The sequence below is a fragment of the Colossoma macropomum genome, unplaced genomic scaffold (genome assembly GCF_904425465.1).
Source record: "Colossoma macropomum unplaced genomic scaffold, Colossoma_macropomum, whole genome shotgun sequence".
NCBI classification, from domain to species: Eukaryota; Metazoa; Chordata; class Actinopteri; order Characiformes; family Serrasalmidae; genus Colossoma; species Colossoma macropomum.
In genome coordinates, this window is record NW_023494785.1 from 10,534,416 (window position 1) to 10,822,773 (window position 288,358).

The 288,358-nt window shown below is 39.0% G+C and overlaps 1 protein-coding gene across 2 annotated transcripts; it reads right to left on the minus strand.

Moving 5' to 3' along the window:
• Positions 1-18,299: 18,299 nt before the first annotated feature.
• On the minus strand, positions 18,300-166,629 carry LOC118816153 (RNA-binding Raly-like protein). Of its 2 annotated transcripts, XM_036582665.1 has the most exons (9): positions 166,552-166,629; positions 113,520-113,793; positions 44,971-45,046; positions 37,097-37,144; positions 34,364-34,542; positions 26,356-26,469; positions 24,926-25,095; positions 21,887-21,920; positions 18,300-18,629 (listed from the first exon to the last, which is right to left on the minus strand). In XM_036582665.1, the coding sequence occupies exons 1-8, from the start codon at positions 166,573-166,575 to the stop codon at positions 21,888-21,890; spliced, it is 918 nt and encodes a 305-aa protein (XP_036438558.1). In that variant the 5' UTR covers positions 166,576-166,629; the 3' UTR covers positions 18,300-18,629; position 21,887. The 2 variants fall into 2 exon arrangements, with proteins under 2 accessions (XP_036438558.1, XP_036438565.1); XM_036582672.1 differs by lacking the exons at positions 113,520-113,793; positions 166,552-166,629 and adding an exon at positions 67,298-67,416.
• Positions 166,630-288,358: the final 121,729 nt, after the last annotated feature.

Genomic DNA, 288,358 nt, shown 5'->3' on the forward strand with positions numbered 1-288,358 from the left:
ACACTACTCTACAATAATGCTAGTTTCTGCTAGTGCCCCAATGGGATTCTAGTAGTATGTTAGTGCTAAGCTGATGGCAATTCACATGAATATTTTTTGGCCATTCTAGATTAAATGCAGATATTTAAAGCTTGTAAAAGACATATTGACATATTTTGCCTTATAATAGTTTAGTAAAGAGGCCTGACATAGACCTGCCTCATGTCTGACTGAAATGCATTGGTCAGGTTACCATTCTCAATGATGTACTTAGGACTTACAGAAGGTCTAGAGTGACATTTCTCATGAACTTAGTCTCAACCGCTGAAAATCAAAACATGATACTTCATTCCACTGTCTGTTTTTAATTTAGTTAGTGGTTAATGTGAAATGTTAGGACTTCAATTCAGCTTCTGAAGGCCTAACCAATGGCTTGGCTGTATGTCCTAAGATACTGTGGAGAAAAAAAAATCCTAATTGCATTGTGTTTTATGAATTTACCCCTTTTGTTTTCAGCAAAAACTTAAAAATGAAAAGTTGCAGTGTTTAAATACAAGTTCCATGATTATATTCATTAAAAATGAGCTCAGAGTGACAGACAAGTGACTGAAGGTCCTGCCATCTGTGCACCAATAATAAACCCTTCTTCAGAGACATTTTACTCTTGCCGTCTAGATCCAAAATTGAAGTTAATTGCTCAGCATTTTTATACATGCCACAGAGCATGTTAGGATGATCATTGCTTAATTGCATCATGCAGTACACCTATCTGGAAGCATATGCACTTGTTTTAGCTTTCTTCATGCATTTATTCAAGTTTTTCCTTTGATCTATTTGTTACTACAGACATATATAAACATCCATATAAACATAAAGTACAGATTTTAGTGAATATAGACTTAAATATTAAGCGATATCTATGAAGTATGATGGTAAAAAAATGTATTAGGAGAGAGAGCGAGAGCGACAGACAGAGAGAGAGAGCAAATATAATGGCATTGCCGGATTTTCAAAGGAACCCACGACAACTGGCGTGGGGTTTCATTTGGCTTTGAACTGTAAAGTCCCGATTCCCTAATTCGCTTTAAAGAACTCATCATCAGAGAATAAGTGATGTGGCTGTGGATGCTCTCAGTGCCTCGAGAGGGTCATTTCTGTTCACAATATGCATGATTGCAATTTTACCATTTACTCTCCCGCATGAAGTATCACTGGAGAACATAATGGGCTTCCAAGGAGATGAGCCCATCTAGCCGGAGTTATCAGGGCATGATTATTCTGAGTTATCTTTCAGACAGGCGCATGCTGGCCCCGAGGCCTTCCATATTGTTCCAGCCAACCAGCTGAGGGCTCATGTACTGACCGTGAGACCGACACTGAGAGATTCAATTCTGCCAGAGCCCACAGGCCTGTAAAGAGATGGCTTTCTGCTTTTATTAGCAGCAAACTTTCAGATTGCTTTTCAAACGCGCTCTGTGCTGTAGTCTCACAGTCTCCATGAGTGCGGCTCACCTGTGATTTGTTCAGAAGAACAATGTTTAACAATGAAGGTGTGTATTTCCTTTTTTTTTTACAAACAATACTATACTAGATACATGGTTTATGATTCAATGCAAAATGATACAGTAAAACACTTGATGATTCACTATACTTCGGTTCACTACAGATATAATATGATTCAGTTCATCTCTATAATGACTTGATTCAGGTTCTCTGTTACATCTCGCACCACATACTGAGAAAACCTCTTTTTCTTCTGTATTCTAAAGCTTTCTCTTTCTGCTGTGTGTTGGTGTTACATGCATGCCAGTTGACTGGGAGGCTACCTGCACTTGAAGAGATTTACAGTTCTAGCTGTGCATATTAATACTTAGCAATGATTAATGCCAAAATATTTCCACTGCTATGATGATACTAATTTCTACTAGTGGTCCTATGGAATGTGCAACGTTATGTGGTGCCAAGCTAATGGTGGTGCAGATTTATGGCAGTTTGAGTTTATCAAGCTTCTGAATTGCTGATTTCTTTGATTTTATCCATCCGTCTTGTTGCTGGTCATCCTCTTCCTCTTCTGTCTTCAACGCTTCCAAGCATAATGGTCTTTTCCAATGAATTGGTTCTTCTGAGAATATGTCCAAAATAAGCTTCAGTTTGGTTATCTGGGCTTCAAGTGAGAGATGAGCCTTAATTTGTTCGAGGATCCATTTGTTTGTTTTCTTTGCTGTCCAAGGAAGTCTCAAAAGTCTTCAACAACACAAAAGCACAAAGGCATTTATATGTTTCCTGTCTCTCTTGTTTATTGTCCAGTTTTCACATCCACATATTGGGAACAACCTCTTTTCTCTCTGTATTTTAAAGCTTTCTCTTTCTGCTATGTGTTTGTGTTGCATGCATGCATGCCAGTCTACTGGGAGGCTACCTGCACTTACAGAGTCCTAGCTGTGCATGTTAATACTTAGCAATGATTAATGACAATATATTTCCACTACTATGATGATACTAACTTCCACTAGTGGTCCTAAGGAATCTGCAATGTTATTTTGGTGGCAAGCTAATGTTGGTACAGATTTATGGCAGCTTGATCTTTAAAGATTTGCTTGGTGACAAAAACAAATTTACATGATTTTTACTTAGCCTAAACACAGTCAATCAGCCAGGATATTTTTGCTTCTTTAGTTTAGAACTGGGCTGCCAGGCCCAGGCCAGTGCTTAAAAACACTGGAAGTCAATAGTCATCCAAACTGTTTCCATAAATACATGCCAAATGTCCTGCTTTCTGGTATTATTCTGCCTTCAAACTCTGGGAGGCTGGAGCGCAGGGACATGTAATAAAACATTACGCAGGTATATAGTGTTAGCACAGTAATACATAAGGCTTGCTTACTATAAAAGAGTTAGAAGAAGTACATTGAGTAACAATAAACCCACAAAAAGGAGGTGTTGTGTTCCATGTTGCATAAACAGAACAAAGAAATGTATGGACAGTCTGGTATATTATCACTGATTTCCTGCTGATTCAGGCACATGCAAACTGTGGCTTTTGGCAATGAACCAAAAATAAGAAAGACATGCAGTAACATTCAGTTTATATCTTACTATGCAAAATCTTTGTTTTTGGGGTGATCATTTGTCATCTGAAGATTACAAAGAAGGTCTCCAACAGGGTATTTTAAAGTCTACAGCTGTACCATTTTTCTTATGGATGACACCTCAAAGAAGAGAGTCTGTTTAATTTGTCTTTATCTTTGTTGTGCTTAGTTACTGTCATGTCATATGTAACTAAGAGGTGGGTCTGGGGAGTCACTGTTGGGTCCAGTATCCAACTGACACATTTCTTCATGTGTATGTTCAGGTTCAAACAGACACCCATTGAGCACTTTTATTGTTGATGAGACAGGTCAACAGAGAATGGCCAGAGTCGTTCAAGCTGACTGATTGGCTACAGTAACTCACTCTGTACAATTGTTCTGAGTAGAAAAACATCTTAGAAAGCACAGCACGTTGAACCTTGAGGCGGAAAGGCTACCTGACAATTACATAAGCCTTTTATGCAAGATGTAAAATACTTGGGGTCCTGGGGGTCAAGACCCTTGAATATCTCAAAATCAGAATTGTGGGGGCTCCCTGAAATGAACTTGTTATGAAGTTATGGTGCCTGTTAGGGTAAAATAGGCACTCAAATAGAAATTCAGAGAAGCGTTATTGTTTAGCTGCTTCACCCACAATCGGCAAGCTTATGTCTTTGGTATTCTTAGCTAACTGGAGATGCTGCAGAGATCTGCCTCAGGGTGGCGCTCTAGCAAATTGGTTCACCCAGTTGGTCCTTTATAGCCAACCAACTGTTACTATGCCTGGGATACCTCTGAAACACTTTACAATATGCCATAGCAAGCTTCTATATGGCTGATTTCTTTGATTGTATCCATCCACCTCTTCCTCTTGTACCTTTAACTCTTTCAAGCATAATGGTCTCTTCCAATGAACTGTTTTTTCTGAGAATATGTCCAAAATAAGCTTCAGTTTGGTTATCTGGGCTTTGGATGAGAGGTTTGATTTGTTAAATGATCTATTTATCTTTTTTTTTTTGCCATCCAAGGAACTCTCAAATGTTTTCACCAACACCAAAGTTCAAAGGCATCTATATTTTTCCTGCCTCTCTCATTAACTGTCCTGTTTTCACATCCATTAACAACCACAGACAAGACCATAGACTGGACAATGCTGATCTTTGTTTGTAGAGGGGATCTTTTTAAGGACCTTCATCCTTGTTCTGCCAATCTGTGCCACATTTCTTGAGTGCTGGAACCTCTGTTGTTAATAATTGATCAGAGTCGGCAAAAGCTGTCCACCATTTCCATCTTGTCTATCAGTGGAAAAGTCAGCAGTCTTTCTTGTTGTCATAGCATTAGTCTCCTTCATATTGAGCTGAACTCCCATCTTTTCACTGTTCTTTAAGCTTCTTTGTAAGGACCTTCAGGTCTTCCAGGTTTTCCACCGCGAGTGTTGTCTCATTCATATATCAACCGAAGGTTGTTGATGTTTCTTCCATCAGTCCCGAATCCTTGATCATCTTCCCTCAGTTCAGATTCCCTCAGTAAATGTTCTGCATACAGGTTGAACAGGAATGGTGATAGTATGCAGCCTTGTCTAAATCCTTTAACAATGTGGAACCAGGCTGTTTGTCCATTTTTTGTCTTGACCACTGTTAATCAGTGAAGGGATTCCTCATTAAAACTTTGATAGGCTCTGGTATTCCCATTTTCCATACATTCCATAATTTTACATGGTCGACACAGTTGAAAGCTTTGCTGTAGTCAGTGAAACACATGTTGACTTCTTTCTTAAATTCCTTAGCTTCTTTAATTATCCACAATTATATCACTTGTTCCTCTGTCTTTCCTGAATCCTGCTTGCACATCTGGCAGTTTCTCTTTTGATGTCATCTCTGGTCTGCGTTGAATGATCTTGAGCATAATTTTACTGGCGTGTTAAATTGTGTGATAGATTGCACACATACATATATATATGTATATATATATATATATATATATATATATATACACCGATCAGGCATAATATTATGACCACCTCCTTGTTTCTACACTCATTGTCCATTTTATCAGCTCCACTTACTATATAGGTGCACTTTGTAGTTCTACAATTACAGACTGTAGTCCATCTGATTCTCTGCATACTTTGTTAGCCCCCTTTTACCCTGTTCTTCAGTGGTCAGGACCCCCATGGACCCTCACAGAGCAGGTACTATTTGGGTGGTGGATCATTCTCAGCACTGCAGTAAAACTGATGTGGTGGTGGTGTGTTAGTGTGTGTTGTGCTGATACAAGTGGATCAGACACAGCAGTGCTGCTGGAGTTTTTAAACACCTCAGTGTCGCTACTGGACTAAGAATAGTCCACCAACCAAAAATATCCAGTCAACAGCGTCCTGTGGGCAGCGTCCTGTGACCACCAATGAAGGACTAGAGGATGATTAGCTCATACTGTACAGCAAGAGATGAGCTATCGTCTCTGGCTTTAAATCTACAGGGTGGACCAAGAACACAGTTGCATCTAATAGAGTGGACAGTGAGTGGACACAGTGTTTAAAAACTCCAGCAGCACTGCTGTGTCTGATCCACTCGTACCAGCACAACACTGAAGAACAGGGTAAAAAGGGGTCTAACAAAGTATGCAGAGAAACAGATGGACTACAGTCTGTAACTGTAGAACTACAAAGTGCACCTATATAGTAAGTGGAGTGAGCTTAGAAACAAGGAGGTGGTCATAATGTTATGCCTGATCGGTATATATATTTAAACTGACATATAAACTGACCTCTTCCAATCTGCCAGCCATTGAGCTGTTTTCCAGATTTGTTGGCATAATTTAGTCAGAACTTTAACCAAGTCTTTTACAGAATCTTGAAATATTTCTGTTGCATTGTTATTGATGCTTCTTTGGCAACAATTTCAGGGCCTGCCTGACTTCACCTGACTAGCACTGTATCTTCTAACACTTCTAACAATTCTTCTCTGTCTACACAACAAAGTGTGTTGGCAGTTGGCATTTCTGACTGTAGCATTACAGTCTACAGTCACCAACAGTACATCTTGTTTTCAGGTTTTGTCAGTTTCAGCCTGATTTTGATCATAAAACTTCCCCTATCATTTTCGTCCAGTGTTCGGACATCAAGCTGGATGACTATACCATTGAATGGTTGTGCGTGAAATCCGGTTGACATCAGACGGTCATTCACAGCATTGTATCCAGTAACAGACTTGTTAACATTCTTGTTGACAATGAAAGCCACTCCATTTATTCCTTGCTGTTTGTCACCCAAGTAGAAGACGGTATGTTTGAAAGTGTCCTAATCTGGTCCATTTTTGTCAGTTGATCCCTAAGATGTTGATGTGAAGATGATCCATTTCCATCTTCACTACTTCCAGCTTGCCATGATTTATACTTCGTACATTCCAAGTTCGAACTGTAATTTTGTTTTTGCGACTTTGAATTCTCTTTTCTCGCTTGTCAACTTCAGAAACTAGACGTCCTGAAGGCTTTGATCTAGCTGTACTCAGAGGAAACTTCAGCTCTTCCTTACTAAGTTGAGTGCTTTCCTACCTGAGGGTCCCATATTCTGGCACATCTCGACAATCATTCTGTTCCGTCTATCCTTTTCATGGTATGGTGCCTTTTCAAGGTGAGGAGCCTTGCATGCATTGGAAAAGCAGAGAGCTATGCTGCCTGGAGTTTTAACTCCTTTCAGGGTCTCCAATTGCAAAAAGAAGCAGAGAGCAGATCAGGCAAAAAGATCTTAGCAGAGCTGCTAAACCCACCACCTATATTTGGCAGCAGCAACATAGAATGATGTCATCAGTGGATGACCACAGAGGTGACAACAGCAAAGACATCAATTCAACTGTGTGGAAGAAGGTAAACCACCTCTGCGCTTTACCAAGAAAACCACATGGATTGCACAAACCGCTTGGTTTACTTAAGACCCAAATACAATAAAATATACATAAAATACATAAAAATATACATAATTCTGTTTTGGCACTAGTATTAGGATCCATAACATAGATAAATGAAACTCACTTTACTTAAGTGGCAGAGAAAATAAGCATAACTGTCATAATAAAGTATCAGCATCAAAACCTTTTTATCATGGGGAGGGTGTTCAAAAAAAGTGGCTTATTGCTTTCATAACACAGCGGCCAACATAAAATATGATAAAATACACAATTCTTTCTAAAAATGTGTTACTATTAATAATAATCAATGTAAACCAGTATTCCACCACAAAATGTAGTTCCTGTAAAGTACAGTATCCCTGCCAAGGACTGCTGAATTGGGAAAAGAACATTCAGTCACCCATCACTGTCTATTGCAGTCATTTCACAGTGTTTTTTTGTCATATAATAACATATGACAACATAACACTGTTTAATGCAAAAACCTTTGTTTATAAGTACTTCTTGGTAACCAAATTACCACCTTCAGTCTATAGTGCCAATCTAATGACGCCCTTCTTACCACGCTGAATCTTTAATAACTCCCTGCTCCCTACATAGTGCACTACATAGCAATTTAAATACTGGCTCCAATACACCATAACAGCACTTGATATAGCTAAAAGATCAAGGTCATTTTGGGGGGACATTTAAAGCATGTAAGCCATTTCAGTGACAATTTTTAGACCTTGATATTGCAGTTTTACAGTGAATCATATCGTATGTACTTTAATTCCAGCCAGTGATATTAATATTAGAGTTTAGCCTGTTAGCTAGCTGACCAGCCTAGCTCTAGTTAAGAAAGTAAGCTGTCAGCCCCTCAGTTTAAACAAAAAACGGGTTCTTACTTCATCAGTACACTCGGTGATCCATGCGAGCAGCATTACAGACAAAGATTGATCCATTACCAGCACAGGGATTATTTAGTGGCACAGTAATACAGGGTTGAGCTGTAGTGAGGCAGTCATAGCTGTGCGTATATCACGTATGTTACAGTGGCTTGTAACGTGGCTCAGCCAATCAGATTTTGGAGCTGTCCGATTTATAGTAATATTTAAAGACTGGCTTTAAGTTTAATTGTTTATTGAAGAAGTCACTGTACACAGTAAAAACTTAGGGTAACACTTTAGTTCCAGTTGATGAGGCAACATGACATCTGCATAAGCCTTTCATGACAGCTGACATAAACCTACATAAACATTTAGATATGCTGACTGTAATAAGTGGCAACTGTCATAAAGGCTGATTTGTCCATTTTAATGTCAAGGTTTTTACTGACATAAGGTTGTGTCTTCATACTTCCTGGGGTGAAATGACACAACAAAGAAGTGCTTTTAGAAGTGAGGCTGGATGCAAAATCAAAGAAAGGTGAGTACTTCTAAAATGGAGCTAAGACTATTATCTTGCTAACTTAGCAGTGGAAATTGTTTAATTAGTGAATCAGTGCAGCTGTATGATAAACTGTTGAACCAGTTTTCTAATTCAATTTTTTTCTCATCACACCACTATTTAACAATGTTTAGGATACAAGCAGAGAACAATATGTCTTGTTAAACAAAGTAATGGAGTAAAATGGATCATCTATTATAAATCTATCTAATTCAGTTTATTCAAATGTGTTCTCATTGTGTAGTACAGTGTGTCCCAAAAAAAAATCATTTGAGATGTGAATATCTGAGTAACTACATGTCCAGGGAAAACGAAATTAAATAGGCTTCATGTTGAACAATACAAGATTTATTTATCAAAATTCAAACAAGAAATTCAGAGGGATGTAGATTTTATAATGTCACAAAGCTTCACAAATGTAATATCTTCCAATACTGGTGGTCATCCAGATCTCCTTGCCCTGCACAGACAGCCTTCCTCTTTGAATTTTTTGTGCCATGTCCAAATCTGCTTTCCAGGTGGTGCATTTTTACTGAATTTTCTCGAAAATGTACGCTGCACACTCTTATTTGACTGTATCCGAGCATATTCTAACACACAAAATGCCTTTTCATTTCTAAAAAAAACATTAAAAACTAAACTTGGTTAGTTTTTACACATTTAGTTAAAATTTGAGATTATTTGAGGGAGAATTGGCTATGTTATCAGACTACGAAATGATGTCAAATTTTTTGGGACACCCTGTATAATGACATGCATTCAGGCCATTTTTAGGCTGTAAGACCCTGTATGCAAAATATTTGTAGATCCACCACAGAGCTCTTATTATTTGGGTGGTGGATCATTTTCAGCACTGCAATGACACTGACATGGTGGTGGCATGTTAGTGTGTGTTGTGCTGATATGAGTGGATCAGACACTGCAGTGCTGCTGGAATTTTTAAACACTGTGTCCACTCACTGTCCACTCTATTAGACACTCCTACCTTGTCAGTCCACCTTGTAGATGTAAAGTCAGAGACGATAGCTCATCTCTTGCTGACAGTTCGCGTTGGTCACCCTCTAGTCTTTCATCAGTGGTCACAGGACGCTGCCCACAGGACGCTGTTGGCTGGATATTTTTGGTTGGTGGACTATTCTCAGTCCAGCAGTGACATTGAGGTTTTTAAAAACTCCAGCAGCACTGCTGTGTCTGATCCACTCAGACCAGCGCAACACACAATAACACACCACCACCACATCAGTGTTACTGCAGTGCTGAGAATGATCCACCACCCAAATAGTACCTGCTTTTTGAGTGTCCATGGGAGTCCTGACCACTGAAGAATAGAGAGAAAGGGGACTAACAAAGTATGCAGAGAAACAGATGAACTGCAGGCTGTAATTGCAGAAAAACAAAGTGCTCCTATGGTAAGTGGAGCTGATACAGCGAACAATGAGTGTAGATACAATGTAGGTGTATCTAATAAAGTGCTCAGTGTGGGTTTATTATGACTAAACGTTTAAGACTATTTTTAAAAGAAATAAAGATGAAGCAGTAGAGGCCACTGGACTGTGGTCAGATCACTGTGTAAGTAGCACAAGTCTGTGTAATCCTGCCTTATTTATGAGAATCCTAAACACACTTCTCACTGTTTACACAACACAGGATGTCATTAAGATAGCGGTCATTTGATGCCTTTCTGCTGACAGGTAATTGGCATTACACCAATTTAATTTAAAGATTTTTTTTTCCGAATCAGGCCTGGGAAAAAATATGCATATCATGCAGCCGTGAGCTAATATAATATAAATGTTAATGAAGATTTGTGCAGTGAGCTCGGAAGATGAATAATTGTAATATAGCAAATCCACTTTAACTTTTGGATATGAAAATTGGATTTTGCATTCCATTTTTTTTTATAATCCTCTGTCAAATGTTGTTACAAAACTGGCAATGGACAGTAAGGTAAATAGGTTTCGGGGAAACAGAATGAATGCTAAAATGTGCAAATGTTTGAGGGAAGATGGAAAATTGATAGCAGACTGGAGCGCAGCGTGCTTGTTTACATTTGTATTCAGAAAAAAATGAAAATTGCTGGAATGCTTCCAAAATGCTTTTTGCTCATTTGTAATCCACCCATAGGTGAGATATTAATTTCTGGGATTTGATAAGCGATTGCTTATTAGAACAACAAATGCAAATGTCTCACAAAGGGAGCAGCTGCAAAAGTGTTTAAACACTTTACTGCTTATTTATCTGGTGTATAGATTGGCATTGTGTTTTACTGACTGTCTTTGTCTAATGTACCTGCTGAATAGACAGTTCTGTCACGCATTCGCACTTTATTGTCCCTCCTCTGGCATGTTTGCTTTCTTTTTGCTTCTTGACCTTGGATGTCTGCTTTCTTGTTGCAATTAGGATTACTGTACATTTGTGTGTATGTGCAGTGACAACACAGCTGAACTGAACTGAATATAAGCCTGAATCACAAGTTCCCTCACTGAGTCAGAGCTTTATTTTTGCCTCTCAGCAGCATACGACTGCAAAACAACGACGCCATTCGTCTTAAAATCCTCTAAATCTCACTACAGTTTTTGCTGTGAGGAGCCGTGCACAGTCAAGGCAGTAATGCATTAATGCCACGCGCAGACTCGACTAATCATGTTATTCACTGAAATGAATAACCACAGAACTTCTGTAACACTAATCTAATTAACCGAATTAGTGAAGGAATTTACTTGGACAAACTGTCTTATGAACATTGCTGAAATTAGAGCGGCTGTGTTGGCTGGCATTGAGGACAACAGAACAAAATTGATACAGTGAACCAATTACCTGGGATTTGGCCATTGGCCCTCATTAACCCCAGCATGCTGCATTTTATGTTGATGAATTGAGAACATTACAACTGCCATCTGTTGCAACTTCATTGCTTTTTCCATGCTTGTTAATCGCTAAAGGTGATCATCTCAAAGCCAGATCATACTTCCACCTCAACTGTTCTCCTTATCCACGTTTTTTTCTTTCAATCTATGTATTTGTCGTTTTATTCATTCAAGCACACTAATAGGCATAGATGATACACTTCAAAATGCATTTTCTTAAAGTAAACCTAGGTACATTTTTTATCCCTTATACATATATTTAGACATATTCAGTTGCATTTAAATATTTTTTAAATGGTACTTAAGTTTTAGTTGCAGAATCTGAATCACGTTATTTCAAGTATGTTACACAAAGAATCTGTATTGGTGAGTTCACACATGTATGAAGTGTAACATACTGAACAGACCAGACAAGCACACAGACCATTAAGAATTATTTAACTAAGGGAAAAATAGAATAAAAATACAATAAAGAGAATAAAGAATAAGAAAGAATAATAAAGAGCCAATGTGAAATAAGCTAAAGGGATGTGTGAATATCTGTATATACGCATATATGAATATCTATACATATGCAGACCGTCAAGTCGTTTCCAACTCCTGTCAATTATATGGATAATGTTTATCCAGAATATCCAGTCTTCTGTTTGGGTCTTCAGGCTTCTGAAGGGCTGCTTCGTGATTCCTCTGATTGCATCCATCCTGTTGCTGGTCGTCCTCTTATCTTCAACACTTCCAAACATAATGATCTTTTTCAATGAATTAGTTCTTCTCAGAATACATGCAAAGTAAGATTCATTAAGCTTCAGTTTGGTTATCTGGGCTTCGAGTGAGTTGTGAGGCTTGATTTGTTGTAGGATCCACTTATTTGTTTTCCTTGCTGTCCAAAGTTCTCTCAAAAGTTTTCGCCAACTTATAATATAAAAATTATTATGCACTCTTGGAAATAAAGGTACTAAACTGTCTCTGGGGCAGTGCCCCTCTTGTCCCTGGGGCCGTACCCTCAAGTGTTCATCTCAGTACCTTTAGTCAGGGAACATAATTGTACCATAATCCATTGAAATGATATTTTGTAAGTTGTACTGACTCCACACACCCCGTCTCGTCTCCAGGCTTTTTATTTTAATGTTCTGTTTTAAAACATTAGGTTTTGAAAAGGTACAAATATGTACTTTTCACCTGGAAAAACTTATTTAAGGTACACAATTGGACCTTAAAACCACTGTTGTACCTTTGAGGGTAAAATATACATTGTTTGTACCTTAATGAATGAAAAATGTACCTGCACAGAACCTTTATTTCTAACAGTGTATACAAAATATTACAGAATGACAGGAACATAAAAATTGTACAGTTGTGCAGATAAGCATAACGTTACAGAGGTGTTAAACTGTAATACAGTAAGGCAGGTTTGCTGGTTTCATTTTAAGATTAAAGTGCGAGGTGTGGTGTCCACTGTGGTTGATGGGTGCTACAGCTCTGGGGAAAAAGCTGTTAGCATGTCTGGCTGTGCTGGCTTTAATGGCCCTGAATCTTATACCAGAGAGGAGTGGCTGGAAGAGGTGATGTCCAGGATGAGAGGGGTCAGCTGCTATTTTGCCGGCATGCTTCATCACCCTGCTGTTGTAGATGTCCTGAAACATCGCCAGACTACATTCAATGATCCTCTCAGCTGTCCTGATTATGCGCTGGATTTGGCTCATTCTTGTGAGGTGGAGGAACTAAACCAGATGGCTATGGACAATGCAAGGATGGACTCATCAGGTTCTGTGGTAGGTTGAATTTCTTCCGCTGTCTTAGGAAGAACATTCTCTGCTGCGCTTTCTTGGCTATGGAGACTCTCCCACTTCAGGTTCCTGGATATTGTCCACCACCATCTCTATGGTCTTTTGCATGTTCAGCAGCAGATGGTTTCTGCTGCATTAGGACACCAGCTGCTCAAATTCCTTTTTGTAGTCAGACTCATCCCCGTTAGCTATGAGGCCCATAATGGTGGTGTAATTTGCAAACTTCAGGATCTTCACAGCTGGTTCTGTCGAGACACAGTCATTGGTGTAGAGACGGGAGAAAAGGGGTGACAGCACAATTTTGTGGAACTCCAGTACTGAGGGTCCGAGGGTCTGATGTGTGTTCTCCAAGCTGCATCTGCTGTATCCTGTTTGTCAAGAAATCCATGATCCATTGGCAGATGGGATCTGGCACAGACAGCTGGGACAGTTTGACCTGCTGCAGCTCTGGCACTACGGCGTTGAAAGCCGAGCTGAAGCCTACAAACAGAACTCTAGTGTCAGTTCCAGGACTGTCAAGATGTTGTAGCATGAAGTGCTGGGCCATGTTAACCGCATCATCAGTTATTAGCCCTGTATGCAAACAGCAGAGAATCCAGCAAAGGGTTTGTAATGACCTTCAGGAGGGCTAGGACCAGGTGTTCAAAGACCTTCATGACTACAGAAGTCAGGGCTGCTAGCCTGTAGTCTTTAAGTCCAGGAAAGTTCATTTTTAATGGTTAAGGTTTTGAAGCATGTGGTAACAGAGCAAAGTTCCTGCGATTTTTGTGATAATAGCTGCTAGTTGATCAGAGCAGAGCTGGAGAGTGGATTTTTTCTCACCTTTTGGTTAGTCATCTCTTTGAGGCCTTTCTAGACTGAAGTAGGGTCATTAAAAGCAATGTGGCTTTCAGCTTTTATGAGTATTTTTCTTTGTTGCCTAAGTCCCTTTCTCCACCTTGTATTTGGCCTCTTTGTACAGAATTCTATCCCTGCTCCTGAATGCTGCCTCCTTTTCCCTTCACAGATGTCTGAGTTCAGCTGAAAGCCATGGTGCTGTGCTGTGGTTAAAATGCAGCTGTCTTTGCAGACACTCATGTATGATGTCATGGTGTCCATGTATTCGTATAACTCATATAACTTGTATTAAATAACACTATAGCATATAATATTTAATATGTGTATCAGTAACCGAATAGTATATTTATTTAAAAGCATAATATGAGTTGTATTTAGTACGTACTTAAATTAAGTTGTTCAAAAAAGATATACAATTACAATATGACACACTTGTCACAAAAAGAATGCATATAGTATGTATTAAGTGTAAACACTAAAAACCTTTATACTTAAAATACACTTTCTTTAACAAGGGACCTCTTCATCCTGTTATGTGCAATGTGCTTCTAATTCTTCATTTGCCTTATAAGCTGAAACTCTTAATTACGTCATTTTCAATCTCTGAGTGTTCGAACTACCAAGTGGGGAACATATATACATATAGCTGCTGTCGGAACAAAACCTTGTATCTCCATTTTTTGTCGTCTTTCATTATACACCGACCAAGCATAACATTATGACCATTATGTCTGTGTTTCTACGCTCATTGTCTATTTTATCAGCTCCACTTACTATATAGGTGCACTTTGTAGTTCTACAGTTACAGACTGTAGTCCATCTGTTTCTCTGCATACCTTTTACCCTGTTCTTCAGTGGTCAGGACCCCATGAACCCTCACAGAGCAGGTACTATTTGGGTGGTGGATCATTCTCAGCACTGCAGTAACACTGACGTGGTGGTGGTGTGTTAGTGTGTGTTGTGCTGGTCTGAGTGGATCAGACACAGCAGTGCTGCTGGAGTTTTTCAACACCTCAGTGTCACTGTTGGACCGAGAATAGTCCACCAACAAAAAAATTTCCAGCCAACAGCAACCTGTGGACAGCGTCCTGTGACCACCAATGAGGGACTAGAGGATGATGAGCTATCGTCTCTGGCTCTACGTCTACAAGGTGGACCAACAACGCAGGTGTGTGTAATAGAATGGACAGTGAGTGGACACAGTGTTTAAAACACAAAAACACAGACTAACACACCACCACCACATCAGTGTTACTGCAGTACTGAGAATGATCCACCACTCAAATAGTACCTGCTCTGTGAGGGTCCATGGGAGTCCTGATCACTGAAGAACAGGGTAAAAGGGGGCTAACAAAGTATGCAGAGAAACAGATGGACTACAGTGCACCTATATAGTAAGTGGAGCTGATAAAATGGACAATGAGTGTAGAAACAAGGAGGTGGTCATAATGTGCACAGTCAGATGCCCCAGTCAAATGACATTTTGTTGATTTTTTTAATAAGCTAAAACATGTTCTACAGAGAACAGAATTCAGAATTCTGAACATTTTACTGCCCTGTTTCTGTTTATTTGCTGAATTTAACATAATGGAGAGAAATAGATACAATATAAAATGTGGCCTGGTGTTAAATGTAATTTGAGTGGGGGTGTTCAAACTTCTGTATATGATAGATAGGTAGATAGATTTTATGTAAGATTTAGATTGTACGCTTCAATAATAAGCGGAACAGGCAATTGTGCATGCTCAATACTGTTTGCTTGTTTGTCTGTTGATTAACTGTTTGAAAAGGAGTCATAACTGTATGGAATGGGCTTCTTTCTTCTCTCTTCTATTCCTGCATTGTTACATTTTGCATTTTGAATGGTTATGTTTCTATTTTTCTTTTCTACAATATTAGACCTAGATTTCCAATTTCTATTCAGACCAGAAATTTCTTACCCGTCATGACCAATCACGCAAACAGACTTAATCTGACTATTCATGCTGCGATATTCTGAAGCAATAATATCCCTAAGACGTGTTTCCTTACCATTCCATGGCAAATGCCAGACGGCATGATTTATGATTCATGAATCTTTTAAAAAGGAGAATTCTTGGCTATGGTTGCTCCGCATGACTGTGCTCATACCAGGCCAAAAAAAATACGACGGACTAATAGCTTCACATACAATGATTTTAATAGTGCTCTTTTCCTATGCAGTGGAGCCTAAAGCCATACAACAAATGCAACAACTAAAATGAAAACAAACGTACATGAAACTGATAAACATGCTTATCATAAAAAATAGCTTTACAAATAGTTTACATTTCTATACAACATGTTTTTTTTATTCAATTGTTTGTGTCCTTGGGCCTTTCAGAGGACCAGTATCTGACCATAGACTGTATATAATCATAGTTCATATTCTCTGAAATATTAGATAAAAAAAACAATGAGTGAATAAACACATAAAATCCCCACAATGTGAACTACATTTTTTTTACTTGTTTACATCTGTTTCCTCACATTCTCCATTTGAGTACATTATACAGAAGCCAGAAGCAGAGGCAGAGTTAAGTCATCAGAAAAAAAGAAGAAAAAGCTGAACTTTCTAAAGCCTTTTTACCTCCAATCAAAATTTGCCATACAAAAATAGAGAGCTCATAGTTCATTATCAAGGTAGATAATAATGAATAGCAGGTGGTAGCAGTGGAAACTGAAATGTGGTGTAACTGCAATTCGTCATCTATTAAACATGCTATCTCGGTAGCAAATACGTAAAAGTGTCTGAATTCTGTATATGTCACTTGGACTCCTCACGCACAGCTATGCACAAGAATGCAATGACACATTTACTGCAGTTAAACATACTACTTCAGTCTGGGAACTGTAGTCACAGAGAATGACATACCGATTAAACAGAGAAACATGAACACGACGCTAGTTAACTTCTAAACTTACAGCAAGTGTGTGAGTGACAGAACTGAATCAGTAGAGCTGGTATGGCAGTAGCGTGCTGAAAGTCTTTGGGCTAGTTTTCACGGACTGACTGTGCCCAGTATGGACCGAATGGGGATTTGTTGTTTAAAAGTTTGCCTTTTACGAACAGGTGCAGCACTGGCTCATGGAACAAACCCAATGTTTGGACATCTTTTGAATTAATGGAGTGTGAACAATGAAACATTAAAGTGAACATCATTACTTGAAGCTTCTGTGTGAGGACAGAACACCTGAGGTGGTGATGACAGCACTGCTATAGACCACACGAGAAAGAGAAATGGAGTGGGTGAGAGAAAGAGGGAGCGAGAGAGGAAAGAAGACATTTAGAGAGGGAAAAAAAGAAAGAGAAAGATAGATGGCAGATAGAAGATTTAAACTTTTAAAGTTACATAGATAGATAGATAGATAGATAGATTTTGAGACAGTGAGAGAGAGATGAGTTGAAGATGTGAGGATGACAAAACAGACACAAGAGAGGGAGAGAGAGAGACATTTTGATAGATAGATAGATAGATAGATAGATAGATAGATAGATAGACAGATAGAGGAGTTGAGGATGTGAGGATGACTAAACAGACACAAGAGAGGGAGAGAGAGAGACATTTTGATAGATAGATGAAGAGAGTGAGAGAGGGATATTTTGAGAGGGAAAGAAAGACATTTTGGGAAATAAAGAGACAGACAGACAGACAGACAGACAGACAGAGAGATAGATACATAGATAGATAGATAGATAGATAGACAGAGTGTGAGAGGCAGATAGAGGAGTTGAGGATGTGAGGATGACTAAACAGACACAAGTGAGGGAGAGAGAGAGACATTTTGATGGATAGATGAAGAGAGTGAGAGAGGGACATTAAGAGAGGGAAAGAAAGACATTTTGGGAAATAAAGAGACAGACAGACAGACAGACAGACAGAGAGATAGATAGATAGATAGATAGATAGATAGATAGATAGATAGATAGAAAGAGTGAGAGAGATAGAGGGAGGTGTTGAGGATGTGAGGATGACTGCAAACAGACACAAGGCAGTACTGGCTGGAGGGAAGCCTCAGCAGCAGAGCAGCAGCTGCTCTCCTCCAGCATCTCTCCTCCATTCAGTGTGAATCACGTCTGCAGAACGGAACAATCCTCAGCAACACAAACGCGTGAGCCGGAGAGCAACAGGAAATCTGAGGGGAACATTTTTTTTCAGTCTTAATGCCACCACTGCATTGTTTAACACTGTATTCCATTGTCTGACGGGTATGCCAGCAGATTTACATGGATTATCACACAGATGAAAATCTAGGTTTAATTCAATTTAGACATTTAACAAAAATAAAACAGTTGTTCGAGCTGGAACTTTACGAGACTAAAAAAAACAAACAAGCAAAAAAATATGCATCGTATAATGTCACAACAAACTGTACTGTATGTTTAAAACCACTTTAAGAAGCTCATAGTCAGGCCTCAGTAGTTCATCTTTATTTTCAATCCATACAAGTAGTGTCGGGTCTGACCTCAACAGAATGAATATTTCACGGTATTCAAATGAAGGCCTGCGAAATGTTGAGCAACAGATGCTGAATGGCGGTGAGAGATTTGTCCGTGAAAACACACTGCTCTGCCTCTCACCGGGACCAATCATGCCTGCTGCATTGTCTCTCTGAAAGAGGAGTTGTGAGTTCTTTTTTTTCTTTTTCTGTTTTTTTGGCTCTTTTACAGTTCCATGTCTTCCTTCTTTTCCCCCCAGAGACTGTTCAAAGCAGCGCTGATTTCCCTTTTGACATGGCCTGGCAAGAGAAAAGACTCTTCATAGCACACAGATTTGTGACAAATATGAATTTCTGGCTTCGTACTTGGGATCTAACACTCATCTAATGGCCATATCTTACAGAGAGTAAAGTATTTTATGATAAAATCTCAGTTCAATACTTCTTTAGTGCAATCTGCAAGAAGTGTATGTATAGCGTTGACTCAAAAACATAAAGGAAATAGAATACAAGCTGTAATAAATAGATAAAAATAAATTAAAAATGAAAATGACTCAATAATAGAAAAAAAAAAAAATCATTGCCTGGCTAGGAAAACACTATTTGTCAAGTCCAGCGAGCTTCATAGACCAAACAATTAGATCTAATTAGGTCTGTTAGATATATGTTCAAATGAATCTGTCTGGATTCCCTTGATGCTAACTGGCTAATTCTCCCTACTGTTAGCAGGCCAAGTTGTTTATCAAGAAGGGAAAAAAAAAATCAAAGCCTGGAACTTTGCATACACTGTAAAAAATGGAAGTGGCAGAGGTTTAATCTTATAGGGTTTGATTAGAACTCATGAAAAACATTGCTTTTGTTCATCTTAAACATTATTAAGCTTTGCCTCAATTTTTAATCAATTAATTTGACTGGAATGAAAGCAATTACCGCGTTTGTTTGTTTGTAATACATTTCTACGTTGATCTGACGGAACATATAGCCCATAAACCATGAAACCTCAAAAGCCAAAAATGAAAACTGGAATCATCCATAGGTTAAACTGAAATCTTTGTTACTGGTTAAAAACTATGTAATAAGAATCTGAACTTGCTTATTGTTTATGTCTTATCTCCAAACTTCCAAATGTCTTTAGAATCACCCCATTAATTTAATATGTGTTGTGCAGCATAGACTATGTATATAGCTTCTCCATGTCCATAATAGCTGTTGTGTTTTGAATGTTTACATTGTTTCTGGGTGAAGAACTAAGCTAAACTGAATTTACTAAAGCCATTTTCCTGACATAAAACCTCATTACTTTAAATTATGTATTAAACAGAAAACCAACACTGCTGTAGCGCTGCACTCATGAGAATGAGAGTGAAATAAGCTGGTCTGGTCTGGTCTTAATATATTATATTTTTCAATATATTTTCACTAACCTGTTAATTTTGTTGTTGAGTACTCAAAGAGGATAAACATGCATTAGACAATTTGCAACACTGCACTTGCACTTGGTTCGACCATATGACCATGACCATGTGACCAGTCAAGTAACAATATGGAACGTGGAACTATGTTAATAATTAATGTAAAAATTAGAGTACTTATCTCACAAATATACACCGATCAGGCATAACGTTATGACCACCTCCTTGTTTCCATGCTCATTGTCCATTTGATCAGCTCCACTTACTATATAGGTGCACTTTGTAGTTCTACAGTTACAGACTGTAGTCCATCTGTTTCTCATCTGTTACTCTGTTAGCCCACTTTTACCCTGTTCTTCAGTGGTTAGGACCCCCATGGACCCTCACAGAGCAGGTACTATTTGGGTGGTGGATCATTCTCAGCACTGCAGTAACACTGATGTGGTGGTGGTGTGTTAGTGTGCGTTGTGCTGGTCTGAGTGGATCAGACACAGCAGAGCTGCTGGAGTTTTTAAACACCTCAGTGTCACTGCTGGACTGAGAATAGTCCACCAACAAAAAATATCCAGCCAACAGCGTCCTGTGGGCAGCATCCTGTGACCACTGATGAAGGACTAGAGGATGATTAGCTCATACTGTACAGCAAGAGATGAGCTATCGTCTCTGGCTTTACATCTACAGGGTGGACCAACAATGCAGGTGCGTCTAATAGAGTGGACAGTGAGTGGACGCAGTGTTTAAAAACTCCAGCAGCACCGCTGTGTCTGATCCACTCATACCAGCGCAACACACACTAACACACCACCACCACGTCAGTGTTACTGCAGTGCTGAGAATGAGCCAGCACCCAAATAGTACCTGCTCCGTGAGGGTCCATGGGGGTCCTGACCACTGAAGAACAGGGTAAAAGGGGGCTAACAATGTATTCAGAGAAACAGATGAACTACAGTCTGTAATTGTAGAACTACAAAGTGCACCTATATAGTAAGTGGAGCTGATAAAATGGACAATGAGCGCAGAAACACAGAGGTGGTCATAACGTTATGCCTGAGCGGTGTACCTGGGCAATGTAATGTAGTAAATGTAACTCATCTGAAAATTCTTAGGAAAGAACTAATGAACTAATTACTGTCCACATCTTGTTATTTGTTATCATGTTTCCCTTAGCATTTTATGAAACTTATTATATTTAATTTATATTTGCACTTACATACAAAATAATACAGTTGGGAAAGTCATATTTCATTTCAGCCCCCCAAATGTTTATAAACAGCCCTGATCATGACAACCTGTAGTCAAGGTCAGATTAATATCACGTGGTGTCCCTGGCATTAGAGCTATAGTGACATATCCCCACAAACCCACTGATAATAACCTATGAGCATTTGCTGAAAAGATCTTAGTTTTGCTGAAGATTTCTTCTGTCAGTTCACAAAATACCCAAACTGAACCAGCTGATCTCAGACCTTGTCAAGATCAGTCAGGTATGCCAATGAAAGGGCATCAGCTCACTCGTGAAGATCACTATAAGATGCTAAAATGATCCTGTCTATGTTTTACCCACATGTCTACCCACAATTTATACAATGATAATACTTTTGAATTTCTGACTGGACTATCAGGCTGACTGTTGTGGTGTGTGAACAGATTTAAAGTAAACTGAATATTTCAAAAGGTGATATATTAATTAAAATGATTAAAATCATTTAAGATGTGTTTTTTGGAAAAACCTTTTGGTGCCCCTGGACAGTCATCCAAGTCACTCACATGGTAGATCTGGCCACAGCTGTAGTACATAATTATGGGCCATTTCAAAGCTATATGTTGGACTAATTTACTGGTTTACCAACAGTAAAAGCCTATGTGTAGCCCATGTATGCTGCCAGATTTAATAGCTTTCCAAACCTGCTATTTTATAATATCAGGCCTACACATGGCCCTTGTAAAATAGCGGAATTAACTGTTTTTTGGTTGTGTCCTGTTTTAGGAGCATTATGCTGGTGCTGGAACGCAAGAATAGAAATGTTAAAATATTGGTTCTGCTCAGTGTAGGCTCATTTGTTTCTGAAATCAGTGTAATTAAGTCATGAAAGACACTAAAAACATCGTCATTATCCAGTACCTAAAGATTCAAGGTCGTCTTACCTCAGTTGTCTATGTCAGACACATGGTTCTCTATCTGTAGAGGAAAGATAAAGACAACAGATGAAAAGCATGATAATTCCTCCCATCTCTTAATGTACTTTTCTCTTGCAACAGATGCAAATCAAGTTCCGTAAGACTAAAAGGAAGATTCCTCAGGGTGCATTTTTGTTAGCTGGGATGACGATGACCTTGATAAAGATGAATGTCTGTCGGAAACAGACTGCTGCTGGAAAATATTATCTTCCATTAAAGAGAGAAGGTTCACATCGCTCACGGCTCACTCAAGATGCCCTTTAAATGGGCTAATAAATTTAAGAGAATGTGTGGCCACACTGAACCAGAGATGAACCCAGATGAGACAGTCATTATGCCTTTGATGTAGGTGAGCGAACTTGAGAGGCAGAGAGCCGTGTCTGTGAGCTCTTCCAACTTCACCCACAGCCACAGAGCCTGCTGAATGGCCTCCAAACTCTGCAGTTAATTAAAGCAAACAATGGGAGCCTATATAGGTTGTTCCAGAATTTATAAGCATTTCTGAACATTGTATCTTTTAATAACAGTGAAACTGATAGATTAGATCAGTTCTGGGTGATGTTGATAAAATACCATGAAAATCATAATATTTTCCAAGTATATCACAGTATTAGGTGATACAGTTGTATGCAAAAGTTTGGGTGCCCCAGATTGAATTACAAGTTTTGCTGATTTAAGTGAAACTAAGTTCAGAGAACACACTGCTGCACATTTTGATGAACAATTATGGTTTATTTAATGTATTTTGACAGGGGAGTGTCCATACTTTTATTATTGAAGTAAATGAGCATCTATTTCCTCAATACTGCTACTTCATGCTTCAAAGTCTTACTATCCTGACACATCTTGTTTCTTTCTCTTAAAAATGGAAAATGAACCTCATTCAATTTGGTCAATGTTAATCATTTAAAGCTGATGCAAAAAGTGGCTACTTCTATCATTTAATTACTCACTTTCTCAGTACTGTAGTTGTATTCATTTGATGTAAAGAAGGAGATCTAACCATGCCAAAAATCCATAGATAAGTATTTAGTTTGCCTCACAAAGTGACATTTTGAATAAGAAAATACTTAAATAGGAATATAATGTATGTCACACATCAAATCAATTATAAGCTCTTAGTAATCTTACTAATCTCTAAATGAGCTTGCATGCTCGCTCTGAAGAAAATCACAGTGCACCCAACAATAAAGGAAGCCTCGTGTAGCTTATATACAGTGATATATAGTTATAGATTCTACATGCTGATATGTTTCACTCTGGCCAAAATAAACATGAATCAAATTGTCAGAATGGATCACTGGGAGAACTTAGCATTTATTTAGTTTTTATGTATTTAAAAGGGGAACTGCACCAATTTTGCAGAATTACTTAATTATTCAATGGTGTAGATGTAAATAAAATCTTTCAGAGTGGTTTGGTGTTTACAGATTCAAAATTTTTCACCACTGTAGTACTAGGAACCAAACATCGTTATGTCTACACTACAAATGTCACCATTTTATCCGCTATCCAAAATGACCAGTGAACTTACATGTGTCTTATAAGGTTTGAAATGGTTTTAAATGCTGATAATGGTAAAATAGTGCTAAATTAAAAAAATTAATTTTCTTTGGGTACTATTTTTTCCTCACAATGCCCGGCATGTACCTCTCCACCCTTTTTGTCGCACAGTCAGCAAAACTCAGAGCTGATATGAGTTCAGAGGAGCTGCGATAGATCACAGTTGCACCTTGCTGGTTAATTGTTCAGAGTGCTGGTGAACTGCGCTGCACCAGGATGCAAAAATAAATGGAGAAAATACAGGACAGTGCTTTTTTTTGGTTGCCATTACAAGTACCAGAAATCCTGAAAGTTGTGCCCAATTGTTTTGAAGCTACACATAAGTACCGAAGGTGAACAACTTTGAAGTAAGAAAACTGTAAAAATGAACTGTAAACAAAAGCTGCTGCTACAGGCTAGTAACAACAAAAGCACACTAGGTTGCACATATTGATCTCATTTGAGAATGTGGTTTTGAGAGGAAACACAGAAGTGATCCTGGAGTGAAAGTTTATAGTAAAAATACGTTTTAGGCCAAAACTTTCATGACAAAACTATCACAAAACAATGTCTCAGGTATCAAGCAATGCAATCACAACCATTTTGTGTAATAACTTAATGGGATGTAGCTTTTAGAGCCGTTAAATGCTTCAGACATCTGGTTCCTATTATTATAATAGTGATCAATTTTGACTTGGTAAATTCTTCTTGAAAGGCACATTTCACACTCTGAATGATTTTGCTTACATCTAAACCACTGAATGATTAAGTAATTTTGCAAAATCGGTGCAGTTCCCTTTAAACTGTTCTTTCAAAACAATCTGAAAAACACTGTAAATGACACACATTGCAGTTTTTTGTTATCTATTAATACTGCTAAAAGTTAGACAATATTTTTGCCTGCTACCATTACCAGGATATGCAGTATACCATATATTGTGCCCACTACAATATAAAATAGTTTTACGAGCCTTGCTTTAAAGGTTGTGTGCCATGACACCTTCTGTGACTCCATTATCTGCATGTTCTTCTAGACTCTAGACGCTTAAAAGCTCCTCTCTTGCACATTCTCTCCCTCATTTCCTTCATTTAAGAAACGCAGTGTCTTTGTTAAATGTGCTCCCCTGCCCAGCACTTCGCTCCATCTTAATTCCGCTCTGCTATCAGTCCCAGTGCAGTCAGGCCGCGCTCTCAGCTCTGTTTTAATTACTGTGTGTGACAGCGGGTGGTAAAGAGAGACCTGCCCCAGTGCTGACAGGAGTCACACCAGCAGGGACCCGTCAGCCCGCGCCGTGCACTCGCGTGCAACCGAGAGCTCAGATCTGTGGTTATGAATAATTCTGCTGCATTACGTTTAATAGGACGAGCGCTCCTTTAGCCCAGACTGCTGAACCCCACCGCTGTCACCACTCACATCACCACACCTATCCCATCCCACTGGACCCTCAGTGGAGGAGATCGTACCAGATCAGTGCTGCCCTCTTCGTCGTAATCATCCTCTCCTCCGTCAGTCATCTCTCCGGCCTCAGCGTCCAGTGGCCCTTCCCCCGCCTCCTCGGCCGAGTTCTCTGCCGTCTCTGATATAGACTCCTCATGGAGGGAGTCACAGTTATCCTCATACTTCCTCTGAGCCTCTGAGAGAGAGAGAGAGCAGAGGGGCAGAGATAGAGAGAAAATGGAGACAGAAGAAAAGAGAGAGATAGAGAAGGAATAGGTATACGTATAGAGGGTGTAGAGGGGCAGAGAGAGAGAAAGAGGAGGATGACAGAAGATGAGAGACATAGATAGAGAAGAAACGGATAGAGAGTGAGAGAGAGAGGAGAAAGATGGTTAGAGAAGAAAAGAAAGGGAGATGGATAGAAATAATGAGAGCAAGAGAGAGAGACAGAAAGAAAGAGATGGAGAGAGAGGGGAAGATGGTTGATGGTTAGAAAGGAAAAGACAGAGGACAGGAGAGAGAGAATGGAGAAAGGAAAAGAGAGAGAGAGATAAAGGGAGAGTAATAGATTGAGAAGGGAGAACGACAGAGGATAAAAGAGAGAGACAGAGAAAGAGAGTGAAATAGAGAGAGAGAGGGAGACAGAAGAAAAAAGAGAAAAACCAAAATTGAGAGAGTGAGATAGAGAGAGAAAGAGAGAGAAATAGAGAGACAACAGAGAAAGAGAGGAAAAGAGAGAGAGAGAGAAATACAGAGAGAAGGGAGGAAGACAGAGTGGTTGGAAGAGAGAGAGAGAGAGAGAGAGAGAGAGAGAGAGAGAGAGAGAAATACAGAGAAATAACAGAGTGAGTGAGTATGAACGGCAGCAGTGGGCATGCTAACACAAAGAGAGACATCAATCACAGAGAGACAGAACGGACGGCATCTGCAAAAGTGCTAATTAATCTGCGGGGACGAGTCGCATGAAACCGAGAGCAAGGCCTGCTCTGTAGAGACTCCATATCAAGAACCTTTGGGCAAACTTTGGAAAAGTTTGACTTCTGCGCCTGTTCTGCACCACGTCAATAAAATCCAGTTATTAGGGAGGGAATTCACTGTGCTGGAAAGTGAATGACAAAAGGAAAAACAAGCGAGTCTTTGGGGGGTCATGTGATATATGGCACTGGATGTGAGATTTCTCCACAGGCACTCCAGCTTTCTGTAGTTATATGAGCCGAGGCCCTTTCCCTTTCCTGTCTTTTGTCCTCTGCTCTCGGTTGTCACTATAAAAAGCCCTCTCATAACCCGGCATAGGCACCATGTTGTCATATGAGCTCCGCTATGACGGAGCGCTTGGGCCTCTATCTCCAAAACCTGTCACAAAGATTGATTGTTTGTGTGCGCTCTTAATTTACTTCCCCTTCCGCAACTTCTGTTTGTCTTTGGCATATCCCCCACCACTCCTCTTCCTCCTCACCAGACTCAGCTCTCTGCTGCTTCTCTATCTTCTCCAGTCGGCCCAGGAGAGAGTCGATCTTCATCTTGATCTGAGTTAGTTCCCGCTTGATCGTCTGGACCTGATCCGTCTTTACTGCAGGGGCAGAGAGAAACACACACACACACACACACACACACACACACACAACACACAGAGTACATAAACAACATTCATGTGAAAGCTTTTGAAACCACGTTTTACTACACAGCCTTCTTATCTCCCATCTAATCCAGCCTGAAGAGGTTCCCTACCTACACATTCATACAATCCTCCTCTCTTCTGCGTTTTTCAATTTAATCTTTACCCTCTGTTTCAACTAAGCTGTGTGGTATGATATCAGGTAACACAACAAACACATCCCAATCATAAGTACATCTCAATCACAACTGTCTAAAGCAGAGGGCAGCAACAATGCTGCAATAAGCCCCCAGCATGGGGGGTTGGGGTGGAGGGTTAGCAGTCTAACTGCTATTTTATCATTATTTTAATTAATATTATAATAATATTTTTAATATAAGGCTTGATTCTTACCATTAAAATCTTTGTAACCCAATTTTATGTAATGCAATGTATGTAATTTTATGTTATGGCAGCTACATAAAATATGGATTCATCACCACTTGAGACATAAATACGCCAAAACCATTGCATCGCAATGAAAAAGAAAAAAATATTTAATTTATAATGAAAGTTAATGGAACAATATCTTATTCTAAGTCATTTCAATTGGCCCATTCATCATGAAATTCTAATACATTATAAAGGTCAACTGGCATTTTCAAATAAAAAATGAAAGCATTGGAGAAGCGTTCTTTTATAATGATAAAACATAGGCTAATTATATGCATCAGTCCCTTAAAATCATTGTGGGCAGCTGTTTTTGGTCCATTCTGGAAAAAGGGTGGGAACCCCTGGTCTAAAACACCTTTTGAACTGAGCTAGTTTAGAAACTTCAGTAATGCAATTTGTAGGATTTGATGGACTGACTTATACGGCATAAAGTCCCAAATGACCGCAGACAGCTCGGACTGAAAAATCAGTGTTACAAGACAGACACCACACTCAATAACAGTAACAACAAAGGCGCCTGGCTGTGTCTCTTAACAGGTTTTGTCATTCTGTTACCTTGAGGTGAATTCAAACAGGACTATTGCGGAGGAAGCTCAGGTTCACCCTATTACAGAACATTCACTCTCCAATTATTACTATCAGACTTAAAGATATAAAGACATAAAAACTATGGACATCACAGATTTATTCATTCAGTCTCCATGTAAAACTAATCCAGTTCCAATAAGGTTTCATTTATCCAAAAAAAAAAAGATGGCATATGACATGGAGAGACAGTTAAAAACAAAAACAACCACCACAAGCTAATAATCATGAGGTCCTTATGAGCTTTATAAAGACGTTTTTCTCCATTAACAAGCCATAACCACAAGCCCTTTAACACAATACAAAAGAGTCTGGTTGACCTTACTGATCCTGAAGGCGATAAAGACTAATTACATCTTGTCTTCAAGGTCTACAAAATCAATTATGGCAGTTTATAAATCTGCACTCTGGCACTCTGATTGAGGGCTATGAACAACTGGACACCTGGATCAATGAAAAGACATTATTTAAAATAGTGGAGAAATGACTACAACTGGAATTTCGCTGCAACAGTGAATCCTGCTTCATTCAGCGGTGGAAAGAAAATTGTTCAGGCAGTCTTTTTGTCAGTCATTGATTATGAGCCTATGACTGTGGCTGCAGTGACAGCTCTTGATACAGTAGACCATCTGGTTTGTTAGCAGCAGCCCTTTTTCTCTTATACCATTGTGAGTTATATGCTGAAGATGTTTGGACCGACCTTGTCAACACACTGCCCTAATAAAATAGTAAATTATAAAGTATAATTTGGTGAAACTGGTCATTTCTAACATAGTAGAGTCCTATTTGCATTTGAAACAGAGCTCTCTATGACAGATTTACTGACTTTAATGACAAGAGTTTAAACAGTATTATATCTGAAGTCATATTATGTAGACACAATGCCAGCTGTAAGGTGGACATTCCCAGCATTCTTAGTGGTTTTGTTTGTTTTTGTTATTATCTTTTATTATCCTTTCTGTTTATCAGCTATTTTTAAATAAAGTCAACAGTGTATACACTAACAGGGGGGGTTAATGCAATTTATAAGTCATCATTTTTGGAAGCATGATGGCTGGATTTCAAGTTTGCAAGATCAGCTTGTATTGCCAACATAAAAGTAAACAAATTTGACTGTCACAAGTTACACACGCCATTTTAATCCCTTTAAATGGGTGATTCTGATCATTTTGCTATTTGTACATTACTTATAGAGTGGAGTATTTATTAGAGTTCTTTGATACCAATGTTTAATAGTTCTGTCATCAGCCTATAGTGGTTGCAGCAAACCACAGAATTAATGTAGCTTAAAAGTTTTGAATAAGCAGTTTCTTGTACATTCATGACATGTATCTGTTGAGTGGTGGTACTCAGTTCATTTAAGGCACAAACTATTTAAGGGGTCACTCATTTTGAGCTATAATTACTGTAAAGGTTTAATGCCACTGACTCTGTTATATCAAGTGATTGGAATAATTATTTTCAGTTGCATCAACTGAAAATATGTGTCACCTTACTTAATAATTAAAGTGTTATGTTACTTTAATATATACAGCAGGCCAGAAAGCCTGAGACCACATCAAAAACCTGGGATTTTTTCAACTGAACTTGGAAAAAAACAACAGAACATTTTATAACAATGACAAGTAAAATGAAAAAGGAATGCTGAAGATTCTGCACTCTCTCTAGGTCATTACTCAAGCCTTTGTACAAAAAGGTCATTTTTTAGTCATATCTCTTCCAGTGAAGCTCGTGTTCAGACGACCCTCAGCAACATTTGATCTACTCATCAGAGGCTTCTGCACAAAACTTGTGGAGCTCATGTCAGCTTAAATGCACACTGTCATTAAAGCAAGAGAAGGGCTTATCAAATTCTAAGAAATTCTGAAGTTCATGTCAAAATTTCAAATACTCCACTTTTCATTCAAATTGCTATGCTGGTGATAGAATTTATAATGAAAATCCTTCAATTAGATTAGAAAGGAATGCAAAATAGAAGCATCTTCACCAGTGATCACACTGCGTGTGCAATTAACTCTAAATCCATAATTTTTCCAATTTGTGATCTTTGATTTTGTGAACTAAAAAATGTAAAGTAATTGAATATTTAAAATTCTGCTAGCTTGTAGGCTTATAGTGTATGATCACATAACAGAAACCATTCCACTATTTATCCTCTTTGCTAACCAATACCAGTGAAAAAACAAATCAGACATATTCATTTGACTTAAAACTGTGTTTGCCTTCACTGACTTCATTCGAATATTTTAAAAGCACACTTGTAATAAATTCCAGAAAGATGTTGTTTGATTCCGGTTTGATTCTTCCACATTGATAATTTAGCAGAGACAACCGAGATTTATTTATTGAAAATTATTTTAACTTAATTTAATGTGGACTTTTACTTGTTCATTTCCCAAGTCTCAGTTGTTCCCAGTTTGGTGCAACCAATGCCTTCTCCAAGACACACATAGCCAATCAGTACCTTCCATTTTCTTTTCAAACATGTCACAAGGCAGCTACATGCTCCTGGAAAGCAGTGAGCTGCCCAATTGTGTGCACATGACTAAACATATGCCCCCTGTCTGGGCAGCATTGCTAGATGGAGATAAATGAGGAACTAATCCATCCTTTTACTCAAAGAGCAGCAAGGCCAACTGGACACTCTTGGACTCCTGGACATGAACGGCTGTGTCTTAGCCAGTCAAGCCGCTCGGGAGTCAGCCAGTGCCATTTGGACGATTACATGTTTGTACAGCATAGCATGTGTTTACACATTATTGTGTTACGGGCCACTAATATAAATGAGTCTCTATTTTGATTCCATGTTGAAATGAATGTTTTGATTAACAGATTAATCGCTGTTCATGAATATCTCTAATGCAAATTAAGGGACGGATATGAGGAAAGTCCACTTTGCAAAAAAAAATAAAAAATAAAAAATAAATAAATAAAGAGGTGCCTGTTTGACCATCATGTACCATGATTCAACAAATCTCTGTCTAAATATTTAGCTACTTCAATGAGTCTGGAAATGTTGCCCGTGTAGCCTGATAAGCGTTTAAGCAGCTCTCATCAGCTAAAAATAGACAACGTATATGCCTTGACAGCTGTCAGATTAATTTCAAGTGTCAGCTTTCTCTGAGACCTCGCCTCTGCCACAGAATGCACATAAGTAGCTTGAAACGAGCAGATTAATGCACAGTATAAAAAAGTCAAGCCTTAGACTGCAGTGGGAGATGACAGTGGTCATAAGTAAGAGTGCAGGGAATATCACTGAAACACAACAGGCTTTTGAAACAACATCAATTTTAACTAGAGAAATGGCCTCTGACATCCTTCAGAAACAGTCAATGTCATCTCTCTGAGACGAGAGTGAGATGATGCTTTACTACCAATCCAAGCTGTGGGGGTGCCTTGGCAAAGCACTATGAGACCAGAGGCTGTTCAGCTATATGTAAAACTTTCTGAGAGGGGCTTGTCACTCATAGTCAATCAGGTCTTACTGTGGTATAATAAAAAATACAATAACGTCTTGCTGTTATTATTCAGTTATTCATGTTAAGACGGATTATTCAGTAAAGACTGTGAATTATCTGGTAACTACTATAAAGCCAGCATGTAAGTTATGTAGCTATGAAGAACAGACCTGTGAGGACATCTTTTCATTTTGTTGTCATTAACATCCAGATGAGCCCTTAGTCTAAGCTGTTTTTGCCTCTGGGTAAAAACAAACAGCGATTCTGAAAATCATTGCTGCCGCTTTGTGGTGGTTAACTGACGACTTCTAAAGTCTACACGTTTTATCTTGCATATATTTTTCCTCTCAAATTATAAAGTCAAAACAGTACTTAATACAGTTCTTCGTATAGCCAGAGACCACCATTCATTTATTTCACTTCCAGTTAAAATGACCATTAAGTACAAGTTATTCATTTTCTAGGAGATATTTCTGAGGACATTAGATAAAAGATTATCCTTTTGCATAAAAAGGAACGCTAAATGAAAATAAGTGAAAAAGCAAAGTTTCCAAAACTGAAGTTCAAAAAAATATTAATGGGATTCCTAACAACCGTGCAAGACCTGGTAGACCACCAAAACAGTCACCATCAGATAAGCAGCACCTAAAGCTTTCATCTTTGAGAGAGAGGAAACAAATCAAGCTACACTCTTGTTTCAGATCTGAAAAAAATCATCCTTCCACTGTGAGAAGACAACTCAACACTATGGGTCTTTAAGGATTGCTGGAAGGGGTCATAAGAAGAACAAAATACAACCAGCTCCTAACTTTGGAGGTTTTGAAAAATGGAACCTGTGATACAGGAAAAAAGTGGACACACTGAATGCTGAAAAACTGATTTTATTTTACACAGTAAAACTGTGTAATTTTCTGTTAAATAACTGTCTTTTGCTTTTTGTCTGATATTGAAAAATGAATTACTTACTTAATGGCTGTCTGAAATTAAATGAACGTCTTGCACATGTAATTAACATAATTAGACTGACAATCTCAGTAAAAGACCCCACGCGAAACCAGTAAGCTTTATCAAGTGTACTGGCTTTCACAGCAGTAGGCTGCAATTTGAGTAGTTGGTGTTGTTTCAGAATTTATGTATAGTTATAGAAGTAGCCTTACTTTCACATAACTAAGTGACCGGTAGCATGTATATAGCAATATTTGTATTACAAGTACTTAAAACCTTGTTATTCAGAGGAAATATGTCTATTGAAGTGCGGTCAGTTTTCTAGAGCCAGATTAAGCCTAAGCCTGGACTAAAAAGGATTTTTAAGGATGAAACACTATTGACATCGCAAGTTAACACGATGTCAATCCATGTCCTCGAATCCAGCACTCAGGGATTAAGGGGTTAATGGAGGAATATAGAGTAGGGTATCACAACTATTAGATTTAAATGGAGAATTTTCTTTTAGCAACGTGAGTTTAGCTAAACTTTAAAAAAGATGTTTTTTAAAGTGTTCCTTATAACGGTAATGATTCTGTTTAGAAACATGAGTTTTACATAGAACCATTTGCATACTTAAATGGTTCTTTGCATGTTAAAATGGATCTTCAGATTAATGGAGAATGTGTTGTGTATGGTTCTATATAGCACCAAAAAGAGTTCTTCTATTGTCACAATGTCAAGCTTGTAAGCTTCATATTACTTTCAAAATTGGGATAACTGCATGCCGGAATATTCCTTTCATTTCTTTTCCTTTTTCTGTCATGTAGTTTTGCTGAACCCCCTGACCTCAGCAAGCATTCACACAGAAGAGAGTCTGACTGTCCTTGGCCTACTGTCCTAGTCACCGGCTCTGAGCATACAAAACTCAAGGCAAACAGGCAACCATTCAACACATCACCTCAAAAAATTTGGCGCATTCTGAATAGTCCGTATGTGTGTGCCTTCAAGGACACCGACTCTGGTGGAGAATAGTTTCATGAATAACATTTCAGTGCCTTCTTGTCAAATAATTGATAAGACACGAAGCTCAAAGGAGACCACCAGAGCCATCCGAAAACATACAACTATTAATTACTGCTAACTTGATATCACCCACCCACCCACTACACGCACACACTGTAGCATTATGGCTGCAGAATCACAAACATCTTCCCCTGGGGGCAGGAGACAGTGCCTTGATGATAAGGACAGGAAGAGCATTTTCTCCTTTATCAGTAACTTCAGGCTTAGTAGCTTTGTTTACCACCTCAAAAGGAGAGCAGATCCAACAATGATAAACACACTAATCCCAAATCATTTCATCACCCTTTCAGTGCAGGATTTGTCTCCAATGTGAAAAGTCAAAGTTGGCTACTCTCTGGCTAAACTTTAGATCTAATTTTAGTTTTCTATAATGTCCCTGAAGTCTAATCTCGGGTTTCTGAGATGGGCTCTTGGCTGCTCTCATGGCCAGAGTGTGAACTCCAGAGAGATAAAGCTTAAAGCAAACAATATGTGTTTTTGTGCATGTTGCCATGGTTATTTTTGCTCTTAAATTGCTTTGATACGAGGCAAGCCGCAGAAAAGCCACTATCGCAGAGCTAAGAGCATTAGCGTCATGCGCAAAGCTAATCTCCAGGCTTGATTCCCACAAGACGAGAGAGAGAGTGGCATGGGGACTTGTTGGCAAAGCCAGGCACTTGGTGCTTCTGGATCAGAGATAAAAATCTAAAACAGTGCAATTCATTGTAAATTTCAAGCATATGGACTCCAGCATGGTCTGTTGTCCAGTTCACTTTTGCTGCCCAGAACTGCCGCCTGGAAATGCGGCGCGTCCAATCCGGGAATCAAAGTGACAATTTGAGTTGTGAGGCAGCCGCTGACATCGGCAGACATGCAAGCATGCTTGCAGGAAAATCAATACATAACTCGCATGAAATTAATAATAAAAAAAAAATCCATTTTCCTTTTCCTCCATTTGTGGGATAAGCGTGAGACCCCCGTGACCAGCACCTCCCAGCTGCTTCCATTGATAACATACTGCTGAGCAGCAAGGAATAAACCTCATAGACTTCATATTGTGTGCAATTAGGTTGAAACACTATTGGAGCCATTGTGCATTCTTTTTTTTTCCTCCCAGATACTGACTAGCAGAGACACTGAGTCCTTTGTGCTGTGATGTAGATTAACTATTGTGAAAACGTTTATATCTTTTTAATGCAAATTCTGGACTGCACACAAAACATTACTACAATGACACAGACTGTGGTGCTGGTGTGCAATGTAATTAGTGCTAGCCATCATTCAAGTAGTGATTCAGAATCATAGGCTTCATCTGCATTATTTATTTCTTTTTTGTGTAAATCTGTCGTTTTTGTCTCTGCACTCTGATTATGGCACAAACTTACGCTTGAGGCCAGAGGAGAAGGAGGATGAGGAGGAGGCTGGGCGCGACGATGAAGATGTGGAGGTTTTGATGGGGAAGGACGTTTTGCCTCGCCGCGTGGACGGCACCACGACCCGCGAGCGCTTCAGGGGGATGACGGCCCGTGGAGGCGGGGCCACCCGGCCGTGATAGTCAAAAAGCCTGAGGGTGGGAAAAGAAAAAAGGTTTATGACTGTTTCACTGGCTCTGTGCTCACTCTGACTGAAAACTGCAGTTTAAATCACTCATGTCTCTTTCGAAAAAATTTAAAACTATACGATTTTATACAGTTGTTTTCTTTCTTTTTTTAATTCACACACAAAACCGATCTATTCATGCTCTGTCTACGCTGCTACAAGGTCGGACAAGCTTTACAGATGGTAGCATATTTGTCGCTCCTAGTTTTGGTTAGTTTTTGTAACACACTGTGCTGTGAATAAATCAGAGCCCATTTGCTCATATATTTCATTTTCAGTCAAAACAGCCATTAAGCACAAGTTAATAATTTTTCAGCATCAGGGAAAAAAACAGTAAACATGTTTATTCATTTTAAACAAAATGTACACAGAAGCCTTAACAACTAAATACAATATCTTTTTGTTGTTCTTGTTGTTGTTTTTCCACGACCTCTAAAGTTCAGTCCTAGAAGTTGGTTGCATTTTCTGCCTTTCATGATCCAAGTAAAACATATAAGTGATGTTAAGACCTGGACTCTGGAGTGGTCAGTCCATTGTTCTGAGAACTCAAGCAGCTTTATTGTTTATTTTGAAAGATACTTTTTTGTCTGTTTCCTTTTCTCAGTGAGGGCTTGTTGACAGCTTCACATTTTTCAGACTCAGCATTGAGTTGTGTACTCACAGTGGAAGACCTAAAGGGTGGAGCTAGATTTTCTCCTCTCACTCAAAGATGAAAGCTTTAAGTGCTGTTTATCTGACTGTTTATGTTTCCAGTTTTGGAAGCTCCTGTTTTTCACTTATTTTCCTTTGCTTTTCTTCTTCTTTACGCAAGTAGAATATCTTATATTTGATCATCTCAGAAATAATCTCAGAAAGCTATTTTCCACACTGGTTTGGGCTACAATTTTGCATTCCAAAAATCAGAAAGGACAGAAAAAAACATCTTAGATCAAGTAGTTACCTTTCATTTTTAAGGCTAATTATGGCAAATAAACCTTGAATCAATAGTTTGGCAAATTCAAATGTTCATAATTTCCCATTTAAACCAGATGCAGGCGATCAGCAAAGACATGTTTAGCATCCAAATTTTGCTTCTTTAGTTTAATGCTGGAGCTGCGAGGCTAACATTGCTAACGAACACTAGAAGTCAATAGTCACCCAAATCTTTTCCCCAAGTACATCCCCAAAGCTTCTCTCAACCCACTCAAACCACATCCAGGTCTTCATTAGGGTCACCCAGACTTGTTGATGTAGTTTAGAGCACAGTGTGGCTTTCTGTGAACTATAAAAATGAACAAAAAACAATATATAGCTGAATGCTGGAGACAGACACGTAAAACTCCCTTTCATGTGCATGCAGGCTAGCTCACAGTAAGTCAAGTTGCCAAATCAGCAAGTCTCAGCAACCTTAGTAAAGACTTGGATGTGGTTTAGTGGACTGAGAAAAGATTTTAACTTCTAGTATTTGTTACCAATGATAGCCTTAAATAGCTTCAGCGCTATAAAAAAGAAGCAAAATTTGGACCCCGAACATGACTTGGCTAATGGACTACATCTGGGGTGAGTGGACAACTGTGCAAATTAGATTTTTTTGCTGGACCACTCCTTTAAGCACTCATAAGTGCAGATTTCCTTTCATTTTTGATTTGTGCAATGTCCTACATGAAGTGGACAAACCAGTGTTCTTCATACATTAGTAAGCCAGAACACCCCAATTAGGTGCCATTATAAAAATGTACACTGAAGCAACACATTTATCTGGCATTACTGCATGTCTGACCAGGCTAACGCTGTCTACCCAATGTAACAAAAACTTGAGCACTGCATATTTCACAATCAGTAGCTGAATTCTTCAGAAAAAATAGATTTTTCAAATGAGCTCCCTCTGTGAATTAATATGAATATTTCCTGCCTCAACAAATGTAAAATACAGCCGTGTAGTTTTTTTTCTTTAAGAATCTTCAAATAGAGTAGGGGAGAAGAAACACGCAGGAAAATGTCAAACTGAGCTACGTGCCCTTGCACTCGTGCTCTCTGTGCACAGCATCTCTCAGCGCGGCTGACATTTAGCAAAATGTCTCCACTGATAAAAGCCTTGATCATAAGCAGGGGAATTAGTGAAAGGAAACATGGCTTCTTAAAGCTTAAGGATGTGCTCTATTCACTCAATTCTAATGGATTTTTCACACAAAATTTCCTTTGATTTGATTTTTTCCTTCCTTTTTTATCCCCAAGGAAAACATGTGGGTAAGTGAGTCTGAAGACAGTGAAGCCGGTCCTGCAGGGCTCTTTGTGAATGCCACCACTAATTGCTTTACTGTTTTCATGTTCATTTTGCTGCTATGTTCTTGACAACGATGAACGCTGACCTCTGTTAAAGGTCAAAAAACAGAGAGCGATTTTCATATCACATTGATGAATCACATGCTGGAACAGCCATTAGCGGTCTCAACATCTTAAACAAGTCATAAACACGGACATGCAGACATCCCTGGAGCAGGAATTTCCATTAGAATAGCAGGGCTAACGGGAATACGTACCGATTGTAGAAGTCATCACGGTAGTAGTCATAGTCAAATTCATAACCACTGAAAAGACAAAGAAAACACAAAAAGGTTCATGAAAGCAGGGCTGGTTAATTTGCATTTGCACAGAGGCCTATTTATTTGTCAAGCATTTTTAAGCATATTGTAATTTAAGTATTGCTTTTGTTTAGACTATTATTACTACCCCATGAAACGTACTGGATGCATTATGGACTAACAAAAAAACAGAACATTTAGCATATTAATAGCTTTTACTTTCCCATGTTGAAGGACAGTGAAGTCTTCTCTTTGAGCCCTGTTCCAGATCATGCTGACACAGTGGTAGCTCCTGCAGTTACCATTCTAGGCCTGGTTTCCCATAAGCATCTTAGGCTATGTTCACATTACCAGGCTGAAGTGGCATACATTTTTTGCCCTTTTTTTGTGACAAAATTCTGATTTTCTTTTTTTTCCAGAGCTGTGGGGACACACAAATCTGATCTTTTCAAATATGACCTGAGCGGCTTTTGCCTTGTTCAGACAGCCAGCTCAAATCTGATTGTTGGCATTTCCAGATTGTATCCAGACAGATTTCTGTCTGGACAGCAACAAAAAACACATGAAATGCGATTTTTGCAAATCCAAACCACGTTTGCAGGTGGTTTGAAATGTGATTCCAATCAGGTTTTTACATATGTGTCTCAGTCTGGATGCTCTGGCCGCTCACATCAGATCTCAAAGTATCTTTTGAGGGTGATATGATGGAGGTTGAGGGTGATAGGTGATATGATGCATCTCCAACTCTCCTGCATCTGAGTTTGAAATTCGTATCACCAGCATAGCTATATAGTTACTGACACCTATGTTGTTACCACAGCAACCCATGCAGATAGGTTGGTGATGTCTGGACACACAAATCTGATCTGATCACTTGTAAGTAACAGTGTGGACAGTCGTCTCAAAAGACCTGATTTGAGAAACAAATCCGATTTGCCTACACTATTGCCTAATGTTGTCTAAACGTAGTCTTTCACTGGTCCTAGACTGGATATGCATCTGATTCGAGGCCATCTGACCTTAATGAGAAGATAGGAACTGCTCAGATAGGAACTTATGTGTTTTTTCACTGCATATGCATCATCATTCAGCATTAATGAGGCAGCAGTGCCAAACCTGAAGTTAGCGCCAGTAAACGGTGCAAAAGCAACACATCTGACCTTTTTCACCTTCGTCTCGCTCAAATAAAGTAGAGCTGAGAGCTGTTCAGAGCAAATTATCTTCGCTATAATGGCTTGTTCTGCTGGTTAGTTTGTTTGCTGTTCATGACACATATGGTTCATTGATGTGACATTATTGATTAGTATGCGCGCATGCAGGTCCATGCAGACAGACTTGAGTCACTTAACTACACCAGTGTGAACCGTCAAGTTAGAAATATCAGATGTGAATTGATGAAGACCAGTAATGTGAATGTAGTCCTAGTGTTAAGATCATCATAACTGGTAGTGAGAATGTCTGACTGTGATGCTTGCTCTACATATAAGATTTATCTTTGTGCTAAGATGTTTTGGGAAAACTCAGCCCTTGTCAGTTTATAGTGATAGCAGCACCGAGTTTAATGTGGTGTGTAAAATCCAGTCCAGACCATATGTAATTGGTAACTGACCTGCAGTAAAGCCTGATTTCAGGGTATCTGTTTGTGTTTTGTCACCAAAATAACTAATTTACTATAAGCTTGAAAACCTTTATAATAGTGCATCGAATACAGCTAGGACTCCATCCTGTAATGATCTGGTCTCTGTTCTAAATGCTAGAATAAAGGAAACTCTTGACATTCTGCCAACATTCAAATGGAAGAAAAAACTCACAGACATAAAATCTGTGGATGAATGAAGAAATAAAGCAGCTTAAGCTGAGTTGATTACTATAATGTGCTTTTTACTGGGCTTCCCTCTGTCTGTTTATGTTCCAACATGTGATCTTAGATCTGCAGATACTGTTCTTATGTAAATACAGAAAACGTGGAGAGGCCTCATTCAGTTATTATGCTTCTAAACTGTGGAACTCAATTCCACCTTTTATTAGACAGCAGTGCACACTTTTAAAAACTTTAACTTAGTGCTTAATTAAAATTTAACATCTTTGTTATCTTTTAAATTTGTCTTTTGTGATTTTAAATTAAAATTCATAGTTTCTTTTAGTAATATTAAGCATTTTTGCCTGTCTTTAAAGCACTTTAAACCGCCACCAGTATGAAAAGTGCTCTATAAATTAGGATTTGATTAGTATTACACTTATATGCTTGAGCTTTAGGTCACAAACTAACAGGTGGACATTCTCCTTCAGAATTTTCTGACAGAGATCAGAATTCATGTTTCTATCAATTATGACAAGTCATACAGGTCCTGCAGAAGCGAAGCAGCCCCAGACCATCACACTACCACCACCATGTTTGACTGTTGGTATGATGTTCTTCTGGTGGAATGCAGCGTTGGCTTTATGCCAGCTGTAACGGAACCCATGTCTTCCAAAAATTTCCACTTTTGATTCATCAGTCCACAGAATATTATTCAAAAAGTCTTGGGGACCATCTAGATGTTTTTTTTTTTTTGCAAAGACTTTCTGTTCTTCTTGGTCAGCAGTGGTTTGTGCCTTGCAACTCTCCAATGAATGCCATTTTTGCTTTTTTATTGTGGGATCATGTACATTGACCTTAACTGAAACCAGTGAGGCCTGCAGTTCTTGAGATGTTTGTCTGGGTTCTTTTGTGATCTCCTGGATGAGTCGTTGATGTGCCCTTGGTGAAATTCTGGTAGACCAGGCACTCCTGGCAAGGTTCACCACTGTTTCAGGTTTTCAGGTTTTGTGGTTCTGTGGAGTCCCAGAGCCTTAGCAATGGCTTTGTAACCCTTTCCAGACCGATAGATTTCAGTGACTTTGTTTCGCATCTATATTTGAATTTCTTTAGAACTCGGCATCATGTGCTGCTTTTAGAGACCTTCTAGCCTGCTTCACATTACTGGACAGGTTCTATTTAAGTGAGGTGAGATTTAACAGGTCTAGTCATAATATGCCTGGGTGTGGCTGGTGAAATTCAACCCAAAAGTCAATTCAATTGGATAACTGGTTGATTTAGTAGCTAAGGGGGCAATTACTTTTTCACATAAGGCCAGGTATGGCTGAACAGTAGTTTTCCTTCAATAAATAAACTCATCATTTAAAAAATCAGCATTTTGTGTTTACATGAATTATCTTTGTCTAATATTAAAAGTAGTTTGATGATCTAAAACATTCAAATGTGACAAATATGCAAAAACAGAACAAAGAGGAAAGTGGCAAATACTTTTCACTGCACTGTATGTATGATTTTAAAATGACTGAGCAAGCATCATGAAGGAAATTATAATTAAAAAATTAATATCCAGAATTCCTTTTTTAAGTAGATTATTTATCATTTAATAATAAAATAGCAGCAATGAAAAAAAAATTGAATAAAATAAAATTGAATAAAACCCAAAACAGTGCAACCAATCAGAGCAGAGGTCATTTACAAGGGCCCAGTAACAAAAAGTCTCAGAAAATGGTAATTTTTTGGAGTATAAAACCATGCAAACATCATGAGTTTATTTCAGGGGAAAAAATAAAATAGACAAAATGTAGGTTATGGATCTCTTAGTGCAGGACACTATATCCCTCACTCAAAAGTGAGTCATCATGATAAAAACTGTTATTTTTGAGAAGTGCGGTGGCCAATAAACCATGCTGTGTCAAAATTTCTGGAGCAAACTATAAAATCCAGCAAATGTTCAGTGTGTACACATTTCAGTTTTACAACATGTGCTTTTCAGAAGGCTTCTTTACAGGAGAAAAGCTGTCTTTGATGGCCGTAGGTAGGTAAGTGCAGCATGCCCACAAAACAATTTTTCTTGTTTATTTAAAGCACCGCTCCCCAAATGCATTAAAAGCAGCTACAAACCCGACACACTCAATGTAGATTGGTTTGCCGGTCACGCTGAGTGGTCAGTGCGGGAGCAGAGGATTGAGGATTGGAGAACTATGGCATACGGTGCTGTGTGACAGAGCACAGCTCAAATTGCTCTCAACACCGTGGAACGCCTTTCCAGCCCGCTAATCCTGGCCAGGTCACCATGGCCACAGCGAGCGTATCCAACCCAACAAGGCCGTCGCCGCTTCCAGCTCCGAAACACGCTCACTCCCATACATCATTATTATTCAGCCGAACGGAGCTACACCCTCCTCCAAATTTTTAATTAAATTTCATTAAAAAAGCAATTACCATTTGAAACACTTCTTTGATGGTTTTGTCATTCTCCCGTTATGTTTCCCTAATTAACCAGAGTTATATAATGGTGTTTTGAAATGTACTGTTAAAATGCAAATCAAGTTTTAATGAATTTGTAATATCAAAAACAAAATGAGCAGACAAAAATAAATACGAATACATTGATAGCTAATGGAAAAGCTACATCTAGATTGAGAGGAGAAAAAACAAAACAATGAAAGGGTTCAGAGAAGTGTTTCAGGCTGGGAAATAATAGCCTTGCCGGGTATCTGCAAATGCATGCCTCATTACTTTCCTCCCTTTTTTCAACATGGACAACAAACCTTTCTATTAGTTTCATGGAAACCAGGAATCCAAAGCTAATCAATGCTGTTTGCTCTATGCAAGGAATAATGGATGTGTTGGACCCGTTCTTCGTGTACCTGACTCTATGCCAATTTACTGATATCATAGATTTCTGGGGTTCAGTTCTGCACTTCTTCCACCATTTTGATCTTCAGTCTTTGTGTTTCCTTTCATGTTTTTGTTTGTTTTATTGTAAGCACAAAAGACTGCAATTTAGTAAAAAATAAATAATAAGTGGCATAACTCAGTCTGAGAATACTCTCTCTTTCTCCTTTCCCTCGTATTGGCCTATCCATGCTCCGCAAAGGTGTTCTTTCACTGAAGTTACTGCAGGGTTTGTTAAACGTTACAGAATGTCAGGAAAATCTGATTCAACCTAATGAGAAACTGAAGTGGTCTTTGTTTACATAACTTTGAGCTTCCACTTTAAAATGCTACCAAGTCTCCAATTTCAAATGCTATGCTACCAAAGTAGAATATGTCACTGCAGCTAATTGAAACCATGCAGAAAAATCTACATCTATCCCAACTGAAAAAATCACTATGCGCCACAATTTCTCATTAGACTTTATATGATATTTGCCGTCATTCTACAGAGCTTGTCCAACCTCACAACAGTCACTACTAAAGAACACAACTTGAACTCGCAGCCAATCACAATTGTTTCTCAATGCTTCTTCCTCCATCAAGCAAGGAAATATTCCAACAGAACTTCACACAACAAACCTGCAGTGAGATGGGTGGAGCAGTAAATTAGTCTGAATTATTAGGCTAAGAAACGAATGTGTAGACTAAGTAAAGAATGCGTTACTCTTGACACATGCTATCCTGATCATCTGGAGGATGGTGCTGTTTTTGTTTCATTCTTGAAGCTGAAAAAGTTTTGGACTAAACTGTGTGGAAGACCAATCTTATAGCTCAATGTCAAAACTATTAACAGGCAGAATTATACAAAGTTAAGATGACCATACTGGGTTTACTGTACTTTTAATATGATGTCTAATGAAAAATAACATTACAGAAAAATGTTACGATCAGATTGATAACTAGTCTGCTAAAAAACAAACAAACAAACAAACAAACAAAAAATGGATGCTGCCATGCTGTTCAGCAGTGATAGAAGCTGTTATGTTGATCACCAGCATAACCAGCATAGGTTGTGTTTTGTACAGTGGCATGCTGGTCAACCAGCTGGATAACCAGCTAAACCAGCACCAGACCAGGTTGCATAGTTAGCTTTTTATAGCAGTGTAGTCTTAACTTAGCTGCTGACAGTTAGCTTGATGAATGATGCCTAAAACCTTGTGTGAAAAACGGCGACTCCTCCTCAGCATTTAACACTGATCTGACTAGCTCCAGCGTTAGCTTTAGCATTAGCCTTAGACGTGAAATCTGGCTACTTTAAAGTTGAGTGACTAACAAGTTTCTCTGGTTTGATTAACGTAAACATGGTTTCCTTTTTTTATGGTTCACTTTAAATTGGCCAACATTCATATTTTGCCAGTTCTGAAATGTATGTCTACAGTGAACATTTTCTAAAGCCAGTTTATTTTTGAAAGAAAAATCTCCTCTTTGGTCTTCTAACATTCTCTTTGTGCTATTGAACTTTTAGTCTGTTAGTACAGATGCTACAGATACTACCAGGTAGCCTGAGCTGGTTTGATGGACAGAGCAACAGTAACCAAGGGAGGATGGACTTCTGCAAAACGCTGATTGTAAGCAGACTGGTCAATTCCACTCACTGCTCTGGTCACAGGCAACTTCTATCTACCTGATCGTCTCCTGTTCTCCCTCTGCTGAGGAAAAACTTGAAGCAAAGCCTTTATGTGGTTCTTTACACAAACTCCTCAATGCTCAGCTTTCTAATCCCAGCCTCCCACAGCTAAACTCCCCTCCAATTGTCCCAAATGATCACCCCCCCCATTAATACCTTGCTTACTTAGTTCTCACTAGAGAGTTTTATTTCTTCACCAAAGTCTCTCTCCAAGTCGTGGACTTTGGGGAGTGGTGCAACAAGGCCATCCCATGACACAAGTGCAGCTTCAGCAAATGTGAGGATAAATTGTCATAGATAAGTGCACACCGGCTAGACAAAGACGCACAGCCTTTGCATTATCTGAGCCTGATAATATGAGTGACAAAAAGTGCTGAGCGCATTACTCAGCTATCTCCACAATCCTAATCTGCTCTCCTCGCCCCTCCTTACTGAAGCAAGGGCTACTTCTCAAAGACAAAGTTATACAGTACATGGTATAATAATGCAGCAGCTGTTTGCAGGTGCAGTGGCATCCACTAGAGCACGAGCGACAATAGCATTGCATAGGTAACAGAAAGAGATGCATATTATCAAACATTAGCCCCTTAAACCTCACCATCTCTTGGCTTGTTATTCAGTAAACAATGCAAAATGACTGAAGTATTACTAATAAGGTCAGATTAAGCCGTTTTGTGGAGTATGAAAAACATAAGGCCTCCTTTAGATGAAGATTTTATATGCCATGTAAAAATGACAGCATAACAACTTCCCCAACTCCAATGAGGTGACTAGAATAGTTTAGACCTGTGGTTCTCAAACCAGCTCATTACTCACACGACAGAAAACTCCCTCAGTGTCCGCTCCATATTCTTCATTCTTACAATCAGAGTTCTCACATTAACCTTCTCCTCCATCAGCGCTTATGAAGCCAAATATTTGATATTGTGCCTGCTCCCATTCCATCCCTACTCCTCCATCCCATCAGATGACATGAATGTAGGTGAAGTAAACAGCCAAAAAAGTGAGCATGTTAAAGACTCAAACTTGTTTTTTGTTTTTTAAACCTGTTGGGGCAAAGACCTACACAGGAGCATATACAGCTCATATGGATAATCCAGCCTCTATTATTGTTATTTTTAATTGTAAAGAGAAGACAATTGTCAATGTAATTTTTAGGCTAAAGCTGCTCTTCTCTACATACCAAGAAGGACAACTTGAACATGAAGCAGAGTGTCCAGCTAAATGCATCCAATGAGTTAGCACATAGCTGCTTTATGTTAACAGGTATTTTGTCTTACTTCACTTCTTAAAATCATTTGTGTCTACATGCTGAGGCTAATTAATCAGTATCTCTAGATGAAAAAAACATTATTAAGTCATAGCAGTCAGGAATAGACCTGGATCCACTGATGGCGCTGGATTTTAAGGGTCCTTTTAGTTGGTTAACCTTTGAGAACAGTACAAAAAAGAGAAATGATCACTCACGTGTAGACGGCAGAGAGCGGTCGTTTGGAGCCCGCTTTGGGTCTATATGGTTTGGGCTCTCCTGCCATGTTTATATCTGCAGAAAGAGAGAGGAGAGATCATTCCAACACAACCCTACACACCTGCACTCTTCATATCACACTCCACAGTCAAGCACTCTCTCCAGCTTTTCACACCGGAACTGTGCTAATACAGCTGAGCTCACAACATTGGCTTTCTAAATGAAATCCTCCTCTACAGAACACAACCATTAATTGCTAATCCTTGAGCTATTTGTGGTTTTTGAAATGCTGTTGTGGTTCATGGGGATGACAACAGGAGTCGTTCCACTTCCAGTGTAAAACATGCACTTGGTGTAAAGCATTAGCTTTTGTGAGAGAGCCAAACTGAACGTTTCCCCCCTTTTTTCCCCACGGTGAAAACTCAGTTGTTCTTTCACTTGCAGATTTTGTGCAAAATGTACATTTTGTACATATCACATTAGCAACTACTTAATGTATTCATAAGAATGAGTAATACAGTCTAGACCCAGGCCTTCAGATCAGGCTATAAATGCCAAAACTTGTTCAAGAAACAGTGAAGCTGCTGTAGCTCAGTTTCTCAGCATGTTTGCTCAGTACTCGGTGTGTTATTTGAATGAAACAGCATAATTGGAAATTGTTCATAGACGGAGCTATCTGTAGGGGCTGTGCTTCACATAGCATGTCAATCAGAATGAGTGTTTTTTTACAAAGTGAATATATAAATCATAGGCTTTGTCCACGCACTTTTAAAATCAGCTAGATTTTAATGATTTAACTATTAAGGTGTATTGCACACTAACAACAACTTAATTCTAAGTAGGTAATTCATTATGAAATTGGACTCGGCATCAGTGAGTACTAAAAATATGTACTCGTACCTAGTCTGAAAAATAAACGGTATCAATGCCTGCTCCTGAAGACCTAATCAATGGGAGGATGAGCTTGGCTGTATCTACCTAGATACCATCTGAAAAGATTTGGATTGGACCATAGGGTATTTCATGATTTTAACTTTTTTGTTTCCAACAAAAACTTAACAATGAAATAAGAGTAGTACTACAATCCTGCAGTTTAATTACAACAAGAATGATAATTCTATTAAATAAAAATAGACCAAAACGTCAGAACAGAAGGCCCTGAGAGTTGCACCGCACATTAACATAATCCCAGTATACAGGTTATAACCATCATGAACTGTACAATTTTACATAATATATTAGACAAACATTTCAGGAAAGTATCATATATGGATAAATTTCAGTTAATCGTATCTATTTAAAGCTAAGACAAACTTACAAAGTGGGGCCACAGACTGCTGAAGCGCATAGTGTGTAAACATCACCATACTTCTGTTGTATCACTCACTAAAGAGCTCCAAGCCCCCTCTATAAGCAATATCAGCACAAGAACTGTGTGTCTGGAGCTTCATGAAATGGGTTTCCATGGTCGAGCAGCAGCACATAAACCAAAGATCACTAAGCACAACGTCAAGCATCAGCTGGAGCGGTGTAAAGGCACACTGACACTGGTCTCTGGAGCAGCGGAAACATGTTATCTGAAATGATTAATCACACCTCACTATCTGGCAGTCTGATAGATTAATCTGGGTTTGGCGGATGACCAGGAGAACATTACCTACGGAATGCATAGCGCCAACAGTAAGTTTGGTAGAGGAGGGATAATGATCTGGGCTCAGCCCCTTAGTTTCATTAAAGGGTAATGTCAGTGCTACAGTCTACAAAGACATTTTAGACAATATCCCTCTAACTTTGTGGCAGTGGTTTAGAGATGGCCTTTTTCTGTTCTTGACTGTGCCCCCGTTCACAGTTTGGTGTGGAAGAAATCCACCGTCCTAACCTCAACCCCACTGAACACTTTTGGGATGAATTGGAACATTGATTATGAGCCAGGCCTTAACATCTAACATCAGTGCCTGGCCTCACAAATGCTCTTTTGACTGAACAGGCATAAATTCCCATAGAAACACTCCGAAATCTTGTGGAAAGCTGTCTCAGAAGGGTGGAGGTTGTTCTAGCTGCATTGGGCCAACTCCATATTAATGCACACAGTCTTGGAATGGGACATCCAACAAGCTCAGTTAGGTGTGATCATCAGGTGTCCACATACCTTTGGTCATATAGTACATTGTAAAAATAAAGAATAACGTTTAAGAACCTGTAAATGAATAAAGAAAAGCTTATTAACAGAAACCACCAAAACCAGAAGGAATGCTGGGAAGCTTTGCCCCCAGTGCAACAATATTTAGAGACAGAATTTTCAAACTGTAGGTCATTTTCCCAACATGCAAATAACAGCTAACACCAGTAAAAATCTAACCTTTTAAGCTCTTTGACATGAATCTTGACTTGCAACTCCTAGAATGCATTGCTGTTTTCAACAATCTAACCAGCAATCTAATTGCTAACCAGCCTAGCAAGTTAAAGCCAGAACACCCACACCACATATACAGAGATATGCAGAGTTCTCTATTCTTCCGCTTAAAAATGAGGAAAACCTGTGTGTCCAATCTTGAATGCTAAGGTCACCGTTTCTCATAATGTGACAGATGTGGTCTTCTTTGTTCCATTAACACCAGAAATATTTCAAGGCTTTCCCCTCTTTGCTCAGTAAATCCATTACCTATCAAAAGAGCTGCTGTACACGAATTCTGCAAAGCACAGATGGCTCATGAGAAATGGGTGGAAAACCCTTGTGTTGAAAGCTAAAGCACAACCTCATCTATATGTGTGCTGTGTGTGACCTTCAGAGTCAAATGGACATCCATATTTTCATGCTAGTTTATGGGCTGCTGCATAAAGCTCCAATCAGCGTAACTTGTATATAAATTACTCCCTGGACTTTTGAAGGTGCTGTAAATAGGGCTTTTTAACATTTTCTGTCAACTGGTAGCAGTTTTATTACTCTCTTTACTCTCGTTTGTTTAAAAAAAAAATAGTACTTTTTCTCTTATGGCAGACTTATTTTTTTTATATAGAATGACTGTGAAGGTCAGAACTGACCTACAAAAAGACTGATTGAAGCTTTAATGCAACAATTTATACAAACAAACATGCAAACAAGCTAGATTGCATGCATTCAGTTTAAGGATACTTTAAATATAGAAATTAAACCTTAAACATTGAGCAAATACAGACCAGGAGCAGTGTCAGGAAATTGTTGAAAGATTTTCTATTGATGTGGAATCGGATAATCCCTCAGGCTATTTATGTAACACTGCACAATTCTTACATTTCACAAATCTGGAATTGGAAATGATTTCAAAAATAGTAAATAAACAAAAATATATAGGTATAATTTCAGTTACAATACTATAGCAAATGTCCTCTGCGACTGCACTGTAGAAATTTAGGTTTTGGTACATGAAATCATTTTACATTTAGTCAATATATGTAGCACCTCTGATTACGAGATTGGTCTAAGAATATAATTTAGTACTCAATCTATTCTAGACATTTTCCTTGTTTTAAGTCATTTTATCTTGTGAAACTGTCTTCTCATTGGTAGGTACATTAGTTGCAAAAGTCCAAGACTACCCTTTCATTATGTATTAAATTTCCAGTCAAAACAGCTGTTAACCCCTTAAAATGCCAGGCTTAATAACTACTAAGGCTTATTATGTAGTAGCTATAGGGACTTAGGAGTTATTCTCAGATTATAAAAGTGTGTAATAATAACTTTGAGGCCATTTAATTGTTAAGTACAAGTTAATCATTTCTCAGTGTCAGAAAAATAAGCAGAAAACATATATTTAACAGAAAATTACACAGAAGCCTCAATCTGTGTGAAATCCACAGTAAATACTGAACAGCCACAAACTGTCCAGTATTTACTGTGTCCACTCTTGGCCTTTATTACAGCTTCCATTCCAATCCAAGCTATCCCAATTACACATTTAGATCAGTTCATAAAACCTCAGTGTTACAGTGCAAATCCTCTCCTTTTTCCTGTTTCCCTTTCTCAGTGAGGGCTTCCTGACAGCTACACCTCCTTTCCGACTCGTAGTGCTGAGTTGTCTTCTCACAGTGGACGGATGGACAGAAACACCTGTGGATTTTTTCAGATTTAAAGCGAGAGTGAAGCTTCATATTCTCTACTCTTTTAAAGATCACTGGAATCATTTGACTGGTTATCGAACAAAAGGGTGGTCTCTGACTTTTGCATAGTACTGTACTTTTGCTTGTTTAAAGCATTGTTAGCAAAGACAATTTCAGTAGATAGAATTACTTACATTTCTAAAAATAGCTTGAATAATCTTATCATACTTCATATTATATAAGCTGGCTAGATATGAGATGACTGCACTGCCAAAATGTCATTATTTTCAGTGATGCAGTGTTGTTTTTGCAGCACTGGTTGACACTGCGTACATTTGTGCTCGTTGGAGCTTTAGTTTTGACTGAGCCATGGCGCTCCCTCATAAAGCTCCTTAAACACCGTAATCCTGTTAGGATGATCTTTTCAGTGAAGATTATAACAGCAACATTTTACATCCAGAACTCAAACCATCTTGAGCTGATGTGGGAGTGTCTGTCCTGCATAATGCAATACAACATAAACAACGTCATCACACACACACTTACGGTGCAGCTGTCTAAAGAAACTTCACACTCCTTCCCAGCTAAAGTTTTAGGGTAAAGTAATCAGTGCTTGGTGAAGCAGGGCTTTTACACATGACTACCCAGTTCTGCAGGCCCCTGAGTGCTTGTTCACTGGACCCAGTTCGTAAGCGACTAGCTGCAGGGCCAGATTTAACAGAGTTTGACTGTGCTGTCAGCAGCAGCTTGCATCAGGTAGTAGACTCAGCAGAGCAGAGGTATCCATCAAGGCAGAAAGCCGAGAAAGAGTGAAGTGTAGGGAAAGACAGCGGTCGAAGGAGAGAGAGAGAGAGAGAGAGAGAGAGAGAGAGAGAGAGAGAGAGAGAGAGAGAGAGAAATTGAATTGAGGGAGAACAGAGAGACAAACAAGGAGAAAGAGAAGTAGGGAGAAAGAAATCGAAAGAAAGGGGTGGGGGGAGCAGAGAAAAGTAGAGAGAAGTAATGAAGAGGGGAAAGAAAAAGAGAGAGAGACATGGAATGGGCAACAATAAGAGAGAGAGTTGGAAAGAGAGAGAAAAAACACCAGTCAAAGAAAGTGAACTGCTATGAGGGAGAACCAAGAGAGACATATGCTGTGTGTGTGTGTGTGTGTGTGTGTGTGTGTGTGTGTGTGTGTGTGTGTGTGTGTGTGTGTGTGAGAGAGAGAGAGAGAGAGAGAGAGAGAGCGAGAGAGAGAGCGAGAGAGAGAGCGAGAGAGAGAGAGAGAGAGAGAGAGTGAGAGAGAAAGAGAGATAGACTGAAAAAAGACCCCAGTCAAAAGAAAGGAAACTGCTATGAGGGACAACCAAGAGAGACATATGATGTGTGTGTGAGAGAGAGACAGAGAGAGAGACAGCGAGAGAGACAAAGGGTGAGAGAGACAGAAAGAGAGAGCGAAAGAGAGAGAGACCGAATGTGAGGCCGGGTAACGAGACGTCGCCTTACTTATGCTTCAGCCGTCTCATTTCAGCAGTGTACAGTGAGAAGTTGTAGTTACGGTGAGGAATATTTATTCGTCTTGCTTGTCTTGGCTCTGGTGGTTGCCTGGAGACCCGGCGGAGCTGAGTGAGTGGAGCTCTCCGTGGTGCTGAAAGCCGAGCGGCCTGGAGAGCGTGAGCAGCTTTTTGGACTGCAGGGGAAATGAAAGCTCTCCATTCACATGGGCTCCAGCTCTGAGCCACCCACAGCATCCAAAACAAGCAGCGCTGAGACAGCGCCTCAATGGATATATTGAACATGCACACTTTCCTGCGGAGACCCGAGTTCACCGCAGAGTAGATGGAATAGAAAAGCAGGGTATACGATACAAATTATTATTTACTGAAAGCCATCTTAAATGATATGGGTTTATATATATATATACATATATATATATATATATATATATATATATATATATATATATATATCCTCAATCAACACTGATTAAGAAAGTAATTCTGTGGACATCCTACATTGCAGAGAGGTGGACATACTAAACACTCATACCTATAAATCTATCTGTCTTTCTTTGGCAGATGTTAAGAGACATGGATAAAAGCTCCAAGCCTAGCTTTTATTCATCTTTGAGGAAAGTAGACTGATCTCCACCTTTCATATAACTCTCACTAGCTTCATCTATAGAGAGTAGTAGTTGTCGATTAACCCTGATGAAGAGCCAGCAGTTCAAGATCTTAAACATTGCTGCATAAGAAAAAGCAAACCTCAGATGCATCACTGCTCAAGATAAAGACTGAATTTTACCAGGTAATAAATACGAGACTTTAAGAGATTCTTATTGAGCCCAAACTTTCCTGAGGCCCCTCATTCACAACATCAGAAGATGGGAGAACAAAATAAAAATACGAGTCAATGCACAGTCACTAAACACTGGTTTACTATACACATATACACATATATATATATATATATATATATATATATATATGGCTCTCAGTGTATTGTATTATATTACATTGTATTGAATTGCATCGCAGAGTATTATATAGAATGGCTATCAGAGTATTGTACTGTACTGAATGGCTCTAACAGTATTGTACAGTACCGTAGTGAATGGCTCTCACAGTATTGTATTGACGCATATTGTATTGAATGGTGCTCAGAGTATGGTATTGTAGCATACTGTATCAAATTGCATTGCAGCGTATTGTATCGAACAGCTCTGACAGCATTGTATTGCATTATACTGTCTCAAATTGCAATGCAGGGTATTGTATTGTTTTAAATTATATCATGGGGTACTGTATGGGGTATCGAATGGCTCTCAGGTATTGTACTGTAGCATACTGTATTGAATGATTCTCAGAGTATCATATTGTACCAAATAGTATTAAATGGTTCTCAGAGCATTGTATTGTGTCAAATGGCTCTCAGAGTATTGTATTATAGTGTATCGAATGGCTCTCAGGGATTTGTATTCTATCGAATGGCTCTCAGGATATTGTACTGTATCGATTTGCATTGCAGGGAATTTTATTTTATCATATTGTATTAAATTGTATTGTAGGGTATTGTATCATATTGTAACATTGTATTGTGACTCCAGTGTTAGTTTGTGAGTAGTGTGTTAACCTGGGGCAAACATATTGGCTATTGGCTACAGCGATGACTGGGACACTATAAAGCACTGACTTTGTTTCAAATATTGTATTGCCGTTTATAATGCCAAATGCTGTAATAAAGTAAAAATCTAAAAATTGACATAAGGCACGTTTTAAGCCACTCATTATTGCCTTATGTATTGAAATGGACACCACTGTTTCATATCGAACTGTATTATGAATTTTGTGTATCATTAAAGAACCTAATATTTCAACTAATAGCCTATATTATTAGAGCAACAGCTCAGTTGGGAGAATGCAATGACAGGTATCCTAACTGAAATTAATTTCATATGGTGAAGTATTCTTTTTCTTTTTTTTTTCATTTAGGCCCATAAGTCATTAGTTACACCACTGATCACAGATGAGCATGTTTTGATGAATCAAGGTATTGATGTGATCCAACAAACATGAACAGATGTAGTCACGATACTGCAGTCTTTTAATGTATCACAAAAAATATTGCAATTGCAATATTTATCGGTATAATTGCAATGTGGTATTTTCTTCATTATGTGCAGCCCTACCACATTGTCTCTCTCCCCATCCCTCCCTGCTGCTGCTACTGCTACACGACTGCCTCCACACAGCCAGCTGGCTCCAGGCTTCAGCCCCAGAGGAGAGCTGTCAGTCCAGGCCTGCAGAATCACTACAGGGCCAAAAGAGTCCAGAAAGAGAACAGAACTGTCACATCATTACAGAAGTCTGGCTTTGCAAGGATGACAGCAGAAAGCAAAGGAGGCTGTGTCTAATCTCATTTTGCTAGGATATAAAACTACTGCATTAATCCACATCAGAGCTCATTTTTCATACTGTGCCTTTGTGAATGCTCCTCCAGAGTGGCTAGCACCATATCAGAAAATAGAAGTGGACAGTATGACAATACATTATATCTAATATGTTATGTTAAAAATTGTGTGTGTATGTCACAAAACAGATCTAATCCTCAAATCTGATTGGCTGAGGCTCCTCCAGTAATGGTCAGTGTTTGGATTTACTGAAGGGTTCACTGTAAACTACAACATATAAAGTATAGAATATGTTTCTTATTTGTGTTACAAGCTTCAGTTGTACATGTTTTTGGTAAATATGCCTTGTGGGAAAACAAATGTAAGGCGCTGTTAGCTTGATGCCAACATACCTCACACAGTCACATAGATTATATTAGCAATATAATTACAGTAGTAACGTGATAAGAAAAGGTTGCTCATAAGCAGGACTGTTCAACAAAATTCTCAAAATGTGATAACTAAAATATTTAAAATGAAAATAGATCGAGATACAGCATTTCTGGTTAGCCTTTTCCATGACTGTCCTTTCCTGTGAAAGCCACAATAATATATCTAATGCAGTCAGAGGTTGAGCTGTTGAGATTCCGTTCCCAACTATCTGTATCTAATTTGAAGAAATAATTATGATTTTAATCACCTGGAACGGTCAAAATGCTTTTCCTGCTGCTCTGGATTGCTAGCTTGCATGCTTTCCACTGCATTTATTTCTGAGAGCAAACGTTATTGAGTTGGCCATCCAGAGCAGAAAGAAATATAATAAAACTGCAAAGGGCATTAAAACTAATACTAAACTTCGGATATAAACTAGTTTTTGAGGGTCTTAAACAACTTAAAAAACCAAACCGTGGTCATTCCTATATAGAATATCTTCAAATGAAAATTTTGTGGCGTACTGCCACTGGCTCACACTGCTGTGGGCGTGAGGGAGGCATGCAGAGCGGCCACACGCAGAGGCTCTTGGGAGGTGCCACTCTCACGGTAGGAGAGACATTTCTTGTAAACAAGTTGTTGTTGTTCACGTAATGAGGTGCTAATGTGCTGCTCGCGCTTTGCTGTGTTGGGCTGTGGGGTAGCAGTGTCAGTGTTACTGCCTACTATAAAATGAGAAGGTATGGTTAGAAATGACCTGCCTGCTTCCCCGCTGTGTCAGCTAGTGTGAGCGGTGGTTCTGACTTGTTGACTCTCAATAAAAAAGCTTTTGCCATTAAAGCCCAATGTTTCCCACATCTTATTCTGCACCAGTGCCACAATATTCAGTAGTTGCAGCCCTACTCAAAAGGTGACGTTTTCTGCAATAAACACAATTTAAAACACTTAAAAGTTCATGAAATGACAGCAATATATAATAATGAGTGACTGAAAGTCTTCCTCCAGCAGTCTGTGGTTGCTTGGCAATGACAGCAGACTATAAACAAGCTACATTTCTTGGCAGAAGACTTTTTCGTGATTATGGTTAATAATACATTCACTTAGTTATTAAACATTTCATCATATTATATGTTACTCTGTTTTGTGTCCTGCTTAACAATATGCCTTATACTAAATCACAGTAAAGCATGGCTTTATTGGTTTAATTTGTTTTATTGTCAGTCCTCCTAAACCGCTGAACAACTGCATGTATCATAAAAAAACACAACTATAGACAGCCTGTAAATAAACAGAGTATAGTAACTGCATACTGCCTAGTAAAACAGTAACCGTTTATTTTGGCAAATACAAAACAAATGTTTTTCATAACCTTTTAAAATGAGGCACTATTGTTTAGCTGGTGCAGTTCTAGCTGTTTGCAAAACTCTAAAGAACTAAATATTGTGATGCATATTGTCTACAGTTAAATGAAACATGAAAATTTCTTCAAATATTGCCCACCCTTAATACAAAATACAAAACAATCAATGCACAGACGCCTGATCATTGTGGAACTGTTTAAGCAGCCCACAGTATGGAACAGTTTCCTCATTTGCTTTGAAATTAAAGATGTAATGTGATTTACATATCTCTGTATTAAAGGCACAGCAGGGCTTTAGTACTCAAGTCACGTCTCAGACTTGAGATGTTTTTTATTGTCTCAGACTTGTCTCAGTAGTACTGAGACTTGTGACAGGATGTTTAAACAGTCATCCTCATAAATGTTATCTTTCTACTGAGTACATAACAATGTAAGTAGTGGTTGGTTCATTTCTGCCATTTTGTGATGTTTTAACAATGTAAATAGATTTGTTTTAGCTTCATTATACCTCAACTTGTTTTCCATTATTTATTCTGTTAAATCCAAAATTTTAAAGCATTGTGTCGCAGATGTATCTAGTCAGGTTTGTGTAGGCAGATACAGCTGTCAGGACTAAGCTAAATCAAACATCTGTTCATGAGGTGGGTCTGTCCATGTAACTCGATTTTTACAGAATTTGACAGTCTGGCATTACTGTAATGTTCAGTCTGCTGTTAACTGCTAACTCACTATTGCTAGTACTAAAAGGCAAACACTTGCACCTAGCCAGCTAACTAACAGTGTGCATAGCTTAATATCACTAATCAGGGTTAAACTGATCAGTGATGTTAGGTAGGAATGTTTGTTTACAGTTTGAAACACATGCTTCCAAAATCTGGATGGTTCAACCTGGCAGTAAAGAAAAGAGGTGAAGCATTTCACCATTTTTTTCTGTATGAACTGTATACTCTCTTAAAACCAGGAGGCAGATGGTCCAGGTAGATAAAAGAACAGGAAGGGTTCCTGATGCCAAGTGAGTGTCATTACTGACTGGTACAGTTCATTTTTGCTAATTTGAAGGCTTTAGTTTGATTTACATTCAGTAGATATCTTGATAAAGATAAATTCTGATGCCCAAACTGACCAAAAATTTAAAACTGCCCTTTAATTAAGAAATCAAGAGAGAAACAAATAGGCTTTCTTTAAATTACATTTTCATGATATTTCATGATACAGGCATTGGTTACATTATTTCAAAGTGAGCATTAGTTGCATTAATTCAGAGTGGGCATTGGTTGGACTCACTCAGAGTGGGCACTATTTAGATTTATTTAGACTGGGCATTAGTTTGATTAATTCAAAGTGGGCACTGGTTGGAATCACTCAGAGTGGGCACTGGTTAGATTAATTCAAATTGGACATTGGTTGTTTAATTCAGAGTGGACATTGGTTGGGATCACTCAGAGCAAACACCGGTTGGATTCATTCAGATTGGGCATTAGCTGGATTAATTCAATGTGGCCATTGAGTGGATCCATTTAAAACAGGCATTGGTTGCATTCATTTAGAGTGGCCACTGAATGCGAGGAAATTTTCAATCCATACCACATTTGTGTTTGTAAGGAGAAGAGGAGGTATTTTATTATCATTTGAATTTGATGGAGCTGGATTTATCGAGCAGGCACTGTGGCATTCCTTTAGAGTGGGCAACGGTTGAATTTATTCTGAATGGGCACTGGGTGGATTTATTCACAGCAGTCCTGGTTGGATTTATTTAAAGAAGGCATTGGTTGCATTCATTCAGAGTGGGCATTGGGTGGATTCTTTCAAAGCAGTCCTGGTTGGATTTATTTAGAGCGGGCACTCGTTGGATTTATTCAAAACGGGCAATGGGTGGATTGATTCAGAGCAGTCCTGGTTGGATTTATTTAGAACAGGCATTGGTTACATTCATTTAAAACAGGAATCAGTTGCATTCATTCAGTGGAAGCTCAATGCAAAGAAACTTTCAATCCTTATCACGTTTGTGTTTGTAAGAAGAGGAGGTATTTTATTATGATTTGAATTTGATGTTTTGAGTTATTTTTGTACAAAGTTTTGTTTTGTGGGAAGAAAATCCTTTTTTAGATTTTCCAATAATTTGTACTGGAAGGAGAAAAAAAAAAAACAAATGAAGGCCTGTTCATGAAGATGACTACAGCCCTAAGGCACAGTAGGAAAAACAACCTGTTTAATTCTAAGGGATAAAGAAAAGTTGGAAAATGGTGAAGTAAAAGGGAATTTTGACCAATTTTGGTAACTCAGTATGTGCACCTCAGGAAAAACATAAAGTACAAGATATTGGTCTTTTGGAGCCCTAATATCAAAAATCTTTAGAAATCACAATAGAGCTATATCATATGACAAGTATGGTGATAAAATAACACCATGGGGCCTCTAGTGATTCCCAGCCTGAGTTAAGATGGAGCTTAAAGAATTAGCAAGAAAGTGAACCAATAAAAGTACATCAATGAGGAAGCACAATTCCCGGATGAGCAAAAGTTGCATAAATATGTCTCAAAAGTCCTTGAGGAAAACTGGTCTTTTATGAACTCTCCAAAGCACACTTGCTTGGAGGTATTTCATGAGAAAATGAAAGAAGACACAAAGGACTGCTCTTTTGACGTGCTTAACTGAACCCATACAGTCTTACAGAGGTTGCCTTTACAGGCTCATTCTGCATTACAGTCACATCACCTCTCAGCCAGTCATCGCAGACATGCTGCCTGAGTTATCCTGGAATGCCATTTTTAGCACTCCACGACATCCCTCGCAACAAAGCAGATGTCTTGGACTCAAGATTCAGACAGTTTTTCAAACGGCTCTGTGTGTCTTCTGCAAGATAATACCTTGATGTCTTTCAAAATAATAAAAAAATAAAATAAAAAAGCGGCTTAGATTGTGCAGATGATATGATAGGGGGTACAATTTTCTTGTTTTCTGTCCTCTCCTCACAATGACCTTCAGAGAGAGAAAAACACGTCCTGTATGACTTCACCCCGCTATGGCAATTTATCACTGTCACATTGGCCATGCATACACACATTCTCATGATCTTTTGATGTGTCCTACCGTGTATATTTGCAGCTGTTATGTTCATATGCCCTCTAATCTGTACTGTTGTAAATGTCCCATCCATTTAGTTTACATACTGTGGATATGTAGACTTTGCAACACCCTTTGCGGCTGCATCTTTGTGTTTATTTGTATTATTTGCTTACTATTTGCATCTGCATTGTCAGTTTATGTGTGCACCAATTCAACCAATACAAATTCTGATTGCTTGCAACTGACATCCTTGCTCTGTACACAAATACAGTACTGTGCAACAATAAGCACATTTCATTTCTTTAATTTCCAGTCAAAATGGCCAATAAGTACAAGTTATTCATATTTCAGGAGATATTACTGAGTTTAGATATAAGACAATCCACTTGCATAAGGACAAAAAAGGCAGAAGGTCTGGTAGACCACCAACACTGTCCCCAACAGTACTTAAACCTTTTATCTTTGAGAGAGAGGAGAAAATCAACTTCTACAATGTAACCAACTTCTAAGACTGAACTTTGGAGGTGTGGAAAAATTCCCTGCAGATTTCCTCTGAAAAACTTAAAGCAAGTCTCCTGAAAAGAAAGGAACCTGTAATAAAGGCAACGAGCGGACACAATAAATACTGAAAATATTGATATTACATTTAGTTGTTGAAGCTACTGTGTAATTTTCTGTTAAATATATTTTTTCAGTTTTTTGAACTTAATGTCTGTTATGAAGGTTGGTCTTCACGAGGACACACGACACATGATTCTCACAATTATATTCCAATTACTTAATAAAAACAGAAAATACTGTGCCCATCATAAAGCTGATTTTACAGTTTAAAATGCAAGCTGGACATTATTGTTGTGGCTGATTAAAACTAGGCAGGTTGGAAACAACAACAGATTTGCCACCATGCTAACCTTAGCTTGATTTCATAACAAAAGAAACTACACTAGATCTAGATTTCAAGACATATTCATTGAGCATACAAACTAAATATCATCTGAAATGAAAAATAAACTCCAAAAGTTTCCATATTTTTACAAACACTAGGTTGAATTTTCCAGTCCTAATGCCACAAGAACTCTGAAAATCCTGCTCTGGATCACCTTCTGTTTTAATTAATTCAAAAATGTAATTAATTATGCAAGCAAGGAGCCAGACAGAAGAAAGAGACAGAGAGGTGGATCAGAAAAAAGAAAGAGAGATAGAGAGAGTGAGAGCAAGAGAGAAAGAAATAGGAGAAAACTCAAATGATGGACATGTCCACATATCTGGCCTTCTGGAGAGCCGCAGGCTAGCAGCCCACACACTGCTTCTTAGCGTCTGTCTGTGAAATGGCTTCTTTAAGCTCTGACGCCAGGCGCAGGTGTTGAGGTGAGAGAGGACTGTGACAGTCATGTAGTTGCATTCTATAACAAACAGCGAGTTTTGTGTGGCTTCATTTAGGCCTTTTAGCATTCTCCCACATTCTTTCAAATCTTCTGCGAGTTAAAAACAACAATACCCGTTTCTTATTTGAAGCAGACAAAAATAAATCCTTCTGCTTTCGCCCCGGGGTGAGTGAGCGTGAAGAATAAATGTCATTATACATTCGAGGAGATGGCTGTGATTTACCATAAGATTTAGACCATCTGCTCTGAGCTACTCCAGAGTAAAGAAAGGGCATATGTTAGATTTCCTATGACAGCTCCAAATATTACCACCACCACTCGTTCATTTACATTTTTACACTGTCTTTATGCATCTTAATGCATGTGTTGGTTATTTCTTATGCTGGAAGCCACTTTTCCCATGGGTGGCAGTGGCAGGAGGTGGTGTGTGTGCAGGGTAATAATGAAAGAAGCTGAATGTTACCCCTCCTCAATCACAAAAATGCACAACCAGCGGTCTTCATAACCAACACTGCATACTCAAGATGCATGTACCGCTGGGTAAACCATCAACACAATACTTTCCCAAAGACCCAAGTGTCAAATTTATTTGGGAATTAATAATAACAAACCTTTTCTGAGGTGCTTAAATGTAATTCATGAGACTAGACTCCATTTTCAAGTAGCATAAACCCAAAGCATTTATCCAAATTATGCAAATTTGTCAAATGCACAGTTTTTATTACTGTATCCACCACATGAACATACAAATATTTTTCTGGTATAATCAGAGTCTACAGAATGCTGCTACTGATAATGCTGACAATCACAGTTACTGCTTTTTTATGTATGCAAATGTTTCATATGCAAACGAAAACTAGCAGCAGAGCTGCTGGAGTTTTTAAACACTGTGTCCACTCACTGTCCACTCTATTAGACCCTCCTACCTTGTTCGTCCACCTTGTAGAGGTAAAGTAACATAGGATAGCTCATTTGTTTTGGTCATCCTTTAGCCCTTCATCAGTGGTCACAGGACGCTTTTGGCTGGATATTTTTGGTTGGTCGGCTACAGTCCAGCAGTGACACTGAGGTGTTTAAACCTCCAGCAGCACTGCTGTGTCTGATCCACTCATACCAGCACAACACACACTAACACACCACCACCAGGTCAGAGAATGATCTACAATCCAAATAATACCTGCTCTGTGTTGGTCCTGTGGGGGTCCTGACCATTGAAGAACAGGGTGAAAGGGGGCTAACAAAATATGTGCAGAAACAGATGGACTACAGTCTGTAATTGTACAAACTACAAAGTGCTGATAAAAAGGACAAGGAATGTAGAAACAAGGAGGTGGTTTTAATGTTATGGCTGATCTGCTGTGTGCATAATCTGGGATGACCCTTCACTTTTAATAAGGATCACAGTCATGTTACTGCAGTGCTGTCTGATGCAGCTGACCAAGGGAGGTGACGCTGGAGGCGGCGCAAGAGAAAACAAAAGCGGTTTCTTCCATTCTTATGTTTCTAGATAACAAATGGCACCAAGTTACCTCAGACTGCAATGGCTACAGCGGGAGGGGATCAAGGGGCCGCTGTGTTTTTATTTTCACCTAAAACGTGGCTCCAAAGACAACATCCCTGACTTATCCATTCAACTAAACAGCTTAAACATGATTTGCACTGTATGTATGTTACATTTTCTGTGCTTATTTTATTCTTTTTATTTGTGGCTTACTGTTATACAGGTTATGACAAAATCCATACCCTATGAAGAATTTCAACCAGTATGCTGAATGAACCACTACTACATAAAACTTGTCTCATGCAAGTTTACAGGGATAAGAAGAGCTGTACAAAAACATACACACATACAAATACATGAGTATAAAAAAGCTACAATTTGCAAGACGTTTAAAAGACTTGAATGGCTTGAATGCAAGTGGATGTTTGCATCAGCTTGTGATTAATTAACTAAACTGACTCAGAAAACAAAGAAAATGATTACATCACTTGTTCGTTTAATAGATTTGGATAATGATTAATGTTCAAGTACAATATCTATTTATCAACCTAAACTGTCTGAATTAAACTATCTTTAATTAAATTACTCCAATACAACTCCCAAATCTAGCCCTAATCCCAGACCAATCCATCCATATTCTAGTTTCATATTCAGCAGAGCCACAATAACTAACAAGTTAGCACTAAATGACTATGGTCCACCTCTAAAGTGGCACTCAAGTGAAGCTGGACTCATTAACCAAAATATATGTGAAAAGTTTCAGAGTTTATGCACAACAAATGAGAAAACCAACAACTAGTGAGGAGTTTATCATGGTCCAGTCATTGACGTGGACACACCTGCTACTGTAACCATTTTAATACCTCCCGCTTGTAAGTTCATCTCTTGATGTAGAACCTACAATGGGGAAAAAGGTCTTTTGTGCATTTATTCCTCCTGTTCTGTTTAAATTGCTGACACGTGGCACACTTAGTTTGCCCACTTTCATTCACACACATCAGTAAGGGATGGCCTTCTCGAACAGCAGAGTGTGTCACTGTGTGCTCATCATTCATTTGTGTGTCCTTGGCTACCTTCATCTTGCTTCTGAAGAGCTCAATGACAGGCTTTTTTATACACACAGCGGCACGGAAAAAAAATACCTGTTTACCAACTTACTCGCACCGAATACAAACAAGGGCAGTGCGCCAAAGGACTTGATGCTGCCTGGGGTCAGAATGCCATTTAATCACACCAACAAACACGGGCAACGGTAGGCCAAAACAGGCAAACAAAACAGACACAGGCCAGTACAGATAAACAAGGGCAGACAAAGGCAGATACAGACAAATACAAGCAGACCTAGCCAAGTACAGCCAGATACAGAGAAACCTGGACAAATATGGGCAAGTAGAGGCAAATACAGCCAAAAATAGAGGAACCAAGACTTGTATTAAAGGTGCTTTTCATCACTGCACAGAGCAACCGAACCAATAGGGATCTGGAAAAACATGCCTTTTGTGAAAACAGTTGCTTCATTTCATTATGTAGTTTGCATGTAAAATACTCTGAATGAGTCCATTTTGAACTAAAGATGCTTTGAGTTATGAAAGGACAGAGAGAAGGACACATTAAGAAGGAGAGACAGTGAGAGAGGGGGGGGAGATTCTTCAGATTCTTGTTCAAGCTCAACAGAGTCTTGCAACCCCCCAAACGCTTCTAAATAGCCACCAATCCCTGTCTCTGTATCTAACCTTGCAAAACCACCAAAAACCAATACCTTCTGGAGTATCCCAAACCCTACTGGACAATCCATAATCTTTGTTAGATAACTCCAGACCTTTCCAGATAACCCCAAACCTTGCTAGATACTCCCAGACCTTGCTAGATAATTCCAAACCCTGCTAGATATCCACAAACAATGCTAGATAGCCCCAAAAAACACTGCTTAGTTAACCCTAAATCTTACTAGATAACCCCAAATCCTGCTAAATAGTTCCCCAAAAACCTGCTGGACAACCCCAACCCTTGCTAGATAACCCCAAAACCCTGCTAAATAGCCCTCTGAAAAGCTGGTAGATGACCCCAACCCTTGCTAGATAACCCCAAACTCTCCTAGATAACCCCAGACCCTGCTAAGTGCCCTATGAAAAACTGGTGGATAACCCGACCCTTGCTAGATAACCTCATAACCTGCCAGATAACCCCAAACCCTCCTAAATAGCCCTTCGAAAAACTGGTAGATAACCCCAACCCTTACTAGATAACCCCAAAGCCTGCTAAACAGCCCTCTGAAAAACTGGTATGTAACCCCAACCCTTACTAGATAACCCCAACCCTCCTAAACAGCCCTCTGAAAAACTGGAAGATGACCACAAAGCTTGCTAGATAACCACAAACTCTCCTAGATAACCCCAAACCCTGCTAAATAGCCCTATGAAAAACTGGGGAATAACCCCAACCCTCGCTAAATAATTCCAAACCTTGCTAGATAGCCCCAACCCTTGCTAAATAACCTCATAACCTGCCAGATAACCCCAAACTCTGCTAAACAGCCCTTCAAAAACTGGTAGATAACCCCAGACTCTGCTAGATAACCAAAAACATTGCTGTATAACTCCAAAACCTGCTGGATAACCTCAAACTGTTGGATAATTTTAAACCCTGCTGAATTATGCCCTAAGTGCTGCAGGATACCCCCTAACCCTGCTGCATAACCATGTTGGATGAAGCTAAACCCAGTTCAATAATCCCTAAATGCTGCTGTATGACCCCAAAAACTGCAGATAAACCCCCCTAAACCATGTGATGTGCAGCACACAGCAGTCAGCCCAGCAGCTCTCTGCTTCAGTTGAATCTAGAGAGGCAGTGATCAGCTTGTGCTCACACAATATGTGGCGCGTGAAAAAGCAGAAAGATGAAACACAAACCCTGCCTTAAATGAATGAATATTGCAGTGTGGAAGAAGCTCCAGGGATGTGAAGTTAATTGGTTTAAAAGCCTGTGATATGATAGTGTGCAGTGATGCATAAAAAGAGAAAAACAAACATAAACACTCAGAACATGGCCTGGCTTTGATATTTGGCAATATAAAATAATCGTGCCATTGGATGACGACGATCAGGCTGGGAGGAAGATTAATCTCTGCTAAATCAGAGGTGGTGGAGTGCACATGCTAAAAATAAGATGTTGCCAGCCTTTCACCGATACAGCAGCGACAGACTGCTCAAAATGCCTGCAACATCCTGACACCAGAGAATTCTCATTCTCCGAGCAATATCAAAATTTTGCTCATTTCACAAGCACACTCTCTCACTCCTTCCTTCTCTCTCTCTCTCTCTGTCTCTCTCTCTCACTCACACATGCATACATATATACATACATACATACATACATCTTAAGCAGTGAATGCATAAGCACACTAAAAATGAAAGTTACAGACCTCAATCTCAATCATATTACAACATTACGTCACTATATGACAATTAGTAATGATATAGACCATCTTGCCTTACATAAAATTTGTCATCTTAGGGTCTATAACTAAAAAGATGCAACGCTTTATGCAATTAGTTCCAAATAACACTGCTGCACATATCAGCCAAAAAAGCACAGGAGCAAAGAGGAAAGAGCAAAAAAAGAACTCCAAATAGGCCGCTGAGCTCCGCTGGGGATCGGCTAGTGGCATTTCCAAGAATTCTGTCCTCATTAGAGACACGAACCAGACGACAGTCTGTAGGTAGCATTTATCTTGTTGTCTTGGGAATGTGTGTTAATATGTGTGTCCATGTGTATCTATGCGTGATTGTGTGATTGCATGGTGTGTGTATATGTGAGTGTCTGCATGCATTGATTGGTGGCAGACTTATGAATTTGCACCTACGCACAGCATCCCACTGATGAGCCCCAGCGAGACCTGAGAAGCCCAGGGAAACTCATTTGCTCTGACTGGATATTTCATAAAGCATTGCCACTCATTAGAGCGATATCCTGCACCCTAACTACTGCGCAGGCACCAGTGGAAGAAGCCAGTCTCGTTCAGCACCACGGAGAGCTCCATTGCCGGAGAAGCAGCTAGCCGGAACATTTCTATGCCAGCAACAGTCCGAACAGTTCACTTTTTGACTTTGAAGAAATATTAATGAACAAATTGTTTTGTGAGAACTGTGAAGTCCACTGGGGATGGTTTTATGTATTTAGAGTGTGTAAGGCATTGCTAAAGGAGCCTCTTCCATTTATTCAGAGTACATTAGGTAAACATCATTTGAGATAAAAATAAATGTGAACATTTGGCTACTATATCGCTGGCTAACACGGCTAATATATTAGATAAGGATTTAATTTAAAAAAATAAATAAATAAATACATGCATACATAAGCTCCAGGATGTCTGGCAGTCCAGGCCAGTTACTACCATATCACTGGGAGATTTGAGAGTTCGATTCCCTGCAATGCCACAACCACCTGTAGCATCTGCTCTTTCTGGGTGGGTAAAATGACCCACTTTTATCACTCAACAAGATGCAAGCCAACACGGGCATCTGCTGACTGACGTGACAGAATTAACATTTAACATTCTCCTCCAAGCGTGCTGAGCTGTCCTATGACATCGCCTTAGCTGCTATTGGAAAAAATGTGGTGGTGCCTCATATGACTCGGAGTGAGCACGTGCTATCTTTCTCCCTCCCAGTCTGGCAGAATCTGTGATGAGAGGAGACCTAGCTAGTGGGCAGACTTGACAATGACAAAACTGAGGACTGAGTAATGCGCCCCCACACAAAAGCCAACAAACAAAAAAAATCTGTCGAAACCTTTCTCCAAGTTTCTTGCAAACACCTCCAATGTTCAGTCTTAATAATTCATTCTCATGAACCAAGTAATCTCAGTTTAGTTTAAAAACCAGTTTAGACTCTTCCATCTTAATCTTACTCTACTTTCTGTACTCTCAGATGTCTAATTTTGATGTTTTAGTGCAATTTTTTTCTGTTTTGTCTGTTTCTTTCTCTCAGTGAGGGCTTCGTGGCAACTACACGCCCTTTCAGACTCATAGCGCTGAATTGTCTTCTCACACTGGAAGGATGGACAGAAACACCTGTGGATTTTTTCAGATCTGAAGCAAGAGTGGAGCTTGACTTTCTCCTCTCTCTCTCAAAGATGATGTTTTAAGTACTGTTTATCTGATGGGCACAGGTCTGGTGGTCTACCAGGTCTTGCACTGTTGTAGGGAGTCCCATTTTTCCCATAGCTTTCACTACATTTTTGAACTCCAGTTTTGGAAACGCCTGTTTTTGTTTTTGTTTTATTTTTTTTCCATTTATTTTCTTCCCCCTTCTTTATGCAAGTGGATTGTCAGGAAACACAAACATGTATTTTAATTCTCTCTCTGTCTCTCTCTCTCTGTCTCACAGACATAAACATATGGACAGAGGGAATTTGAGCTGAACCTGATCAGCACATTCTTCAGCCTCCAGCTCTCCAGTGTTCACATATGTTGCACTACAACTCAAAATCCCCCACCACTAGAAGCCACATTTTAAAGAGCTCCTCTCCTGAAAACTAACATACAAAAAAAAGACGGAAACGGAGCAGCACTACCCATTTTAACAGTGCAAGATCCAACTCACTTTGACAGACTCTGCCAGCTCTTTATATGTCTGACATGAGACGCAACAAAAGCTGCTCTGTTCAGCTTCAGTTTTGAACGAAAGCAAAAGTGAGGCGGAAAAATCCATGCACTGGAGAAAGACCTCGGTCACCTCAGGTGCGGCCGAGCCCAAAAGTAATTTCAAAGCAATTCGCATGTCTCCAAGTCAGGAGTCAATGTAGTCTCCTTGCAGAGGACATCACCTTTGCTATACATATGGTTACATTATTACAGCGTTTTTTGGGAAGGCTGTTGATCATGAGGAGGACTCTGATTATGATGATTATGTTCTTGATGTTTATGATAATTATAAGCAGCAAAGTTCAGAAAAGAGATCCACTCCCATCCTACTTGTTTTCGCCTTCTGAAAAGGACAGTGTGGACCCCCCTCCCACACACACACACACACAAACACACACACACACACACACACACAAACACGCACACCCTGTCACCACAGATCATGTCTTCAGCTCCTGAACCATCCTGACATGCTCGGACTGGAACCTTAAAGGCTACGACGCACCCAGCCAGACTTGGAGTTAGTTAGCTGCTGCTCCAGTAACTGTTAGCGAGCTGACAGACAGATAAACACCAGTCTAAGCAAATATCAGTATGAAGTTGGCTACCAATGCGCCAGCTTCTAATTCGAATTTCAAGTTCCACCTTAAATGTTGCAGCAGTTTCGTTCCAGCGTCTACAAGGCGCAGAGTGTAACTGCTGCACCATTTAAGGTGGAACGGAAAATTCGAATAAGAAGCTTGGAAATAAGAAACAGACTTCGGCTTCATCAAACATCCACTGACTAACGGGGTCTCGTGAGTGAGGAGCTTTACGGAAAAAAGTCACAGACAGCCTCTCTGCCACCTGTCTCACCGCGGGCTTCGTTTACCAGAAGCGAAGCGCACAAGGTACGTTTCACTGACAGATGCTCGAAACAGCCGAACCGCAAGCAGCGCCTTCAAACTCTGCAACTCTCCTACGCCGCGTTTGAGCGAAGTTGGCGAGACTCACATCGCTGATTCCGGCGCTTCCCCTTGTACATGGTCATCCTGAACGGGTCCAGATTGACGGCTTGAAACTCCTGTCTGTAGCTACACGAGGTGGAGGACACGACGTCGCTGCTTCTCCCCTAAAACAGAGCCGCCGGTCCAAAGGTGAGGCGAAGCTAAACCACCGTGTTCGTGTGGACCATACCACTGTGCTCCTCCAGATAGGGGGGCGTGGGGTTCGTTGTTCTAGCACAGTGGCTCTCAGTCCTGATTTTGGAGCACCACATCTTGCAAAAAAGGAAAGATGTATAGTAACCTCCTATTTTTTCTGTATATATATAATTTTATACGATAGTAATACTTTTGCCTTCTAAAGTGTTTCTGCAGTACTGTCTTATAATCGTCTATAATAATGTAGTATCTTGCACTCAAAAACAATAGTGCCACGAGGTTCTTTGAGCTACATCTGTGAAGAACCACTTTTGGTTCCCTAAAGAACCATGTCTGTTAAAGATTAGTGACTGTGAAGAACCTTTCAAAAAAATTAAATAACCTTCACACACACCCTTAAAATGGTTGCTCAACGGTTCTTTAGCAAATCGCAATGAATATATATATATAGAACCGTGACAACCCAATTTAATGCACGAATGGTTCTTCACTTGGTTTAATGACTCTTCTCTGTTATGAAAAGATGTTAAATATGGTTCTTGAAAAAAAACTTTTAATGCTTCTATAAAACACCACAAAGGATTTTGGTAGTATATAAGAGTGTAAATGTTCTATAACAATTTCTATTTCAGTATGGTTCTCTAAAGAAAGCAAAAATGGTTCTTCTGTGGCATTGCGCAAAGAACCCTTTTTTGACACCATTAACCACAGTCATTTCTTCAATTTACCACATTTTACTGTTAAAAATACTGTAGCATTACCAACTCTACAAGAAACTGCCCTACTTGGTTTTAGCACTGTTTTCCATATGTATGAGTATGTAGGCACCAAAGATTGCCACATTTGATCCTTGTGATAGATTTGAGGTTAGAGGTGAAACCCTGCAGGAAGGCACAGCTCCTGGAGAAGTGTTGGTCACGACTGCAACAGTACCAGAGTTTTGACCATCCAATGCACACAGCGTGTTGTTGCTAAACAGCACCTCAGCAGTAGCCCCAGCTTCATTCTGCATTGCTTATATTTTCTGGCCGTGCATATTCTCTGATATCAAGTGTTTGAATAGGGCTGAGCCTGGAGGCAGCGTTCTCTATCCTAATGCATGCTCTTGACAGTAAAAACATCAAGAAGACAAATGGACCATTGGCTTGAGACCAAATTCAGAATCACGGCTTCTCTACAGTGCTCAAACTAAGGTCAGTCTGTTAGAGTCCACTTTCAGAATTGTCTTGTGAGAGCAGACTGACTTTTTTATCGGCATTAGATGTTTTAAATTAAGTATTTTGTCTGCTGCCTAAGAAGTCAAAGCGTTCTCACAAAAATAAATGAAAACGTTCTGTATGCAATTTCGCATGAAGGAATTGATAGGTCAATTTTCGGGATCTTCTCCACCAAGAGCTATGAGGTCAAAGTTTAACAGCCTGTGAGACGCTTCTCACAGAAGCAGCTACAGCTCCTCAGACCAAGACAAACGTCTCATCTTTCACTGGGAGATTGCGTTGCTAAGGAGACAAGGGAAGGAGAATGTATATTGTGGATATATTGAGCTATTTATTGCACTTTTGGTATCTGTGTGGGGGTTGGATGACTTTCTTTTAACCAGAAATAACACTGAAAAGCAAGTGAGTAATATCCAGTGGCACTGTAGGAGATAAGCGAATTAATTCACTCTAAATCGCACCGCCTCTCCAAAGCTCGGCTTAAAAATGACACCACGGTGTATTGTCCTCAAGCTCTGCCAAGGAACAGGCAGGAGTGTATACAATACAAGCAAATGCATTGAATGATCTCCTAGAGAGGTAAACTACAGTCCAGCTAGGTCACCTCTTAAACTGCAGTGATTCAGTTATTATTCATAACACTTAATATTCAGTGACTATGAAGTTTTCAGTAACTATGTTGACTAAACATAGTTTTTAGTAAGATATAAACAAAGTTATTCAGAGTGGTTTGATGTAAAACGTAAAAGGCCATGAACATGCTGCCTGATGTTTGAGACATTGTTTTAGGATAGTTTTGAGGTTTTGGCCTATAGTGTATTTGTAAAATCCATTCAAGGCAGAGAGGTACATGCAGGGTGTTGTAAGGCAAAATAACCCCAAAGAAAACTTTTTTCAGATTGACTTTACCATTTTACATATAAAACACATGTTGGTTCATTGGTTGTTCTGGATAGTAATTAAAATTACTATGTGAGTGTTGCAGACATTGCAACCCCTGGTTCCTATCACCACCACTGTAAAGAAATCCAATTCAGTTAATGTCTCTACAATCTACCATTTCATATCAAGCCACTCTGAATAGTGGCACAGCTGTCTATCATTCCAAGTGATGCTACAGCCATCCGTGGCTGGGAATTGAAAAAACCCAATTGCCTTTGCTCTCTCTGGGTGGGTAGGATGGCTCTTCCTCTCCCCCGCCATCACTCAGTGTAATGCTAGCCAACACAGGCATCTGTTAGCTGACATAACCGAATTGGCATTTCATGTTCTCCTTCAAGCATGTCCAGTGATATATCCAATGACATTGTGTTAGCAGCAGTTTGAAAATATGCTGTGGTGCTTCACCTGACTTGGAGGAAGCGAGTGCTAGACTTCACCCACCTAACACTGGTGATACAGTCTGATTAGGGGAGACCTAGCTAGTGGGTGGAACTGGACAGGACCAAATTGGGGAGAGAACTGGAAAAAATGCCATAACCACTGAATTATCCATGTGTCAAATTGAAGACGTGCTGACAACCCAGTTTTTTTGTGAAAAAACAACCATGTTTGATAGAGACTTGTGAGTGTGAAGAAACTTGCACGGGTTTCAAGAACCTTCACATAATGTAAAGAGTCTACACCAATTTTAGGGTTCTTCACAGAACATTTGCAATATGTGGAGGTTCCTTGCAGTTTAAAAATGTTACCTGCATATCTCCTTTACAAAAATGGTTCTTCCAAAAGAAACATTAAGTGAAAGACTTTTTAGGGAACCAAGACTGGTTTTTCTATGGCATTGTGCAAAGAACCCTTTTTTGGCACCTTTATTTTTAAGACGTAGTGCAGCATGCTGGGAAAAAAATAGATTTCTTTACCAACAGTTTTACTGTGTACTGAATTGTAATGACTAGAACTACCATTGCATATTCCACCAGCATGTCAATGACTGTAACTCAAACATTACTGATGTTACTACTAGACCTACAATTAGTGCCACAAGTAAATAATGTAATGATTGTGGTTAAAAACACAGAGACAATAATAAGAGAGTTAACAGAGGAAAAAAAATAAAGTAAAATGGCATTACACTCTTTTCCATTAGTTCTTCATGTTGACATTTTTGCAGTTCTCTTGCGCCATCTGCTGGCACAGGTGCTGAATTTAAAAGCATCATCCATTTTTTGTCACAGTATGAAGCTCCTGCAATACTACCTGTCTTAAACGTTGAGGTGTGCTTAATGGATTTTTTATCAATGATGTAATCTAAAGATTGTTATCTAAGAAATGATGCATAAATGTTGTGTCCTCTATCTGCACCATGTCTTACTTTGATTACATCTGCACCTCAGTGGAAAGCACTGCAGGGTTCTTTGCCCTAGTCTGCTCTTTCTTTTTATAGCTAAACGCTTCAAAAAAAGCAGAACAGAAATGGCCAATTATTTCTGTAATACATCTCCACTTCTGTTGTAATTTCCAACATTTTTCCTATTTAGAGCAGTATTTGGAGAGACATACCGATACCCAGAATGGGACCTAAATGCCAAGACGGTACTTTGCTCAGCATTCAGTGGGCATTGAGAGCTGTCTGGACAAGCACTTAGAATTTCTTTTTTAAGTCACACAAATTGCTAATGTTCTTGACACTCCTTTGTTTCGTAAAGTGGCAGTCATTACTGTGGACCAGAGTGGGTATTTAAACATTCACTCTCTGACTTTGCTTAGTCACTGACCAGTGGTGAAATGGCCATTGCACAGCATCACAAACATGTTGCATCTAAAATTCATGCTTCATTCTCGTCGGTAAAACATATCCACTGTTAAATAATTTATATTGAAGATACACACACTTAAAATAAAGGTGCCACAGCGGGTTCTTTGAGCAATGCCAAAGAACGAACACTTTTGGTTAAAGAACCATGATTGAAAAATGGATTTTTAAGTGTGACTTTTAACTTTAAAAGGCTTAAAGACCCTTAACATAACATTCACACCTGTCACTGTGGAGGTTAATCACTTTATTTTAGACTATAAGAACCTCAAAAACAGAAGAACTTCAGCTCTTGTGCTGATAGATGTTCCTATGCTGATAGGTGCTGCATGTATGAAGAACTTCTGCAGTTCTTTAGGAAATTCAGTACTGAGGGAGTTTTTGGATATAATACTTTTTGTTATTACTGAAATTCATTCTTAACACAACGTGTTCTATATAGTACTAAAAAATGGCTTGCAAAAACCTCAGAACCTATTTTGGTGCTACATAGAACCATTTTAAATGGTTCTTTAAAGAACTATATACAACAGGTTTAGAGAAGAACCATTCAACCATGAAATTAACTATTTATTCTTTGAAACAGTACTTTGAGTTGTCACGGTTCTATAAACAAACGTTATTTTTACTAAAGAAGCCTTAAGGAAACCACAATAAAGGTGCATAACAAAACGTTCTATACTAATGTAACAGTTCGTCCTAGAACCTTTATACATTATGCAAACTTTAAAAAGGTTCCTCATACTCACAAATCTCCTTTACAAAACAGGTTCTCTAATGAAGCATTCATTAAAAGGTTTTTTAGGAAACCAAAAGTGGTTCTTCTATGGCATCACATAAAGAACCCTTTTGGCACCTTTATTTTTAAAAGAGAACATAAAAACTACAACACAAACTAACTGAAGTGGAGTATCACCTTGGAGTAAATCTATCATATCTCGTATCGTGTCTCCTCATGAAGGCAAGAATAACTATGGTTAGAACCTCCTTGGATTCCCTCCAAAGTCCTTCAGAGCTACATTTGCTGGAACGTCTGGGCTGTGGATATATCAGTATTGGCTCTAGTTCATCTACTGACGTTTATAAATCTCTCCTGAAGGCCTGCTAAGACTCTTGGGCTTATGAGTCTGTCTTTTTTTTAGTGTTGTATTATAAGCCTTTATATACTTTTTTATCTTTAGATATTTCTGTTTTTTTATCTATCTATCTATCTATCTATCTATCTATCTATCTATCTATCTATCTATCTATCTATCTATCTATCTACCTACCTACCTACCTACCTACCTACCTACCTACCTACCTACCTCATGCATTTTGCTGATCATTGTGTTGTCTTTTAGGTTGTCTTATTTTAGTTTTCCATTATTATTTGAATTATGTTGAATTCTACTGTTTTCTTAATGGGTGTTTTTAATGGGTGTTTTTGAACCATATTGCTGAAACTATGTACAATATGGTAAAAACATGTCTTGCATCACACAAATAAAGCAAATAAAACAGACAGAGACTTTCAACTAACAACAAATGCACTAAAATGTATGGTAGACACATTTACTGTGGTGTTAAAAAAATAGCACAGAGATGCATGTTGTGTTGTTTCTGCAGTATCTAAACACTTTTGAAGCCGTTCATATTACAGTCAGGTAATGTTCGTAGGTATACTCAGGTAGACCCCTGTAGAGAGCTCTGATGAAGGTACTGTTACTGTTTTCAAATGGAAAGTCAATCAAAACAGATCATCTGCCTTTTCCTTTAATACTGACTCTGTACTGATCTCAAACCCTTATCTTGTGTGTTTTTCTCCTTTTGAGGGTTCACAAAGTCTTTTATTGAGTGAAAAGCTTATCTGAATAAAGAAATGCTTCACTTCTAAAGAAACAAAGAAAAGCTTCAGGTCTAGAAAAAACGAACAAAGGAGCTTTTATCAAAACATGGTGCATAAATGAAAGTTATATTCTACAAGACTTTCAAATAATACAGTGTTATAATGGGTCATTTTTTCACTGATAAAAAGAAAATCAGATGTGCAAGAGTGCACCCTGGTGGACTAAACTGAGTAATACAGCTAAGAATCTAAAAGCCTGTTATTTAATTAATATGCAGGCCACCCAGGAAAGCTAAAAGCTTTTATCAGGCTTGGTGCATTAATAAGAGTTCCATTCAAGACAAAGTGATGTGAAAATTACAAAGCTTGATTCATTCAGGGGACTAAAAGCAAATGATGTAGCAGCAAATTCAGCTTTAATACTGTTACTTTGATTTTGATGGATTTTCTAACAGCAGGATAAATCTATGTGGACTTTATTGTGCACAGTCATTAGTCACCATTTGCTATGATTAACGTTTACACTGAAGAAAGGCTGGTGGAGGTGTGTTGCTGTTCTCAAATTCATAGAAAGTCTCTGGGACATAAAAACAAAACAAAAAAAAACTGTGACCAGGCCACACCTAAAATGAAATTCTGGCTATGCCACTGCAGTTGTATGCAGCAGTTTGGCCACCGCTGAACTATTTTACACATGCCACACACACACACATTCACTGATCAGGCATAACATTATTACCACCTCCTTGTTTCTATGCTCATTGTTCATTTTATCAGCTCCACTTACTATATAGGTGCACTTTGTAGGTGGACTGACAAGGTAGCAGTGTCTAATAGAGTGGACACTGAGTGGACACAGTGTTTAAAAACTCCAGCAGCACTGCTGTGTCTGATCCACTCGTACCAGCACAACACACATTAACACACCACCACCATATCAGTATTACTGCAGTGCTATGTTAGGGTCCATGGGGGTCGTGACAACTGAAGAACAGGGTAAAAGGGGGCCAACAGAGTATGCAGCAAAACAGATGGACTACAGTCTGTAACTGTAGAACTACAAAGTGCACTTATACAGTAAGTGGAGCTGATAAAATGGACAATGAGCATAGAAACAAGTAATAATGTCATGCCTGATCAGTGTGTATATATATATATATATATATATATATATATATATAGTAAACTAAATGCTTTTATATTAACAGTTTCATTGTAAAACTAATACAAATACACATTATCATTCTGATTCAACACTAGGAAATCACTGCGTAAACTTGCAAGATACCAACCAGATTACATTCAGTGCACGCACATGCTCACTCTGTCTCACAAACACAAACTCACACACACACAAGACATTCACACTCGAGGGCAGCAGAGTGCAAAAAACCACATTATAAAAATATTCAAATTTTTGCAGAATGCTATTCAAACAGTCATTAGAGTCTGACTAATCGAATTCAGCTCGAGCTCTATCGCTCTCATACTCACTCACCCACACAGACAGCAATAATACAGTTGACCCCCCCCCCACTCCACCACGACACACACACCAAACCACACACCGCATGACTCCAAAAAAATAATGGAGCTTCAAATGGCAAAAGCCTCAGCCATGGAATCCTATTTGGAGAGGCGTAGGCATTTTTATTTCTCTATTCATCTGTTGAGGAAGTAAATTGTCTTCAGTCCTCCTCTCACAACAGCCCCCTACTATTATTTCTCCACCCCCACTAAGGCTTGCTTTCATCAAGTAATGCAGCTGGTAATGAAGAAACTATTATCCCCCATAGCTCAGCTCTGGAGTGATGATATCCGGCATGCTGGCAGCGGCGCTGCGATCAATACAGCGTGCCTGATGGATGGCATGGTGTGGTACTGAGAGTGGCAGCTTCCTGTCTGCTCGAGAGGAGAAGGAGAAAGACAGCACAGATTGGATTTAGACTCGTGGCATTCTGTAATAAAATGTCTGAACACGGCAAAGAAAATAACACACTAGAGTAGTGTGGCTAGTGTTCTTCAAACTTCAGTGAGAGGTATCTTACATCAGTGGCATATTCTAACTTTACTAAGAGGTATTCTTTAGTGAATACTTAAATGAATTAATGAATTAAGTAGAAGCAGATCCTTAAAAAGAGGTTGTTTATCAAAGGCAATTATTAAATATAGGACCATGATAATCTAAAGATTTCCATTTGAATGCATGTTTAAATGGTTCTTCACCATGTTGTATATTGTCATTCAAAGAACATTTTAAAAATGGTTTTAAATAAGGGTTATAGAGCCCTATTTATATTATATAGAACCCCTTTTTTAAAGACAAGTAGGAGTAAAATGTATCAAATCCAATACCAGTCCAGTACTGAGTTCCCCAAATGCAAAACTTCTTGGTACATCCAGCAACTATCAATATAGGAACTGAAGGTTGTTAGCCTACCTTCCCTTTTTGGATTTTGGGAGTGTTTGGATCTGCAATAAAGTGGAGCAGAACCCACAGAACAGAATGAAATGAAAGTCTAAAAAAGAGAACTATTAACTCTGTGAATGGCTGAGGTGGAACTGAGTAAAAAGTAGATTACTTTCCTTACACATTTACTTGAGTATTATTAAAAAGGCAAAGCTTCAAGTTACTATTTAACTTAATACATCAAAAATTGCTCCTAAATGCTTGTAATTGAGTAAATAAACATGGTTAATTCCCACCTTTGGGTGTAGCCTAATATACATAATAGTTAACAAACAGCCTATCCCTATCTGGTTAAAGTAGGGTTATGGCTTCTCTGAGCTTTCTACCCACACAAGTTTGCTTGTCATGAGTTGTGGAGTTGTTGAGTTATTGTACTTTGGGTCTCTATACTTCAGTATTGAGTATTATTGACATTAAAGGCCCTGAATGGTGTAGCACCCCCTCCTGACCTCTTTCTCTCCTTTACTGCTGCTCATACTCATAGAGGTCTTCTGTTGCTGAACTCTTGGTGGTGCCTCTATATAAATGCTCCACTTTTGAGGGGAGATCTTTTAGTGTAACATCCTTTAAATTATGGAACGTTCTTCCTTCTTGCAGAGACTGCTTCACCCTCTCTTTCATCAAAGACCACCTCAAAACTTTCCTGTTTTCTCAGTACTTTCATTCTTCTTCTCTCTTCTAATATCCTCCTGTCACCCCATGTTGATGGCTCATAGTCTGTTTGTCTTTTGTTTTTTCCTTTTTTTCTGTTGTAACCTCCTCTTTAATGATATGCCCCCATTATTACAATAAACCCTTTGTTTATTATAATCATGACTCCCTTATTGTAATGTTACAACAAAACATAGTTAACTCTTCAGTTAACTATCATGACCTTCTGCACGCTTATGATGTGGTGTGTATTTTTTTTCTTTCTCTTTATGATTCCTTTGTATATTGTCATCATGACTTCCTTAATGTAAAGTAGCCATGGGTATGTGAAAGATGCTATACTATATATATTTTACTATACTATATCTTCCTGCTAGTGAGTTGAGTATTTTATTATTAAAACATTCAACCAAATATCAGTTTTAAATGAAACTACCCACAGCTCTGTGAACTGATCTGTGTGTAACAGATCAGTACCACTGATTAGTCACTGCAACAGACTCTGCTGAATCACACATCACCTAACAAAACAAACAGAAATAAAAAGAAAACTTTTCATTCATTTAAGTAAGATATACAGTGCTATGCAAAGGTTTGGGTGCACTTGATCAAACCCGGGCAGTGTGTCTCCACTAGACTGATGACGGTCCTTAGAAGGTGGTCCCTTTCCACTGATGAACTCATGTTTCTGATAAAAAAGCCACTGAGGTCTTTCAGCCTAATGAACTGGCAACTTGTTGTAATGACCTGAAAACTTTCATGCCATGTTATGTCAAAGACATGTCCACTATTCATTGATGGTGGGAGGAAAACAACAAGAAAGAGAAAGCAGAGATGCAGAGAGAAAGTGAAAGAGAGAGAGTAATACAAAAAAGAGAGGGAGATTTAGAGATACAGAGAGAGAGAGAGAGAGAGAGAGAGAGAGAGAGAGAGAAGGAAATATAGAGAGGTGGAGAATTAGAGGGAGAGTGAGAAAGAAACACAGAGATGCCAGGATAGAAAAGGAAAGAGATAAAGGTAGATATGATGAGTTAGAAAGATACAGAGGAAGAAAGAGATAGAAATAAAGAAAGAGAAATGGGATAGATGGGGTGCACATATAGAGGAAGAGAGACAGAAAAAAAGCAAGAAGATGAGTGAAAAAGGCAGAAATATGGATAGAGGGTATGAAAGGCTACTGAGAGGTAGAGGTACTGAGAGAGAAGGGAAAGAGGGATATATAGAGAAAAAGAAAGGGAGAAAAAGGCACAGATAAAAATACAGACAGACATACAGTCGTAGAACAGAGATGCAATACACCTTGTTCCAGCTCAGTGAGCTTTGGAGGGCCTCGGCTGGTCCTAATGCATTTCAGACCTGTGTGAGTCATCGGCATGCTGAGACCTTGTCTGTCGGAGCTAATGGAGAGCTGCTCGGAGGTCAGCTCAAAGAATATGGTGGGCTTCTGCTGTGCCGGTCGAGAGCTGGCTTGATTAGTCCTCCACGGAGCTGCCCTATGTCAGCACAGCCTGAGTGGGCTAATCGAGAAAGCAGTCATAAATACAGGCACGAACACTCTCAGGCTGAATGCCTCCCTGACGAGACAAGGAGAGAGGGGCCGCTGGGAGCTGAGAGGGTCAGGTGGAAACGAATTTGCTTTAGAGAACTCAGTGTAGGCTGTGGGCTAATGCTAGGGAGAAAGTGTGGCTATAATGTAGAAGGTTTAGTTGGTCTGTGCTCTTGAAAATGAAGGTTCCTAAAGGATTCTTGTTTCACATGTACTAAAACCTTTAACTGGCACAGAATCTCTACATTATATAGAGGTTCTGTGAACTTTAAAAAGGTTATTCACTCAAAAAAAACTGCCACGTTAAAGGTTGTTAAGACACTACTCCAAAGATCCCCTTTATTTTTGTGTAAAATCAAAACATACCTCTCCTCAGTGCTATAATGTTGTGCACCCTCTTTGCCACCTTTGGTATGAAATCAAAATTTCCTCTAATGTCTTCTTTTTGTGTTGTGTACACTGTATAAGCATCATTCTTTAAGTTTCAATTATATCTAAACTGAGCCTGATTTCATAGTCACAATACAACAATAACACTTTTCTTAAACCCAGCAACATAACATTGACATAACCATGCAATAAGCATGTCAAGACAGATGTCTTATGCTGCCCAGGAGTTGTTATGACAGATTATGACCAGTAATAAAACTGTGTTATGTTATCATTACCAGTAATTGCATAATTATGATAGCATTTGACATCTGCCACAACATGCTTATGGCATGGTTGTCAATGTTATTTAGCAGGGTGGAAGTAAACTGTTACCTACATGTTTATTGATTATGTGACCATGGCTTTCACAGTATTTGACCTTGTAAGCCAGTACAGCCCAAGACAGCAGCAATGCAACAAACAGATGCTTTGGAATTGTTCATAGACCCAAAATGTAGATCCATTGTCCACCACAAGGTGGCACTCAAAGCCCACTGTAGAACATTAGACTACTACTCAATCCTCGCATTCAAGTCCATACTTTTGATGGTAGCAATCGAGATGTCCAACATTGGCTACACTGCAATTTCACAATGCAATTAATATTTATTACGTCGCCACTTAGGATATAACAAGGGCCCATCATCCCATTCGGAGCCTAAATTTCAGTTGACAGCGGTTTTCAAACTGCTCCGAATGCAAGCAGCTTCATTTTCTCTGGGGGGATATGAGGTGCATAAATACAGCAGGAGCCCATTAATAACGCTGTCAGCCAGGTGGCCAGCGAGACAAGGCGAAGCACAGACAGGCTTTGTGCGTGTAATAACACACCAGACCTGCGCTGCTTTCACTCACGTCTGGCCACCAGGCCACCTTTTAGCTTGGAATAGGAATAACAAAAAAAAGGCTTTGATGAGGACCTGGTGTCTGCTGCACACAAATACACACACACTGTGTGCCAACATGGCAGCAGACCAGCAGCTGAGTACACTGAGGCAAAAACTGAGTGTGGCTCTTCACTGTGAGGGTGCCCATGGGTGGGCAGAGCTTCATTCTGTGCAAACCTTTACTCTGCTGTTGTCCGTGGGGCACCTTCTTTCAACTGGCTCCAGTTTTGCTCCTTTTTTAGTGGGCTGGGTTGTGTATTTTGGTCTTGGCACCAGATGGAGGTGAGAAAGGTCGATGGCACAGTTGTACCAGCTTTAGGAAGAATCCCCATGCAGTCAGAGGCATGTGAGTGAGCAGTTGTGAAGAGAGGAGGCCAAATGAGCTGCTAATGCTCTGCGCTTCCTTTCGTCTGCTCCTGCTGACCTTTAGCAGGCCGAGGAGCCTCCAGGGGAACACATACACATAGCTCAACTCTTAAAGCCCCCACCTGGGCACGCTGCAACTGGCCAGCAATAGCAAACAATGAAAATAGGCTTTCTGACCACAAAAACAATGATGACAACAACACTTAAAATGATGAAAGAACAGCAATTAGGTCTGCAGCCACAACAAAGTCTGTCCAAACGAAGATTCAACTGGACAATCCTGATGTTTGGCCAAAATTATCCAGCTTACTGAAAAATTCTTCATTTTACAATACCCCACAGTGCTACTCTAACAAAACTTAAACAATTAAAGCAACAGGACACAAATGACAACAACGAAATATAATTAAAAGAATTACAGAATATGGTAAAACAAACAAACAAAAAAGGACTATGTAATGAAAACAGCCACAGCAATAAGATCTGCAACAACAACAAACAACAGGGGGGATTTTTCACCAACAGGAAACAGAAAAACTATGGCACATTTCTTTTGGATGCTTTCTACTTTTGGCCTAAGTCATGCAGTTTATTGAAAAAGCAGAAACAACAACAACAAACAACAGATGGGATGTTTCACAAAGTACCACGTAGCCAGCTGACTTAAGCCGAAAGTCAAGCCTGAAGCCTGGCTCACGAATCAGGACTTCTCGCTTAATCAGCTGCCTTCAAGTTTATCATTCTACTGTTTACCGAAAATGGAATGAGGCCTACAAAGAAAAGAACACAGTACCTACAGTCAAATATGGTGGAGGTTCAAAGATGTTTTGGGGTTGTTTTGCTGGCTCTGGCACTGGGTGCCTTCACTGTGTGCAAGGCATCATGAAATCTGAAGATTACCAAAGATTTTGGGTTGCAATGTAGGGCCCAGTGTCAGAAAGCTGGGTTTGCATCCTAGGTCATGGGTCTTCCAGCAGGACAATGACCCCAAACATACTTCAAAAAGTACCCAGAAATGGATGGAAACAAAGCGCTGGAGAGTTTTGAAGTGGCCAGCAATGAGTCCGGATCTAAATCCCATTGAACACCTGTGGAGAGATCTTAAAATTGCTGTTGGGAGAAGGCACCCTTCAAATATGAGAGACCTGGAGCGGTTTGCAAAAGAAGCGTGGTCCAAAATTCCAGTTGAGAGGTGTAAGAAGCTTGTTGATGGTCATAGGAAGCGATTGATTTCAGTTATTTTTTCCAAAGGGTGTGCAACCAAATATTAAGTTGAGGGTGCCAAAAAATTTGTCCGGCCCATTTTTGGAGTTTTGCGTGAAATTATATCATTTTTGGGTTTTTTTCCCCTGTTTTTTTGTGTTGTTCCAATACACACAAAGGAAATAAACATGTGTATAACAAAACGTGTGTAATTGTAATAATTTTCTGGGAGAAATACTTCATTTTCTGGAAAGATTTCAGGGGTGCCAACACTTTCGGCCATGACTGTATATCACGACAACTTATGCTGCACAGCTAACCTGTTCTAGGGCAGGTTAAATTCAGGATTTCAGATCATAAACAGCTTTTGGACCAATCAGGCCTGAGCTCAGCCTCCTGACTAATCAGGGACAACTTTCTGACAAAGGTTGTCCTCCAATGTCCTTTTGAGCAAGTTTTTTTTTCTTTGTGATGTTTATGGCATCAAAATATTGTCAAAATGTCAGTGGTCAAAACATATATGGTAATAATATAAAGCAATTGTTTCTCCAATAAGCCCCAATATGGTGGCAGGGGTTGCTTTCTCTCTTATTTTGTATTATAAATGCTTTTACTGTCTACATGTTTATGTAGTATGATCTCCTTATCATGCTTTCATATGCATATACATAAGGATTATCATAGCCTGAGTGTCAAAACCTGGGTCAACAAAAGAAGTTATTAGAAGCCATCATAAAACCAGTTAACCACAGTAACATTTATTAGCAATTAGCAATCCTGCCTAACTTGAATGTGCTTCATGATACAGACACCTGGTCAATAGAAAGGGAAATTTTGATTGGATAGTCCTAACTTTGGGCCTAAAGTATCCAACTTACAGAAAAATCTTGCTTTATGGAATAACCCTCAGTGTTATTCAATAACAACAACAAAACAACAGAAGAGAAGATAAACAACAACGAGACAGAATATAGCAACATACAAAAAACAAACGTTAAAGAGAGTTAATGAGTTCACAGTGTTATGACCTCAGAGCTGTTGAGCTGTTTGGAACATTCATGGTTATAGCTGTTAATAGGCTGTTTGACTCACTGCATGCATGTTTTTTTTGTGTCGAGTGTCCCCTAGGGTGCTGTTTTATTTCCAGAGAATATCCTCTTCACAGTTTCTTAATTTGTGGGGGAGGCATCGTTGCCCTTAATTAAAGGGCTGTGGTGGGAGGAGCGTGTGGAGGCAAAAGAGCTGCTGTGTTTTTTTCCACTGTGCTGAAAATCAGAGTGGCACCCCGAGACCTCTGAGGGTCAGAGTAATTATAGCTGCGGCACTGATTCAAATCGTGTCCAGTCATGTAATGCTGCACAACACTCCAGTCTCGCGGTAGAGAGTTTAACAGGCAGCAGGGCACGACCTGGCGATGATTAAGGCATGAAGAAGGAGGTGAGTCGATCAATTCTGCAGCGAAGCTAAAGGTCAGGCTTTCCATGGAGGAGGGCCGCATCAACTCCATAAAGTTCTGTGTGTGTATGTGCACTTGTGTGTGCAATTCAGGCCATAAAGAGCAGGTCTTACAAAAAGATCATGCAGGGTTTCTCTCCTGCAGCTTTTATGTGTGTTGTTGTCCCCACTCACTGGTTCAGTGACATCTCCATCAAACCTCTGAGTAAACACAGCAGTTCTGCTTCAAACCATATAAAACACATTCAGAATCACAGCCAAAACTAGGTATCACCTCCAGTGCTAATGCTAAATTTGTGATACCCAATCCTGGTCCTGGAGGTTCCCCTGTCCAGCACAGTTTTGTTTTTCCTGCTCTAACACACCCACTTTAACTTAGCACTGGTCGATATGTTGTCAGTACTGTTGGTATTAGTGCAACACCAAAATATTGATTTTAAGTTTTAGCAGTTTTGGTAAATGACCAAAACTTAACTGCAATGCTCGTCATTTGCTGGGTGCTTCAAACAGAGATGTTCACAGGTCACTTCCTCTAAGTCCAAGTTGAGTCTTGAGTCACAGGGGAGTCCAGCTGACTCTCTCAGGTGGAAATGCAAGTTGAGTCTTGAGTTCCTGAGGTGCGAGTCGAGTCTCTGGAGTGTAAGTACAAGTTGAGTCCTGATTCTCTGAGGTTTGAGTCGAGTCTCAAGTCTCTGAGGTGCAGTTGTGAGATTAGAGTCTCTGAGATGCAAGTCTGAGTGGAATCTTGAGTCTCTGGAGTATGAGGGTGAGTCAAGTCTCTGAGATGCAAAGTCAAGTCTCGAGTCTCTCAGGTGCCTGTCGAATCTCGAGTCTCTGAGGTGCAAGTGCCTGTCTTGGGTCTCCGAGGTGTGAATGCAAGTCTCAAGTCTCGGAGGGGTGAGTCTGAGCCGAGTCTCGAGTCTCTGAGGTGCCAGTATGAGTCTTGAGTCTCTGAGGTGTGAGCTGTAGGCCTTATGAAGAACTTTATAATAAAACAGTTGTTGTGATTATTCCATTATCATGATGTTTTTGTTTCACCCAATGTAAAGTGCAAGTGATCTATAAAAATAAAAATAAATAAATACTGCTTAGGGATTTAAACAACAATGATATATCTCATAATCTCTCAATCCAAACTGCACACAAATAGTAAAGCTCCATTCAGTATACTTTGTCTTCTTTTCACGTATTTGCTCTAAAAACAGGGATTTGACATTGACACCAAGGCTATACACATACCTTTTGTGCATACTCAGACATATATTAACCCAAAGTGCAACCCCTGTACCTTGTATTATCAGACTACTGGAACCACTATAAGAAGTCTCTTTGCATCGTGAAGCAGCTTACTACATGCCCGACTCTGAATGGAAGTCTAATGAATGCTTTCTAAAGCAGATTGCCTTGTTTTTGCCGCGTGCTGCGTGTGCATAGTCCTCCCTGCGTGCAGTCGCTCTGTGCGCTGTTTACTGGCTGCTGGAAGTAAACGGCAGGCTCGTTCAGAGATGCGCTTGGCTCAGTGATGCGAAAGGTGAAGATGCTGAACCGTGGTGATAAAGAAGAGCAAAAACCTGCAGAAGGCAGGCAGACGTAAAGAAGGTGGAGATAAAATAGGTAGTGGGTAAAGCAAGTGGAAATTTAGCAGGTGTAAATAATGCATGTAGAGGTGAAGCAGGTAACCCTAAAGCAGGTAGACCAGTTTGAGGTATAGTAGGTGGAGGTAAAGCAGTTGGAAATAAAGATGGTAGAGGTACAGCAGACAGAGATAAACCAGGTAAAGCAGGTAGATGTAAAGCAGATGGAGGAAAAGCAGTGGAAGATAAAGCAGGCACAGATAAAACATGTACAGGTAAAGCAGAAAAATGTTTAAAGCAGGTAGAGGTAGTGGAGGAGGAAATAAAGCAGGTGGAAGTAAATCAGGTAGAGGTACAGCAGTTGAAATACAAAAGATGAAAGTAAAGCAGGTGAAGGTAATATAGATAAGAGGCAGAGCAGGTGGGGGTAGAACAGGTGAAGGTAAAGCAGGTAGAGATACAGCAGGTGAAAGTAACACAAGTAGAGGTAGACCAGATGAAGGGAAAACAGGGAGAGATAAAGCAGGTGGAGGCAAAGAAGGTGAAGGTGAAGCAAATAGAAGCAGTGCAGGTGGAGATAAAAAGGTAGATGTAGAACAGGTGAAGGTAAAGCAGGTAGAGGTAAAGTAGATGCAGTCCAGGTGGAGGTAAAGCAGGTGAAATGCAAAAAGTGGAAGTAGTACAGGTGAAGGTAAAGCATGTGGAGGTAAAGTAGGTGGAGGTAGGAAAGGCAGAGGTAGAACAGGTGATGGAAAAGCAGGTGGAAGTAGAGTAGGTGGTGGTAAAGCAGGTAGAGGTAAAAAAAAAGTTGGAGGTCAAGCAGGTGGAGGTAAAGTAAGTAGAGCAGGTGAAGATAGAAAAGGTGGATGTAGAGCAGTTAGAGCTAGAGCAGGTGAAGGTAAAGCAAGTAGAGGTAGAGCAGGTGGAGACAGAAAAGGTGGAGGTAGATCAGGTAAAGGTAAAGCAAGTGGGGGTACAAAAGGTGGAAGTACAGCAGATGGAGGTAGAGCAGGTGGAGATAGAAAAGGTGTAGACAGAAAAGGTGGAGGTAGAGCAGGTGAAGGTAAATCATTCAGAGATAGAGCATTTGGAAATAAAAAAGATGGAGTGGAGAAGATGGAATTGCAGTCGATGGCAGTGAAGCCAGAGGAGACAGAAAGCATTGTGTTGGTGAAAGTAGAAATAAACAGTTTCATTATGTTATGATGATACCAAATTGCTACATTCTTTTCCTGTATACTGGAAAACTAAACTAGGTATATAATGAACAGTAGTGTAGAGGGCTCTGTTACATTAAGTGTTTGAGGTGTGTAATAGACACACTTTGGTTCTCTCATTCAGCAGAAAATTCAGATGAATTTGAAGTATGTCTCTGACATTCATTAAAAATAAATCAAAGCAAACGCTGGTTTTCATCAGACATGGAGATGTCTTCCTATCTCTGTGTGGTTTATGCACATGCACGTGTGTATGCCTAAATAATGAAAAGCGTGAATGAAATGGTTGTGGCCCTGTAGTCAGAGATGTCAGCTATAAACTGGGTCAAGGTTCAGTATTCTCTGTCTTGCCTGTGAGCAACACACTCAAAGCAGTTTCTCCAGGCTGCTGTCCGTGCAGCTACTGAAAGCTTATTCATAGCAAAAGCACCAGCAAAATGGCTAAGTTTAAACACACAGGCAGAGGCAAAGAATGACCCCAGCCAAGACATTCAGAAACAAAACAACAGTGGAACCTTACATTCTTTCTTATATCTGCATTTTGATAATACCACATTGATAGCACCTTCTTCTGTTGGGTTTCCTTTCTTCCCTTACAAGAGATATTATTCCATTAATTCACATTTTCGTACGATAGCAAGCCCTGTCGTCAGCAGATAACTGGCTGCATTGTAGCTGCCACAAATGCCTTTCTTTATCTGGACAGAGAGCTTCTGGGGCTGTTGGGATTGAAACCGTCACCTTTCCCCAGATTTCCTTTATTCCACACCACCGCTTACACACACACATCCACACATATCTGATATTTACTCAAGGCTTCTCTGGCTCTGGCATGTCTGGGCCCACTTCAAACGGAAAAAAATACACAGGACCAAACAAACGCTGAGCTCCCGCCGCCTCATTTTAATTGAAATGAAAAAAGCAGGGACTCATAAACATGTTCTGCTGTGGCTAACACCCCTCCGCTGTGTTTGCAAACCATACAGAAACATGGCTGTTTTCAATACCCACATAGAGCGCATTTCTTTTCTGTTTATTCTATTTCTGTAACACTAACATCTCCTTATCAACAATACAGGACCATTCTAAGCCCACACCAATGCATATACACAGGTTTATTTTTATACAATGTCAGGACATGTGGTCACACATTTTATTTAATATATGTTCTATTAAAATTTCATTAGTATAAAATATTAATACAACATATATTCCATTAATATTTTATTATACATACTTGTATATTCATGTAAGCACCTCTAGGTTCAAAAATGTATGTCGGCAGCACGTTCCAAAAAAGTTGGGACGTGTTTACCACTGTGTTCACCTTTCCTTTTAACAATTAATAAACATGTGGCATGCACCCGTCCCCTGGGCCCCAACGACAGCCACGAGAGCCGACAGGAAGGCAGGGCCTGAACTCCGAGCCTAGACTACAACTTGCAAAGATGGCAGGGAGAGGAGGAAATCTGCGAGGGAGTGGGGAACAGCTCATATTCGATCCAAGTGGCTGAGATGCGGAACAGGAGGCGGAGCCTGGGCAGCGGAGTTCAGGACTCGCATTCCCTCTCTGGCAGCTGACGTCCTCCTCCCGCCATCACTTGCGTCCCTTGCCGGTGTTCAGGATTTGGGCCCCGCCTTCCCGCTGACTCTCACGGCTGGCATCGGGGCCTGGGGGACGGGTGCAATGCACAAACATTTGGGGACTAAATATACCAATTAATCCAGTCCTAAAAGTGTTATTTTTTTGCCATTCTCCTGTTATACAAGTCTTCAGCTGTGCAACCATACAGGGCCTTTATTGTCATGTTTTGAAGGCACACGTTTTCAGTGAGAGAGAGGTCTGAACTGCAGGCAGGCCAGTCCAGCACCCACACTCTCTGATTATGCAGCCATGCTGTTGTAAGACATGCAGAATGTGGCTCGGTGTTGTGATGTTGAACAGACAGCATCTAGAAGGCAGCATATGCTGTTCAAAAATGTGTTCAGTGTTAATAGTGCTTTCACAGATGTGAAAGTTATCCACTAATATACCCACACACCATAACAGACCCTGGCTTTTGAACTTTATGCTAGCAACAACCTGGATGGTCCTTTTCTTTTGTGGCCCAGAGAACATGACGTCTATTATTGTCATTACTGACTCGTCACAATACTGCACACATTTCCACTGTGCATCAGTCCATTTCAGATGAGCTCAGTATTTAGTATAGATCACATTAGTAAACAGTACAGTACAGTATCTTTCATCTTTGAGAGAGAGAGAAGAAAATCCACAGGTGTTTCTGTCCATCCTTCCACTGTGAGAAGATACACTCAACACTGTCTGAAAGGATGCGTAGCTGTCAAGAAGGCATTACTGAAAAAATTAAATAGACCAAAAAGAAGAAAGTTTGCAAATCAAACAAAGAAGCTGCTGGTGTTCTAAGAACTATAGACCGACCGCCCATGAGTCCAGACCTAAGTGTCTATTACTTGTATTATGAGAAGCAAAAAATGCAACCAACTTCTACGACTAAACTTTGGAGGTGTGGAAAAATATCCCTACAGATGTCTCTGAAACACTGAAAGCAAGTTTCTTTAAAAGAGTGCAAGCTGTAATAAAGACATTTTGTTTATCCTGATATCGCAGGTTAGATCTGTTTTCTCCTGGCAGGTCTGCAAAGTCAAGACATGAGTCTGCTTTTCCTGAAGAATAATCAGATGTTTTAGATCACCTTGTCTTGGCATTGGGCTGGAATCTGTCAATAAAAACCACAGAAACATCCCTACGCTCATGGTTAGATGCTCATTCATTCATTGTGAAAGCATGGGTGATTCTGTGGCCACTGCCATCCAACAGAGGCCCAGGAGTAAACAGCAGATGGGACATGTGTGCCAAGCTCCTCTCCCCAGCACCCCTCACATCAGAGCCACCGCCTGGGCAAAGTGAGATGGATTATCCGCATGCTCTCTGGCAGGACAACCACACTAATTCTGTGATTAGATATTCAGGTTCATTCACGGGGAGATGCTAGGCTGTAAGTCAGCCTTCCAGCCATGAACAGGCCTTACCATTTGCATTTGTCTGCCTTGAGAGAAAAAAATAAATAAATAAAAAGAAAACAACTCATTGCGTGTAGTGTACTCTCCAGCATTTTAATGCTGCTAGATGCACATGAAAATGTGATAAAGGGCATTGTTTGTTGACAGGCTGAATTTTACACTGGTCTGTGCATGTGTTTGTCTTCATTAGAGTGATGCAGATTTGTATATACAAGGGGACACTGCTGGTAAAATGAGGGATGCATGTGGGTGTGCATGCATATATGTGTACACTCACTGCCCACTTTATTATTCATAATATATTTTGTTATGTATTATTTATCCACAGAAAAGCATTGCCAATAAAAATGATGTGCTCCTCGGGTCACTGCGCCCAGTGCCAAGGATGGGCTAGAGGGGTATAAAGCTCCCCAGCATTGGGCTGTGGAGCAGGTGAACTGCATTTTCTGGAGTGATGGAACTCTGCCCAATATCTCTTATGATGAGTTGGAATGAAGTTTATGATCCAGTACCTATCATCCAGCATCAGTACCTGACCTCACTAATGCTCTGGGTGAAAGCAATCAAACCCTCACAGCAATGTTCCAACATCAGTGTAAAGCCTTCCCAGAAGAGTAGAGGTTGTTACTGCAGCAAAGGAGAACATACTCCCTATGATACCCTTGATTTCAGATAAATTGTTAGATAAGCAGGTGTCTACAAACTTTTGGACACACAGTGTAGGTGTGCAATTACTGAGTGTAGCCCATCTGTTGTTTACCCAATTAACCTTGAGCTTTCTGCAAATTATTCAGCCATTATGCTTAAGACTTAGTAGATTGATTGGAATTATTTGGTAACTGCATTACTCTAATAAAGACAAACACACAATAATTTCAATCATAACTGTACAATATGCTGTTTATATAGTTGTGAAAGAGGAACTGAAGTGTGGCTCCAACTGAAAGTCCCTTACGATTTAAAGGGCAGGCCTGACAGTTTGGGATCCGAGGCTCAAGGAAACGAAAGGGCACCCTGAACATGAATGAATTTGATGTAATTTACTGCGAATGGCAGAATGGCAGACATTCTTATCCACAAAGACAGTCTAATCATTTTGCAGAGGAAAGCAAGCATAGAGTTAGGAGTTTTTCCCAGGGCAGTGCTAAATATTCACATTTCTAACTGAGTGAGGAATTGTATACCAATCTCCAGCATACAGGGTGGTGATGTTACCCACTACACTGTATAACTACAGAGTATGAGGGAGTTACAGCCCCTTTTAAGAAGTCAGCATTGCCTCACGTAAGTCACATAAGAGTTTTTTTTTTTTTTTACCATGATAAAAACATGGTTTAACAAATTATTAGCATCCCTTGCTGTTGACATTCTGTTTGGTTGTTGTTCGAAATAACCACATTAATGTGAATATGATGCTGTTTTAAACAGACATTATCTCCACAAGTGGTTGGTACTGCACCAGATGGGGCACCTAAGAGCAATGAACCTTGTGGAACATGAGCCGACCCAAAAGCTCTATTCCTGGGGCAATGCTGAGCAAAATGTTTCCAACCGAAATAGAAGCAAAATAAAGCATAGCTATTATGCATGCTGAGCAAGAGGAGTGCAGTCTGAGGACAAAATGGAAAGGACTCAGAGAAGGCCTAATGATTTCTGTGAAAGAAATCTTACTTTTTATTTAACTCAGTCATCATGCTTTTTTGTATTTAAACTCTGCATCTCTGCAAATATTGTAGCAATACTCTTATTTCAGTGTTAAGTTTTGATTGGAAATGAAATAGTCAGTGTCTTGAACTGCCCAATGAAAGCAAGGTCTCCCATTGGTTAGGATTTCAGGAGCTGAACTGAAATTCTAAAGTATCAGATTATCCACTAATGTAACAGTGGAATCGATCAATCATGTTTCAAATGGGTGAGATCCAATTTCATCCAGGGGTGTACAGTCTGATCCGCAAAAGGCTAGTATGACTGCAAGTTTTCATTGCAAACAAGAAGAAGCACAATTGATTCCACTTGTTTAATCAGTTGGTCTCAGTCTTCAAACAGTACATTTTGGGATTTCCTGCTTTGTTGGAATGATAACATGCAAGCCCTTTTCAGATAGAATTGGACACCTCTGCTTTAGGCTTTCTGAGGGTCCTAGATATGTCGCTGACTGGTAGGACAGGTAATAACCTGACCAATGCATTTCAGCAGAGACAATATAAAAAAGGAAACAGTTCACTGGTTGGAAAATGAGAAAGCTTGTGACACTCAACATGGCACCTGATGAAAAAGAAGGTTCCGCCTTTCATGCTGGTTAAGCCACAGGCAGGAAAAGGTCCCTTTTCATTGTGGAGGTATGCGCATGTGCAGCAACCAGAACAAGGTGGCTGTTAATTGAGCCGAACAATACAAACTATTTATGCTATTTTTGACAGATACTATCACTGATTTTAAATTTATTTTGAAATGTTAATGTGGCTTTTAGTTTTGGGGTTTATAGGGCTCTCCCCATCCAAAGAGACAGGATCCTCTCGTACAAGTGGAAATAACTGCTCGGTGGCATAGCCAGTGTGTCTGCTGAGCGGACAGGCTTTCCTATGAGGATTTTAATTTTAGTCAGGAATGGAAAACAGCAGCAGTAGCAGTAACTCTATGCTCATGGCTCTTTTTTGAAAAAGTTACTGTAAAACTGAACAAGTATCTCCAAAATAGTAATTTCTTACCCTCTTACCTTCTAATGTAAGTTAATATAAAGAGATTTTATTCCAAGTGATTTTAGAGCATTTCTATTGGTCCATTCATCATAAAATTATGTAAAGGACAGCTGGTGTGTTAAAATGATGTAGAAAAATAAAAATCGACAAAAATGGAGATACATTGTTTTCTGTGGACAATGATGACATGTAAATGCTTGTTACAAGCTTCAAAAAAAGCATGAATTGTCTTTTACAAACTTCAATTTTAATTTAGAATAGCCAAACAATTTTCATGTGAATTGCTGTGAGTCTAACACTAACATACTACTGCAATCCCATAGGGGCACTAGCAGAAATTAGCATTGTTGTAGTGGTGTGCTTTTTTCATTGTTTTTGACTCAGTTTTGACATTTTTTTGCTCAAACTGAGGGCCCAGCTCTAATAATCACAGTTCACCACAGGAAACTGACCACTGATGAAGGGCTGGAGGATGGCTAACCCAAATGCTTGGCATAAAATTGGCTCCAAAACTGCAAACAAGGTGCGTCTACAAGATGGGGTTTCTAACAAAAGAGAAACGAGTGTATACACGTGCGACTTTGAGTGTCTCAGTGTGGCATATGGTATTTAATGAGTGAAAACATGAAATTCTGTGGCTCCATTTACAAAATTCAAATTCTTAATTTTGCTCATATTCTAGAAAAAGTGCATAAGTGTTCTAACTTGTTCCATCAAGTCCTTATGCTGAAAACAGCTTTGATGCTCAGAGTGATGAAAGACTATCAGATCCCTGGTGAATTTACTCCGCAACACCCCTCACTTTTGATGTGAACTTCTGTGAGCGAGTTTCAGACTGAATGTACACTGCAATCAATAAAGCAATGCCATAATATGGACCTGGCTGCATGGTATACACTTATGAAACAGCACTAGAAGCAAAATCTACAAGATCCAAACTGTCCTATCACTATCAAGGACTTGATTGAAAATGTCTCATTCGGCCATGGATAATCAATTCGAAGCATTATGCTGGCAAACGCAGGCCTCCATATTTAGGTCTGCATGCAGCTCCAGATAGATTGTGCCTTGATTACAAGAAGCTTCCCCTGACGGCCGCTCTGCTGTGTGTTTAACTAAAGCTCTTCCCGGCGAGGGCTCTCTTCCAGTGCAGGGCTGTGGGGCGCAGCGGCAGCCCAAGGGGAACAGGGTGATGAGGACACTGTTTATTCAGCAGCCACCTCAGTGATCACAGGCTGATTAATGAGCACACAGACGCTGGCATTCGGGACGCATTCTAATCATTCACAAGGACAATGAGTGGCACAGACAGACACGTGGCCCCAGGAAACATAAACACAACCGGGACCCACTGGGCCAAATGTGGTTAGCTATGTATATGGAATGGGTCTTACTTGCTGCTGGTTGTTTGATGCGGAATTGATGTCTACACATGGGTAGAGGTTTGAAAAAGTGAGATGAAATAGAAAATAAGTTGTTTTCAGGTTGTAAATTAGGTAATCATTACCGTAAGAGTGAGAAGTTAACATTACTGAAATGACTGCGGTATGGTCATTGGTGGGAACTGCAGACTAGAATGAAATTTGTGCTAAAGATGAGGAATGTGTGAGAGCAATGGGATATGGGTCATTTCCCACTGGATCTACAAGAGATGTATAACAGATAGCAACTAATGATGAAGGATATGGCATTGGCCTTTTCTTTAAAAGTCAATGTTACATCTGTTTCCCTTAGAATTCTTCTCAGTTTCAATGACTTAATCACACACATTTGAGCACACACTTTTAAGAAGGATTAAAAACAAACATTTAAACTGCAAACTATTGTTAATAAAACCTTTCAACTTATTACGCATTTAAGAGAATGACTACTTGACTAATAATAACATTTTTAGTCTACTACAGGTCTGTCAGTCTACTAATCACATTTATTTTGTTACTTATGTACTTACTTATTTGTTTATTTTACGAAACCACAGATGTTTCTGTAAATAGAAGTTGTATAAATTCAATCTCTGTTTTATTTTATTGAACATCTTCATGTCTATTAGTCATGCTCTGGGTACTGAAGAGCAAAGAAGATGGAATAATGAAAGAAATAACATCAAATAACATAAAAAAATTCCATGTGTGCATACTTCAGGATTTGTAAAGATGATTCTAAAAAGGTGGAAGGTAAACCCTGCAAACAGTGTTTTACTTATTGTATAAACTCAAATATGATCTAAGCCTACAGCCTAAAAATGTAGGTGTGTGAGGTGTGTTCATGCAAAATTGTTGTCAGCCATGCTTAAAAAATGTAATGAACATGTCTAACAACTTATAGTGTTAATCACATTTCATATTCTGTCATGTTGAATTTATACTGTTAAAAGTAAACCCACGAGTAGACAGTAAGTCCTTTTCACTCAACTCATGCACTGTCCCTGTGTTTCTTATAAACATTAGGCTTCTATTCAAACTCTATTGACAAATGCCATAGAAATGGGTTAGTGGGCTTAGTGGGCTAGTGTAGGAACTTGAGCACTTTCCATAATTCTACCAAAAAGTCTTATTGGTTTTTCTGTTTAAGAAACAAAATAATACAACTTTGCACTGATATTATATTATATAATGTCAATAATATTTTTTTTTTTCTGAAGCAGAATTAACTTGCCTGTAAGGTTTAGTGCATTTAAGCTCACCATCTAAATAAGTGTTTAGATAAAAGTGAATTCTGGCTTTAACTGCTTCCTCATGATGCCACCTTTAGAAATGGGCAGTATAATAACAAAATCTAGACTGGTTCAGTCTGCCCTGCAATGGACTGGCGACCTGTCCAGGGTGTTTTCTTGCTTTTTGTCCAATGACCTCTGGGATACACTCCATCCCCCTTTTCCGTGACCCAGAAGGATAAACTGCTTAGAAAGTGTTTGTGAGTGTGTGTAGATTCATTTATTTATTCAATTCTGTCTATATTTTGTGAATGTCATTTACATTTATCTTATTTGTCCCACAGAATACTTGAAATTCTTTTTGTCTGTTAAAGCAAAGGTTTAATGGTAGCTTTGCCACATGTTCATGACAGTTTCTCTACCTTCACACAGTGATCTCAAACTAAAATAAGGATTTTGGCTTAAAACTCACAACAACAGACAAGTTCTCCATTTTTTTTAATATTTCACAATTTATTTTCTAAACCTAATCCTAAATGTTACCTCAGCATCCAAAATGAAGTGATTTTATACTTTCAGTATTAAAAAATGAATCTTTTATAAAATGAAACAACTATTGTAATTTTGTTGACCCATAGGCTAGCTGTTTTTCTGTTTTCCCTCAAATCCAGAACACTTTTATCCTGAAAATCTATGAAAACATGTATATCTATACAATCTATACAATCATGTAAATCTATACAAACATGTACCTACAAACACCCATTACAACAATACTAAAAGACAAGAAGCAAAGAATGACAGGAGCTCAGAGTGAGCTTAACTAAAAGTCTCCATCTGCAAGACAGACTTAGCATTCATTCTTATACTGGTCACATTTGAATAGAAGCATACCATGCAACAAAATGAGGCATTCAAATGCTGAATATGTCACTTAAATCTGTCATTTAACTGATGACTGTCACTTCTTGAAAAGATCAGCACTAATCCAGATGCACAGTGGCAGCGGACGGGGGAGGTATTTGGAGCACAGCACGCAGTGGTAATAGAGGAGACTGGAACAGGTGGATATCCTGCCATTTTCCACTGAGGGAGCAGATTAATGACCTGACCTTTCATTTCAGTGGAACACACTGAGAGTGGAGGAAATGGAGGGGAAACAGAGAGTGGGAAGTAGCGAGGAGTGGGGGAGAAAGAAAAAACATCAGGATAGAGAATGATGTGGAACCGAAGAGGGATTGGAAAGACGTAGGTAAAGTTACATCAGAGAGCGGGAGTGAGAGAGACAGAGAGGGGGGTACAGGGGAGTGGAGGCAGCGATTGATCTCTTCACTGGCTCCTATAGTCTAGTTTTAGTGTAGCTGTTCTCATGCTTGTGATTGTTTTCAGTATGTGATTACACCATGCATGCATCACGCTCCTCCGAAATGATGACTGATCGCAGCATTGCAGTCACAGTAATCCACTTAGCATGGATTTTTAATATAAATCACTCTGTTATTTATGTACCTAATTTCACTCCCTGTCATTCGAAGAAAACCACAGGTGATCGATCTCTCCTTTTTCTGCAGTCCAGACGCTGCTAATGCACCTTGTCTGTTCTGGTCAGATATGCTAGCCACATACGCAGCTATATGAGTTGAGCCTGTGAATAGCAACAGCACCATAGGAAACATGAATCGGAATATTCTAGTTGATAATTCATGCATGTTCTGTACAATTCGGCATGCAAGAGAAATCCCTCGACGCCCAGTTCAGTGCAGTGCTTCGTTATCTCACAGGGTAAGCGTAGCTTCATTGACTCCAGTGACCTGTTAGCAATACGGATCATCCATTCTAATTACACAGGGACTGCAGAAATGGAATGGAACATGGGCTGGGTATGTATAAAGTTAGTGCTGATGATCCTCTGCAGAGGCTGTGTATCCTGGAGCCACGCTAACAGCCTCCAAGCAGTATGTCTCTCTGGAGATGTCGTTAGCACTTGGAGCCTGACTGTAGCTGCAGGCATATGGCTCTTTGTAGCCAGCTAGCTGGTGTTGCGTGTCGTGTTATCCTACTCCCATCTTCACCATTAGAAACCTGGGAAACATGCGCTCACTCTCCTTATGTCAATCAAACTCTTGTGCTGGCCCCTGGGCACAGATCAACCTCTTCAGCATCTCATCCATCAGCATGTTGTTCAGCCAGCTTTCAACAAAAACAGTCAGGACCGCATGCTTCTCTGCCATGGACAACGTCAGACTGGGCCATATCATCTTTGAGAAGTTGTCAGACATCCAGAACAAATGATCTGGCAGTATGTTCTCACACGGCATGTCTTACTAGAGATGCAAAGAGCATAGGCCTTGATACTGTAGGTCATGGTCTTTTAATAATGCATATCCTCTCTTAACAAATAAACTAACACTATCTCTTCTGCTTCGTATTCTGTAGTTGGAGTGTCATGAGTGCCAGCAGTGACAATAGAACTTATTTAGCATTTATGAGTCATTTTATAAAACTAATTTGAGTTCATTTAAAAGTGTATTCTGGTGCTTCATCCAGGTAGTTGACAAACAACAACTGCTTTGAGTTGATTTTTGAAGGTGTTTTACTGCTGAATGATAGCCAGTGTTATGGCTGGGATGTTGAGCATCTTATTGCAGTCTTATCTCATTAACTGTGTTGACTGTCTTCATCATTATAAAGACTGCTAAAGATATAAAGATTTCTTTGGCTGGAAGGGGAAAAATGTGTCTATAGCACCCATACTGTGCTAAATAAAGATATAATCACTGTTTTCTTTATAACATTGGTTGAAGTCCAAGAGTTACACTAATACATGCTTAGTTGAAATTATTAGCCTATAGATCAGTGGGTAGGCTAGCTGTCAGGATTGATTGACGCCACAGGGATTCCCAAAGGTTATATGAAGTATTTGCATAATGCATGCTGGGTATTGTAGTGTGGGAACAGTGATGAATGAAAACATGAAAACAGTATCTAATTGTGAACTCTCTCAAACCATTGTGGCTGAGGGACATAATGCTGCACTATAGAACACTACACTGTTTTAGGCCAAAATACACCTTTAAGTTTCTTCAAGATACATGTGCAGAGACTTACTGAGTGCAGGCCATACATCATTTTGACTGTGACTGCTTATTTCAAGGAAAGTCATATTAAGCTGTGTTTCTACATTCCTCAAATGTATGCTTTATGTCAAGAAACAAAGCCTGTATTTAGAAATGGAGATCAAAATCAAATCTTGGATGAATGATGTCTGCTGTAACATCTGTTCAAAAACAAACACATCAAATATAATTTCTGCCAGACGTTCCACTCTGGGTTTTGCAGTCTCCTGTGAGAAATGTCTCCAGTAAGCTCACCAAAATGACACTTCAGCTGTTACTACAAGCAGTACTACATGTGAAATTCTATCAGTAAATTTGAGGATGTATATAGTCTGGTACAAAGGAATAAGAAAAGATCATTATTTACTAAGCATTTGTGTGCCTCTGGTTCCATCAAATGAACATGACTTGCTTGAATATTAGAATATATGACAGATATGCTTCCCCTAAACAGTATATTGATTTAATATAGACTAGCTAAGTGACATACACAATGCAATTTATAATGACATTGTAGTAATAAAAAAAAAACAACATTAACTTACTGGTGACTCACTGGACAATTAATGTGCCGCCTAAATGAGAATGTGCTCCAAAAATCTGTGCCACAGCTACAATGGACGAACATGCAAAGACTGCATAAAGTCGGAAATTGGGCCTCTGTGCTTGATGAATAATAGATGACCTTTTATGAATATCAGTTGGTGCTGACTTTGGCCAACAAGCTGGTTCACTCCAGAGAACGAGGCTAGTCTGCCCTCCGGTTGGGTTTTAGAGAAGGATTTTAAGAGGAATGACTTTACTGACACTGTATACGTAGCTGTTAATCTGGCCTTTTTCATCCTTTCTGGAGGCTCCTTCATCATGGTTTCCTTTGCTGCTCATAAACTTTGCTAGATTACTTACTTTATTCTCGCTCACAAAACATAGAGAATCTGAGCAGGTGAGAGTGTCAGTAGTGGTGACAACCAGTCATGGGCTAACTAATCAAAGGCTAAACAATCATTGGCTAACCAACAAATGCTAATAAATTATAGATAACCAATCATGGTTGAGTTCAAAATAGCTTACTGTTTACTATGCATTGCATACTGTGCCAGTACATACTGTTACCTGCATGCTACTCTTCACCAGTATACAGTATAGTATCCAATATGATACAAAAGCCAAGTATCATACCATAGGGCATTGGGCATAACTAGGTTGGCAACATCAGGGGCAGAGCCAATCAGACCCATCTTAAGACCCATCTCAATTTCCTTAGCCCTCCAATCACTGGTTAGTAACCATTGATAGTTGCTTTTTAACCATTTAGCAGCACATGTGGAAATATTTCAGTCAAAAGATGTGGCTGGGTGACTTTTAAATGACACCCAAGACAAAGTGGAAGGTATTTTTTTCTATACATCTCCCATGGGCTCACCAAATATGGACTAACAAATCATATGCTAACCACTCATGGGCTAACCAGTCATCTATTTATCTACCTAAGATTATTCAAAACTGATTATTCTGATTACTCTGAACATTCAGATCTTAGTCCCATGATTGTTTTCTAATTAAGAGCAGTAAAAACCCCAAGGACTGAATTTTCAGCAGGCCTCAGCCAATGACTTGAGGTTCAAGGCCAGTCCTTGAGGCTTGGCAACCCTACCCAGTCTTGTCCTGGCATGTTTGTACTGGGCATATGCATGTGAGGGCATGGCGCTGGGGGAACACATGGAGAGGTGCAGATCAGGACTTAGACTCCTTATGTAAGCATGTTCACACACACTGGGGGGGTTAGGTAAGGGCCCTCTAGCCACATGCCCCCACTCCAAAGGCAGAACGTGCACAGCAGGGGACCTGTACAAGCAGGAGCTAGAACAGCACTCATGCTGGGAAAGACTCCCCTGCGGAGTTAGCCAGGGACAATGAAAAGCAAGGGCATCTTTCTGGTTTAATAAAATCTTACAAATATCTAAGCAGCCTCTATAAGCACCCACAGAAAGCATTTCAATCTCCCCTTATTAAAATGCCACATTTCAAGCTGTGCTATAATTGACTGTAATCGCACACCTGCCACTATAAATAATGAATCAAATCATGTGATAAACCAAATTTACCTGTGAACTCTTGTAAGTATACAAGAATGTATACATTCCAAGATTTCACTGAAAAAAAAAAATATCTGGGCAAATGAAATCATCTTAAATCTAGTCAATAAACATCCCTATTCAAAAGTTTGGACACTTGTTATATTAATGATTTGATTTATTTTATAGACAACAACAACAACAACAAAACAACAACAACAACAACAATAATAATAATAATAATAATAATAATAATAATAATGCAATGTGGATGTAAATCCCTCAAACTAGAATAATATTCTGGAATAGAGTAGTATACCAAAAGACATTATTAAATATTTCATTTAATATTTTACAAATTTTTAACTTATACAAGGTCAGTGCATCCATATAGGTGAACTAGGGAGTCGCCTAGGACAGCAAAATGTCCCAAATTATTCTGTCACCTCTGAAGGCAAACTCTAAACTTTACCCATTGGTGCACCTTTGTATGTGGGGAACTTATAAATCAGACACCCAAAATCTCAAGAGTTTGGAGAGTTAAATTTGACCCATTTTCTAAACTGAAGGCAAGAGATGAGAGGGCTGGGATGTAAATTAATCGGTGTGGAAGACTGCATTACCAAGTAAAACTGAGAAAAATAAACCACATTAAACACGTCTAGTATTTCACTAAAATGTACTAATTAACAAGTCTGTCTTGCTATCAAAGTATTTGTCTGTGAACTTAGGGTTTTAGTCTTATATGTATCTTAAATAAATAGTGAGATTAAATTAACATAAAGGAGCCACAGATTAAAAACAGATGCTTTCTAACAGGCATTATCCATTGCGGCATTTTGTGAATGGACAGTCTACTCCCGAATATATTCAGTCTCTGCCCTTAATGGACATGTCAGGAGGACAGTTGTGGATATGAGCACAAAATGCTGGTGACCTTCAGAATGAAATGGAGAATTCTGACAGCCTGTGATGGCATAACCACTGTTTGCTAGCAAGCTTAGCTAACACTGAAAGTATTTAACATACTGTTACATGCACGTAATGCTCCATATCCATAGTGAGAGGACAGTACAAATAAATGGTACAATTTTTTGCGGGGTTTTGTGTGTCGTGGTCTTTTGCCTGTGACGTGGTAAATCTGCTGGGGAAGCACAATTTGTCCAGAGTAGCAAAGTGGCACGTGGTGATTTATACAATAATTATCAATTTACAGTCATTTTTTGTGACATTATCTACCCCAAAATTTGATCACCACTTTTCAAGTAGAAGGCTGTCTGGACGTAAAATGTATTATAACTTAATTCTTAATGCTTTCTAAGTTATTATGGAATCATCTACGGTTCTGCTCATCATTCTATCATCTACAGTCCATCATTCTAGACACATCTAACATCACTCGTTTGTATAGCTTCTTAGCTGCCTACTAATGATTTGAAAGTGATGAAATAGCACAGGACTAGCATAATGATTTCATTTTATACATTTATCTGAAACCAAATTTGTTTTATTTGTGAATTTTTAAGATTGATATGAAATTATTTAACTTTTTTATAGCTAATATTTAATGGTTTTTTTGTAATTAATTGCTCTTATTTGTGACATTGTTAGTTCTAATCTAGTTTTACGTAATTTTATGTAGTAAAATTATCCTATTACAACAGCAGATCATTTTGCTTGTTTCAAGCATTTCTTCTGTGACAATGTGTATGATAATTTCACAAAATAAAGTCATAAAAATGATTTTTCTTGGCAAGAACATTGTCCTCCTATAAATTTGTACTTAGAAATGTGCTTAAAAGATTTTCTTATGACAGCAATAATATCTAACATGAGCAACTGAATGACTGCATTTCTTATGCCTTACTAAGATTATTGGGGGTTATTAGGCATTTTCTAGCTATATAGCTGTTTTGCTGACACAGATCTTTCCCAGTGCTTAACGACAAAATTGAGTATCAAAGCAAACTAGTTTTGGGTGAAGTGGCTTTCTCTCTCTCTCTCTCTCTCTCTCTCTCTCTGTAATACCTGTTTGCCTGAGGCTGTCATTGCAGCAGTACAGGTGAGATTATATATCATTACTTCGAGTGAAACAGGGGAACTTTAATGTCCCTGAGTATCTCCTGTCAGGATCTCCAGCTTTTACACATTTAATGAGTTTTGGCATTGAGCTGTGAGAGCCACTAAAAAAACTCATTTAATTTCAATGCTTGCTGGATACAGTCATTGCCCCTATGCCCAGTCAAAAGTGTAAGCTCCTTAACTTTTATACACTTTCCCTTTACTGTGCGCTCTTGGCTTTGGCTGACCCAGTTACACAAACAGGTGAAGAAGCCCACTCACTACATTAATGGACTTCAGCTGTTAAGAGGTGGCCATTAAACATGCCTGTCAACATGTGAAGAGCTCTTCAGCACTTCTTATCACCTTCTGGTTGTTGTATGGTTTAAGTGAAAGTCATCTCGGTGCATCACAATTCAAATATGCAAAGCAGCTGCTCGTCATTGTGCTCCATACAATGCAGCAATGATGATGGACCGAAAAAAAAGGCTGCTGATTGCAAGAGAGGATGCATTTTAAACTGAGCCGGTGATAAATCTGGAAAGCTATGCTAGGGTGAGATGGTGACAAATGTCATAGTCTTTTTCCTTCTATTTCTGAACGGGTGGGTCTGACAGTGGCAGGGGAGATCTCTCTCGCTCCATGGCCTGCTGCGAAGCAGAGTGACACACTATGCCTCCAGTGTTCCGCCACAGTGCCAGAAATTTGCGCCACGGACCTCAAAGTCCAAACTCATTATGTGCAACACTGCCTCTCACCTGGGGCGACGACGGGCCCGTCTGCTGCGAGCGAGCTCCGACGTCCCAGAACATCCAGCAAGCCAGCCTTCAGACACACACACTATTAAAAAATAAAGGAGCCAAAAAGGGTTCTTTGGAGTGACGTACAACAGAAGAACCAATTCTGATTCCCAAAAGAATGTTTCGATTCACTGGCTTCAAGTGTGTTTTTTTTAAAATAACCATCCATCAAAAGGTTCTTCAGTGATCCAAATGTGGTTCTTTTCTTTTCTTTTTTGCACCTTCCTTTAAAGAGTGCATAGGACCTGCTTTGTAAAGCAGGTGTTTAATACTGATTTATTATTGTCACCATGGAAACGGAGAAGGGATTTCATATGAGAGTAATTTGCAGCGTCTGCCTAATCAAAATAAGTGAGGAATGTGCAGGAACCCTTGTGTATACTCTGCTGCATAATGATTAATGGCTTTTATTGACCATGGCCTTTGATCTTTTCACTTATAAACTAGCCTGCCTTGAATTACACAGCTGATTTTATGTGAGTGAAGCAATATTTTCACTTAAAAAAGCGTGATTGGTTCTGCCCATGTCCAATTTCTTTTCATGTTCACCATCATATACAAAAAAGTTTGGAATTGCAGTTGAAAAGTTTGGAATCAATGTTTTCAGTAATATAAAATCAGTTTAGTTGTAGAAGCATTCATGAATGTTACAATGAAAAATAGATAATTTTTAAGAATCACATGCTTCTGCACCCTGCAGTCCCATCCTTTTTATGTCACTTTGCGGTCAAGCTTTTTATTGTTTCCATTTTACCGTAACTACTTTCAGTGGACTCTAGCAGGGCAGCAATTTGCTTTACTTTGATGACTTGTTGGAAAAGTGGCATCCAATGACAATGCCATGTTGAAGGTCCCTGAGCCCTTTTGTACGACCCATTCTACTGCCCCTGTTTGTCTGTGGAGACTGTGTGCTTAATTTGATACCTCCATTACCAATGGATGTGGCTAGACCCACTAATCAGGAGTGTCCAAATACTTTTGGCTATGTGTACATGTGTAGCTGGTGTATTTCAATCTACACTTTATAAATTACTATTGATTAAACTGAAAACAATTTTTCATTAGTGATTCAAAACTTTTGAACAGTAGCACATGTGATGCTTTCCACTGTTCAGTTTCCATCTTCTGGTTTTCTCTGCATGCTAACAAATAACACAAGCCAACTTAAGTACTTGACTATGCATCAAAAGCCTTGTAGCTAAAACAATCAAGAAGTCTTGATGCAATCCTCTAAACTCTCATTCATTTTTAATTATGTAATGAAATATGAACTTTGATCTTCTGAGAGGCAGCAAGGGGGGACAGGCCTTAAATCTCAGTCAAAGGTTCTGCTCTGTGCCTGTGTGAGGATTTCACCTTTGTCTCATTCGTTTGTGCTCATCATCTCCGTAGCATATTCCACGCGCACATCCTCAGTGCTGAGGGGGAGCGAGGCTCGGCAGAGTGTCAAGTGTCTATCAAATGTGGCATCTGCTGCACCAGATTTCATTTCATCCCTATGAAGCACCACAACCCTAATGCATTTTGAGAAGATACGTGCATGTTTTCTTAATTTGAAAGGATTGTTGTAAAATCCACATAAATTACTTGCATGTTTTTGTCATTAACTTGCATTAATTAATAATGAGATGATGCAGACTAGGGGGAGTAGAAATGCATTATTCCCTATTTTGCGAGAGCTTGCAAAGTTAAATCCATGCAATTTTTACTCTTAGAGTAGCAGTCAAAAATTTAGAAACAGTTATTCAGGGAAGGGTATTCCACATTGAACAGAATACGCAGTGACCAAATAAAACCATTACATTGGATTTTCAATATGGCCCGAATTTGTTTTACGGCAGCTTTGCACACTGTTGGCATTCTCTCAAGCAGCTTCATGAGCCATGAGGAGCTAGGAACTAGGGTAGTACCTTTTCATTATGTAGAGGTCCTTTAAACTTTACAAAGATTCTTCACACTCACACATCTCATTCATAAAAATATGTATGTAGAACCATACATTGAAAGGTTCCTTAGGGAGCCAATCTTGCCAACCTTGGGATCACCCACTTTGTATGGAAGTGGTGAGTTCTTCCTGGAGGGGTGCTCTTATCAGGTAATATGGAGAGGATCCACAGCATCTCCATGCAGACTCTCTACCAGGGTCCCACAAGGCTCAGTGCTGGGTCCTCTTCTCTTTTCTCTTTACACTCAGTCTCTTCACTGTATTTATATCCTCTCATGGCTTCTTCTACCACTGCTATGTTGATGACATTCAAATCCGTTCCTTTTCATCTTCAGACACTCAGGTTTCCAGTTCTTGGCTTGTCTGGCTGACATCTCATCAAGCAGCAAGACCTAGTCATTGGAGCTTTAAGTATGCTTCAGCTTGACCCACCATCCTTCAAGCTGCTGAAAAGCTCAGGCTTCAAGACTCCTCTACGTCATAAAGCACAGGTGGTGGAATGGCTTCCACCGGCTGTCTCTCACTGTCTTCAAATGCTGCCTGAAGACATGTCTCTTATTGAAATGTTGTGTATTTGTGTAATGTTTTATTTCCATATTGTGTGTCTTTCTATCTATGTATCAGCACTGATGTTTGGTGCTGGTAGTATCTCAGCTCAAGGGTATTTCAGACTGCTTTAACCTATTTGTGCTAGCAGGGATACATTTCTCTGAGTGAACAACAAAGCACTTTTGTAAGTTATTCTGGATAGGAGTGTCTGCTAAAAGCTGTAAATGTAAACCAAAAAAGGAATGGATTTCAGTGTGTTAGGTATGCATAATCAGAATCAGCATATTTTTGCTCAACAACAACCAATTTATTAATTAGAATTTGGACAATCTGTATCGCATTTTTCTGGTTTAAATAACGTAATGCAGGTAAGCGTATTCACTTTGTATTTGAATGCTGCTGCTACACATTCACCAAAAAATCATAAAATATCAATATCAGTCTTTGTGCTAATCATAAAAATATCAATATCAGTCTTTGTGCTAAATAGCCAGTCGATTCTTACTTTTAATGTCACATTTTATTTGATTCAAGTTATTTTTCATTAAATTTTTGCTTGGACATCAAGAAATCACATGAAATGAGTAAAAAAAAAGGATATTATTTCTTTCCACAAAAAACGAACAGACGTACAACTTTACATCAAATTCAAATAAGAATAAAATCTCTTCTTTGACTTTAAAACTCAAATTTGGCATTAATTGAAAGGTAAAACTTCATGTTTTTGACACCGTTTCTCCAATGTTTCAATGAGGCATGAGATAAAAATGATTCCTATCAATTGAAACATGATTTTGTTTTTGTTGTTGATAACTGAGACTAAGAGTTTGCACACAGTGGCCAAAATCTGAGCTGTTGAGTGAGCACTATTGGAATGAATGGATGAGGTCAGAGATGTAGGCATGCATAATGGTGAGGACTGATGCCAGCAGGACTCCTGGGGAATACAGTCCTACCACTGAGTGAGCAGGGATAATGGAGCAGAATGGAGTTTTGGAGGTTGTAGTGACGACAGCATTAGACCACTATTTTTGGTGTAATCTAAATAAAAGTGCATAGCACTGAGAGGTAATGTTTGCAGACAGGCAGCACTTCAAGCATTGAGTGAGAGAGAGAGAGAGAGAGAGAGAGAGCAGTATTTTGGCCTTGGTCTAGATGCTAGAGGCAACAGCATGGTTGAATACATACGTTTACCGCCACTAAGTGTAACAATCTGTCTTACTGCCTACTCATTATTCACTAGTGGAATGCACTCAGCATTATCATGCAGCCAGACATATACACTGTAAATTAGCTAATGAGACGGTATTTAGTTTCAGCAAAGCACCTGAATGGGAATGAGCAGAATCTCACTCATTGTGTTGATAAGTGGATATTGTTGTATAAAATTGTTGGGCAGATGACTTGAGAAATGTAATCTAGTACTCATTCTAAATTGTACAACACAAAATGTAATCCTTTAGATCTGTGGTTCTCAACCTTGGTCCTGGTCCTAACTATTTTATTTAGTTTCATAAAGTTTGAACCAAAGATCCAACACTAATATCCCTATTATCATTAGCCATGCTGACACAGCTATTATACAGTTTATTGGTTTACTTAGTAAATAAAAAAATGTATAGACTGATGCTGCCCTATCAAAAATGCCTTAAAAACAGTAATTATTCAAAGAGACCTTTTTCAAAGGTATCTTACTCTGATCACTTCATTTTTGTAATCAAATTGCACAATCCAGATTACATGTAGTTTATAACTAACCAACGTATAGTTTCTTTATTTCAACATGCAAAAAAATAATTAAATATTAAGTTTGTTATTATGCAGGAATGATAGAGCGTAAGTTATTGTTATTGATGACATCTTTTTTTCATCATGAGGGACGGCCAAAAATGATCTTCATTTTTAAAATTGTTTTAAGACATTTGGCATGTTTTTACACCCCTTTTCCAGGTGTGGATTTTTACATATACTTTACATTTACATTGTATTATTATATTCATTCATGTGATTTCCAGTAGTGAAGAGCAAAGCCTTCACATTGGGCTAAAGTCAGACATTGGTCAAAACCAAGAAAAAACACCTCTACAATAATGCTAATTACTGTTAGCATCCTTATAGGATTCTAGCAGTATGTTAGCGCCAAGCTAATGGTGACTATCAAATATTTTTTGGCTATTCTAAAGTGAATATGGACATGTGAAGCTAGTTTAAACATTCTGTGCTTTATCTGAAGCTTGTAATAGACAAATTAACATATATTTCCCCTTGTATGTATATAGAGATAGAGCCCAGACATAGAGCTGCCACTGTTTCCTATTTCTAACTGACTGACATGCACTGGTTAGACTACCATTCCTACTTACAGTCAATGATGTATCTAGAACTTCCAGAAAGCCTAAAGTGATCATTTTTTCTCACAAAATTGGCCCCATTCATTGTAAATCAAACATGACTGGTTGTTTCCACTGTCATCACATGATGGTCTTTTACTGACTTTTATTCATACAAGTTGGGGTTTTTTTTTAGTCTCCATGCAAAGTACTTTGTGAATTTGTGTTAAATATTGCTAAATAAATAAAATGTATTACTATTATTGTTAAGGTTACAATGGCAAAGGTCTACTTGTGATCACATGGACATGTTCTCACATCACATATTCTACATTTGTGTGATCACAAACTATTCAAATTATGCAACATGTTCTCTTGTCAATACTTGGAAAAAAATCATATGCTCCCATATGAAATATGTGTGATTTTGCTGGAAGATATCAACAGAAGTTTCTGTTGGATCACAACGTGCCAGAAAATACTAAGATATTCCCGCAGCATGTTACAGCACAGGAACTGGCACAGTTAAAGCACAGTTTGTATACAGTTCAATTCACTGACATCTGGAGTTTGAGGAGATACAGAAAAAGAGTGCATTTGCTTTCTGGGAAGTGTTCCGAAATGCCTCGGTATGAGCAAAGCGCCCCATCTGAATTGACTGCGAGTCATGGCCACGTTAATAAAACATGTCAGGTTGGTAGGATGAGGCTGAGTGGCAATCGGGAATTTATTTTCCTCGCTGTACTCCCAGTCGTGATTTGCTCATCGACTGATGATTGCAGAATTGCCTTTGTGCAGCACTAGAATGATCTGACCTTTAAAGTGATGGAAACAGCTACGACTCTTTAGGCCATTCCGGCCACAGACATGCTGATGGTCTTTCACACTCCAAGCACTGGAGAAAACACCCACATGTACACAAGCATTATACACTATATATGTGTAAACCTATATGTCATAATATGTGCCATTTGTATTATAGTAGTTACTATACTTACTATAATACTATACTTACCTAGTCATGTGAAGTAAGTACATACCATGAAATGTTTAGACTTTCTCAGCATATGTGAAGGTACACATATCCAGTCTTCATTTTAAAATTGTTGACATATAAAAGTGATGTAATTTAACAAGAGACACCTAAAAGTATTTTTTTCATCCTTTAAATAATTAAAAAAACAGAAATGCAATTTACTTTTGTGGAAAAAGTAAATACACCCTTACGTATATGACTACTTCGAATGTGTCAAATTGAAATCAGGCGCACCCGATCGAGTGCTAATGATTAGAACACCTTTAGAGAGTCTAAAATTGAATCTAAAGGAGAAACCTGTCTTATGTAAACCTCAGATATCTGGTCTGGTATGTTTTTTGTTATTGGAGTGTGTGATATCATTATGCTTAGATCAAAAGAGCTCCGAGGCCTTCAGAAAGAAACTTGTAGATACCTGTGAGTCAGCAAATTTAACCCAAGAGTAGACCGTAAGATGCTAAAAAAAAAGTCTTTAAGAACCTCAGGTAGGTCCTACCACTTATGGATGTCAAAGTGCATGCATCTACAATTACAGCAAGACTGCACAAATTTACACTACATGCAAAGTGCACCAGGAGGAAGCCTCTGCTGACTAAAAAGAATATCAGAATATCAGGGGAAGGCTAAAGTTTGCTAATCAATATCTAGGTGATGACCAGGACTTCTGGAACTGGTGCTATGAACAGATGAGTCAAAGAAGTTGTTTGGCCACAGTGCCAGAAGCCATGTTTAACAAAAACAAGACCCTGCTTTTGATCAGAGGAACCAACATACCAACTGTAAAGCATGATGGTGGACATATTACAGTTTGGGGCTGCTTTGCTCTGTGGTTTTCTTACAAATTCAGAATGTTTTCACTGGTAAACATTCCCTAATACAACAGAGGGGGATGTACAGTTGAAATAGAGGTAGATTTTTTAAACAACAGAGAGACACACAAATATCTCTCACATCAGATATTAGTGTGGTAATCTAAAAGTGAGAGAGATTGTTTGAGTTTGGTGTAAATCGAATTAATAAATACATAAATAAAAATGCCTCACGCCTTATCATCAGGAAATGTCAGAGAGTATTAATATGTAACATCCGGCATGGCTCTCCGAGATGCTCCCAGCGACTCCAAAAGGAGAGAGAGCTGCACTTTATCGTGCCGGTGCAGAGCCACGGTTGATGCTATCTGCAGCGCTTGAGTAGATTCCATTAAACATGGCCCTGCTCTGTACATATAGTAAAGTGGAAACTGGACACATCTTTAGAGCATGTGGACAGAAAGAGAGAGAGAGAGAGAGAGTGAGTGAGAGAGAGAGAGAGAGAGAGAGGTAAAGAGAGAGAAAAGAGAGAAAGCATGAAGAATCTGAGAGAGAGAGAGAGAAAGAGAGCGAGAGAGAGAAATATGAGAAAAAGAGAAGTTAAGTAAGAGTGAAAGAGAGAAGGAATAGAGGCTAAGAGAGAGAGAGAGAGGCTGAGTGAGAGAGAAAGAAATGAGAGAGGGTGAGAGAATGAAAAAAGAGAGGGCGCAGAGTAAGACAGAGAGAGGAGAAAGAGAGAGAGTGAGAGAGAGTGAGAGAGTGAGAGAGAGAGAGAGAGAGAAGCAGGTACATGCCTGTACTATTGAAAGCATTAGACTCTATCATCGTTCAGCCAGGAGAGCCTATCAGCTTCTCCACATTAGCCTACAGGCTGCAGGCTTGTGCTGGGGGAGATTAGGAGAGAGGCCAGAATCATACATCTGTCTGTGTGCTCCACTGACAGCGCCCAGAGACAGAGCAAGGCCGAAGGGCTGCAGAGCGCCGCTCTCTGAGTCAGTCCCAGCCCTAAACTTCCTCTAGCCCAGTCTCATTTCAGCAGAATTCACCCTCATCTGCTCCCCATTTTACATGTCTGCTGTTGGCATATTTCGCATTCATTCAGCAGGTCACTCAATTCAGCCTCTGGATTAAGACCTCACTAAAAAAAAACAATCTTACTTGTGATATCCCTTGCACAATTGCACCTGCTCAAGTTATATCCTGCCTGACCTATATTGTTGCACATACGTATATATCCAAAAGTTTGTAGACACCTGCTCATCCAGCGTTTCCTCTGAAATCAAAGATATTAATGAGGAGTTCGTCCACCCTTTGCTGCACTAACAGCCTCTACTCTTCTGGGAAGGTTTTATGCTGGTTGTTGGAACATTGTCATGTGCTAGATGTGATCACATGTGAAAACATGTTCTCATGTGAAAAAAAAGTGTCATTCCTTGTAAACACATATGGTTTTTGCACACTTTAGATGTAAAATAATGTGACTTTTCTGGAAGGGTAGTGGAGAAGAAATAAGTGTTAATGTTTAATCAAGCTGCAGATACGGTCAGAAAATGTGCCTGGGGGGACCTGTTAAAGCAAGACCCAATAGCCTGACAGAGCAGAGTCTGTTATTTTCTACCCATGTTTCGTTTGAAATGAATAGTAGTTTGATCACAGCAGATTACCAGGCCTGTTTGCAATCATAGAACCTCTGGTTAAAAATTAGTGGGCTAATAATTACGGGCTACCCGATACCGATTCACATACACTTAGCGCATGTCTGTGTAAACATTACCATTACATGTCCTTATCAAATAACTGCTAATAGATTTACTAACCTACTATTTTATTATAGTAGGCCAACATACAGCCTACATAAAAGGAATGGAATTAACATGTTCTTTTCTTCTAATCAATTTAGGAACTCTATCAGTTCTGAATGCCACAATGGAAATGTTAAAACATTTATCTGTCTCATGTGATGTCACTGTATGACCGCACCACCATTTCAGTGACCAGGAGAATCAAAATGCCTTGTATGTGCTATTCAGTTTAATACAACAACAGCCATCTAACTACTGACTGAAGAACAACAATGAAAGCTTCACTATATTCTAAACTAAGCTAACTAATATGACTATGTTTACTTTGGTGCTTGTGAAGTAACATAAGTAACATTAATGTTTAATTAAGCTGTCAGAATAGATCAACACAATCATCAAGCATACCCAAACACAGCGAGTTCACGCAGTTCACTGCATAATATACATAATGTTTACAAACTAAGGTAACATACCAGTCTAATTTTATTTATAGATAATATCTCTCTGCTGTTCACATACAGCTTTTCCCTTTATGTTTCTGTCTCACATACCTATCCAGCAAACAATCAGCAAGAGCCAGTCACACTTTTACCGGTACAACATACAGTGGTGTGAAAAAGTGTTTGCCCCCTTACTGATTTCTTATTCTTTTGCATGTTTGTCACACTTAAATGTTTCAGATCACCAAACAAATTTAAATATTAGACAAAGATAACACAAGTAAACACAAAATGCAGTTTATAACTGAAGATCTTTATTATTAAGGAAAAAAGAAATCCAAACCCACAAGGTCCCTTTGTGAAAAAATTGCCCCCTAAACCTGATAACTGGTTGGGCCACCCTTAGCAGCAACAACTGCAATCAAGCATTTGCGATAACTGGCAATGAATCTTTTACTGCACTGTGGAGGAATTTTGGCCCACTCATCTTTGCAGAATTGTTGTAATTCAGCCACATTGGAGGGTTTCCAAGCATGAACCGCCTTTTTGAGGTGTTTTAAACTGCATTTTGTGTTTACTTGTGTTGTCTTTGTCTATTTAAATTTGTTTGGTGATCTGAAACATTTAAGTGTGACAAACATGCAAAAGAATAAGAAATCAGGAAGGGGGCAAACACTTTTTCACACCACTGTATGTCTATAAACACTGCAATTATGTTTTTTAGCAGCACCTCTGTAAGGTGTTTAGGCCGAGTACTTTTTTATTAGTAAGAGTATTGTTCATGTCTGAACGGGTAAAGGAACTCTGGTGAATATGACAGCTGCACAAACAATATCTTGTAAAATAGACATAGGTTCACAGTGGACAGATTCATTTTTTGTTGCTTAAGAGCTCTGCATTTAAAAGAATGCAATGTACAGAGATTTTTTAACCATTCCTATTTGTCCATATGTCAATGGTAAAAATAAAAACAGAAGAAAAAGGAATTATGAGATTTAGATACAATAACTTCATAATATATCAATGTTATATGTATTTTGTGATGCCCTTTATGGCTGTATCTTTGTACTGTTTTGCATTCTTTACTGTTTGTAATTCCACCAAAACAAATTCCTACTGCATGCAAGTGCACATGGCCAGTAAAGTGATTCTAATTCCGATTCTTATTCCAACTGTACTAAACGGAGGCATGGAGGCACGTAGATTATAGCTAAAACAGTTCCATGCAAAAACTTCCTTTGCTTCTTGGATATTTTTCACTCCTCCTCTTCCTCCTCTGGTTCAAGCTCACTGACTGACCTTGCGCATACAATTGCATCTCACCAAACTCTCAATGGCTGCTCTTAATGAAGGTCTCTTGGCTGTATTTTGCATTATGTATAAAGAGCTGCCTTTCCACTTCCCATTTCTCGGATTTGCATTCCAAGAAGAAAAACAGTTTTCTTTCTCTCCCCCTCCTTTTTTTTTTTTTAAAGCAGGTCGAGTGCATAATGAGAGCCTAGATAAAGGCTAAGTAATGTCTAGTGCCCGCTTTTTTAAACACGCGCCTCTCTTGAGGTCAAAGATGTGAGGCGGCGGAGTGTTTTTGCTCCAGATCCCTGCTCTCCTGGGGCAGGCCAAAAGCAGCTGTTCACCACCCAGAGTAAATGCAGAACCCAAACAGTCTGCCATTACTGGTCGCTGCAGGAGGCACTCGTCTTCAATGTGAGGCCTTGAAATGCTTTGAGTCATGTGGAATATCCACGTGTTGTTCACAAAAGGCAGCATTCTCTGATCACAACTACTGGCAAAGTACATGTAATAATGGCAAAATGCTGGCCATAACACAGAGGTGGTCTTGGGGGACTCCAACTAACATGACAAATTAGCTGCTCTTCTCTCCACCTAACTTTCCCAAAGCTGTCAATGCAATTTTCCAAACATTTCCAAAACATAATTTCTTCTAGCAAAGACACACAAATAACAGGAAAATGCAGCTGACAACAGACCCCCCTTTTACCTTCATAGACAAACAACTCAAAAGCTCCTTTTCATGTCCACAAATCACAAGTGAATCAAACCTGGTCTTGCTTCAAAAGCGAGCTGCAGGCAGTGAGAGTTGCTCAAAGCGAGCCAGTCAGTCCATTACAATAAAACAGGTGAGACAGGTAGCAGTAGAGATACAGCACCATTCACGTTTGGAATTATTTCTCATGCTGAAGTTTTTGTCATTGTATATGTAATAATAACTTCTGATTTATATATTAGGCCAAATGGTACAGTCAGTAAAAGGGTATTGTACAAGTAGATTTATGTTCACAAAAGGTATAAACAATATAAATGTACCCTAAAAGGTCCAATATGGTTCTTAAAGGGGCATTCCAGCCCTAGCATTTAATATGTTATTCGTCATTTTATATAGTTTTCTGTAGTGCAACATTGCCTCATCCTCATTGATTTGACAGAATTCACAATTTTGTATCCAATTTTGTAATTTTACACTGCATGTGTGGTGCATATATGTCATACATCCCATTGGGAATCCCCCCCTACAGTGATAAAGAAAGCCACTGATGCCCCACTCATGAGTCTACTAAACACAGACATGATATGAGGTTTCCTGGCAATAATGTTAGCTATCTCTCTCCTTCTGCAGCCAGCTAGTGAAAAACAAAAACATTTCAAAGAGCCTGCCATCATGTATCCATCCCAAAATGCTTTAAGCTTTTCAAAATTCCTCCCACCTTCAAGATATATCATCAGTACCGGGTTTTCCTCATCTTTAAACCAGAAAATCTCACTGTGGAGTCTATTGTAGCATCACTGTAGGAAGTGAGTAGGCATGTTTAGAACAGGTGTAGCAATAGTTACATGTTTTATTTTACCTGGAGTGCCCCTTTAAGGTCCAGTTGTGTACCTTAAATGAGTTTACATTCAGGACTACACTGAGTGTTTTTTCTGAAAGTGTATTTTTACACATTTTAATTAGTGTAATGGAAAGTTGCACAAGATAAGCATTTTAGGATCACTTTATATGATAATCTACACCTAAGTGCTTTTATAATACTGAATATATTTCCTTTTGAATGGTGATTCCAAACGTCTGAACAAAAGTACAAAGAAGCGTCACACTCACCCAGTGGCTGTCCTGCTATGATCCTGGCATTTTCTCCTGCGACTGCAGCCCGAGCGTTGCGCTCGCTCATGTACTGAACGAAGGCGTAGCCCTTGTGTACGGAGCAGCCCACGATCTTGCCATACTTGGCAAAGATAACCTCGATGTCTGTCTTCTTGACAATGGCTGTGTTGAGGTTGCCGATGAAGACTCTGGAGTTGAGGGAGCGGGGGTCATTCTTGTTGGTCACGTTGCTGGTCTGACTCTTACCAGTCATTCTCTTCTGCTGGGTCTCCTGAAGTACACACACAGGAGCACGCTTGCTTAGAGATTAGACTGAGACTAACCACAGAAATGTGTACTTAAACAAAACCCAAAAACTATTTGCTATGTCCTTGACGGAAACGAGATGCATTGTGTTGTAGTTTAATTGAATGTTTGTGGTTAAATAGCTATTATGTGATGTGTGTATCAAAATGGAAAATTCTTCAGGGAGCAGAATGGCTCAGACTGTGTGGGAGTTATTTGAAATGACTCATTATCACTGTATGTTGTACACGTAGCCTCTTGTTGTAACACATCTATGTTTTTCTTCCATGTCACTGAATTCAATATTGTATGTGATAATGATAGCCTTTTGCTACGTGGGCTGGTTTTCTTAACCCTTTGTTTCTTATTTCTTTGTGAAATATGAGGTCATTTGGAAAGTTAATTGTCTGGTTGACCTACTGTTGCTCCATTGTTACATAGCAACCATTGTTAGGTTGGTGCTTTGTCTAAATGTTGAAAAAAAACATTCAATCTAATAAGATACTGTACTTCACAACATTTGTCAAAACACCTAAATTTATTACTAATTTTAAATGATGATACATAATGACACATTGTACCAATACATTTGATGCAGAATATTTGTCACTACGAATGTGATTTTAAACCTGCTTTTGATTATCTATAACATAGGTAAGGAAGTTAGCTTAACATTTTGTTTTTACCCCATTTTTCTTCCAATTTAGTTGTGGCCAATGCCTACATACAAGGAAGGACTCGTCCTGTTACACAATGTTCACAAGCTGGAAGGGTGAATGCTCACACGTGCTTCCTCTGTGACAGGTGAAGCCATCTTTTAGTGCTTTAACATCCCCAACTGCTTCTAAAGCAATACCATTGGACAGCTCAACATGCTTGGAAGAAGTCAGCTACCAAACACTTGCACTAGCTAGCTAATGCTGAGAGATGGGGGAGATGTAGGGCCATCGTAGCTACCCAGAGAAAGTGAGGCCAATTATACTCTCTTGGACTCCCAGCCACAGATGGCTGTAGCATCATCAGGGACTGAATTTGCAGTCTCCCGATGATAGGGCCTAGATGGTTGCTACACTTTCTCATTGGTTGAATGAGATTTTGCCAACATTCTATAAAGCTTGTCCAACCTAGCAACAGTTGTCATGAAAGAATGCACTTGTGGGCGGAGCAGGGATACATCGATTATGTCAGGAGCTCTGTCATGTTAAAGTCTATGTCTATGCTATGAGTATAAAAATTATAATTCGCAAAAGTGGCTATGATGTTTTCCCCATCAGATATTTATTTATTTTATTTTTTGTTTTTTTCCTATGAAATGTCCATTGCATAAGGTACCTCTCTCATTTCTTCTCATACATCACAGGTTCTTATCACAGCCTACAGACTGGATGTTTTCAGCAATGTGACCTTGTTTAAAATCAGCCCTGCTGCCTATGCCATTACTACAGAGTGACAGTATCCCTGCTAGTTCTCAATGAAGGGCATCGAGAGAGAGAGAGAGAGAGAGAGAGAGAGAGAGAGAGGCAGAGAGAAAGAGAGAGAGAGAGAGAGATAAAGAGAGAGAGAGAGAGAGAGAGAGAGAGAGAGAGATAGAGGTGTAAAAGTTTCTGTCAGGCTGAAAGCACTCTTCTCCTGCTTTCTTACTGTTACTGAGTGTTCACAGCATGCAGAGACCAGGCTGGTGAACCCCCGCTATGAGCTGACAGCTAACCTCCCATTGGGTGTCATCCGAACCCCCCACACACACTCTGTAAATGTGTCTTATACTCTGACTGTTATTGTCGGAGACATAAATGCTTTATGCTCTTTCTCTTAAAGTGTCAACTACCCGTTCTTAGAAGACGAAAAAAAATAGAAAATAGGTACACTATGTCTTTCTCTCTCTTTCTCTCTCTCCCTCTCTCTCTCTTTCCCTCTCCCACACACACACACATACACACACACACATTTATATATTTTATCAGGACACGTGGTAACATGTGTCCCATATGTATATATATGTATATATATGTATATATATATATATATATATATACACTGTGCACAAATCAGAGACCCATCATTTATTAAAATTCCAGTTAAAATAGCCATTAAGTATAAGTTATTAATTTTTCAGGGGATATTTCTAAGGAGATCATATATAACACATAAAATGACCCACTTGGAAGGAAAATAGGTGAAAAACTGGACTTCAAAAAGAATAAAAGATACAAATAAAATGTGACTCCTAACAGCTGTGCAAAACTTGGTAGACTGCCAAAGCCCTTCATATTTGAGAGGATGCTATCCATCTTTCCACTGTGATAAGACAACTTAGCACTATGGGTCTGTAAGGATGTGAAGCTGTTAAGGAAATAGGCAAAAAAGAAGAAGATTTACAAATCAAACAAAGAAGCTGCTGGTGTTCTCAGAACAATGGACTCAACATCACTAAGATGAGAAGCAGAAAATACAAAACTATCCCTGCAAATTTCTCTGAAAACACAGAAAGCAATTATCCTGAAAAGAATGGAAAGGCAATGGAAAGGCAAAGAATAGACACAATAAATACTGAAAATTTTAGACAAGTTAAGCCAGTTAAATGGCCAAGATCCACCAGTGGGTCCAAAGTTTTACTATACACTTCTATAACCTAATAATAACAATACTAAAGTCCATGTAGTTAGTGAATAATAATCTCTAGTACGTAATGAGCCTAAGATTTTAAGTGGTTAAGTTGTTGACGCTTGTATGTAATTGTTAAATTTATGCTTACTGCTTTTTTCTGAAGCTGAAAAATGAAAAATTTAATGGATGTTACTTAATAGCTGTTTTGATATGTCACGTGTTTTACATATACACATATAGAAAAATGTATTGTAATGGTTGCTGTAGTTTCACACTCTTTTGTTGATTTACATGTTATTTGCTCTATGTGTAGTCCTGCATTCATGCTGGTGAATCAATATGTGATTGGCCAGATTTTAGCAGTTTTTAGCCACTTCCCTTTCAATTGATATTAGACCTAGGTTTGGAAATCACTGCAGCCAAATTAAACTGTTGAATCAAATCGATAATGAACAAAAATAATTTGACATGATACAACGGTATCCTGGTTCTTTACTTTATCTGATACAGCACAAATAAGGAGTAGCTGAAAATGTGCCTTACCGTCAGATTCATTTTCAGTTTATTACAACTTGTAACATTATGAAAGCATTAAATATCATCATATATTCTTGCCAGTGAATTGGCACATTATGTCGGGTGTCATTTCGGATCCATTTGTGTTCAAAGCTCATCACTGACCTCCAAATGTAGCCTGAACTAATTTGGCCTACAGAGAGAAGAGCTCACTCTCAGGGTCATCTCATTCAACTACATCATCCCTCTGTCTCCATAGAACTGAACGTTTTATTTATGAAGTTTCCTGGAAAATATAACATTTCCATCAATTATTAAACATGATTTGTGTCGTTTATTGTTGGTCTGCTGCAGCAGTGTCCCTGAGACATGAAGATTACATCTATTTAGCTTTTACACTTAATGCCTGAATAATGGATCCAATACCAAGCAAATAGGATTAGTTGCCAAGGAAACGCACAAGCTGTGGAAATGCTATTGGCTGTGCACTCACAAGCTCAGTCACTCATGGAGACAGAAAGTGAAAAATAAAATTTGCCCTATTGTCTGCACTTTGTCCACCGCTTCCAACTCACGCTGGAGTGGCCTCTCTCTCTCGCTCTCTCATTCTCTCTCTCTGTGTGACCTCTGAGGATTACTCCCATCAACAAAAATCACCCTTTTATACTGTTAGTCATATATACACTTCATCAGATCATACCCCTCCCCACACACACACACTTCTGTACATTTAAATGCACAACTACTGCTTATTTGCTTAATTTAACATACTGGAAACCAAAAATAACCCATAAAATGCAACCCATGCAAAAGTTATGGCACATTTGACATTTTATGTTTTATGTTAAGCTTGGCAAGTAAATAGCAACTGTGCACTAAAATTAGCATAAAAAAGCCTGTGTTCCCTGTAAAGAACTTATCTTCACTTCAATCAACAAAACATGTAATTTGACCTGGGGCATTCAAACTTTTGCACAAACAGTACAGTTTTAGGATGTACGAACGTTTATACACTAAATTTAAAGTATTTTGGTAACAAAAAGTTGTTATCAAAAAAAATAGTGTTTTTAAATAAAATTTGATAAGCAACATTCTGCTACTGGTTTTCAAAAAAAAGGATATTCTGGATATCAATTTTATTATAAGGTTATTCTCAATACTATACAATGTTCTTAGTTATTAGGGAATCGTCTACAGCTCTGTTCACAATTAAAAATGTCTTTTTTTTTTACAGCCTCCTGCAAATTGTTTAAAACGAGGAATAGTAGCATTGTGTCAGAATAATGTTATACATGCATCTGTAACAAAATCAGCTTTATATTACTCAAAGCAGTGATTCCAAATGGTACTATATGTGCCATATGTATTATATGTATGTCAATATCTATATGTAATAATTATCTGTCCTGTACAAATCATGTAGACGTTTGTAATAATATCAGTGTCCAAAAAGAAATAGCTGCTCTTTTGGTTAAAAGAACATAAAGATGAAGCTTTGGTAAAAGGCAGTTTATGAAGTCAGGGTTATTTTATACACCCTGTAGGTTTAATCCTGTTTTCTCTGGATTTCCTACGTCAGACATTTTTGTCCTGAAAATGTAAAAAAAAAACAAACAAACAAACAAATACAGACACACATATTTTATCTCTCCATCTTTCTCTCTCTCTCTCTCTCTCTGAATGAACTTCATTTAACTTCATCTTAATATGGATGTACTGAAGGTAAATGCATTAGGAATTCATAATCACTCTGCGATTCAAAGTTATTTAAAGGCCCATCTGGAGGCTAATTCTGCTTTGATAATCACTGTGATGCTCACGACAAACCTTCACAAGCACAGCTCACGCTGCAGCCGTCCGAGACCCTGAGCCAGGGTTGTTCACTGTGACAGGCATTAGACAGAGAGAGAGAGAGAGAGAGAGAGGCAGAGAGAGAGAGAGAGTCTGTGCGAGTGAGTGTGAGACAGTGTGTCTTACAAGCACCTGAAAGCTGAGACTGTAATTATTACAGCTGTTCAGAAGCGTGGGCAGGACAGGGAGCAGAGGAGCTCTAATGTTCTGTCTGCTGCCTATTCCTAAAAACATACAGCTCATTTACACACACACACACACACACACACACACACACACACACACACACGCATATGTGCAGTGACATTCACACCTTTACTAAAGCACAGACAAACAGAACTGCACACTCATGCAATGACCCAGCAAGAGATACCAAGCCCTTGTTTGTTATATTAAGACATAAGGTCAAATGTTTGTAGAAAGTCTATCTGTAATAATATGTATAATACTTATTTAATTATCCATAGGTAGTATGTTCTAAATGTACTCTACATGTAAGTACCTATATTTAATAGTAACATGTCCCATATGTATTACATATATACTATATGGCCAAAAGTACGTGGACAACCGATCATCACACCTATGTGAGATTACTGAACCTCCCATTCCAAAACCATGGCCACTAATATGGAGCTGGCCTGGCCTTTGCAGCTTTCACAGCCTCCAGTTTTCTGGGAAAGCTTTCCACAACTTTTTGAAACATGTGATTTGGTCAAACGAGCACTTCGAATGCTGCAGTTCGACAAGATGCAGCGGCATTTCACATTTCTTGGAGGAAGCATGTACTAGCCTTCACTCTTGCAGCTTGGTAGCATCATGTTGGGGAAACCTAGGTAGCTATCTAGCTATCTAGTGGACTAAATAGTGGAGAATAAATGTGGATAAATGTGTGGTGTGGGTAACAAAATCAGCCCCCTTTCCACAGAATAATGCCCAATCTAGATCAAAGCACTGCAGGGCCTCGATGTTTATGCCTGTTTGGTCATTTAGGAGGACATGGGTCAATCTGCACCCCCTCCTTTTCTTCTCAGCTCTTCCATGATTCGATGAAGTTGAGCAGCGCAATAAGCAGCCCGCTGTTATTTAGGGCCTCGCACTGACACGCGTATTGATGGCAGTGGACAGAGAGGCGAGAACATTCGCAAATCAGCGGAGATGTGTTAAATTGCCTCTCTCGTCAGATAAATCACTTTTGTGGAGCGCTTGCGCGACAGCCCCCTTACACCCCCTCCTCCCCCCCTCTCCCTCATGCCTCCGTGTTTCATGTCAGGTGTTCAGCGTGAGGGGCTTTTGGCTGAAGTTAATTGATTTCATCTCCCACTCTACCCATGGCCTCTGCTGTTTTTCTTAATTTATGGCCCCTGTAATGCCGTGTGTCCAGACCAATGTCAGCATGGCAGAAGAAGCCTCTCGCTGCCCTGATGGGGAGCTCATGGGCTGAGCAGAGAAAAAGGGGACACAGTGATGACAAGAGAAATATGATGTTACAACAAATTCATAATCTATCTGTGCCCTCAATACTGTGAAATATAAAAATACCTCTCTTCTTCCAACTTCTACACTTTGCTCTTCAGAGTATCAACACTTTTCCTTTCTCTCAGTGTGCTGTTTTACCCCAGTTGAGAAAAAGACTGTAATAAATATCTATTCATATTAGCCCCTCAATAAACTTCATTAACCAGGTGCATGTTGTTCAATTCAGTTTGTGCTCTGCTTGTATTTTCTACAGTTCGTTTACTACTCTCCTATCTTTTTCCTTTCTGTTTTTTTTTTTTCCACTAGCAGTTAGCCTGCTAAATGGAAGGAGCTTCACCCATCTTTGACATTAGCCTGGCTATATGTGGGCAAATTCCTATGCCACAAGCACATTTTCAGCATGGCAGGTAATGTCTTAATGCCACCAGTCTGTTTAAACATACTCATGCTTTCATTTCATATCCAAAACTTTGTTCTTGGTATGATTGGAATACCATGATGGAAGTCCCTGCTGTAGGTTTCATAAAATGCACTGTAATAGCTTGCAACACTGCTTAATGGGTTACATTAACTGGCCATGACCCCTTGGCAGATCCAGACATTAATTACACTTCTAAAACTTAAGAACAACTCAGTGAGTTAGCTTATTGAACAATAAGCCAAGATATAATAAATGTTGGATTTTAAAGAGCTCACATCCTGGAAGTGTTAATTATATTTATTTTATTTAATTTTATTTTATTTAATTATAAGTCTTAATTTTTATTTTAGTTTGATGTAGCATGTGAACATTGCCTAGGTTTCAAAATGTACTGTTCACTCCCCCAGTTCGTACAGTCCATATATGGAAACAAGGCCTGTTGTGAATTAATTTTTTATGACATGTTATGTATATATATATATGCCTATTCAGCCTAATTCTTAGCCCTGCCCATTCACACTGAAGTTATAAAGAGGGTTTCAGCCAGGACTGCTTTTTAAGTGAGACACAACACAATGAAGCTAATCAGAACAGAGCTCATTTATAGGAAGAACAGAGGTTTCTAAAAATGCTGACTGCTTTTGGTACACAAACACCACACAAACATAAAATACAAAACAAGTCTAGGATATGAGACCTTAAGAAATGAAAATAACATAAGATAAATTCTACCACACTGATTTTAGGCCAATTTATAGTCTAACTTATGTTATATGGCCTACAATTATTATATGAGGCTTTTTGGATGTATTACACTGTTTATTCTAAATAGATCATATTTAACAACTTTGTAACCTCAACTTCAAAATCATTTAATCTTGTCTCTTGTTCCATCCACGAGAAGCTAAAGCACTGCTTAAATCTGTTTTGCACACCTTACCAGGGTAAGATATGCTGCCTTAGGGGGTGTTCAGATGATGACTTTTTAGTACAGATTTTTCATAAAAAATAACTTCTTGGGGAGCAGGTTAATGCATGACAAGTACAAGTGATTTAAGAATGCAAAATACAGAGATGGTGAGGCGATAAACCTCTCAAAACTACATAAACATATATAATAATCAAGATCGTGGTCAAAAAACAGGCATCCAGAATCAACAAAAGGCCTACATAACAAAGAACAGGTCCAGGCTAACAATATCCAAAAGGGAGCAGGCAAAAAGGCAAAGTCATAAAACACAGAAAATAAGTCAAGTACACAAGAAAGTCAACCAAAACAAAGGAGTGAACGCTCAGTAGCTCTATGAAAAGAAGGAACACCTTGCATTGAAATAAACTAAAGCCCGGGTTTAAATACTAACTAAACTAACCACATAATAAGATAAACAGGTGCAGCAAATCAGTAATCCGGTTAGGCAGATCTCTGATATGTGGGCTGGTGTGATGTCATAGCCATGCGTTCTCCCATAGGGTTCTGGGAATTGGAGTCCACTAGAGAGTCAGGGCTGGAGGGATACATGACAATCCTCAATATTGACTACTCAGTTGTGGATGACACACACAGCTCTTTTTAACAGACGCCCAGCAGGAAAGTTGCCAGTTGTTTAACTTAAACACCTGGTTTGAAAATGCAAAGCACATTACACAGGCAGGATGAATGCTTTTCAATTGTGGTACGCGTAGCTCCATAGCCAACATTATAAAAAGAAGTGTGTTTCAGTGAGTTTGAAAACGAGTTGTCTGAGTCCCCTTAAGCCAGATATATACTGTATGATTGAAGCCCATTTTCAAGCCCAATTTGGTCGTATCTGACTGAATTTCAGGATCAGGCCAAATTTCAGCTTCACCGGTCATCATTTGATGTGAAATGAGAGGAGGGCAAACGATGCCTGTCTAACTGCAAAATAAGGTCAGAATGAAAAGCTGGATGATCAGATGGACACATCAGAAATCCAGAGGTGCTTGTCTTGCAGTTACCACAGATCTTACAAACTGATTTCTCAATGTCGCATGTAAAGTGCACACACACTCATAAATCCTGACCCTATACAAGTGAACACGTGTGCTAACAAAACAGAGACATTTTTTATTGTCTTTGCAAAAATAAGTCATAGAGAGACTTCTTTCTTAACATTTTTGCTTGGTACTCAAGGGCACAGCATATTGTTTTGAATGAAACCACATATCGGAAATTGCTCATAGACAGGGGCATTGCTTGAACTTTTAGAAAGGGGTGGCCAGGGAAGCTCCAGAGATTTTATTTGGGTGGCACACAGCTAGGAAAGAAAGCTAAATAAAATAGACTCACTGTATTAAAATGACATAAAATATGATGCATATAGTTTTCACTCTGTACATAACTAAATCTGTCAATCATTTCCACATGTACAAAAAAAATATCAGTACAATTATTGCTGACAGTAAACAGAAAAACTGTTCTGATGTAACCTATATTATGCATTATATTATTAGACAGGGTTGCGTTTACATTGTAGGACTAAATGCTTTTGTATGGCATGAGAATATAAATCATTTTGGGCTTGCACAATTGCTAATTCAAATGTGCAGCACGTGTTGTCATCAAAGAACAAGATTTCTAACATTTCACAGTGTATGTCTGGCTTTGCACTGCTAAACAATGATGTTTTGTGTCACTGTTTCAAAAATAGACAATAAACTGGGGCTGGTGCATGACATGAACTACAGTCTAGAGGAAAATACAGATTGTAAAACAAACATGACTTACTTTTGTGCACCTTAAGCCATAGACAACACCGGTCTGACATATAAATCATCTAACTTCAAGGCCATGGATGCGTCAATCGGCTCAAGCCAAGCAGTACCAGCACTTACTCATGCCTTCAAATACTGGCTACATCCATTGCACAGCAGGCACATTTCAAGGCCTAACTGACAAGTGGATATGCACAGTATGCCAACCAATCAATAGAGTGACACACTGGATTCCGCACTCTGTGTGAACAGGGGTGAAAGATGGCATCCATGGCCAGGCTCTGAGTAAACGATGGTAAAAGATGAAGCGGTGAGAGTAAGGTGCAGAACTCTCTGCAGCTGCCACGCAGCAGCGTGAGCTGAGAGAGCTGGTGTTTTATAAAGTACTGCAGCGTTGGCCCTGGGAGCGAACACAACTGTAATGAATAGCAGCACGCTAGAGAGGCTGCTTAAAAGGCAGACGTCAGGCGTGTAAAGAGCCTTGCCCGGGCCTTCATTAACATGGTCTCACAAACTCCTTCAACGCACTTCCTGTGTAATTTTCACCTCCGCAAAAAACGTGCTTGCACCGCCCCCCAGCAGAGAGGCAGCGTCAGTCAGTCGAAGGTGGCAATCAGCCCACAAAGCTGCTCAATCACACACAAAGCGGGGAAAGTGGGGCCTATTCCCTGTCCACAAAGTGTCAGGTGGAGACACTGTGACTGTGGATTGTGTCGAGATGTGGTGCTTAAAGATGTCGTGCTATTAAAGGCATAGAAAGGCCCCTAGGAGCCCTCTCTCAGCCCTGCCACCTCCTGATTCATGATCACAATCTGCTGGCAAAGTTAAAATAATGAGAATAACCACGTTACGTGCAGCAGCATTATGTGTGTGCGTCTGCACCCTGCAGGAGAACCCTTTGGAACAACATTGCCTTATCTCAGATCCTCATTCATCTCCCCAGTGCATCAGCTTAGTCTCTGCCGGCAGCGGGCTCTCCCCTCACCTCAAGCAAATTTCATTTCACTAGAAAATTGCTTCTTGTTCGTGGCCACCCTCCTCTCCTCCTGCTCTTCTGCCTTCTCTATTCGGTAGCTGCGCACTAAATTCTGCACTCATCGTAGCGCCTCCAGCAGTAATCCAATTAAGCAGGAAGCAAATGAAGCTGTCTCTCATTCGTGAGGTGCAGTCACCTGCGTTGGGGAGATGGGCGGCAGAGGCGAGGCAGGACGATAATGCCACACTTGTTGAGACGGTACCTTTAATTGCTTGAAAGAAATCCCTTGTCCGAAGAAGACGGGGAAACACGTAAGCGGTGATGGGATTTAATTGCCTTCGCTGGCGTGCTGCCATGTTATTTACGTTAATCTTTGTAAACACCCATGTAGAAGGAAATCAATCTTCTCCTGTGTGAGGATCAAGGTGGAGGTGATTACTGTTCAACGTCAACTTTCTCCTCTCCAAACCCAGGACATGGATATTCACCCAATGCTCCTCTGTACCAAGGTGAAAACCATCCAATGTCGCCACTGATCTAAAGCAAAAAGCAAAGAGCCAATGCACAACCCCTCCCCACACCTTCCCTTGCATTACATCGCCTGGTGGAGTCCAGAGCACATCATCGAGCAGCTCTTTGACCTTAACATCTCCCCTCTCCTCTGCCCGTTTGTGGCCGCAGGTGCACTGACAAGTCTCCCTGGCCTTGTTCCAGTCCATTATTCAGTTCCAACATGGGAGCGACTTCACAACTTGCCCTAGTTTGCCCTTGAAAAGCCTGGAAATCATATGCTGGCCATAACTCCAGCAAACACAACAGCTCATGCCAGCTGCTCCTGGCACTGCAAGCATCCAGTAACTAGCGTGTGGACAATCACAGCTGGGCTTGTGCTGTCTGATCATCAGAAACCCATCAGCACTACACTTAGAGCAACAATCAGCACCTAAATAATAGTAATCAGTGCACTTACTTTGAGAAGCTTGACAAATATGGACCGGTGCCACTCTTCAGCAGCGTCCCTCGATTTTACTCCCAAACGGCCACAGCGGGTCCAAGCTTTGGTTCCAAGCAGCCAGTAACACACCTGATTCGACTAATTAAAGTCTTGGCTGATGACAATTATTGCTTGATCAAGTGAGTCAGTTGTGCTACACTTTGATGACAACAAAAGCCTGGCTTGTCAAAAATAAGCCTGGGGACCCCAGCTTTAGTGGTATTTTCCATGGCTTTGCAGGAGGCTCTATAGCGAAGAGCATAGTGTCAGTGTTGTGTGAAGATGGAAGACTCCCTGTCCCTTATCACGGATCTGACCGTGTCACGTTTGTCTCATTAAAGCAATGTCCTGTGCAAAAAGCCCATTAGTACACAATAGCAGGTGTATGGTGAAAAATCACAGCAAAGCGTTTAATGGGAGCAAATTAGAGCTTGTTTACATTCACTCTGCTCTGCAAAGTAAAACACAACCAGTGCTCTTAATTAGCATGGATAATCCTCACTGGAGAAAAAAAAAATAAAAAAAAATGCATGTTTGTTTGTAAAGAGAGCCAAGCCATCGTTTAAATGCACAGTGTAGATGTAATGTAGGCTATGAAAAGCTTCCCTCTGATCAGTTGGAAACATTTAAAAGCGGAAAGTCGAAATGCTCTCTGACAATTATTGCGGTGGCAAATTACTTGATCTATTTACACAGCTCTGGACTAACAATTAGCAGCTAGTTGTGAGAGTGTTTGGTTTTGAAGGCCAAAGGCAGACCACACACTACAAATTAGTATTCAAAAAAGGAGGCCGGGTTTCGTCAAGATATAATAATAAAAATAACAATAATGATAGTAATAATAAAGGATGAAAAGTGGGAAAAAGTAGCAAAATATCTAAATCCAGAGAGGTCTTAAAAAGGTTGCCTGAAGACCTTGAGAGTGTGCTTTCAAACGAGCCGTCAGTCTCTGGCTGCATGATGATGACAGCCCTATTACTGCCTCTTAAGGCTTGCCAGCAGCACAGGCTTATTGGGCGAAAGGAACACAAATGTAATGCTCTGGTAATTGGGAAAACTGCTTTGGCAGAGGCAAAGCGGCACACAGTAATGACGGCTGTGAATATGGGGAAGAAAAAAAAGTTTAAAGAGTTTTGAAGTGGTACATAAAGTGGCTGTCTTAATAAACGATGGCATGCACTCCAACTTTACATGTATTACATGTATATATATATATATATATATATATGCATATATTTCTGATGAAATAAAAGCAATTTTTAACAAAAAAGAAACATGTGTGCAGTTTATTATTAGCATCTCTGGGTCGTAAAGGTGCTTCCAAAGAACTACTCTAAATAAATCACACTAAAAATTCCAAAAGGTACGAGCAGATACAGTATCAACTGTCTGTTTGATTTCCTTTACTTTTGATTCCTTTCATTTTTGCTTATATCAGCCCTACACTGCGACTGTGCCATGTGTGTGTGTGTGAGAGAGAGAGAGAGCAGTGCAGGGCCTTAGCGAGGGTGACAGTGTCTGTTCAGTATGTGTGTGTGTAAGCACAGACTGGCCTGCTGTCTTTCCCTGCAGCGTCCAGCGGCTCTTTGACCTTGCGCTGTATGGAGTGTTTGGAGGTCAGCCTTGCGCACTTCCTGCTCAGATCTTTTTTTTCCCTGTGCAGATTTCTGATATGGATAGTGGCAGTGATATGGAGCGATCAGCCAGAAGCAGGTGGGTGTGTTGCTGATTTTTCTCCCCTCATTGTGTTTCTGAAGTAAAAGCTGTAAAGGCCCACAGCCCCTAGGCACACATTTTGTATGTGAGGCTTTAACCTCAAACTGAAACAATGTGTGTGTCTCTGTGCCTATGTGGGCAGGCATGTGTGTGTGTAACTGTGTGAGTTCTAGATAGCAGCAGCCAGTTTCTCTTCCTCTATAATGTCACTAGGAGAAGAGGATGCAAATCCCAGCCCACCTTAAAACCCCCTAGAAATGCAGTTGCAGAGGTCATGTTGTAGAGATGGGGACTTGAGTCAGTAACTCAGATTTAGGGTTTCCACCTTTGCAATAAGCTAAAACTGACATCCCTCTGCCCTGAAACATGCGTTTCAAAATTCAGTTACACTTTTTTCCAGCTGTACTTTGTATTGGGCAGCTTCACTGTGAGCAGCGGTTTCGTCTTCAAAACAAGCTTAAAATAGTACAAACAGTAGCTGCCATGGTGCTTAATTCACTGATACACTAATGTTAATTCAGCAGCTGGGATGTGATCTTTGGTCGTGTTTTTCTTTAAAAAAATAAATTACATATTTTCCAATTCGCAGATGTTGAGTCATTTCAATCTTTAGTAATCCATGCCTTGAGTTAATTTGGAAGGTATTCTTGGAAAAACCAATAGCACTTCCTTTTGAAGCTTTCTTCCTGGCCACATTTACACATCTACTTCATTTTAAACAGATGCTGTGACTTCTGGTTGTTCTCTTTGTGATTGGCCATTTTATTAAATAATAAAAAAAAAAAAATACGTTAATTATGCTACATGAGCAATTTGAGAGAACCATGGCAAAAACGGGTCAAAACCAGATGCCCTTACACGTAGCCTAAAAACTGGACTGTGTGGGTGAAAACTGGATGGGTGGCAGCTCTACTCAGACTCAACTTGAAATGACTGCTAGAGCGCAATAGTTATAGATACCATTTTAGTTGGTTAGATCACATTCTGTTAAATTGTACTAATGTTTCAGTTGACTTAGCTATTGCACTAGCTAGCTAGCATATGTGCTATATAAACTATAGACTAACCACTCGTTCAAGTTGCTTCTTCCCTTTGAACGCTGCGTTTGCTTTATGTAGTGCTTCAGTTCTGCCCTTGAGATCGATGCACATAATGAAGAGTAATTATTATCTACTCTACAGCTTATGGAGAAATTCTGTCAGAACTACAGATTCTATACATTCAATCAATACCACATTTGTGTTCATAAGTACACTGTAGGCCCAAAAGTACCCAGACTCCTTCTAACCAGTCAATTCAGCTAATTTCAGATGCACCAATTGCTGACACTGGTGTTCAACTGAGCCTTCACAGCTTGTATAAGCACTGCCAATAGAATGGGACACTCTGGAGCAGCTGCACATGAGCATAAGGTCACCATGCTCAATGTCAAGCCTCAGCTACAGGGGTACTGGGCTGTTGAGCTGTGGAGTTCTCTAAAGGGATAGAGCTGCTTTGGGATGAGTTTGTGATCCAGAACCAAGTCTGAACTAAAGATCCAACATCAGTACCTGACCTCACTAATGCTCTTGTAGCTGTATGCAATCAAATAATCACAACAGTGTTCCAAAATCTAGTGTAAAGCCTTCCCAGAAGAGTGGAGGCTGTAACTGCAGCAAAGCGGGAACAAGCTCTCTATTAATACCCTTGATTTCAGAAGAAACATTGCATAAGCAGGAGTCTACAAACCTTTGAGCATATTGTACATATGAGGGCATAGATTGTCATTGAATTTGATGCATTTTATGGATAAATGTACATGATCCATTTTATGGATAAATGATGAAAAACATCCATTGTTGTCACGTTTTGTCATTTTATGATAGAAACAAGAGAAAAACAGTAAAAACTGCAGATTGTAACCTGTCTATACAAATGATTGAATGTAAATGTTATTCATTACATAGTTAACTATGCAGTTAATTCTGTGATTATGTAATTCAATTTGAACAGTACAGCAAAACAACAGAAATATTTCTAGACTTCTAAGCTTTGAAGCAGAGATTTAAAGAGAGGCCAATTCCACAGCCTGCAGTAACACTCTCCTCAGGGACACGCTCACGCTGAACCAGGCCACAGCAGGACGAATTGACCACAGCAGCATGTTTGAGTGTGGCTTTGAGTTTTTTCTGTCTTTTCTGAAGCACATCACAGGGGTTTATGGTAGAATTAAATCTAGCTGCTCTTATTCAGTGGCCACAAGACACAGCAGTGATCTCATACATTTCAGTTAACCCATCCATGCTTTGCCCAAAAATGTATTCTTTCATAGCCACTGTTGCTAGGTAAGACAAGCCTTACAGAGCGTCGACAAAAATCCTACTTAACCTAATGTGAAAATGTAGTGCATCTGAGTTTTTGTCAAAGTGCCTATATTTAGAGTGCATTATTCATTTTAAATAACATTTCTTTTGTATCCATGTTCAATAGATTGGATGTAGTGTTTTATAGCCACAGCTAACATTCAAGATTGGACCATCTCCCTAATAGAGACTTTTGATTGAAAGATTTATGTCAGTAATTATAGTCACTGGCCACTGTGTCACCAAGCAGATCGACTTCATTGATATAACTCAAGGCACCAACTGACTTTTTCTGTTTTTGCAATAATATCAGTTTATAAGGTAAACACAAAGTTGAAAATGTTATCAGCAAATGCCATAGACCAGTGGTCACCAACCTTCCTCCTGGAGATCTACTTTCCCACAGAGTTAAATCAAACCCACATCTAACATGCTGCCCCCCTTAGCTAACACCAATGCATCTTATCCAGCAATTAAGATCTTCTGAAGAACTTAATTAGCCAGAGGAAGTGTGGCAGATTGTGGTTGAAGGCAGACTTCACAGGAATGTCGATCTTCAGGGTCGGTGATCACTTCCATGTACAAACAGCCATGCTACAGTAGATAGTGGTGTAGGGTATGACATTAATTTAGCAATGTTAAACCAGCTGAAACCAAACTTTCTGCTTAGCTTAGCATAGGCTTTTGCTTGGTGTTACTATGGTAACATGCCCCACAGCGATACATAAAATCTCAGCACCTGAATATCTTTTAAACCATAGGAAGACAGTACTATTCCCTCACATGAACGTAACTGAACTTTTGATCATGTTATGTGAATTGATACCCTACCTCAGGGGTGCCCACTCTTGGTCCTGGAGATCTACCACCTTGTAGAGATTAGCTCTAACCCTAATTTAACACGCCTGATCCAGGTAATCAAGGCCTTCAGGGGCATCTGACTGTATGAGCCAAGTGTGTTGGATCTGAACTCTCCAGGGAGGTAGATCTCCAGGATCAAGGTTGAGCATCCCTGTGCTGCATTAATACCACATTTGCTTTATATTATATATATTACTATAGCTAGCATAGATGAGAGTTCTGTAAACGTGGCTGTTGAGCTGAGGTGGATGCAGGACGCTTGGTGTTACAGGCGGATAAAATGCCTGTACAATAAGCTGTCAATGTGGTTTGGTCTACAGTGTGTTAGAACATCCTCACACTACAGCATCAGGTTTCAGACATCATACAAAACAGCTTCAAGTCTCGGAAAAAAACATGAATAAAATCATATCTCAGCTCTTGCATGTCAGGCAAAATAGGCTGTTTCAGAAAGCCTCGGGGAAATGGCTTCAAAGAAGAAGGTATCAGGCTTAGATAAGCAGTCACAAACGCTCAGTTAGTAAAGTTTGTGTAGCAGACGCAATCATGTTCTTTATTACTAGATTACTTACAGTTTTATGGCTAATTTAAAGATGACCATATACCACAACTACAACTTTTACTGAACTGTGCTACTATGCTGTTTTACCTCACATAGATTAGGCTTCAACTCACTCTGTGTTTTGTCCTGTGTCTGCATCGATGTCAGGAACCATCTCAAAATTTCTAAATAAAAAATGTTTCTATTGTTATTATTTAATGTTTTATATATTATTGCTGTTTCTATTATTACCAACATAAATGTTGCTATGTATGTAAAATAACCTTTGTGAAGATAAAATAAATAAATAATAAATAAAGGGTAAAGGAAAAAAAAAAAGTCTTCCTTAAACACAATCCCCAAACCACAATCCCCTCCAGCCAACACTCACCATCCACCTGATTTAGCTGTTTACCAGAGTTATTTTCTACATGGTCGCCCAAAAAAGGGGAGTGTCTGTTAACAGCTCAGTCCTATCAGCAATGTTTATTTTGAAAAATAATGGAAGGTATAAGGTAAAGATAGAGGTACATTTTGTCCAGTGCTTGATAAATCTTGCCCAAGAGTATTTCCAACATCAATAAGCAACATGTAAGTCTTCCATGTGTATCAGGTTTGTGGGTTTATAGATCTGGACCATGTATAGTTTTTCTAGTATGTGTAGTTTAGCTGGATCAGTTTCTTTTCAGCAGTCTGTGATGGAGTCCTAGAAGTACAGCAGAATGTTCGATCTTGGAACAGCACTGCTATTCTGATATGCCTTTTGAAAACATGTCAAGAGCTCAGCTTCAAAAGGCAAATTTTCAGACTTCAGAAGCTGGGGCCTCACGAGAAATGCTGCTGTATTTTCAATGACACGACCGCCGCCGCTTCAAGGGCGCAACACACCCGCGGGCCGTGCTGGGTGGGCCACCCGCTCCTCCTGTCCTTCACGGAGTCACTGAAGTGTTTTTTCGTTCAGAGTGAGGGAATGAGCGAGCGGGGGGCGATCAAAGGGAGCAGACTAATTGAGACGGAGGCTGCCCCCTGTCTATGCGGATTGCCCTTGCCTGCCTGAAGACACTGGGATAATTACAATTGTCAGGGCGCTCCAATCAGTCAAGCTAATGTGCAATCACAGGTTGAGACCTGACATTAAAAGTGGAAGTCAGGGATATTTTGTTGTCGTTGGCTCCTCCTGTAAATACCGGCAGCTTGATTTACCACTGTGTCCTCGCTGTGTCTCCTTGGCCTGATTGTAATGCGGGAAACAGCGGGCACATTAAGGCCTGGCCTGGCCTAGCCTGCAGAACTTCTTATGTGAGGCGGCGTCTTCAGCTTCTTTTCCTTCTCCTTTGCCGCACTGATCTTTTGCCAGCTTATTTAATATTTATCAAAAGTTCAGAATGCTCAAGTGCAAGCTGATTGAAATCTCCTGGCACACTAGCCCCCAAATTCCTAACTCTCAAAACTGCTTTTTTCTGTAACATTAAGAATGCTATTTTTTTTTTTTCCAAAGGAGAAGTGTTCTGATTTCCCCCCATGTTCTCCGTACCTGCCATGGGGTGATTGATGCCCCTGGCTCTTGCAGAGGTTTAACAGAGAGACAAAATAAGCAAGTCTGACAAGTAGACCCTGTGAAATATGTCTGTCAGAGAGACCACTGAAACTTCAATATCTTATACTTCTGCACCTCTTCTATTTGATTAACGCACAGATGCTTGAGAACAGACAGTAGAAAACAGTCCTTGTTACGTTCAGATCTGATCTTCAGTCTGATATGAATCTGTACCGACCAGAGTGGCGGTGAAGATTAGTTCAAAGACGAGGAACGAAATTATATTGTATACCAGTTCAAAGCAGAAGAGGCTTTGAAAACTATGCACACAATGTAGGTCTGCACAATATATTGTCAGGCAGTCTGTTTCTGCTTATCCAGTGTGTTGCAAGCTAGGTTGGAGTAAAGATTTGGACTGTCTGGGGTGTCTTGGAGGACCAGTTTGAGAACCACGGATGATTCTTTGCCTGGTTAAAAGGTGTTTCTCCACAATGAAGAACTTGTTATAGTTCTTTAAAGAGCCTTTAAAATGGTTCGATATTGTGCATAGAACCTTTTTTGGTACTAAACGGAGTGTGTTTTGGCTATATTAAGCCCAGTCTGGGTTTGATCCTTTGCTCCACTGACGTAGTGGTAAAACAAACAGACATTATTCACAACCTGCAGTGGTAAGATTTGTATTCAGAAGTTAACAAAAAGCTCTAAATGTCTGCACTGTTGAATATGAAGTGGAATATGGAGACTTACAATATCACAGCCCCAGTGTTTCCAGTGTTTGAGCCATGTTATGTCTAAACACTGGCATGTGAAATTTGAAAAAAAAAACAGCTACTTGTGCCATGTATTGTGAGCACCATGCCATCAGAAGCACATACAAAATACACTCCCACCACATTTTTCTCTCACAAGCCATGACCAACTGAGAACAAATCCAATGGGGAAACGATTTGCTTTACCGGCTCAACCGCGCCGCTTTATGTTCACAACCGAGAGGAAGGAGCAGACTACTGTGCACATTAGAGCAACATGAAACCATGGTGTGTTCCACATAAGAAGTCCAGAAATATATAGATATAGATATAGATATAGATATTTTTTATTCTTTTTTTTTAATACTACCTTTTAACACTAGGGTACAGTACTAAATTATTATTATTATTTATTTCCACCTGCCACAATGTGTACATTTAGGATTGTCTAAGGATTAGGACTGGCTAAACATTTTTCTAACAGTGATTTCCCTATAGTGGAGCAAAAGCCTTGACACATTTTGATAGAGTGACATTGATCTGTTTTTAACATAAATCGTATGTTGTTTTTACATTCTCATCTCTTGTATTTTACTGATAATTCAATGGCATGTGGTGATTTGTTAACAAAAAGTCAGTTTAATAACTAATTTGTCATTTGTACAACTAATTTGTATATGTTAACATGAGATCTAGGGTGGCCACTAGGGTTGGTCAATTTCAGGAATGGCCATGGTCACCTCAGGCCACCCCTTAGATCTGATACCAAAAAGGTCTAACTAAAACTAGTCTAACTAACTTCTTTAGACATAAAGTAGAACAACATTAATCTGATTTTAGTATGAGCCATTTACAAAATCATAAATTACAAACTAAAGGTAAAACTGACTGTTTCAAATTACCAGAGGCCATAAAAATATGAATACAAATGTAATTCTTTGGTTGCAGATGATAATTTAAGACAGCAGTAAATATATGATACGGTGTTAGTGAACTCTTGACTGTTGACTACAGAGGATAATCGTCACAGTATGGTTGTGCAGTTAACTGCTTTGGCTACCTCTTCTGAAAAGACATATCTGCAAAAAAAGGCTTTTAAACATTTTCAATCTTGAATTAACTACCTTTACAAAAGGAACAAATATTTTATGAGCTACTAGCTACTGCTACATTTTATACAGTTCACCTGTCAACATTTCATCAGATTCATTACTGACATTTAGCTGGCCAAGTGCCACATAACCTTTTAATACATTTACATGGACAACCTTAAAAACAAAGTTGCTCCACATTAAACCAGGGGTGTTCAATCTTGTCCTCAAAGGCCCAGCGTGGCGGCAGGTTTTATTTGTTTTCATTCCATACAGGACACTTGATTCTGCCAGTTTAATCAATTGGTCTTGGTCAAACAATCCACATCTTTGCAGATAAGATTATACGCCCCTGCAATAAACTGATCACACATGTTCTCTACAGTTTTCATGTCATGTGAACTTGAAATTGAGCTGCATTTAGTCTCGCAAGTCAAACCCCTGATGCTCCGTTTACATATAAACAGAGGGTCAGCTGCGTCTGACCAGCAAAATTATATTGAATCTTGGCCTATCAGATCTAGTGTGGCTGGTTAAATTTATGGAGTAGCCTCGGTCACCTCAGGAGACCCCTAGGATCTGTCCCTGCTAACAGATGATCCAGTTGAGTTTCTGTGAGTGTTTTAGATAACCCATATCATGGAAACTCAGATTTCCCTAGCTTTTGTGAATAAAGGAGTTTGAAGTAATTTTGGTCAAGTTTCAACACTTCCCAGTTCATATAGACCGTAATGGAAAATAAGCTGCAAAACATAGCCATGTATTTTCTGTGATGTCACGAAAAAACAACTGATTTACATATATCCACCCATTCAAATTGAAGTTCTAGGGGGTACTTTTTGAATGAGGCACAAAATGGGACAATCAGAACCGAGCTCATTTATCTTAAATCATTCTTAAAGGCACAGTAACAAAAAAACAGCCTGATTAATTCTAAGGAATAAAGAGCGGTTGGAAAATGATAATGTATAGAGCCCTGCTGGTGAAAAATAATGTGTGGCCACGCCATACTAATGCATGGGAACAAGATCTTCATGCGTGGTCATGACTTAGTAAGGCATGGGAACAAGATAATTAAGTCACAGCCTCGAGTAAGATGTCTTACTAAGTTGTGGCCACTCCTTTGGATCTCGTTCCCACACCTTACAAAATCACAGCCACAACTTAATTATCTTGTTCCCACATCTTACTAAGTCGTGGCCACATATTCTTTTTATCAATACGAGATGCAGGGCTCCGTAGTTATGTGAAAATGAATTATAACCAAAAAAATACAATATGAGAAAAATATAGGGTATGGGCTTTTATTGAGCCAAAGGACACAATCCAACAAACACAAGTCATGTTGGTCACAAATAATGCAAGCTGATCTTGACCCACATCAGAGGTTGATTTTAGTGGCTTAATATTATATTGCCAGTAGTCTATTGCAATGGCAATATGTAGCAATGTGATTTTAATATGCTGTTTTGCTCATATTGTGCAGTTCTTTTACAATGGCTGCTAACAATGCTGGAGCTGATACATGCTCAGGAGCTTCATATGACCAGCGTGAGTCCAATGTACACTCCAGTCAGATGAGTGCTAAAGTTCAAGTCTGTCAGAAACTCAAGGAAGACCTATGAGGTCTGGAGCTGCAGAGAGAGAGAGAGCAGGAAAAAGACATTTCAGCCGTGCTGCAGGAAACAACACAACACCCTCTGTCTCTATTCCTTACATACACACATATCCTCTATCTCTCATCTCTTGCACTGCCCCTCTCTTCTACCTCACTCAAGTGCTTTCTATCTCGCTTTCTCTTTGCTGCCCTTCTCTCTCTCTCTCTCTCTCTCTCTCTCTCTCTCTCTCTCTCTCTCTCTCCCCTGCTCTTTTCCTTTTAAGTGTTATCTTCCATTATTTCTCCATTTCCTTCGCACATGTACCGTGCACGCAGCTTCAGCCTCTTTCCGAGACTATTACAGCTTGTGGCTAAAGAGAGACAGAAAGAAATAGACCCGCAGCCCAGGGATCAAACCCTGCTGACACCCAGTCAACCATCAGGATGACACCATTTAGACCCAATTTCGGGCCGAGGGGGGAAATTGCAGGTTGCGTGGAGGTAAATTACATGTTTGACTACATTACTTAATTGGCATGGCAGAGCATGGTGACTATATTTAGTGCTCTAGCCCAACCTGACTTTGTCAGCCCCTTCTCGAGCGGAGAGCATTCTCATTACTCTTATTTATTTCTCTTGCCTTTAATTGCGTTTTGCTTGTGTGGATAAAGTACAAATAGCCCTCAATATTTCATGGCAGCCGGGGAGCCGGCAGTGCGGAGTATGAATCTTTCAGCAGAGGTGCATTCCATGTCTGCTGCATGGTGAATTATTCAAGGCTGTTGATGAACTGTGAAGAGAGCATGAGAGGGGTAGAGGGAGCGAGAGACTTAGTTGAGGGAGAGTGAGAGAGATTGAGAGTCGAAAGAAAGAGACGTGAGTGAGAGAGAGAGGGGGAGAGAGAGAAAGAGAGAGAGAGAGAGAGAGAGAAGGATGTGAATTAGGGATAAATCAGATGGGGTAAATAAAAAAAAAATACATCATGCAAATAGATGCTGTTTCAGTACAGCATAGCCAGTCCTTTTTTAAAGATATTTCATCATGTTCTCTCTCTCTTTCTAATTTTCTGTGGCCCTCTGAACACAGTCACTCTGTCACACTCTCTTTTTCTCCCATTTGCATTCATAAATTACTCAGCTAATTACCTGCTTTTCTAGCAGCTGACCAGAGCGGAATCATTCAAAGGCAGTAATTAGCCGACAGACACACAGGGCAGAGAGAGAGAGAGAGTTCAGAACTTTCCAAGCATGTTTTGAGCACAAGCATGGCAGAGCATGGACGATTTGGTGCTGCTTGGACAGGCCTTAACCATCTCATTGTGTCCATCAACCTGCTGTGTTTGCTCTTCAAAAGCTGTTTTGTGCAAGACTTCAGAGCTCTAAACTGCAAGGCCTATTTCAGGGAAAACTGACTTTTTCTTGCCTTTTTAAAGAATGATGTAGATCCCCAGTCCACACAGTCCATATCGCTGCTGTCAGAACAAAACCTCATATCTCCATTTTTGACTTTTTTCAGTTTTTGACATAATGTGAAAATGCCTGTAGTGCTTTATATTGTGTGTAAATTTCATGATGAACCAAAAGATATGATCCAAAATAACTTGGAAAAAAGTCTGGTTCCACTGACTTACATTAAAAGTAAAGTAGGTTTTTTGCTTCTCCTGTAAAGTTATCATTTTGGAGATACAAGATTTTGTTCTGACAACAGCAATATATAGAAATTAATTAGCAAAAACGGCCTGTTTTGAGTTCAGTGTTTTTGTGATGTTAAATAAATCGGTGCATTTCACATATAGGCCATTCAGCCCATAGCAGTTTAGCCCCGCCCATTTGCACTTAAGTTATTTAGCCTGCTTTCTAACTTTAGAGCAATACAAGGCAGACAATCATGAGGTCACATATATCAGTATTAAAGTACAGTTACAAAAACAGCCTGTTTAAATCTGAGTAATAAAGAGAGACACACAGAGGCCCTATCAGCAGGAGATCTCAAGTTCAATTCCCTGCAAAGACACAACCAATGCAGTACTAGCCAAAGTGGCCATCTGTTAGCTGACTTAATAGAATCGGCAGTTAGTGTCCTCCTTCAAGTGTATTGAGCTGTCCAATGATGTTGTGTTAGCAGCAGTTCGAAAAAATGTAATGGCTGGCTTCAGACATCTCAGAGGAAGCACATGCTAGCCTTCACCCTCCCAGCTTACTAGCAGGTGGGATTGACAATGACTAAATTGGGGTGAAAATCAGGAACAACAGGAAGTAAATAAAGAAGGTCCCTCTTAAAAATATGACCTGTATGAATTTCCTTATAAGACTCACCCCACAACACAAAAACACCACAAGATCCACTGCAAACTCTGCTTGCTGGTGTGTCCTTTTCTCCACTAGCCTGATCTCTGTCCTGCTAACCAGACTGAAACAAAGCCTTATAAATCACCAAAATAAGCCAATAGCTCTAAAAACACTGGATCAATTTTTGTGACAAATACACAAAATGTAACAACATTGATCTGACTGAGTACGCCATTCACTAAAAACAATATGCTTTTATTCACTAATTTAAAACTTGTATAATTTGTAACTTTGTCACAGACTAGAGAAGGTAGAGATAGGAAATTCATATAATGTCAGATTGGAGGGAGAAGCGGCTTCAGGCATGGTCCTTTAATTATTTTATAACTCCGTTTAACATTTAAACATTAAAGCTTCCCACTCTCTCTCCCCATATGTGGACCATACTATTGAATTAGTTCAACTATTTAAAAAGCAATTATGTATTTGGAAGTTAGACATTTAGAAGGGTTATATTATGATCTACTTAAACCCAATGCATTAGTTGAGATAGTAATAAGAATATATATATATATATAGATATATATACAGTGGTGTGAAAAAGTGTTTGCCCCCTTACTGATTTCTTATTATTTTGCATGTTTGTCACACTTAAATGTTTCAGATCACCAAACAAATTTAAATATTAGACAAAGATAACACAAGTAAACACAAAACATAAATTAACTGTGGTTTATCACATCTTTGGAAAGCTGAGTTCAATTTCCCTAGCCACACCCAGGCCTGATTACTGCCACACCTGTTCTCAATCAAGAAATAACTTAAAAAGGACCTGCCTGACAAAGTGAAGTGGACCAAAAGATCCTCAAAAGCTAGACATCATACTGTGATCCAAAGAAATTCAGGAACGAATGAAAAAACAAAGTAATTGAGATCTATCAGTCTGGAAAAGGTTATGAAGCCATTTCTAAAGCTTTGGGACTCCAGCGGCACACAGTGAGAGCCATTATCCACAAATGGTGAAAACATGGAACAGTGGTGAACTTTCCCAGGAGTGGCCAGCCGACCAAAATTACCCCAAGAGCACAGCGACGACTCATCCAAGAGGTCTCAAAAGACCCCACAACAACATCCAAAGAACTGCAGGCCTCACTTGCCTCAGTTAAGGTCAGTGTTCATGACTCCACCATAAGAAAGGGACTGGGCAAAAATGGCCTGCATGGCAGAGTTCCAAGATGAAAACCACCGCTGAGCAAAAAGAACATAAAGGCTTGTCTCAGTTTTGCCAGAAAACATCTTGATGATCCCCAAGACTTTTGGGCGAATACTCCGGGGACTGACGACACAAAAGTTGAACTTTTTAGAAGGTGTATGTCCCATTACATCTGGCGTAGAAGTAACACAGCATTGCAGAAAAGGAACATCATACCAACAGTAAAATATGGTGGTGGTAGTGTGATGGTCTGGGGCTGTTTTGCTGCTTCAGGACCTGGAAGACTTGCTGTGGTAAATGGAACCATGAATTCTGCTGTCTACCAAAAAATCCTGAAGGAGAATATCCGTCCATCTATTTGTGACCTCAAGCTGAAGCACACTTGGGTTCTGCAGCAGGACAATGATCCAAAACACACCAGCAAGTCCACCTCTGAATGGCTTAAGAAAAACAATATTAAGACTTTGGAGTGGCCTAGTCAAAGTCCTGACCTGAATCCAACTGAGATGCTGTGGCATCACCTCAAAAAGGTGCTTCATGCTCAGAAACCCTCCAATGAATTACAACAATTCTGTGAAGATGAGTGGGCCAAAATTCCTCCACAGCGCTGTAAAAGATTCATTGCCAGTTATCGCAAATGCTTGATTGCAGTTGTTGCTGCTAAGGGTGGCCCAACCAGTTATTAGGTTTAAGGGGCAATCACTTTTTCACACAGGGCCCTGTAGGTTTGGATTTCTTTTTCCCTTAATAATAAAGACCTTCATTTATAAACTCCATTTTGTGTTTACTTGTGTTATCTTCGTCTAATTTTATCTGTTTGGTGATCTGAAACATTTAAGTGTGACAAACATGCAAAACTTTTTTACACCACTGTATATACATACAATTATCGTTTATAGGGTATTTTATATTTGAAGGTGTCTGTCCCAAACCTCAATCAATACATTTAAACTTTTGAATATAATATTTACATTTTTAAACATCTTTTTGATGTCTTTTACAGTGAAGTTAAACGTTTATCATGAGTTTATTTTTAAATGAATAAAAATAAAAACTGTCCCACATTTTCATGTCACTACTGAAACACTATGGTTGTATCCAAAATGGCATAATAGTATACTACATGCTGCTCTAGAATAGATTATATACTGCATGCTACTCTTCACAGTATCTTGTATACAACAATATTTGTGTGCTGTACTACAGGAAATGGGTGCGACTAGACCGCCAACATCCGGGACTGAGGCAATCAGAATCATCTCAAAAAAAGCCTGAAAAGCTGATGCTGTGCAGATTGTTTGGTTGAGACCGACTTTATCAGGTTACTCTTTTAACCACATCATCTACTCAGTAAGTTAACTTTATTATACTGACAAAGTAAGCAAACCTTCTTCAGGATCAGCAGAGAAAACTGGTGGAGCTTCAGTGTTGCACTGAGTGCAGAAGCAGGGCAAATTATTTCCTTTTATTTCATTTATGTGTCCATATAGGACTGAATTAGGGGGTATTAAATTGTTCTGAGCAAATCAGGTGGTTATGTCCTCCTGAAATGACTGCATTGCATTTTGGGATGCAGTATATCATGAAAACAGCTCTGCCTGCGTAATGGAATATTTGGCTGAAGTAGTGCCTCATCTGTGTATCTTTGGCTTACTGGGAAAATTCATGGTCACATGCTGCATACTTCCTAATTCTTTTGGTCACAATCAGTACACGAGCAGTACATAGTCAGCTATTACAAAAACAGCCAAAGAGTTTTAGTCCATAGGTGGAGTCTTATTTCAGCCACACCCCTGCATTTTAGAGCAGGAAGTGAAACTGCATCCCTGTCCCTCATGGCCATGAGCAGTTAGATCCTATTGTTTTAAAGTAAATGTGTCCCGAAGTCTAAAAATCAGTGCATAACATTAAAAATTTTTATTACTGAAACACTCATTTTCTGCAATTAATAAACTCTTTGTGCTATAATAAAATTATTGTGATTTAATTTGTGTACAACTGTTCAAAGCTGTGTTTGCTAGTCATGTACTGGATAGTGTTTTTGAGTCATGCTCAAAAAACTGAAAAATGGAGATACGATTTTGTCCTGACAGCAGCAACATATTACTTATAGCTCCATTCAGCCTGTACAGAGCATTCACTGGCACCACATTCCTGAACAGCATTTAATTTGTCTGTAGTTTTATTGGACAATGCTCACATCAGGTTTACACCATGCTCACTTCAGAGCCCAAAAGCAGATATAGATATTTTGAGCACTGAACAGATACAGACACACATTTTGGTGTTGTGTTAAACCCTGTTACTCGAAAAACATAAAACTCCTTCGGTCTTACGCTGATTTCTGTCATTCCCAGAGAAAACGCCTCTCGCTTTCTTTTCCTCTTTCACTGTCTCCTTCAGTCTCTTGCATCCTGACTCTCCTTCTCTCTCCATCTCCTCTTTAAAACCTATGCTGTCGAGCTCGCCCATGTGATGTTTCAAAGGCTCCTGTCCTCATGTGGACTTTGCAGACTTTCGGCTCAAATCTGTCTCCTGCTCTGATCTGGGCATTCCCTGGAAGAAAGACAGTCAAACATGAGAAACAAGCCACGGGCCCATAGCGGCGCTCAGAAAAATTCCGCTTCATTCTGAGTTCTGCGCTTAGATCAATGCCCCTCATAACACATCCACAAGACATCAATAATTGATAAGCTGACACTCTGTAATGCTCAGCTCATGTGTTTTCAGCTCTCTCTGCAGACGCAATGATGGTTGGGATTCAGTGGGCAGCTCAGACACATCGCACAATCAGGAGGGAAATATTTGGCTAACTGTTTTACCGTGTATGGAAAACGGCATAAATGATGTCTTGACAAGTCAAATCATCCTAAATCTACTCAGAATATCTGCTAGGTTTTCTGAGAGTGTTGTAAGACTAGTGTAAGATCATTCAGCCTGTTTCTACATGCTTTTTCGTATTTTAAGTACTTTTATCTAGTGAAACAATTTATGCGATTGGCTGATAATTTTGCGTGTTTAAAGAAATTATGCTGGAACATGCACATTTAGCTGCCAGTGGAATAAGATCATTTCAGTAGATAAAATTACTTACATAAGTAAAACTTACAGTGTCATAATAAGGTATTATGTAATGTTCTTACATTTCGTTATGAGAGATAGCAGAAACAGTGCTGTGCAAATGTCAATGAGCACTTTTCACTTCTTTAATTTCCAGTCAAAATGGCCATTAAGTACAAGTTATTCATTTTTCAGGAGATATCTCTGAGGAGATTAGATATAAGATAATCCACTTGTGTAACGAAGGGAAAGGTCAAAGGAAAATAAGTGGAAAAAAAACAGGAGTTTCCAAAACTGGAGTTCAATTATTGAAGGATATACAGAAAATTAGACTCCTAACTACCATGCAAAACCTGGTAGACCACCAAAAATTGTCATTATCAGATAAACAGCACTTAAAACTTTCATCTTTTAGAGAGAGGAGAAAATCAAGCTCCTTTTTTGCTTAGATCTGAAAAAATCCACAGGTGCTTCTGTCCATCCTTCCACTGTAAGACAACAACTCAATGCTATGAGTCTGAAAGGATTTGTAGCTGTCAAGAAGCTGTTACTGAGAAAAGGAAATAGAGAAAAAAGAAGAAAAGCTGCAAGTCAAACAAAGAAGCTGCTCTCAGAACAATGGATTGTCCACCGCAAAGTCCAGACCTCAACACCAGTGAGTGTGTCTGAGAATGCTTGCAATATTTTTCTTTTAAAAACTGAAAGCAGATTATATTTAGTTGTTAGAATATTTAGTCTGTGTTATTTTCTATTGTCTGTTAAATATGATGCAGTAAAAATATCTAACTTGTTTTTAATGGCCATTTTGACTGGAAATTACACAAATGAAAGGATGATCTCAGACTTTGCACAGGACTGTATATTGACTTAATTTAGAATGAACTCACTTTCCAATGTATCATCTATACTATGCATTCCTGTCACATGCCAGTTTTGCTGATTGTGAAAGGCGACTAAGCTGCTAATATCTGTATCTGTTCACCTGAAAGTGTGACTTCTGCACATTTGCGAGTCTTCAAACAGCTGGAGCTCTGATACTATTAGATTTAAGCGAAGGAGATCAAAACCCTGAAAAGATGATTTTCTTTCTGAGGATTCAGAAATTGAAGGAGACATATCTTCAAAAGTTCCATTTTAGTTCTTAGATGAAATAGCAAATTAAAAATATGGGTGGATCAAACAGAGGAGCTTAAAAGTTCAGCCTTGGCTGCTTGTTGCTTTACTGCTTCAGGGTGTATGTCCTAGAACACTTTGAGACTGGTTTATTTGATCAGCTCTTTTTAAAACATTGCAGTCAATTTGTTCAGTCTAGATTGCTGGCAGCAGGGTGCTTGCTTTGTATGCTTGGAACTGAGAATCAGCACAACCTTCCCATAATTCTGGTTTTTAATAGCTCCAGAGAGAGTGAGGCTTTCTATACTTTTAATATCTATTGGTGATGAAGATGAATGATTAAGCACTGATCTCAAAGATTCACTAATTAGTAATTTGAGATCTGTGTTACAGTGTTCTAAATGCAGATATGGATAGTCCCACCGCCAGCAATGGTAATGACGGGTCATTTCAAAATCTGGGCAATTTTCTTATCTGTGAACATGGCTAATTATGATTTCCAACATGACTAATTAAATTTAACATAAAATTCTGTTTAGGCCCCCTGGCAACACACTGAATATAGAATATAAAAAGTACAAAGCAATAAAAGGGATTTAGGACCTAATTAGATATGCATTGAATTATACTCCATGAATTAGAGCTAAATGAAACCTCTTAATTTAAGACAATATTTCACCCAAAAAGGCTAACATGGCTAACAATGAATCAAACCTAGTAAGCACCAGCTAGAACAGCCTAATTTGCATAATATGAACAAGACTCTGCAAGCTTTCATTATGTGTGGCTTTAATATTTTGGCAGAGCATGTCAGTCAAGCAGATCTGTCCTATCAGAGATGGCAGTTCTTGAAACTCACCCACTTCTGGTTTAGCAGCCTGTATTTCAGGGCAGTTTTACAGTTTGCAGTGGAATTGATTTCCCTTTCATATTTTATGTTTAAAGTTTACCTGATTGATTAAGATTAAGGTTACAAGAAAAAAGCTAAACTATAAGATAGGTACAACAAAGTTAAACAGGTAAAAAGGCCTATTTCCACTATGTCTAGGACATATGTCTATTTTGACCCTATGCAAAGTGAGAAGGACGGTTCGAGTGACCAAAGAATCTTCAAGGACCCTTTGGGGTCAGAATGTCTCCCAAACTACAATCAGATGGCACCTATATAACACCAAGTTGTTTGGGAGGGTTGCTAGAAGAAAGCCTCTGCTGTCAAGAACCAACAATCTTAACTGCCTACAGTTTGTCAGACATTTCTGGATCTTTCGGTGGGACTGTGTTCAATGGTCAGATGAGACCAAAAAGTTTTTGGCAACAAACACCAGAGGTGGGTACGGCATAGACACAAACATAGCCTTGCAGAAAAGCACCCCATCCCCATTGTGAAGTATACTGGTTTATCTGTGATGTTGTGGGGCTTTTCTATCAAAGGTCCAGGACAACCTGTTTGGTACATGCATCATGGACTCATCAAGTACCAGTAGATATCACACCAAACCTGACTGCCTCAGCCAGAAAGCTTAAACTGAGCCATGGTTGGATCAGGACAAGGATCCAAAGCACACCTCAAAATCAACACAAAAATGATTCATTGACCACAAAACCAGGGTTTTGCCATGGCTACCCCAGTCCCCTGACCTAAACCCCATAGAAAATCTTTGGGGAAGAGCTGAAGTGTCTACAAGCATTGTTCTCAGAACCTGAAGGATCTGGAGTGATTCTATATAGAGAAATGTCCTCTATCCACATGTTCTCCAGTCTCATCAAGCATTACAGAAGAAGACACAGAGTAGTTATCTGTTCAAAAGGAGGCTGCACAAAGTATTAAATGAAGGTGTGTCAACAATTGTGGTGCATATAAATTTGAAACTTGTCTTATTATTGTTCTGTAAGATTTTTTACAACATATTAAAATTAGTGTTAGCTAGTGTTACCTAAACATAGTTTAGCTTACCCTAGAGATGCTGGTTAATAGTTTTGAGATTAAGCTGTCAGTGTGGTCTTCCATATTGATTAATCTAATTAATTAATCTACTTTAATCACCTTCAGAAATGAAACAAAAACAAAACCACCTTCCAGATGATGATGTTAGCATTAAAACTTTCCTCAGTTTCACTTTTTCACACCTCTTAGTCTAATAATTTGTACTAACTGTCACTGCCAGCAGTTAATTACACAATTGACTTGATCTGTCACGTATCCGTCTGGCTCCAACTCACACAAGGACTCCATTTCCCAGAAGCCCCTGGGACATCACGTGACTGTTGGACTTCCACCAGTCACTGTTCACAGTCACCCGAATACTGATCTGTTGCACCTGCTCTGTTTGTTATATGACCAGTCTTATTTTAGTTTATAAGTCTGAGCTTAAGACTAGTTACTTTGCGAGGTATTGCTTCTCACAGTAGAGTTACTGAGCGTTCCTTGATTGTTGTTTTACCTTCTTGTGTATTTGACTTTGTTTCTTGATTTTCTGACTTTGCCTTTTTGCCTTTGCCCTTTTTGGATTTGGTTGCTGTTGTTAGTTTGTCCTTTTCTGTCCTTTGTCTTTTTTGGATTTGACCTATGCCTATTCACCAACTACGATTCTTCTCAAATCCTTTACAAGTAAAGCCATTTCTTGTTCTTACCGCGAGTGCCTGGCTGGTTCTGTCACGTCACACGATCCATCTTCCCTATTTTAAACATGATGTCTGTGTACCTAGTGCTGTCTTTTTTTAGCAGTTTTGAGAAAATAGAACTGTTTATGCCAGTAAAATACAGAAACAGAGACAATATTATGAATTATGAGTTACACATCTGAAATAAATCTGTTTATATTTTTTCCCCGCTTTATTCTTAGCGGCATTTATGTTGTTTAAATGGATGAGCCATCCCTGATGCACATGCCAAGATTGTGAGATCAACATTGCTAATTGTTCTAAGCATCAGAGTATCGACAGAGTTGAATAAAGTATAAGAATTTTTTTGGCACTTTACTGTATTTTTAGGCATTTTGGAGGCTAGATTGAAGTATGTAGCGATTCACAATCCAGCATCACAGTATCTCTGTTCTTAAAGCATTAAGAATCATAAGGAAACCATCCTTGTACTGCCATCCACTCTAATGCATTGTTAATGTGGTGTTACAGCATCATGCATTTTTACTTTATCCTACCAAGAAGTCACACCATGGGACAATGCTATGAGCAGCTGAGTTGGGAAGACGCATCAGCAGTAGTTCACCATCTTGACAGGATCATGAATTGAAGGAGAAAATAGAAGTGAATCGTGAGTGGGACATGATTAAGATGGAATAGGGCAATTACTCCCATCCCTGATGGGCAACTTGTGCCTATTTTACACACTGTACCTCAGTAAAGACAACTGCCAAGGCTGCTGTAATGACATCTCTGAGTATGGCACTATAGTGTCATTATGGCGTATTAAGTGGCTGCGTCTCGAAAAATCAAATCGCTTGCATGACCATCAATTGAAAAGAAAGAATCTGAAAAGGAGGAGGGTGTGAAGGGAGATGTGGAGGCCTTATCTGCAGCTGCAGTCAAAAACATCAAGTTCCAGAGAGGAAATGATAAAAGAAAATAGAGTTATAACACAATTTACGGTCACTGCAGCATGACCCACAGTTAGGCAGGCAACAAGAAGCGTGCAACATAAATGTAAAAAGCAACTTGCCTTTAGGAACCACCTCTATTATTCCAGTGTCATATCTTTCCTCCTACACAGCCTCTATAATACCTTCTGCACCTGAGCTATGAATACAACAGTCTATGTACACATTAATGAACAGCGTACTATCATTATTAGAAGATGATACTTCAGCCCTCTGAGAAAATCTAAAATTATTCAATATCGCCAGGCAGAACTGCATGAATGTTACCTTTTGTGGGCAATGCAAGAGCAAGTACAGATGTCTAGGTGGGCTGTGCATTATATCACAGACTCTGATCTAATGTTCTCTCATCATCCCATTCTTTGTTTGCATCAATATCAAAAGCACATATAATGAAGTCGCCAGCCCACAAATTGTCACTGTAACACTGAAACAGAACAGGACCTTCGTGATAGCTACCACAGGCTGTGAGATAACAAGATAGGGTAAACAGAATAAGTCAAACAATTTACATATATAGCAGTGGCTTCCAATATTGCACCAGGGACTTATCAACAAAGTGCAGTGCTGTAATTGGCACAGCGATCAAAATTGAAACATCCAAACAGAAAGGGAAAATTGAGTCAGCGCTGCTGCTAAACAATGACTCGTGGACGCTTTTTTAATTGGCTATTTGATAAACGGTTTGTGTAGATGATGTGAGGTGAACTTACAGCTACAAAACATGCACTCGTTTGATTGGGGGGGGCAGTAATTATGTTTGTTTTGATTTGGCGTGGTGATCAGCAGCCTGGGCATAGCAGCTGGGTGAAGTAATTTGTTGACATGCCGCCTGTGCACTGCACTTGATCTCTTACAAGTAGTTTGTTTGCAGTCGCACAAGCTGTCGACACAGGCGTATTTGTTTAAACATACACAGTTGGACCCATTTTTTTCCACTCTTCCAACTGAAACTGTCATATTGTGTTTGGTTCATCTGAAATCTCGGCAAAACACTACTTCACGAAAACAGGACAGGAGAAGCAGCACTCAGAGCGAGCTCACGCCGAACAGTGGCAGATCCTGCCATACCTGGAAGGCACTTTGCATAAACGCTCAGAGGGAAATAGTCGGCAGGAAGGAGCATTGTTTTAAAACTTACACTAATTGACCTTTCCGTCCTCTGCCCACACTACATTCTCTCGTAGCAACTGTTACAAGGTTGCACAAGGTTGCACCATGTTTACACACTGCTGGAAACATAATGAGAGATTCAGTACACCACTCAATTTTTTCTCAAAATCTAGACGTTTATAGTGCATTATCAATTTAAATGATATTACATCTGCATCCATGTGAAATGTCACACTGTTAGGATACATGAGAGGAGTCATGTAATCAAACTAAGATTAGTATAGTGGCAAATTTGTTGTGGTTGTACAGAATTTCAAATTAGAAACTCATAAAACTCAACCTAAATTCATTAGGCTGAATGAGATTTATGGCAAAATAAAGTATATAAAATCTTGCAACATTTGCTATAAAATGCATTTGTGGATGGAGTATGGATGAGTCAATAGCTGCATGTTGTAACAATAGAGTTACAGCAATGGAAAAAAAGCTGTATTGTTCAGCGTTAGTGGAAATCTGCTTCCTTCCACCTTAGCCTTCTGTTCTACTATGGCAGAAACATCAGTTTTCCCATGGTTGGTAAATATGAGGCTTAAGTAGTAGTGTGTGGTATGGCCCAAAAGTATAAATCATGGTATATCAGGCTAACAGTGAATTAGGATGTCCCTTCACTTTTAATAAGGACAATTCTTAACAACCAAAGTAAATCTGAAATATTTTTATTGTGCAAAATAGTAAAACTAACTGTGCAATATATAGATCAATCTAAGTCAATAATGTTTTTTAATACTAGCCCTGCGAGCCTGGAAAAAGAGTGCTAAATATTAAAGTAGGTTTTAATTCAGCAGCTTTTTATTTGAATTTTCCTGTAAAGGCACCTGAATGTACCTGCTGCACCATTTAAAGTAGCAATTTGTAAGATTTTCAGTTTAAGACATTGCAAAATTAACTAAAATTATCAACAGAATGTGGAGAAATAACAGTTTTGACGTTATGTCTATGTACCATCTTGCAGAGATATCTACTGAAGTTAGCATGCTAATCAGCTACCCAGCCCATCCCATCTTGAAATACCACTTTGTACCTCAAGCAGTGATAGTGAGTCACTGTAGCATCAAGTCTGCCATCAGTCCGATATAAAAGGATAAAGAAGTAGCATGCCCGCTCCCAGCAAGGCACCACAAAGAAAAGAATGATGTAAATAGAAGCAAAACAAAAGTTAACATTGGCATTGCTTTGCACTGCTGGAGACAGCTCTTGGCAAGTAAAAGGAGGAAGTTTCATACTGAACTCACAACGTTACTCCTAGACTGCTAAGTAAACAGGGGGAAGAGTGAAGAAGCGGGGGAGAAGGGACTGTGGGGAGTATGAATTCTACAGGTTATCTCATCTTACACATTGCTTCTTTAAGGTGAAAAAAAAGAAATCTGAATAAGAAGCCAACTTCAGCTCTGTCAAGACATTTGTCTCATACGTGCATCCTGTACATTTGTGCCGCTGACTGTCAGACACTGCTGGAATTTGGAAAATATTTGAGTTGTTCATGCTTCAGGACCAGCTGGACCACAGCTTGTTTCATAAATAATGCCTCACCCGCAGTGTTGTTTGATAAAACTGACTGAATCAGGTGGCCTCTCAGGCGGCACAAGAAGAAGCGCGGTAATCACTCTGGTGTCCGTGTTAGACTAAAGCTAACCCCAAAAGACCAGCCACATGTCTGCTGTCTCCAAAACAAAGTGAACTACTTCAGATCCAACTAGAATGTGGGAGGTGACTGAGCGACTGCTGTTTTTTTTTATTTTATTTTTAATTCAAATGTGACTAAAACAGCCCTGATTTAGCCACTCAGCTAAGTTGACTAACGTTAGTGTGGTTTGCACTGTTTGTACATTCCATCACCTGTGCTTATTTGTAACATACCAGTATAAATGTTATGACTTAATTTCAACCAGTGTACAAGACGAACCAGATGAACTTGTATACTGCCCAGTTCTAGGTTTAAGTGAGTTAATCTCATGGTTTTATAGCATTTTGCATTAGAATTTTATTTACAATACACTGTTCATTTAATGAGTTCAGACACATTGGTTAATTGTGTTGTTGTTTACTGATATTGGTTTCCTTAAATACAGTATTGACTGTTATTTCTGGTCAGCATAGCCATCCCCTATAGCTGCTGATGCTTAACCAGAGAATTTCTAATGAGGAGAACTGCCCCTTAGACACGTCATCCAGGTTGGTCACGTGCTAGAGGGTGCTCCAGGAGTCCAAAATGAATAGGTTCCTACAGAGCTTTTGTGCAAAAGCATAGTTAGTAAATCCTAAATTATTTTTATAAGGAAAAGTGCATCATTTTCTGAACAAAGAACAGCATAAAATATTTCAACACTAATGTCATATTTCAAGCGCATTTGAGCCCCAATTATAGGTCTTTCTAACATTGTCTCAGGTATGTTCATGACATCAGGGAGAGCAAACTGCTTCGCTGATCAGCTAACCAACCAATCAGCAGTCAGTAGTAATAATGTTATTGTCCTACTGCCCAAAACCTGTTTGATGTAGAAAAACAGAAAGATACTGATGTGTTTTTAGCCTTCTAGCTCTGTTCACCTCTATTCACTGAGGACTCACTCACGGACACCCTCTAGCATTTTGTAGGCATGTTTTTGATATAATAAGAGAAATAGGAAGTGGCCAAGCTGTAGTAGAACTGGCTCTGGCTTGATGTCCCTAATGTTCTGTTTTTGGTATAATACTGAATGCGTGAATCCTATTTCTAATCCTAATGCAACTGAGAGCCCTGGTGGAAGAACAGTTATATCAGCAATGGAGTGGAGAGGAAATATGAGTGATAAGATGCGAACGTTTAAAAAAAAAGGAGAGACTGATGTGCAGCTGAGAGCTGACTCCTCTGCATCCTTAGGCCTTCCAATAAATCAAGCTTGTGTCACAGTTTCATCATCATTTCAGAAAGCATTTCTCTTTGTGAGAGCAACAGAATATTTCAACAGCCATGTCAGGGCAAGACAGCAAAGAGTCATCAGGATAGTTCATTATTAAAAGGCAGAAATGCATAGTACATAAGGACATGAGGCTGAGTGTTGACTTACATTCATGGGAGTGCCTTTCCTGAGATTCTTATTGAGTGTTTGTCTTGCATTGCACCTGAGGCAGAAGAGGTTCGTTGAATTATCAGAGCAAATAAATTGGTGTCATAGCATTTTTTATGTAATTTTTCACACCAGCTGTTCTATACATGTTTTGACACTTCATGACAAATGCAGATAGAAAGGGTTCTAAATTGCTTGAAATAAAATCTTATTACCATACTCTGACGTAAGGACCCTTTTCCTACTCCAAATAAGCTGCCATTTCAGAAATATGAGGCTTTGTTATGACAGCAACAAAATGTAATAAAATGCATGCAGCTGTGTGGTCAGCACAAGCAAGGCTCTGTAAACTCATACATTCCTCATTTTGAAAACAGACAGTATTCTGCCAGAAGAGAGAATAATAGACAGATGAGTTGAAGGATAAGTTCAACCCTGAAGTAGAGGCTCCATGAAGGCACCGATGTAGTGTACAGAGTGCGATCAGTTTATATTTTGCTTATCAATCTTTTAGCTCTGAATTATTCATTATTCAACGGTAAGAGAAGCAGCCTAACCAATATATTTCTACTTGACCCTGAATCAAATTTAAGGATTTGCAAAATTTTACACCTATACATATGAAACACGGCCCACCCCTAACACGCGCACACACACACAAAACACAACCCTGATTGCTGGTCCACTGAAGGTACATATATTTCAGCAACGTGCCCAAGAGCTTGAGTAGATTATTCCAAGGTTCTCGTCATATCTCGAGCCAATAATATTTATGACAAGGCCAGGGGCATCTCAATGCTAAAGCCTCTCAGGATGGAGGTGTGTGAGGCATTTCCGTATTCCTCCACTTGCCTTCTCGTCTGCCAGCAGTGTATTCAGCTGGAGTCCCTATCTCAGCCCTGTCTGCTTCCCCAGCCTGACAATAGCAAACATCATTTCCTCGCTCGCTTCGCTCCCCATTGTGGCCCCAGTCCCACAGACAGCTCAATCCTTTAGCCAGCACTGCACTATTCAGATACTGCATGCATTGTATATGCGTGCATTTGTCTGTGGGCAAAAATGCCTGACAAGACACACTCAATTTAGAAGCCGTCAAAGGAATTCTAGTGAATAGAAAGGAAATGCCTGTCGAGAACCATTGACATTTTATGAGATGTTTTATGAGCCCTTGAACAACGGCACTTAGCGACCTACTGCTTAAAAACGTTGGACAATTTGGCGTAATTTACAGCTGAAACAGGGAACACTGTGTTTTCAATTAATCCTTTGGCTATAGAAGCAGACCATCAAATTTATGGTGATTTCATGATTTCCGGGGTGCACAGCATAGCATGCTTATACATCCCTGCTCTCTGAAAAAGAGGGATCAGACCACGTCTCCGCACTGCTACCTTATTTCCACTCTCCAACTCGTCCTCACACCGCCCCTCCGGCCTCACGCATAGCTCTGAAAATAAAGCGTCCGTAAAGGCCACGCCAATTAAGCGTGTTTGGCTTGGTGACGGCATCAGAGGCAGTGTGATAATGAAGAAAGGCTGGTGGCAGTGCTGCAGCTGGAGAAAGATGATTAGGCGGCTGGATCCTTGGCCGGGATGAGGGCAAGCCAAGGCTGAGCTTCAGTAATGAATATATTAATGGCGAGTGTGTGCGAGTTTCCACTGCGCTTCATTATTCAGACTGCGGAAGAGATGTAATGACTTTCTCCCAATAATTAATGGCTCTCTCTGGAGCCTTATTTATGAAAGGATATTGTCTGTAATAGTAATAGACTGAGCAGGTGGAGGAGAGAGAATTTTTAAACATTCTTCGGAACAATGTGGAAGTGGGGCAAACAAACAGAAAATAAATTACACCATCTGAATATGTATTCAAACAGTTCCATGGGAACTGACATTTCTTTAATTATTCACTGCAGAGCAATCATAATGGGTGTCGATCTGGAAAAATACATCTAACAGTCTGAATTTGAAAAAGGTTGACATATTGTTATCTATGAAAATGGACAAAAGCATGGCACTCATTCATGGTTCGAGACAGCTGCTACTACTGCTTTAGTCTTGTGGGGCCAGACGTGATCTCGTAACGAGAACATCTGGGGACAACTATGAGAAATTTTGGGTTAAATGTGAGTGAAAACATAGACTTATTAGGTGGAGACAAACTGAGTGCGAAATTTGTAAACTATTGACAACAAAGCTCATTAGCCCATGAATGTAATGTAAGTTAGCATGGCTGAAAGGCCCCCCAGAACTTAAGCATGTAAATTTATGTTGCATACGTGGAGACCTTTAGTGGGGGAAAAACAGTTCTGTTAATCCTATCAAAACAGGCATTTTGATCCATTCTGAGAATTTGGCGATGGCGAAGCTCATTTAAATCTGCCACCAGATGAGATAAAGCATGTGCACGTCCAGGCTGGCTAGAATAAAGAGTATCATTGTACAGAATCAGTACTTTCTGTGTGCTATCATGTTTCTATCACTGTATAAAGATGCACAAGACTTCTTTTTTTGATGGATCCACTAGGATTTTCCGAGCGAGCATGTGAGCTCATTTAGAACCCAATTTAGATCAGTAAGCGCTTATTCTGGTTTATCAGAGTACTGATAAAACACAAGTGATGTGTGATTTATACTATAATGTGATGAAGGTGTGATGAATACTTTAATGCAGTTTCCTTCTTTCTCTCTCTCTCAGTGACCCACACACATGGCAGCCCATTGGGAATTGTCCTGGCCTCCATACGATTAGTCCATCCCTGTTTGTGAGACTATCTGAATAAAAATCTACAAGTTTTCAGCTTTGTTAGATTATGTTTTTTACATATCAGACAAATGCAACAACAGCCTTCAGAAATCATGTGATTAACAGAAAAGATCGTATGTCATAAATAGCCACGGTTTTGTGTCGGCTTTAAAAATAACATATTTTAGACTACATTTTAGCTTTAGATGACCAATGGAGTAGTGATAAAAGTTGATGATGGGGTACCAGTCAGTGTATATGACCTCTGCTGTTCACAGTTATGACTGTACAGTCGGAGGAAATGTGATGTGGAAAGAATTACTAGCTATGGGAAAGGATTAACCATGGGATTGGCATTTGAGCTAAACAAATGTACTCTGGACATGGAAAGAGCACAGACTAGAGGAATTTTGGGGTGAGGGGTTGGGGGGGTTATAGGGGCTTACACTTGTTAATGGTGCAATCCAACACCAAAAGTTTGACAAATTATATCCAGATGTGCACTCTTGTTATGAGATCATGTTTGGCCCTAGGTTTTGTTCATTTTTACAGACAACAGTATGTCATACAGTGTCAGAAACTGCATAAGCAAGTTCATTAGGAGGTACTTCAATTCAAAGTGGTCTGAATCAATGTGTGATGCTTTAGGCATGCAGTTTGCTCAGTGCTATCTGGCTGTATGCTTCCATTACAGTTACATTTAGGGTAAGGGGGGAAATAATGTAAATAAGATTTATCCCAGCACTATTGCTTTAAGTTGGTAGTACTTCTTTTGTACAGTTATAACAGCACTCTATTCAATAGATGAACAGCAACCAGGTATAACTAATGAAAGCTATAAGAATGAACATGTTACCATTCAGTTTAATTCTTTACATCTTTGAATGTAGCTCTCTGTCACGGACACAATGCTTTCGAGGACAATACAAACACAGTGATTCAAGCAGCACTAGATTGGTCAGTCATGCTGTGGCTCACTGAAAAGAAAAGCCTTGCCCATGGCTTCTGCCTACAGAAAACAGCAAAAAAAACAAGCTTAAAAACTTTTCTGTCTCTCTTTTGGCACTGTGCCTGTGCTACTCTTCATAATCACCTCTGTGATGCATGTACTTCCTGCTAGCTTTCTGGCAGTGAGCGTGCCTTGTTTCATAACGCTGTCACAACCGAGCCGCGTGGGTCCTGAAAACAGCGCCTGCTACACCCCGAGCATTGCTACAGGAAGAATTCCATCTCTTGCTCAGTGTATACACCCTGTGTACACTGAATTTCCCCACATTCAGCAGATGATTTAAAAACAATTGGCATGCTGGTTAGAAACAGGAGGACAGCATCATTATAAAGGAACAGACATACTGTTCTAGTCTAGCTTTTCCTTACGGTTAAAATAACTTCTTAGCAGGGCAGAGGGGAGGCCGGCTGATGCCGAGATTGGTGTTGAATCCCAGCTGTGCCACACTCCACCTGAGGTTGGCAGTCCTTGAGAACACATAAGAGTACACTCTCACTTAATGCAAAGAGCAGCGGGATTCACTCCGCCATAACTCAGCAATATACCACATCGACCCCCTAACGTTTCATGTACTCAAGGTGAGAGTTTAATACCCTGCTGATAAACTTCAGGGCCAGATGTACAGTATTGTGCAAAAGTCATAGACTGCCCTTCATTTATTGAGTCCAGTCAAAACATCTGTTATCATTTTTCAGCATCAGGAAAAAGCAAACATATGAACAGAATAACAGAAAATTACACAGTAGCCTCAACAACTAAATATAATATTCGATTTTTCAGTATTTAGCATGTCCACATTTCTCAGCAGACTCACTTGCAGTTTTTCAAAGAAATATTCAGGGATATTTTTCCAAACCTCTAAATCTCAAGTTTAGAAGTTAGTTGCAATTTCTAGTTCTTACAATCAAAGTAACCTCAAACACATCCAATGCTGCTGAGGTTTGGACTCTGGGGTGGATAGTCCATTGTTCTGAGAACACCAGCAGCTTCTTTGTTTGATTTGCAAATGTTGTCGGAACAAAACCTCGTATCTCTAAAATGGTAACTTTACAGGAGTAGGAAAAAAAAAAACTACTTTACTTTTAATGTAAGTCAATGGAACCAGACTTTTTTTAAGTCATTTTGGCCATTTCTTTTGGTTTATTGATGATGAAATTTACACACAATGCAAAGGGCAACATGTATTTTCAAATTATGTCAAAAACTGAAAAATGCCAAAAATGGAGATATGAGTTCCCGACAGCAACAAATTGTTCCTCTTTATGTCTATTTATCCATTTCTCAGTGAGGCTTCTTGACAGCTACACATCCTTTCAGACTCATAGCACTGAGTTGTCTTCTCACAGTGGAAGGATGGACAGAAACACGTGGATTTTTTCAGATCTGAAACGGGAGTGGATTTTGATTTTCTCCTCTCTCTCAAAGATGAAAGATTTAAGTACTGTTTATCTGATTGTGAAGGTTTTGGTGCTTCTAAGGGTGAAATCTAACTGAAGTATTTTCCCATTCATATTTTATGTTTTAAAGTTTACCTGAGCAAAGGCCCTGGACAACTTATTAGGATACATGATATTACAGACTCCACAAAATCAAAGCCTGACTGCTTCAGCCAGGAAGCTTAAACTAGGCTATATTTTGGATCTTAGAACAGGACACTGATCCAAAGCACACCTCAACATCGACACAAAATGGTTCACTGACCATAGAATCAAGGTTTTGCCATGGCCTTCCGATCCCCTGACCTAAACCCCTAGAAAATCTGTGAGATGAGCTGAAGGGGAGAGTCCACAGTGTGGAACTCAGAATCTGAAGGATCTAGAGAGGTTCTGTATGGAGAAATGGTCTCAGATCCTTTGCCATGTGTTTCCAGTCTCATTAAGCATTATTGGAGAAGACTCAGAGCTGTCTATGCAAAGGGAGGCTGCACATGGTATTGAATAAAGAGGTGCCAATAATTGTGGCACACAGATTGGAACAAAAAAGTTAATTTCCTGAAGATTTTTTAAATCGTTGTACGTTCAAATAAATGTTAGATTTTTCTTAATACGTAAAATGAAAGGTCAAAAGGATCAGCAATACAGAATGTTTTTACACATACAGGAAATAAAGATATTTCTTGTATATATAAACACTGTATATCATGGAAAAAAAACTTTAAAGTGATCTATAATGCATGACGTACTTAATGTCCATTTTGGATGAAAATTAAATAAATAGAGGGTGGTCTCTGACTTTTGCACAGTTCTGTACTAAGCCTTTCACACCAAGTTTTAGCTGCAAATAGAGCACATTCTGCCCAAGAAAAGCATACATGTTATATATGAACCTGGTAAATTAGCCTAAATGCACAGTTAATGCACTATGTACATGAAACGAAACAAAACAAAACAAGAAACACACAAACAAAAAAAATCTCTCCCTCATACATAACAAAACATTATGGAGATATTGTGGCTGATTACAGATTCCATTGGATTTACAAAACTTTTGTCAGGAAGTTTTGTATGAAATTTCTCTGCCTCTTGGCATAAATTAGCAACAGCCTCTAAGACGTCCTTTAACAGTGACCGTAGTCATGTTGACTAGATGGAACTACAAGCCTTGAAGATGTGCTGAAGGAATGTTTACCAACAGAATAACACCATTCCAACTCTCATAACTGCTCTCGAGTTTGCCTGGTGTCACTCATGGCACTGATTTTCTGTATTAGTTTTCAGTTTTTTAAGCCTGAGTAAAATTGTGTCCCTGTAGAATGTTTTAACATTGCTGTCTCTTAGGCACAGAACTTGCACTTTCTTTTTTTTTGTTATGCACTTGTCGACAGCTCCACTGTTTCACTGCAGTTTTTAAAGCCTGTGTCTACAGCATAGCACAATTAGTAAGCAGTCCTAGGCGCAATTTGCATGATAAGCAGCCGCTTCAGTAAAGTGAACATTAATTTCAGACCCATTTTGAGTGCAGATTGCTGCCACAACAAGGCATATTTCGCATCGCTCTTTCCCAGGTATGTACATATGTGCTAGCATACATGTGCACTCAGGCCGCGTACTTATGCTCTCAGTCAGTCTGGGGTGCTGGAGTTTAAAGGGGAGAGAACTTTTATCATTCTTGAAATTGGCTACCACTGAATTAGAAGAAAAAAGGGCTGCTGCAGGAAAAATTAATCTTTTGCTTTTATGCTATAAAATGGAGAATTTAATGAAGTTACAGAATGCACTCTCCACTTTCAGTGACTTTTTTTCCTTTCACTCTGCAATGGTGCAGCAGTGTCATTGAAAATATAATTAAAACAGTAAACATGTTAGACTATAATTTCATTGATAGACTAAAAGTAGTATACAAAAGTTAGTGTGACACAGAAAAGACAAAGTACATCCTAATATTAAGGAGTTCACTTTCAGTAACACAGTGTGTTACTGAAAGTGACTTCTTTTTTGTCCACTGAGCTTCTCACTGGTATCGGACTGCATTCATGAAATGAATGATAACTGAACTTATCTTTCATGCACGAAAGTGTACCGAGCAAGGCTTTGCATTGTGAATGTAGACAGAGTTTCTTTTTGGTGCATTAAGCTGCTCTATAGAAAGCTAATATGGACTGAGTTTGTCTTTGTTGTGGGAATGTTCAGGCTGCATAAAATACATGAGGTATTCACCTCTGCAACACTATGTTAAGAAGGCTTCAATATGCAGATGAGCGCTGGTATCATTTTTATTGTGTGCAGGGAGCACCCTGATCAATCTCTGATGTTCTCAGTGCTCGCATGATTGAACAAGCATAAAGAAATTTGTTTGCATTAATGAACACTGATCTTTAACCGAATAACACTCCACCAGTGTCCACCAGTGAGAGTTTAACATATTTTGCAAACCTTGGCCGTTCTCCATCAAAGTTTAGCAAAAACAGAGAACATATTTGACCACCTGCAATACATACGAACAACTCTGTGTTTGATTCATGAAATGCAAATGACTGACCAAACGCAAATGATGGATCAGTTTAAGCGGCAGACTACTAGTGTCTCATTTGCACATCATTTATATGAAGCATGCCCTATGGCTGTGCTCATAAGCGGAGTTTGGGGTCAAGCGAGTGCACTGGTCATCGTAGTGTTAAAATTATGGAAGAATATAATGTGAAATAAACAAAACATCTTTGTTTTGTAAAGACAGTAGAATGTAGTGTGATTAACTTCTCAAAATAAAACATGTAAAGGCTGCATTACTGCAGTGTATGAGATGCTTCTGTACTAGATGTGTTTTGTATTGTTTATTTTTTGGGTGGTGTCAGTAGTATGAAACAAAAACACTGTTATATGTCTTTAAATGAAACATGGAACAGCTGCAGCATTTTTTATAGCAATGTGAAAGCAAAATAAATACACTGGTCTGCCATGTGCACAAATGACAGCATTATTGTTATTTTATACTTATATTTTTATCACTGGCACCAAATGTGAGTTTGATCATACAGATACACTAAAGATAAAACTTACAAACAAAAAAACCGCCAGTGAAATTTATATGTGCCTATTTTATAATCAGACTTGACCATATATAATCTTGGGCCAATATAGTAACAATTTTATAAATCTATATTTTGCCTACATTGTGCAATCTTACTTGAAAATGCACAGAAATGTATTGCTATTAATAAATGCCGGTACGTAAAGCTTTCCAGTAGCCCCCAAAAGTATTTGAACACTCTGGCCAATCCTTCTTTATTGTTACCATTGTTAAGTTTATTGTTAAATTTAATGAACTTCTTTAGGTTTTTATGAAATATTCAACAAAAATAAATTTGTTTCAGAGAAAAGTACTTTTTTGCTCATGTTCATTGATGACATCATGAACTTTGTACAAAGGCACTTTGGACAAACCTGCAGAAGTCTGCAAAGAAACAGCTCAAATGATAATGATCTGAAACTCACCTTTTGAATGAATACTTCACCAAAAAAGAAGGAAAAAGCACTCTTGAAACCCCATTTGACATTTTGTTTCCTAACTTAATACATAAGTATGCTACATATATTCCAGTGTGTTTAATATACCACTAAATGGACTGGAGAGTGGGCAGTCTATTTTGAAACTTTAGCAAGTTTTAACACTTCAACAAACACTTTTGCTTGAAAAAGTGTCATTTTCCATAATACAGCCATTTTAAAGTTTACCAGTGGGAGTTTAATATATTGCATAGTGCATTAGAATCACAATATGTTATAATCGCAATATGATATTTTGTGCATATCATGCAGTTTTAGCGAGCCAGCCTTTAAAGTGTTGATGCAGGACGAATTACAGCTTAGGCTGGGGGTCTATGCTCTCTGATCTGCTCTCCTAAAGAGTTTATCCCCTTCAGCTTCAGACAACAGAGCAGCACAATCGCGTCAATTCCCACCCAAAGCCTGCCAATAAAGCCGCTGCGGATTCGGCAGCAATATGTGGCAGACAGGGAATCTCATAACCAAGTCTCATTAGTCAATATTTATTGAGCCCTGGCTGTGTGGGATACAGGTCTATAGGGCCAGGTCTCTCTGGGCTGCTGCTGTTGCAGTGTGTTTGATCAATATGAGCGCTGGTGTAGCACTGTGGTGTAACTGGCTCTTTAGTTACGTGCTCCTCTAGGGCACTGGGGAAGGGATGCTGGCACGTGCTTTATTGGCATTTTGGACACACTCGATGGGCACAGTCTAGAGGTCTGCGGCGAGAATATATGCACACGCATAAGAACACATACATAGTTATGAAGTTATTGCAGCAGGCTTTGTATGTAAATTTAAAGGGTCATTTTAAAAGCCTCATACATATTGACTGCAACCTCAGCTTGTTTGTAGAGATGAAGAGGGATTCAAAGTTGACCCTTGAAGAAGAAAAAAATAACAGGCCTTGCAAGAACAATAACTTGGAAAGCCATTAGTACGCACATAAACAAGCAAACAAAGAAAACAAAAGGATTAAGAACATCAAAACTTTCATGTTGGAGAGACGTACAATGCTTCACATGTGAAAAGATGTCAACACCCACCAAAACAAAAACAACCCACAAGACATCACACAGAGATAGACTCAAATAGGAGCTCTTAAATGTTCCCGGAAAATAGAAGCTTGTGTAATTTTCATCAATCACCCACACACAGGGACAAAAGTACACAATAGGGTCCAATCAAACGATTCAGGCCCTTCACTTCAATCTTTCCACCAGGTGACCACTTATGGCTGTCAATCAGAGGCTCAAATAGGAAATGGCTTCTCCAGAGCTCAAATGTGTTCCTTATAGAGCTAACTTCCTTACAGCAGTGCTTTAGGCATAGAGCAGCACAATGAGCAGCATGCAAGAGTCTAAAAATACGCATAATTTTTACCACAACTCTCCCACATTACAGCACATGATAACAAAATATTAGCACAAAGCCAGTCAGAAGCAAAGTTATCTCCTATACTTAGCATGCTGGCACACTGTGATAAAAATGTCGAACAAAACATCATGTGAGGATGCAATGTAGTGTCGTTTTTAGTCTCTTACGTTATTTAAGCGAAAAGCACACATTAATTTTCATGAAGCGTTTTGAAAATTTGGAGCAGAATATAAAGAAATTTTCTAAGAAAAACACATCATTTTGTGCAGAGGCTCTTCTCAATCCCAGTGCAGCGCCTTCCATAATGTTTACACTTATGGCTCCTCTGAAGAAGATGAAAGTGGGTCTTTAGTCTCATTTGCATTGCAGAATTTACGCTGGAATTTAAATCCTTCAAATTCAAAAACATGGGACGAGGCCTTTTATGAGTGTGCAGTTCAGAAATTGCTGGGAAAGTCCGGTTGTCTCTCAGCTTCTAATGTTGACAGTTTCACTCGGAGGAAATTTTCTGACTCTGTGACAGATGACGATCAAGGTCATGAACCCAATTACCATGAACATAGTACTTTGGCTAACATCAGTGCCTTCAGACATTGAGCGCTTCCACCTTTGGAAGCCCATTGGCTAAAATTCCTGTTATACGTTCGCTGCATCCTCCTCCACCTGCAATTAGCAGAGGAAGCAGCAGCTCCAAATTGCATGCCTCAATTTCCTGGCACAAGAGTCTCAGTTCTGATAGGTCAGAAGTGTAATGAGTTTTGTAAAGGCAATCAAGCCGAGCTATGAATGTTTGTGGAATTGCCATTTCAGAGCATAATAGGATACTAAGAGTTGATGTCTTGCATTAAACCAACATGACTCACATTAAAATAGGAACTGTGCAGGGAATTAAAACTATTTTTTTATATTTTCCACCCTTCAGTTATGATAAAGCAGATTTCTAATGTGACTGGTGGTGCTGCTCATTTTCCTTCCCAAAGTCATTCCATTAACTCCAATAACACCATTAGCTACAATGACACACATTTTTAGTGCGACATAGCTTTGTCTGAAGTCCTGTCTAGATGCAATAAACTTGATTTTACTTTAAAACTATGGTCTAGAGCTGTGACCATCACAATATCACTGACACACATATCCAATCTGTTCTAATGACTGTCTCATTAAAACTATTTTATCTGGCTGAGAACTGCGTATTAAAATGCAGTGCATATATAGCAATAACAAAGACTGTATTCATTGTGAATTTTAATGGCTATCACAAAAGCAGGAATGGAAGGAAATTCAAATGATTTCTAATAGTAGTAATTTTGCTTGGGTGTTGGTAATGCCTCCCAGCAGACCACATACTGCTGTAATGTGTGTTATTGTCCATTTCTTGTAATAAGGCTTTTGAGGAGTAACAAAAAAAGATTCTCCTACTTGTGAACTTATTTTTGGCACTTTAAAGAACTGTATACAACATTTTCTCCATTAAAGAGATGAACAATTTAACCATGCACATAATCATTCAAATGTATTTATTTATATATTATCATTACTATCATTCTATATATATTTTTTTGTTTTTTTTTGTCTTGTTTTTTTTGAGATTTCATGGCTCTGTAAATAGCAAATGTCTGTACTAAAGCATCCTCTAGGAAAACACAAACATGTGCTGGGCATGGGGTCTTCCAGGACCAGGGTTGGGAATCTGTGCCCTAGGTGTCTTAAACGTGGACAAGGGTGGGAAACCAAACATTAGTTGTGGTTATTCTATGACAAGGGTGGGGAACTGAAGGTCAAAGTCCAGCACAGTTTGGTGTTTTCCCTGCTCTATCTCTCCAGCCAAACCTTGCAATTAACTATTCACTGATGACTTGAATCAGGTGTATCAGAACTCACGCCAAAAATGAAAAATGTACCCATTGCTACATTTATTTTAAACATGCCTACTTGCCTCTCACAACAGTGCTGCAGTAATCTCTAGAGTGATATTTTCCATTTTAAAGACTGGAAAAGTCCTCTTCTGATTATCTATTTTGAAGGTGGGAAGAACTACAACCGCTTTGGGGCAGATTTTTGGGGGCTATTTTTCATTTTTTTCTTCATTAACTGGTGAATGTAGAAAATAGGCAGATAACTGAAATTACTGCTAGGAAGCTGAATATCTTTTTGCAGCCATATAACTGTGGTAAACGTCATCAAATCATCATAACAATGGAGAGAATGGATTACTCATCAGAAATGACTCTTTAGATAAGGAGGACATCAAGCTAAATGCTAAAAGCAAGACAAATTAGCAAGGCAGTTGTCTGGATATACAGATACTTTGCCTTAGGATGGTCTCTTTTGTCTGGATGAGAGGGTAAAAAACTTGTCTCTAACATCAATTTAAGCTGAATTAAGATGGAATAGTTGTTTTCTTTACTATTTGGTTCAACAGCTGAGGTTGAAGTTACACTAATACCACTTTGATTGCATGTATAAGCCTACAGATCAGTCATTCAGGATTGGAATTCACAATGGTTTTATGGGTATTAGGTTGGAATGCCCCCCTTTAAAGAGTGAAAGAGCATGGTGATTAGCAATACATGTCTTAGGATTCTCTAAACAATCAGAGAATTATCTGAGGGTGAACAACAAAGTGCCACAGATTTGATACATAAAGATGTGTTTCGAAAAGGCAAACTCCTTTAGCTAACGACATGCTCCTGAGTAAATGCAATCCATTCAACATGAACAAAAGAGGACCAAGAAACAGGACATCAAACCTACATTCACAATCCAGCGTATTTGCATTAGCTCCATGGAAAAGAAATGGATATTTGTTGAAGGTGGAAAAAAACAATAACAATAACTTCGGCAAGAAAGAGCACAGCAGAATAAACCCATTAGATGAGGAAGTAAAGGAGGTTTGAGAAAATCCTTTAATGCACTTATATGTATCACGCTGTTCCCCTGTTGGGGAAGAAACAAGGCTTTGTTAAATGAGAGAGCTGAATTATTGCAGAGCAAAGCAACATTTTTCACTGAGTGTGAAACCTAATCTTCATTTGTATGGAAAATAGCCTAAACCTAATCCCTCATTTGGAGAGTAAAAGTTGAATATTCCAAAGAATAATCAAGCAGTGGCCCAGAGTACACAATCAGTGACACTGCAGGGAAAGTTTATCAGACTCATTAAGTTATTGCAAACGTTGGTTATTACTGACTCTTTTATTCTGAAAGACTGAGATTATATAATGGGTTATCACTGGCTTCTATGTTCCTACTAAAAGGGTACTGACATGGAATTACCACACAAGTAGGCTCTGGATGTCCCAACACATTTACATTTAAGAATGGAAAATTACACCATTCAAAAGAAGTGGGTTCTTCAAGGGTGTTTTAAGGCAAGTTATATATATATATATATATGACAATAACTGACAATATGATAATTTCAATGCTTAAATGTTCTTGCATAGTGAAATAGTTTTTCTCAGTGTTGGAGAACCTGTTGTATAAAAGACTTAAAAGACCTTTTGATAAAGAATTCTAGTTAGTACCAGAAAGGTGCTTCTGCTAACCTAATTAATTCATCATGCTTTAATTGACTTGTTAGGACTGGTTAAGCAGGACAAGATTGTCATTAATTATTCCAGAGTGTAGTAAATTCTCTAACACTTCAAACTGTGTACAATAACAATGGGCTAATGTAAGCAGCTGGCTTAGCATCTAAAAATGAAGCTAACTGAAGCCTACAAAGCAGGGAAATGTCTATACAAAGCAATTTTCACTGTCTAAAATGCCATTAAGACGTGGTAGTTAAGGGGAACCGTGGAGGCCAAGATAAGCTGTAGAAGACAAGAAAACTCTCTGAAAAATCTGCTTGTGTGCTATGACAGCCAAGGAACCTCATAAAGGTTTAGCTGACACTGTGCTTGTACCAACAAGATCTGCATTGAACAGTCATTGGAAGGAAACCTTACCTATGACTGTGTCAATAAAGTCGACAGCAAATGTGATACAGTCAGTCAGGAAAGTGACGCTGAAAAGAGGCTGGCATCTACAACATGACAATGATCCTAAACATACCTCAAAATCCACTACGAACTACTTCAAGAAATGCAAGCTGAAGCTTTTGAAATGATCCTAACAGCCCCCTGACTTGGACTTAATTTATAATCTGTGGATAGATTTTAAACATGCTGGGTGTACAAGCCAGCCCAAGAATATTGCAGGACTAGATGCTCTGTGAAAGGAAGAGTGGGTGAAAATAAATAAATAAAACAAGAGGAGACTTCCAACTGTCTACAAAAAGCTTTTATAAGCTATTATCTGCCAAAGGGGTGTTACTAAGTATAGACTTAGTAGGGTGTCCAAACCTTTGCGCACATCACAATTACTATTTTTTTGGTGTGTTTTTCACATTAAACAAATACAAAGTAACTGTGCTTTAACATTTGTACAAAAATGTTTAAAGAATTAGCTGCAGAGAGATATGTAGTTTGGCAAGGGGTGCCCAAACTTTTGCATACAAGCTGGTTAGCTGTAGTGTTGTCTAATTAGCTCATCTGAAGAGGCAGCCTCTGTTACTCATTCAGTGTATAAACTTACTGATTTCTCTAATCTATATTTTATAATTATAAAACACATATTCCTCTGTGTGCTGCTAAATTGTTGTGTTAATGTTTTTTTAGGCCTCATGTAATAATACCTCCTGAAAAATTTATTTATTTATGTATTTATTTATTTATTTATTTACTACCAGCAAATAACCAAATAACCAATCTTTTACAGATACTCAAATATAAAAATAAATCAGAATGCCTCTCTAACTTATTAACTGATCATGTGAAGTTTTAAAGTATACATATTTGAAGGCAGCCAGGATACTTTTCAACTAGTGTTTTCATCACAAAATTATTTTTTACAGTGTATACAGAATCTTTTTAGAGAGTGTACTAAGTGCCAAAGCAATACAACTGCTCAATCAGTCAGTTACTTGACAGCATGGTGTCTGTATGATTGGAGTGCCTCCAGTTTCTCTTGGTTTAAACCGTCTTGGGTCTGGAATCTGGAGTTCACACCAATCTCACAGCTCTCATGTTCAGATGTATTGCGTATTCCCTGTGGACCAGAACTCGAACATACCTGCCAGCTCTGAGAGATGCTCATTCTTTTCTCCCTCACACTTCCTCTGTGCTATCTCACTTTTTCTGTACCTCCTCCCCGTCCTTCCACCAGTCAAGCCTCTTTTCTCCTCTTGCAGAGTGTCAGGAGGTGTCTAAGATGGCCAGGAGGCAATCCATCTTGCTGTGAGATTGTATCACTCATGTTTACAGCATAGTGTGGTGTAAGAGGCCTGAGTGAGAAGAGAGTGAAGAGGAGAGAGGCAGAGGAGTGCGGGGCCACGCCTGCGTCTGCCTGCGCTGTCTGCTTCGCGCTGGCCTGATGCCAGGTCACGTCTCTGTGCGGCCCAGGCTGTGATGAGCTATGACCAACTGTACTTATTCGACTGATCTGGGCTCCAGAGCCTGCTTCTGGGCCCACGCCCGGAATGCCACACCACTACACATAAACAGGTACTACACTTCCAGCCACGGGGGTGGGGGAGGGTAGGGAGAGGAGAGATAAAGAGACAAAAATATATATAGAGGGGAAGAGAGAGGCAGAGAGAGAGAGAGAGAGAGAGAGAGAGAGAGAGAGAGAGAGAGAGAGAGAAGAGGAAAAGAGGGAGAAAGGGAGAGACAGAGGGAAATAGAAAGAGGGGGGAGAGAGGAGAGAAGAGAGAGAGACATGGAAAGAGAGCAAAAGAGGTAAAGAGAAAGAGAGAGAGAGGAGGAAAAAAGAGAGAAAGGAAGAGAGGAAGAGGAAAGAGAGAGGAGGAGAGGGAAAGAGAAAAAAGGAGAGAAAGAGGTAAAGAGAGAGAGGAAAAAAGAGAGAGAAGGAAAGAGAGAGGGAGGGTGAGAGGAAGAGAGAAGAAAGTGGGAAAGAAAGTGATGAGAAGGAGTGAGAGAGACAGCAAGGGAGAAAAAGAAAAAGAGAAAAAGGGGAAAAACAGTGCAAGAGAGCATTAAAGAGAGAGAAAAATGAAGGATAGACAAGGGGGAGAAAGAGAAATGGAACGGACTGGAGATACAAAGGAAAAATAGGGGGAAAAGAGGGACAAGGAAAACAAAGAGAAAAAGAGAGACATGAATGAAGGGCACAGAGAAAGAGTGATAGACAGAAAGAAATGAGGGAGAGAAAGAGATAGAAAGGAAAAAATGAGAGAGAAAGAGAGAGATGGAATGAGAGATAGAAGAGAGTGAGTGAAAAAGAGAGGAAGGATTAGACTGAGAGAGAGAGAGAGAGAGAGAGAGAGAGAGAGAGAGAGAGAGAGAGAGAGACTGTCCAGGCACTGTATCAGTTGTTGTCATGCATTCAGATGTGTTGGACACTCGTTCACACACACACACACACACACACACACACACACACACACTCACACACGGAGTAGAGTTTATGTTTCCTCTCTGGCTCATTCCACTAATGTTGAGCTTAATCATATGAGCCGACAAGTGCCAGTGAACTCACACCAGACCAGAGCAAGAAAACACATACACAAACACACACACTGACCACACTGACGGCAAAACAACAGTCAAAGAACCTTGACTGGCACTGTGTAAAACCCTGATATATACAACACATATATTCTTGTATGAATTTATTATCCTTGTCATTCTGCTGCATTTAGACTGCAATGAACAATCCCCAGAGGTCTTCTAGACCTTCAGAGTAGACCTCATGATTTCTGAGAAATGCTTCTAATCATTTTTAATTAATATAATCATCATGCATGTTGGGTATAAAAAGAGCATCCCAGAGAGGCTGTGTCTTTCAGAAGTAAAGTGGAGGAGGGGTTCACCACTCTGTGAAAGACTGCGCAGGCAAATAGTGCAACAATTCAAGAACAACGTTTCTCAATGTAGAATAGCAAAGAGCTTGGGAATTTCATCTATGGTACATAATATTATTAAAAGATTCAGAGAATCCAGAGAAATCTCTGTATGCAAGAGACAAGGCCAAAAACCGATGTTGGCTAGCCATGATCTTTGGGCCCTCAGGTGACACTGCATTAAAAACAGACATGATTCTGTAGTGGAAATCACTGGATGGGCTCAGGAACACTTCTGAAAACCACTGTCTGTGAACACAGTTCATCGCTGCATACACAAACATCCCAGCTCATTTAAGATTGACTGAGGCAAAGTAGAAAAGTGTCTTGTGGTCCAACAAAACAACATTTGAAAATCTTTTTGGAAATCATGCACACTGCATCCTCTGAGCTAAAGAAGAGTGGGACTCTTGTTATCAGCGCACAGTAAAAAGCCAGATGGTATGGGGTCGCTTTAGTGCACAAGGAATGAGTGACCTGCACATCTATGAAGGCACCATTAATGCTGAACAATATGTACAGGTTTTGGAGAAACATATGCTGCCATCCAGATGACGTCTTTTTCAGATAAGTCCTCGCTTATTTCAGCAAGACAATGTCAAACCACATTCTGTACATATTACAACAGGATAAGTACACAGTAAAAGAGTCTGGGTGCTAACCTGACCTGCCTGCAGTCCAGACCTGTCACCCATTGACACCCAGTTATTAAGATGATTCTTAAATGGTAAAGCCAGCATAACATTTACACTCTCTCTACCAGTTAAAAGTATCTTGACATCAGGATGTTTTGGTAAACTGGACTCAAGCTGCTATCTGCAAGTAGTGACAAATTATTACAGTTTGTTTGATGCCTGACCAGATTTATTAAAAAATACACTCTTCACTTTCACCCTCTACTCTTCCTACACTCAGCTCATCATCTCCAGCCTATTATATGGACCAAAGCATAAGCGCTGTGGGTCACGGGCCTCCTGTCTGCCTGAACAGCCTGCTGAGTGACAAGGCCACAGTAGTGCTGTCACTGTCCCAGTCGGGAAGCCTGCCCTGCGGCTGTGGGGATCAGTGCTCTGGCCCTGCAGGACTGCTATACTACCGCCTTCTCCGCAGCCAGAGCCGCTGTCATTCCTGCGGTTATTATTAGCGACGGTCAGTCTATTTCCTCCACAAATGACCGCCGCTTCAGCCACATGAAGAGGCGTCTGATTCAGAGCTCATTAGTGCCTCCAAAAAAAGAAAAAAAGAAAGAAAACAGAAATGAGGAAGAAAAAGAAAAAGGAAGAGGAGTAATGAGCAAGTCTGCCAGGCTGAGATGTGTACAGTTATTTTTTACTGAACCTCGCTTTAAAATTCAGCCAATACACTCAATAGAGACAGAGTCAATGAAAAGAGTCAATGCCACTTAATTTTGCGAGTGCCAGCGTGAGCACATATCATTCTCGTTTCAGTGCCCGTGACAGCTCCCACATCGAGCCAAACACAACCAGGCAGATAAAGGCTCTCCATTATGCCACTTGCAACCTCCATAATGGCCAAAAGCAGCCAGTGGAAAAAAATAGGATCAGTTGATTAACCTCTGGGTGCTCAACCAGCATATATAATCAAATCATGGCAATTTCTCACTATTGTGTGTGTTTTTTTTAACCATTTGACATCTATAATTATTATCACCATGTTGCTGTACTATTACAATTACTCTTACTATTACAGTATTATACTATTATTACTACTATATACTATTGAAATATGACTACTCATTATGCAATAAAATAAACTTGTTTTTCTGCTTGTTTTGAAAATATATGGCAAAAAAATGCATATTTCACACAAAACAAGACTGTACACAATAACTTTTCATCTAATTTAGATCACAATAATTTTGCCCGTTTTACTCACAATCATATTGATTGAAAGTTGCCTGTAATAACTATGATCACTTTTTGCATATTTTTTGTTGGAGGTGGCTGTCTCAAACCCTAACCTCTAAATTTCAACAAAACAACACTTTTTTATGTTAAAAAAATCTATATTAGATATCAAAGTTTTTTGTTTGTTTGTTTGTTTTTGTTTTTTTACAGTTTTTTGAAAAATACTGACCCCTGTTTTCATGTCACTAACACAACACAAAGAGTTTTAGTATACAGGTGGAGCCTTATTTTAGCCACACCCCTGCATTTTAGAGCAGGAGCAAGTGAGACTGCATCCCTGTCCCTCAAGGCCACTTGATGAATCAGCTAGATCCTGTTGTTTTGAAGTAAATGTGTCCCAGAGTCTAAAAATCAGTGTGTAAAATTAAGAATTGTCACTGAAACATCTTTGTTTTTTAATCAAAAATACTATGATTTTATGCGTGTACAAATATTCTAAGCTGTGCTCGGTAGTCATGTACATGGAGTTCAGCTCCACTTGCCATATAGGAGCACTCTGTAGTTAACCTACCTGCTTCTCTGCATACTTTGTTAGTCCCCATTTACCTTATTCTTCAATGGTCAGGACCACCTACAGGATCGCCACAGAGCAGGTATTATTTGGGTGGTGGATCATTCTCAGCACTGCAGTAACACTGATGTGGTGGTGGTGTGTTAGTGTGTGTTGCACTAGTCTGAGTGGATCAGACACAGCAGTGCTGCTGGAGTTTTTAAACACCTCAGAGTTACTGCTGGACCGAGAATAGTCCACCAACAGAAAAATTTCCAGCCAACAGCTTTGTCTGATCTACTTGTACCAGCGCAACACACTAACACACCACCACCACGTCAGTGTTACTGCAGTGCTGAGAATGATCCACCACCCATATAATACCTGCACTGTGGTGGTTCTGTGGGGGTCCTGACCAGTGATGAACAGGGAGAAAGGTGGTAACAAAGTATGCAGAGAAACAGATGAACTACAGTCTGTATATTGTAGAAATACAAAGTGAACCTCTGTTGTAAGCATAACTGATAAAATGGACAATGAGTGTAGATACAAGGACGTGGATTTAATGTTATAGCTGGTTGGTGTTTAATCATGCTGATATGAATCCCATGGATGAAGATCTTTGTCTTCAATAAGAGAGTATTGCAAGGCAGTTGTTCAAAATGTTTCTACTGGTTCAAACAGAATCATCAGTTCGTAATTTTAATCAAGCACAACAGGCTGTGTTCAGAGTAAAGGCACCTTTTAAATATAATGAGTAATGAGCAGTTTGCCTACATTTTGATGTTTCCCTCCTTCCTCCCCACCACCACCAGTTGGGTTCCTTTCTACTTGTCTGGGGGTAGGCTCCGTCCTGATGCTCCAAGACCTGGGCCGAGGACGGGGCCTACGCCAAAGACTCTTTAATTTCTGCTGAATTATTATCTTTCAACCTGTAAAATTATGTTGAGGATATAAAAAATTGTCCTCCTTCCCTTTTGCCTCCTGAGTCTTTCTGGCAGAACTAAAAAGTAATCATTAATAGCTTGAGAAAAATAATTAGTAATTTGTATTACTTTTTTTTTTCGAGTAACTGCACCAATGCTGCTTATATGTTCCATAAAAATAGATGCTAAAAATTGGCATGATTCAAAAAAAGAAAAAAAAAATTAAGTTTTATATAACAAAACCGGGGCTTTATTTTGGCTTCTCCCATGAGTGCAGTTGGAATTCAGGCAGAAATGAAATCTGACAATTGAATGTTTTTTAAGTTTGCACAATCCACGCACACACACATGCACATGCACAAACAAGCTATCTTCCCCCTCTCGGTAGGGCTCGATGCTATCATCTCAGAGTCGGGTGAAGCTCACAAAGGCCTCTCAGTAGGAGTCACCTTCCGAATAATGCAGATTGTTTGTGTAACCAGAGGCTGGCATGTCAACATCAGAGCGGGTGAGATTGGACTGCTGACAAGGGAGAGATTTAAAAAGCAGGGAAATCGGCTTAAATTAGACAGCTGAGAGAGAGACAGCTGAGAGAGAGAGAGAGGGAGAGGGAGAGGGAGGACAAGAGGGGGTTTATATGTGACAGAGATAAGAGTGGGGGAGGGGGAGGACAAATTCGAGAGAACAAAAAGGTGAGTGAAATGATGCATGATGGGAAGGCAGAGGAAGAGATCTGGAGTGAAATGGAACGTGAGGTAGGTAAGCTGAGAGACACAAACACACCCAGACAGGGCAACAGAGCGTGACAGAGTCATATGGGCCAATACCGGACCAGGAGACACAGCAGAAAAGGGCCAGACGCCAAAACCGGTCTGCAACCTGGGTCTCCGTCTTCTGTCTCCTTCTGCCATATTGTCAAGCCATCTTCCTGTCTTTCAGCTGACCACCACAGAAAGCCCCTAGGAAACATCTGTTCCACTGCCAATCTCTGACCGAAACGCACACACACACACACACACAAACGTACGTTCACACACACCCAATGTATCACATGCTCTGTTTTTTCCAGTCCTCATGCCATTGGAGAAAAAAACCAAAAAGCTTTGCCGTCTTCACATGGTTAGCCAAGCTGCTGACATTTGTTTGTCTGCTTACGTGAAAATAGATAGTGTTATTAGAGCTGGGTCTGTTTCTGTCTCGCCCATCTGCACTGGCAGCTGCTGAGCCTCACGGAAAAGGAAGAAGGGAAAAAAGGAAAGATCAGCGCCACACAAAAAGTCCAAAGGCATTTGTTTCTGCAATGAAGAGTCAGTCCACATTGCCTCTAATGAAAACAGATCTGATAGGCAAAGTGAATGCATGAGTCTCTCTGTCTTTCTGTGTGATGGTATATGTCTGCTTGTGTCTGTCTACAGCCATATTTGTCTCCATGTGGCAAATTCTTCAGCTGCAGGATTGCAGTGAAGTGTCCTATATGTGTCTCTGAGTCTCATCTCCTTTCATACGATGGAAAAATACATGTACATGTATTTCCTCAAACCTGACAACTGGCATTTTTAAAATTTGTGTTAACAAAATGGAAATTTGTTTGGAATATATGCTCAATATATGTCAATACATGCCATGCCAAATTACTAATATCCCTTATGGAAGAAAAGATTGTACTTGTAGATATATTTCTTCAAATTCAAAATAAATGTGCTAACAAAATAAACTGAAAAAATATATGATATTTTTGCACAGGAATGACAAATATCCTTTACAGCAGAAAAATATGTACATATCTTTCTTCTAGTATGAAATATGTGTGCAATATATGTCAATATAAGTTATGTCTTTCCACAGAAATGTCAAATATAAAGCAGAAAAAATATGCATACATATTTCTTGTCATCCAAAATATATGTTCAATGTAGGCCAATACATGCGGTCTGAAACATACATACATCATCTAAACTGCTTATCCTTCTGGGTCGCGGTGGGGTGCTGGAGCCTATCCCAGCTGTCATTGGGCGGAAGGTAGGATACACCCTGGACAGGTCGCCAGTCCATCGCAGGGCAGACAGATAGACATACACAATCACACCTAGGCAATCAGCCTGACTGCATGTTTTTGGACTGTGGGAGGAAACCGGAGAACCCGGAGGAAACCCACACAGACACGGGGAGAACAGGCAAACTCCACACAGAAACGACCCTGGTCACCCGGGAATCGAACCCAGGCCATTCTTGCTGTGAGGCGACAGCGCTATCCACTGCGCCACCGTGCCGCCCGTAGTCTGAAACACTAAAATTAAATTATCCCATATGAGATTATTTTCATTATCATTATTTTTCCCCACATCCAAGATATATATGCAACATGCCAAAATACAGTATATAGACTATATGGCCAAAAGTATGTGGACACAAGTCAGTTCATGAAATTTCTGCCTTGCTAGATCTGCCCTACTCAACCCTAAGTGCTATTATTGCATAGTGGAAGTGTCAGCAGCTTAGCCACGAAGAGGCAGATGAATGCTGAAGCTCATCAAAATCAAGAAACTATACTCTGTGGCATCACTCACTGCAGAGTTACAAACTGCCTCTGGAGGCAACATCAGCACAAGAACTGTGTGTTGGAAGCTTTATAAAGTGGGTTTCCATGGCTGAGCAGCTGCACACAAGCTCAAGATCACTGTGCAGTGCCAAGTGTCGACTGGAGAGGTGTAAAGCATGCCACCACATTTTCTGGAGTGATGTATCACACTTCACTATCTGGCAGGCTGTTACAGCTGCAGAGGTGGGGCAATTCGATAATAATGCCCATGACTTTGGAATAGGATATCCAACAAGCTCATACAGGTGTGATGGTCAGGTTTCCACATACTGTTGGCCATATGGTGTGTCTTGGTACAGTGAAATGAAAAATGTAGAAAAAAAATATGTACATATATTTCTTTGTATATAAAAATATGTGTAATGTATGTCAATATTTGATGTCTCATCACCAAAATTAAATAACACCCTATGAAGTGAAAGTATAGAGATCTATTTAATCACATCCAAGATATACATGCAGTTAGAGCTGGGCGATATGGCCAAAAATGTTATCATGATAAACAAAACTCATATTGTTCGATATCGATACATATCGCGATAAATGTCAAAGCATGATTTCTTTCACGTTTGAAGGCTGATTTTGCTCCTGGGTGGTTCATTAGCACTATCATTTATGGTCGGATCATGACAAACACTCACCAAACAGTGGAACATTTCACTAATCTGTCATGGGACAGTGGGAGAAAGTTTCTGAGCTGTTTTTATCAGCTGCAATTTTTGTAATAGTCATAATTTAAGATTTAAGATTAACAGATTATTTTCAGCTGTCTGGTGACGAGCGCTCGGCTACCCCGTTACAAATGCTAAACAAGTGGCCAACAACAGTGCTAAACTCTTTAGTTTCTCAACAACGTCAACTTGGTTCTGTAGGTCACTGCTGTCACTCCTACCACATCCATGTCAGAGCATATCACAGTATTCAGACACCAGCTAGCGACGACTGGATTTCTCTATACTATCGCAGTAGTTTAAGGGGTGAACCGCAAAATATCTGACGTTCGCTGTGTAAAAGCATTATCTGCAGTGTGAATCTCTCACACCAGTCACAGAGTCCTCCTTTTAGGTATGTTTAAACTGAAAGCGGTGATTTTGTGTCTTGTTTGATCTACCGTATCATCAATTCACTTTGTTGTGCCGGTGCGCCGGAGCGCTGCTTCAAGTTAGCCTGCAGCTAAAAATAGCTAGCCTGGAAAGCTAACCTAGCAGCTTCCTCAGTTTACTTTCGTTTAAATCAGGGCTGTAACTAACATTAACCCACTTCTTTCTTTCACTTCCGTTGCTCGTGAATGCATTAATACTAACATATGACGGTTTGGCGCTGTAACATGGCGCTGCAGACGTGATTTAACACTGCTAAAGTTGTTAGGATGCATGGAAAGAGGTGAGTTCACTGTAGGACAGTACAGTTACGTCGCTGATCTCGTCACAGGAGAACAGATCGCCGGCTGCTCCACTCAAACAGGGAATGTATAACTCCGCATTTCAGATGTTGCTAAAGTATATTTGTGACCCTTTTTTTACTCGTGGCCCCCTCCCTCTCTAATCAAGTTGAAAAACTCGGAAGTGCGCCCTCTCCTGGTGACAGCAGAGTAGTGTCGCTTTCCTTGCAGTAGAAAACGCCACCAGGGCTTTCGCTAAAACGTGGAAGTGTGAGAATGGTGTATTATATCGAACATTTATCGAACTTGTCTTATCGCTCTATCGAGGAAAAGTTACATCACGATACTTATCGTTATCGTTTTATCGCCCAGGCCTACATGCAGTATATGCCAACATATATGTCTTAGCACAAAGATGACAAATATCCTATACAGCACAAAAAGTAGATGTGCAGTATGTGTCCATAAAGGTTATGTCTTAGCACCGACATTTCAAATCTCCTCTCCGCTCCTCAGTATGCTCGGCCTTATTCATGTTACTCATCCAGCCGTCTACTCGGGCCTCATCTCTAGACGTATTAATGTCCGCGAGGCAGCTTTGAAAGGCGGCTCTACGGCTTTGCTCATTGTTCACCACCCAGCGCGGCATTCCCAGCAGCAAATAGGGCACACAAAGTCCCCAAAATGGTCCCTCTGGAGCCTGCCATTCAATCTCCCTCATGGAGGAGACCCTTTCCCGCTCACACTCTCCGGCAGGTTATCAGTGCTGAGCGGAGCTCTTATCACAGTCTGCTGCTGCTGCTGCTCTGACTGGACTGTTTGGTCTGCCACATTGTGGAGAGACAGATGAGCAAAGGGACAAAAAGTCTCGGGGTGGGGGGGGTTGGGGAATGGATGAGTAAACTGCTAGCCAGGCAGGCCTACAAGAGGAATGTAATTACTGAATGAATGGACAAGGTCTGTGTTTTATCCATTAGAACATAACCACATGTGAGGAGTAAGAGAAAGAGAGTTAGAGTGAAAAAGAGAGGGACTGGAAAATAGAGAGCAAGAGAGTGAAATAGAGAATACAGAGAAGCTATCTAGCTAGGCTAATCTCTTTTCTTAAATACCGTTGCAGATTAGTTGCACATTAGGATTCCCTTGATGACTCCACACCACAAACGGCACAGCTGGGTTCCCTTAAATATCCTGTGATGAGCAGCACTAAAAGCCACTTGCTCTTCTGCCCCATCCTCATCATTCCTGCTTATACTCACACCAGCAGGGCCCATAACATCTCAGGAGAAGGGTGAATGCAGTTTTCACACAGGCCACCTAATCTTACATCTGCCCTCTTCGTCAACAATGCTTGATAAATATTCAATTATAAATATTTGTCCTGATCTAAGCAAGCATTCCAAATCACAATCACATTTCAAATTCAATCTTTGAGATTTGTCTTCACTTGACAAGCACTCCCTTAACAACCGAGCAGCGTTTTCCATATGCACAGAAGAGGAGCTCTCAGGCAGAAAGAGGGATCCAGTGATCAATGTTCAAAAAAAAAGGCAAAGAGGATGTTTATGTGTGAAGAAGTGCGAGTTCAACTGAGCTCTGGCAACCTGCTGAGACATGCTCCACTGATGTGCTGTTTGAGCTATTCAACAGCACATTTCAAAGGAGCCTGAAAAAAGACTGCTGTACCGATTTTATTCTGTTTTTCATGACACACTCGAAACCTGCACTGCGGAGAGGCTCAAACCATAGCCAGCAGCCACTTCAGGTCGGGATGTAATTATGTGCACATTCATGTCAATATGTTGTTCACACAATTAACAACTGCTCCCCCCTCACAGCTACATGGTGAGGTTGGTGGCCTACATATACTGCAAGGCCCTTCAACGACTTTCACAATAAAAAAAAATATATAACTATAGAGCTATATGACCCAGAGTTCAATGTGTTCTTTGACATGTTATGTGGTATTCTGTAGCACAGTATTATATATGTCAGTTTGACAGAACTGATCATTTTATATCAATTCATCAGTATTCTCTCATTATGAACCTAGAATTATGCAAGTATATCATAATTATTGGGTCCCTGTGGTGCCAACCAATTCTGACTGCTAGCCCAGCCACTGAGTTATAGGCTAATACATACTACCAAGCTAGAATCAGTGTAAATCTTTCTTCAGTCAGCAAACAAAAACGTAAAGAAAAAGTGATTCTATCTTTTTTAAGCATAAAAGGTTTTTACCCTTACAGCCAGAGAAAAGAAGACAAACTGGTTGAGTTTGTCATTTTGGCCAGAGTGTTCCTTTAACAAGCTCATAATTTAATGAACTAGTGATATTCTGGGGAAAATGTACAGATGATAGGTATAGGCTTTGGACTACACTGGTTAACCACAGAGGCCAGAATGCCAGAGATAATGTTGTTATCAGCTAATAAAACTTTAATATACTGTGAATTTTCACTTCTGACTATTTTGCTTTAATAACTTGCTCCACTGACACCGAGCACTAATCAGACAGTTTAGGAGACACTTTAGGCTGTCTGAGGTAACCCCTTAAAATCCCAGGCTTTTTACATACTAAGGCTTACGGGTTGACTTTCCTTAGGTTGTAGAAGAGTGTAATAAAACTTTGGGCCTGCCAGGAGGACTGCGGCTAAGTAAGGGGTTAAATTGATGCAATTACTGACGTTCAAGGTGAAATCACCTGGATAATGTTGTCACTGCTGTCAGCTAGCTGTAATCCAACTGAGATGTTGTAACGTGAGGTAGTTTCAACAGAGTAGCTTTGAGTGCTTCCCTTGGCAGTAAGTAGGGTGCTGAGCCCTGAGTCAAATGTGCCATTCACAATTAAGTTGTGGAGCCAGCCCAGCTGCTAGCAGTCTGGTATCAAAATCTGCCAGCTTATGTCAATATTTTTGCATAATAGTCTATAATTGTTCATATAGACTCTGAAAATATAAAGAATGCCATAAAGCGTTCTTTGTAATGATTCCATAGAAGTGGCATTTAGAAATGTGGCTCTATGCCCCATACTTTTGTCCCCTATACTTTTTCTACATTATAAGGTTGTTTAAGAGTTGAAATATGAACAGTGTTACATACATGCTACAAGCTAGCATTGATGCATTAATGCAAGAAAGCATTGATGATGACACATGAAAATAGGTCTACTATTAAATCCAACCTCTATACCAACACCACCTACTCAAACTTTTCTATTGCCAAAGCAACTTAACTACCATATTTGACAAAGCTTTTTGTGGGATTTTGGTGAGGTTGCCGGTCTTATGATGTCAGCTCAATGTGTGGCAGCGTTATCTTGCATTAAGTGATATTTGTGCTTTTGTGTTTTACAGTATTGTACAAATTTTGGGTTTTAACTCCATAATGGTCTGATAATTTAGAGGATCCAATGATGCTTGGAGGAAAAATGAATATACTGCAAAATGTATCTGCTTTGGAACATTATTGTTCAGCATCAATTTCTGAAAACGGCACTTCTTTCTTATTTATATAAAGAAGCCTGCTAAGACCCAGAGTTCCTTATATGAGTATGATGCTGACTTCAGAATGAAAATACAACTTCAGAGGTCTATTAGAAAGTTCTGGGAACCAAAAATGGTTCTTCCTTGGCACTGGTCCAAATAACCCTTTGCAGCATCTTATTTTTAACAGTGTAGCCGCTGAACACCTGACCTCTGCTGCATTTCATGGAGGTAGATAGTGAGCAAAATAATTAGAGAGTTTTACAGTTCTCATTATAGTGTGCCAGCTGCCTCTAATTATCTGCAGTTGAGTTTAGGAAGAAAAAGGAAAGGGAAAAAATATAGGTAGGAACTGACTTTGGCCTGGAATAAAAGTAGCCCAAACTTTCTGCATCATGATTTTGGGTCATGAACATGTTAATGCTAATGGATAGCTGGTGGCATACAGTGTTATATGTTTACAGTAGGTCAGAGAGAAGCATGCCAATTAGATACATGTGCACACATAGACACAACTGACATCCTACTCACCCTCCTACACACACAAACAAACACACACACATACACACACACACACAGAAGCAGACACACATGTGCACCTTCTGACATGTTCACACACACACACATACACATATGCAACCCCTAGGACGTATCAGGGCAGTGCAGAGTGCAGAAGCACTCAACAGGAATGCAGAGAGAAAAAAGGGAGAAAAAATGCAATTTAATGATGAACTCACCCCGAAAGCACCCCACGCCTGTCAATCAGCTCAGAGAGGCACTGAGAGGAAGTCAGACAGCAGCGGGGGAATGCAAAAGCCTGTGCTTGGCGGTCCGCACACAGGCTGAAATGAGATCTCGACCAATCTGATTGAATTATTGTGATCTCATTCAGAGCAGCAGCGCTTTAGGCACTAATACTGCTCAATGATAAGCGGTGGGGAGGAAATTGACCTCCAGGAGTGAGGCGAGCAGGTAGAGAGAGAGTGGGAGAGAAAGACAGAGAGAAAGAGAGAGAGAGAGAGAGAGAGAGAGAGAGAGAGAGAGAGGATGAAGCGTTTGTTTAGCAGCTTGGTGTGACCAGGGTGATTTTCGCTGTAGCTATTACGGTGTGGACGGACGATCTTTGAAAAGCGTGTGAACACAGTGTTCATCCTTCACACAGGTAACAGCTGTACCATGCTTATCACAGTACAGGTGCAGTTTGTCAATAGGCTCGCAGGCTTGTGAGTCATGGTTTTCTATTCGTTATAGAGGCCTGATAAAATGGACCGATCCATGCTCCATCTATAAATGCAGTCTTCTGTAGTAACTGTATAAATATATATATATATTCAGATCGGACCACTACAATGTTTGATTGCAGAGAAACATACGGACTCAGATTTAGTGATGATGGGAACCTCTACAATGCAAATATAGCTTTTTTTTAATTTTCAAAATGAAGTGTGTTCTGAGTTTTTATATGTAACAATGATAACGGTAAAATATAATTTATTAAATCTGGAAAAAAAAAAAAAACTTTTTGGGGGGACTGTTTTGCCTTGCAACAAACTGCATGTAACTCTAAAACCTATCTAGTGTAGTTATTAGTGTAGCAACTCTGTGTGAGGGAGCTTTTACAGGTACTAAACTCTTCAGACGTCTGGTTCCTATCACCACCACTGTGAACAATTCTGAACTTTTTTTTCTACAACAGATCATTTCACATCAAACCATGCTGAATGACTTTGCTTACAATTTACTTATGTAGAAATTTGTTTACAATTTAATGATGTATAAAATTTGAGAATTGTCTATATAATTACTCCCATTTTAAAATGCTACATTGAGCTGAACTATGATGTTGTAGCTAATAAAAACCATGCAGACAACAGACATAGATTTTACCACGTTGCCAAAAATTACTTTGATTTCACAAAAAAAAAACCTACACATATCTGTCCCAACAACGTGACCTGCCATATACATATAAAATGAATATAATTTTAAATGAATAACAAACTTCAAATGTTGGTATTTTGTCAAAAATGAGCTTATTAACTTTTATGTTCTGTGAATTTCCTGACCAATCACAGACATTCCAGATGACTGTTTTTGTGAGTGTTTTGATGAATAAAAGTGTTCATATATCATTTTTAATCAAAATAATACATGATAATAATTTACCATATTAAGCATTCATCAATGTGTTTAATATACTCCAGGCATATCATATTCACCATACGCAAATGTGCAATGATACTTTGTCCACATTTTCAGCCTTGTTATATATTCAACGCCAAATATATTTACATTCATTTAGTTAGGCTGCACACAGAGCGACAGCTACAAAATATGCACATAATAAAAAGTGATACAAAGTATAGAGAAATTTAACAAGCACAATAATCTAAAGAAAAAGAGCATTTTGGAAGGTTGTTCAAATGCAAAATGCTAGTGTAATGCAAGTCTTGTGTTCCTCTACAAAAAAAATAAAAAATACAAAAATAGATAAAAATGTAAATGTGATCCATGAGCTGTTTGTTTGTGAACTTAATATGAAATAAACAAGCTGTCAGAGAGACTAGGAGGCAATGAAACAAACATGCCACACCTTTTCATTTCCAACAAATCACTTCATCCATTAGTTTGCTTAAGGCACACACACTCTAACCATCTAATATTCTTCAAGCTGAAGACTGATGCAGTGGTGGAGGAGAAAATGAAAGCATGTAAATTACATCTAAGGAGCACAAATACAAACATAGCCCCCCACCCACCCCCCGCCACTTGTTTTGAATCTTATCAGGACAAGGGGTCATACACATGCCCCATATGTATTATGTATTTGTAAGTACCAACATATACTGAAAATATGCCTCATATGTCTTACATGTATTTATAAAATGGGTAGTTCTGGTCCTAAAACCCGAGTGGCTGAGCCATCTTCAAAGTCATTCTAAAATATTCAGTATACACACCTTGTCCACCTCACAACAATTGAATAGTATATTAATGCATCAAGTCACAAAAAGACAATTTGCTGTCAATGGACTGTTATGCTGCTCACATGGACCACTGAATGTGCTATTATATGGATAGTAAGAACCTGTTCTGTTTAAACTGAGGGCCAGAAAATGTGTTTTCTTAACAACTAGGTTACAATATAGCAGGCTAAACAAGGCTAAATGATAATAGGCTAAACTGCCTCTCCATTTTTATTCACTGCTAGTCTTTGAATTGAAAGATTTACCCAATGATTTACTGTAAAACTACTGTAAAAATGGGGGATAAAATCACAGTAACTCACAGCCTCTCATTACTTATTGCTTTAATGTGTATGTAATATATGTTCCTTGATGTAATAATTATCACATATGAGTACATATATATTCTAAACATATTACAGCTTTTTTCTGTTTCTCAGAACAAGTTTGTGCTGAAAGCGTACAAAAACATACACACACACACACACACACACATACACTCCGACTCTCATGTCTCACAGATGCAGATCTAGCGTGGGTGATCATTTCCACATTTAGCTCTTCTCTATCTGATTGCTGTAATCTAATTTGATTTATGTGCAGCAAGTGTGCAGAGTGTGTGAGCAGGAGAAGCTCAGGACTAATTGAGGAAGTTTTAAATCACTGCATGCTGCTGCAGCACCAGCGGAGAAAGGAGCTCCCTCATTTCTAAGGGAGAATATGAACTCCCAACTCCCCCTCTCCCCGCATCCCCCGTCTCTTTCCAGCCTTTCATCTACTCTCCACTGGTCTTGGAACAGAGGCTGTCCCAACCAAGGACATGTTCTCCTGAGGGTCATGTCCACTGATCTAAGCAGAGCAGATTGCTTGCCATGTTACCATGTTATTGTGTGTTCACAAACGAGCTCAATTCCCCAAGACCTTTAATACATGGCGAAGGGTGGCTGATGTTTGCGCTTGCACTGTGGCATATGCTGAGGTTTCTAATTATGGTCAATGTATCTAACTAGGAAAGATGACATTTAGTTTCCTATATAAAACTATTGTTTTTTCACTGTGTTGTTTCCATGCGTACATATCAGAGTCAGATGGCTAGATTTATTTCCTTTGTTTATTTTGGTAAAGGAGAACCTGAATGTAGATGCATAAAAGCACATCATACATAAGGCCCAAGGCAGTGTCAGTCACACTGATGGTGAGGAGAAGTGAGGTTCAATATGTATTGATTTACCAGTTAGTAAACAGACTTAATGTAATCTGCTGTAAACTGCTTCAAGTCTTTTCTGTAAACTATGTGTAAAGTAGCTGCCTTGTGGTTATCTCTGGAGTATTGTGGCTGATACTCTTAGAGAAAAATCTTGCTTTTTTCGCACAGTGTACAATCAGCCAAGCAGTTACAGACACTTCCGGACACTTCTAGTTTGGGTTGCTATTCAGCCCTTGCTAAACAGACAATGCAATCAATTACAAGAAAATAATGACCTTCCTCTACTTATTCCTCTGCATAGTGCGATCAATGTGTGACTGCGTTTGCCAGTCTCACTTTGAGAGGACTGAGGAAAACATGAGAATGTAAACAGTGCAGAAAAGGGTGTGAAACTGATTTCAAATTTAATATCTCAGATTTTGTGATTGTGTATGTGTATACATATTGCTCTTTCTGGTGAGATATAATTCAGCTGGCATTAACTATAGATGCTATATGGGAAAACCAAAAATACTGCAAAATATAATGGCACAGTTTAATCTGGTAACACTTTGAAGGGTTTATATCATGGAATCATCTGATGTAGTACAGAAACAAGCTTCTAAACAACTAGTACACTACCCAGTCCATAGCATCCATATGTAGAAACTAGGCTAAAGAAACAGCCCATTTTGGTTCTATTGTATTTGTGATGCCACAGAAAAGAATGCATTTACATACCATCCTAATTGGCCTACAGCAGTTTATCCTCACCCAATCAAGTTGATTGATTTTTGAATGAGGCACAATCCAGAGCTGTCGATCAGCTATCTAGCAATCAGTTAATTTACATACATTAGTCTTAAAGACACGGAAAGAAAGTGACCTTAACATGTTTAATTCTGAGGGACAAAGAGAGGTTGTAAAACAGTCATGTAAAAACTATTTAGGACTGTTTTTGATGCAAAAACACACACAAATATCATAAGTGGATCTAAAATACAAGATAAATGGAGGCATTGGGCCTTTTAACAACTTTAAATGAAGCTCAAATGTGTCAGCTATGCAGCATTTCTTTAACAAAGAAATATTCTGAAGATGCACAGGCCACATGAACTTGAAAACACAATGGGCTAATCTTAAACAATTCCAATTATAATATTATTTTTATAAAGGATTCCAATAGTTTGGAATAAAAAAAATGCAGAGAAACTAAGTACCGTATAAAGCTCTGCACACTGAGGTAATTAAGCACTAATGTCATAAAGGCCGTAATAAACCTGCAATGAGCTTTCCCTTTAATGATTTGTTTTGCTTTAAAGTGATGAGTTCACATATTCCTCGCTGTAATGGACTGTCCTAATGATTTCCACATTTTATCACATACAGACAAATCAATGCGGCCACAAGGCAGTAACACTTTATAGCTGAAAATATTCATTAGAAGAGGAAAGGGGAAAACCAATGATAAAACATTCCATCATGAGGAAAGAATACAAACCTAAGCACCTAAAGCCCCCCATCCCGCCAGACCACCCCACTCCTCCACCCAACATCAGTGCTGCGAGAGAAAATCAATAGATGATACGGAGTCTTTCTCTGATCTGCCACAGCAGACTGTGTCACAGTCTCTGATGCAGAGAACAAACAGCACAGCCAGGCCTCATGAGTGCCATCGTATCAGTACAGAAACAGCCAACTTTTATACTGCTTTTGTACTCGTCACATGCTCTTCACTTCATGTTGTTTTGCTTTGTAATGATGGCTTTCAAATGTTGTTTGACCAGGATTGATAAAAGATATAAATGTGTGTGTGTGTGTGTGTGTGCACATTTACTCTTTAAAAAAGTGAAACAATGAGTTCTTGGAGTGATACCATAGACGAACCACTTTTGGTACCCTGAAGAACCATGTTAAGGGCTGTATGCAAAATTTTTGAGCATGTAACAATGGTGCTATAAAAGTTTCAGGTGTCATAGCACAAATTCAAATTTAATATATAATAATGACATTAAATGCTTCATTACATATGTATATATCTCAATATAAGCAGTGTTTTTATTTTAATGTTCAGTTTGTGAAATGTGAATAGAATTCATTTTATTTTGAATAATTCACATTCCTCACAAGGAGGCACTATTAGCAGATATGTAGAGTTTTTACTGCATCTTTGAGAGTGAGGAAACCCACACCAGTAGTAATGTGGGCATAGATGGAGTCAAATTTTAAAATAGAAATTTTATTTATACCTTGATTTTTAATTTAGTCAGTTTATTGTTAAGAAAGAGGCTAAATATAGCAAAGGCAGTAGAAATAGCAGAGGCACCTTAGCTGCTAATTCCAGAGACGCCTTTGGGAATATTTCTTTTAACAAATAAACTATAAAATTTCATATCATTGCTGGCTTCAAATATGACATTATAGCCCCAAACTAAATAACTTGTGGGCTTTTTTTGTAAATTACAAGGCCTTTTTTTGCAAACATTCAGATTTGTTCTCTACTGTTTGCATTATCTGATGGACTACAATTACTATAATCTCCAGAACTAAAACTGCATCACAGCTCATGCCACTACATTGAGCAGATGACTGGGAAATATTGTTTAAAATCGCACATGCCACATAGTTAGAATAGCTGATCAATAACTAACTATGAATACATGGCTAGTGTTTTCATGAACACTTTCACACACACACACACACACACACACACACACACACACACACACACACACACAAAGGTCTATTGCATGCAATATTGTCACATTATACAGCCCTGAAGTTGGAACAAAGAAACTTCTCAGTGTAAAAAAGGTTTTCAAGTTTTAAAGAACATTTAAACATGATAAAAGAGATGGCATATAGAAACAGTATCAGGGATCAGGCCAATATCAGCAGAAAATACTGGAATGTACATCACAGAGATGAAAGAATGAACCACTCTGTCCAGTCCTGTAACAAATCTATCTTGAAATAGCACAAACTCACACACACTGTGTGATGTGGTGTTAGCTGTGTATTTCTTCTGATGGGGTAGCGGCGTGATTGAGTAGTTTGAGCATGATAGTTCAGGGGCGTAGCCAGCCTGCTAGAAGTGGTGGGTCTTTTTAGCCCAGAAAAGTGAACCTTTAAAGTTCAAGTACACTGTGTCTTTTGCAGGTCAGCCATTGACCCGATGCCACTATTACATTATTAACTACAGCAATCAAGCCGGCATGCTTTTCCCCTCTACCCTCACTCAGCACTTCCACTATCCTCTACATAATTTACATTGTCCTTGTTCTAAGAATATCTCAAACTAAACCTAACAAAATGAATAGACTATTGATTCTTTCACTGAATTATAATTACTTTTAGTTAGTTTACACTGAGTGAATTTCAATGACTTGTGCAATAAAATGTTTTCACAGGACTGTCTCACTCTATATCTTAAAATAAGTATACATAAAAAAAATTACACAGCCAAACTTTGCACAGAAAGATGTTCTCCTATCTGGTATCTGGCACATCATTGGCTAATGTTTATGTACAACAATAGTTTGTTATAGTCTCTGAATACCATATTCAGCCAAACTTTACGTTCACATCTTTACTGAATGAGTCACTGTAAAACAGCTTATAAAAAACAAGCATTACTTGAACAAAATCTACTCACAAAGGAAATTAAAATGATTCTACGTTAAACATTGCTGCATTATAATATGTATGTGTGTAGCTGGCATGGTGTTGATTGTTTGACTGTATTTCACACATACTGTAAACATTAACACATGCAACTTTATCTCTCTAAAATAACTCCAAAACAGATTTTACATCATCTTAACTGTACTACTGTTTTTCAATACTTGCACAGTGTCTAGAGCCTAACAAGAACACAGTTGCAGTGTATTATAGCTTATCTCTAAGTTTAGCTTAGCTTTGCACTTACATTGTTAATTTCACATTAACAACGTAATCATTGGCAGAGTTAATTAGATAGTTGATGGAGTCAGCAAGCTGTAAATGGCTGAGGACACAAAGTAAATAGTAATTCAATATTAGTTTGAATATTTTATTAATAAATGTAATTAGGTTAGGCTATTTCAACCACAAAATGGTATGGCTGTTACCATGCATGCATGTTAAAGGTGCACAGTGGTTTAAATCAACTTATTTTTTAGACATGTTTTGACCTCTCTTGGCTCAGCCCTTATATCTCGAATTAAGTGCTTCAATTAAACTTGGCAGTTTTTTTTGTTTGTTTGTTTGTTTGTTTTATATCAGATTTCTATCAGCAAAAGAAAAGTCATATTGTGCCATCTGTATATGATATAAAGGCTTTATGTTTATGGAGGTTCTGTAAACATTAAAACATTTCTTCACACTCCCAAATTTCATTTGCAATATGGTTCTCTAAAGAATCATCCACTGAAAGACTCTTTAAGTCCGTTTTACACCTTTATTTTTAGGAGTGTGGGGAGACGCAGCTCACCAAATATGATTGAAAGTAAGCACATGGTTACCAACACAAAGCTTATTTTTCTATTTTTGGATGTGACCTCATTATAGACTGTAATCTCTTACTGTTTTGTTTTTTTTTCTCTTTTGCAGACCTAAATCACCTCCAACAGCTGTATTATGCTGATTTCCATCAGTCCATCAGTCATTCTTTACAATCTAATGATATTATCTTGTAAAGGTTTTGACACTTGTCAAAAGATGAAACTGGTGTAGTAATACTCTCTCCTTTGACACTTCACTGCAATGATTTGAGCAAAGTCACTTTCAATATGATGAACTGCTTAACCCTCAGCACTGCAGGATGGTGGAAATAATGACATGACTTGAGCTTATATTGGGCACCTGACACTTAGAGGTTACGGTGAAACTAAAGTGTTGCTTTAGTATTGGGCTGTGAAAGATCAAAAAGCCCTCATCAAGTTGTATTCAGGCTAAATATATCTGTTTATTTAGTGATGCTTTGAATCAGTTGCCAATTCAACACACTTTTATATCCATAGTCATCGAGGCGGCACGCTCCAATTCAACCATTCAGCTCCCTCCCTGAGGAAGATCGCACCCGAAGGGGCCGTGTAGGAACACTGCTTTCGCTCCATGAGCACATCGGAACCATACAGATGCAAATCAATTTTCATTCTTCCATTCCGGTATTTTCTCGTGGGGAGGTAAGAGGAAATTGAGGTCACGCTCGATCAAAGACCGATAAGACAGAGATGGCCCCAGTCTGAGGGTTCTGAGAGAAACCGTGTGAGCTAATCGGGCCCAGCTATCTCTGACACGTAACATTGGTTTGAGACCAGTCTAAAAGCTCTGTCTCTGACGGGAGCAATATTTGAAGCAACGCTGGAGGAAAAAGTATGACCTTAAAAAAAAAGAAAAAGCATCTCCACATCTGGCCAAGATGGTAATGTCTAGGACAGAACGTGACCAGAAGGTGACGCAATGTGACAAATCAGGGTGACGCCGTATGACAACTAACGCTTCTGACAACATACAACAACATCAGACTGACAGACAGGAAATGACACCTCATGACTCCACTGGGGTTGCCAGATCATTTAGGTTATCATATCATATATGCATATTGCACCTTCATCTCTCATTCTTCATCCTCGAAATGTTCCACGCTCTGGAAATACACTGAGTCTCATGGGCAGCTTCACGGTAAATGATAAAATCAATGCTGAAGGGAAAATGAATGAGGACAGTAAAATAAATGAATAGATTGTTCTGCAGGCTGTACGCTTTCATGGGATTAAAAGTTAAAATGCGGCGGTGTGCTTCTGAGGAATAAACCCAGAGCTGGATACAAAGGTGTGATACATTAAAAATAAATAAATTAATAAATCACTGTGCATAAGGTCAAGGCCCAGAGGTTAATCCCAGAGAATTACAATCTTGCTGCTGCCATTGCAGCCTTCCCTACTGGATATTAGGGGTCAGACACCCAGACAGGGATTAAAGAAAAGGGGAAAGTAAAGTAAAAGGGAATTCCATTTTTTTGTTGAGATGTAAACAAAATCATTAATAGTGATTTGAAGTAAAATGGTATATTAACAGCTTAACAGCTCAGATTTCTTTACAGTGATAGTGATAGGAACCACAGATTGTGATGTTAACAATGCAAATATTTACAATCCAGTGAACCTACATGAGTCTCAAGCTTTCATCTGTAATGTTGATGATGGTAAAATAGTGGTAAATCTGGAAAAAAAAAAAGTTTTCTTTGAGAACTATTTAGCCTCATGACACCCTGCATGTACCCAGGCCAATGGGTTTTACGGGTGTGTGCCCAGGGGCCTGAGCCACTGAAGGGCCCCCACAAGGAATTATGAGAAAATCTGAGCAGCTGTTGACTCATGGTGGTAACTTATTAGCATTACAGTTGTAAAAATTGAAGCAACACCATGTCCTAACAGCTAGCAATGTAAGCGAGAACAACAAAACCAACATGCTTCCATTATAATCAATGAGGACATCTATATCAGCTGCGAGCAGCAGAGCGACATTTCATTTTTGACAGACACCCCTTTTCTGTTTTTGGCACATCATGTCGCTCTGCAATTCCACTTTAAAATGGATGAGAAAAAAGTCTTACATAAAGTGGAGAAGAGAGGGATCTCTGTGACCCTTCCAGGAAACAATTTGGAGAGAAACAGACAGAAAGCTGGATGTTGGAGATGAATCCTGTTTGTTTCATGTTAGCTGGTTAGGTTAGCCAAGTAGCTGCAAGTTAGCATAACTGAGTTGCCCACCACCAGGGTGATTTATTGCTATTTTAACTATATAATTTAGACTACTGATGTAACTGATGATCTTTTGAGAGGTCTGAGGTCTGTTTATGTTTTGACGCACAATTGACATTTCCAGTGCAGACATCCTCCAGGCCTTACAAGGTGATGCAATGCTACATTTGAACGCTCACTTGCTTTTAGGACATAGTGTTATTTTGTGTTACGGCCAATCACAATCCTGACACTCTCCACGTCTTTTCTAAACATCAGTTTATGTTTTCCTCCAATCACTGCTTAGTAACTATTGCACCTTACTTCATTATCTCACTCAAGCTTTCAGTTTTTTAGCATTATACTGTGCCTGCTTTCGAAGGCTTAATCTCCCAGAACTCCCTGGGACATCACATGACTACCACACAGTCAGATGACTCCCTGTATGGACTCAATCTCCCAGAATTCCCTTGGAGATCACATGACTACCACATCACCACACCAGCCAATCACTGTCCATCATCACCTGAGTACTGATATGCCTCACCTGTTACTTGTAATGATTAGTATATAAGCCAGGCTTTAGTTTAGTTAGGTGTGAGGTATTGCTTTTAAATAAATAGAGCTACTGGGTGGTTCTTCCTGTGGTCTTTGTTTTCTTGCGTATTGGACTACTCTGTATTTGAATATCTGACTTCGCCTTTTTGCCTAGCCATTTTGGATCTGGTTTAACTGTCCTGTTATTGCTATGTTTGTTAACTTGATTATCTGGGCGTGCAAGTATTTCTCTGCCATGGGTGTATTTTAGAAAAATATATTATTTAAGCCTAAACCTCCTCAAAACTCATAAGACAATATCTCAGACATTAGGGAGTGTATTAATAACTATTTCATACAATAACTTCCTGTGAGGAGCTTTTAGAGGAATTAAATGCTTTAGATGTCTGTTTTCTATCTCTGAATGTTTCTGACTGTAAGTTTCTCTTCGGTGTACCATTTAAAACCTCTAAATGACCCAACCATCTCAACTATTTAATTATGCAAAATCTTTGAAAATCACAAGAATTCCCCTTTTAAGCCTAATCCTAGACTATATTTTATGTTTAATGGAGAATCTCCACTCGGAATGACGTGTAGTTCAGGACTAGGCTAAATCACTGTCTGGGAAACTATGTGTTTGCTCTTCCTCTTACTTAAGTCAACAGAATCATTGAAATATTAACTTTTTTGACAAATTTAGGCACAAAAATAGGGTGGCTGTATGCCTGTGTCATGTTTGTACTTGGCCTGAATTGTTTTTTATTTAAGTTATTAATTACATACATCCATTTAGTTCAAATGTTGTTTTACATGTGCTTTAAAAATAAAATTTCCTACCTTAACTATTTACTTATTTTAGAAAAACTCTTGTTCATTGCTGTTAAGTGATTGGCTTTTGTAAATCATCTGCTAATGATATAATACTATAAGAAATTAGAAATTAAGTAGGGAGCTTCTAAATGGTTTTTGGTTTGGATGCACAGTTCTAGCAGAAAGGTTCTTGGAGGTTCTTCAAATTTCTTCATACCCACAGATCTCAGTTACAAAACTCAATCAAAACTGGTTAGTCTATGGAGTGATTTCCCGAAGTTGGGGGATCAAGTGCAGCGTTGCACCAAGTGTCAAAAAGATAACACAATGCACAAATAAACAAGGTTATACATAAAAAGTATTTTGTAACATTACAGCATATTTTGTTACTGAAGTACACCAGAAATACAATTTTAAAGGGAAAATAGGAATGTAATAAGGTACATATAGTATAAAAATGTTCTCTCATTGGGTGAGGGGGGTGAGGTTGAGAAACTTTTCTGGCAGGCCTAATCAGTAGTCCCCACAGGCTAACTTTGGCCTGCAGGCCATACTTTGGGCAGCTCCGATCTATGACATCTCTCTAAAGAACTCTTTTCTGGCATCTTTATTTTTTAGCATGGGTGAGGATTTCACAAGGCGCTTAAGCAGGACTTCATGATGACGGCAAAAAAATAATGTGTAAAAATGTGTTGGTTTTTGCTTCGAAAATGTGACATGATTAGAGTACAATTTCAATATGCCTCTGCCTGGATGTGCCTGAAGTATATCAAATGAAAAACAATAGTTTTGAAATTAAACCAATATAATTCCAAGTATTTTATCAAGCTTATTCAACAGCTTATTTTTTGGCTGTTTGTATGTGTTCACTTTGTAGCTCTCTGCCTTTCTGAGTTTCTACTGTAACCCCACACGTACTCTAGTATCTAGTACTCTACTACATTCTAGTTTGTAGTACACTCTAGTACATGCATTACTATCACTCTAGTAATGCATGTGATTTGGGTTCTCTTATTCCAACTTTCAGACTTTTTGAATCTCAGCTATTCTTTATCTCAAACACTTAATAATGTGTTAATCATGTATGTTTATCGTGATGACAATGTATGATACATCATTCAGGCCCACTTTTGAGAAAGAGGACCCAAGTCAGTGACTGGTGTACATGTCCTCTAGCCTAGCCTTTGCCCTCCCACAGTACTAGTTTGAGCAGTGGCTACTTCCATTAGAAGCAAATGGCTGTAGTAAGTCCAAGTGAAAGCCAGCTGAGCCCAGCCAGGCCCGGCCACCGTCGCTACTGATGCGGATGCTGCTGCTGATGTGGCCCATCTGGGGCGCTCCAGTGTAATCTGCTCCCCGAGGTAATTTGGATACGCCACTTTCTGCTTCAGCAGCTTTCGCGGCCGCCACCTGCTCAGACCCACACCTTTTGTTTATCTGTTTCTGTTCAGTTATCTCAGTGACAGGAGCGGCATGGGGAGCACGGCCCATGTGTCAAATACATCATGTGCCTGCTGTGGTGGCTCTATGAGCAATCTCAGCTTCAAAACACACCCAGCACCTAATCAGAGCGCTATGAGAGTCTTGTGGGCAGAATGAAATGCGGTTCAACTGCCTCTACCCGCTCGTCACATTCTGAGCTTTCTATATACAGTATGTGCTTCATATGGACAAGTCATGCTAAAGTATGTTTCTATTCATGGAGTATAAAAACATTTCCCAGAATCAGGTATCAAAGCACTTCTCTACATCAGCTACAGGATCTTCTTACGCACTGCTTGGAAAAACTGAACAGAGGCAAAGAAAATGACACACCAATTCATGTCAAATGCGTCTGATGGGGAAGGAGGAGAGTGTAGTATGAAACGCTGAATCAATGTGCTCACTTTCACAGCTCCACAATCAGAGAGAGAAATAATGAGTGAGAACATGCTGATCACATCCCCTACCTGACGGGTAGTTACGCTAGCCACTTCTTTAGGCATTCAGTTAAAAATCCAACGATTAGAAATGCAGAGGAGCAAGGAATAAAAGGAGTGTGAAGAATAAAACAAAATGGTAGAGCAAGAGAGAGACAGCATACAATATGGGGATAGAAATATGGGAAAAACATACTTCAAAATGTTCACAATGCAAGATATCTATCAGAATATTACATTTTTCTGATGTTTCTAAGTCGAAGTGGACAAATGCATCGGCATAAGAGCAGTGCCACATTTTAAAAAGCCAATTTAAACTATATAATCTGCAGATATATATAGGCATAGGAAAACTCTGGGCACCCCTGGTCAATTTATATATTCTGTTGATTTTCTAAGTGAAACTAAGTTGACACATCCTCCACAGAGAACACAGTACTGCACATTTTAATACACAGTTACTGTTACTTTGCTGAATGTAACATACTGGAGGATACAGCCTTAAAATGTGGTCTGAGCAAATGTTATGGCACATCTGTATTTTATATTTAATTATTTCCAATATTTAGCCTCAAATAAATCGCAAATAAATGGAAATTGGGCCATAAAAAATTAGCTTTAAAATGCCATATTTCAGCCTACTGCCTATAGAGAATCTGTTTGATGAATGTATCCTTGTAGAGCTGGAGGTTTAATGGACATAACAACAGTAAATAAGAGAGATGCAACTAAGAACATAGCAAACGGTCAATTGGTCTAAATATGTCTTTTTACGATACATGTAGTTTATTCAGTGTTCTAGAAGTGCTGATAGTAACATTGATACAATAAAGAAATCATATTATGCAGTATTGTATCACAAAACCCATAATTTACTATCATATTGTAGAGCCCTACCAAATGATTATTCTCCAACAAATCAAAACAAAGCAGCAAAAATTAAATGTTCCCATCACAATAACCATAATTATCACACCAACAATCTTCAACATCACAAACACACACATACAGACACACACACACACACACACAAATGAATTTGATATAAGTAGAACCATCCAACACAAACAACATGACCGATGATTGACACATGTAAGTCATATGTAATTTATCCCAATTCTAGCTCAGACAATAACTTGAATATGTGTGAAGTTTAAGTTTTATTAAAACACAGAAAATGTCCACGTCGAAAACCATGAACTTGGGTTCATTCTTCAATCTTAAAACTCAATTTGGTATAAATATTGTTTTATGCTTTTCTATTGTCAAATCTGTTTTCTGCAAAAAGTAATTTTGGACTGTCTGAAGTTGGAGCCACATACCTCCTCATTTCTTACACTTCTATGCAACACCGAACCCACTAGTGTCATTTTTCAAGGACACTACATCAGCTATTTGTCTACAACTAGCTGGATGTCCAACTGCAATGTAGATCTGCACAGAATTCTCACTCCCTAACAGCTATTATAGGAATTCAAGGACTATTGGAGAATTCAACCTTTCAATCCCCTCCACAAGTGAATTCCAGACAAGAAACTTTATGTTCCAAGTACACCTACGTTTTGCCACATGAAGCACAAGGCTTTGTCACTGTACTGTCCCTTTTGGCTGGGAGCAAACAGACTGCCTACATGAGACTGTTAGGTTTGTGCCTGTGGATAAACACAGCATATAATCGAGGTAAGTAAGTAAGAAAATGTGACATTGTTATGAAATTACATTAAAGCAATCTGAAAACCTATTTATTTTGTTTTTCAGATAAACATTCTGGATGCAAATGTTCTTCATCACTGAACAATCTTATGATTGTTCCACTGACAACAACTGACATTTCTATGTGACAAACTGCTATAAACTGCTGTGGCTCTGATACATTTTTCAAGGAATAATTGTTTCCATGAGTGGTAAACATATGGAAAACTGAATTTCCCTTCACTTGTTTGAAATAAAGGAGTTTGAAGGTTTGTAATCATCCAAAACAGCCATTATATTGAAACGACAAGGGAGGTAGATTTCAAGCTTTTTAAAGACATCCATACTTTCTGCTACAAAAAAATGCTCTAGAAAATCTCAGCAGCTAAAAGAATATCAAATAAGATTCTGCCTAGCTGTAGTTAGGCGGCAGCACTAGGTGGCCTCTAAATCATTGGCATTAATGAAGATTTTCTACAGGCTGATGTGACAAACAGAGAGAAGTAAATACATTGGAAAAGCTTGTGCATCCCAAGCGAGACAAATCGCAGTGCAAAATGACATTCAGCTTGATCTTGGAGAGAGGATGCTGCTGAAATAGGCTGTGAAATTGATTCCATGAAGTGAATCAAGATTTAATCTGCCCTGCCATAGACAACAAGGTAGAAATATCTTCCCCTTAGAAATAAATAAACGGTACATGGTACACAGCTTGAGACATATAGGTGCACACACACACACACACTCACACATACACAGACTGAGATGCGTATCGCTGCACTAATGCAACTGTAAGTCTGTAACAGATGCTGCTATATTGATCTGATATAAGCAGTTGCAATGCGTTATATCTGGAATTAATACTGAACCTTTGTTCAACAGATCAGGAGGGGGACAGAATGTTTTGTTCTATGTGTTTGTATGTGTACATGTGTGTGTTGGTCAGTAGTGTTACTAGGATCTTTTAGGCCCTAGTGCAAAAAAAGGAAAAAAAATATGTCCCCCTCCCCCCATTTGAAAATGACTCCATCTGTCACAATTGGCTAAGCATGGTGACAAATAAAGGGGAGCACACAGTGATCATTACAAAATATTCTTCAATAAAGTAAACAGATAAACAGAGGAATTTACAACAGCACATAGGCACAACATGAGTGTTGTCACGATGGGCCCAAAACAAAATTTTTTAAAATTGCCCTCTGCCCTGTGGGAGAAAGAAAATCCAGCTGCTAGACACTGCTTTTCAATAATGCCCAGTCCCAATTACTGCATATGCTTGGCTGATGGCAAAGACATGTCACATCATTGATATAATAAAATCACAATGTTATTTCCTTGTTTACTCACTATTGTCATCTCTCAAAAACACGCCACTCCACCCACTAACATGTAAAACTAAATGTTTACATTAGACTACCTGTTTAAGATTTAATTATAAATAATAAATGTAATTTGTTGGATGTTATAAAGAATCCATTTGAAAACAGTTACCATGGTTAAGATTCATTATGAATAAGAGGGAGACAAATAGACGTCAGTGCTGTTTGTATTAATGGAAGCTAACTGGTAAGCGTTGTTAAAAATAAGAGTCTTGGGTGTACAATTGTGTCAGTATCTAAATAAGGGGCCTTAAGGGCTCCCTGGGGGACATTAGGGAGCCCAGTCACTGTGGGCTCCCCTGTGCCATGGCCCCCACTGCGATTGCCCCCCCACCAATACTGGTGTGGGTGCTTAATCTTATAAGTGTACATACTTCTGTGTTTTGTGCTCTGTGTGTGTGTGTATGTGTGTGTGTGTGTGTGTGTCACTGTTCCTTCCCAAGAAAAATGGACTCATGCATCAAATTGCATCTACAGCTTACTGGAGGAAATGACTGAAAAATGACCCCAGTCAAAGCTAAACGACAATAGAGGCAAAAGCAAATGAGGTTTGAAGAATGAAGAGGACTAAATATGGCTGCAAATGCGATTCTCCCTGTCTTCTTACCAATCCCAAAATAATCCCCTGAATGGATTTGCCTACACAAAAGAGAAAGAAAGCAGACGATCACTATGTTGCCTAATTTGCCAGCTCCAAATTGAATGGAGCACAGGATAGTGTTTCAGTAATGCTATTCTCCCTCTCTCTCTCTCTCTCTCTCTCTCTCTCTCTCTCTCTCTCTCTCTCCCTCTCTCAACACTACTCTCTCAAAGCTCACTTTAACTCTCTCTCTTTGATTCTTTCTCACTCTCTCTCTCTATCACTGTCTCTCTCTATTTCTTTTTCTTTCTTTCTTTCTTTCTTTCTCTCTTTTTCTAACTCACTATCTGTCTCTCTCTCTCTCTCCCCTTTGTTCTGTCACTGTCTTTCTCCTAGTCTCTCTTAAACTTCCGTTCTCTCTCTCTCTCCCCCCTCTTCCTCTCTCTCTTTCAACACTCACTCTCTCATTGCACACTTTAACTCTCTCTCTTTGACTCTTTCTCTCTCTCACTGTCTCTCTCTCTATGTCTTTTTCTTGCTGCTCTTTCGTTTTCTCCTTCTGTAACTTTCTCTCTTTTTTAACTCACTGTCTGTCTGTCTCTCTCCCCCATGTTCTGTCATTGTCTTTTTCCTAGTCTCTCTTAAACTTCCGTTCTCTGTCTCTCTCTCCCTCTCTCTCTCACTTTCTCACTCTCTCACTGTCTTTCTTTCTCTCTGTCTTTCTGTTTGTTTCTGACTCTTTCTCTCTCTCTCTCTCTCTCTCTCTCTCTCTCTTCTCTCTCTCTCTTACTCACTCTCTCTCCTTTTTCACACATGCACATAAAGAGCTCTTCTTTGTCTTAAGCACACACACATACATACACACACACACACACACACACACACACACACACACACTAAAATGACAGACCAATAATAAAAAATGCAAGATGGTCAAACACGGTGCCTAAAGAAAGTGTCTTTGACACTGTGCAGGCTCAGTGAGATGCATATTACATGAAAGGACTGCATGCCTTCTCTTCTGAGCTCCGGGCCTAATTCAACAGTCGGCAGGTTCAGTAGGACTTCAGTAGCATCTCTGAGCTGAGCTGAGCTGAGCCGAGTGGGAGGATGCCAGCACTCGTTCATTATATGTGATGACCTTCATAGAGTCATACATTAAACAGTAATTTAAAACAAGGCTTCGATTCTGAAATATCTAACAACACATGGAGGAAGAATATTGACCAAAGCTAACTATACTTGCTCTGACTGTACAAAAACAAATATGTTTTCTATACCTACTTGGCTTAGCAAGAACAATGTTCAGACATAATTATCAGATTTTGGGCTTTCAGAGCTCAAAAAGTATTCTCTGCTCAGACTCCTAGTCAATGTAATTTCAGCTACTCAATCTGTTATTGAAGAGCAAAGAAAAATAATACATTTAAGAGACAAATGCTGGCACAGTCACTGTCCCTGAGTTCATAATCTCATTGCATTGTTCATTTGAAACTCATACAAGTGCTGAAATAATGAAGTATTGGTAAAGTGAAATACACAGTTCCTTTGGATGAATTGCACATACAACTGAAAGTGTGCCATTGAACGGGTCACATTTTAAGAATGCATTATAACTCAAATGGTTTGACATAATTGGCACTTAAAAGCCTTTCAGACTGCCCTTCTTCTTCAGATGTGAGTTTAATTGTCCAGAATATGATTATTAAAGAATAGAATCCCTTCATTTATTAAATTAACAGCTCAGAAAAGGGAACTCTAAGTACTTAATGTTCATTAAGGCCCCATGTGGCCTGCTGAAGGTAAGCAGTTTATCTGTTCAAAGGGACAGAAGAGGGGACTGCTTCGCTGAGCCCCAAAGGAGACACAAGGCCAAGCTTTCATCTAATCCAACAGGCCTTTCTAATAAGCATGGACAAATACTAAGTGTAATATCTTACTGAGGAGATGAATATGAATCAGTGAACACTGAAAAATTAAATAAAAAAAATCACATGAATGAAGAAATGTCTGCAGCTGTGCATCACTTGAATATCCTCTCTAAATACTTATATGTACTTTTTTCAACAAGTGTCTTAGTTATGTCATACATGAATTAGATAAAACATGACAAATGTAGCCTTGTGTCAATCCACCATGACTGCTACAGTGACATTCAATAAAATGTTTCACTGAAGAACTGCATGGAATGGATTTTAATTGGCTCTCATACATGCTTATTCTCTCATACATGCTTATTCTCTCATATATGCTTATTCTCTTATACATGCTTGAAAAAGGGATTTACCTCAAGGGTTCTTTAATAAAGCAATAGTTATAAATAGAACATAACAAATTAAATGACTATTTGAATGATTAAATGGTTCGTTGCATGGTTAAATGATTTTTCACCTGAAGTCACCTGAACCTGGTGTATACGCCTACGTAAAGAACCATTTGAAACGGGTTCTATGTAGTACCAAAATGATTTCACTATTGTTCAAGTGTTATAACCCATTTGTTAAGAGTGTAAAGAACTGTGCAAAAGTCAGATTTAAAATTTCCAGTAAAGACAGTAAAAATAGGAAAGCATATATATTATATTAAATTAAAATCCATTCCATGCAGTTCTTCAGTGAAACATTTTATTGAATGTCACTGTAGCAGTCATGGTGGATTGACTCAGGGCTACATTTGTCATGGTATATCTAATATCGCTGTTGTTGGAAGAAAACGTTGTATCTCCATTTTTGTCGTTTTTCAGTTTTTGACATAATTGTAAATGCCTGTTGTTCTTTACATTGTGTGTAAATTTCATGAAGAATGGACCAAAAGAAACGGCCCAAAATTACCTGGCAAAAAGTCTGGTTCCATAGACTTACATTAAAAGTAAAGTAGGTTTTTTCCTTTCCTGTAAAGTTATATTTGTGGAGAGACAATGTTTTATATACATATCTGTACACATATGTATATGTAGGTGTTTCTATACATCCCTCCACTGTGAGAAGACAACTCAATGCCATGGCTTAGATCTGAACTTTGGAGGAGTGGAAAAATATCACTGCAGATTTCTTTGAATAACTGAAAACATGTCTTCCGAAAAGAATGGAAGCTGCGATAAAGGTAAAAAGTGGGCACGATAAATACTGAAACCTTATGTAAGTAATTATGCTGTGTAATCTTCTTTAAAATATGTTTTCTGCTTTTTCCTGACAATGAAAAATGAATAACTTAATGGCTTTTTTGACTGGAAATTAAATAAGTGAAAAGTGGAATCTGACTTCTGCCCAGTGCTGTAGTATATTATTTAAAAAAACAACAACCTCCTCCACACTCACATCAAACAAGACACATATTGATGGGTGTGGATGTATAAAAGGCTTCATCTGTTCTTTCTAGTTCATCTTGTCAGTACTTTTCCTCTAAATTGCCAAGTACAAACAACATAATGCAGCTTTCATAACAAAACCTTCCATCTCTGATCTACTAACTTTTTCCACAAAACCTCCTCATGATGTTTGTGTGGTTTTATTTAAAAGCCATCATTCATTTTTAGATGACTGTTTCCAAAACATTGTAAATGAACTCTGTTCTGGTTGCACTGTATTGTGCCTCATGCAAAAACAGTCTGGATTGAAACACCCTTTTTAACATCAACATGAATGGGTGGGGCTAAACCGATGTAAGTGGCTATAAATGAAATGTGTTGGTTTGTGTGACCACAATGATAGTAAATTTAAAAATATGCATAATTTACAGCTTAGCTTTTAAAGCTTATAGGGATTGTATGTACCGGAGAGAAAACTGCATTTTGAAATGTTACCAGTGTTTACAAACTGCATCAAACTTATTTACTAAAAAAAAACACTTAATCGGACAAGAATATTATTCCAAGTCATTTTTAACATATTTCTATTTATACCGGTCAAAAAATACGAGAGTTACGAGAGCAACAAGTCCTCTTGGAACTGAGGAAGGCTTGTATGTGCACTGGCATGTTACAGACCAATAAACAGACACAGTACTTGTTTTGCCAAACCTGGCATTGTAATTTCTGGCCTGCTGCACTATGCAATGTCATTCTCCCAGTAAAATTCCACTCCGCATACTGTACCATGATAATAGGAGACCTCGTTTCAATTACTGAAGCTATAAGATTGCCTCCCTGTGCCCACTGCTTGCAGAGATCAGACAGCACCGTTCAAACGCTCTTTGATTCTGGTTCTACACATCCTGCTACTTTGATGGTGGGGGGATCTGAAAGAAGAACATTCTAGCGAATCATTTTACTTAGGCAGCTACCCTGTGGCTATGAAGGCTTGGAGGACACTGAGGAGCTGGGTTTTAGCTTTCAGGCCATGCCAGAGGAAGTGCCTTCAAGCCACGCTTCCTCATGTGGACTGCCCTGGAAGAGAAGTGTCCCCACTGAGAGTCATTCATTTTGGAACACATGGAATCAGAGTGCGTTTGATGAATTTGCTGAACTGAAGCAGCATTCGGTAGCAGCTTTTTGGATATCATTTGAAATTCATAACATAAGGTTTTATTGTGCTGAATGTGCTTTTAATAGCCTTTAGCACGGTGCTGAGCTTGAAGAGAAGTCCTGATGAGACAGTTTTGAACCCTCTCTCCTCAGCCCATAGGTTTCACACATCAAAACAGGAAAGAACTCAAAAGCAGAAAGGGGTTCATGAGGAGGAGATGGGCTTGCCAAAGGCCATGATGAGGACAGAGAGGTAGGTGGCTGGCAGGGTTTTCTTTTTTGAAAAACTAAAACTTCTCTCTCTTAACTTTTTCTAAACACTCTCTCTCTCCTTAACTTTTATCACAAACAAGTGTATTCATTGCAGAAATATCCACCCACACCAGATTTCTATTGTTGTGGTTTCTGTTGATAAGGGCCACTTGAAGTAAGTTCAACAAACAGTTCTGAAGCTGTTTAGTCTTAGTCAGCAAAAAGAGGTGATGGTCTTATGGTCAAAAAGGTCAGGGACGGTTAAACAAATATACACACTAACCTGTAGAAACCTTGTCAGTTTGTTGTTTATTTAGTTTGTGGTAGACTTATGCCTAGAATCCACAGCCAATGCACCAATGCATCCAACATTACTGTCCAGATCTTGAGAGGGAATGTAGACCTTATATGAAAGAGAAAGTTTGCATGACCCATTTTTTTTTATTATTTTTGGTAACATTTTACTTGAACCAGTAATGTCATGAAAGGTAAATGTTTTAGGTTCAATGTCAAAAAAATCCATTAAAACCAGTTAGTTAACAGTAACAGTACAGGAAACTGTTGAGAGACCTCAAACTTTCAAGGCAACATGATGTTTCTTAATAGCAGATTTCATGGCCGCAATTACTAAGGTTAATTTGTTGAACTAACTTAGATTTGTTTGTTCATCAAATATTAGGCTGTCAGCAAAACATTTTTCCAGTCAACATTACATTTATGTCTGTTGGAAGACACAATCATTCAGAGGGACTTACTGCAGTAACTAATGTAGCATTAATGTAGTCTTATCCAGGGACTCCTGGTTCTGTTCCAAGCAGAGAATCAAGCCTCAGTCTTCTGGGTGAAGGGCAGTGGTGTTACCCACTAAACCATTTAGCTAAAAACAAGAATTTATTTATTAAATACTTATTGAGATGAGGTGTGTGTTAATAAAAACATCATTGTCCTGTCTTTTGCTTGCAGTTTGTGTAGTACAGCAGGTAACACCTCTGCCCTCCACACAGCGGACTGGGCTTTGATTCCCTGCCCAGGCAAGCACATTATACTGTACCAATAACCATCCATGAGTAAGCCTCTTAACGCTAAATTAGCTTACCTCCCTAACATGATTAGACTGGAAGCCATTCTGGATAAGAGTGTCTTCCAAATGCTGTAAGATAGCCTATCATTTTTTCTGATAAAAGAATAATTTTCTTGCCAGCCTAACAGTGAACAAACACACAAATCTAAGGAAATTAAACAAATGGACATTAGTAAGGATGATTACAAAAGCAGCTGTTGATAAACTCAAAAATGTATATCTCATATTGCCTGCAAATTTTGAGTTCTCTCAACAGTGTATGTTTTCTCATTGATAATAAAAATCTATAAAATTACAGTCATTGAAATTCTTAGAAATGCTGCCTTTTACTGTAAATCAGCAGTTTCAGCAGCTCAACTAGTTGTTTTGACAGTATTTTGCCAAAAATAATAAGAGTAACAACCATAAAAATAAACACAAATGTCTATGAAATGAAGGTGATAATTTGTTTTTTGTGAGTTAACATTCTATTTCTGTAAATTAACAACAGCAGTGTTAAAATGCTGCATACGTATTGTTTGTTTACAAACATTTAACAATTTTTCCAAAAATGTGTATTGACTTACATTTTACAGTGCTATTCTGTACAATACTTTTTTGCAATGCTATGTAGCAGGGTTCAAGTAAAGTCTTCATTTTTTTATTTGTAAAAATAAAGGTTTTTAATTGTCCATGGCTTAGACATATGATAATAAAAATAAAAGCAATTGATCTCTATATAACCTGTATATAATGTGGAGGTTCTTTAAACTTTAGAAAGGTTCTTCATACTGACACATCTCACATCTTCACTCATATCATTTATAAAAATTGTTCTTTAAAAAACAACCCATTCGAGGATTCTTCTTAACCCATTGAAATCCCAGACTTATTACATACTTAGACTTATTATTTGGTGACTAAACAGACTTCAATTTAAACTGGCTGAACTATTCTTAGGTAGAAGTGTGTAATAAAGTGTGGGCCTGCCAGTGGGCCCTGGTCATTTAAGGGGTTAAAGTGGTTCTTCTATGGCATCACTTGAAAGAACCCTCTTTTGGCACTTTTATACATGTTATGATGAGTTGTGTATGACTGTGAACTAAAATGTAATGATGCTACGATTTCTTTTTGTAGTGATCACTGGTAAACCTTATGTTACACAGGTTACACTTAGAAATGTCCTAAAATAGCTAAATGAAGCAATGAGACTTTTAACATTTAGTAAATTGGACAGTTTCTTACATACAACAAAGACTGTGCCAGTGCATTGAGAGAAGACTACATTTGATTTATTCTGATCTGATTACAAACCACCTTTAGTGACTTGATATAGCAGTGTGCCTCATACTATCTACATGTTTCAGGTGATGAAGAGTTTCATAACACCTGTCAGGTGCGCCAAACACCCTGTCACAACAGAGTTTACCTACAGATCACAGCATTGTGTTTGGTGTCACCATGTGTTCGTAATTGTGCTTCAGAGAAACACATGCTAGGTTTCAGAATTAGTACACTAGCAGCAGGCCTTCCGTACGTCTATCATACCAGAACACATTACAATGCTCTCTGTGCTACTTTTTTCTAAATGTAAGTGGACAATTGCACACACACACACACACTCATAAGCACACGCCCTGTTCTAATGGTAACCACATGCCCGGTGTAAACAGGTCTTTACACGCCACCAAATGTTTTATTCATGAGAGCAAAGGTATCTTCACACATGAGCTATCATATTTCTCAGTGCTCATTTATAGCTCTCGTGTGCGAAGCTTGCTAGACCCAGATAACGGGGGAAATTGCCTGGAGGGCAGAGACGACACCGCAGGAAGTAACGCTGGCTATCATAACGCCCAGCTGGAGAGATGACAGAGAGAAAGAGACATTTATCAACGCAGCAGAGGCACCTTTCAGCACACCCACCCCGCGAATGTCTCTGTATGCTACTGTTCTCACACTTCCACTCCTGACACATTCAGAAATTTAGTGTACAATGTGTTGACACAGACGTTAAATAGAATGAGCATCTTTTAAAATAGTCATTCAGACAGGGCTGTACAGGAAGTGACTGTGCTGTGACAAGAAAGGCAAAAGGAATGTGCTAGAGAGTGAATGCGATACTGTGAGTGACCAAAGTTTTGTAAGAAGAATTTGGTGTGTAGGAAGTGAATACTTGCACAAATCTGCGGTTAGCTTGGCAAATGTATAAACGTATAGAATTTTGGACATACTGTATTGTATGCTAGCGTTACATTGCATTTACAGAAATCAGACAAGAAATATATTAATATTGGATAATAGTAATATTAATAATACTGGACAAACTATGTTGTCAGAGTAGACTTTGTTTTACACTGGATGTCTATATTGAAAACAAACAGACTCATAACTAGTATAGAGAATTGGGCTAAAGGTTACTATGTTCACTGTCCATGGTTCTGAAACTATACCGCCACGGTTGTCGCTGTCCACGGTGCTGAAGCTACGCAACCGCTGTTGGTAGCTGTCCATGGTGCTGAATCTAGTGCCTGTCGCAGGTAATGGTGCTGAAACTATACAGCTACGTTTGTTGCTATGATTATCATTTAAAGTTGAACAAGGTTATTTCCAGTAGCCATAAACCTACGTGCCTGGTGAGTCTGCTTACAATACCAATATGGTACTGAGTCACTAGCTGGACAAAAGCTGGGTGTTGAGAGTCCAGGTTTATGCGCCAGCACCAACAGCTGAAAACATCAATCTGTACCAGTGATGTGCCAGTGGTAAAACCAAGAATATCTCCTATATTGACTGGACTGTGTATGCACATTTGTAAGGCAATCACTAAATTCATAGATCATACTTTTGATTTTTTGTGACTTCCCTAAACGTATGAGCTCTACTCTATGCTTGATTTTAGCTGAATCTAATGACACACAGTCTGAGCCTGTTGAAAAACTCCTCATACAATCCACTTTGAAGGTGTATGATGGGTCACGTAGTTACACTTGACCTCCTGATCTGTGTGCTCGTCGTGAAGGTTTACTTGCAGAATGCTTATCAAAATGAAATGTGTCAACTAGCCTGAAGTGCAGCTCCTTCTTTCATGCTGTGCTCTGATCAACAACCCCACAGCGAAAGAACACATCAGCCACAGAGTAACATTTAACTGGCTTTGCTTTTATTGCAATTTTCAAATGTACTGTAGGAATTTCATCTCTAGTCCTTTATATACCTGCAAAGGGAGACTGGTCTGTTCATCTTCGTGGGCACGAAAACCAAAAATGCATCGATCTTTTTTTTTCCCCCCAGAGAGACAAATTCACTTAACATCCACTTATTTTTGCATCAACTCTATCAAAAATGACACCATCCAAAAAAAAATATGTGACACTGCAATCTGCAAAAGTATAAGAAATCGAAAAAAATGAAAGAAAAACAAAAAACAAAAAAAGAGAAACAGACCTGTGATCAGTAAGCTGCAAGAAAAGTTTCAGGTTAAAATGTCACCGAGGGGGAGGTTTATAAAAATGACTCCTTTAAAGAGAAGAGAGACGAAATGAAAGCAGCAGATGCTTCTGTCGGTGACGGTGCACCGGAACACGAAAACGACAAAACTCTCAATGAACACCACCGCAAAATACAGAGCAAAGCACAGCTACAGCAAAAGTCTACGACAGGAAACAAAAAAGGGGAAAAAAGGAAGGGTTGCCAGAGCGATTTAAAAACCAGTTTCATCATTTGACATCACTGGGCCACAGAGTCACTCAGCACCGATTAAACCAACGACTCAGAAATCACTGCATGCTGAAAACTTGGATTGGAAAAACGACACCACTTCAAATCTCACCGTTCAAACACCAGCGAAAGGAGGAAAAAATAAAAAAAAGAATCGAAAAGACAAAAAAAGAATGCTTACCAAAAAAAGAGGCCATTGAAAATGTACTCACCGAGCGGGAGTAAAATGTTGCAATAAAAATGCGTTATGGCCCAAAAGACGGAATGGCGGTGCGAGCCGAGACGAAGCGCTTTTCTCTCTCTCTCTCTCTCTCTCTCCCTCTCGCTCTCTCTCTCTCTCTCTCGCTCGCTCTCTCTTTCTCTCTCTCTCTCTCTCTCTGTCTGTAAGCCTCAGTCTCAGCCTCTCCGCTGCTGTCATGTGACTCCTCCAGCCTCAGTCCAGCAAAACCGAGCCGGTCCTTCTGCTTCCTCACTCAGCCTGCGACTGAGAGCCGCGCGCGTTTCCTCCTCCAGTTTTATTCCTTTCCTCCTCCTCTCTTCTCTTCAGCAGGGACCGCCGTGATGTCAGTGTCAACGTAATGCCAAAACAAATCTGGAAGACCGTGCGTGCGCGCGCGCGTTTCTTCATGCGTTTGTGTGCGTGGATGTGTGAGTGTGCGCTCGTGCGTCGTCGTTGCTCAGCTCTGGGTTTTCTGGATGCGGGGCTTTGGGATGATGTTCACGCGCAGGGCTGTGTGCCGCGTGCCGTTCAGTCGATATCGACCCTGGAGGGGGAAAAAAAACAGAACATGCAGCGAAGCTCGCGCGCAGACCCCATTGAATCTGTGTTATTGTACTGCGAGGACTGCACAGTGAACATCTGTCTGATGGCTGCAGCTCCTCTGTGTATGAAGACATTCTGACAGCTCAGATACACTCGTTCATTTTCACCAACAGAACTAAAATATAATACATAAATGCTGCTGACGTCATACAAACCTGTATCTCTGAAATGGTAACTTCATAAATGAACCGTTCTGAACTTTTGATGTGCGGTACAGGCTGTTTGCAGAATTCTGAGAAAGTCCCGCCTCTTTTAGTTACTGTTGCTACGTCCGTCAAAATCTCAGCTCAGGCCATCTGGTAGTCTCCGTAGCTCTTGTGCAAACAGACTAAAAGATTCAGAAACACAAAGGAAAATTTAGAAGCACAGAGAGGAGAAAACACACACACACACACACACACACACACACACAAACATTTTCTAAGCCGCTTATCCTTCTGGGTCACAGGGGGAGCTGGAGCCTATCCCAGCAGTCACTGGACAGAAGGCAGGAAACACCCTGGACAGGTTGCCAGTTCATCGCAGTGCAGACACACAGACACATACATTCACAGACACTAGAGAGGAGAACAGGCAAAACATTTTTCATTTTTCATGTCTAATTAGGAGGCTTTCGTGGCTTAAGCTGCACAGATAGACAGGTCACTTTATTAATCCCAGAGGGAACGTCATCTATTACAGCAGCGCAAAGTACAGTAAAGATGCATAAATAGAAGAAGCAAATAAATAATAAAATATACTAAAACAACCATAAAATACAATGTCCAGTACGAGAATAAGTAAAATTACATAAATATTATGAAAGTGACAATGTAGTGGTGCATGTCATGTCCAGCGGATGAACCGAGTGACTATACACTGTAAATATGTGCAATATGCACAGGGGTATAAACAAGTGGCAGTGCAATATGCAATATTTATGGATATATAAAAAAAGGGGCAGTGCATAGTAAAGAGTAGAGACACATAATGTCCAGTTGGTGCTCAGTGAGTCTGTCCTGTCAGTAGCATGATTTTGCCTGTTAATTGTTTTGATATGCAGCTGTGAGTTTGGCCTTCAACACAGTTTAATCTAAACATTTTCAGCTTCAGGAATGAAATAAAAAACAGCACCACCCTTTAGATGATCGGACAGCATGTGGCAGGCATTACACCAATGCTTAGTGTAATAATTGTGACTAATTTACTGCAAGTGACGTTCTCACTGCAGTTTTGTTTTGAGGAGTTCTGTCAGTCTTTCTTTCACTTTACAGAGGAAGGAATGCTTAGAGACAATCATAATTTTGCAAACAGTCAATTCTAGACAATTTCCCAGATAACAACACTGATATGGCCTTAAGCAGGGCCCCATGCAGCATTTACTTGTGGCCCACATACTGCATGAAATGACATAACCGAAGCAGGCCTAGATCTAGTCAGTAGATCTAGTGGTTAAGCCATACTGGTTAAATGGTGAGTCTGGTGGATTCTGAAAGTGGTGGTTTAAATGTGGCTGATTGTACAAAAGTCAAAAAAATATGTGGGTTCCAGCAACTGCATCTGACTCACTTCTGGCTTGTCAGTATTTGAGCCAGAAGGTACCTAAATGCTAGATGTGGCTCAGGTTCAGGCCTTATCAACAATGCTATCTGGGTTCTATTTGTCCATTTATCTTCACACACACAGTAAAAGACAGCTGCCATTTTCAAATAATGTAGAAGTAAATAATAATAAAAATAAGTAAAAGCCTAAAAAATATTTAAATTCCAAGGGTCGTTACTTCCTGAAGTTTATTTTTTAGCAATTACATTGAAATTAATGCAAACTGGATGAGTGTTTCTTATGGGAGTGAAGAATGGAAGACATTTGAAGTTAAGAGGTTTTGATATGACAGCAATACATTGGAGCAATTTTTGACCACTAATGGACCATTTTAGTTCTTCAGAGTAGGACTCTGGTGTTCAGTATCAAAAGCAAAGATCTATAACCATTGCACAACAGCACTGTGACCATTGTAGGACAGCTAAGCCCTACATGCCTATCAGCTTCAGGGTTGTTGTGGAGAAATAAAGGGAAAGTTTAGTGAAATGCAAGAGCGGATCATTTAGCACTAGAGCTGGTCGCTAATGGCCTTGCTTATTGTTTAAACATGGACACAAATCAGTAAATAGTGTATTTAGTAGAAAACTGTAACCATTTCTCTTAGAAAAGTGCAGTAAAACATTGCAATCTGCCTTTTAAAGCTGAGCTGTTAACTATTAGTACTTTCAAAAGATGTCGGTCACAGTCTCTTTAAGGTTTAGCTGCTTTTGTATGGCCTCTCAGAACTGACATACAACATAGTACATGTGTTTCCATTATGGTCTGTGCAATGACTTGTTCACTCATGTAGTGCTAAAGACTGTATGATTTGTATTGTTCTGATTGAGATGTGGTTTGTAAAGATGCATCCCTGCTGCTTTCAGGAGACACGCTGTTCTTGTGTACTCCCTGTGGCGTGACCTGTGAAGAAGCATGCAGTTGTTTGAAGTATTCACTGGAGATGAACTAATCCTCTCTGGTTGCCCCATACCCTACGACTGTTTCCAGTGGTGACGTTTATGCAAAAAGGAAGGATAGCTCTGCTAACATCTTCTTAACCTAACCTTCTCTTATGTCTTGTGATCGACCCACTTGGGATGAGAGTCTAGAAAACAGTTTGTAACACTGTCATATCAAGATCAACAATCAAGAACTATTGTTATCCAAACTGTATGCAAAGGTATACAGTGGAACAAAACAATGGGGCTCAGTCTGTGTTCACAGGATAACATGTAAAAAAAAACAATGCAGCACAGCACTTACAATACAGTAAATACACAAAAGTGCAAGATTAGACTCAAAGCCCAACAGTAAATACAGTACATTAAATACCCAGGACATAACAGTGTGAGACAAACAGCAAAATGTATAACGATGTGAGTTGTGCAAAAAGTGAAGACCTAAGTAAATGAACAGTGCAAATTATATGTAATAGCAGCATACAGTGATAGTTTCTTACAGATAGCTGCATAATAGGGTATCGTACCAGTAACCTAAAGAACTGTCCCTGAGTTGGAAATGATGTAAAGTTGAACCATGTAAGTCTAAATTTGCAAGTTGTACCATGTTGTTTTACCTCTGGTTAACCTTTGGATTGTAGTGGTGGATTCTGCCCTAGATAACATGATTCCCAACAGACTTAGGTTTCAAACGTCCAATCCGGAAGCCCTGCGACTGTCAAGTTAGTTTTTTTTCACCTGAACAAAAACAGGGCTTTCGTGTACAGAGAGATGTGTACAGAGATGACCAGCGCCTGGTTGCATAAAGTAATTACTGTTATTACTTAACCCCCCCTGTTATGTTCAGCTACAAGGAACAGCAATAATGTTCCCAGGTCACATTGACCTGATGCATGTTATGCCATCCAAAAGTAGTTAAAAAAATATTTTTCTCCATAAATATTGTCTTTATCTTAATTAATATCAATTGAATCATTATTTAGTGTAACCACATTTTTCACCCATTATAGATCATGGTTTGCTTTTAATAATTCACTCATTTTCATTAAAAAATATTTTCAAACTGTTTCTATACTTTGTCAAAAACTAGACATTCATTTGTTTGATTTATTCTTTTTCAACATTTTTGAATTATACAATCATCTCTTCTCTTCCAGTTCAAATTGACCCTTTCAATTCAAATCACTCTAAATGAGCCAGACGTCCAGCAGAAAGGGTTTCATGCTCCCAAAATTATTAAAAAATATTTTTCCTGTATATTTAAACTTAAATTTAAAATTGAAATGGGTCAATTTGACCCAGAACATAACAGCAGGCTTAAGACGATCCCTCAAGGGTTAGAGTTTCCTCTATTAATGAAAGTAAATAAGGGTATCAAGTATGTTTTTCTGTAATCCTAACATTTCTCTTAAAGTATTTCTCTGTATATTTCTCTGATCATCAACACTTGAATATAACGTTCCATTGTTGCTATGGAAATAGTTAGCTAACAAGGTAACATTTTGTGCTATAGAGCAATATGTTTGTAAACACAAAGGTTGGATATACAGTACTGTGCAAAAGTCTTAGGCACCTAAGCGAACTGTTTAAAACCTTTTATCTGAACAGTGACTGTATTTTGCTTGTAAGAACACCATATAACATTAGAATAAATGCAGATAAACATTAATGCAGTAAATAGCATCAAGAATTTCCTGTTTATAAACAAAGCAGTTGATATCTTTTGAGCTCGTTAGAAGAACAGGTTTGGTTGAGGATTTCTTCTGGATGCCCCAGACATTGTATAGATTTGTTAAATTCCATCTACATCACACTTGATTTAACTTAACAAAACATTGTTCAGCCAAACCAGGTACTGAATGATAACTACAAATAATACTAGGCTTCCTTGAGGACAGGGTTGGAAAGGGTGAAACAAAAACATTATATAAATACATAAAATTAATACCTAGTGTGTCAGTTTTACACGCATTTATTCTAATTATTGTTATTCTTCTGAACAAAAAATAATTCCTTAGGTGCTTATATCTTTTGCACAGTACTGTACTTTATGCTGGACAACTCACATCCTGTCAACATGGAAGCAGCTCAGTTTAAATAAAAGTAAATACAAACAGAACAGACTAACTATTAGCAATTACGGTAAAATCGTGTTGTGTTTGAGGCTGTAATGTCAAATGTACCCAAATATATAATGTTTTTTTTCCCCATTTTGCAGCTTTCAAAAGCAGATAAAGCTTTTAAATAGTACTGATCCCAGCAGAGATTCTCTGTCTTTGGTAACACGTGTAGCTGAACCCAACCATAAATTAGTGAATTATTCACTCTTCGAGGTGACAATAGTCCCCAAGCACTGCGAAATCACCAAGTGCACCAGAATGTAAACTAGAATGATATGTTGATGTGTTGATTGCTATTTTTATTAAAATGACTATAAGGCAAAATACATTAGTACGAAAGCTAATGCTGATGCTATTAGTATTAATGTTAGACTTTTATAATGGTTTGCTTATATTTTTACACTTGACAAAGAAAAATATGAGCTTTGCCTGATTCTACAAATGTAGACATTTGTATGAGTGTTTGAGTTCAGAACAGGCAGTATATCATTTAACATTCTCCAACAAGTTGCAAGATAAGCAAAAAGGATAGCTATTTAGCCCAATTAGACACATTAGATTGGCATAAAATGACCAAAAAGACCATTAAAGCACTAATTGCAGTTACTATAATGGTTCCCACTGTCTCTCAAGCAGATGGAAAATTAACAAGAACTGGAACTGTAAGTCCTGTTGGTTCCCATTTGGATCAGTTCTAGTTTTTGAGTGTGCAGTGGGAAAACACCCTTATAAAGTGAACACATCTTCATTAAACACTGCAGTGAAATGTGTGGCGAGTGTATGTTCAGTCTTGTCAAACTGTGAATATTTATAGACATATACTATCTGAGTATTTTGATATTTCATCACAGGATCACTGAAATCGTTCTGTTTTTGCAATATCTTAACTTAAATAGCTGTCGAGATTAGTACAGCATCAGAGATTGTTGCATCAGTGCAGTGTCACTGGTGTTATCTATCCAGAATTAAGTTCTTTGCTATCATGATATTCTGATTTGTTCTACTACCTGCAGTTAAGCTCCAATGACTAAATAAAACACACAGTTATACAATATTTTTATTTTAATTTAACTTCCCAGAACAGAGTCATTTGTGTCCCGTCATTCACGCTGGAAAAACCAAAAACACATCCCTTTATAGCAGATTTTGAGGGTTTGCAAAGGCCCTATGCAACACTGATCATAAAAATACACTATAGCCTCCTGCATGTTGGTCTACCATTAACTGCCTTGATGTTTGGTCTTAAGGTGGTGAAGCATGACACATGCTACATATTTACTAAATGCTACATCTGTGTTTAAATCCCCTCGGGGTGACATGGAACTGCATAGTTCAGTACAATAAACACATTATATGGAGTTATATATTATCAGCAGCATGTGATATAGGCCTGTTTTTACGGCCTCTCCTCAAGCCTGTGCTTCATCATGGGTTGGTAGTCCAAGTCAAGGTAACCCTAGGTCACAGTCTTAGTGTCGCTATATAAATAAAGAAAATGAATCATAGCTTTTTCAGCATCGAGACAGCAGAGAAGGACACATAGATGAGTTCATCTTATATGGATCAGCAGCACAGTATCAGTAACTGATGTTTCCACAAGTGCAGCTTAACTGAAAGCCAAAGCACATGTAATAGTTTATGACTGTGTATTGTTAAAGCCCCATTTGAAAATCGATTAATGCTTTTGAAGTTCAGCAACAATACCAGCCTTAGAGTTAATTTCAGAGAAAATATGTTTAGCAATTAATATTTTTATGCATTTCTTTTCTTTATATCACTTATTTATTTTAGTAAACTGTACAGCCTGTAACATTAATGTGTTTAATTTCCAGTCAAAACAGCCATTAAGTACAAGTTATTTGGTTTTCTTGTACTTAATGGATGTTTTGATTGCATATTGAATAAATGAAAGACAGTCACTGACTTTTGCACAGTACTCTGTATGAATTGTACATAAACATTTTTTTCTTTTTATAGTACAAGATGAAAAGAACATTCATTCATTTATTCATCCAATCCTTCATTTTTCTTTTAATCTGCATGTGTCGCAGTCCTTAGGTAACAAGTTATTTCTCCTAGATCCCTGCATCCTAAGCAAAAGAGGAGACAGAAATGGCCAAGGGCAAACGTTGAACACCCAAAGGGATTATTGGCTTCCTTAAGCATTCCTCACTGTCTTCCATCTAGTGAAATATTAATCAATAAATGTGTGTGAATTATTTATCAGCTGATTCATAGCATTCAAGACTTGCCTGTAGGAACTCAGACAGCAACTGCAGTCATTTTCACTTCTCTGTCATCTTTTCGAGTGTTTCCTTGCTGACAGATACACAGAGATGAAGGTTTTGATCTTTTGTTCCAGAACTGAAGTGGAAATTCTGCAGATGTACGTTTTGGAGTAGGTTAACAGGCTGGACTGAAGTGCCCTATCCTGCTTCCTGTACTTGATAGTTGGAATTTTTCTTTTCTATAGACTTATCATGAATTGGCTAATTATTTATGCAAACCAAAGTAAGAAACAAAAATTGTACTGTAAATATTTGTTTCAATTTAACCTCAGGCTTTACATCCTCCAGGCATATCTTTTGCTCATTCTTTGTGGTTTAAGGCATTACTTGCAGCCTTGAAAAAGAGTATTTTATGATAAAAAACAGATTATCAGATTTTTTTCAAGCATTTCAGTAATGCACGCAACACGCCTTCCTCAGTTTCTATAACTAGAAGTAATTTCAGATGAGAAAATTCTTATGTGTGAGGTTAGTCAGTTCTTCACCATGTGTACTCATTCTATGCAGGATTAGATGAAAATGCCGCATGTGTTATTAGGTAATGCACATCATTTTATCATGCTGGTTTCTTTTAATATATCTGACAGTGGGGGATCCAAAGCACATGGCGTGTCAGACAATGAGACTTTCGTAGGAGGCTTTTATTGTTCTCTGGCTTTTTGCGTTTATTGCCTTAAGAATGAGATGGAACTGTTATGATTTAGACATGGGACACTAATTCCCCACATGGTCAAAGCCCTTTCAGTGGCCTGCCAAGAGAAGGCAGCCTCTCTCTCAGCATTGATTAATACACAATATGGACTAAATTTATTTCCTTCAATGCCACATAGAGCGATTTCCATTTTCTAAATTGCTATTTTTCATGAGACCATTTGAGATGTGTAATTGTGGGCGATGGATATTTCACTCCATTTAAAAACAAATGGACTGAAGGATATAAGTATAGAAATAAAATTGATGACTCATTTTTGAAACCGGCCATTCATTTTTTTTTTCACAGTTAAAAGGAAGTAGTTAGTTTGCTCTTTCAGTTTAGACGATACTCTTGATGCATCATGCGATACGTGCAAACCTTACCTTTCTGACCTTTTATGCGTGGTCACTCTTCACGTGCATTCAGTAGTATGTGTTTGCTTGTTTTTTTTTGTTTTTTTTTCTGTGGGCTCGCCTCCACACTTAATGAATCACTGATGTTCTTCTTCAGACGCTGCCGCTGGGAGAAGCATGTTTATAAACGTGCGTCAGAGATGACTCACCATGCCGTCTTCAGATAGAGCGCTCTCTAAAGTCTGATGAGGATATATCCAGTAATATTACCACTGGTTTAATCATAGTTGCCACCAGTCATAACTGCCATATGGGACAGTGAAGGCTATAGTAGTTGAGTAGTGGAGCACTTGGAGCTGTAATTAGACTAGATACTCCTACTAGATTTTCCTCTTTTTTATTTCACATCAATATACTTGGTACGTGATATCACTATATCTAAACCCCATAACTCCATTTTTTACAACATTTCATGAACATTTCATGATGAACGGGCCAGGAGAAATAAACTTAAATTGATTGGGAAAAGTCTTTTTAGTATAAAGACAACTCCTGCCTTATGCCCAATGACCACTGGGGTAGGCTCCAGCACCTCCCGCAACCCAGGAGGATAAGCAGCTTAGATAATGAATGTGTGTGTGTACACATGACCCAATCCAGTTCATTTTTTACCTTAATGTAGAGTATTGGCCAATACTGAACTTTCAAACCTGATCTTTGTGTTTTCACAGATAATAAAGCCACAAAATTTAGATAAGATACACCCTTTAAAAATGGTGATTTAAGAAGTCTTTAGTAAAGGCAATGGGTATATATGGAACTGAGAACACTTGAAGAACCATTTGAATACATAATTGTTCCATTGCATACTTGAATGGTCCTTCTGTACGATGGAAAGCTTGTTGTATATGGTTCTTTTTTAAAAATAGTTCTATACAGCACCAAAATAGGTTCTGCTATCGCTGGAATTCATTTAACCTTTTTTGCTAAGAGTGAATGCTATTCTCCTAATTAATGCTACAGTAAAATCACTTCGTTTTCAGTATGAAGATAATGTGACTTTTGTTTTTATTATTGTTAATCAATACACTTTTATCAATGATCATTTTATAATGTGTTTAATACTGATTATGATCCAGTTTGATTGACTTCAAGATGATTTGGCTCCAGTTACTTTGAGATTCTACAGTGAAATCATTTTTTGATTTATAGTCTGTACTGATGATCTTTTTTGTGACCGCTATATATAAACCATTTTATAGTGTTGAGAATTCATATTTCTCTACTTCATATTTCTCTAACTCAGAAGCAGAACCACCAGTAAAGTAGAACATTTCCATTATACTTTTGTTTTTAACCAGTTGTGATTCGCAAGTGAAAAACATATTTTTTGGCATGTCACTCACAATAAATGGCACTAAAAGTAGACTGAAGTATAATAGCCAAGCATTTTGATAACTTCTGAAAGTGTGCCTCACTGCCACTGTTTATTTATTTATTTTTTTTTTTTTTACGGCACCTTGACAGTAGCAAAAATAGAGCACAGAATAAAAAATAAACAAAGGATTGGAAATAGATCAGGATTATTTTTGCTAATACCCAATCTATTAAAGTATGTCTGGAATGGCCCCAGTGCTAGTTTTTCCTGTACGCAAACTACACAAGTTGCATAGAGCCCCCACCTGCTGAGAAGGCACCATGTAGCAAAATGTTATTCATTTTCTAGTTATTTTTTTAGATAAGCTTATAATACATTTCTAAAGAGTGCAGGGTAGCCCAACAGGCCTAAGCAAGATGTGACATTCAGTCAAAGTGTGTCTGGGTTCATGCAGCAACAATGACCCACATTATTTTTCCTGCCATCCGTATGGACATATTAACGGCAGACATGACAGGACGGCTTCACTGCAAAGTGCTGTTACTCATTGGAGGCAGAAAAACGTGACACTGACAGTCAGATGAAACAACAAGATGCAAGTAGCTACATGCTGAATTGCTCATATAAGTTATCATAATGGTCTCTTATGTCATTAAAGCATAAGAGAATGATTAAAATGTTTGAAAGCTTTCTACTACTTGTTTGATGCTGTAAGAGTTGATCGGATGACAATGCTAGCTTTCTATTATCAGGTAAATCTGAAATGGCTGCAGGTTTCACATGTAGCGTTATGTAGGTAATAAAATTGTTAACTATTATGAACCAAATAATGGTATATATGCAAAATTTAAAGACATGCGTTTCAGCAATAGAGTACACAGCTTTCTATTGGCATATAATGGATAATTTGTGTGTTGAGGTCATACTTTCATGATCTAAGTAGATCAGAGAAAGAGAATTTGAAAAGAACTCAAGCAGAGCTTATCATTAGTTTTCTAACGTTAGTTATAACTAGCTTGCTCGTGAGTTTACAGGCTACAGGCTAGTATTCACACTGTGATTAGACGTTCAGCAGTTTAGCTAAAACACTCATCAAACTTACCGAGACCTATTTGATATTGTCTATGTCTAAGGAGTGTTTTAGTGGACTTGCTAACTTGAGCATTAATCACTTGGGTAGCTGCAAGCTTTCTTATGATGGTATGAAGACAGATTCAGTCCCAGGTACATTTTGTAAAGGCGCTATTTAGAAAACGGATACTTCTAAAAAATCTAGGAGAATACTTTTAGAATACCGACCCATGAAATAAAAAAAAATTATATGTATATATATATATATATATATATATATATATATATATATATATATATATATATATATATATATATATATATATATCTTAAAAACACCAATGCGATTCACTAAATATTTTAAAATCATGGTGTGTAAACTATGGCTTCTGTACAGGTACTGAAGTTCCTGCTTAAACCTGAGTAAACTGATAGATGAGTATCAGTCAGTTATTAATGTCAGTGTTGCTAAACTCTCTTGAGGCATGATGGAACTGAGTGGACATGTAGTAGTGGACATGTTCATGAGTGATAAGCTCAGCATTACTGTTGTACTGGACTCATTCATTGAGAATTACATAGCTGCCCACTTCATGGTCAAATTTGCTGAGTTCATGAGAACAGCACTGGACTGAAGCAGACAATGAGAGCCAGAATACTGTTGAGGATTATGCAACTTCATTTAAGCCTTAAAATTCCAGGCTTGTCACATTCTAAGGCTTATTTTTCGAGTTATTCGTAGGTTATAGAAGTAGATAATAAAACCAAGCCATGGCCATTTAAGCAGTTAAATAAGTGAATTTTAATCAAATAACTGCATGAAACATGTTAACAAAAGAATTACATGAAAACTGTCAGCTAGTACCAGTGAAGAAGAGTGAATTCAATAAAAAATTGTAAAAGATTTTTTTTCCCCAACCATCATACCAATATAAATTTTAAATTTACTCTTTATATGTTACTTATTATGTATTGTGATGAATGAATTACATTTAGGACAGTGTATTCAATATTCAGCTATCACTACTTTTTAAAGCATTCTGTCCAGCCCTTATTACAGTTAACCCTTTAAACTCTGTGGTATTAATTCTATTATTAGCATTTCAAAATTAGTACGGATTATTCTTAACTACTGAAACTGATATTCAAGTTCTAGACTTCTTAGAGTGAGTAACAGAAGAGGAATTTGCCATTTTTGCCTAACCAATCAGGTTTTTAAACTCACAAGGACTGAAGTAAATCCCCCATGGAACATTGCTGCTAATACTGTGTCTACACTGTTTTACTACCTCAGTAACTGCTGTGTTTATGTAATGTTATCTGACGTAACTTACAGATCACAGCATGTTAAATATGTCTGCACCTTATTCCACTACTTCATGCTCAGAAATCTGTGCTGTGTCGGGGCTAAACTGTCCTGTCTGTTTACTGTGTCTAATGTCTGTTTATCGTATTTATTGTATTGTTTCTAGCTTAATTTTTGTTTGCACACTGTCTGCACATTCACACTTTGTAATTTTGTGCTTTTGCACTTTTGTTCCTTGTTGCACCTTGTTCCTGCAATTTCACTCCACTGTGTACTTGTACATAGATGGAATGACAATAAAAGCCTCTTGACTTGACTTGACCAAAACCCATACTGGGAGCAGCACAGCATCGCCAGTAGAGCAGGTGTTAAGAGCCTTGCCCAAGGGCATGACCAGGAATACCAAGTCAGTCCCAGGATTTGAAGCCACAAACTTCCAGTTACTGATTCACCTCTCTCACCACTAAGCTCCCAGCCACCCCACACAATATACAGGCCTTAGAGTTTAAAAGGCTAAGAATGTTTTCCTGTCCCCTAGAAATTCACCATTTCAGAGATATATGGACAATACGCTGCTGTTTGTAGTACATCGCTGCTGTTGGAATTTTATAATTTTTCAGTTTTTAGCATAGTTTGAAAATACCTGTTGCCCTTTACATTGTGCCTAATTTTTAGGATGAATGGACCAAAAGGAATGGCCCAAAATTACTTGAAAAGAAGTCTGGTTGCATTAACTTGCATTAGAAGTAAGTTGTTTACTTCTCCTGCAAAGTTCTCATTTTGAAGATATGAGGTTCCGACAGCAGCGATATATTGTAGTTTGTACTTCACAATTTTCAGAAAAGGTATTGACAAGACAAATAAACATACATTAAACCTGTTTCTCCTGGACGAATTTTGCCATTTTTAGCATTTTAAACTTTCTTGAAGCCCTTCTGAAGCTCACGGGCTCTGAGCAGGACACTTCCATTTAAAAATGGGGCATAATGCAGATGTAATGGTAAATATGTTGTAACTTTGAGGCTGTGCCTCGGGGCCCCTCAAAAACATTACCATCTCATGTAAATGCACCAGTGGCTTTGCTGCTCTGCCTTCATTTCATCTCCATTAACCTACATTCTCTTGGCTCTAACTTTGTGGTGCATTAGCTCTCAAACATAGCGTGAGTAAATGTGGCGCGGTGTGCCAGAGCAGGCTGCGGGGCCTCCTGCCTTGCCCAGGTTTTTCAGGGACGGTGTAGACAAGCTGGAGGAGGTTGGACAGCAGTCAGAGAAATGAGCAGCTCACATGGATGTGATGTCACTGGAATGGCAGCATGCCTTCCATTTCTATATCCAGTCAATTGAACAGACAGAAAGATCTCTCTCCCTCTCTCTCCCTCTCTCTCAACCCAACCTCTGGAGCGAACTACGTTAAAAATAACATGTTTTTGCAAATGTTAATACAAAGTTAGTTTATAGTTGATGAAAAGTTGATTTAAAATTTAGGCATGTGCAGATGTTTAGACACTCTTCCAGTTGCAAAGCCTCAGAGCTTAATTAACTCATTATGCCTTAATTGACTTGTTAGCACTGGTTAGGCAGGTCAAGAATTGTCATTAGGAACCGTCATCTGATAATTCCAGAGCGGAATAAATTCTATGAGTCTTCTAATCTTATGCTAACACTCAACAACCGTGGGCTCCACTAAGCAGCTGCCAGAGGATCTGAAAATGAAAGCAATTGATGCCTACAAAGCAGGGGAAGGCTATAAAAAGATATCAAAGCGCTTCCAGCTCACAATTTCCCCTGTCTGCAATGTCGTTAAGAAACGGCAGTGTGAGGGGAACTGTAGAAGTAAAAGCAAGAACTCAAAGACCAGGAAAACTCACAGATAGAACTGCTCATATGCTGGCCAGAATGGCAAAGCAAACCCCCTTATCACAGCAAAGGACCTGTAGGAAAGTTTAGTTGGCACAGGAGTGGTGGTTCACCATTCAACTGTGCAGTGCTGCTAGTACAAACATGATCTGTATGGAAGAGTCCTCAGAAGGAAACCTTACCCAAGACCACATACCACAAAGGAGTATGCAAAACAACATCTAGATAAGCCAAAAGGCACTTTGGAAATATTTTTCTGGAATGATTAATTGATAAATGAAACCACCAATTACAAAAAGTATGTTTGGAGGGAAAAAAGCCTTTGCAGAGAAGAACACCTTGCCAACTTTTAAGCATGGGAGTGGATCTGTTATGCTCTGGGGATGTGTGGCACCCAGTGGCACAGGAAATATGGCAGGGGTAGATGGAAGAATGCATTAAGTATCACTTAGGATGAGCAAATTCTGTGGCACAGTCATTCAAGAAACTGAAGCTGAATGAGTCTGGCTGCTATAACAAGACAGTGATCCAAAACTTACCTCAAAATCCACAATGAACCACTTTAAGGAATGCAAGCTGACACTTTTGGAATGGCCCTTACAGTCAACTGAATTAACCCTTGTGTGATGTTGGGGTTTGTGGGACCCATTTTTAATGTTTACCAAAAGAAAAAATGAGGTGATTTATTATGATTTCAACCTCAGATTCCTTGGTCTTTGCTCATTTTCTGTGATGAACATAAAAAAAAACTTTTTCAATGACTTCACACTGTTCACCCCCTACACATTTATATTACACGTGATGTTGGGTGAACCCGCAGGGAAAAGTGTGGAGGTTCTGTGTCCCTTCACTCTGTTTTTCTCCTACATGGCCTGCTGTGTGTGTGTGCTGAGTGTGTATGTGTTTGTATATGTGCGCGTGTGTAAGGATGGACAACATCGACAGGCTGCTGATTGGCTACAGCTGCTACAGAAGAACCCTACGCTGGACACTTGTGATTTTAAACATTTGGTATTTTTACATAAATTGTTATGGCTGTACTGAATTAAAAAACAACAATGCGGTGGGCACAGATCTTTAACATGCTGGGCATGCAAGACGGCCCAACAATATAGCAGATCTAGAACCATTCTGCAAGGAAAAGTGGATGAAAATTCCTAAAACAAGAATGCTTTGTCTCACACTCTCTCTCCTGCTTGAATCTCTTTTTTATTTCTGTATGTCTTGTTTTTGTATCTCTCTCTTTTGCTCAGTTGTCGTATGTGTTTCTCTCTCTGTGTGTCTCTGTCTCTTACTATATGTCTCTTTTTGTTTCTGTATGTTTTTTTTTTCAATGGCTCTCTCTTCTGACTCTTTTTCTTTCTGTACATTTCTGCTGTCGTTCCCTCCGCATCTCTCCCTCTTTCTCTTTTTCTGTATATGTCTGCAGGCTATCTTTCTCTCTTTTCTTGTACCTTTCTTAGGATCTTCATCTCTTTTTCTCTTTCTCTGTATGTTTGCTGTCTGTCTTTCTCACTCTCTGATGCTCTTCTTTCTGTCTCTCTCTCTCCCTGTCTCTTCACTTTGCTCTCTCTTGTCTTTCTTGGTCTCTCGTTCTCCTGTCTCTCTGTGTCTCTATTTATTTCTATATATTTCTCTCTCTCTCTCTCATCCATGATGGTGACCGTTCTGTATTAAACATAGATGTCACTCTGCATCTCCAGATGAGCTAAACACAGAGCAGAAAGGCGACGGCCATTCGTTCCGCTGCATGTCTGGCTTCAGGAAATGGGCCCAGGTATGAAATGTTAATAAACTTCAGAGAGTACTCGAGCCTGAAGTCATCTCCCCAAAGCCAAAGTGAGCTGAGCCAATTATACGTGTGAACTCAAAGTGCTTCGTCAGAGTATCGGGGGAAATTACCAGGACTTGACCCATTGATTGTCATTTAATCTTATGTCTTTAATGGGAGCATAAACGTTATCTTATCTTTTAATGGTCTGTAAGTGCTTGTGAAATAAAAACCTTGGGAATAATGCACTCGAATATATCAGGCCAGAACACACTCTGAGGTCCCACTGCATCTCAAAGCAACCTTGAATTTCAAACACACAGGCTTCTGGCTTGAACTTGGAGAACTCGAAAAATGTAAAGAAAGAAGAAAAGAGAACCTTGCATGTTTTTTTTTCTCTTTTATTTAGAATTTATTTTCTCTCCTTTTCTTCTTCTTCTTGTGAAGGGAATGTGTTGTATTTTAAATGCTTCATGCTTACATAAGCGTCGCCTCTATTTTATGTCACTTAAAATCTCTCATTAGCGCAGAAGGCGTTGCTATTTTCTGAAGGGGATGCTGAATATAAAAACGAGCGACAAAATAGCCAAACCAGCTGACCTACTTCTCCAAATGAATCTACCAAGAAGAAATGAACCATAAAAGAACCAAACCCCTAAAGCCCCCCAGTCAGAAAGATCTTTTTATAGCTATATGTGTGACAAACATCATTGGGTGTGCAATGTGACAGTTGACTTACCTCTTCTTTAACCTGTACCTAAGAGAGTGATGAGACAAGTCTATCCTGCTGAGAGAAAGCCCTCGAATCTCATCTCTCACCACTCAACGAACCATCTCCTGCAGTCTTCAGAGGGGATGTCCCCTGCACTCATGTTGTACATTGACAGCATGGCATTGAGATGCTGAAGTACCACACAAATGTGCAGGCTTTTGGTTCTGCCATCGCAATTGAAAAGCACTGCGCTCTTATGCTTATAAATGAGAGTGCTTTGCCTATGACAGTGTAGCTAAGATGTGTCACACTAAATTGCATGTGAAATGCGCTTGATGGTCTTCACATCACTCCCGGTGGATATTATTCCACGCCACTGGATCTCTCCCTCTGGAAGAACTCTCCATCTCTCTGCACCCCTCCAATTCTCCCCCATTTTCTTCCTCCTCCTCTTCCCTCTCACTCTAACAGACGGTGTGCTTCGCTAAAGGGAACAGGTGACCTGTTCTCCCAGGAGACTGCCAATCAAATAATGACAGATGTTGTGCCTTTTTCCTATTATAAGCATTATTTTTTTATTTATTTCAAATGGCACTGAACGATATGTCAGTTCTTATTTCTGAGAGTTGGAATTTCACAAAGAGGCTTTTGAAAGCAGGATGCAGCAAATGCATACACAACATCATGCATTTGGCACAACCTGCTGCAAAGCCTTGATTTTCTTAGATTTCTTGAATTTTGTCTAATCTTCACCAGGTTTAAGCCTTAGATTAACAAGCTATTAATTTGAAGACTTTTTATTCAGTAACCCCTGCATATTATTTGGTAATGAATAATGTATTAGTAATGTATGTATATGTTATTTACAGTACTGTGCAAAAATCAGAGACCACCCTTCATTTATGTAATATCCAGTCAGAATGGCTATTAGGTACAAATTATTCGTTTTTTTAAGAGTCAGGAAAAAAAGACTATATTCAGTATTTACTATGTCCACTCTTTGCATTTTTAGCTTTGCCTTTATGACATAACATTCATTTCAGGACACTTGCTTTCAGATTTTTTTAAAGACTTCTACACTGATATTCTTTCACACCTCCAAAACTCAGTCTTAGAAGCTGGTGTCATGTTCTCCTTTTCACAATTCAAGTAATCCAAAACACATTCAATGATGTTAACAGCTGGACTCTAGAGGTGGCCAGTCTATTGGTCTGAAGACACCAGTACCTCCATTTGCCAATTTTCTTCCTTGTCTCAGTAACAGCTTCTTGACAGCTACATATCCTTTCAGACCCATAGTGTTGAGTTGTCTTCTTACAGTGGAAGGATGGACAGAAACAGAAAGCTGTGGATTTTCTTTGGATCTGTAGCAAGAGTGGGGCTTGATTTGCTCCTCTCTTTAAAATTGAATGCTCTGAAAGCTTTAAGTACTGATGGTGACAGTTTTGGTTTTCTACCAGGTCTTGCATTGTTGTTAGGGGCCTCATTTTCTGTGTATTTTCGAATATATATATATATATATGTTTACTCCAGTTTTAGAAGCTTATTTCATGCTTAAATTTCCTATTTTCAAGAGAAAACAAAGAAATTCAAAGGAATATTTTTTAAAAATCATGAGATACTTATAATCTCCTCAGAAATATCTCCTGAAAAACTAATAAGTTGCACTTAATGGCTGTTATGACTGGAATTGACTGGCTGTAGTTATTAAAGTGAAGAATTGAAGGGTGGGCCTAAATGTGGACACTTACATGTTAGGGGTCAAATGTGTTTAGAGCTGATGTTTGTAGTTCAGCGCCAAGAAAACATAAAACGACATAAAACTGTAATTGCGAGGTAACGGTATGACCGCAGACTGGCCTCAACACCTTCTCAAAGTGAGCGAACATGCCTCACATCCACACTTTAACTGCCATTACTTACTGTGCTGCTGTCTAATTGGAAAGCTGAATATAGTTTTTTTTCCTCTTTCATCTTCTGCTGAGCTTTACAGGTGGACCCGAGGCAAGCCGACGGCACAGGACAGAGATATGAGGATGATAAAGGAGAGAGGTGGCGTGCTTTTCCAAGCAAGAGTGCGGAGTTCAGAAAAATCTATTACCTCAGGAGATGTGGAGATGAACTGACCAATTTATTTATTTATTTTTCTTTTTTTTTTGTTCCTGCTAGTACTTGGCTGCGTGTGAGGGCACCGGTGGTTCAGCCGCTTTATTCCTCTGTGCTTTGTCAAACGGACGGTGCGCAGAACCTCGTCGCTAATTGAGCGAGTCGACTGCATATTGAGGAGTGGAGATTAATTTCTCGGAATAAATCATTCATGCTGTGTTAGGTGTGCGTTTGACCTCCGCTGAGAGCGAACATGTGGTGCGAGGCCTTCAGCAGCCAGCGGATTCAAGTGCAGAGGAAAGCGGGGATAAAGCTCTGTCTGATGCGGAACATCACTGCTTCCAATTAAAGAGAAGAGATGGAAATGCGCAACGCTACACAAGTTCTTGTGTTCTTTTTCTCTTGGAGAACGTTTTGACCTGGATTTCAGGACCCAGCCACCACGCTGATTGTTTCTCTAACAATTAGGCCCACTTCTATAATAGGCTGCTAAAATGACAAATGGAAATACAGCTGAGATATGAACTTTTCTTTTTTACACTGATTAAATATCACTTCTCTTTGCACTGATTAAATGACTTCTCTCAACACAGGTGATTTCCAAACCTCACTCATATTGATTTTCTCAGGGAAAATTTCAGCACCACCACATCCAACTTTAACACCCACCTGATAATCAGGTATGAGCCTAATACTAATTCACACACACAGAGCAAATTTCACACGTTTCACAAACCTGTGACAGGCGACGCAGTGTGAATAAAAGATGGAATTTCCCGCACAACAGCTGAGATAAGACTAATTTATGAAACGCTCTACTGTCTCTGTGTATTTAGCACAATGGTTATATTTAGACAGGCAGAGAAAAGTGATGCCCTACACGTACATACACACACTCACAGAGACATAAACAGACACCTAGGAATTCAATATTCATGACAACACCAGTGTAGATTTGGAAAAAAAGAAAAAAAAGTAAGTTGAGCATTGAAGCTTTTATCTAAATCCAAACCATTTAGATTCACATCACATCTGAACTAGGCCTGTCAATTTTTTGAGCTGAACCTAATAATTTTCCACTGTTGTTAGCTTTCACAATCATGTTTCTGGCACAACAAACCGAATATGAATTGGGTGTGTTTAAGAAAAATATGTAAAGGAAGGAAAGCAGAACAAGCATTTCTAGAGACACAACATGGGTCTTACAAAAAAAGCAAAAGTTCCAACTTCTAACTGGTGCTATAACAACTTAGACAGCAGCAGTGAGTAATGTTTGTTTATTAGATGTTTGTTAATAAAACCTTTAGAGGGCAGCTGTGAGTAATGTTTCTTTGTTTGAGCTCAACGTGTCAACTGGGAGCTGCTCTTCACTGGTAATATCCACAATCCCAGTTGGGCAATCATCTGGTCAACAATCACTTGATAAATACATAAAAGTGCATGCACAGACAACAAGATGCTATTATTGTTTTAAACATATAAAATACATATTATTTGCTTAGAAATGGTGTGTAATACAAATAAGGAAATTCAGTAAGCATAATGTGTTTACAAAAGTTTTAACTGTGATGTATTACAATATTTTGTTGCATGAAAAAGTAATCATATTACCTTTATATGTTACTTTGTACTGCCGTACCTCTAACACTTGTAAATGACTCATTGACCCAAATGATTTATCAGTGTGAGCAGATCTGTGTCCTGAAAAGACCTGCATGTGCACATTTTAGCATGAAATTAGCCATTGCAGACTGTCAACACTAAACGATGACCACAGTGATATTACCATTGTGGTCACAAAATCACGTACAGGGCTTTGGAAGTGATGTCACATCGATCTGCATTATGGAATTGCTCCACCATATTGGTTTGTTTTTTTGTTTACATGCTGCAAATACTGACAATACAATGAAAGAGCTATAAGAGATTTCTGTTTCATTGTGTATTATTTCAGGTTTGTTGTGTAGATAAAGTGAATCAAACAAAAAGGGTGTGTATCTTTAACAACTCCATAAGGTTGCCAGATAACAATATTACAATAAATTTAGTCTCATTGACAATGAGGGTTCCTATACACTCCAAAAAAAAGTGGAGTAAGTGAATATGCTAAGGTTACCAGCTATTTCATTCACAGACTTTTTTGTCTGGCTGGTGTGTGGCTTAAGTACGTGTTCTTTTGAGTTATTTTGAATGTTCAAGTCACTCAATGCCTATGTACAGTTTACACATGGCTATTCGACTCAAGCACTGGAATATTTAACCAGAAAAGACTCATATGATCTTTGATTTAACTCAGGTACTGGCACAATTCACTCAGTTATTGGCATATTCCACTATAGGTAGCCTTTTAGCATTTACTTGCTTGCCTGGCTAGTTAGCAAACTAATGGCACTATTACTGTACTGTACTATATTAACCCCACAAAATCCATATTAGATCATATGTGGCTTAAGTTTACACTGAAGAGGCAGTCAATCTAAGGTCTTAAAAAGAAACAGACAAATGCATTGTAACTGAAAAACAGTGAGCTTTGAAAGGTAAAATGTTGGGTTTGTTGGAAGAGGCAGTTTCAATGCATACCTCACAACTAAGCTGAGAATTGTTTCTTATTTGCCAACTTCCAAATCAAATTTTCTGTTCTACTTTGAATTGTGCATTACTTACATTCTAGCATTTTAGCTTAGATTATTAGCTTACGTTAGCTGATACTTAAGCCCTATTCAAGTTGGATTAGTTGTACCTGGGGCGGTGCTGTAATGAGATCCATAGTTTAATTTTAATCTGTTATGTCTAAGTTTTACAAGCCTGCAAAGTAACAATTCCAGAGTAAATTACTTTTTATAAGTCGCTGAACTCAGTGCTCCTCAGTAATAGCAGTCCTGTTTGAAACACCATCACAGTAATGTAATAACAAAACCTGGTAATATTTCTTTTGCGACCTGAAGACAAAGCTAGTCACTAAAATGAAGATTGATTTGAGCCAGTTCCTTAATTTTCAAGTTCATGACAAGACTACTGAAATCCACAACACAATTTGGTGTATATTCACTCCCGTACACTATGATTACGCCCCCTTCGAAGTGCCATGGATAACAAGTGTCACCCCACACTGAAATGAGATGTGAAGTCTTCTCCCTCGTCAAGTATCACTGTTTTTTTGGCACCATATTTAACTTTTAGCTGCACAATGTGTTATTGTTCAGAAGCCTGGCCCCTGTTGTATAATGCTGAGGTAAACGTCCGCATGATGATGTTTCAATCAAGGCTATTTGAGGTAATTTGGGGAAATTACACAGATCCTTTATCCCGTACAAATCAGCCAGTCAAATCACGCACAAATTACATTAACGCACCTCCTCTGGTAAAACTAATCCAGCTCGAATAAGGCTTAAATGTGAGAAATCTACTAAATGTCTTATTTCATTAAATCAATATGATTAGAGTATAAAATGAGCTTCAGCTCAATGTTTATCCTCACGCTCACTGCAATGCTTCCTACCTCCCTTTTCTCTCTGCTTTCCTTGGTTTTGCACTGATTTGTGATCTTGTAGTCATGTAGATCAACACACTTGGGAGCTCTGCTAACATATTTTGTAAGTCTATTGGCTTTAGATCAGCAAAAATCCAGGCAAGCAACTATTCAACTACTCAGAACTAGCCTAGCCTGACTAACACTGCCACCATGGCAGATCATCCATAAGACATGACGTCACATTCCCAAGCCCAACTGAATATGTATCCAAACTAAGACCACATGAAAGGGGCTCAAATCTGGTTTGAAATCGTAATATGTGTGTGTCAAGATTTAGGCAAATATCAAATTTGTGCAACTTCACCTAGAACTTCAGGCCAGAGGTTCTGGTCCTAACTAACATATAGAACTCACATAATAAAAATGACTCCAAAGAGTGAGAAGAAAATGGTTTAGGGTGATAAAAGTAGAAAGGGGAAGCCAGGTCATGAGAAACTGTGTGAAATTTGAATTTGGCCCAAGTCCGATAAACCTTTGAGACATGAATACTCATGTCGTGTTGAGTTTGAACAAATATATCAAACTGTAACTTCAACCTTGTACTGTGAATGTAGCCTTTGTGCTGGAGCTGCACTTCACTTTTCACTCTGAGCTCCATCCCTGCTCTCCAGTTAGGTTGAGCGTGTTCCTCTGTGCTCCACGCTGTGGGTGCTCATGCTGAACAGGGGTGGGCTTGATGCAGCGAGTATCAGCTGAAAACTTCACCGCTCAGTGTCAGTGGGCAGTAAGTGATGCTAACATGCATTACACTACATGAATATTTAGCACATGAAGCGAACAGGAGACAGAACAGAGTGAAGACTGGGTGAGAGAGAGAGAGAGAGAGAGAGAGAGAGATACTGAGAGAGTGAAGATGGTGAATGAAAGAGAGAGAGATGCAGAGAGAGCTACAAAGAGCATAAAGATGGTGAGAGGGAGGATTAGAATAAGAGGAGATAGACAGAGAGAGAGAAAGAGGGAGAGAGAGTACTAGAGAAAGGGAAGTGGAAACAGAGGGAGGGGGAGAGTGGAATCTGTTGGGAGGAAGCCACTGTGTAGATGCAGTGCAGTCAGTTTGCCATGCTTGGGTGGTCCGTGGCTCTGTAATTATTGTGTATGCTCACCAGCGCCCAGCGAGCCTCTGCTCGGAGAGAGATGAACCGGCTGAAGCCAGATGGTTGGAGACATTAGGGGGCCCGAGCTCCTGCCATGTCTCTCCTTCACACACTGAGCAAACAGTGCCACAGAGCCTCCTCACACAGGCCAGCCTAATCCAAAACAAATTGGACTGAGTATTATTAGCCTTCACTTGATGGCATCAATTAAGAGACAAAACACTCAGCATGCTCACAAAGAGCATGACTAATTGTCCAACTCTCCACTTCCTACTGTATCTATTGAATTGAATGCCAGATTTTGATTCCCCAGTGGTACTATAATGTTACGTTCACCATAGCTATTGGAGAGAGAGTGCTCAAAGTGGTACTCACTTAACCATGTTCAGATGAGCTCATCATCTTCTTAAAACTAATGGTGCCAAACAGAGATCTTTGAAGATATGCCAATGAAAAAACACTTTGGTTTCCCTCTAGAACTTTTCAATGGATTTTCAATGGAACCATTTTTGTAAAGCATCACCATTGGAACAAAACCGTGTATCTTCATTTTTGCCACTTTTTTTTATTCTTTTACTTAATTTGAAAATACTTACAATTTTAAGTCTTAAAATGTCATGACAAACAGACCAATAGAAATGGTTCATAATGACTTTACATTAACCTACATTGAATGTAAAGGACATGTTTTTTGTTCCCCTGTAAACTTTTCTAGAGATTTGAGATTTTGTTCTCACTGTGACAAAATGTGAAGAACTGTTGAAAAGAACTTTTCAAGAACTTTTCTATAATGGTTCTGCACAAATTAAACATTTTCCTAGAACCATACACACCCAAGAACTATGTAGGAACCTTTGTTTTTAAGAGCATTGTTGCCATGGTGCTTTGAGGAAATCCTTTAGTTCTCTCAGCTGGTTCCTCACTGTCATAAACAATCAGGTTCATCATATTTCTATTACCTAATTTATGGTTCTTATTGGACAGGGAACCAGAGGCTCGTTACATTTCCAAATTGGAAAGACTCCCAGTGAACTCCAAATGGACAGAAAGGCTTTTTCTGGCTCATGAGCCTTCAATTTTCATGACTTGTTCTAATCTATATCTATTACCATTAGGTATTATTTTTCATACTAATATTTGTCAGATTTGTTGAAGGATTCATCTACGTGAAATGAAGCTGTAAGTAGGCCAGCCAGTGCAGTGGCTCTCATTTGGGAGTAGAGTTAGACGGTGTACGGAGGCTAAGTAACTCTCGTTTCCTTCAACGCAGAGACAGGTAAACCCACAGAACATGACAGCACGTCATGCAACTGCAAGGCTTGGAGGACCCTCATGATGTTTTTGATATTTATAGCCACAGTTGACCTATTAAAAGTGCTGGAGGATTTGTGAGTAGTCTTGCAATGCTTGCATTAGCTTCTGCCACTTCCTTTCAGTTTTTTTTTTCTTTTCTTTCTTTTTTTTTTTCTTTTTCAGACGTCACAGCATGATATTTTCAAAGACATGCCCAAGCATTTACAATTGACAGATGTTAAGTCAACACACCGCCTGTGACTAAAAAGGGAACCCATTAGTGTTATTTCAGTGATGTGGATTGTGATCAGACTGCAGAAGAGAGCTATAATGAGAGAAATTGAAGACTACAGTCATAAAAAGGAGGAAAGGAAAGAAATTAGAGCACTTTGCACAAATGACAAATGCAGAGAAAGTAGTTCTGACCTTGTGATTTGGTGCTTCAATTTTATTCTTCATGGCTACAGTCCAGGATGTGAAGCCCATAAAATTACAAAGTCAAACCTAAAATATATTAACAAATGACAATTTGGTACATAATTTAAATTAAAAAAGATGCAATGGATTTATAACCAGCTAAAGCGATGGTCCCACTTTATTTGGAATACCGTCAATAGATTATCTATAGATGTTCAAATTATTAGCAAACTCTCTGGTGAAACTCACTTCATTCTCAACAGTGTTAGTGTTAAGCTTAGGACTACTGCTGGAGTTAGGTTTAGGGCCAGAGTGTGGGTTAGGTTTAGGTTTTGGGTTGAAGTTAAGGTCAGAGTTAGGTCCTGGGTCCTTGGGCTATAAAACAAAGCAATTTAATAAGATTTCATACAAAAGAAATCTTGAACACTTGAAATGATCCTTTTCAGGTAATATGAGCGATATTTCTTTTGCAAATTCACATAAATAACTATAACAATAAGCTCTTGATGTTTATATATTTATGTGTTTGTTTTGATGATAGTCTCAACTTAAAGCCTTATTATGTGATGTAAGCCTCGTACTTGAAATGGATTTATCTTACTGATGCATATGGAGAGGAATGCTGAACCGTATTCATTTTGCACAAGGTGAGGTAATTATGCAGATTCTCTTCATGGCAGAAACTTTTGCAAGGTTGTCATGTCATAAAAAATGAAGTTGAAGCCCAGTTTTCAAGGTCAGAAGTATACACTGAACGTCAATGATCAGAAATGTATGAAAAATGCACATACAGTACTGTGCAAAAGCCAAATGAAGTTATTCATTTTTCAGAATCTGTAAAAAAGCAGAAAATTTCACAGCAGCTTTAACTACAAAATAGAATATAAAACAATATTTAATATTTTAAAATGGTCTACTCTTTGCTTTTATAACAGCTTCTATAATTCAAACTGAAAAAGTTTCAGCTTTTCAAAGGAATTGATACTGATATTTTTGCCTGCTTGTTCTCACACAGCTCCAATGTTCAGTCTTAGAAGTTGCATTTTCTACTTCTCACAGTTATAAATTTTGATTCATCACTCCATGAAAGCTATTCTATTTCTCAGGTGTCCAGGTTCTGTTTTCTACTGCAAATTTACTTGTTTTTGTCCATTTTCTTTATTCAGTAACAACTTATTGACAGCTACACTTCTCTCCAGACTCAAAGTGTTGAGTTGTCTTCTCACAGTAGAAGGATGGACAGAAACAGCTGTGGAGTTTTTCAGATCTGAAGCAAGAGTGAGCTTGATTTTCTCCTATGTCTCCAATGTTTCTTTCATCTCTCAAAGATGAAAGCTTTAAGTACTCTTTATCTGATGGTGACAGTTTTGATGGTCTACCAGGTATTGCATGTTTGTTAGGAGTCATATTTTCTCTGTATCTTTTAATATTTTTTTGACTCTAGTGTTAGAAACATCTGTTTTTTGTTTGTTTGTTTTTTTTTCCCCACTCATTTTCCTTTGACTTTCCCATTCCTAATGCAAGTGGGTTATCTCATATCTCATCAGACATTTCTCATTTAGCCATTTTAGATACACATGAGAAAGAAATTTGTAAGGCAGCTAAGGTGAGTTTAAGTTGTTGGTGGTATAAATGTTCAGTAACTTATTTGGGATGTTTTGGTTGAGACACGACTATAACTGGCTGGTATTAAGATTGGAAGGATGGAAAAGTTAAAGTGGCAGTAAGGTGCACAAAACAAGAGAGAAAGATTAGATATTACACGTAGCATTGAAGCCTCTGGTGTAATTTTCAGGTAAATATGCATATAATGCTTTCTATTCTGTTTCTGTTCTATTCCTCTATACTGAAAAGGAAATAAAACAAAGGTCTCTGACTTTTGCACAGTACAGTGCACAAAAACATGCATATAAAAGTTCACACATACAGAATCTTTAGACCTCTGAGCTACTGCACACATGCTCTACAGAAGTCAAATACACAAGAGAGCTTCATCAACCACACTGCCATCAATCACAAGCATGGGCTGCCAATGATTTACATTGTTTTGTTTGGACTTTCAATGAGAGTTGATGCTAAGCTATCATGGACTGTACAGCCACAGTATCCAAAGATTCCAGAAGGCACTATGTACTGCAATATATAACCCTCAGCCCTGTCAGCTGGTGCCCCGAGGCATGAAAGCCTTGCCACTGGAGGAACCTGACGGTAAATAACTTTCCGTGTGTGTGTCATGTTTTTGTTGACTGTTAAAGAGAAACATCACATTTTATTAAAACCAAAACAAAACATTGCTTGAAGCGGTTTTCATGAGAAAACTCAAGTTTTGCAGCTCCTAGTCGAACACAATTACAAGAGCATTTACAAGAGCATGATAATACCCTCCTGTGAAGTGCCAGTTGCTTCTCTGGTTAACGTTTTGGGCAAAAAACACATCAGCCACCCTACTGTTTTCAGTTACTAAAAATTAATAAAAAACCTCAGAGGTATTTTCAGCCATTATACTCCTCAAAGCATCGGACAGGCTCAGAACAAAAAAATTGATTCATCACACTGGGTCCAAATTACGTTGCTTTCATGTCAGGCCCTTAATAGGAGCCAAAAGAAGGGTTTTTTTTATAAACTGTGGCAACATTTCTTTGGGAAATGATGTTGTTATGCATGGTCTTCTGCTCAATTTACAGTCAAATAATAGGATGTGTGCATTATTAGAAAAGCACAAGACAACACAAGAAGGAGTCTTGCCATCAAGTCCAGAAATGAGGCCTCAGCGAGCTTGGACATAGTCCAAGGGATTATATAAATCCTACATCTCCTCTGCGGCGGGCATTGTCTCTGAGTAAAAACGCTCGCAAGCATTCAGTCGGTCTTCCATTCATTCTGTCGTGAACACACAAACCAGCCTACACACAGACGCACAAACAGCCCTTGTTAAGATCTGACCTTGACAAGTAGGTCCCGCTGGCACAAAGAGCACACAGTGAATTGTCCCAGAATAGAGGCTGAAAGCGAGGCGTTCAGCACCTCTCATTATTCCTGGCGAGGGTCAGCGCCGCACGCCAATCCTGCTGTCACCTTGCTCAAAGGTCCCAGCCCTAACAAACAGCAGTCGTAATGCTGCAGTGGCCCTGGCCACCAACATGGCACATAATGAATTTAACAGTTTGTTGAATTTGGCACAGTGCCCTGCGTCCTCCCACGCTTCTCCATCCAGGAATCCAGCGCAGGAGGATTTCCGCTCATCAGCATGTTTTTGGTCTTATCACTATTGATGTCACACTTAAAGGGATTTAGGTTCTTTACCTGACAGGATTGCCAGGATTATGGATTATGACTGAGAGCTGCGCTCTGTAAATTTATCTACACACACACATGCCGATGTTTGGATTCAAGCTCTTCAGAGGACTCGGAAGGAGAAGATTCCTCACCTCTTGTTATTGACTTTAATGTGCAGTTTTTTATCAAGCAACAGTATAAATGGCTGGGATCTAACACGGACCACAGAAGTCTCACCTAGAATGTAAGAGAACTGGATGAAGACTTCATAGTAAAACCTTATATAAAAAAAGGTTATAAATCACACCAAATGTTCCTTCTTAGCAAAAAGGGGTCTATGTACAGGGTTGAGATGTAATGGAATACAAGTATATGGAATACGTGGCCAAAATATAGAAATTAACTATCTTTATTCTGTCAAGGTAACATTTTGTAAAGGCAGTAGTCAGCATGTAGTCACCTTTTACATTTTTTGCAGAATACTTTTAGAACACTTACCCACTAAATTTTCAAAATATATAAATCATCTTTAAAAAAAAAATCTTAATGCTTGTTCATGAGCTGTTTTAAAATCAGCATACGGTGCGCAGAGACACACTTTAAAGTAAAACTCAAAAACAGCCTCTTTTCTTCTCTCTCTCACTGAAGTTCCTGCTAAAGCCTGAGTAAACCAATAAATCAATGTGATGATCGGTTATTAATCTCAGCGTTAATAAACTTTTTTCTCCTCAGTAGTGGACACTGGTGTTGCACTGGATTCAGGCATGTTGGTCATAGGATGTTAATGCCATCAACTAAAAATCATGCTTTACAGTCACATTTGTGAGGTTTTATAATTGGTATTAGGGGATTGTTTGCTTAGTTCAGGAGCTGGAAGTGGGATTATGGGAGCAGCAGTGGACTGAAGCAGATGACGAGAGCTAAAATAATGCAGAATGTTGTAACTTAATTTAAATAATTTACAATTTCATGAAACATGAAAACTGCCAACCAGTAACAGCGAGGAACAATGTGAATTCAATAAAAAATACAACAGCAGAGTTTTTCCTGTGTGGCTTAACAATTTACATTGTAAAGCTATTCTAAGTGTATTCTAAAATGTTACTTTTTATGTGTTGTAATGGAATCCGTTACCAAATACATTTAGGACAGTGAACTAACAATCCGTTTTCAGTACTTTTTCAAAGTATTCTGCCCAAAAAAGCAGAACCCTTATAGAACCCTTTTAGTACCCTTCTACAGAGGGAAACTGGAAGCATCAGCATCTGATCCACGCAAGCTCTTCAGCATTTTCTCCTCTCTCCTCAACCCTCCTCCTCCCCCTCCACCCTCTTCTCTCATTCCTGAGGATTTTGTCACCTTCTTTGAGGAGAAGGTTGATAGAATCCACCAGTCTTTTCCCTCTGTCCCCACTCCTTCCACTAGACCTCCTCCTCTTGTTCTCAATCCCTTAAACTGTTTTTCTTCTCTTTCCGCAGATGCTGTCCTTCAACTGATCAAATCCAGTAGCCCAACCACCTGCCCACTGAATCCCATTCCATCCGCATTGTTCCAGTCAATCTCAAAGGATCTACTGCCCTACATCACTTTTCTCATTAACAAGTCCTTGTCATCAGGTGAAGTTCCATCAACTTTGAAGGCTGCAAGAGTACTTCCCATCCTGAAGAAGCCCATGCTTGTCAGCTCTGATGTCAACAAGTACAGACCGGTATCACTCCTTTCTTTCCTTTCAAAAATTCTTGAACGTGCAGTCTATAATCAACTGTCTCTCTTTCTCACACAGAACCAGCTCCAGAACCCCAACCAGTCTGGCTTCAAACCAGCGCACTCAACAGAAACTGCTCTTATAGCAGTGATCAAGAAGCTCCAGTCAGCAAGATCAGCCTGTCTGTCATCTGTCCTGATTCTTCTAGACCTCTCGGCAGCTTGTGACACGGTCAACCACACACTGGACGTCCTCACCAACCTTGGAATCACTGGCTCTGCGTGGAAGTGGTTCAAGTCCTATCTGGAGGATCACTCATATCAGGTAACATGGAGAGGGTCCACATCCTCTCCATGCAGGCATTCCACTGGTGTCCCACAAGGCTCGGTGCTAGGTCCTCTTCTCTTTTCTCTTTACACTAGCTCTCTTGGCAATGTAATATCATCTCATGGCTTCTCTTATCACTGTTATGCTGATGACACTGAACTAATGCTTTCTTTCTCACCCTCTGACATACAGGTTTCCAGTCGGATCTCGGCATGTCTGTCTGACTTCTCTTCTTGGATGGCAGCTCACCACCTGAAGCTCAATCCTAGCTAGACGGAGCTGCTATTCATCCTTGCAACTACAGGTCCTAATCATAATCTTGCCATCTCATTCGAGAACTCTCTGACTGTCCCGTCTGTAGAGGCAAGAAGTCTTGGTGTGGTTCTGGATGGCCAGTTATCGTTCTCAACTCACATCGCGAACCTAACACGGTCATGCAGATTTCTCCTGTACAACATCCGGAGGATCCGACCCTTTCTCACTCGAGAGGCCACCCAGGTGTTAGTGCAGTCTCTTGTCATCTCAAGGCTTGACTACTGCAACTCGCTCTTGGCTGGTCTTCCAATGCAGGCCATCAGGCCTCTGCAACTCATCCAGAATGCAGCAGCACGGCTCATCTTCAATCTCCCCAAGTTCAGCCACGTCACCCCACTGCTGCGCTCCCTTCACTGGCTTCCTGTAGCTGCACGCATCCGATTTAAAACCCTTATGCTTGCCTACAAAGCCAAAAATGGACCAGCCCCTCCCTACTTGATGGCAATGGTGAAATCTCGAGCTGTTCCACGAGCGCTTCGAGCTTTGAGTAGAGCTCGGCTTGACCCGCCATACTTCAAGGCGCGCGGAAGGCAAGCATCAAGACTGTTCTCTGTGCTGGCACCCAAGTGGTGGAACGAACTCCCACTGGCTGTCCAAACAGTAGAGTCTCTCGCTGTCTTCAAACGCAGACTGAAGACAGATCTCTTTATACAGCACTTAAATGAGCACTGAATTAAGTATTGATTATAATGTATTGTATTGCACTTATGTATTGTATTGTATTGCACTGCTCTGTGTTTAACTCTGTTCCTTTTTCTCTAGGTGTCAATAATGACTCTGATTCTAGCAGTATCTGAGCTCAGGACTGGCTTTCTCTCTCACCTATTGGTAACTAGCAAAGATACTTTCTCTGGATAGACAAAGCACTTTTTGTAATTCGCTCTGGATAAGAGCGTCTGCTAAATGCTGTAAATGTACCACAGAAGCATGTTCCTTAAATAATGTTGATGAAATGTATTTCAATGGAAATGTATATCACTTACAAACCCAGAAACAAACTGAATATTTTTGAGTTTTTGGGGTTCAAATCCCATTTTTTTTAAATTGTCTGTGCTGTCTGTTTTCTATCTGCCTTGGCCATCTTTGTGTTAAATAGTGTATACAGCAGAGGGGCTCTTACTCCTCCCCTTTTACCCCTTATTGGCTGTGTTTACATGCAAAGATTTTTGCCAATCCGATTGAACATACATTCCGATTACAGATTAAGACTGGGGTGTTTATATACTCACTCTACTCAACAATCTCCGTTTACATGCACACTAGAAGTAATCCAATCCAACATTACGCGCATGTGTAGAGAACCACTTAGAGTAAACGTTACCATGACAGTGAGCATCACGTGAGTCCAGTCAGAGTGACAGGAGTTTTCAACTGCTGCTTACATGGTTATTACTCTTCTACTTAACACATTATTTACAGGATTGCCCACCTCATTCAATAGGATAGAAATTGTCTTCCGAAAGGCCTCAAAAGGACTAGTCCATTCTGATTGAGATGTATACATGGACGTATTCTATTCAGATTGAGCTACAAGCCAGGTTATTAACGGATTATTAGGCTGCATGTAAATGTGGCTATTGCTTATGAGCAGCTCAACACAGAGTCACATTTCATACAAAAAGCCAATAGTATCCTTAATCTGATAACTGGGTTATAGGGGAAAACATTTTATTTAATTATATTATTTAGAAATATCTGATCCAATTACTAGAAGGCCTGAAGAAATAGTCTACATTACTATTTACAACAGGTTCTCCGCCACAGAGAAGATCCATTATGGTTCTTTGTCATGGTTCTATATGTAACCACTGCCTTTAAGAAAGAATCATTGGAGAACCCCCTTTATTAAGCGTGCAACGTCAAAATCTGAGTCTTTCCTGGATCAGTAATTGATGTACTTATAAATATCAACCCCCCCTCGCAGTTGTGCGGGAGAACAGAGGCTTACTCCATCACAGTGTGTTGTCAGAGGAGACCCAATTACAGGTGTTTCATATTTCATCTTCTGCTACTAGCTGGCAAACATATGCTTCTGCCGTGATCCAGGTGAAGTCTGTTTTTGATGTGCTGTCGAGAGGGGTAAACAAAAGCAAGTATCAGTAGGCCGCTGCACCTCCGCTGCATTTGATCATGCAGCCATCCCCATCCCCCCGAATGTGAACTCCCACTAGCGCAACCCCGCCAAATACTAACACCCACATCCACCCAACCAGGTACGCTCCAGCATGGCAATTCATTCATTGTGTCTGTGTTGCGCTGCCATCTTACAAAGCCATTCTGCTTTCAATTAATTAGAAAAAGAGAGGGAGAAGGCTAGAGAAAGCAGAGGCTCCTGCATATTGGATTAATTGCGCTCAGCCACTGACACGACAAGTTTCTGAAAATAACTCTGAATGTCACATTCTGATGAGCAAAATAATTGGTTGTGAGGACTTGAGGTAAACAAACAGGCGAACGAGTATCACATTTCCATGGTAACTGCACGACAAAATAGGGAAAGGTCCCAAAAACGAGGTAGGTTGCATGCTGCCCACGTCTGTTGTTATGCTGTTGTGTTGGCTATCATCAACTTAATTGTACCTGTGGGCTAATGTCCTCAGCCCAATGTCTCCATTACAGCTACCCATAGTTCATGACAGCCACAGAGACAGGGCACACATGGCCAGGCCATTTAATGACCTTTACTTTCTCAAAGACCCAGAGGGTACTCCTAAAAACCTCTGCCTATTTATATAATTATTTCCATGTTTACCAACTTATTTGTGCTTAAATGTGCTTACTTGCTGTATAAGATTCTCACCCTACATAACCACAATGAAAGAACACGTTTCCTACTGTACTTGTTGATGAGAGGCCTCCCGAGCTTAGATGTAGGGGCTGTGTACACTCTTTAACACAAAAAAACAAAAGAGGATCATCTATAGTATTAATCCAAAGAACCCTTTTCAGAACCTGTAGTTTATTGTTAGAGTACCTACTAGGATTTCAGAGTTTCATGGTGGAGTTTTCCAGTCATAAGAGAAAAGTCTTTTTTAGTATGTTAGCATGCAGTCAGTATGATCTCAAACAATTATAGAGGATTTATTCTCAAAGCACTGAAGGACCAGAGATGTTTCTCGCTGTGTCTGTTTGTCTGTCTGTCTCTCTCTCTCACTCCCCCCTCTATCTCTCTCTCTCCATCCACTGAGCAGGTGTTCTCTTGTATCATTTATTTACAATAGCTTTTGTATAGCTTATCACATTCATTATTTGCAGTATGTAAATATTTAATTTTACTGCACTGCAAATAAACCCATATGTAGCCTAACAGCATTGCATAACCTAAACAGATAAATACCAGCTAAAAGGAGTCATGTTAACCAGCATATTGCTCACATTTTGATGCTCTCACTTGCTATGCACTGCTATGTGATTTCAGGTGCTGGAATTCATTTTCAATGTCCCAAATGCACACTGCAGCATGCCCTCCCACACTATAATGACTGATAATAACACTGAGCAAAACAAGTCTCCTGTCCCTTCCATTAGTGGATACATTTCATAAAAGTCCTGCTGTGTATTTATTGGGAAACAGATAGAAGGTAGTGATATACCAGTGTGTCATATACGATCATTTAGCAGTGCTGCATGCATAAGTATATATACATTATATTCAAATTCCATAATGAATGGACAAGCACAAATAGTCAAAAATTACGTGGAAAAAATCTTGTTATATCAACTACAAGTTAACAACATCTTTTCTTTCTGCTCTAAAGTTACCATTTTGGAGATTTGTATCGTTTTTGTATGTTCATTTTTGTGCAGTTAAACATGGTATTGAGTTAACCACAATATTTATCATTTGTTTTTAAATGTTGTTTCTATCCTGTTAAATGTTTACAAAACTGCTTTCTTTTTTCAAAATGAACTGCATCAGGTTTCAAAGTCATTATTTTAGCATACAGTAACGGTCCTCAGGAAACATGGGTTTTTTTAACTTTATTAATGCAAACTGAAATATCATCTAATACAGTGATACTGTGATATATTTGACAAATATCATGGTGTGGAATTTTATCTGTCCTGCCCAGGACTAGATGAAGGTGGATGGTTCATTGTCAGTTCCTGCTGGAATCTCCAACAGATATGTCTTGAAAGTGGGGATGTTCTCTGAAGCAGCGTCCTCTCTTCTGCCTGTCCTCGCTATGTCCTTGCGCTTTGGCTTTACTCTTGGCCCTATTATCTACAGTACCATATGGTGCTCGTTGGAATTCAGAGAGGAGAGTGCAAGCCACCTCTTGTAAATGCAGCCCCACTAATGACGGATGCCCGGTCGCAGTTTTCAGCAGATGCTAAAGCGTCGGCTCTTGGCCGTTTAAGTGTTTTGTCAGATCAGAGGAGCATGAAATTGGCTCAACTGAGACAAAGTGGGAGTTAATTGGGTGTGGCTAAAATAATATCGGTCTGCTAGCTTTTAATATCCTTTACTTAAAGATCTTTTAGCCTTTGTGGGTCTCGAAATGGGTTCAGTGCCCCAAAGCTGAAGGGAGTGCGATCACCTCTCTGAGTGATCTAATACCTTGAGAATCACAGATCTGTAATAAGTCAGAAGCATTGCTGTTCCATTTTACGATGCGCAGGGTGCACTGAGAGTTTGCTTTAGTTTTATTGTCGCTACTGCAGGATTGCCATCTCAGAGTTTGTTACAGTGCTCCCCTTTTACTTTCCTGTGACATCAAAAGTGTCCTTCTGCGAGATTTCAAGTGCTCCTCTGTCTCTCTGTCTCTCTCTCTCTCTCTCACTCTCTCTCTGCTCCTCCCTTATTGAAGAGGCCATTGGTTGCCATAGCAACAGACCAAAGAAGCAGGTAAGGAGATTTTAATGTTTTATTTTCTGAGAGATTCAACTCAAATCTGATCAGTAAATCTGAGAAAATGAAGAAAAATAAACATCACTTGAAAATGTCAAGATGTCAAGAGGTCATGTTTTCTGCTGCATGTATTTATTTCCCTACTTTATAATTTGGTCATCCCAGGACAAAATTACATTTCACTCTTCAGTACTCATGAGGAAAAGTATTGGGCACTATGACTGGTGTATGTATGGGTAAAATCTGTAGTTTCCAATTAGCTATAAAAGATATAGGAATATTCCAGCATTATTCAACCCAATCTTAGTCTGCAGCATCTATATCATCTGATCAATTACTACAATAATATTGATTGTAAAAAAACAGGAAACCCATTAACTCAAAACTCACTTATTATAGAAGCCAATGGGCAGGTACTGAATGTCCTTCCCAAGGGCTAGTTATTGGGGTGCCTTGGTGACCTTTGCTGTCTTACTTGGATACCAGCCACCCCAAGGATTCTCGGTCCTCCGACGATGATGAAAATGTTACAAAATGTATTTTATCTTGCTGTCTTGTAAAACAGTATGAATCCAATGACGTTGAGATCAATGAATCTTCATGTCTTTATTTCCACCTTAAATAAATAAAACCGCCAAAGCACTTCTTAGGTCATTGCCAGTTTTTTGGTGGTCACCATGGCAATGTTTACATGGCTGTGTGCTGTCATCGGTCATCTATATAATTCATAGTGTTGGCTACTACTCACGTAGCTATGGCAAACTAGGTAAGCAGTAAAGTTGACCGTGGTGAAGAAAACACACTGAAAACACACTGAATACTGCAGAAAAAACAAGGAGAAAATTGCAGTCTTCAACGATTCGCCTTAGACATCACCATGTAGAGCTGTAAAAGGTAGGCCTGTCAGTTGTTATGGTAACTAGGCAGTTAAATATGAGGTCAGCCATTGTGTGCTGTGTTTAAGATTTCATTTTGATTTAATAATTGTCTCAGGTTATGGTAGATAGAGTGAAGTAGGCTAGTTGGTGGTTGTCAACCTTACAATAACAATATCTCTGGGACATAAGGCTTCTTAGCTGGCCCCCACCCTATGGCCAGGCCCCTGCTAAACTGAACTCCACTGCTCCTTCCCATTCCCTCCTCATCTAAGTGTGGGTTTTCTTTTCTAAAATAACTGCTTTGGTAATCTGTATTATTCTACAGATGGAGCAGTTAAAGACTAGGTTGAATGATGCGAGAGTATTCCTTCAATAGGCTCTGATTATTCAGTGCATTCACAAATGAATACCAGCTACATCAATACATCAAGCGTGAAGCATGCTGCATTTAATTGATAACAAATGTATTGCAATATCTACAGTAAACAAAAAAGGCATTTATTTGCACTTCTCTGTATGCCTGCAGTTCACATCGCATTCTTGGCAATGTGACACTACATTAAATTGAATTACTGGATCAAATCCAAGTTCTGTGTGTTCGCTTTCTCTTTCTAGGTCAGTCCTTATTGCGCTAAACATAATATTTCATATCCAGTAAGAGAGTTAGGTCTGAAGGGTCGCTGTAGGTTGGACGGTAAGTTTCTGTCAGCGTGTCCGTGCTTGCCTGTGAACACTAGGCAGGATGCTAGTGTCAGGAGTCAGGAGAGTTAATCCATAAGAGCATGTTTCAGACTGCTTGATGAAATATATAGAGAAGTTTAGTTTCCGTGGAGACAACTCACTTATACACTGACATCAGACATACATCAAGACTCTGTGTCTGAGTAAATCTTCTTTTATTTCCAAAATGGAAATGAATGATGGTTTTGAGCATATTGTCATGTCCTAACCTTGTAACTCCATTTGACCTGTTTTTATTATTTTTGACATTATTTTAAATGTTAGCAACCATTTACATTGTAAATGGTTTCATGACAAATAGACATAAAGACATGGTCCAAACCTAAAAATCATGTGACATTAACCTACATTAAGTTTAAAGTTTCATCAACATTTCCTGAGATTGAGATGAGGTTTTGTCAAAAACAGTGACTATAGACTATTATTGGGCACTGTTTATTCCTCACAAGGTTCCTGCTTAAACCCTGTAAGTGTCACAGGCTTCATAATAGGAGGTTAATGATTTTAAGCACAGTCCATTTGTCAATCTGACAGGGACATCCTAAAAGGCTGTTGACTAGTAATACAGCAAAAACAGCGGAAATTCTTTCTTTGTTTTAATTACAGCCTAAATGTTAAGGGAATACTCCACCGTTATTCAACCCAATCTCTACCTGCAGCATCTAGAACATGCACTTAACTACTACAATCATTTTTGATATGTTTTCTTGTTCTTAGTAAGAAAAAGTTTTGGCCATTACTGCATATCTTAATATGCAGTAATGTTGCTCATATCCATATTGATAGCTTGTGGAATGCGAAATAAGAGTTGAATTATGGAATTATGGAGCTACACTAAAAAAAAAAAAGTATTGGTATGAAAAGTTTTAATATTTTAATATTGTGCCAGGTTCTTCTAAATGGAATGCATCTTCATCTTTTCTTTTCTAGCAGTTGGTAGAGTCAAGTGGGTAACACTGCTACCCCCCTCCATTCCACCCCATAGACTGGGGATCAGCCCCCCGCCTATAAGTCCTTTGGCAAGGCTCCCAACGCTACATTCACCTACCTCTGTAACATGATTACACTGTAAGTTGCCCTGGATAAGAATGTTTGCCAAATGTGTAAATGTAAATGTTCTAAATATAGGGAAATTATAGTCCATGGTAACAGATTATATGCAGCAGAGATTAGATTAAATAATGCTGGATTATTCCTATAATATCTACAAGCTCATTAGAAAATGGAGATTTAAGATGTACATTTTGTGCAAATTAAACTGTGTCCATGAAGAAGCTGCAGTAGAATGCATAAGCCTTAGCACAACGCATTGTTCATTGCTAATCAAAATGTTAGCTATAGCATACCAATGAGATGTGACAGCAAAAGAATTATTCAGATCTTTGACTGGTTCCATTTTATGCAGATTTGACATCTCATGATGACTGCATAGCCTGTTCTGACATGTTACATAACAGCCATTTAGATGTCTAGCAGTAGGTCTCATTCAGGCAGCAGACGCATTTCAGCATATCATAAACCGCAAAGCCGCATTATGATTTGGCTGCCACAGTCTGTCAAGACCAGTGAGGTCAGCTGACTTAAATGCTTCACATGTTTAGGCACCTAAACATCACTGCTTAGGTTTTGTTTCATTGGTATATACAACCACTGTGACGACAGCAACCAAAAGAACTGTAGTCATGACCTAATCAGTTGAGCTTGGCTCCTCTCCAGCATTCAAATTAGTGTGCCAAATAGGATTATGTTCCTTCGACTAATACTGTGCTAATTAAGATTGATAATGATTAGAGTATTGCATTAGAGAAACAGAATGAAACTGCTTGTTCATGACACCCTGGCCATATGGACCTGTAAAACATCCCACCGTGACACCTGATACCTGATTTCGCTTCCGTAGGCAATCCAGCTGTTTTATTTAGCAAATAGGATGCAGTATAGTCAGCTGTACACAGCTATACATGTTGAGAAACATCAGCAGAATGAGGATCAGTGCTGGGAAAAAAATCGAAAAACTGGTTTTTGCATTTCAATGCTAATTTGTTCGCCGCAGAGCTGCACAAGTGGGGCTATTCTAATTAGCCTACATTGGGAAATTAGGCTGGTGTCTCAGGGGGTATTTCAGACCAGCTCCCATTGACACAAACGCTGTGAGGGAAAGGAAAGAATGACGTGCTAGATCTTTCGCTCTCTCTCTCCCTCCCTCTCTCTTTCTCTCTCCTGCTCTCTCTCGCACATTCTTTCTTTCATTTCTTCCTTTTTCCCTCTCTCACTTTTACTCTCTTCCAAATCTTACTTTCTCTGTCTTTTTCTCTTGTCAATCTCTTTCTCTCTCACTTCCTATTTTTCTCTATCTCTCTCATTCTCTCTCTCTTTCACTGCTTTTTTTCTTACCCCTACTTATATAGTCTCTTCTCAGTGTTGCACCTCCTCTTCCCCAACTTCTCTCTCTCTCTCTCTCTCTCTCTCTCTCTCTCGATGAGCTGTGAGGATAACTGCAGCTTCTTTTTTTCCCCCCACTTTAGCAGGTTATCTGAGAAACTCTTTACAAGCCCACGGGGACTCAGAGCTTATTAAATGCATACATATTAATTAATTTTTCAAAACATGCCATGTACACCAGAGACTTGCATTTCCACTAATGATTAATTTCAGCAGCATTGTCAAGCTCACTCACTTGAAAATTCATAGAGGGCTTTGAAGAAAATGTTAGCGTTCATTACTCTAGACCGCTGAGCAGTACATTATGATAACTCTTTTTTTTTTCCTTCATTTGCTGGAAGAATGGCACAGTGTAGGGAATGTTTGTGGCTTTCTGTGTTTTCACAAACAGGAAGTAAGCATGATCATTACTCTACATACTGAGAAAGGTGACTTTGCAAAGTATGTTGTACTGTTTGTAGTTTTTCTGCTCACTTCTTCATTCTATTTTTACTCTTTAAACATTTGCCTGTAGCCACTGTATTGGTTTCTGTAATCATTGCTCAAAGCAGAATCCTGGCATGAAACTAGTGTTTAATAGATGATACGTTATGTTATGTAATATTCTGCAGTGCAGCACTGTTTCCCTCAGACACAACAGTGTGACAGAATTCACTATTTAGTATCCTTTATCGTCCAGCGTTCTCTCACTATGGTATCTTGCATGCATTATGCAAATATGTCATGTAGCCACTGGGAACCCACCCACAGTGATGAAGAAATCCACTAATGTTCCACTGATGTGGGGGCTAATAAATATATATGTGATACTTGGTTTCTTACCAGTAATGTCCTTCTGAGTTTGCTAGCTAGCGGAGAAAAAAAACAAAACAGTTGGAGTTTTTCATCAGAAAAGGGGTTTCCTAGTCTTTAAACTGGAAAATCTCACTCTAGAGACTATAGTGACAACACTGTACACTGTTAAAAATAAAGGTTCTGTGCAGGTACATTATTTGTTCATCAAGGTACAAACAATGTAAACATACCCTCAAAGGTACAACAGTGGTTTTAAGGTCTGATTGTGTACCTCAAATCATTTTTCCCAGGTGAAAAGCACAGATTTGTTCCTTACATAACCGAATGTTTTAAAACGGAACAATAAAATAAAAAGCCTGGAGACGAGACGGGGTGTGTGGAGTCAATAGAATTTAGAGAATATCATTTCAATGGATTATGATACAATTATGTTCCCTGACTAAAGGTACTGAGACGTACCTTCAGGGTACCACCCCAGAGACAAGAGGGGTACTGCTCCACTGACCGATTCATACCTTTTTTTCTGAGAGTGTAGTAGGCAAGTGGACACGTTTACAACAGATGCAGCGATGGTTACATTTTTTCATTTTGACCTGAACTTTGACCCCCTGAGTGTTCAGTACTGTTCACATTTAATGCCTGGATAGAATTCTAACAACTTCTATCTGGGGTTTTTATAGTGAAAACAGCAGGAGAAAGGGTTAAAATATGTAAATGCACTTTTAAAAGTGTTTTCTTTTTTTTTTTTCTTCAAAAGCGCCAATTGGTAGCCACACTAAATGTTTTTGTTTTCTTCCTGTGACTCTGTGGTCACCATGGCAACCATGTTATAGGTAGCAGCAGCTCCATTAGCCCGACCTTTTTACAGAGCTGCAGTCAGATGTGACTTCAGCCGCCTGCACCGATTCACTGGTTTCCAACCCGCTGCACATGTGTAAGTGTGAACCAGCACATAGGCTAACAGGTATTCAATACAGTTAGAGTACAGTACAGTGAAGTAGAAAGACATCACACATCACTGTGAAAACCTTGCCTCTACAGGGCCTATGTCAGCATGACCTTCTCCTGATATATCCTACTGTTCTTCAAAGGCATAAAAAATATAAGCACAGAAAGCATCCTTTATGCAAAATGACAGACTGCAGCAGTGAATAAATTCACAGTCAAATAAATATCAGACGTAATTGGGTTTGTTTTCTACTTCAGTGGCTCTTTTCCCCTATTGCATTTAGGCTTGTGAAGGGCGATTTAATTAAAGTAAAGATTAACTGTTTTTATTAATCACACAAGCTCAATGGAGGTGGCATCCAAGTGTGAATTGACTTTTTATATTGTTACGCCAAGGGAAAGAGGGAAGAAGTTAATAAATAGTAATTAATTGTCTTAGTCCATGGCATTTCGTAAGTGCGCAGAGATGACTGATAGGGTTGGGGGTAATGCAAGATATTACTGTGTAAATATTCCTGAGATCACATTGAAGTTCTTTTGATGGAATCCACACCTGTGGCTAATGCAGAATCCACACACCTAATTAATGCAAATGAATGCCTCTGACTTTGATCCTAATGTAAATAGTCGAGTAACAGAATGCAATAACAGTTGTCAGCTGTGTTCCCTAAAATGTGCGCCATTGCTTTCAAATGCTAAGAACCTTGCCATCCTAATAGCTTTGAAATCACTTTTATAAAGCTGTGCAACACTGCAAAGGCTTTTTGGTTAAAAATGCCATGAACATTTTTTAATGCTTTACATTTTGGTTCCTTTGACTAACATTTACTGAAGAGGTAAACTAAGCCAGACACAGCCCACAAACTTTTGCATTAATAAGTAAACTAAGAAAATAATTGTCATAAGTGATTAAATGTAAATTAAACAACGAATACATGCATTAGATCATATTAGACATTGTACATTACCTGATTTTTAATAAGGAATTAACATGGTATGTAGAATTGTAAACAGAACATAACTGCAACTAAAGAAATTTTAAAAATTAAGTCGACATATATTCATACTAGATGGATTCCTCTCTCTCTCTCTCTCTCTCTCTCTCTCTCTCTCTATATATATATATATATATATATATATATATATATATATATATATACACACACACACACACACACACATATACATATATACATATAATATATATATATATATATATATATATGTATAATCACTGTTGTCAGAAGAAAACCTCATATCTCCAAAATGGTAATTTTACAGGAGCAGGAAAAAAAACATTTTACTTTTAATGTAAGTCAATGGAACCAGACCTTTTTCCCAAGTATTTTTGGGTCATTTCTTTTGTCCATTTATCATGAAATATATACATACACACACATATACACACAATATTATATATATATATATATATACATATATATATATATATACACACACACACACACACACATGTATGTGTGTGCGTGTGTGTGTGGTGTATGTATATATGAGAGAGAGAGAGAGAGAGAGAGAGAGAGACATACATTATGCATTTGCCAGCTTAAAACAAAACACACACACACAAATTAAAACGGCCAGTCCCCAAAAATCCAACCAAAAGAAATTGTAGTTTTTCAAAAGCTCCTCCCACCTTCGATATACATCTTCAGAAAAGGGTTAAACTGGAATCTCACTCTAGAAACTACTGCAGAACCACTAAAGGAGGGGGTAGGCATGTTTACAGCAGATGCAGTCGGCTGCAGGTGTGAAGTGGTTTTATTTGGGGCAATCCAATACTCAAAATTCACACAGCGTCAAAACACAAGCAGCCAACCTAAGAGGCATATCTATACTCAAAATCCAGGCAGACAAGCAGGGGTAAAAAACACAACAACTGAACCAAAAAAAAGGCTGTATAAAAGGCAGTAGAACACTTGCAGGTGTACGAGTGGGCGGAGCTAGGAGACAACTTTTCATTTTGACTGGAGTGTCCTTTTAAGTAAACATTAAATGTGCCACTGTATTTTCTGACAGAATGGAGAGAAACATTCTGAAACAGTCAAGTCTGAGGATCTGACATTAGTTGCATATTGTCTCTGTCGAAATAAAATCTTGTGTCTCCAAAATGGTAACTTTATAGCACAGGGAAAAACTTTAGTAACTTATAATGGAAATCAATGTAACAAAATTTTTTAAGTAATTTTGGACCATTTCTATTGGTCTGCTCATCATGAAATGTCAACACAAAGCAAAGAGTAACTGGAGTTTATAGTTATTTTTAGTTAATTATGTAAAAAGTAAAAAAAACAAAAACGTTTTTGCACCACAGCAGCAACATGTTATCTTACGCTGTATGCAAATATTTACTCACTGTTTCAAAATATAGCTTTTATACAGATATTTCACAGAAAATCTGAGCAAATCCGTGTAACTGTGACAGAAAAAAAACCCTTACAAACCCTAGTTCAACCTCAGTGTGTCGCTGATCCACTTATGAGATTTCTCGTTGGGTTTAGAACAATATTAGTACAAGTTATCAGGAACACACTTCAAAGAGGGCTCTAAATCAAACAAACTGCCTCAGCTCGAGAGACTTCATAGAAAACTGAAAGAGAGAGCGAAGTGTGCGTGGAAGACTGTGTGTGTGTGTGTGTGTGTGTGTGTGTGTGTGTGTGTGTGTGTGTGTGTGTGTGTGTATGTGTGTGTGTTTTAAAGTGTATGTAATACTCAGACATTTCCCCTGTGGCATCTAAAAAGTGTGTAGGACGCAAGAGTGACTCGGCTGCTGGACAAACTCTGATCTAGCCTGCGTGGCGCTTCCCTTCAAAGCATATCATAGGTGAAGGTTGTGTAATTAGCTGGAGTTGGACTGTTCAGCAGGCATCACCACGCGTACCAAAAGACAAGATTGGCCCACGTATCCTCAAACTTTCTCTCTCAGCTCCTGTTAATTGACACCAAGGGGAATAGAAAAAGTGATTAAAAGTAAGAAACAGTCCTTATCAGTGTTGTCCAACTGCACATAAATGCCAGTTTTTTTTCCTCTTTTGCATTCTTTCACCGTAGAAGAAAACCTTTTTCCAGTCCCTTTGAAGATGACTTCAGATGTTGAAATAATCTCCCTCATAAGTTGCCTGACTTCAGATTTCAAAGCCTCCATTAAGGGTGTGTTTTTGACACTTCTTTCATCTGAATATACTGTAGAAATAGTGTCATTTGTAAACATACACATTAGTGTGTAGCCAGATCAGAGAGAGCGAGAGAGAGAGAGAGAGAGCACAGATTAGGGTTCTGATGTTTGAAAGCGCAAAATACCTAAATGTACTTTTTCATCACTGCTTTTCAGAGAGTTTTCAAAGTTGGTCCTGACATATCTGAGCAGAAAGTTAGTTAGCGACTGAACTCCCTAAGAACTGGGACACCAATATGTTGTTATACAAAATGTTAGATGAAGCCCTAATGGTACAAAGCAGCACAGATGGCTAGGTGTGATTCTGGGAGATGAGCGTTCAGGATCCCTTTGACAATAACTCTCTGGGAAAATGAGGCAAAAAGGATGAATTGAATATTTAAATCACTACTTCAGTCTCTTCCAAAATGTCCCTCATATCTATTTCCACATTTGAATCAAGACCCTGCAGTAGATGGTCACACACTCATTTTATACAAAACATTTGGAATGGTTCAGTAAGCCGACCCAGTATAAAATTGTATTATTAGATAATAATAAAATCTTTATTAACAGAACACTTTTCATACTGGCGGCAACTCAAGGTGCTTTACAGACAGGTGATGAAGCTTAAAGGCAAAAGAAGAAACTGAGCATTAATTTCAAATCATCTAAAGCAAAGAGACAGATCAAATTAAAAAGATAAATACCAAAAGAGGTTTAGAGTTTTAATTAAATGCCAAGTTAAAGAGATACATTTTCAAATGTTTCTTAAAAGTGAGCACTGATATTGACTGTCTAATAAAAGGTGGAATTGAGTTCCACAGTTTAGAAGTATAATAACAAAAAGAGCCTCTCCACATTTCTGTATTTTAAAACAGGTATTTGCAGAAGGCCAGAATCTGCAGATCTAAGATCACTTGTTGAAACATAAACAGACAGACATTATATGAGTTAAGCAGGTGCTTTAAGGTCATTAAGAACCCTAAAAACTAGAAGCAGAACTGTAAAATCTAAAGATACAAGTAGCCAGTGTAGTTTTTAGAGAATGGGGATAAGCTCTCTTTTTTTTTGTTAGGATCTGTGCTGTATGAGCTGTAGAGGATGTACTGTTTTCTTAGGGAGGCGAGTAGGAGGAGCATTACAGTAACCAACTCTGCTTCTAACAAATGCATGAACAAGTTTGTCTGCAGTACTCTGAGATAGAAAAGACCAAACTCTAGCAATATTTCTCAGTATTCAATATTTCTTAGCAATATAAGGTACTTTAGTGACTGTGTTTACATGCGGGATAAAGCAGAGCTTAGAAATTAAGATGACACTCCAATTCCGTACTTCAGGTTTGGTAAACAAAGCAAAAGAACTGAGCTTCTCATAAAGCATTTTTCTCAGAATATTCAGAAATTTTAGTACCAAGGATAAGTATTTCAGTTTTTCTTGATTTTGTTGTAGAGAATTTTGGGACATCCACTGAGAAATGTCTGACACATAGCTGGTAAGCCTGTCTGAACAGTCTTGATTTTCAGAAGGAATAAAATGTATGATTGTGTTATCAGCATAGCTATGAAAATTAATATCACATTTCCTAATGGCATCGCCTCGAGGTAAAATGTACAAACAGAAAAGCAAAGGCCTTAAAACTGAACCTTCTGGGACTCTACAAGATTTTGATGAATGATTTCCCAGTTAATCCATGAACTGTCTATTCATTAAATATGATTTGCATTGAAATAGTGCATTAGAACATTGAGATCAACATTATCAAAAGCTGCACTAAGACCCAATAAGACCAAAATAGAAGAATTTTGTGCATCAGTGCTAAGCCTGAGGTTATTCACAATATAAATGCTTTCTCTGTAGTATGGTTAGAACAAAAACCTGATTGAAATTTCTCAATAACTTGTTTAATATTAGATAATTCTTTGAAAACAACTTTTTGCATTTTGCATTGTATAACTAAATTTGCAATTGCTATTTAACAAGGTTAGCGCCATAAAGCTATTGCACTTCACATTGTAAACAGACTTCTGTCACCGCCTTAAAGTAGACTATGTGGTGTCATAACTACTAGTCCTTACTATTAACCCCCTTAAAATCCCAGTATTTTTAAATGTAAGGTTTATTATTCAATAACTACAGGGACTTCAAAGCAAACTGGTTGGGCTCTTCTCAGGTTACAGAGGCGTGTAATAAAATTTCAGGCCCTGACCATGTAGGAGGTTAAGTGGCAATCATCTTAAATGTTCCAGCTTAAAAGGTATATTCTTCCCATACTAAGGTCATTTGTAAGCTTTAATGTGAAGTACTGAAAGGTTATGATGAAATAATGACCAAAGACATAAGCAACTCGTCATGCTGTTATGGCAGTATGACAGAAGACCATAATAGTGGATGACCAAAGAATACAAGATGAGTCAAAAATCAGGAACCATCTACATATCTGTACGATGATTAATGACGGCGACTTTCAAGGTGGCAAAGGGGTAGGATAATATATGGCATGGGTAGTGCCCAAACTTATTTTGCTATGAAGAATTCTCAATACATCCAAGGACACTTGAGCTGTAAATCAAGAATAAATTAAACTATCAACAATAGACCTCTTAAAACTGCACTATGTAAGTTGTTTGTTAAAATTGAAAGAAGTAGCATTACTGAGTCAAGAGGAAAAAAAAACACCCTAAAATGTGGAGCACTACTGTGATTTACCCTGTAAAACATAAAATAATATTTTTTGAGCTTTTCAAACCGCATCATACATCTTTACATATTAACATCACAAGCACAGGCTCAAAACACACCCTTTGCTTTCCACCTTAATGTAAGCTATGGTCATAGGTACAATCAAATAATTCATTCAATCTAACACTAAGTATTTTATAGATGTTTGGTTCCTGACTTTGGCGCATCTTGTTTGTTCAGTCATGAAGATATATTGTGGAACAGATCAAGAACCCTTTGTAAAAGACTACAATATAAAGAATCCACTAGTCTGACAGACATCAGATGATTTACAGAGGTTACAAACCACTGGAAAGATCCAAGAACAGAAAGGTCAGATTAGAGTTTACTAAAAGAAAACAAATGCATGAAAAAGCCTTTATAGTTCTGGGACAAAGTCTTATGGAGAGATAAGCCAAAGATTAACCTGTACAATAGTGCAGAGGAGAAAAGAACATGGAGAAAACTGTTAAACCACCTCAGCCATGAAACATGATATGCAAAATATGTATGGCTGCCAGTTGAACTGGCTCACTTGTCTTTTTTGATGACACGACTGTGTACAGCAGCAGCAGGAAGAATTCAGAGGCATCCTAACTGCTCAGAGCCAACTAAATACCTCAAGATTTAATGAATGGAACTTGCACCTTGCAGAAGGACACTAACCTCAAACATTACTAAAGTAACTACAGTCTTTCAAGGCCAAAAAAGTGGAATGGACTGGATCCTGACAAAGGATTTTTTAAACACATGTCAGTGACAAAGGATTTGCAATTTTATTCAACATTATGTTAATCTGTTTAATTACTTATGGTCCTCTGAAATAGGGGAACTAGTATAAGAAGAGTTCTGATATATGTTTCACTGAATATAGATTTAATTGTACTAGAATAGGCCCAGTTCAAACAAACAATACTTAAAAAGATTTCATAGGAAAAAGGTAGGGGGGAAAAAAAAAAGCTCCAGTCTACTCCACTCTACTTAGACCTGAAAGAACACACAGGTATTTCTGTCCATACTACCACTGTGATAAGGCAGCTCAACGGTCTGAAAAGATGTGGCGCTCTCAAGAAACTGTTACTGTTCTGCTGTTACTGCTGCTTTTCCGTATTATGCTAAAGAGCACGCTCATCTGTCAGGCTTCTCGGTCATGCTTTTGCATGTCCTCCATGGACATCATTTGGCCATATCTGGAGCTATAAAGTAAAAATATATCACAGGAAACATTAAATGCTAAAGAGCTAAAAGCTAGACCAGTATTAGTTTGTGGCAATGACTGTTAAGTGATTGGAGGACTAGCAAAATAAAGCAGTACTCTGCAAGTTCAGGAACGATGTGGAGAGTGTCAAGTTTTTGACTGGCAATAATAACACTGACAGACAGTAAACCAAATGTCTATACCTTTTGAAAAAAGCATGTGTAATAAAAATGTTCCAGACTATCAGCACATTTTGTGTACATTAAGCAACTGACTGCTTAAATATTGAACTGACATTCTGCACTTTAGCCTCATAGTTATTGTGTCCTTACAAATCCATGTCCAGCATAAGGAGCTAAAACAACCAAAACCAAGTCAGGTTGCACTGTATTCCCTGACCACAAATCCTAGAAGAGAGTTTCTAATATTTTTCTGCTGCATTCCGTCATTGCACTTGATTGTGTTTTCAATTTGTAAAGATGTCAGGTCCCACAGAGAGGCAAGGTAAACAACCACAAACTGGTTCCATCCACTTTGAGAATGTAACTGTTAGCTAAGTCCCACAAACAGAAATATCATACCACTAAAGCAACTGAATGTATAGATTGCTAGCTTGCTAAATAACATAGCACATAGTGTACAAGACTGTAAAGCAGTGAGTAAACTAAAACGATGATATAAATGCTCTGTGATTTCTGTCTACTCAGGTAACATTTTCCCATCTTTTTCTGCAGTCACGGATAAAAAACTAACACAGATAAATGTTGCTGCTCATCAAAAGTTTAGCACTTTTCGACATGAGGCGTCTGGCAGGAGTCACAGCGGCAAGCCTCGCACCTGTCTACCTGTCACGCTCAACATCTAACTAAGAAAACAGGCAACAGCAAATTGCTTTACCTACTCTGTCCAAATGTTCCATTAGAGTTTAAATGTACTGCCAAAGCACCACAGCAATGATTTACGCTCACTCATTTCTTGCAAGTGTCTTGTTGCATTTGCACAAGTAGATGGAAACTTCTAGATACAACACATAAACCACACATGTAACATAAAATAGCACATAAAAACATGACAGAGACAAAAGGCATATGTGAATATTTAATTCCTTCAACATAGCCAACATTGTTTTTACTAGGTTAACATAAGCTTTATGCTAGAAGTAGTTTAAGTGATTTTTTAAACCCACTTTCAGAAAAAATATTAAACAAAAGTAAGAAAAATTTAATAAATAACTCTACTAACCCTGCTAAGCTGATTTAAGCTCCTGTGGTTTCCACATACAGTACTGTGCAAAAACTGGGGCCACCATTCACCACTCAAAAATCATGCTTTTATATTTGCCATATAAAAGAGATATTCATAGATGTGACAAATTAATAATCCTTAGTTTTCAAGCCAGCAGCCCTGATGAACAGACCAATAGGAATGGCCGAAAATTACTTTTGTTAAGTCCATTGGCTACTTTAACAAATACATATCTCCATTCTTGTCACAATAACTGCATGTTTATGCAGCTTGTTCGATGATTTCACATCTTCATGCAGACAGGTGACAAAAAAACCTAAATAAAAGAGTGGAAAAACATAATGAGTGAGCAATTAACATCCTACTATACTTTGTGCCATGTATAAAATTGTTGAGCAGACCCAGTTGACATTGTTTTTGGATCAAGATGATCAAGAGGAAAATATCTAAGTGATTCTGAAAGATGGTTCTTCATTGGGGGCACAGTGGCACAGTGGGTAGCGCTGTCGCCTCACAGCAAGAAGGGCCTGGGTTCGATTCCCGGCCGGGCGACCAGGGTCATTTCTGTGTGGAGTTTGCCTGTTCTCCCCGTGTCTGCGTGGGTTTACTCCGGTTTCCTCCCCCAGTCCAAAAACATGCAGTCAGGCTGATTGGACGTGCTAAATTGCCCCTAGGTGTGAGTGTGTGTGACTGTGTATGTCTATCCGTCTGCCCTGCGATGGACTGGCAACCTGTCCAGGGTGTATCCTGCCTTCCGCCCAGTGACTGCTGGGATAGGCTCCAGCAGGGAAAGACATCAGTAAACAGTATTGAAAACTGTGGTCAAAAGTGTATTTGACAAAAAGTCTACATTTGTGCAGTTCATTTTGTATATTAATTGATGTACCTAATTAAATTTTCCTTTGAAATGTACTGACTGTTGGTAAAAACATCTGGTTTCTTTCTTTCTTTTGTCCCCCCTCTGCGTGTTTAATTCTGTGTTGCAGGCTGTTCATGGAGCCCTGCTTGTTTCTAATGCAACGCTGAAAGGTGCACGCTGTGCTCAGCAGAAATCTGCTGCAACTCGTCACAATTTAGATCCCATTAACATTATTTAAAAGGGCTACGGTAATCCTGCCACCTCTGTGGGGGCTTTGCTTCTGCCTCAGGGGTCCGAGTGACTCATCTCACCTGTGTGGTCAGCCAAATGAGGCCATTACTGTGGCAGTTCTCCCCCCTCACTAGCACTGAGACTGGGCCATGGGGACCCAGACAGGGTACAGCGGGGAAAAGCATGGCTGTCTGACTACATTTGGCTGAGCTCCTGAAATCGAGTCTCTGTGTGAATATAAATGGCATTAGGAGCTTCACCTGCGTATTCAGATCAAAGGCTACCCAGATATCTGTTTACTGCACCATTGTTACGGTTTCAGAAACCAATGTGGAGTTTATGGCAACTTCAACTCCACAAAAGGAAAAATAAAACCGTGAGAAACTGTGGGCAGTAAGGCAAGTGATATTTCAGATGCGACACACATACACCTCATGTAAACTCTGCAGTAATGTGACAGCACATATGCATGACTGTGACCTCTTTAATGCTGATTTGTTTATCCTCACACTGACAGGCATTGAGAACACCAGACACATCCTTTCAGCCAGCTGTCAAAGTATTTCTTTGCTATCAGCATCACATTATAATTTCACCACAGCCATGTTCAGCAACAATGTCTCAACATGAATAGATGAGGAGGCATCCACATTCTCTAAATATAACTCTCCAAATGCTACCCCTAATAACCTCCAATGTTGTGATAGCACTTGAAACAAACAGGCTTCTTGTTTTTCTTCCCATAGATATTCAATCCCAGTGAAATAATAACCTCCAGAGCATGTTTTGATAGATTTATTTTTTTCGTCCAGAGACTATGATCATACTGTATATTTATAGTCGAAAATCAAAATAGGCAATTTCAGCTCCTGTGGTTTCCACATACAGTACTGTGCAAAAGTCAGAGCCACCATTCAATGATTCAGTTTCCTGTCAAAATGGCCATCAAGTGTAAGTCATTCATTTTTTCAGCATTGGGAAAAAAAATCAACAACTAACAAACAAAAATGTATTGATTTACAAATTTTCTCAGTAACAGCTTCTTGACAGCTACACATCCTTTCAGACTCATAGCGCTGAGTTGTCTTCTCACAGTGGAAGGATGGACAGAAACACCTGTGGATTTTTTTCAGATCTGAAGCGGGAGCTTGATTTTCTCCTCACTCTCAAAGATGAAAGCTTTAAGTTCTGTTTATCTGATGGGGACAGTTGTGGTCGTCTGCCAGGTCTGGCACAGTTGTTAGGAGGCCCATTATCTCTATACGTTTTAGTATTTTTCCAGCTTGAGAATCTTTTTTTTTTGCTTTCTAGCTTTTTTTGGCAATCTTACATGCAATTTCCTCAGTAACTTGTACTCCATGGCTTTTCTGATAAGACATTAAGTAAATTAAGGGTGGTCTAAGACTTTTGCACAGCACTGTAGATTCAAATTATATTTTCTGAAATCCACATATTTTTCATAATCATACCTTATGTAGTATTTACAGAATATACCATTTGACTATATATGTGTATATATATATATATATATATATATATATATATATATATATACAAACATACATGTTGTGATACATATAGTGTATGTCTCCATTGCAAGAGGAGCTAAACTCAACATTTTCAACAGTTTGGATTTAAGGGCTTTTATTAGTTTTGTGTACATTAGGATGTTATATAACCCAGGTCTATTTCAGTAGGATTCCTGGCATTTATCCCTTTCTAGTTACATTTTTCGAGGGTTAAAAGAGATGCAATAGAAACTTCAAGAGCGAAAATATACAGTGGAGATATAGTACACTGGGTGATATATGGACTTCTTTTAGCACTGAGGAATGTAATTAATTCATTCTTTGTTGCTGCCAGTGCTTGTCAGGTATCTCTGCAGCACTGCTGATGTGGAACACACCTTTATTATTTTGTCATTAGTGACAACTTGCAATCAATCATACAAAGAAGCTTTGCATCCGGCCTATTTGACAGTGGAGAGCTATCACTGGCAAATGAACAATTACTCCTTTCATTCAGAGGGTGTGGAGAGATGGAGAGATGAAAACTTGTGGGCTAGAATGTAACAGTACAAAAAACACAGCACAGTGCATGTGTTCAAGTTAATTAGCAAATTAAATTCAAAATATGCAAAAATCTGTGATAAATGGGAAGCAGAGGCAGCAGGAACCATTTGGGCTAAATCAAAAATCTTGGCCAGTACAGGTGGCTGGGGAAAATCCATAATCATAAACAAGGGACCAGGCAAACAAGGTCTAAACCAGATAATATTAGACTACAGGGTCTTTTGGGCTCAGAATTGCTAGTAAACGCAGATAAGGCTTCACATAAAACACAAAAATTGATTGTAAAAAATTGACTGAAAAAACAAACATTGATTACAAAAGGAAGAACACTGAGACTGAGCTAAACTGTGCCAAACAGGAGCTGGAAATCGAATGGGGGGAGGCCCCCATCCCCTTTAATAAGCAGCTTCTGTGGTGCAAAACCAACAGCTAACAATAGGAAAGAGAAGGGATTAAGAAAGCCGGGGCCAGGAGCAGGACAGGGATGGAAACCAAGGCAGAATTGTGGTGAAGTGACAGTAGGAGTGAGCAAACAGGACAGAGGAACAGGCAAGAACAACACAAGAGAAGAATGAGGAGATAGGAAAAACACTGCAGTGAGGCGAAGTGAAGTTTTTGGGGCATTGACTGCCTCCCTCTAAACATAGGGCCATGGAAACATCCAGTAGCCAGACGCACCAGCCAATGTGAATGTGATCGTAGCCTAGTTTAAATAATAGCTCAATCAGAATAGAATGTCCATGTATACACCTCAATTGGAATAGACTAGTTCGATTGAGGCCATTCAAAATACAACTTCTATCTGATTGAACAAGGTGGGTAATCCTGTAAATAATCTATTAAGTAGAAGAATAAAAGCCAGGTAAACGCCTGTATCTGATTACATTCCCAATCAGAGAGTTTAAGTATGTTCCGCACATGTGCATTCAGGTCATAGCGAAAGCTCAAAACGCTCAACATGGTGGGCGCAGAAACTGGTCTGCAGAGGAGACGAAGTTTATGCTCTGATCTTTAAAAGACGGCGGTGGGACGGGCGTCCAGCTTCTGTGTCTCAGAACATGACGACTTCCTCTCGCCCTTCTTTAATAAGTACATGTGAAGTATGTTTTCCTGAGTCTGTTATAATTTTACAATAAATAAAAACAAACACACTGCTGCTTGTCTCACTCTGACTGGACTCACAAGATGCTCGTTGTCATGGTAACGTCTACATTCTATGCTTCCCTGTAATTTTGGATTGGATTACTTGTAGTGTGCGTGGAAACAAAGATTGTTGAGTGGAGTGAGCATATAAACACCTCAGTCTTAATCTATAATCGGAATATATTCAATCGGTTTGGCAAAAATCTTTGCATGTAAACAGTTTTGTTAGGTCCAAAGCCCACCACAAAAAAAAAAAAAGTTGAGGGATGGGAAAATTTAATGTTAACTTTCCTGTGTTCAGCAAACTGAAATGCTCAAATTTGTTGAAAAGCAAACCCAGTCTCAACACCTCCCACATCGAGAACCCAAAGCAGCACAACAGAATGAGGACATACCGTTTACAAATAAAAGAGATGATCCATACTTTGATTGCACCACCTTGTTGCAAATCATTTGGACTTAATTAGTTTAGTGTTTAAAACAGAAATGGGCTTGCATAATTGACTAACCAAATGAAGTCTAGTTGACCGCTATTCTGGTTATTGCCTGTGAACCTGTAGGTTTTATTCTTTTAAAAGAAGAGGATATTTGCAAAGTGCAAATATGTAAAATATGTACATGCAAAGTGACCTGCTACAGACTGTTGTTTGCAAGGTCAGGTGTTATTGTGCTGGAACAAAACTGACCTGTGAGAAAAAGTGGATCAGCGGCTTTAATAAAACCTCTTAAATAACTTTTAAAGACAGGACCTCATGAACTTCTGAAACTTTTTTCAATCCAGCAGATATATTATCCATCAAAAAGCTCATTGTTGTCACAAGGTACAGCAGGAAACTGCTTGTTTAATTTAAACAGAAGTGAAGATTATTTTTTTAACATGGGCTATATAGGCTATATAGTGATCTTTTATTTTTTTAGCAGCCACTGAATTTACCATATAAGAAACCTATCACTGTTTCTGTTATTACATTGAGTCCATAAATATTTTTCACACGTTTATCAAACTTTTGTAATAATTTTAATCTGTAACTCCTCAATGAAATTAATCTCAATGCTCACCAATAGCTGAATTATAACTAATTTAACAGATGTACATTGCCTGAATTAAGTATATAATTCTAAAGGGGGCTTACTTTACTGTGTCCATTTCAAGGCTGTAGTATTTTCTGTTTATGTCTGATAGCATTACTGATCAGCTGCAAAACATCATTCTATGCAACAATGTTTTGATCTACAATTACTTTACACACTTCTAGTTATGATGCACCTTAAGTGTCTAAAATTCTGTACACTCCCTGATTTAAACTAACCACTGTCCATGTATGGTTTAGTATAGACTTTACACCATAACTTATGGTCAAACAAAAAGTTCAGTTGGTGCAACTGGCTATAGATCTACACCACTTTTACAAGCATAGGCAAGACAACCCCCTCCAAGACCCGAGGTGGTGCTCTCCTCAGGAAAACCAGAATCAAACAGCCCTGAACCAAACTCCTGGTCTACAAAGCTGTTGTCCTTTCCACACTACTGTATGTGGTCGAAACATGGGCCATGTACAGCAGACATCTAAAAGCACTGGAACAATACCTTCAAAGATCCCTGATGAGAATTTTGAGGATCAGCTGGAAGGACAGATGCACTAACATCAGCGTTCTAGAGGAGCAACGTGAACAGCATAACCATCACAACAAGCCAGCAACTGCTGTGATGGATAGGTTGTGTCATCTGAATGCCCAACACACTCCTCTCTAAACAAATACTGTATGCCCAGTTGAAGGATGGACAGTGATATTCCAGTAAGCAAAAAAAAAACAAAAAAAAAGAGCCAGCAAAGACACTCTTACAGCCAGCCTGAGGACATTTAAGATAAATCTGTCGATGGGGAAGAATTTGCCTCAAACCAAAACACCTGGAAGAAACTCACCCAAGAAGCAGCTGAACAAGAGCTCTGGCGTGCTGCAGAGAAAACCAGCAGCTTTGCAAGGAAAGGAAAACAAGTTCCACCACTAACTGCAACTAATACTCATTCATGTTCACTCTGCTCAAGAATATGTGGGTCGTAGATTGGCCTATTCTGTCATCTGTAGACTCAACAATAAGCAACTGTATGTTAGACAGTCATACTTGACTCATGTGACTGCCGAAGAAGATCCACCAGAACTCCAGAGGGTCAGGAAGCCTAGCAGCACTTTTGTACACAAGACAGTGGGCACATGGTTAGTAGTGACAGAGCAGTTTTCCTTGGATTCCGGGTGGAGCTGCTGGTTTTGGTGTGCCAGAAGAACAGGCTTAATCAAGACAGTAAGAGAAGAGATACTAGGAGCTGAGAGCAATATAACTATTATAGGGGCTTAAACAGAATAACCAACAGAGAGTGAGACCAGGCCAGAAACACTGGAAGTGATATATGAGGGACAGTGTGAATAGTTAAATTGCAGAGCAGTGGTTGCAAAGGCCAGAACAGTGGTAGGAACCAGACACATGTACTGGTCTGACCTGACGCACGGACAGAAAGAGAAGAGGAGAGATAAAACAGAGTACAATGCAGAATCCTCATACATTAAACTTGGTTTGGTTAGGTCTAGAATACAGTTGGGAGCTGAGAAAGAAAGACCAAAGACAGAGGACTGCTGACTGGAGATCTGGAGAACCAAAAGGCTTCAGCTGGAGAAAACTTATTTTCGCTACCATGGGCACTGGAGCCACTGTGGCTGCAGAGGATACTTAGAATGGGGGAAAGCTCTAATGGTAGCCCACTCCTGTCCTCTCCATGTGAGCCACAATATATAGCCCACTGTAACTTAATCTGGTAAATTGGGTGACTCCAAGTATCTAAAATAGAGAGAACACTGCAGCAAAAAACATCATAAGAGAAGCATCCCAATGTATTTGCTGTGGGGAGCGAGAAGGAATTTCCAGATAAAACCTGAAAAATATTGTTGAAGGACAGATATGGGACAGGTGCTACAGGATGGGGCAGCATACAAACAAGGTAGAAGGTATAGCTGTAGCTGCATTCTCTTGCTGATCCTGACTACTGCCAAGTTGCAAAATAAGAAAGTTTGGTGTATTATATATACACACTGTAAATGTACTATTCAGTCTTCAACCCACATAGTCATTGGTCAACTAAGGCGCAATAAATGCCTGTTTTGGATTTGTTTTTTGTGCTGTCACATACTCAACAGGTACTTTATTACAATCATTGTAAAACCATTTTAAAAGCTCCAGCAGCACTGCTCTGTCTGATCCACTCATACCAGCGCAACACACACTAACACGCCACCACCACGTCAGTGTCACTGCAGTGTCGAGAATGATCCGCCACTCAAATAATATCTGCTCTCTGGGGGTCCTGATCATTGACAAACAGGGTGAAAGGGGGCTAACAGTATGCACAGAAACAGATGGACTACAGTCTGTAATTGTAGAACTACAAAGTGCTCCTATATGGTAAGTGGAGCTGATAAAACAATGAGTTTAGATACAAGGAGGTCAACTTAATAAAGTGCTTGGTGTGTGTATTTCTGCTACTCAGTCTGCAGAATTAGCCCTGCTGTTCATGTTATAGTTATGGTAAAGTTCATGATTCAGATTGCACTAATATTTGCATGAGGCATAATACACGGCAGCCAATCAGAAGAGAGACCATTTATAAACGTCAGTCTTAAAGGCACAGTAATTAAAACAGCTGGTTTAAACTCCAATTAAAAAACCAATTTTGCAAAATTACTTAATCATTCAGTGGTTCAGATATGAACAAAATCATTCAGAGTAGACGGGTGAGAAATGTGCCTTTCCAGAGGAATTTACAGAGTCAGAACTGGTCACTATTATAGTACTAGGAACCAGACGTCAAAAGCATTTAACAGCCCTAAAAGCTCAACCTATTAAGTTATTACACAAAAGGGTTATGATTGCGTCAGAGAACTTGTAGGAGAATTACCACTCTGCAATGTCTTCCGGTTTTCTCAAACGCTAGAGGGAGCTCCTGAGTGAGTCCAAAATGAATGGGTTGATATGTAGCATTTAGAGCAAAATCATAGTTTATAAATGCTTAAACGTTTTTAATGTAAAAGAATGCGATCACTGCCTGAACACAGAATGACATAAAACATTTTAACACTGCTGTTATATTTTTAAGAGCTTTTAAACTCGAGTTATAGGAGTTTATAACGGCGCCTCATGTATGACAGCCAATGAGCTGCTCCGCTCGCCAATCAATCATCACGGTCTAGCAGTAAAGCCCGCCTCCTGCTGCCCAAAACCCGTTTGCAGTAGAAAAAAGGAAACATATAGTTTTCTTTTTTTTTGTGAAATACATCCTCCTACTTTCTAAAATTAAAGAAACGTTCTGGGCGAGTGATGAGAAACTATTTTAACTTTTCGTTTTTAGCAGTCCTGTTTTTGAAATAACTGGAGGAAAAGGGAGTGGCCAGGCTCGTCATAAACCGGCTCTGATTGCGTTGCTTGATACCGGAGACATTTCTTGCCATAGTTTTGTTATAAAGGTTTGGTCTACAGCGTAATTTTAGTATAAACATTTACTCCAGCATCACTTCCGTGTTTACTCTCAATACTGCGTTCTCGACTGAGATCAATGCGCGAGCTAACGTGTTTTTGTTATTACTAACCTGGTAGCTACAGCTGTTCAACACGGCTAATGCCAACAGCAGCTTTTGTTTACAGTTTATTTTTACAGTTTTCTTACCTATTTGAGAAGATAGCAGAGTATGCGGAGGACTTCGAGGAGATCTCTTTCCAAAATGTCGTAGAGCCAAATCAATTTGAACCAGAATACGAGAGAGAGAGAGAGAGAGAGAGAGAGAGATCGAGAGATCGACAGAGAGAGATCGACAGAGAGAGATCGACCCGCCGGCGCCGAGGCAGAAGAACGCAGGGTGGAAACTGGTGGCGTCAACAACAAACTACTCGCTGCTCTGCTCACCAGTTTATGAGGCAGGATAGCGAGGTATGCCTACTTTAGACAGTCTGTAAGCTATCGGCTAACAGTGATATATGCACGGTGGCTAATGACGACAAATTTAATTCACTCATGAGCGTTTCTTACCTTGATTCCAGTTTCTGTGGTGGAAAGTAGAACAGAGGGAACAGCAGCTTTCTTCAGCAACCGGCATTTGAAGAAATCCGCTTTGCATTTGTTCACTGGTCTTGAGTTGTCTTCGTCAGTTTTTAGTTCAGTTTATAGAGTTCGACTTTGGTATTTTTCTTGTAGCTTCAAAACATTTAGCCACAACTTCAGGATTTCTGGTACTTTTAACAGCAACTGACAAAAACGAACCGTGATCTACAGCAGGTCCTTCGATGAATAATGACGTAAGCTGTGAGTCTTGCTGACACCGTGCGACGCTACGCCGCCAACCCAAACAACACAAAAGGCGCGCAGGGCGGAGAGGTACATGCAGGGTGTTGTAAGGAAAAAACAGTACCCAAAAAAACACATTTTCTTCGAATTTTGCACTGTTCACCATTGTCAGCACAACTTATTAAAGCAATCAGCCACAAGAGGCAGTGCATTACTGCGATTCCCTGTGATAAAATTGCAGTACCTCACAGCCTCAAGTGGCTTATAGCTTTTATAAAACGGCGGCCAGCTTTCATAGCTAGCACACTATTTAAGGAGTACGGAGCCGTTTGGGATTCAGCCGGGGTTTGGACGCTACTTCTGACTGAAACACGGGACATTTGAAGCGTGTAATCCATTCAAGTGATATTTTTAGACTTTTATACTGCCGTTTTACAGTTAATCATACTGTAAGTACTTTACTTCAAGGCTGTAATATTAATGATGGAGTTGTTTAGGCTTTTGGCTATCTTTTAGTTCTAGTTAACAACCTGAGTTGCCAAAAAAAAATAAACGGGTTCTTGCTTCAATACACTCGGTGGTCCATGTGAACAGCCTGATGGTCAAAGATTATTCCATTAACAGCACAAGTTTTTATTTTCGTGCCATGACACAGTAATACACAATTCAGTTTTGAAGCGGTGATTGGTGTGGGTACAACAGCTCCGAACGCGGCTCAGCCAATCAGATTTTAGGACCGGAACTGTCCGCTTTATAAAAAATCTTATAAGACATGTAAGTTCACTGGTCATTTAGCAGATACATTTGTGATATTTGTAGTGTAGACATACAGATGTCTGGATCTTAGCACTGTATGGTACCATCACACCAAACCACTCTGAACGATTTTGTTTACATCTAAACCACTGAATGATTAAGTAATTTTGTAAAAGTTGGGAGTTCCCTTTCAGTGCACTCAGACACATGCCATTCATTGTATTGTTTCATTATAGTTTACTGAAAGACTTTGTATCAAAGATGAGACAGCCTCAGCATCTAACATTGCTCCAGTTAGCTCCCATGTTAGCTTTAGCATTAGCTCATCAGAAGGTACAGCTTCTGTTACTCAAAACTCCTCCTGATCGGGTATGAAAACATGCAGCTTTAACATTGAGTGGCTAAACACGTTCCCTGATTTGATTAATTTAAACAGTGTTCCCAGAATAACCTTTTAGTCTGCTTATACAAATGTATAAGCAGCCAGGTAGCCAGTACTGGAAGTTAGATGGACATAGCAACAACAACTAACGGAAGCAAGCAAGGGGTTTTGCAAATTGTCACATAATAATAATAATAAAAATAATAATAATAATAAAAACAACATACAATTACAATTATACAATCTTTAACACAATATTTTAATCACAAATAAGTGCTGTACAGTCCTGTTTAATCTGAACAATTTATTAAGATAACTGTCAGCAACTAAGTTAAGAAAAGCTAATTAGTTGGCTAGCTGATCTTCACATTTTTCTGTAATGTTATTTATTATTAGACATCATATTAAAGCAAATAAAGTGACCCAGATAAACTTTAGCTTACCTTAGAGCCAATACAAGCCTGGCTGTTTACAGTTTTGAGTTAGGAATTTGGTCTTCAATATATATTAATCCAGGTTTGTTTTAAGGAGTTTTGTCAAAGGAAAGAACATTTAGAAGTGATTTTGATTGGCTTAGAGATGTGTCACTCATAATGTTGCAAATAGTCAATTCTAAGCGACAAACAGAGGTTGGAAAGTGGTCATGTAAAAATTAATGAACTGTTTTTGCTTCAGAAACCCACACAAACCTCATAAGTGAACCTCAGGGGCCAAAATATATTAAATACTAGAAAAATACAGAAAAATATTTGGGCCTTTCAAGGTTGTGTCATTGTGTTTTCCCTCCATCTTCACACTACCTTTTCTGACAGGGGCTTATAATTTGATGTATAAGACAAGATCAACCGAATGTTCCACCTTAGTATGTAGTCATACCAAATGAAAGCTCTTCTGTAGTTTACTCCGTATGGTTGTTCTGAAAGGAAGATATGCTGTCGATGTGCACCAAGTTTGTGTTTACAGTATAAGCCACTAAGCTTAAATGTTAACATCTCAACTCTCTCACTGTCAGTTCTACATTTAAACTGCAGATCAGAGGTGTCATATCAAAGTACATGGGCACTGCATTAATGCTACAGCTTAAATGCGCTAGGTCTTTTATCAAAAAAGGATTGTGAGAGAAGTCTGTCTTGTGTCATCACTGACATCAGAGGCAGCCTTTAATGCCAACATGAGAAATATCAGTTAGATTGAGTCAAGATGGTTCTATAGAGCGGGACAAACTAAGAGATTGTAGCTTTGCGAGTGATAAGGAATCTGAATTCAGTAGCTTTGCGCAAGAGTACTCACTGTGCTAGGGACATTTATTCACTTGAGGCAATGAAATAAAGATAAGTCGAGCATATTTCCATGCTTCTATTCATACACATGTCAAAAGTGTGGCGTATTGCTTCTTCTCTCTATAATTTCTATTATTATTCTTCAATCTTTCCATCACTTCCATTAATTTTTAAAATGTCAGATGAATGAGATAGAGAGAACATTGTTAGTCTTATCACCCTGACAAGGAACACCAATAAAAGTGGGGGATAATATGTAATGTCTATATGCATAACTTAGTGATTCCCTTTTATCTAGAATTAATAAGGAATAAAGCTCAGCTGAGTCTTAGTCATCTTAAGGATTCAAATGACCCAAGGGAAATGATTGTGCCCTCACGCTGACCCCCAGACATGACTCATTTGTGTGAATCATAATGCATGCAGAGGAGGTGACGTGTTGCTGCACCCATGGATAAGCACAGCTTGGGTGCTGCCAGTGCTGCAGGTGGTGCGTTTCCATACAGCCGTCAGCAGAGTGTCATTCTCACAGCAGGAATGGAGAGTTAGTGGAGGATGTGATCCAGACCCTGTCAACAATGAGTTGTACTTGATGTATAAGTGATGGTCCAAATTAAAATTGGGTGTCAGAAAGAGGCAGCGCTTTGTAAAACTCAGAATATTGCTTGTTTTCTGTTTTCTCATTTTCTGTCTGCGCTATCAACATTAACATACTGTATGTACGTTTCATTCTGTGATTTTTAAGCTTTTAATATCAGTGTTGCACCTAAATATTTACCCTTCCGTTAAGATTTGCAGCCTTCTCAAGGTTTGCAGATGATGATGGTGTACAGCAGGGCTATTCAAAGAGCAGCCTTGGGTCCAAATTGTCTTATTTCAACTTATCAATGACCCCAGTGTGGCTGACAGTTAATTAGTAAAAATAGGGTACTATCTACTCACACTTGCCAACCTTTCAAATTCTCCCAGGACAGTTACAATTTCCATTGCTTTTACCTGGTGTTCTCCGAGAGTCAAAATTCTCCTATATTTCCCCCATTTCAGGACATCTTCACTGTCACTACCTGCTACATAAATGTAGCCAGCTAATAGATGAAAAACACTTCACAATTTATGACAAAGTCAGTATATTAGATTGCCTCTGTAGTCTGTATGGAGGGGCTGTTGCTGATACCACCAAGATACAACCTTATTAACAATTGACTGTTGGCAAGAACATCAATCGAGGCCAGTTGAAGGTACGGCCTTATATATAAAATGGAGTAAATATAAACGCATAGTATTTAGTTTTAGTATTTTATGATTTTGTCATTTTGTGATGTGCTTTTTTGTCATCATAAATATCTACGGCCACCACTCTCAAAGTCTGCCACAGGGGCCCACTAAAAACTCTAAAAACCAAAAAACTCTTTCAGTTTGGCCCAGCTATAGTCTCAGAAACAAATTTCACTTTCAGGGTACAACCACTGTCACTGAGGTACTAGGTCTTCAGTACTTTTACTGTCTTCAGTACTTTTCTGTTACTATTACATTTTTTTAGTTGACTCCATGCATCCTATCTTGACTTCAGGCTTTTTATTTTATTTTTCTGCTTCAAAGATAGATTACACTAAGGTATAAATATGCCCCTTTCCCCTGGAAACATGAATGTAGTGCACCTTTCAAACTCATTTAAGGTACACAATTGGACCTCAAGGACTATGTTGTGCTTTTGAGGCTTTTTTCATTGTGTTGCTTTAGGGTTAGCCAGCAGTATGTTAGCTAATTCAATTTAACATAACGCTAGATAACCACCTAAGTATTATTTAGTAATTTGGTGATTTAACAAGATTGAAGTCCTATCAAAGTACTACTAAAGTATTAAGTTGGCATAGTGTAGTGGATAATGCTTCTGCCCTCCATCCTGTAGACTTGGGTTCAATTCTCCCACCTGGGCAAGCCCTCTATGCTATACCAATAAGAGTCCTTAGGCAAGACTCCTAACACGACTTTCATCTTCCCGTATAAGGTGATCAAATTCTAAGTCATTCAGAATAAGAGCATCTGCCAAATGCCATTAAATGCAAAGTACCTTTTGGAGAGGAACCTTTAATACTTGGTTAGGTTTGTTAGGTCTCAAGACTGTCAGTTATCTGCAAACTGCAAATCAGTTGATACCAAAAATTTGACTCCAGACTCATTTTGGGTCTGACTAAAACAAAGTGCTGTTTTTAAATGAAATAGTCTCAGCTAACGATCATTCAGTCTCTCAGTTGCTGCACTGTCAGTACATCTTTCCACACTGCCATCACATCATAAGCAAACACTACAGCTTGCATGTTTTTTTTTTTTGAAGCCACGAAGATGGTAGTGAAATCTGTGGAAGTGAGAGGGGAAAGTCTAGTTACTTCTTTGACTGTGTATTTTGTTTCTGAATGCATCTTATTATACATAAATGGGTCTGCTTACTGCTGCTTGCTGCTGTGATTTCATTCATGTTGTATTTGCTCACAAATTCCTGTTATAAAGAGTCCATATCACAGAAAACTGATATTGTCATGGTTGTGATATCATAATCATGAACAGATTCGCATCTAATCACTTATTCAGCCAACAGCAGTTTATTTATGTCCATTTTCACTGAATTGATAAGGAGTGTTGTTTTTGCAGAGTTATTGGAGGGGAAAATTATGAAATGTGCCTTTCCTGGCTGTTCAGAAGCAAATCGAGAAGGGCACAAACTAATGCAAGGTAAAATGTAACATCTTTATTTTATGCAGTTAAACAGGTTCAAGCAGAATGTGATGCTTTCACATACTCATAGCAACTTCATCTGTGAAATTCGGCAGTAATCTGACATATTTCTTGAGATTCACCTTGAAGTCTGTTTTTGTACCATGACTGTAACTCTTTTCATCACAAGTTTTTTGATTGTTGAGCTATTTATGTAAGTCTGAGAAATCACATCTATATTATTTTAATCACTTTTTGGTGGCTGTAATATAGCAGCATTTTGAAGCATATTACAACTTACAGTGAAAGCTAGCCAGGCTGAAGTACAGCCTCAACACCGTAGGCGTGCATAAAAAAATTAATTCATCAAAACATACCGTAGATGTCATTTAAATACATTTTATCAATCTTTATTGTTTTACTTTATGGTCAAAAATAAAATAAATTTGACAGGTTGACAAGAAAAAAAAAATATTCAGACATTAGATTTTCAAAGGAATTATGCTGTGATCTGACTCCCAAGACATTAATTTAAATAGTAATAAGTGAACAACATCATCAAAATCATCATTTGTAGGGTATTTTCTATTGGGAGGTATATGTCCCAAAACTAACCACTATATTTAAACTCAGAATAATATTTACATTTTCTTCAGTGTTGTTTTTTTAAAGATATTGTAGCAAAAGAAGCAAAAGAAGAAGCACATGAGTAGCCCTGATTCTGCTAGAACAAATGCTCCTTATTGAAAACAACAACAGTAAGGGGCACATCCAGGGCACCAAACCCTCTAGCCCCTAGCTAGTGACCCCCCCCACACACACACACAAAACCCCACAACCCCTGACATTAAATAACACAAACAACATGTACACATAACTTAAACTAACAACTGACAATATTAAACAACACAAACAGGTACCTTTGTTGAAGGGCACATGCTACCATGAGCCTTTGCGTGTGGTTATCTGCCTAGCCACACCTCCAGAGACTCAGGTGCCAGCAGCTGAGTCTTATTTTAGCCATGCCCCTGCATTTTAGAGGAAGTGAGACTGCATCTTTCTCTCTCATCATCAATTCATGAGCAGCTAGATCTCATTGTTTTGAAGTAAAAGTGCCCCAAAGTCTGAAATCAGTGTGTGACATTAAGAATTGTCACCACCGAAACACATATTTTCAGCAATTTTTTTGTATTTTGATAAAAATATTATGATTTCATGTCTGCAACTGATTTAGCTAAAATAGCTAAAATTGCCACTACTAACAGTTACTACAAAAACTTTACAAAATGTTTTGGGAATGACTGCTAGTAATAGTTTCAGTAGTGACAAAATGGAATGTTCAATAATTTGTTTTAATAAGATAAACTTAATTAAGGAAGCAAAAGCAATTTTGTCTAAAGTCCAAGTCAGTAAAAAATTCGCAATGTGTATTGACCCAATTATAATAATGGAATATACAAAAAAAAAAATCCATCTCTCCAGTGCATTTATTGACTGTGTCATAGGAGACACAGCACACTTCTTCACACATTCCTATCCTAATTAATTCCATTTCCTGCTTGACTAAGCTAACACCTAGATAAATCTTCACTCTGATGGAAACTGTAATACCATAAAGTTAGCTTGATAGGGCAGTTGAAGAGTTTTCATAGGTCAAATTGGTCTCTCCAGTGGCAGTCTGACCCAAAGCAGCATAATTAGCAGACCGTTTAGTCAGTAACTTGGAGCAGATTGAGAAAGTTTTAATACTGTCTTGTACAGCATTCCGACAGAAGCATGATCTAACACGCTTCTCCAGTGTGGCTTGCGTGCACAGAATGGAGAAGCATCGCTGAGAATCAGTAGCTTGCTGAGTCCCATCGTCAAGAAGAATAAATCATAAGTGGCTCCCAGTGCTGTTTTGCTGAGAGGCCTAACAGGTACGGGGGGGAGTCTCTAGCCTACCGTTTCCCTCCAAAGCGCATGCCCACGCTTTCCACACACTAAATAATGCATAACTTTTTCCCCTTTTTACCTCCTAAACATATGCAAAAAGGATAAAGAGTTGCGGGTGCACATGAATAGGCACAGCTTGTCACTGGCAAAAGTAGAGGTGTGGCACTGCAAGAAAGGCAAACCTGTCATCCTCAGCTTTGAAGTCCCCTTCAAGGAAAATGTCACAATCTGCAGTGAGCGTCTCTGAAGCGAAAGCTGTCTCCGTCTCTCTGTATGACTGCGACTTGTCACACAGTGTGCTTTGTCTGACTCATTGCTCTGACACATTTAATTTCTAATGTATGATCTGACAAAACAAATGCACAGCCTCACACTCACTCTCGCTCAGAGAAGAGAGGCTTCCCTTGAGTGACTGTTTGCATGTGTTCTGTGTTCCAAAATACATTTTTGGTGTATCAGATAATTCTTTGCACTTTTTAAGCTTCACGAATTACCGCATTTTCAGTTCTGTAACGTGCCTGTCCTGCCAACAAGTTTAAGCCTTAGAAATGTAGGTAAATCAAGCTATTACTGCTATAGAATTTAAATGTCATAATTAAGTATAGTCAGCTACATAACAAATTACATTTACATTTGATTTACCTTTTGTATAAACAGATCTGAGTTGGCTCTTTTCATTTTTCATTCATTTCTTTCATTAAAGGCATTTACATGCATGTCAGTACTTTTGGTGTTATCCTGAAAAAGACTGTGAGTATAACTATAATCAGTGGGTCAGTGGGGAACCCTCAGGGCCTTCTAGGCATTCAGAGAGGACCTAATGATTTCTGTATAATTAAAAAAAAGACCATTTTCATTTAAAAGAATCACCATGCTGGTTGTATTTAAATTCTGTAATTATCATAGTAAACTCTTATTTCATTGTTAAAACACCCAAAGGAAAATAATACAATCAGGACTTATTTTCTCTGTAGGTAGAGAGAAGCCAAGCTAGCTCTCCCATTGATTAAGCCTTCAAGAGCTGAACTGAAGGCCTAACGTGTCAGATTAACTACTGAGATAATTTGGAAGTGAAAGTGGACTCAGCTTTTTGATGTTTTTGATTTCCAGTGAATGGGAATTTTTTGAGAAAAAACATCAGTCCAGACATTCCTGTATCAGATATTAGAAATGGAAAACTGCAGCAGCACTATGCCAGGTCTCTCTACTGAAAGAGTCACTGTAATACTGCTACAGGGGAAAATATGTTTGTTTGTTCCAAGCTTCGAATAAAGCATGAAATGTCTTTTGAAAGATTCAGAAGTCCATATTTAATCTAGAATGGCCAACAAATGTTCGTGTGAATCACTGTTATCTTAGCGCTAACTACTTCTAGAATCCCATCGGGGCGCTAGCAAAAAGTAGCATAAACATGGAATATTTTTCTTCATTGTTGTCCAGTTTTGACATTTATCTCCCATAGTCATGGTTAGCCACTGATGACATCATGTGAACAGTACAGTTTGTGGTCCATCTAAGCTAAAATATGTTGTCCAGGCTAATACTGGTCAGACTATCTGAAATTTATTTACAAAGCACATTTAAAGAGAAATTCCACTGATTTCTCACTGTCTGTGAAATGGTTTGTTGTAGAGAAACTTATGAACTCATATTTTCTTTCAGTGGTGGTGATGGGAACCAAGAGTCACGACATCTACAACACAAATGTAGACATTTTATTTACTATTCAAAACAACCAGTGAATCTGTAAGTGTCTTCTAAATTTTTATGTGTAATGTAGATCAGAAGAAATAATGTTTCTTTGGGAACTGTTTTTCCTCAAAACGCCCTGAATATCCATTTATCTCATAATGGCCTTTAAAACTATGCTTTTAGAGGCATCAAACACTTCAGACGTCTGGTTCCTATCTCTCCCACTCTGAACAGTACTGACTATGGAACATAGTTTATCTGGAACGGAGCATTTCACATCAAACCACTCTGAATGACTTTATTTACATCATAACAATTTAACTATGCTGAAAAATGTGAATTCCCCTTTAAAACAACAGATGTACAGTCCAATAAAAAAAGTTTACAAAAACAATAAATGCACAGAAAAATCCAAGTAAGACACTTGAGTTAGTAGAACAAAAAACAATAAAAATGTTATATAAACTTTTAGTAGTAGTAAAATCTTGATAGTAATAAAAAACAAAAAGCAGACACTAAAGAGACACAAAACACAACGATAAAACTTAAAGCTGTAAGCCAAAGGGAACAATTGGGCCCACATTTAAACATGTTGATGTTAGGGGAAAACCTAATGAGGGGTGGGAGACTGCTCCATCAGAACAGCCACAGAAAAGGCACAGTCATCCTTGCCTTTTAAACAGAACAGTGAAATAGACAGGAGTCATTTTATGACTTATTGCACTAGCACACACGTGATGATGGCAAGTTTGTGACACCAAGACAAAGATGACAAAAGTGCTTAGACTTTTGAGGGAGAGGAAGAGACAGACTTATATTAACCATATTGTCTGAAATAGACATTCTGAGATATGCAGATGGATGATTATAAAGGAAGACTGATATATTAAAACAGGGGAAGCTCATGCGTGTAAACTTGGATGCTTAATGAAGGGCATGTTTCATGCTGTAATTAAGTCAGACTTTGCTGGCGCACATGGAAATGAGACTATGAATAGAACTGTTTTTTATACAGCTCATGTAAACATTTTAGTTTGGTTGAGAACTTTGGTCCTCTCTCTTTCAGACAAAAACATAGTGCAAATGTGAATTAAGGGGTTATTTTTGCAAAAGCTGGTTGCCCTTCACGGACCTAACCGCAGTGGTTAACACGATGTGTAATCAGTATCAGCCAAACTCAAGGCGCCCAAGTGCTGCAACAGTCTAAGCACTAACCTTGTTCTTGGAGATCCTGAGTCAGATCCTGGTGATGCTACAGACATCAATATCCAGAAGTCCATAACATCATAAATGGCCTATCTCTCTCTCTGGGTCGGTAGGCTGGTCCCCCTATCACTTAGCATGATGCTAGCACTGCCGATGTAACCAAATTTGCATTTGTTTTCCTCTGAGCATTGAGCTGTCCAATGATATTGAGTTAGAAACAATTTGAAAAGATGCTGTGGTGCTCCAGATTCTATCACCTTCCCAGCTTGGTGGCATCATGTGGGTAGATCTAGTTAGTAGATGGAACTGGTCATGACTAAATTAGGAAAAAACTGGCCAAGATTGGAATAGGCAGGTTTTTGCTTCAGAGATATAAAAAAAATGGCCGATAACTATTTTTATTTTGTCTGCAATAATGTGAGGCAGGAAAGTGTTGTATCTGACTGCTACTGCTACAACTATATCAATATACACCGATCAGGCATAACAGTATGACCACCTCCTTGTTTCTATGCTCATTGTCCATTTTATCAGCTCCACTTACTATGTACGTGCACTTTGTAGTTCTACAGTTACAGACTGTAGTCCATCTGTTTAAATACTGTGTTTAAAAACTCCAGCAGCTCTGCTGTGTCTGATCCACTCAGACCAGCGCAACATACACTAACACACTACCACCACATCAGTGTTACTGCAGTGCTGAGAATGATCCACCACCCAAATAGTACCTGCTCTGTGAGGGTCCATGGGGGTCCTGACCACTGAAGAACAGGGTAAAAGGGGGCTAACAAAGTATGCAGAGAAACAGATGAACTACAGTCTGTAATTGTAAAACTACAAAGTGCACCTATATAGTAAGTGGAGCTGATAAAATGGACAACGAGCATAGAAACAAGGAGGTGGTCATAATGTTATGCCTGATCGGTGTATAGTAGCTTAATTATGCATGACTCTTTGTGTTAAATAGCCAGTCGCTTCTTACTTCCGAGCACTTTATTTAATTCATGTTATTTGTATAAGCAACTAATTTTTCATTTGAAGACTTAAAATGCCAGTTTGGCTCAATAAAGAGCAAATAATATTATTTATGTTGCAACTTTGGCTAATAGAAAGTACTGTAAATGTGCTAGTGTGTAGTAGTTTCATGTGTTAATTTAGCCCACACAGTGTGAGCTTGGAGTTAAAAAATTGGCTGTATTTGGCTGTAAAAAAAAAAAAAACATAGAAATTGGAATAGAAATACAAATTCATGATTAATATGTCCTCAGTTAAAACATTGTTTGGGTCATCACCTGGGTTGTTTGGTGGTCAGATTACAAAACAGGCAGATTTTAAAGTGCCCTTCATTTCTCAGCCCTACCATGTTCCCCATGTACACATGCACAGCAGACAAAATTGATTGCACTGAAATGCAGTTTGATTGGAATATTGGAAGCACTTATGTAGATGTGAGGTAACAGCAGGGTAATGAAGGCCATTCACTAACCCTGCTCATTCAAATGTTTTAATTACTGTAAGCGCTATCTTGTTTCCATCTGTTACCAAGTGTGCGCTAAATAAGTCGCTTTGTACTCGTCCAAATTCAATTAAGCTGCACCGAGACAGACAAGGGCTCTGCATGTTGGTGGAGGAGATAACCAGACAACACACACCAGCGTTCACTCCCTTTCTATCCATCATCCCATTGCAAGCAGGGGCTGCACGAATGACAATTACACTGAAAAGCATTCTATAAAAAGAGAAATCTGACTTAATCCAAAACAAGTCAATTCGCTGTGCAATTAATTTAGCAAAGCCATGCAGAATACATTACCATGTTCTCTCCTTTACGTTTAGTTGAAATAAATATGGAGCATAGAAGAAAACAAAATTTGCTGCCTTAATCTTCTATCCAATAAGAAGATGTTTTCATTAGTGTTTTGCTACCATTAGTCATCTGAAAAACAGCGTACGTGGAGCTCCAGATCACCCTTTAGGCTAAAGTTGCCAATCGCATGTGCAATGTGATAAATGACTTCCTTTTTTTCCTCCCAGGACTGACGAAAATATCTGACAGGCTGATGATACTAAGTGATCAGACGAGTAGACAAGGATTTGCTGTAAGAAAAAAAAGTCTCTTTTTCTTCTCATTGAAAAGGCAGTGACTCAGCGCTGGCCTGCAGTGGATTTCAATAAATCAAAAGCCTAAGCGGCTGTCAATGGCTGGGAGTTTCATCAAAGAGAAATAAGTCAAGTGTGTGCTATGTGATGTGAGTTTGGAGGGATACTGGGGTGGGGATATATAGACCTTATAGAGAAAGAATGAGGGAAAGGCAAGTGGAAAGATAAAGGTTTTGATCACACAAGCAGCTGACAATGACCGCTTCCACAAATGGAGCGCTGATACCCCTCATTGGAGTTCATTTGTTTGACTGGCCAAGCCTCAACGATTGCATAATGAAACTAAACTGGGCATGTGTGAATGCTTTTATTCGTCTTCATTTTCAATTTTTGTTCTTTTGTGTCTTGTCTGGCGAATAAACCATCATTGTGGTGGCATTATTTAAAGGGCCCATATCGTATTTAACTGTGTTTCACCTGTAATATATTTCGTACCAAAAACAGTCATCATTTTTAAATGACCATTTTCCAATTTCAACTTTAATTTAAAAGGTCGTTTTTGTGTCTGTGCCTTGTAGATTGACACATAGTGGCTGTGAAAAAATATGTCTAAGGAGATTAAATTCCTTGCATAAAGAAGAAGAAAGTCAAATTAAATAAGTGCAAAAATGAGAGTTTTCAAATCTGGAGTTCAAAATCTTCTGAAAAGATGGAGCGAATGGGACTCCTTACAACCATATAAGACCTGGTAGACCACCAAAACTGTCACGTCAGGTAGACGAACCAGACACTCGCTGAAGTAAAAGGAGTAAGGTTTATTGACGAAGGGGCAAAGCAAGGAGGTAGTCAGTAATCCAGGCCAGGTAAGAACCAAGAGAGCAACAAAAAGGTACATCAGGAAACCGAGATCTGAGTCCATAAACAAGCAAGGGTCAGCAGCCAGAAAAACAAACACCAAAACCATCAAAGTACAAAGGAAAATCTGACAGGGTAAATGGTCAAAAACACAGGAGGCAAAAACAGACAGAACACTCAGTACACAATAGACAAGGCAACTGGCAATATTTCACAAGGAGTGAACAAAATGAACCAGTATATATACAAACAGGACTAATAAGAACAGGTGAGTGATTAGAATTCAGGAGAGGAGGATCTGTGTAACTGTCCATGATTGCTTGATGGCGGGCTTGTGACTGTGATATCAGAATCAGATGCATTGTGAAAGCTGGAGTTCACAGGTGTAGGGGGGACCTCAGGGGAAACGGGTAGCGTGACAAAGACTGTCAACATCAGATAAACAGCACTTAAAGCTTTCATCTTTGAGGGAGAAGAGAAAATCAAGCTCCACTCTTGCTTCAGATCTGAAAAAATCCACAGTGAGAAGACAACTCAACACTACGAGTCTGAAAGGATGTGTAGCTGTCAATATACAGAGAAAATGAAATAGAAAAGAACATTTTCAGATGAGCCAGAAAACACTGCTGGTTTTCTCAGAACAATGAACTGGCTATTCAAGCCAGAACATCATTGAATGTGTTTTAGATTGGATCATGAGAAGCAAAAGAAATGTAATCACTTTCTAAGACTGAACTTTGGAGGTGTGCTTTTTTTCTGACTTAATGGTCTCTGACATTTGCACGGTATTGCATGTAAATAATTTCTTCTGATTGGCTGTCTGTTGTTGCTCCTCGTTCAAAAAGAGGTCCAGCCAAAAACCCTCCTTACAGATTTAATGTGTATCGATGGGGCTGAACTGCTTTAGACTGGGTAGGTCGGTGTAAATGTGTTGTTTTTTTGTGACATCACAAAAACAATGAATGCAAATGTTTGCAGCTTAGTTTCCACATGTGAACTGAGAAGTCTATGCTACATTTTTTAAATTAACAACATTTACGTGCAACTGTTTTATTTAAAAAGCAGGGAAAGTTTGCTTTTCAATGATAAGAAAAACACTTTCTACATGGCTGGTTTCAGATCAGAGCGATATGCAGCTAAGCGGGAAAGTGATGAATCATAGTTCAACAGCAAACCAAAGATTTTACGTAATTATACCAGTTTCACTTCTGATTATGCCACATGCTGCAGTAACATTTGTGGCCATCCTTATTAATAGAATGCCTACGACAGCATATGTCTGACTCAATTAGAGTTCCACAGCAATCTTGTTTTCTCTGTGTAAACACGAAGGTACAAAATATTAGCTAATAAAGTTGCTCAGCAGCAAAAGTGCATATTAAAATTCTGCTTGCATTCAGCATGAAACCTTGCGCATTCCCACACATTTGCCTACTAGAATGTTCTGTGCTGTTGTGCAGCCCTGGATGGTAACTATCACTACAGTAGATGGTTTATAGCACTTAATATTTAATCCATTATATACTCCAAACGAGCCTCATGCACTGTATCCTCCAGTGTGCTGAATAATTAAAGGTCTATTAGAATGGTGGATGGCTTAGGGGACCTTGATTTACAGTGCCATGCAGGTGCGATACAAGAGGCTTGCTTTGAAAAAGCTGCTAAGTAGAGGAGTTTGCTTCAGTTAGAGAGGAGGAGAGCCTAATGCCTTCAGCGCTCTGTTGGCCCTGTGTAATTACTCACAGCGAACACGCAATTAAGACAAAGGGACGGCCAAGGGCCGGGAGACATGCACACTGTGTGCCAGACCAGTAGCATGACACCTCAGCAAGGGCCTGTAGTGTCCAAGACCCCTGGCAGCACATGGCCTGCAGGTCTCTTTTTTAATTAGGACTTAATTAATGACAAATGTAGCGTGCCTATATTGTTTAGCATTGGATATAAGGATTCAAATTATTATCATTTTGTCTGGACCCATCAACATATTATATGTATATCCAATTACACTTTGTCTTCATCCAGTATTTTAAGTCGTATCCAACAAACCATGATTTTTTTTTCCTTTAGTGCAAGCAGTGCACTAAGCAGTAGGACGATATGGAGCACTTCTCTTAAAGTGATCTATGGAGCAATATGTTGAAATATATTGACAAATGCTGGGCACATATTTGTTTAAGTTTGAAGAAGACTGCCAAGTTAAGTTCTTTATTGAGCTGTAAGCATTTTCCTCTTCACTTGAGGCTTCAATACAACAGTTTACCATTATTGGTGACCCCGCAGACCCTGTGTTATGCTAATGGAATCATTTGGCAGCTTTCTTCTCCTGAAGGCTCATTTGAGTCAGTATCAGTGTGGCAATCTGAAGGGGAGTCCAAATTACAGGTTGGCAGTGTTTCAGAGAGTAGGAGGGAGAGTGCGCTTAGACTGATATGTCTCTATGCACTGAGGAAATTGAAAATTCCTCCCCACCGCCGCCGGGAGCAACGCTGAACGATCGCCCCTGACGAAATCGCTGCACTAAACTTAGCCCCAGCAGCAATGAAACAAATGTCTTCATTCAACCCTGGTCCCATTCTACAAGAAGAGCATTGGAAATGCTGAGGTAAAATGGGATTTGAAGGGGCCGAAAGGGTGCAGTACATGTTTTCACTCAGGATCTCACATTACCCGTGTTGTTCTGAGAATGCCCTCATATTTTTCGAGGGGTTCTGTTAATGTCAAGTTTTAGAGGACTAGTGTGGCCCTAAAAAACATTATCGCTGCAGCTATGTGTCATCTTTGGTGACTAAAATGCTCTAGGGTGCTGAGAGCTGACACTATCCCAGCAAATCCCTGTCAGAAGTCATTTGGGTCACCAAACTAGCCTCTTGTAGCCCCACCCGCTCCCACACCCTACAGGCTGACAGTGACATAGTCCTCACAGTGACCTCACTCAGTCTGGTTAAGTCATATGGGAATCACTCCTCCTTTTCCTGTTGTGTCTTCACCAACATTTCTTTTTTGTATCATTCAGTTTCTAGATTCATTAAAGCAAGAATTTAGTGTCTTATGTATTTAGATATTCAAAAATAGATTACCACCTACACTGTAAAACATTGTCAGTTCCATCTATACTACTATATACTAAGTACTTATTTCTATACTAATAAACTACAATAAATACTTTTAATGAAACAATACAAAGCAAAATGAGTAGCTTAGAAGCTTCACAACACTTTCCATCAACTTCTGCCCTGTTCCACTTTTTGTACTGTAGGTTCTTTGAGCTTGTCTTTTTTTAAAAAAAACATCAGTATGTGCAGCTGATCTATACTTGTAAAAATAAAGGTGTCAAAGTGGTTTTGGAGCCGTGCCGAGAAGAACCACATTCCATGCTTTATTTAAAAAAGCAGGAAAATTTGGTGTTATTGTCCATGAAATGGGCCCTTTAAAAAGCTCCACCTCTAACGAAAGGTTCTTTAAGGAACCTAAAGTGGATGACATTGCTGCAAAGAATCCTTTTTGGCATGCACCTTTATTTTTAAAAATGTAGTACTTTTATTCATATCTTACACAGGAACACACATGTACGTCCACCTTGTTTTTGAATGAAACAGATGGTGAAAAACAAATTCACATAAAACAATGCTTCCCTGTCTGTCTAATTCTACTTTCAATTCCCTCATCATTTACACTCCCTCACAGAGACAGAGCGTGCAAGAACAACTGCAGTTTAAATGCCATTTCGATTTCACCCCCATCATATCTCTGAAAATATCCGGCCTATACCTCACCAAAATTGATGATTGCTGTATTTATTCAAACGAAGCTTCCGCTAGGACCCAGAAGGATTTATCTTAAATGAAATCACTCTGAAGAAAACCTTTAGTGGTAATCGTTTTTTATTCGGTTTGGCACACAGTCAGACAGAGCCTTCCTTTTTTCAAATATTTCAAAGTATCATCATGTGTCAGATCATACTCCTCTGACCACGGCTTTAATCTCTTAAACTGGTAATGTTGTCTGCTGCATACCTCAAAGCTCCAGGGGTGGAACAGGCTGCTGTGGAGAATTTTATAGCACACTGAATACTCAGTGACTGCCTCTAAACTTAAAGTCTTTGCTCTGGTAATCTATGGCAGGCACGGGTCAATGCAGTGGGAAGACTCCGGGGCTGGAAGAAGGCTTGACGTTGCTTAGAGAGGTCCTTCAGTCTTGTGAGATTTTGCTGTTTGATTTAAGGCTGGTGCAGCCTGTGGGTAATGGTGTCAGATGCATCAATTACCCTCTATGTCAGGTCCACAACCATTTCAGCAAAACAGAGAGGTTTGAAGCCACCATCAGTGGTCCTGTGTACATTTCAGCAACTGTATATGTTAACCTATTTAATGCAGTAGCAAAAAAGCAGCATTATTCATTGATATACAGTCATATGAAAAAGTAAGTACCATAGTACCCTATGAAATATTTTTTTTGTTTTGTTTTTTTTTTATTTTTTTTACGTGTGGACATATCAGTATTTGATCTTCAGTTAAACAGTATGTGTAGATAAACATTATATATTAGAAAAAAAAAATAATGGAAATTTGTCTTGCAATCATTTATTTAAAAAAAATAAATAACTGATGTCATTTTGTCTGTTGAAAAGCTAACAACCCCGTAGCTTCCAGTAACTGGTGCAGCCCTCTTTAGCAGAAGCAAGGTTTTGCAGACATGTTCTACTATTGCTGTCTACTATTTTCTGACATCTAATGGGAGAAGATTTTTTGCCCATTCCTCCATGCAGAATTCTTTCAACTGTGCAGTGTTTGAGGGGTTTCTTGCATGTACAGCCCAGTTCAAATCCCCCACAGCATTGCAAAGGGATTCGGATCTGGCCTTTGACTAGGCCATTCCTTGACCCTCCATTTCTCCCATTTGTGTCATTCATTCGTGGATTTACTTGTATGTTTGGGATCATTATCCTGTTGGAAGGTCTGCTTCTTCAGTGTCCACTTTTTTACAGATGATCTCACATTCTCCTCAAGCACTCTGGTCTGAAATACAATTCATAGGTAATTCTATGATTGTAAGGTAGCCAGGCCCCGAGGTAGCAAAGCAACCCCAAACCATAACATTTCCACCACTGTGCTTTACAGTTGGTATGAGGTTCCTCTAATCAGATGCTGTCTTTGGTTTTTGCCAAACAAGTCTTCTGGTGTTCTATAGCCAAACAAACTCTATCTTTGACTTGTCCATAGAACATTGTTCCAGAAGTTCCGGTCCTTGCCTAGATGTTCATTAGCAAATTTTAGTCTTGCCCTAATGTTCAGTTTAGTCAGCAGGGGCTTCCTCCTGGCACACCTCCAGCGTAGGTCAATTTTGTGCAGTCTTTTTCTAATTGTAGTTACATGCACTTTTACATTAACAGAAGGAAGAGCTACCTGCACATCCTGAAATTTTGGGGTTCTTAGAGATTTCTTTTAACACCTTATGGTCTACTCTTAGATTAAATTTATTATTCTCTAGATTAAATTTCCTGGTGCTGTCTAGCCTGGACAACTCGGCAGTGGTTTTAAATCTCCACTTGCGGATGATCTTTCAGACATTAGAAGGATTGATTTCTAATATTTTAGAAAATCTACAAGTCTCAGGCGCTCTTTTGATACAGACTTGATAAAACACAAAGTACCAACAACAAAAAGCAAACCAGACTAGATATCTTAGGTTTAAATAAGACAGGTTCCTCTAAGATATTCTTTAACTATGTTCTAATCATTAGCACCTGATTGAGTACTGCTGATTTACATTTGAAACGTTTAAAGTAGTGATATACGTGGGGGTGTACTTACCACATAAGACGATTGCATTATTTTCTGTTAATTAAAGGGTGATAAAAATGTTGATCGTAAGTGTCTCTTGTTAAATCGTATCACCTTAATCTGTCAACACTGTTTAAATGAAGACTTTACATCCCAAAATGTATTTTAAAAAAGTCTAAACTTTTCTTTGCTTTCTTCTTTACACGACCATCCAAGCCCATCGCTTTTCAGTGAGATTTTACCAATTTTGATGGGTCAATATGCCTCTCATGTTACTCATGTACAGGAGTTTCAGAAGTGCTGCTGAACAACATTTACTTAAAGTTACTGGAAATCAGTGCCTTAATGGTACTGATATATGGAACCTTAGTGGAACAGAGGTTTCCTGAGTTGGTTTCATTTTCACATATAGAATATCTCATCAACAGCTGTAGAAAGGTGAGTGCAAAGGGGCTACTATGTATAAAGCATCATTGCTTGCCAATACAATCAGCTGTCACTTTTTTTAATTGATGTAGAATACATTAAATACTGTGAATTGTCATAATGTAATCATCTTTTAATTACACAAGCACATGCTGATCCATTTTACTTTGACCAATGCAGACCTGAAAATGGCCTAACTTTTCTTATGGCAGGTTGAAGGTCTCTATCTGCAGGCCACTTAGTGGTCATTTTACTAGATGACTAGAAAATGGCTTGAAATTTTCAGTAAAGATGATTATAAAAATATTTTTCCGTTTTCAAATTGACTTGGACACTGTGTGAAATGTTGCAACTCTGCAGTGAGCTACTAGTGAGCAATGAGGGGTGAAAGGGGAGGAGTGAGAACACCCTACTGTGAAAACAATTCACACCTCTCCTCAAAGTCGGTCGTGCTGAGAAAATAAAGACAGCACAACTGCAGCTTTGTTAATATTAAAAATGGCATACAACTGCCACAATAAAAAAAACAACTTTTAAATAGAATAAAAATGTTGATATTAATGTTGACATGCTTATTCACTCATAAAGACAGAAATCCAGTTAGCAGAAATCCAAATTTCCACCATATAAATGTATTCTATCAACATTATTGAAGAAAACAAATGCATAGTTCAGCATTTTATGGCTACGGTAATAAGAGGTTAATTGAAAAAGGACAAAGGCGAAGTCTCTGAATGTATCTGCAACAGTAATGCTGGTAAGGTTGGGTTAATCTTATAACAGAGAATTTCCATTGCACAACCTATACACTCATCAATCTCTGTGGAGTTAAGATCAGTACGTTTGTCCCATATGGCCACAGCTGTGCTTGTCAAATGTTGCTCTGCCCACATGCATTACCATCTGGAGTCTCATTAAAGATGACTTACTTATGGCTTGGTTCCATTCTATATTTTTCAAAATATAGTTTTATTATATTAATCAGAAGAGAAAGATTGTTCTCTGATTCAATTGTAATGCAGTGAAGTCATTGCCATTTCCCAAAACAGTGGGCTACTCCCCGTAGCAACACTGCAATCAATTCGAGAGGACAAAGACCAACACACACTTCCTCCAAAGCGTATGAAGCCTGCCATCTCTCTGATTTCAAAAAGATTGATTCTGTTTCTGTGGCTGATTGTGCCATGTAACAAAACAGCCATACGAATGGTTGAAACATTGCATAACAATAGTGGGTCATTTTGGAGTCTAACAATATACGCACATGTTTGACTCTATTCTTGGCAATCATTTTTAGAAGCTCTTTGAATTGATGCCCATAACTTGAACCTAGAGAAGTGCACTTGTTTGTAGTGGTTTGTTATGTTGCTTTCAGTGTCTCGGCTAAGCAGATATCGCAAATACATCCACTCCCTCCTCAGTCTTTGGTGAAAACCTGAAACATTCATTTTTATTTGAATAAAAATATAGCAGTGCAACAACTTGAAGGGAAATAGCCACATCTGGCTATTTTCTAATGTCAGAAGGTGCTACATCATACCAGATACTTGCATAAAAACCACAATCTTTACTATCAAAGCCTTTTTTGAGGAAAAAAGGTGGAGAAAAAAACAGACCAATGACATTTTTGATCATGTATCACACAGAGAGAGAACTCCCAAGTATCACTGTGGTAGCATCACGCTGTGCCCTGGTTTATCCACTCTTATCCACTAGCCCATTGTTTTTATACTTGCATGCAAAAGAGTTGATACATTCCCAGTCGCTTGCCTCTCCCCTACAAACTCACACACACCAGAAACAGCAGCCTGCAACACCAACCAGGAATACAGACATTGCAGTTGATAGAGCAGACTATGTGTTTTAATGGGATGTGTTTTAGAGTTGGTAGCAGTAGACTATGAAAACTTTGACTTGGAAACTGCTTTGAATCAAACACCAGCACTTACATGAAGCCCAGAAAGAAACACTGGAATGCAAAAGCTCAGCATATAATGCAAAATAAATTTATCTCAATATATTTCAGGTAACTTTCTGAGCTGAGACATTTTGTAATGTTTGCACTTCTCTCTCAGTCACTAATTATTATAGACACGCTGTCTAAGATCTGGTTTTCTCCTGTGGTGGTGTTTCCAACGATAGTGTTGATGGAAAGAATGAGTTCAATTTTCCAAAAGTCCTAACATTTAAATATTCTTTAAATCATCTGCCTTGAACTGTTTTAAAGACACAGTACATTAGTACATCTAATGATATTTTTCATCAGAGTTTGGGTTATGTAATAGCAACCCTTTCTGAGTTTTTTAGTAGTGTGCGGTTATGACTGACTTTGCTTCCTGCACAGCCTTCAACAGCTGGAATATCGACTGACATTTATTAACTTCACAGAAAATATAGCTCTGTACCAAAAAGTAGCAAAGCTAAACTCACAGTAGATGTTGAGCTTAGTCATGCAGTGCTGTGCAGATATAGCCATGTCACCACTAAGCTGAAACAGAGCAAAGGAACACTGTATGATGTAGGAATAATGCCTTGTCTGTTCTATAATAAAACCATGAAATATTTTTGGAAATATACCCCAAAATGTCATTACTTTTATTTTAAAAACTTGTTTAGAAGACTGAAAAATAGATCAAATGAGCTATTGACACCTGAAAGGGGACAGTGATGCCCTTTAACAGCCAGAATTGTTTTCAATTTCATCCCTTTTCACGATGGCAATAAGATACAACTTTAAATCGTTTTAGAGGTCCCTCAGTTTTTGTATTGTATTTGTTTCGGTAATGTTGATGGAATATATTTTGATGGATGTGTATGGTTTGCATCTTTCAATCAGTCAGTCTACCTTTATTTAAACTACTAAATACATTGAAGGAGACCCTCATTTACAATGTAGCCGAGCCAATACAGAGATCAGGTATTGAGAAATTAAATAGTAAAAACATAACAAATGCTAAAAAGTAATAATAATCAAAGTAGTATATGAAAAATAAATAAATAAACATTATAATTACAACAATGTAGTAACTTCATAAATAAGATAAAATAAGGATAAATAAAAATATAATGAAATAAATAAAGAAATAAAAGCTGTAAAACAATAGCTTGACAATAGCTTTGTAGGTGCACAAGCAGATTAAAATGTGTTAAAGTGTTATTATGTTTAAATGCTGTGTTTTATTGTGGCAGTTGTACATGACATTATGACAGTAAG

Coding starts and splice junctions, on each gene's coding strand:
- LOC118816153 (XM_036582665.1), bottom strand. CDS start 166,575: ATGAGCATCTCTCAGAGCTGGCAG. Junction 26,470..34,363: donor CTTCTCCTCTGGCCTCAAGC/GTAAGTTTGTGC, acceptor CTGCCCCTGCAG/TAAAGACGGATCAGGTCCAG. Junction 25,096..26,355: donor GCAGCAGAGAGCTGAGTCTG/GTGAGGAGGAAG, acceptor TCTCTCTCTCAG/AGGCTCAGAGGAAGTATGAG.